The 288,358-nt window shown below is 39.7% G+C and overlaps 1 protein-coding gene across 6 annotated transcripts; it reads left to right on the forward strand.

Annotated features, from left to right (window-relative positions):
- Nucleotides 1-14,829: 14,829 nt before the first annotated feature.
- CTBP1 (C-terminal binding protein 1) lies at nucleotides 14,830-188,625 on the forward strand. 6 transcript variants are annotated; one of them, XM_088524949.1, is made up of 9 exons: nucleotides 14,830-14,975; nucleotides 153,430-153,584; nucleotides 163,023-163,167; nucleotides 166,748-166,954; nucleotides 172,777-172,991; nucleotides 176,549-176,679; nucleotides 178,689-178,816; nucleotides 181,867-181,984; nucleotides 187,164-188,625. In XM_088524949.1, the coding sequence occupies exons 1-9, from the start codon at nucleotides 14,918-14,920 to the stop codon at nucleotides 187,348-187,350; spliced, it is 1,344 nt and encodes a 447-aa protein (XP_088381075.1). In that variant the 5' UTR covers nucleotides 14,830-14,917; the 3' UTR covers nucleotides 187,351-188,625. The 6 variants fall into 6 exon arrangements, with proteins under 6 accessions (XP_088381075.1, XP_088381080.1, XP_088381078.1 ...); XM_088524954.1 differs by lacking the exon at nucleotides 14,830-14,975 and adding an exon at nucleotides 45,157-45,195; XM_088524952.1 differs by lacking the exon at nucleotides 14,830-14,975 and adding an exon at nucleotides 126,972-127,071.
- Nucleotides 188,626-288,358: the final 99,733 nt, after the last annotated feature.

A 288,358-nucleotide genomic window follows, 5' to 3' on the forward strand; every position in this document is an offset into this window, starting at 1 on the left:
TTCAGTCCATAGGATGCACAGCAAAAAGTATTCTCTCCATCCTCACTTGTAGCATCAGAAATCAGAGGAGATCTGCAATTTTTTTTAAGGATAATAAGATGTTTTTTTTTCTGTTTTTCTTTATTGTGAGTTTTGATACTTTCAGTGAGCAGTGAGAATAATGAATGGAATTAATTAATAATTAGCTTTTGAAGCAGTGGTGATTGCTTTATTTTATTTGTTTTTGGACAGAAAAGGAGTGCATTAAATGCAGCATTCTAGACTGGACCTAGAGTAAAGAAGCAGGAGTCTGGGGCATTATCAAGCCTGAGCAATATAATACTTGAAATGCACAGATAAAATACATCTAACATTAGATAATGCAAATGTGTCAAGAAGGATTATCTTAATAGTTTTTGCCCTTTATTTTTAAAGGACTTTAAAAAGTTACTACTTGTGCTTACTGATAAAAATATTTTATTTAAATTGCCAATAAATGCAACTTTTAAATGAAGTGAAACACTTCTGTAGTATTAGTTAAGAGGTCTAAGGTTGCTGTGCTTCTCTTACAGAAGTGAAATATATTCTTAATATTTAAAAGCCAAGCAGTGCTCCACAGTTTTTTGGAGTGGTGCTTGGGTCTCTAGTTGTTGTGAAGTAAACAAATCATAAAGATGCTTTTATTTAATCTCATTATGAATATTCATTTATGAATAGGCAAACAAATGAGCCAGTATGGCCCCTTACAGACAGGCTGTGAAGCATCAAGTAGCAAACTTTGTTTTGCGCCGTTTGAGGAACTGCTGTCACTGAGCTCATGGTCAAGCATCCTCAGCACCAGTGTCAGACTGTAAGGATGTTCAGGGAGTGTTTTGAGCAAAGCATTTCCACCAGGAAAACATAGTTATAGAATGAAAATACTGAGAAAGAGAGGGTTTTGCTGTGTAGCTGTTACCTGTAATTTTTCCTAATTACAGAATGACTTAGATATAACTTAGGATGATCTTTGGTATAGTGAACAGCTGTACTGAATTTTCCATTTTAGGTCTGTCACTTTTCCTTAGTTCTTTTCCAGTGCGGTGATCTGTTCCTATGCAGCCCCTTTGGGCCCTGTGTGTGTTTGAGGCCTGTGACACCTCAGGCTCCTGGCTGTGGCGGCCGCTCTCCGATCGGGCCCTGGCACCACGTTGGTGGGGAGGGCGCAGTCGGTCCTTCCTCTGGGTGGCTACAGCAGCTTTGGGCAGCTCCGTGGCCAGCTTGGTGAAGCCGGAGGAGATGAGATGTTCTGTTCTCAGCTGTGCTGGGGCAAGGAGATGACAGCCCAGCGCTGCCACGCAAGGAGACGCATCCTTCCTGAAGGAAGACTGGGCTTTGCGGTGCAGATGAGGAATGAGCTCCCACCGGCTCTGGAAAAGGTGGCACTGCCGCTGTCTCCGCAGCAGAGCAGCAGTAGCTGCCTTGGGTCACCCCGTCTCTCACGTGCTTTGGAAGATGAAAAAGGCCGGAGGCTTGCACGGGAACGGGAGGGGATAGGCTCGAGGTCTCCTACCCTCCCCTGCTGCCAATATTCACCAAAGACAACATCAGGATCCTGTTAAAATACCTGGGAGCAGAGATTAAGAGAAGTTCTTTCAATCTGGAATTTCATTTAACAAGACAGTAGTGAAATTCTTGCAAGACTAAATGGAGAGCCAATGGAGAGAATCACTGGCCATGCATTTTCTAGTTCTTTAGTGGATGGGATTGTATAATGTTTTAAAGGGAAGGACTAGTTTGATTAAGGTCTTTAATTAACAAGTAAAGAACAGACCAGATGCCAGCAACAATGAATCATTAATATTTTAGGCCATCTGCTGAAGAATTGTCAGATAATTCAACATTTTATTCCCTTTGTTTAGGTAATTTTCTTCTAGATTTTTATGTAGAGAAGCTAACAGTCTCAATTCAGCTTTGCAGTTACGTCAGATGAAACAAAAGCACAGATACTTTAGGCCTATTTTAAGACTTGATTTTTCAGAGCACAGCTTCTTTTTGGACTGTAATGTAATTGCTAATATACTACTCTTGGAATGTTGAACTCATAATTTTATTTATTCAAGCAAAAGACACTTTACATTTTCAAAGCTAATTATCAGAGGAAGAACTGTTCTTCAATTATATGAAAACTGTTCAGCAAAAGGTTACTAAGGTCCTTATCTTTTGTGGGCAGTCTTTCAAGTACTTCTAGAGGAATAGCACCAGCGGGCCAAACATTTTCCTGTTGCTAATAGGAACTGGGCTACTGGTTCCCATGTCTTTCCGTATATCTCATTTTTTATAACTATTTGTACCGAATATGGCTTTGTTAATTTAAAATTTTAATATGCATAATTAAAATGTAGAGATCATATTGATCACATTTATTAAAATATAGATAGTGTATGTGTATTTGTTTTAGCTGACTGTAAGATGTGTATCTATGCTGTTGATTCTTTTCATATGTAAGTCCTGTAGTCATGTTGTAAACATCCATTTGCTTTTTGTTTTAGGTCTGTTTGCTCTAGGAAGCCTTTAAAAAGCTAACTGGAAAGCAAAGTTTTAGCTGAGATGGTAGTGAACCTGCTGTGTGTTGCTTGAAGCCAGGAACACTGCACAGCTACCTGCCTCTCAGCTGCACCAAATGAGAACTTTACTGGGGCAATCTGTCCGATCTTCCTCTATAAAACCCCTATAAAAATGTACTGAGCCTCTCTGACAGAAGATAAGAAGAAAATTTGAGTTTTTCATGGCCTGGCTCTTGATGTTGCGGAATTTCTTGACAGTTGCATTGCATTGCTTCCAGCAGGCAGGAGCAGAATATTCCATTGACAGTTTTTGAGGATTAAGCCTGTCTCCTCATGTTTTAGTGTTTTATTTCTCTCTCTCTATATATATTTTCTGGAGATCTCTTTAGGGGATTTTTTGGCATCACTGCAGCTTTAATCATGCGGATGCTCTGTAGTAACATTGCTGCAAACTGCCTCCGGCCACGGGCTCCTGTTGCAGTGCTCCTCACCTGTGTCCAGGTGTCTGCTGGCCTTGCATGCATGTGTGTGGGCGTTAGTTGCCCTGATTGCTTTGGCCTAAGTGACAGTTCGTGTGAGCAGGATTTAGACAGGTGAGATATTTTTTAAAGCGATTGCTGATGCTCTTCCCTGAATAAAATGAATAAAAATTCCCCTATAAAAGTGCTACACCAATATCTCCTAGCCTGTCTTCCATGGGAGCACTGGGATCCTCTCCCTTGGTGGTTTAGTGTTTGGTTTGGAAAAGCTGCTTAGCTTGAGGGGACAAAACAGCGCTAAACCCTGAGGCCCCTTGGCCCTGGTAAGGTCATCAGATGAGCATGAATAAATTGCTTCCTCTGCTGTTTTATGAGGACAGGAGAGTGTCGGCAGGCTCTTTAGGACCTAACATTGGGTTTTGAAGCAGTCATCTGAGAGAGATGCTGATGCAGGGGGGTGAAGAGACCTCCTTCACCGCTTCTGAAACCCTTCGAAGTGTTTCACCCTGGAAGAACTGTGGTGGGATGCGTGTGCAAATGCATTTTTCAGAAACTTTTTTTCCTTCCAGCTTTGTCTCCTCACTGTAATAGTGCGGATAGGCTTGTATAAACCGTAGGTATTTACTCGCTAGGAACGGATGCAAAAGCAAGATGATTGAACCTGCATGTGTGGGGAGAGAGCAGAGAGGGATTGACAGGCTGAAATGAAAATCAGATGAAGGAGGAAAATTATTTTAGGCTTTTTTAATCACCCACTTTTTTTTTCTTCTCCTGGTGTAGGATATTCGTTTAAAATTTTTAATATACAGGGTGGTTCAGCACATCTAGCTTGCCAAAGTGCCCAGCATTAGCGCTTCACAGTTCATGGAGCCTCGTGGCGACTAAAACAGTCGCGTATTTTGGACATTTTGGATGTAATTTAGCTGGTGCAGGGTTAACTCCCACCAGCAACTTCACAAACAACAGGGCTTCTCTTTAACTTTACACCGTCATTTGTACTGTTAAACATATTTATAGTCATAATCACCCGTTTGAGCTTCACAAGCAGAAGTATAGGCCTGCCTGGTAGGGGATAAATCTTTGAGATACTTCATAGAAGAGGATGAAGGCAGGTCTTAAGTGTATGTGTTAGTATATAATTTAAAGTGTGTCTCAGACGAGTGAAGTGTTTTACGATGGATTTCAGTTAATGCTCTCTTCTGGTGGCATATGTCTTTTCTTACCGAGCTGATGACTTCTGGTGACATCTTGTGAAATGCTGTACAATAGTGTGACTGAAAACGCTCCTGTAAAAAGATTTTTACCGCAGTATAGCAAATGTTCCCGAGCTGAAACATGGCCATCAATTCCATAATTATGAAAGCAGATTCCAAGACTTTTTTTTTTTTCATGATCCTTGCAGATCTTCAGACTTTGACTGTCAAAGCTATCTTTAAGTAATATTTTTGGAGGGATGTTTTTCAGCGAAATTTTAAGGTATCTCTCCTATAAAACTCTGAGTGAATAACTGAAGGATGACAGTATTCACATCCATAATTCTTTTTCGGTTGTTACCAGGAATTCAGTTAGCTATCATGAGGACAGCTCATTCAAGGCTTGTGGCTTCATCTAAGGAATCCTGGATAGCAGAAGAGCTATGAACAACCTGGACTACTGATGGTCAAGTAGCGCAGTTATTCTTTTGTGGAAGTGTGCCATTTTTCCTCTTGGAGCCCATATTGCACAACTCTACTTTTTTCCAGGTATTCTGATTCCATCCAACTATCACTCATTTCACATTGCTGGAGATCATAGTAGATCAGAAACTAATGAGAACTTCATCTATTTTAAGTAACTTTTTTTTGTCCATCTGTGTTAGAAGTGGTGTTATGGCTGATTGTACCTTGGAAAAAGCAAAAAGTGCTATGGAATGAGAGGTGGTGAACGGATGTCTTGTCTCATTCTCAGTGCCAGGTTGGCATTCTCATAGTTGATAAGTGTCTTGTTTCTCTTGGACAAGAGACTGTAGATGGTTAAAGTTTGAGCGTACTGAATGTGGAGCAAGAGCGTGTGCACCTCTTCTACAAGTGGTCCTGCAAGAAATAATTCTTGCTTTGGTTACAGTCGTCTGCCCGTTACTGCTTTGAGTTAAAGGTTTGATGTGGACTAACTGGTTGCTGCATGTGATGTATAGTGCTACTTCGCTTTTATCGAGGATTGAGAAATATATTCCTTGAGGGCACCCAAAATGTTTTGTCCATATCTAGTTTTCAGGCTTTTTGTGTCATTTCTAAAATCTCTTCACTTAGCTTGTGAGAGAAGATTAAGTTTGGGGTTTTGGTCTTAATCTCAGGTGTTAAACCTTCTGTCCTCAAGATAGTTTGGAGTTTTTGGATATGTCAGCAACTCTCCTCTTTGGTCACAGGGACCTTCTAGTTCATGAAGAACACCTAACCTTGAAGTTGTTACTATTGCAAGCATCTTATGTTCTTGTATGTTGCAGGGCTGTAATGAAGTTCCGTTAAGTGCTGTTAAAGTCTTGACACTTACCAGACCAGCCATAGAGTGTAATTCTTGCTTGAACTTTCTCCTGGAGCAGAATAAAAATCTTTGTATATGTTTAAATAAGGAAACTAAAAATACCATGCTCTCTTCCCAGATACAGAAGACAAAGTGTGTGAAAATCGACAGTTACATCCATTATACTAGAGTAGGGTATTGAGGTAGTGTGATGAATGCAGTTGCGTTAAAATCTTTTTTGGAATAAAATAAGATTGTAGCATTTGGATCTACTTACTGTACTGTGTTTGTGCTATACAGAAGGTAGGAATCCTGGGTTCCTGACCTGGCTGTGAACAGCATCTCTGAGAATTTTGAGAGCTACGTAATGACTGCCATGCATGAAGACATCATCAGCTGTTTGTCCTCTTCTGCAAAGAGGAGGACAAAAATATTTTACAACAAAGATTGTAAACTCAACTACATTTTGAAGCCCACGCAAGCTCCTGCTCTGTGATGTTTTAGAGCTCAATGGAGAGAAAAATAATAATTCCTATTTTTTTTTCGCTCCAGTATGTCATTAGGTAAGGTCCTGTATGTGTCAAGAGAGACCTTACCTCCCCACTGTGTGTGGTGAACTGAACAGAAAAACAGGAACAGAACAGGAAAATTCATTTTAAAAACTATGCTTCCTATACTTCTCTGGAAATAAACATTTCTTGAATTCTATAGTGATGAAGCCTTTCTTGACTCCAGTTACCTTTTCTTCTGTCTTCCCAATTCCAAATAAAGGAATGAGCAGATGAGCTAACATGCTGAATATAGACGCAAGGTAATTCATCCATTTGGAAAATGAAAAGCTAGTCTTGGTTAAAATACATTAGTATCGTGTGCAATTGTCTGTCAGTCTCTGATACATGAGAAACTATCCAGTTGTACTTTTAATTTTGTTTTCTCCAACCTAATTGAGTTAAAGGATGCAAAATTGTAGCCACTAGCATTAATCTTCTACACAAGCGATTCCTGTAATTGCGATGGATATTGCTTATAGAATTTTGCAAGGTGTGAAAATGCCCTATAATGTTGTGATTGAGACTATGGTGTAGTTAGCTGGAAACTTCTTAATGAAACGTCATATCAGGAGATGTAGATAGACAGCAAAATGTGTGGAAAAGAATTAGCAATTTAACAATATTGCCAGTTGAGTATGAAGGTTTTGATCACAGAAGGACAGTCAGTGATCCCTCTTAGGCTAAAATAGCCAGAGCTGCCCAGTGATGAGGAAGGTGCAATGGGGATTAATCTAGTAATTATACTTTTATATAGTTTTAAGTCGTTCTGGAGAATTATTTTTTTTCCTTGTTTTGTCAAGTAGATATTGTAATAAATACTTTTTATAGCTGCAATTTAAAGTAATATCTTTGATACTCAGGAATCAATATTGAACTAACATTTTTCTGTGGATCTGCTTTATAGAATTTTAGCTAAAGTTGCAAGTTTGAAGAAGATGACAAGTTAAAACTGAAGGATACAACTTTTAAAGTAAAAATGGAACTTGACATTTGTCCAGCCTCCTATTTGGCCTCAGAACTGCAGGCAAGTTTTAAATCGTTAATAGGGAGACTTTAGTGTCTACAGTGCATTGCATATTCATAGGATTCTTCTGATAGTGGAAAAACCTGTGGCAGAAAAGTGGGTTTAATGTACGTGGGAGCGTTTGTGTCCAGTGTGTGGGTTTGTGTCTTCCTTGGAGAAAAGAATTAAGGGGCAATAAATCAATGAAAGGTTAAAACTAATCTTTTCTCCGTGCTGCTTCCAATCCTTTCTAGTAAAGCAGCTTCATAAAAATACATCAGTAATTGTTTCCTTTCGTAGAGACTTCATTAACTGAGGCATTAGCCTTTTTCTTGTCATAAGCTATGACTAATGCCTTGCATCCTGTTACGCTTCCCCAGCTGCACTGAAATATTAAATATATATACTGTTTAATTTGGAGTTTTGTTCAGATTGTGGAAATTTAATGTTTGAAATAATTTCCTATGGAGGAAGTTCGGTTTTACTGCCGTTGTAAGATTTTATTTAGCTTGTTTATACTGCTCCCCCTTGCCTCTTCATCCAGCGCCCCAGACAGCCTGTTTAGGGGAAAAAGATGAGTGCAGATTGATCTTTCAATGTAATTTACTTTCACATCTGACTTCAAGAAATACAGAAGTGATTAACACTGATCTAACAACCTATTACTTGACATTTGTTAATGGTTTTCGTCTAGGAATTTCAAAGTACTTTGTAAAAATGTTAGTATTGCAGTATTGCTGTGTGCTGGGGCGTGCCCGGACCTTGCCCTGCAGAGCAACCCAGCAAGGAGCGAAATGGAGCTGCCCGGGCCACGCAGGGTGTCCGAGCCCCGGGAGGAAGAGGCAACGGCAGCGCCTCGGGATGAGCGCGGACCACGTCCTGGAGTGCGAGAAAGTTCACTGCAGTCCGGGGATTTTAATTAGCCTTCACATCCCTTTAGCAGTAAGGTTGAGGGTTTTAGCAATCCTTCTGCAGAAGCTAACCCTGAATATCTGAAATAAGGTGACTGATGAGAGGCGTATTTGTAATATTGCTTAAGTACAATGAATAATTTTTTTTCCACATCTTTCAAGACATCTTTTCGTTTTTACTTCATGTGTAGGTGTCTCCGGCAAGTATCCCTTAATAATCTTCTTATGAGTGTTTGGGTTTCTAAATAAAGTTTGTTTATGCCCTAGAAATCTGCAATAGCAGAGATACTTCCCATCTGTCTGTAGTCACACACATCTGCAGTAAAACATTTTCAGTAGTGAGTAATTTTTGGCTTCTAGACAGACCTATAATTGAGAGAGAATGCTACTAGGGAAAAAAAAAAAAAAAAAAAAGCTTTGGAAATAAAACCTTATGGTGATGATAAATATCTCATAAAAAGCTTATAATGGCAGAATTATGGTCACAACCGCTTCCATGTTTTCACCATATTTCTGATCAAAAAGGCCGTTCTATCAACGTAGGCCATAAAACTAAGTGCTTAGGATTGTCAGATTGTACACTGCCTTTTGGAAGATTTTTTTTTTCTAAAGTAATATGATTGAAAATGTAGAATAATATTAAAAAAAAAAACTGTTTATTGCATAAAAAAGTAGCAAATGGTAAGCCTGAAACCTGTAAGCTTTGTTTTTAATGGGGTGCTGACAAAGTGTGTTCCTGGCTTTGTTTTGATTATTTCTATGAACAGAGGGGAAAAAAAGCTTTTACTGATTAACAAAGAAAGAATCCCTGATGCATTAAAAGGAAGGAAAATAGTGCTGGTAGTGCTGCAGAGGAATCAAGGTTGCTTGGAGAAGTTGCACTCTGTCAAATTGTATTTCCAAATTTTAGGTCATAAATACAGAATCAGCCAGCCAAGCTGGAGAAGTCCATTTGAGAACCAGTATCTTTGCACTAGTTGAACGGAGCCTTCCCGTGCCAAGTCCTTTGGCCTTATGTGTGGAAGACCTGCTGGGAGATGCAGCGAGCGCTGTTGCCCAGGGCATTACCTTTTGCCCTGGGCACTGATGAACTGCTGTTGCAAGGTGTTGTCTTGTTCTTGGGCCTGAAGGCCAATACTGTGGCCACCTGCTGTTGAATTTAGGGATGCAAAGAAGACTTCACACAACTCAGGGGCATAAATATGACGTTCTGGGAGAATATCGAGGAGCTTGCAACGTGCTCTAGGTGTCCCTGTTTGAGCAGGGGGGTTGGACTAGATGATCTCTAGAGGTCCCTTCCAACCTCAACCATTCTGTGGTTCTGTGAGCTTGGTCTCTCCTTTAAATAGAAGGAGATGAAGGGATGGCTTGGTGATACCTAAGAAGGCCCTTCATAGAGAATGTAGGGGGGCTCTTCCAGCTGCCAGCTGAAGCCGTAAGGAAATCTGATGACTGGAGACTTAAGCTGAACTGGCAAGCAAAAGTGACTGGTAACAGAAGTAATTTACTATGGGAGCAGTTTACCATGTTCCCTGATGGAGTCTACAGCACTGGCATTTTTTTACTCACAGTAATTTTCCACGTGACTTATGATCTGTGCCAAAGAGTAACTGTCATGTTGATTCCAGCAGTGTCTTTTAGGCTTAAGAGCACTAACTAACTTCATCTTCGGCTGTTATTCTGCGTGTCCCTGTGAGCTGTGGACCTCAGCTTTTGCATATGGATCTATTTGGTTTTGCGACATATTCCCACATGGGGTAGGGGTGTAAGATGTGCTTGAGTAGCAGAAGGGACAGCATGTCCCCGTAGTCTGGTTTCTGTCTCTAGCAGTGACCAGTGGCAGTTGCTTAAGGAGAGGATCGTGTTTGTTCTGCTCTTCATCTTTCTGAAATATCCCCCTTCATGGCAACTTTTGAATGCTGAGCTGGATGGACATTTTGGACAGCTCAGCGTAGCATGGCAATTGCTATGTAGGAGGAAAAAGCAAGCATGCTCTGATATTTTCTTGCTTTTGGCATCTGTCTGTTTATGGATTTCTGCTCTGGGTTTGCACTTTGGCCAGGATTACCAATGGCCACTGATGGCTTTTATTTTCCATAAATTTGTCCAGTTCCTTTTAAAAACCACTTACAGTTTTGGCATCTGCAGTACCTGTGACACCAAATTTCACAGTTTAATTACATACTCTGTGAAAAAGCTTCCTGTTCTGTTTAATATGCCGGCTTACTGAATTACTGAGTTGAAACCCAGTGCAGCTTTTATGCGCATTTGTCATATTCCACGTAGTGTCCTTGTCAAGCTGCAGCATGCTGGTGCATTTGCTTTCCTCCTCTTAAGCAAGGTTGTCCAACGTTAGTCCCTGTCCCGAAGCTTTTTTTTTTCCCCCTGTTGTTACTTTCTTCTTTTTTTTTTTTTTTTTTGAAATGTATTTAGGTAATGATTTAGCTAAAGCTGTTATAATGTTTTGTGGTTTTTTTTTTAGTCCTTTCTTGATCATGTCTAATGTTGTTTTTGACTCTCACTTCAGGCGTCTTTTGGCTTTTATGATTAATTTATTGATCCTGGAAGCTCCCCATCCAGTTTCTCTTAGAGTGCACTGACATCTAATGGTAACGCAAAGTGACTTAACCATTTGTAATGGCAAGACCGGCCAACATACATATATTTTCTTCATTCAGTATTCATTTTTATAAGACAACGTGGAATTATTTCCCTCCAGTTTTTCTCAGAAAGTCTGATTTTAAACTTTTCTCTTCTGGCAGTGAATCTACTGTTGTGTTCCTGGTGCTGCACTGTTTTTTTTAAAGGAATTTTAGAGCTTTGCAAGAGTAATTTTCAGTACAATGTAAGTGATGTTTGGGTTTTATACTGCAGTAAGTTGCAGTAGAAGTCTCAGTGTCTCCATAGAGGACATCACTGTGAAATAAGTCTAAGAACAAATGTTGTCATGCAGAACTTCAGAACAGGGAGTGTATAGCAGCAGTGCTAATACTGCTGCATTTTGAAGAAGCATGGAAACACTTTACTCTTTCTCCTCTTATTTGAGTTTCTTCTATATCCTTTGTTTAATTTCATATTCTTGAAATATCTAGCAAGAGCAATAGTTGCGTTCTGAGAAACACTGATGATTTACTTAAGCAGATATTCTATAGGTTGAGTAATTCCTCTATGTGGGTAGCCCATTGGTTTAGGTTTTAGAAAGACCACCACATTATGCCTTAGGAAAGAATGAAATTTAAAAATTCCAGAATGTATTTTTGAATTTTAACAAATTTTGACACCTTCCCCCATCCCCCCCCCTTTTTTTTAATATCTGGGGAACCATTTGGGATATGGAATATCTCCACTGCTGCTAACTTCGACTTCCAACCATGATGATGGTGTCTGTCTGTGAGCCTGTGAGTCCTTCTGGTTATGGGTGTTGAAACACCTTATTAAGTTTTATTCCCCGCCCCCACACACACACCTTTGTGTAGTTTCAAACCAGGCAACATGTATTAGGCAAATGAAAATCAAGATTCCCAAAGGATAATGTGGAGCTTCATAACATACATTTATTAATGATCTACCAGTTTGTGCTGTGAATTTCTTTTATTTTTTGGTTTTCTTATTCATTGCCTTACTTGAGTGGCCTTTCATGGAAAGGAAGATGATAACGAGGCAGAGGTAGCAATCAGTACTCCACCTTTTCTAATTGTAGAGGTAAAAGTATATGCCTAGAAAAGCTGATACTCTATTTTTTTCTGTGAGTAGCCTATCTGTTGCGTGGTTGTGTGTGATAGAGCTGGTAATTTCTCTGATAGGCAGAGGCTTTCACTACCTGTTCCAATTTAGTGCAAGTGGGATCTGTTCTACATAAAGTTCTCCCACTACGCTGCAACCTTTAGTGCTGGAGGACTTTCTGTCTTAATAATCTGGAATTTGTCTATAACTGTAAGTGTATATATAACTATATAATTTGCTTCTGGTTTGCCTTTTTTATTATGCATTTTTAGCATTTGCTTTCTTTTCATCCTCTTTCTCTAGAGAAAAATCGTGAGCTTTGAGTGGACCTTTACTGAAAATCTCCTTACTCACAGCTTATGTTTATCCTTTACTCTATTACCAATGTTACCTACTTTGAAAACTGAATTCAAAAATGCTTTCTTAATTATCATGCCTAATTTGGCATGTAGGATTTGGTTCCTGCCATATAGAACTGTTGAATGGAGATATTCTCTCTTTTCCTTTTTTCTTGAAGTCTTGGAGTAAACCTCTCCTCAAAGAGCTAAATGCACTAGATCTCAATACCCAGAGCCATGCCTTATTAAAAAATAATGTTCAAAGCTGAAATCACTCATTAAAATTAAATTAAAAACTCTTAATACTCTCCACCAACAACCTACATTTTATTCTAAAAATTGTCCTGCCCAAAAGGGTTCTGTACGTTGGCAACATCTCAAATGACTGTAGCAACTACTTGTCATAGAGTAAGCAGTATATTTCCTTAAATGATTTAGATTTTTACTTTATCTTAAGACATTGAGCTACAGAAGACTACTCTTAAATACATTTTGATATTTTGTATTCTGATTTGTAATTCGTATTTAGGCAGTGCTTGTATTTTTAGTGACTTTCTCAAATACAGTTACTCATGTTGGAGTTTAGTAATTGCAGTAGCTAATGCTCTCATAATTATAAGGCTTTTGTTTTGTGGAAAATGCTTCCTATATCATCATCTTTTCTTTGTGTTAGAATGTAAAGTATAATAAAACTGTGTGCCAGCTAAAATTAAAACTATGTTAACATGTTAATTTGATTTTTGCCTTAAAATGTTTTCTGAAACTTATGACAACTTGCTATGAATAAAACAAATGAGTCAATATTTTTTAAAAATGCTTGAAATAAATTAAAAGGCTTGATTTATATGGTTTTCTTTCAAGCTACTGTAGACAGATAGAAAACATCTGGTGACACTTTCAGCAGTAGGTCAATAGTTACAGATGGTTCGTTTTTTTACAGCTGTCATCCAGTTTCATACATAGAGTGACTACAGTGGAAAAAGTCTTTTCCTGAATGGGTAAATAAAGCAGAGTGCAAGGAGGGCAGCAAACATATATGTTTCTACAACATGGGGTGTTAAATAAGCCATAAACCCTTTAAATGAAGACAGTGTTTGGTATATTCTAGTTTCTGTTCCTTATCCTCTAGAGTTTTGCATGTGCCTATTGAAGAACAGGATTATAAAACAGAAATGACAGGGAAATAAATACAAGTTTAGGATTGGTTCTACCTACAAGTTGGGGGTGTTGGGTTAAAGAAAGGTGGGTAGCTATGGCTGGCTTTAAAGGTCTGCAAAATGTATGTTGGATCTGGGGTAATGCTTGTGTCATCTTGGAGCAGGACCACATCCATTATTGAAGATTATTGTCTATTGAAACAATAATCAATGTTAAAGAAAATTTGAAAATGGCAGCATCCTTTTTCTTTATTTAAAGAGGGGAAATGGGCTTCATTGTTCATCATTTTTTTTCTCCTGTTTATGTTGGAATATTACATTAATTTGTCATTATCCAACACTGTGTAAGAATCTCATCTCTGAGGATGAAGAAAAAGAAGTGGAAGAAATGTGAACAGGAGGATGGATTCGAGTAAAGCGATAAAGTAAAATCTTGATGACTGTTGCACATTATCTACATTTTAAAATGAAAATAAACACACAGAAAGGAGCTTTTTAAAATCCAAATATGCCCAGCAGTGCCTATAAAGATACCTATTTTAATGCAAATATGTAATTCTTGATATTCCTACTGTTTTACTTGATCGTTTCACTCCGTGTACATGAATCTTTGTAAACCACAAAGAGGCCAGCAGATTACTATGCTCAATCATTTGCCAGGCCATCTAATGCCCTCCACTGATGTCAAAAGCTTTTGGGCAGTAATAAAAAGAAAGGGGGAAGTTGATTATTCGGCTGGTTTTAGTGTGTGCTGGGATTGTAGCGTAGTGTTTTGTGAGCTCGGTTCTGCAAGTCTATCAGATATCTAAAGGAGAATTAGTGTGGGGTTCTGAGTATGCTTTTTAAAGCCTCTGTATACTTAGTGTTGCGCAGCGCATTTGCTCGTGTGCATTTTGCACAATCTAGCGTGTGGATGAGGTTTGTGTGCAGATATTTTTCATGGCGCTCTCGCCGCCTCCCCCCTTCTCCACGGTTTGGCTGCACACACGGCTGCTTGCTGCAATCCCCTCACGCTGCCGTGCCCAGCTACGCAGGGTTTGAAAAGTGCTTAGCTGTATCTGCTGCCAAAGAGCCTGCCTAGTCATGCATGAGGCTGCTTTAAATGCCATTTAGGTGATATAGATATTGGCATCCTGCGTTGTCCCTGGATGTGCTTCCTCTGCTCTCTGCCCCCTGGTTCTTCCTTGAACTTCCCTGTGTCGAACTCAGATTTGTTTTTATTCTTGAAAGCTTAAAAGTTAGGAGTGAGAAGACTGTTTTGTCAACTGTTGCAAGCATCATGACGCAAATGCGTGTACGTGGTATCGGTGCAGGTGCTTAGATTTCTGGCACTTCATGGGAATCGTGCCCCTGTGCCTGGGTGAGGGAAACAAAAATAACTTCCCTGCCTTGGCTGGGTGCTCAAGGAAAGGGGGGAAAGGTATCTGAGCGTCAAAAGGCAGAAAACAGCAGCTGCCTTGGTGAGCTGTGCTCTGCATTTTGCATCTTTCCATGTTTTGCAGGGCAGTTTGCTGTGAAGCACCAAGTTGTCCAGTGTGTTTAAGAACATTGTGTGTTTTCTCATTTGCTTGATTTATATAGAAATCATCAGCTCTGCAATGAAAGTTGAAGAAGTTTATGCTTTTATTCACAGGTGAAAGCAAGTTTACAGAAAGCTAGATATTTCTGAGTTGTGTCTGACCTGAGAAGTCCATCATCAAACTGTGTGGAGACGTTCTCTGAGCTTCCTCTCTTATGTCTCTAATGGACAAACACAAAGTGAAGCGGCAGCGTCTGGACCGTATATTTGAAGGTTAGATACTTGAATTTATAATTTTTATTGCATTAATTAACTTTGCGGATTAATGATTTTTCTAGAGATTGGACTTTTTTTGGTCTTTCCTTTTATTTTTAATTAGGTTGTAATTCCTGTTGAGGATCTATTAACTGTGCATAAATGCTGCTGTTAGACAAAAACAGAGCTAGACAAATAAAAGCAAGTAGTGCTTGACCTCTAATGTACTGTTATAAAGTAAGTATGCTTTCAGCTTGGCTTTCTACAATGTTTTTCCCAAATGTCACAAAAGTTTGCAGTTTCTTGTAGAATACCAACCACAAAAGGATCAGAAGGCCAGGTAATGGTCTCTGGGATCTGTCTCTAAGCTTCATTTATGTCATATTGATTGATTGAAGACACTGAATCTGATCGTAGGAAGGAAATAGAAAAGAAAATCCTGACCAGAGAACCCAAAACTTTAATGAGCATTAATAAAGATGCCTGTGGATGGGATGCACTCAATTTGGGTCAATCATTTTATCCAGCGCTACAAATCATTGAGTTGTTGATTCCTGATACTTTGCACTCTTTCTTTTTGATTGGGCATGAAAATACGGCAAGGGATAAGGTGTACTGTTTTTTTCGTTGTTTTATGTTTGTTTGTTTAAATGCATGAATGATTTGGGCTGTATTAATTTTTGTGTTAAAAAGTTAACTGATGTAAGTGCAAAAAGCATTCAGATTTATGGGCATGTGGTCTTTTCACCATGTCTGACACTGAAGGAGTAAGCTCCAGTTGAAGCAATTACTCCTCAGTTTTTAGATTTTTTTTTCCTAGCAATTATGTTAGTGTGCGCAGTTCCTGGCAGCTTATTTCTGTCCCATTTTTATTCCTTCCACGTGTGCCACTATTGTTAGTGTAACCCCATTATGAGATAGTGGAGAAAATGATTTGCATTAAAAATAAACCTTTTTTGTTGGGTTATTTTCCATTTAGGTACATTCCTCAGTGCAGGTCGCTGTTGAGCTGACAAAAAGCTGCCCTGAAGTCTGAGAGGGATGATGAGAAGCGCAGGGCCAGTTGGCTGGCGCTGCCAGCGAAGGGCTTTCACCAGCGCAGCAAAGGGAGCAGCTTCACACTCCCTTAGCTGAGTAACCCCACTGTAGGTCTGAGCCTCCCGCTTGCTTGATCCGGAACGTTTCTTTCTGTCGCTCCTGGATCCGCTGGACAAGCGGTTGGCTGAAGCAGCTCATTGAAGGCTAATTCCTGCACAAATCCCGGGGGGATGTACTGCTGAGGATGGGGAAGGAGGGATGTCCCCTGTGCCAGGCGCCTCTGCAACAGCCTCTGGGCATGCTGCAGGGATAGACTGCTGCTCTCAGGCCTGGTCCTGCTTTCCCTGGCCTCTGCGTTCAGACCTTAGTTCCCCCTTGCATGGCCTCTGTCTGCCCCCCGTAATAAATGTTCTCTTGGCAGGAAGGTTGGTGATTTACGTGGTTATTTTGCTGTTGGGGAGCTGAACCGGCAGCCGTGGGCGTCAGGGCTGAGGCAGGCCGGAGGGACCGGGGCCTTCTGTGGCAGCGAGGCCGCAGGATCCACGTGGAGGAGTTTTCAGCTTCTCGTATTGATCATCCGGGCAGCTGGGGAGAAGTAGTTGGTGACGGAGCGGGGAGGAGCGGCAGCAGGGACAGAGCATTAGCTCTTTAAGGCAGTGGCTTCCCAGGCTGCGTGGTGGCTTTTAGGGACGCTGCTCCATCAGCTCCCTTGCTCTGGCTTGGTTTGCCCCCCTCTGCGCTGTTCACTCCCTCTCAGGGGTCAAATCTGTTTGTGCAGCCGTGCAGTGCGGGGGATTGATGCAGATGAAGGTAATATGGGGAAAAAATGTTTATTTTTACTTTTTTTAAACCCTGCTTTCTGAATTCTAATACTAATCAAATAGATGAGCTGGAAGAACGGAGTGGGCAGCCTGGGTAGAAAATGAGCAGTGAGAGGAAAATGGGGTAATAAAATGGTTATGCTGAAACAGTTAAAGTTTTTTTTTTTTTTTTTTTTATGGTTGCAGAAATCCAATTTGTCTTTTTAAAATGTCAAGCAGTATTCTGCTCTTGAGCGTCTCTGCTCAAATTTCCAAATGCTCTTTGAGGTTTGTAAACATATCTGTGGCTGCTGTTTTTAAACCACTGTCCGTGCCACTCCGCAATGCAGGCGGTGGGACAGGAACTGGGAGGGTTGTTTGTTTTAAAAAGACTTTTCTCTGCATATGGTCCTGTTCAGGCTTAGAAATTAAATATGCAGAATTGTTCTCTGTACCTCCCATAATGAAACCTAAATATTATATATTTTGAGATATGAATCATGTTTTATGAAGCTGGGGAAATTCGAGGAGGGGTACAGCTATAAAAGCTGGTGCATCTTCTCCCTCAGCTTTTTTGTTCAGAGCTTCCTGTACAGCTTTCTTCTCTCAACCTTTTTCCTCAAAAGAGAATTATTTTAAATACACTTTTCTTATTGCAAGTGGCACTCAAACAAGTTACAGTGATTACTTATTGCTGATTATATATATATTATATATATATATATTCATAAATTGTTTAGCATGCAAGCATGTGATGAGCAGACATTAATATGTTGCTATGTCCATAAAGAGATGCCAGCGTTGTACTGGTTGTGCCACACAGTATTTCATCAGTCTGTATCATTTGGAGCGGTGGGAGGAAATGGTCCTGAGTTGGAATTCAGTTTCCAAAAACCGCCTGCCCGGGGCCTGCGGCAGCTTGGATATTTGCTTAGAGCAACTAATCACACAAATTCAGTAACAGAGCGACTGCATCACTGCGTTTCCTGTTGTCTTTAAGTTAATGGTAGTATGGCAGTAGTACTACCAAATTTCTGCTAATACTCAATGGGGGGAAAAAAAAATCTGATTCTATTACTGTGGGAGCAATTAGTTCGCTTTTAATGAGGCTGAGTAAGTAATTTTATCTCCTAGGTGCCTGTGATTCCCCTTGGTGGCTTCTTAAATACGAAATTGAATATTTGCTTTCAGTCCCGAAGCTGTTTTCCAGGATGTGTTCCTGCACATTTCAATAAACCGCCATGCTCTTGCGTGTATCATCTCAGAAGGGTGGTATCAAAAGCTGGATTTGTCATCGCAGTTTTGTACAGTTTTATCAATTAGCATGTGCTTAAATGACAAAAGTTGACGACTGCCTTAAAAAACGCAGATGTTGAATTCTGGTGTTTAACTTCCACCAGGCACTGGGAATCAGAATTAGGCATAAAGATATGATTCTGCACAGTCTGAAATGCTTATGTTTAAATTTATTTTGCAATTTAGAGAATTACATTGCAGTTTTTCCCTCAAAGATGTATAGCATCAAGGCATGTGAAAGATTAATTAGTTACTGATTATATTATTCTTTGTCCCCCTCTCCGGTGAAGCCGGTGATTGCAAAGTATAATTATAGCAGTATACATTTGGCAGAACAGTTGGAAGTGTCACAGAGCAAAAAATAAAATGTGTTCATTTTCTGGGTAATTTGAAAAAAATCTATATTTTTTCTTGGCACTTAAAAAAGTCATTGGCTCTAATTAAGGTATTATTTTACTTTATATTGCAACAAAACTGTAAACAATGCTGTATATTTGTTTATAATCTGCAAGTCTTTAATTAAGAGGGTGGACGTTACATCAACCTTTCCTTGGAAGTTACCTTGGGCGCCTGACCTGGCAGGCTCTGAGTTTCCTGGGAGTTAATAGATGAAATAGGAAGGCAATAGAAGGTGCTTGCAGCGTGAAGAAACTTAAGTTTTCGCGGAATTGTCCGTGAGAGCACAGAAGAATTGATCTTCTCTAAGTAAGTTATACAATGAATGTCACCAGTCCGTTCTTCTCATTGCTTTGCAAGGAAACCATCTCTGCTCCTGTCCTGTTATTTAAAGAGGCTGATAGTGGAACTGGGGGGAAGAAGGAAAAGGATTTCTCCTCTGTTCTTTTTTCCTGTCTGTTTACACAGGTATTAGTGATTAAGCTATAACTTAATACTGGAAATGTAACTGCAAAATTGCAAAAGTGAACTTGTTCATTTTGGTGGTGTCTTGGAACCCAAGGCTGCTTTCCACAACGTTTGTTATGTGACGTTTTTAGGAGAGAGACTGGAGGGTGCCTGAGTTCAGGCCTGCCGAGGCGCTGCCTGCTCCTAGACAGAAGTCACCCGTTTTCCTGCTTCTGCTTTTGAGGAAGAGAAAATCATCCCTGCACACATGAGAGCCTCTCACCAGGCACTGCCAACCCTTTCTCTTTTTGTGAAACACTGGATCACACCTGAGGGTTGCTCTTTATGCACAGGTTGTCTCTTCCATTTACTGCTGCCCGTAGAAAACTTGGAACTTGGCATTTTAGCTGTTTTAACAGGGCTGTTTTAGTGCCAAGCAAAGAGGAAGAATTGATCAGGATCCTAAATTAGAGAAGATAATGTGTAATAACAGCATGACTTTCTGAAATCTCAGATAAGATCTCTGCTTTTCTGCTGTTATGAAGGACAGCCTTTCTTTGGGAAAGTCTGATTATGGGCAAATAACCACATGTTAGGACAGCCTTGGAAGGACAGGAAAAGTGCACAATAAAGGAATAGTTTATTTTCAAGGCCATGATCTAGATTTTCCTTGCCTATCAGAAAGCAACCCTAGAAAAAGGGCTTTTTTTTTTCCTAGAAAACCTAGAAAGGATCTAGATCTTCCTTGCCTATCTTTCAAGAAACCATTGAAAGATCACGAGCTCTCTGTGTTTATACAGCCTCTTTTTCTGCTCATGGTGCCATATAGCATTATGCTTCATGAGGAGATTTTTAACTTCATAGTTGATATGGCACATCAGGAGGAATGCAAAAAAAAATTAGATTTTCCTATTTTGAAAATTACAGGGTAGTTTTGACACATACAGTGACTTGAACTAAGAACGAAAAAAAACAAAAAAAAACAAAACAAGATAAAAACAACGAGCAGCATATTTTCCTTGCTGATTTTCCTGTGCATTTAATACCCTGGCTCCTCCTTAACAAGTGAAAAATAGTTTCAAGTGTTATTTCATGACTGCTGCTGGAGCCTGACTTGCAGAAACTGTGATTTGACCTATTGCAGTTGCGAAATCAGGCAGTTACGGCAAGTTTTCTGTGCATGACTGAGAGACATGCCATATTTTGGCAATGTGTGGGTTTTCCCAGTATTTAAAAAATGAGTTTTACTGAGGCAGGGTGTGTACTGCATAATCTGATCTGTAAATAAAGGTTTCGGTGTGGTACTTTTAGCTATTTCTAACTTAAGTGGCGACTGCAGATGTTAAGCTAAAACTAGCTGTCAGTTTTCTTAATTGGTCACCAAATTTGAAGATGTTGGTAGCTGCCTTATCAGATATATCACATCAATAAATTGAGTAATAAAATGCACAGTTTGCAACCACATAATGCTATATATGCTTTTCTTTATGTGTACTGGTTATTAGCACCAGGCTAAATATGCCAAGCGTTTCTTGCAGAGAGTGTAATGGAGCGTTGAGCCGTTTGGTGCCTTTTGGCAGACTTCAGGCAAAGGTTTATTGAAGGATTAGGGCAGCAGAGGGAGCTAAAAGATTCCTAATATTTTATTGTTTGTTGTTTTCTAAGTGAAAGTTGCTCTTTTATAAAGTACTAATTACTCTTTGCAAAAAACACCCCCTTCTACTCTCAAGGGCTTTCAGCAACTAAATAAGGGTTTTGAACTGGACAAGATTCCCTTTCTCCCAGCAACCCAGTACAAGGTAAATTGGGAGCTGGGTACTAAAAGCCAGCAAAATTTCCTTCTGCAGGAGTAGCCATCAAATCTTCCAGCTGTAACTAATGAAGGTGTTTGAGCAAGCAGGGTTTCCTGTGAACAGCCCAAGCAGAACAGTCTGCGGGTGTCCCCAGCTGGTTTCAGACACAAGTGGCTTGAAGTACAAATGCGCGCGTCCTTGGGTTCACCCTGTTAGGGGTTTTCTTGAAGAAGGCTGTGCTGTTTCACCTGTGAGAACTTTGAAAAAGTTGTTATGGACTTGAAATACAGCAAGTTAGGTATAATATTTAATCTGCCTTCGAAGAGGAGAAAAAAAAAAAGGAATTATGTTGGAAGCACTAACCTGATAAGCTCGCCTTGAAATAGCAAAATGAAAAAGATGCTACTATGAGCAGTACCAAGACAATTTATCATGTAGTACAGTTAATGAGCGTTCTCTGTCTGAATGCGGAGGGTGTTTTTATCCCAAAGCCAAAAACATTCTTTATCTCATTATGGTTTATGGACAGACTCACATTTGATTATTTATTTTATTCTCAATATTCAGGACTTGTGTTTCACAGAGCGAGGTGTTTGGGGCATTCTTTTGGATTGCTGCTGTAATCTGATTTAGTAATTTGAATCTTCATTATGTGCTACCTAAACAGCTTTTGCATTTGGATACACTTAAGCTGCTGCAATGTTACAAAGGTATTACTAATAGCAAGGCAAGTTGTATGAAAAGAAAATCAGTTTAAAAATCCATTTTGCCCTAAATGATGCTGAACCAGTAGCTGTTTAATGAAAAGCAATTTTTAACAAGAAAACCATTTAAAAAAAAAGCCAATGAGCATTTTAAATCTCACTGAAATGTTCAGGCCACTGATTTAAGTTATGAATGATTTAAAGAAATGTTGTATTTATGATGGCCAGCATTACACACTTTATCTGCTTAACAGTATTTTCTTTAGTATACTGAATTAAAAAATATTGCTAGCATGTAACATCTAAGAGGAAAGCTTCAGGTATCATGTGTACAGAGCACTTAGCCTTAATGCTGTAATAAGGTCAAAATAGAATTATTTAATATTAGTGTCAAAACAGCATTGTTTAAATACAGTAACAGATCAGACTGTAATGATTTTCTATGTATTGAATGAGAATCTTGTGTTAATTATGCTGAAATCTGAAAACAAAGATATTGTTCCATGCAGGAGAATTCACCATGCCCAAATGGTTTTGTTTCTGTACGGAGCTGGGCAGCTCTGCAAGATTTTGTTCTTCACTCTTTGAAAACACCTTTCATTCTACTACAGTGTCAATAGAGGCAGATATTTTGCTCTCCAGACCTTGGATTAAAAAAAAAAAAAGAATAGGAAGTTGTAAAAGGAGTGTCTGTGGCTGAAAACTTTGCTGTGGGTAGCAGGGCTTGTGCAGGAGATGTGCGGTGTTTCCTGAAGAAACGCAGCGCTCCACGTGCGCCGCGTCGCGGGCAGATCCCGGGCGGATTTGCTGCTCCCGGGAACTGCCGTGTTTCAGGTGAGGGAGCCTTGGCACATGCTGCAAGCCAAAGCCAGGCACTTCTCTGGGATTTCAGGGCAACAAATGGTAATTAAAATTCCTTTACATGACATAACAGCAGAGCCCAATGATGCCAGCTAAAAGGAACAAACCCTGAGGGGTTTTAGAAGGAATTTGTGCCCTTTTTTTCTTCTTTTACCTTACCTTAGGAAAGAGATTGAAGCAGGCAAGTAATTAAGGCTGAAGATGTTACATGCTGGGACCATATTGGTTATGACTTTTTGGAATTCCAGGTGCAGCAATTCAGCCAGAGCTGAACTACCTGTCATTGAAGGAAAAGCACAGAGCACCCACAGATTTATTTTATACATGCATACATACATATATATATTATATATATATATATATATATATAAAATATATATATATGTATTTACTTCTCACAGCCAAGAAGATGCTATCACCAGCAATTAGATTCAGCATCCATATTTTAGGAGCTATTCATCTGGAGATTGAAGGCTTCAAAGGGTTTCCATTCTGACTTTAATTTTCTAGTTGTGCTCTGCCCTGACTCCTCTGCTTCAGTACACTCTGATCTTCAGTCTGGCGAGTGAGGTGATTTTTGGCAATGCAACAATGAGGCCATCTAAGAAAATGGGACAGTTTAAAGGTCATCTAATTCCTGAGTAATCTTTGGGTAATTTTAAAGAAAGCCTTTTGAGCTTTTTTTTTTTTTTTTTTTTTTTTTTTTTTTTACTTTAATACAGTGCAAATGGATACCTGGTAAAACTTTTGAAAGCTTTAGATGTCTTAAGTGTTTGGTGGTGATATATACTTATTCTTGCCTGGGGTCAAGCAAGATGCTCTCGTAGCCCTAGATTTATACATCACTTTCAACTCTGCTGTGGAAAAGTGAATGAGAACTGTACAGTGATTAAGCTCCTAGGTAAACACTGCAGAAAAATTTAAATAGTTGTCTAATTAAAGCAGACGTGTTCAGCTTTGAGAGAGACAGTTCCCATCCTTAGGGCAGTGCAGTCTGAGATGCAAAAAGGGATTTTACTTTAATTTTTCCGCGCAGTCACGATGGGTGTGTGAGTGTGAGGCTGGAAACAAGGCAATAAAAGTGGTGCCAGTCTGCGGCTGCTGAAGGCATCTGCCTCATCTTCCTCCTCCCATCAGGGCAGGGCTGGGCTCAGGAGGGGCCTGCGTGAAGCCTCTCCTTGAACATGAACCTCTCCGTGGAGGCTTCGCCAGGGCGTTTTTTCCCAAAATATCATAGGGATTCCTCTCCCCAAACAAAGCCATTACGATCTAACGGACCCATCATCAGCTTTGGAGTCGAGAAACCTGTATTTTATTTGTATCCCTTTCAAAGGCATATAAGAGGTTAGAAAAATTGCTTCTTTGCTTTTGTGGTCTCTGTCTCTTTCTTTTATGGAAAAATAAATCAGCTGGGGACTTTGAGCGTTGCTGTGGTGTAAGTAAGAATAGTCCTGGGATCTCTTAGGACAACAAGGCTGTGGTCACTGCAAGTCCCTTGCATTTCCAGCAGGTAAAAGCGTGTCCATCGGCGCTCCTGGAGATCAGGAGCAGAGCAGTTCTCTTATCCTGGAGTAACTTCAGTGCTTAGGCTCTTAAAAACAAAGGTTCCTTCCTCCTTTCCTTCCTGGGGCAGTTAAATTTAGTTTGAATTGCTTTTGACTCTGAGTAGAACTGTGTTTCTCCTCCTCTCTTTCCCTCCCGAGCTAGAAGTGATTTTTTCAGGCTTGCTCATGTTTCAGATGCTCCTTGTTCCAAAGTACCCTCTTTTTGTAGGGAATTTTCAAACCTCTCTTCCCATGAATTAACTGAAAAGACACCAAAACAACCAATAGAATTTATAGACAATGGTAGAACAAACAGTAAAATGTGATGAGAAAAGTCTCTTGGTTCTTTTGATCCTACCTGTATTTTTTGGAGTTTCTTCATATACTAGATGATGACATGCAAATATAAATAAACCAAGTTTTTTGTTAGTAACTAAAAATAAGCGTTGAAAAAAAAAGAAACATTGTATATTTAGTTAAGGTGTGTGTATTTAAAGAATTAATCTTATTAAGTCCTACTAAACCTTTTCCCCAGGCGCTTTTATCCTTTTTTTTTGTTCTCTTCTGCTTTTTTTGTGTTTCCCTTGATACTTGAATCAGTCATCCCCATGTGCCTTGTGCATATCGAATACCGCTCAGGCAGGGGCTCCCGAGTTTCCCCAGCATCTGCCGTTCAGTTCTCGTTGCTGTTAGTTGATCTAACCTGCAGCTGGCCGCGTTTGCCCGTTCCCGGCGCGCGGCTCTGCACTCGCGTGGAGCCACTGTCCATTTATCAAACTCCAATAATTTGGGAACGGTTACTCCTCGCCATAAACAAAAGCAGCTGCACTCCAGCTATCCTTATCTGCATGAATGCGCGGATTGTACAAGGCTTTCCCGACAAACAACACAAAAGTTTAGAATTTCAGGCTGGAATTTAGGGCATGTAAGTCAGAATGACGAGGCTGTGATGTTTAGAAACAATATAATAATGCAGAGAATGAATTAGTTGCCATAGTAACTGCTTTGTTTTAATAATTTGGTGGGGCAATGAATAGAGGGAGCTCTGAAAGAAGTAGCAGGAATTTTAATTACATGTTGTGCAATGTGAGTGGCTTTGTTCATTAATATTGAAATTAATTTGATTTTATACCAGATTGAAGAATGGGTGTATAAGTTTTACTTTGAAAGGGCTATAATAATGATTTACTGTTTTCTTTTTCGTTTTTTCTTTTTCCCCGGGAAAAAAATACGATCACAGTCTACGTTTTACTATGGCAGTGCAGATTATTGATTTCTTAACAATAAAACATGCTCAATATGTTCCATTGTAAACGTGCCTTAAATGTGCGCGCCGTGATTTGTTGCCTGGCAGTTCTTGGCAGCCTAGCAACATGCTCAGGCCACATCTCCGAGAGGATGCGGATACCTCGAGTGGTGACTTGTGTGGAATGCCGATGCCAGGGTACATCCAAGCACCCTCAGTCCATGTGTCCTTTGTGGATGATGTTTCGGTTCCCTCCCTGCTTTGAGATCTTCATCTTCTCCCTCAGGTTTGAGCAGTTCAGGCTGGGTTTTGTGCTTAAAGCAGCGCAGGATCACTCATAACGGGCTCCTCCAGGGAGAGGCAGACAGATGCACGTCAAATAGAACTTCTGTGAGAACATCTAGCACACGTCAGCTGGAGCCAGGGCTGCGGGATGATGTTTTTATTCAAGAATTTCACATGCAATCCCATTTTTCACAACTTTTCTCAGGTGGTAGTGTCACGCTTGCAGGAACGAGCGCAGCCTTTGCCGAAGTGGGGTCTCTAATTTGAGTCTTGCCTCTCATCTGAATCATATATATATTTTTTTCTCTTTCTAATGAAACTTGCAGGAGCACGCTTCTCTGAAAGCAGCAGTAGCTTTTGGCTGAAATTAGCTAGTGAGTTAAGGATTTAACTGAGGAGAGCCCTGGCAGGTGGATGGAAAGACACCAATACAGAAGCCTGTTTTGCTTTGAAAAACTATCAAAAAATATTAAATAGACAAGAAACGCAGCCTGGTTCTCCTTTGACCAAGGAAGTGTCTTCCATCGCTAGGCTCAGGCCACCTCTTTTCTCTCCAGCCTGTTCCTGTGAGGTGACACCACAGTGAAGAGGAGCTTTCCTGGGAGATAAGAATTGGCCGTGAGGTGGAAGAGCTTGAGATCAGTCTGAAGATGTTTTAGAAGTCAGTGTCTTTTCGAAGTGAAGGCCCTTTCTACTGGACTGTAGGGTAATATTCATTTATTTCCATGGATTTTCTCCATCTCATCTTTGTGGTCGACTGCTACGTTCCAGGTAACGCAAGATTGATTAACTGCACCAAAATGAGAAGGGAAAACTGAGCATGACCTGAGCTCAGCGCTGAGGGCTGTAACTCAGAAAGGGGAATTCAATTTCCTAATTCAAGTTCCCTATTTCTAATATTTTTGTGTAGAGTTTTGTGAGAAGACACTAAACTTGTGGGCTGTTTCTTTTCTACGAGATGAGGGCCTTATCAACAGGCTGCTCTTCCCTCCCTCAGCCTCCTGCCTCATAACAAAGCTGGTATTTGAAAAACTAGCATAACTTACTTCCAGACCTGCATGTTTTCCTCATTCTTTCTTTATCTCTTAGTTGTATCTTAATAAAATTAAATTGTGATCTTTTTGAAGTAGGGACTGGCTTGTTTTGAACTTTTCTTGGGTCCTAATCCTTAACTGGAATCCTGAAATGCTTGATAATATAGTCTTGATGTTTATAGGAGCCTTTCCTGTTTAATTTTCTAGTGTTGGCTTGTGAAACTTCTGAAAATGTCATAAGGCTAAATGGCATTTTGCCTCTTATCCGAGATGTTATTACACGAAAGAGAAAGGGAAGGGCATTCCAGGGCATCCGCGATATCAGATGAAGCCTTTTTTCTGACAGTTGCTTCCTTTCATTCAGGTTACCATAAATCAGTGGCTCTTTTATAGGTTCCTTGTGATTACACTAATCAACAAATATGTGGTTGCATCCTGGAAGAGTTGGAGTAGGTGAAATAAACTTTAGAGCAACTCCTTAAAGGCCTTGGGAATAAAAGCAGTGTATCTGGTGATAAAGCAACAAGAGATTGAGTTCTTGCAACCAGTTATCTTTTTTAGGCTGCCCTTTGCCTTCTCTCCTATAATTTTAAGTATAATTTTCCTGTTCTTTGTTGCTGTTGGTGGTTTTGTTTCTTTCCTTTTCAAATGAGGCACTCGCATCACTTCTAGTTCGTTCCTTGCTTTCTAATGTTTTAAAAATACTCTTTGGGATATATTAATTTGTTTGGTAATAATCAAGTAGATTTCCAGTAGCAATTAATTTTAGATGAAGACTTACTGCTTTTCACAAGGAATGGTGTTGACGTGATTTAGCTGGGAAGAGGCTGAACAATATTCCGAAATGACCCTCCCTGCTGACACTGGGTTATGTATCCAAAAGCTGGAAGTCTGGGGGCTGGGTATGGTAGGTTGTCCCATCTCTTGTTCTGTCCGCAAACAACTTGAGGAAAACCCATGCTGTGGGCACATGCTTTCTAACAACAGGTTGCAGCCTTGACTTCTGATTTATACATGAAGGGTGCCTCTGGCTTCACCTTCTGGATTACTCCTCCTGCAGCAGAAATGCGCCCAGGATTTGCACACCAGTGGTCCCGGCTGTTTTGTAGCTCGGTTTGGTCCCCTCCAATTGAACCATCTCGTCATGATGTGATCATTACATTGGAAGATGTCTTCACTAGACCAGGCCTGGTTCTTTAGGCTGCTCCAAACAAAAGCCTAACACTTGTGTGGTTTTAAAAGTGCTCTTTTAAACCAGGTACATGCAGCTTTTTCCTTTTGAATTGATATAATCTGACAGAAGATTTTCAGAGAGGAAGATACAGTTCAAAGAAAAAATAACGTTCTCTGGCATCATTCTACTCAAATCAGATAGCCGTGCTTGGCTTAATAGGAAATGTTACTATTAATACTAGTAATAATGGAGCCTGGTTAGCACTTGAATAGAATATTATAATAGTTTGGACTATGTATTTTCAATAATATTATGCTTCCTTCATAACAAATTTTAAGACTTTCCTAATTTAGGAAATGCTGTTTTGTACAGTGCTACTTTTGAGCTTTACTGTTTCTACTTTGTTTCTTAATGTGACTCTAGGAATTTCCTTGGATACTTTAATCAGTCCTGTCACCAGTGTGTTAGCTCTGCATGCACACATTATTTTTGTGATCAGGCTTCTTGGACCATGAATTGGCCTGAGGAATCTCTTTAACTGTTGAAACTCTGTTGCTATGAAGTGCTCCTGGTATCATGACGTGCTGGTAAAAAAACAATGTTTTGCTTCATGTTTTAGGCTCAGCCCGTGTTCTTATGAAAATAACTTTCTTGGTTAACACAATTACAGCTTCTTTCTTCAGGCTTGATTTTTTTGGATGTGAAGAGGACTCACAGTAAAGATAAGTAAATCTATGTGAATGTGCATAAACCATGTGGGTCACTTCAAAACATGACCACATGATCAGATACTCACTGAAAAGGCCTGTTTAAGCATGTGGTTATGTATTCCTGCCACCTCTGTCCTTATTCTTGGAGTTCTTCCATAAAGTGGAGAAGATTTAGCAACATTTCCTCATAGAAGTAGAGAGGCCCATTTTTGTTTGAAAATCTTACTGTAATTTGGTGTTACAGCTGATCTGCATTTACATCCCATTTAATAAGTCAACTTATTGATTAGCAGTAATTAAGTTACAAGATTGTTGGATACTTCCTGCTTTCCTGCTGTAGTATAAGACACTTGTGGGTTTTTTAAGTTTTCAAATGTAGTTGGAACAGATGCTGACTTTGCTTGCCAAAGTTAGAGATGACACCTCTCTTTGTAGAGGTTCATAATTCATATTTAGATTAGCGGGCCTGCTTTGTTATGGAAAAACTTAAATTAGTGTAGGATTAAAAAAAAAATTAAAGACTGCTAAAACTTCAGATCTTAACCAAATATATTTTAAACTGGAAACTTCTAGAGAAATGATTCCATGCAGGAATTCCTTAACTCTGAAAGGCAGAGCCAGGAAAAATGCTAAAATTGGGAATAAAGGCAAGTTCAAGTTATCACCACAGTCTTGACATTTGTAGCATAACTCCTAATGTCTGGCTGTAATATCTGCTTATTTTGCCTAATCATACAGCCCAGGACTATGTTGTTCTGCCTATTGCTAGGTCTGTGATGATTCTGGCGTTTTATGGTGGTGTTTATTGTTTTACAGTGATTTTACCAATTACATTTTTATTACATTATATATTTCTAGTAGTGTTAAAGAAGAAAATAAAAATTAGTTTGATATAAAGGAAGTGTCACAAGAAAATTATTTTTTTAAAAGGAATTTATGATAATCATGAATAATGATCAACGATGATCATTAAAAGACAACAAGGGAAATTCTGGCATTATTATCAGTCAGAAAAAACCTCCCTAAAACCAGAACACTGAGCCAGATACTTTCAAGCACATTTAGTGTTTAGCTGCACTTGCTCCATCAAATCCCCCAGCTTTACGCATGATGCCAATTCTGTATTTTGCTTTCAAATACGTTGTCCCCACCTAATAGTGTTAAGAAATGGTTTTACTGGATACTTGAACTAAATCAAGATACTGATCCAGTTTTATTTTACTAGCTACTTCTTTTTATTTGATCTTTACTAACAATAACAGTACAATAAGCCAGAGCTGTCTAATTCTAAGTTTATATAAGATTCATATGGATATATTATTATCAGGAAGTCAGGAATTGGCATGGCAATTCCAGAGGAAAAAAGTATCTAGACTGGCAGTTTCAGTGGTTAGTTACTTTAAGATGTAAACACTATTTGAAGATGTTCCATTAATGCTTAAGATTAGTATTTTTTTTAATAGCAAAAATTTCGTAGAAGCAGCATTTAATTTTGGGGGGACAAAATATTTTACTGGTTGATTTTTGCAAAACTGGTAGAATCCTTCGGAGTGTATGTGTGGGCTGCTGCTGTTATTTTTTTTAAGCATCGTGACAGTTCCTCTCCTCCAAAAGCCTTAAGCTGATGAAAATAAAATGCAAGAGAATTCAGAAGCACACGGCAGAGCAGGGTATGTCGTTCACTGCATTCAGCACTATGCAGAAGTGGTAGAGGCAAATTAGGGTTACAGAAGTTTTAATAAGGTAACTGCAGGTCGACCGTGGTCCCTTCAGAGTAACTTGCAATAACTGTACAGCAGTGTGTATAGCGACTGAGATAGCTAAATCAAATAATTAGGTTACTTGTAAACTTCTTTTGGACATTTTCCCTGGCCACTTTATTTTCTTGTAAGTTCCCATTTTCTTTTTTTTGTTTTATGTTTTTTTTTCTTTTTACTATATTTCAAAATAGGAAGGGAAACAACTTGAGTGACACATGCAAGGTCCAAGGTGTTGTAATGAAATCATGGATTGCTGACATGACATCGATCTGGCAAGTGATCCTCTTACAAGCTGAACCTCTGCCCACATTCTCCGGCCTCCTCCGAGCTTATTGCAAGCCGAGAAAGCAAAACCAGGACAAAATATCATTAAAAGCAGATGTAGCTCGAACAGGAGAACTAGCAGAGCTGTGTTGTGCAGTGCCAGCTTGGTTGGTGTGGTTTGAAGGTTGCCCACCTTGAGTGCCCCAGCTCCATGTCATACCTGGTGAAGACCAGGGAGGACAGTGAGGAGGAAGGTGAATAGAGAGTAGGTGTCTCTAGGGACAGAGAATAGCCGAAGCCCCCAGTTCTTTGTGTTTCGTGTGTGGATCCGTCAAGCAAGTGGGGCTGGTGGCAACAGTGTTCCTCATAGGAGAGATGTAGGTGGGCTCTGCTCCCAGCAGTACCTGAGTCAGCATCATGCCTGCACTGAGCACCAAGTCCCTTTCTGGGAGCAGGGAAGCAGATTTTGACCTACTTGAATGTAAGAGTAGCGATAAAATGTTCTCCCAGCCCTAGGTCATAAACCAGTGCTCCAGCTTGCAGTAATGCGTGTGAAATCTGCAGACACATCTTGTTATCTTTGCAAATCTTCCCCTTTCCATTGCCGCTGCAGTAGCTGGGGGCACTGCATGGAATGGCTGCATGTAGATGCAGAAAGCATTTCTCCCTGGACCAGGTACATTATGCAACTCCTCGCTGCAGGATATTGCAGGTCACCGAATTTTCATAAGGGTAGAAAAAGGTGAGTGGTTACATTTGTGGAACAAAAATCCACTTTTCATTCCTACAGTTCCCCAATTGCAAACTGTTGGAGGCAGCGGGAGGTTCTGCAGAAGAGCTGCTGGTATTGCCGTTCGGTCCTGCTTTTCCCCCAGCTGTTGGATATTTTATTAGAGCCAGAAGTTCAGGAACTTGCAGCTGAGGAAGGTCTAGGGCATCCAACACATCCATAGCAGCCTATGGATTTGTAATAGTTTTCTTCACACCTTCAGATTATTTATTTTAATGATTTAAAAATTTGTTTAAAAAAAAAGTGGGGGCCTCTGTGTGTCAGGTAGCAGCATGAGAATATTGTATTTAGCAAATGTGTGCTCAGCTCTCTGGAAGTGCTATGGCACGTGGTTCAAGATGCAGGAGATCTGAACAAGGCTCAACCAGCCCTGCTTAGAGTCCCTGTGGAAGTAACTTAGCACTGTATTTGTTTCCTTGGATGTGAAATGAGCCTTAATTCCAGCGAGATTTTCCAGCAAGGTGAAAAAACTATATGTTTTAACCAAAAAAGTGCTATATAGAATACTGCTACTTAGTATTTAATAATTCAGCTATCCAAGTAACTGTCTCTATTAAAGAATAATTGAAACTTATTTACAGGGAAAAACTGAAAGAAAATAACACCATTATTGAGCTAAAAAGCTATAAAATGTCTTTATTGTATGCTTGCTTCTGATTCAGCAGCTGAACTCTTTTTGTGCATGTAAATGTTTTTGCTTAATGGATTATTGCAGCACTTGGAGCAGGCAGCGCAGGGCTCGGCGAAGGGCGTACCTTGAGGACACTGCAGCAGCAATATTTTGCTGTGTCACTAGATTTTATCATGCGTAAAGGACAGGTTCCTTTATCCTCAGGAGTTTTAAAGTGGAAATCACTGCTCTGTTTCTGACTGATTTCGTCGCTTTTGGCAGCGTACGGCAATTTAGAAAGTTCTTATTTTGCTCTCTCAGAGCAGGTGGTTGTCCCTTTATCTAAACATTGTGTCATCAGGTTTATGACTGCAGTGCTGATTATGAACTACGTCAATTTATGGAATTTATGACTGTTTCTTACAAGAATTTTACCAGTAGTATCTTCTATTTTTATTTTGGAAGCAAGGGTAGTAAAACCAAAAGTAGACTTTAGTTTATTGTTACGATGCTGTATGGCTGTCAAGTGCTGTTACTAAACAAAAAGTAGAAGTACTCTTCATTTTAGTGCCCTAGTGATAGGGGAAGCACATGATTAGCATTCTCTGAGGTAGCACCATTTCTAAGGTATTTGAGAATTAGTGCGTGGAATCAATTTCTCAGGTGTGGACTGCATCTAGTACTTAAATTTATCTTTCTAAACAATTGTATGTTTAGATAATAGGAGAGGTATGGTTTCACTAGGATGAGATTTATTAGAAATGTAGCTACCAACAAACTGCATTGAACTGAGGATCATGCTGCCTTGGAGAATAAGGGCTGTATGAAAGTACTGGCTAACGGGAATCTATAAAATGTGGATGAGGTGTCATTTCTAGAGCAGTTTGTCAGGCCCAGAGCAGATAGTTTCAGTTCCAATTCATGTCTGAGCAAAGTGTTTTTTATGTCCCTAAACAAATACAACCTGCAGGAAACATCTGTAGTTTGCACAATGCAATACTGTTTCTCTGTTTTGGTTTGTTCTATTTTTTGGCAGAATAGCATCTTTCTAAAGCACTGATAAGTAGAGGGAAGATCTCCAGGAATATCTGATAAATTGTGACACTTCCAGTTGCAGCTTTAATGTCACCCCAAGAAGTAGAGAGAGATGTGAAGATTCATAGAATGAAGCTGATATGCTTTTTTAATTTTCATTTTTTTGATATTGCCCAAATACCTGCAGGTTAGAAGAGTCAAAGAAAGTGAAACAAGCATATGTACATAAGAGAACCACCCCCCACCCATAAATTCACGAGAAAAAAAGCAACTTTCTGGTTTATGTAGCTTCCTCACATTGTATAAATATTGACTATATAGTAACAGAGTTTTGTGTTTTTGTCAGGATGCTGTTTAATATCAGTATTACCGAGACTAAACGCTTTATCACTACTGTTGATAGCAACTGGTAAGACTGTTGGCAGTTTCAGAGAGGACATCAAAATTTAGTGAGTGTGGGGATGGGAAGTACCTTCCGAATCTCTGATCCATTTATATATGGAAGTATTTGGCAGATTTATTGGAGGCTGCCTGTCTAATATGAACTCTTTAAAAATAAAGAGGTGAACTTGGATTATTCTACCTGACTTTGGCACCTGCGTGAAAGCCAAAGTGAACGTAGCTTGCTCTCCCTTTTTAAGCAGTAGGAGGAGAGAAGCAGTCTAGAAAGTGATTCAGATTTAACTTGAAATGACACGACTTGGGAGTTTCCATGTTTTCCAACTAAATATAAAAGGAACCTAGACTTGTACCTTGAGCAGAGGTACCTTGCTTAGGTGCTTTATGTAGAAGTAGGAAAGATCCAAGTCAAGGAATGACTCTACAATTTGTACTTTGTTCAACTTTGGAATCTGAAGTTAACATGGGGAGCAGCTATTCTTAAAAGTAGCCCCATTAAATATGTTGTTGTTTCTTCATAATAAAAGTTTCCTCATATTTCCTGCATCAGAGTGCACTAATAGAACGTAGCTTCTTGCTTGGCCTTTTGTCTGTGCTGTATTTTTGATATTGAAGAAATTATTTTCTGGAGCTCTTAAAGCAACACTCCTTAAAAGCAATACATCTTTAAATGTGCCTATTTCTCAGAGGGGTTTGAGGGAAATAGAAGTTTTGTTGTTTTGCATAAGCCTACATTTTACAGTGATACTGATATTTGCATGTGTACTGCAAATAATTTTTTTTTAAGATTTGACATTATCTTATGAGGTTGAATTAGGTTACTCTGGAAACCTTCTCCGTGGCAGAATTACTGCTTACAGTTAGTCTGAACTTGAATTTTCATTTTAAGCTCTGTCTGTTTTGTAGCTGACAGTGGTACATTTCAGTTATGTTTATATAGCATTTCAGTTTCCTAATTGCTCTCCTTAAATACTGAACTATTTCCATTTTTGAAATACGTACTTCAGCCTTGTAGTCAGCATACCCTCAGTCTGAAGTGTTCGGCCGGCTCCTCTTCCCTTTAGAATAAGTCATAAATCAGAAATCTTTTTCTTTTAATTCTGATATTTTGATTGTCTTTTTTCCTCCTTCTATGAGAACCCCTTCCAATCATCCCAGCTGATCTTACCTGCCTCCTCATTTGGTATTGGCCCCTTCACACCCTAAAGCAACATGCAGCCATGAGCGGCACCTGCAGCCTCCGTCTCTGGGGAGGATCTCATCCCTGGGGCCTCCCTGATGCGAATCCAGCGTTCTGGGTCTCCTAGTCATCATTTCATCTCTGTACGCTGTGGTTTAGGTGCTTTTCCTCCTTGTTTTCATCTGGGTGAGGCAGGATGGCTGCTTCGAGGAGGCACCTCAGATTGCAAATGTGCTTTGCTGAATATGATTTGCAGTGACTGGGGCTGTGTAGAGTCTCCTTGTCTAACTTCAGCCAGGAAATACAGCACAGGGGTTTCGCCATGCTATTTTGGCAAGTAGCGGAATGGAAATAGAAATAATGAACGTTATTATGGACGTGCCTCTTGGCATGATGAGGCTTGTAATGCGCTGTAAACAAAATATCAGTAAAAAGTACAACCTTTTTCTGAATTAACAATAATAAGAAAAGGAAAAAAAAAAAGTAGAATAAGTTCAAGAACAAGTACATCTTAACCTGTGCATTAAAAAATAGTTGTAGTTTTTTTATATGGATAGATACGCATCTGCTTAGAGAGATTATGTTGCAATGTACTGAAATAAAAGAAAATCCAGGTATATGTTTTTTTGAAACAACAAAACCACTTTTTTATGAGCAACATCACAAATATTTAATATAGAAGAGATTGTAAAAGTTAATTAGAAGAAAAAATTACATATCTGTAATTTTATTCTTTTCAACAAAGCCTATTTTCAAAAGTTACCAATTAACATTCCTGTGCAGTCTGTCAGTACTTGTAAATAATTTGGGCCAGTTAAATATCCAGTATATTCAAGTAAAATATTACACTTTCATAAGCATCAGATGTTAAGACTTTTGAGTTGTTTTTTTAAAATTTTGTTAATATATTGTGAGTCTTTCTGCAGTCAAATCACATTTTAGGGCTAATTACCATCTTCTTTATCGTTAGATGGAATATATTCTTAGATTGAATTTGTAATTGGGAGTGATTTTTCCATTCAATTATGAATATTTCTCCTCCATCTTGCAGTTAGGGACTGTATTTCCTCTGTTTGGAAGGTGGGGAACGCCTCCAGGTGAAACGCAGGCGATGCCGCTGGCCCGGGGCCGCTCCGTGGGTCGGAACCGCGGGTGAGCGGGGAGAAGCTGCAGCGCTGGCCCCGGCGCTGCTGGAGGAGGTGACGGGGGCTGTGTGTTTCACCAGCCCCAACAGCAGCGGTTGTGAAAAGAATTATGTGTTTATTCTTGCAGCTTGTGCTATTTTCTAGATGCTGGTACACTTTTTTTTTTTTTTAATCCTATCAAATAAAAGTATAAAAATGTGTGTCTATAAATTTGGAGGGTAATACATGCTTGCTTGTTTGGATGAGACCACAATTCTCAAATTTAAGTCTCTATAGCTTTATTCTGACAGGTCATGTTGTGCAGCAGTTTTACAGTCAGTCCTGTATTGGCCGCAGTAGCATCTAAACAGAACGCAGTCATTTCAGTGAGGGTTAAATTGCTTTCCTGCAGCAGCATTCCCCCAACTATTGTAATCAATCTTTTATTTTTACCTTTTAACCTTTTTTTAGGTTTTATTTCTACGTCATATTTTTAATGGCTTCTCTCTTCTTATTCTAGCAAATGGATATGTAACGTGATTAAAAGCTTGTTATAAGCCCTTAGGTATGTCTCCCCTATGAAGCTGGTATGTGTGGAGACGGAGTCAAGTGGTGTGGACTCTCATGTGACTAATCAAATCTTTCTGTTTAATTTCCTCACTGGTGTGAAACAGTAATAAAACTCCATAATGTTAACTGTAAAATTTGCATTCCCCAGATATGAGATGCTACAAAATATTATTGAACTTTTTTTTTGTTTGCTCTGTTACTTTGGCTTCAAGTGCTAGGGTTATTGAAAGGATAAAGTTGTTTGCGTAGTTTGTACAGGGAATTTCTAGTTCAAACAAGTTGAAATGAGTTTCTTTTTGAAAGGTTGTTGCTTTTCAACCCTTGTTTGTCTGTTAAGAGCGTAGCCTTGTCTGTGCCAAAGGCTGCTACAGTAACCTTTTCTAGCTTGTTAAACTACTGCCTTTCTTTTTTAAATTCAATTGAGTTATTCCTTCTGTGTTTAAATAAAAACCAGGTTTAATGCAAGTGTAGTTATATAAGTGCTATGTAAGTGTTGGGTCTATAAGTGCTATGTAAGTGTTGGGTCAGACTTGCAGCAGAAGCAGGGGAAGGAAGAAGCATCATCTGAGCTGGCACATGATGCCAAGGTGGCTGTGAGGCCCCATTTTTGTTGTGTTGTGTATAGAAACGTTGTATCACTGAAAGTGCTTGAAATGTTTTCTGCTAAAATTGGAAACCTCCCTAGCATCTTGTCACTACCCTACACCTCTTTAGAGCTGGAAATTGAGTTATATCACTTCTCATTGCTAGTTTTTTTGTGGTCCAAAACTGCGTGCAGAACATACTTTTGCAGATACTTTAAAATAAGGCTTTTAACTTGGACAATGGGCCAACATGTAAGTGATATACAATAAATATAAGATTGATTAGCTGGGAGTCCCTCCAGTCACTTGAAGCAGTACTGTTTCACTATAAATAATGTACCAGATGCATCGTATGCATCTAACTGCACTAGCATTATTTTCTGGAGGAGTGAGTATGTGCACTCATTAAATGATCTGGAACATGTAAATTATACTGCAGAATGCTCCAAAATAAGTTTTAGCTCACTTCAATTCCCATTTAGCTCACCTTCTCACTAGGTTAATGGTGGCGAAAGATGAAAATGCAATTAGCAGTTGAGCCTTACCCCCTTTCCCAAAGAGGATAAAGTTCTTACAGCAAAGCGTATAGAGCCTAGATAACGCTAAATGTCACTAAATGCTCCTATAAGCTATGCTTTCTAGGTAATTTGATGCAATAACAAACTTAAAGCCTAGCAATATATTTCATGTCTGTGTATCCATGTATTGGTGTCATGTGTATCATATGTATGTATTTCATGCTTCAGTATCCTTTAGCAAAGAAGAGAAGTTTGGAAGCTTCAGACTTATCGGAGAGCACAGTCTTTATTACCCATTGCTGCCTTTTGCAGAATTAAAGATCTTATACTCGCAGAAAAAAGTAAAAGCACTCTGTTTTGGAGCCTTTTGAATAGAATTTTTGAAGCCTTTGAAGTATTGGCAATGCTTCTAAAAATGGTTAAACATATTTTTTTTTTTTTGGCAAAAGCATTTTTAGAGGTTCCAAAGCCTGTAAAGTGTTCCAGAAAGGAACACAGGAGATCTGAAAAATAAATTTCAAGTTGCTGTTCTGATGTACTAACCAAAACTAATCTACTCTCTTATTTTAAACTGGAGCTGGAATGCAGAATGCAGTGATGGAGGTTAAGGTTGCATGTCCTACCTGACCTTATAGTAGAGATAGTTAGTGCATTGTTTTCTATATTTCAGACAGCAAGGAAAACAGGCATCTCATATTAAAAATTTAATATTGTAAATTATAAATTTTTATGTTATTGTAACTGGCCAGTATGACCATTCTGTATAGGCTCCATTGTCAGTAAGTTCTGTGGCGTTTGCTGTAGTTTGTGCTGTGTTATAGGTTCCACAATGTCTGCATTTGAAAGAACCTGAGTGCATGAGAGGGCTAGGGCAAAAGTCCATCTGTTTCGGTTGAAGGAGCAGTAATAACTTCTTTATTAAATATCAGGGGAAAAAAAAGAGCTTCTTTGGGTATGTAAATGAAATCTTTGGGTATGCAAATGAAATGAGGTGTGTGGACCTCTTTGTGCTGATAGTTAGTGCAGGAGCAGGAGCATTTTCCATTGTTATGTTGCAATGTAGAAGATCATTCAAGATTTTTAATCAGTGGTGGTTTCACTCCTTGTCAGAACAATAGCTGAAAACTAAACCCTTGGCTTTGCACTTAATTTACTGGGGGCTTATGACAGATCTCTAATGTTATCTTCAGACTATTGTTAACTGTTAATTGATATTTAATTCTACTTAGTTTTAGTATAAACATTTTTCCTGTTAGAGTGTTTTATAGAACAAGGGAGGGAAGTGTATTTATACGTATATATACACTGCCAGTTTTAGTGATGTCTGATCTACTATTTCATCAAAACAGGTGCGATTCAAAGTGCACAGAAGCGAAGTCAATGAACATGAATATATTATCCACGTTGTTCCAAGTGTTTAAGACAACACCTTGCCCCCTGCGCGTGGCTTCCACGTTCAACCGCAGCAGGAGGTTGTGTGCCCGGGGGAGCGCCGCGCTCCGCCAGCCGGGCCAGCGCCTGCAAAGCTTCGGGGCCGCATCCTCGGGCTCCACAAAACTGTGATCGAACCACAGCGTTTTGCAGAAGGCGCCTCGGCGTGAGGTCCCTCAGGTCCCTGCACAGAGGCCCTGCACGCTGGGCTGGGTGCCTCAGCCAGGGGACGCTGCCCTCGGAGCCGCTCTGCTCCCATGGAGGCCCAAGGGCCGTCCCCAGCGGTTTTAAAGATCCTCAGCTTGACTGTTGGAGGCAGTGGGAGACAGGTACAGGCAGACACCCTGTCTGGAAACCTTGGTATTGGCACTGCTTCTGAAAAGGGTTAAACCTATTTACGTTCTTTGGCAGAGCCGTTTTTTAGAGGTTCTGAAAGCTGTGCTGTATGGCACGCAGCCTTTAGTGCTTTTATTAGAGAAGTCTTTATAAACCACCAGCAGGTTTTGAAATGCAGACATTATCTGGTTCCAAAAAAAGCTGCAGCTCAGCCCTCAGCAGTTAAAAGTGTTGGGTATTTTATGGAATCCTAAGGAGCTTATTGCGAATTAATTCGGGACTCCTAATAAGTATTTACTTCTACGGAGAATTACAGGTCTCTACCTTATGAGCTACCAGAAGTAATCAAACTGATGTGAAGAAACAAGGTAAAACTTGGGTTTCCCCAGCTTCTGAAAGGTGCCGGGACCATGTGGCAGTCAAAGCAAAATGTCAAAGCCCAGTGTGTGTCCGGCCACAGAGGCTGATTCCTAAACAAGACAAGTGCTCTTAAAGACCTGGAACTCGAACATGTTACTCATGACTGTCTGTTGAATAAAGCCCTGTGATGGTGTGGAGGTCAAACTGCTTTGCCTAAGCAAGTGCGGGCACAGTTTTATTCCACATATCTTAAACCTTTAGTCTACAGAGGAAAATAAGAGTGGTTGCAACTGGTAAAATGAGCCTAGGAAGAATTATCTCTTCACATGTAAATTCACTGGCAGGTGTTTTTCAAAATTAAATAATATTTCTTCTAAAGATGTTCAATAGTATTTTTTTTCTAAACATGTTGTACGCAAGAGAATTTTCCGATGTATCAGTGTGAGTTCATCTTTTTGGCGTAGTTGAACTATTGAGGTGAAATGACTTGATAAAAGATGAGACAAGAAATTTCAGTTATGCATCCCTAGGGAGACACGCTATGAAGCAAAAGTAAAACAAAAACCTAACAGCCCATGTCTGCAGAGGAAAAAAAGTCTGTGTCAACTCAATCCAGAGTTGAGGTTGAATCGTAGAAGAGAATTCCATGTTGTTAGAATATTTAGAAGTCGTGACAGCATCCCACTGAGCGGTGACAAAAACAGTGAGGTTTTGGTAATATGAAGTTCATGTACATGACAAGAATCACTGTGCGTCGTCCCTATAACATCCTAGGGGAATCCTTCTCAGATCTGTGCTGTTAAGAAAGGTCTTATGCCAGTAACATAATTGTTATTGCCGTGTTCAAGCTATTTTCTTAATCTGGAAAAGGTGTGCATGTTCCCAACTACGACATTTTTGAGACAGTCTCTTCTTGGAGTAGAAGCATATTGTAATACATGTGCTACAGGTATGCTGATACATAGACTAAACATGTAGCGTTAAAAGAGGAGAAAATAGGAGGCATCCTATATCTGTATTTCAACACAATAGAATGTACAAATATCCTTAAAAAGGAGCTCAGAAGTAAAAATCTCAAGAATAATTTTTCAGGGAAGAAAATTCAGGATGAAATAGATGAGTCACATGCTAATTTCTAGGATATTCATTTCTTGTAGCTTGCTGATCTGAGAAAACTGCTAACTTCTTAAAAGCCTGTTTTAGATTTCAGACAGTTTCTAATGTTTTCCTAAATGCCTTATGGTCTGAAAATTGCATCCATGAAACTTTCAGTTATGTTTACCAAAATATTTTCGGATTTAAATGAAGGTTACAGCAAAGGGAGATAGTTCAAAGAAGGAAGCATATATCTGGTGTTGACAGTTTTGCAAAATGATAAGAATGTGCATATACAATATCCAGAATTTTCACTGCAAGTAAAAAATAGATCTTAAAAAAAAAAAGGCATGCAAAGCCCAGCCCTATCAATTTAACAGTTTTTGACTGTAAAAATAGCATTTTTTTTTGAACTTCAATCAGAAAGCTTTTTATTGTAATTGTATTTTCTATCACCATGGAAAACCAGCAGTCTAGTGTATTAGGAAGCCATCTTTATGCAAAAATGCTTGTGATTTTAAGCCCTGTAAGAGCACAAAGAGTAAAAATAAGAAATGCTAAATAAGGAGTCAACTGAATTCCTTATTATATAGTGTTCATTGTGCAATGAATGCTGAAAATTTGATGTTTTAATAGATGAGTAAGAGATATTCAGTTCACTCAGTATATAGGGATTCTCCCCCAAAAGTCTTCTGAGGTAAATCGCCTATAACCTCCCTTCCCTCGACCTTGCAAGCTCTGTTAACTAATTGGCCAAACATAAAGCCATACGTATACGAATACAATTTTGGTCCTGAAAGAAATGCCGGAGTTAAAATAATGATCTTAAAGCAATGGTTCTGTTAAGGACATCCCATTCCTCGGAAGAATAATGTAACTGCTGGATGGATGAACATAGAGGTACAAGTATCTGTTTGCGAGGTAGCACTTCAGTTTAATATGGTTTTAGCAAAACTGTTGATTCTTTGGGAGAAACTGTGGTTCTACCAAGACCTCTGGCAAAGTGTCCTCTCAGACATGGAAGGTATTTTATTTAAGACTTTAGGTCTTTTATTTAAGAAAAATAGTGCAAGAATGATTCAAATTCCAACTTGCCTTTCACCGAGTGGCTTAAGATGCTCAATTTTAGTTTCTCCAAGAAAAGAATGAGGTAACTTAGTCTTGAAGTATTTCATCAACAGATTATTGTCTTGCTAAAAGGCTATTTTTCTAAAGAATAGAAGTATAGAAATATACTTGTAATACTTCCTAGACTTTGGATGTTTTCAAATGGACTTGTGAACTAGATGTTCACAAGATGGACTTCTAGATTGCACTTGATTTTACTCACCATGAATGTGTTTGCTGCTCCTTTTGAGTCCTGTAAATGCAAGTCTCTGCACCATCATTTGGGAAGAGGGAGGCTGTATTAGCAAAGGATGGAATAAGAGACAATATGTAGGTATCTTTGACTACATAGTTATTTTGTGTGATAACATGAGGTAAAATAATACTTAATATTAGCCATACAAATACAATTTGTAAATAGATATATATGTAGTGTGCTGTCTAATATCAGGGATAAACTTGCATAACAAAAGCTCGTAATTTGTCTGTGCTTATAGCTACTTTGGACATTATACGATTGCTGATAGGAGGCAGTGATGATGATGTATGGCAAAAAAAAAAAAAAAGTTAATACCTCGTTTTATGTTGAGGGTCATTGGTGTGACTCTGAAATGTTGTCCTGTTTGCTGCTTCTCTAAAATATGCCGCCTCCGTGTGCAGTTGCATTTCAATGGCTGAAAAGATTAAGAGCAATGTGAGGGGATTTCTTTGTTAGTGAAATGATGGCCATGCAGATTTATTTTTTCGATAAGTGACAATATCTGAGTATACTTTTCAAATACAGATATGCCATTTTGAAATAAAATAACATTATAACATTTTCTAATGAACTTTGTCATAATATTTCAGGTTTTTTTTTTTTTTACTGTTTGAAGTTGCTATAGTTGGGGAAGACTGTGGCTTATCCAAGAAGTAAACTGTTTTTAAAAGTATCATGCCTCTTTATTAACTTAACAATATCTCATAAATGATTAAATTGAAATGTGGATATAGCCCTCAAGAAAATGAATTTCATGTGGAATTATAATTTAAAATATGTTCCTGTTTACACGTTTAATATATTATTAATGCTATTTCTTATAAAGGAATTCAATTCATAAAGGATCTAGAATAAACAAATACTGTTTCCACAGTACTTAGATTCTGTTTGGCTTTTATTTCATGACAGCATTTCAGGCATAAGACTCTATTACATATTAGTCAGAAAGAAGGACTGGAAAGACCTTGGTATCTTTTGATTAGCCAGAAAATCCATGAAAGTTCAAAAAGCTAAATGCTATACATAATATAAAATAACATGATATAAAATACTGACTCAACACAATTTTAAGGTGCTGTAAGTATAAAAGTACCATTCAAGTAACTGATGGGTATTTTCCTATAAAAGAAATATTCAGAGAATGTGACTAGAGTTAAATAATGTGGAGACTCCATTACAGAGACACATATCTGGCATGGTAAGTGATCAAAGTTTGTTGATTAAGTGTAGCTATACCTAGCCTATAAAGACCAAATACTAAGAATTTTCAGGTAGTAATAAATGTCAATTTTAACAAATAAGACATTGTTTTGGACAGATATTTTTGTTTCAAAGCATTATACTAGTAACCAGGAAAACGAGGATTGAGGATGTACAAAAGCCAACTCTTCCCAGAAGCAAAGCCTTTGATTTAAGAAATGTTCTGTTTTCTTCCCTGAAAAAGGTTTTTGGAAACATTAAAGTCAGGTTAAGAGGTCTTCATGATACATTCCTCAATAGGGGACTACCCTGCAGAAAAATATTTAAGCACATGCGTAAGTTCAGGCATGAAGGATATTCATCAAGTACAGTGGAATTCATTGTATTTCTAAAGTCAATAAAATGCTTAATTTTTTTGCTGAATCCAGTGCCCAGAATATAGGTTAGTCAGCAGGCACAAAGTTCTTTTGTCAAACAATATCCATCTGTCAGGTAAGACGTGTCTTCGTGTATTTAATTTTCTTTTTCAGCATTGTAAATGTAGTAGAAATCTTTGCAAACCCCAGTAATGACTATTGTTGAAGTCTGATTTATTAAGGAATTAATTTGGTGTAAATATTTCTCCTATGTTAGATAATCTGTTTCTATTATTTTTAACACCAAAATCAGCAACATATTTGAAGAGATAAATTAAAAAGCAAGTAGTAGTCTAGAAAGTAATTATTGTGGATATGGTAGTGAATTCTCTAACCACCACTTCAGTGATCTTTTTTTGTTGTTGTTGTTATTTTAGGTTACGCTTTATAAAACATGTTTATAGACTATGTCAGCAATGTTCTTCCCCAGTTGCAGTTGCAAAGACTATTTTTGCAGTTTATCACAAAATGCCAGATTTGCTCAGCATGTAATTTAATCTTATGCTTGGACGCATCCACATTACTTGGTTATCGTGAAATTATTCTTTAATAAAAATGTATGCTTTGTGATCTATATTTTATTAATTTGGTGAGTCAGTTTATCGATTGTTGCAGATCCCATGAATGTATAATTTGTCACAGTTATTGGTAGCCTGTCAGCAGTTAGTAGCACCACAGAGTTCCTGGCTCTTGGGGCACCTTAGAAATAAGTCTTTCTTGATCTGCAAAAGAAAAACTTTCTCCTGCAAATTACCATCAAGACTTCTGTTGATATCAGTTTATCACGTTGTGGCATGTATTATCCTGTGTTAGCAAAACACTGTGAACAAATTATTAATGTGACCTGTTCAGGTAAGAGTTTCTCACAAATATGATTTAACTATTTTTGATGCCCAAGATGAGGCCAGAAAGAGCATAATGATATAAATAAGAATGGTTTTTCTGATTTTTCTATTCAGTACATTCTAAACTTATAAAATCGTAGAGCTGCTCTGAGACCAGTCCTGAGTGCTGCTGATTGAAAAGTGTTGTGCTTAGAAACTTACGCTAGTGAATTAATTTAAAAGCTTTTTAATTTCTAATAATGCATGGCCTCCTGTATTAAAACAAGTTAATTTACAGTAAAGCAGATAATTGTTTCCAAAGTCTTTGGGCTTGGTTTCTCGAGAAGTAAATTGATTTTGGTAATAACATTACAGTGACAGCCCAGCGTAGAGGTGACCACGCTGCTGAGACTTGGTTCTGTGGTTGCAATGTCTGTTGGTTTCATGAGGGATTTTTGAAGGGTGGCTTTGGCACTGTGCGAACCCCTAGTCTAATGCATAATAATGCACTAGGTTGACGTGTTTCATTTTTTAAAAAAGCTAAAGGCTAAAGAGCACATTTTCCGAGCTTCGTTTTTGGTGTAAGCAGTTGGATTTTCCAGTGGTTGCTCTTAAATATCCTACGTATCCCTGGGAGGTCGCAATGAGCGTGGGTTACACTTTGTGGTCCTGGATGGAGCCGGCCTAACTGTGCCAAGGCCTCCCGAAGTTTTTTACGGATGCAGAAACACACGAATACCCCAAACTTGGGCGTTTTTCGGCGAAAAGCCGCCTCCCATGACCGTTAACGGCTGTGGGGGTCGCCCCCCGCCGCGCGCAGCACGTTCGCCACCTCGGCGAGGGCTCCGAGGCAGCGGCCGCCCCCACCCCGCCCCGCACGGCGGCTGCGTAACGAGCTGCGCGCCGATTGGCCGGCGCCCTGCGGCGGGCGGCGCCCATTGGCTGCGGCGGGGAGCCGCCCCGCCCTGATTGGCCCGCCGCCCCTGCGCTTCGCGTCTCCACCAGCGCAGGCAGATTGTGGTGGAGCGCCCGGCGGCGGGGATGCAAGGTTCGTGCCGCCGCGCCCTCTCCATCGGTTCCTACTCAATCCCGGCTCCCTTCACCCGCGGCAGCGCGAGGCCGTCTCGGCGGGGTTGATTTTCAATTTATTTATTTTTTTATTTATTTTTGGCGTGCCCGCGGGGCGGGGCGCCGCCGCTGGGCAGCGGTGGGGCGGGGGAGGGGCGCGGGCGCGGCCGTTGGGCGCGCGCGCCGTTACCGCCCGCGCCGTTACCGCCCGAGCCGTTAGCGCCCGCCGCGGGGCGCAGGTTCCTTAAGAGCACCCAACGGCCAGCCCGGGCGGGGGCGGGCGCGCGCGGGCTCCGTCCCTTTGGAAACGCGTTATTTCCTTAATTTCTTTCTCCTGATATTTTTGGAAGGGGCCCTTTGTTGTGCGGCTGGAAAGCCTCTATGGAAATGTCCGTGCGGGGCTGTACAAAGGCTATTGTTCCGCAGAAGTTTGTGGCGATAGCGGCCCCCCGGGTAGCCCTGGGACGGGCCCGCTGCAGATGTGACAGGAACGGGCGCCTTTCCCTCGTCCGGAGCCCCGAAACCCTGAGGTGCCACCAGTGCAGCTCGGTAAAATTTTAAAAAACAAAAACAAAAAAAGTAGTTATCCCTGCATTTCCGTGGGGTTACTTTTCTCTCTTTGGTTTGGGTTTTATGAGTATTCCTCAGACTTGGGATGCGAGCGCTGTATCTCCTGTGTGTGCTGCTGACACCTCGCATAGTGTTTTGTGGTAGAGAATCGGCTAAAATGAACTTCAAAAAGGCCGTATTTAGGCTGCATTATCTTTTAAATATGTATGTATTTTCCCAAAACATTTAATAGTGTGGTATGTGCGTATTAAATTACAAATTTGCAATCTACTTACACAGATTCCTGATGAAACTCCTGATTTATTTGTGTAAATTCTTTCAGTAGATTTGCCAAATATCAAGTTATTGACTTAAATTTGATTTTGTATTTTCAATCTAGGATACTAATTTATGGCTAATTAGAAAAAAATCTTCATGTATTATAATAGTAACATGTTTTGTTTGGTTTAAGGGCAGAATAACAAAGTTAAACGCTGTTTTGTTTTTTATCTTGTGAGCCTCTTTTATGCTTTAAGGATGCACAGTGGTTCTATATTATTTTGCAACTTACATCTAATCTAATCTTGTCTCTGCTTTTTCCTGAGATTTTAGTGAGCTGTGTCTAATATACTTATTCTGAGCATTTCATTGATATTTCATGTTAAAAAAATGCATCTTTTAGAGTTCTAAACTTTTGAACAGTTTTCATAGAAAAAATGCTATTTTTGATCAAGATATATTTTGCAACAGAAAAATCTTCTGATATATTTTGGAACTTCTTTTGTGACATTTGAACTCAGTAACATTTTGTTTATACTTGGTTAATTTGCTTTGTTTTCAATCTTGATCTTCATATTTATTAGTTAGAAACTTAAACATACTGTTATGTCCCTGATCTCAGGCAATACATTAAATTATAGTATGTTCGCAAATCACTTCCCTTACAAGTGAGCAGTAGTAAATGTTAAGATACAATAGCTGATTTGACCAGGTCTAAGGTTCTGATTATTCTTTCAAATAAAATTGCTACTGACTTGAGAAAAACAGAACATTTAACATGGTTTATTTAAAAATTTGGGCTAAAATCACCGTGGCTGTTAGCGAAGCCAGCGTGATCATCACTGCTGAGCTTAGTAGAGATACTGTTTGCTCGTTGTCATACCCTGTTTGATGAGTGGGAACTGGTAGTTGCATAATGATGCTTGTGGATAAGGGCCTATTAAATCTAGGCCTAAAAACTTCAGCTTGGTTCAGAGCCTGAAGCTCTAGGATAAGTAGCAGAGGGTTCCTGTGGAATCGAGGAGGATTTTCTTTCACCTGGACTCTGAAGCAGTAGTGTAGCCTCCCCGCAGCGCCGTAAGCAGCGTGTGGGAAGTAGCCCAGGGAGCTGCACTGCTGCAGATCCACTGATTGCAACCTCCCATCCCCTCCCAATCATATGCAGGGAGCTGGGCTGCAGCAATGTGATCCTTTCTAGAAAAATAACGAGTGGAAGCTGCACCTGTTGCAGCATGAGCAATTTGTCAGCTCCTAGGAAAAATTGGGGATACCTGCTGATGTCTTGTGAAATCATCTGTGTTGTTGACAACAATAGATATCCAATGATAACTGAATTTATCAGAATATGGTATTCGAATGATTGTGAATACACAACTGCTTGGGAAATATAGAGGGCTACATATAAAATATTCCTTTTATTTTGCAGTAAACGTAAGTTCTTTATGCAAGTGGTATGTACTGGTAAATAAAATCTAGTACCTGCTGCTTAAAAGTAGAAATGTCATCCATAAGTGCTTTTTTACTGTATTTTAATTTCATTGTATTATGCTGTATATAATTTTTACATTTTATATGAACTCTATCAGAGTGTTTTAAAAAAAATACCTAGTTGATTTCTGTTTTGAGAATCTTTGAGTGTAAATAGAAAAATTTGATTTCTAATAGCATGTAGCCACATCGTAGCCAGGAACTGCCTAATTGTGATGCTATCAGAAAAAAAAAAATCAAGAACTGCGGAGCTGAGTTACTCTGTTCTTTCTTTTCTCACCTGTATATCTATATGCTAGTGAGAAACGACATATTTAGTCTTTTCTCCCCTTTTCCCAGAGTCCCAGTGGCCTTATCCTGTGCCAAGTACAGATCCTGGAAGAGGAGGAGGAGCTAAACACTGCCCCCTTCCTTCTTCTTCTTTTTTTTTTTTTTTTTAAATTCTTATACCAATATTAGTAAATGTTAGCATGTGTAGATTATTTCCTAAAAGAAAAGCATGGGATAAGCAATTCTTCATTTTCCCAATGTGAATAGTTTGGGGCCTCTTAATCATCATTTTTTTCCTAAATAAACAAAGATAAAAATCAGGCTAGAAGAATTCTACTTTTATTTTCAACAGTAATTCAAAAAAATTATTTTCCCTTCCTTCCCCCTCTTTGTCCCCCTTAATTATACTGGCTGGATAATATTAAGACTCCAATATTTTCAAGGAGAGCTTTGTAGATGCAAAGTATTTGCTGTACAGAGATTACTGGAGAATCAGTGTCTAAGTAAATGTATAAGTTTATTTACAGCTATTATCTATCACTTTCCTACATCTGTGGCTGACGTTTTGCAGAATCAAAGGTTTAGTGGATTTTGTTTAGCTGGTCTTGTTGCTGTTCTTGTTTTCCCTTTATCCTGACTATTTTGCATGCACAAAGAATATTTTTGTGCTAAAGTTTGAGGGGTAATTGTATACTTTCAGGAGGTGTTTTTCTAGTGTGACTTATAGCACAACTTTCCATCCGTAGTAGCAAATTAAGTATAATTTTCACATTTAAATATATAAGGTGTTAAATGGGAAAACTTTTAATGACAGTTGTATGCCGTGTTTGTTTTGGAATGGTTGTTTTGAATGACCACAGAAAACTAATTCATAGTTTTTAAAGATTTGCAATTTTTTTAAAAAATCTACCCGTTATTTAGTAGATCTGCAGTATTATTGCAAAATACTTTACTTAATATGAAGTGCAATGTGCAAAATTTTCTGATAGTAGAGTTGCTCTAAGTAGAGAAATACTTTAAGTGGTACAGGGATTTTTATTGTCCTCTTGTTGCAATTAACTATGTTTATGAAATATGAATTTACATAACATCTGCCCTGTGGAGCTTGGTTTGCAAAGTAGAAGCGTTATGTCAAATGTATTATGTCAGGGGTAGGATAGACTGGAGTATAATCCAGGGGCAGGGAATCCATGAAATTAAGATCAATTTTCAAGGTTTTTAATTTTTTTTAATGTAAAATTTCTATGATGTTGAAAATTTTGTGCAGTAGATATGGACTTTTTTTCAATATTTTGAAATATTTCCAACTTTCAATTTAATTTTAGGACAGACTTAGTTGCATAGGCCCAACAAGATCCCTGACCCATAAATGGCTTGTCATATTCACTCCTTGCAGTTTCTAATTCCCCCTCCTCCTGCCCCCATTCCTTAACTGTTGAATAAACAGAAGGGACTGCATATGTGAAACTCAAGTGAAGTAGGAATTACACTCTAGCAGATTCTGTGCCAGGTTTTTTTAGAGAGAACAGGATTGTGTTTGCTGAAGCTCAAGGGTAAGGAGTTGCAGTGAGATGGATGAATCCGGTTAGATCCAAGATGTGGAATTAATCATTAAAGCTACAAGTTTCTCCTATTTGGTTGTCTCCTTATGACTGATCACTTCAGTGTACATTATGAGTCAGCAAGTAAACATTATTAGCTTAATGATTGCAAAGTTTTCTGATAAAGGGAAGACTTGTTGGTCACAAATATACTGTAATGTGATCTGCTTTCTTGTGAATTATATCTGTGGTTGTTTGGTCTACGGGATCCTGTGGCAGCAAGAGCACTTCCCTCTGTAATTTTGAAATGCCCTTCACCATTTGTAGTAGAGACAGTTGTTCTTGATGTGTTGCAGACCACTATCTCATTGTGCTAAGCATGGTATGAAGTGAGAACAAGAGTACTTCCTTCCCTCCAAAATAAGGCAAGAAGTTGGTAGAGATGGGAGATTCCAGGGAAGCAGACAAGTTCTGATTTCAATATTACCAACAATGTCACCAGTAAGACTTTTCTAAAGTTTTTTTAAGCAGAGACAAGTTCAAAGGAGGATGAGGAAGCCTGGCAGGTATTTATGCCTAGGTTCCTGCTCTGTGAGCTTGGGGAGATAAGGAAGCAGGTGCTTCATGAAAAATGTCATATTGTATCATGGACCAACTTGAGGCAAGAGTATCTTTTAGTAATAATGAAATATAGGCACAATAGGGAGAGACCATAAAAAGCCTTAAAAATAATTGTGTATGTCTCATCCCACTTTTCATATACCACCTATCTTAAATGGTAAGCTTGTTAGATCTGGCACTGTCCTTTAGGGCAGGAACTGTATAATGTATAAGGTATCAACTTAACTGGCACATACGAATATGCAACATTTGATACATGGATATTATTCTGAAACATGTGCATTGAGCAGTCAAAATGTACTGCAGATTTTGGTGCACATTATTCATAAATGAATAACTGAACTGAGATTTTATTTAGTCTATCTTGAAAAGTGTCATGTGACTGCGCAGTTAAATGGTATACCCAGTGCAGTGTTACAGCTGCAAGCATAAGCTAGTTATACCAATGGATATTTTTTTTAACCTAGTTGTACAAACTTATTTTTTAAATCCTTTTGCAATAGATATTAATAGTTTTTTCCCTAAGTTTCATTCTTGAGGTTGTTAATGTGTTTGTTGGCTTGTACTTGCCGCTCCTCTAGTACTCCAGCAACAATGGAATAATGTTAACAAGATGTATGTGCAGTGGAGTTTAAATAGAGAGACTTGGCTTTGCATATTGAGTGTACGAGCATACCTGCTTTTTTCTTTTTGGAAATGGTGGGCTTAAATGCTCATTGCTTTATGAATGCCCTCAATAATTTTGCTATGGATAATGACAGCAAAAATAACAATGAGCATTATGATGAAAGAATAGCAGTAGTCTGTTCTGTGTTTTACTTCACAATTTTACAAGACAGAGTCAAAATATTAACCTAAGTGTTATGTCCTGGTGAAAGCATATCGCTAAAACTCCTTTGTCACATGCAGATACTCAATCCAGCATTCTGCTGACCCTTGACAGGCAGACTTTCTTGTTAAATGTCCTGCTACTGATATTTGCAAGTTGTTATAGTTGCTGGATCAGAGAGCAAAATAATGATGACTACATGTTACAGATAATAGCAGAGAACAGTTTGTATTATCATAGAGGTGGTTTAATCTGATGAAGAAAAGAGTCAAAACTGGTTAATTATCTCTGCTTTGGGTTAGTGTTTAATAAAATGGGAATAGTCATCATAATAAAAGGTACTTCAAAACTTATTAAATATTTCTGAAGTACTTATGAATCATAGTTAAAAATAATTGCCTAGTAAATTGTCTACATAATAAAATGTAAAAATAAGAGATCTAGACTATACTAAGCTTTATAATTATTTAAATAGGTATCTGTAGTTTAGGTAAATACCTACACTGAGAGAAGTAACAATCATTGTAAGTAAATAATTCTTTAGGAGAGTAACTGCTTGCACAACTAAATTATTTATATTGAGGTTTTCAGTTTGCTTGTTTAAAATTGTTTTTAAATTTATGATATAGGCTTTGATTTAAATCAGGCATCTTACTAGTTTGTGCTGTAAATGTTCAAAATTTATCAGCAACACAGACGCTGTGAACACAAAAGACATTCTTGGCAAGACTTGTAAAATGTAATGTCAGTATTTTTCTCTAAAAATTTAGAAAAAAAAATTTCCTCTGACGACTTGTAGCACTTGATATCTGGGGAAGAAAAATAAAACACCAACAAAAACCCAAGCTGCAAATGATCATAGCCAACAGACTAATGGTTGACTCTTCCAGTAGCTTTTAATATAGAAATGAATGGCCTAAATAGAGTTGTTGCTCACTCATGGCTAAATAGACATTTGTCTTTAGAATCTGAGAAATATTTGTCATTTCTTTTCTAGAATAAATAATAGCAACCTCTTTGAAATAAAAAGGGTTGATAACTTTTCCCTATTGCTTTTGTTGATAACATGATAATTGAATTACATTGAATAATGATACAAAGAGCAGTAACTTGAGAATACTGAATAATTTTGCATTAACAGCACAAATTCTGCATAACTGTAAGGACTTTTCTAAAGATTTTTATTCATTTATCGTCCTGCCTAGCAATTAGATATAAACAAAAGCTCTTCTTAAGTCATCTTCATGCTTGATCAATTGGTGTTTGTTTTTTTTCTTCTGTTTCAAAAAATGTAAGTCGAGAATTTTTTTTTCAGTCAGGACAGAAATTTAGATCAAAGTTTCCAGAATTTCTCTTATTTGCATGGCAAGCCAAGAATATGAAGAGGTACACAGGTACATCTGTGACCTCAGTAGATTGTATTTGTGTGCAACCTTGAAATCTGCACAAGGCCAGAGCTAAGAATCTGCAAGCTGTGTGTACTCAAACAATCTCTGATTGCCAGCAATTTTGCATGGATCTCATTGGATCTATGTTACCAAATAGCACCTTGGATGTGGGAGCCGTAGTCTTATAAATAGGTAAGCAGACTAAAGACACGGTGTACAGTCCTTTCTGCATACTCTTGAGGGGACTCCCAAGAAGAAGGACATACATTCTGTTCTCACCGCACTTTGGGACTGTTCACTGCTTCCTGGGGCGCACATATTCTCAGAGCTTTTCCCCAAATTAAGTGCTGGGTGTCTGCCTGCGAAATGAGAAGGTTTGTCCTGGAGAGTGACTAACTAGCCTGTTACTTCTTGTCAAGAAAGCTTGCAAATATGGATCTGATTTGTACCCACAGAGACACAGAGATTTGTGCTTTAAGTAATAGTGTTTTATATTGTGATTTATGTCTGCATCCTTGAACAGTAAATACGGGATTAAATACGTAGGAACTATAGCTAGTTACATGAAAATGAGAAATTGCCATTAAATTATTTAGTTTTAATAAATGAAAAAAAAATTACCATCCCTTAATGTATGGGTAACTAAACTAACTTTCATATTCTGTTAGAATTAATGTTTTGTAAACTGTTGAATTACTGTTTGAATGATCCATATTTTAACTGTAGTTTTATATCTCCTCATTTTCATTCTTACTCAAAATATCTTTAAATAGAGTCTAAGAAATAACTTATGAGTAATTACTCTGATAAATTAGTACTGCACTTGGAAAGTGTAGTCAATAATCATGTTTCCTATCGCCTCCAAAAAAGAATCCATTATTTTCTGAACTGTTCACAATGTTGTTTGGTCTGTTTTTCATGTACCCACTTTATTGACCAGAATGTCAGTGGAGACTTTGCTTAAATGTATTATTTTTTTTCCTTATTCCCCCCGCCCATTCCCGCGTACACCTGTTCATCCAAGTCTTTTGGGCCAAACTTTGGTTTATTTGGTTCAGGATTATTTATTTATTTATTTTTCTCTTAGTTTAGTTAACTGCTTGTTACCAGCAGTTCTGGCACACCCTGTTGTTTTCTGTAGAATACGTGCTGAAAAAGTCTTGGTTCCAATGGCAAAGAGTTTATGTAGCTTGGAGTTGGATTAACTGTTGCAGTAGCTCATGATAAACATCTGTTGCAGTACTCCCAGATGAGAACATTGCTTTCAAAAGTATTTACAGCACATTTTGAACCCATGCACTTTTCTTTTTTTGTCCAGTTATTAAATTTTTTAAAAAGCACGTAAATCCAACATCTATCTTAGTGATTGTGTTTATTTTATGATACAGAGAAGGAAATGTGAGTATTGAATTATTGTTCAAGTGTTGGAGCCCCAAATTCTTACTGAAGCGCAGAAGCATGTGCATTTGCTAATAAAAATCCGCTGCAGGAGTCAGCTTCTGGGAGCGCTGCCATGTGTGTCAGTGTTCCTCTTGCGAATGTTCAGTTGAGGCCTTTGGATGCTGTTAGTGTGTATGTTTTCCTCATGTTCTAAATTTGGCAAGATAAGACTTGCTGCCCTGTACTGCTAGGGAGGAGTTGAATTTTACTTAAAGCTGGAAACTGGACACAAGTATTTTGTCTTAAGGTTTTGGCAAATGGAGCTTGGTGAGGAAAATTTCTGCCATTTCCTTTGAATTTTTATGAAGTAAATTCAAGATTAAGTGGATCAAAGTACGATACTTTCCAAAACAATTACTTTTGAAGTTAAATCCTTCATCAGTCTATACTTGATGTATTTGAGGATTGGTATCCACATCAAGTCTTAATAGACTTTTGGAAAAGCTCAATACCTCTTCCCCTGCCTTATTCCTTCTCCTCCCTCCCCTGGAAAAGCTCACAAAACCTAACTGTCCTTAGTGCCTGTGAGAAAATAACATGGGGAAAAGAGGAGAGAATAACTTAAATGGTAGGTGTTTCCCTATAAATAATTTTTCTTTGTTATGCTAATAAGGCTGATACTTTTCACTGAATTCATATTCAAAGAATTTTCACCTATACTTCTCAGCAGGTGTAAAATGCTTTGTATTGAACTTTCCACACTTTTTATTTCCTACCAGTATCAAAGAAAATATCTGAGCACTTTACACATATACTAGTTGCCACAGAATTACTTTTATTTGCATAGTAGTCTATGAAATGTAGATGATCAAGCAGAGAACTTCTGGGCACAAGCAAAGTTGTAACATGCAAAAATCTCTAGCTTTATTTCCTGTTGATTTTTTTTGGTTTGGCAGAAACACTTTCAGTAGCAATAAGTCTGTAAGAAGAGCTGTTCTGATTCAGGTCAAGACTGCATCTAACTCAATATCCTGTCTCTGATAGTGACCAGCAGCAGATATCTAGGGAAGGATATAAGGACACAGCAAAAATAATGATAAAAAAGGTAAGGTGAGATTTCTTAGTTTACCAGTTACATGGTAGTACTGGCTCTTTTAAGATCAGTCTCCTAAACTTAATGCTGAAATGCCAGATGTATACTCCAAATGCCATTATCAAACCTTTGTTTTGAAGACTGTTACAGTGATATGGGGCCAAAAGAATAAAAAAAAATCTGAAAATAATGCATAACATGTAAAATAGAAGTAAAAGGAATAGACCAGCAAAAGAAGAAAGTACAATTGTAATCCCTACATAATGTTAAAAATGGTAGAAAAGGAATAGTCATCTAAAAAGATAGTGGAAATGCTATATCGATGTATGTAGGGGAATGAACTGAAACCATAAAAATGTGATCTAATTTTATTTTTTGTTTATTTGGAAGTGGATCCTCCCACCAGTTTTTATTTTTCTGTTTTGGCCTGTTTCACAAGAGGTGAGGGCTTCTCCTCCTTGCTCTAGTGTGTTTGTAGCCACCACCTGTGTCCCTCTGATGTATGGGGGAAAGAAAAGGCATGCAGTGAGGGTGGGTCGTGCTAGTGGGCCTGGGCCAGGGCCTGGTGAAGAAGGGTGGTGGAGTGAAGCACAAGAGCAGAAATGCATGGAGCTGCACTTTTACTTGTAAGCTTCGTTTTCTGGGAAAGGGGGAAAGCAAATGTTGAGAGAGAGTTTGTATGACAGCTCTAGGAACTTTGGTGTTCTTGCAGGTTAACATCTGTTTACTCAAAAAAAAACCCAAAACAACAAAAACCTGTCCTTCCTATGTGCAGTGAATATATTCTGCAGGTTTCCACTCTTTCATAGCATTGCTGTACTCTTCCAGAGTTCAAGACCTGCATGTTTTATTTGTTTTTACTCTGGTTTCTGTTTTATGGCACACCTTGTTTGAACTTGCAGCCATTGTGCAGCCATTACTATAAGGCATCTAACCTAGTAACTTACAAGTGCATAAATGGTAAATAGTAATACTGGTTTCTCTTTGGGTTGATTAAAAGATATGTCTAAGAAGGCTTGTTCTTGGGTCACTTTTTAATGCTCTAGAGCAGAAAGCGCAATCATTATAACATTGCTAACATACAGATGTACAGATGTAATGATACTGCTGTTTGTGCTTTAAATGACAGACATGAAAATGTTATGATTAGGGTTTTGCTGCTGTAACATTCACCAAGGCAAGGCAGGTTTTTGGAAGATGTGTTGGATACTGTTACAGACTGTGTCTAAAGTGAATTCAGGAATAATGTTGAGGAGGGGGAGGTGTTAAAATGGGTTGCTTAACAAAGTTGTATTGCAAGTTAGTATCAAACCCGATGAAGCTGTATTTTCCTGTGTGGTCAGGACAGAGAAGATGGTGCTTTTGAGTGCATAATAAAGGTAAAAAACCCAATGGACATAATCTGAATTTAAACACAATGAGCATAATCCTGTGAACAAGGGGATGTAGACAACCAGAGGAATGACGGTGCTTTAAGATGACCCGGTCGAAAGTGTAGCTTCATCAGTTAGGTAAATACGAGGCAAATGAATTGTTTCAGTTTGCAGGGAAAGTAGGTACAAGGTCAAGTAACTACAAACTGGTCATTAATAATTTGATACTATATAATAGATATATCAGCATTAATGTATAATATGTTTATATTTATATATATATAATATTAGGAAAAAAAATTTTAAGAGTAAAATTCTCATAATACAGGACAGGCTGCCCAGAGAGGTTGTGGAGTTTCCTTCTCTGGAGATCTTCCAAACCTGCTTTGATGTCACCATGTGCTACATGCTCTAGGTGTCCCTGCTGGAACAGGGTGGGTTGAACTAGATCATCTCTAGAGGTCCTTTCCAATCTCAACCATTCTGTGATTCTGTGTAATGCTTTTCAGGGTAATGCGACCCTTTTAGTAGGATTATATGAATTTGTTGCTTTCTCAGATACTCAGAAGACTTTTCAGAGACTAATAGTTCTTAAGGGTAGGGAGTCCAGAGTCTGATGCTGTTTTATCTTGAAAGTATATTATAAAATTGTGAAAGGTGCCAATTTCTAATTTACACCACCTGCTGATCGCTGCATGATGCTAATATGTCAGCTCTGAATGAACCAGGTGTTAAACTACTGTAATGATGCCCCTTTCTTCTCTTGTTCTTGCCCTACTGTATAGAACGATATAGACTATTACTTTTGAGACAGGAATAGTAGAAAACTGAACTATGCTCTTTCTGTGAAAGGAAGTTTGCCTTTTTCACTCGTTATCTGTGCTCCTAAAAAGCCGACATCTTAGTGATCTCTTTATTAGTAAACTTAAAATGGAATTTCCAGTTTCTAATCTCAATGGGGAAATATCTGAGCTCTAGTAATGTGTACATAAAAGAATTTCAAAATGAAATCTAGCATATACTTCTTACTCTTACTTTCTTTTTTTTTTGGTTTTAATCAACAGGCTTATAAAATTGACATGTAAACATTTTGCTTTTTGTCCCTATGATAATGAAATTTTGTTTATTTGTTGTGCAAATACCCTAACTAGCAAATATCCTTCAACTTCAACTAGAGGATGTGTTTTTAAAGCACACAGAGGATTTTTTAGGTATGGCTTTGTATTTTCTTTTCTGATACATAAATCAACATTTGCCTATGAGCTTTTAGAAGTCCTTTTTAAACATCCACATGGTTCCTTGGAATGGACAGATAATGGATGTATTGTGTATTTATTTTGTATTCTTAACATAAACAGAGTTATGCTTTGATTTCAAGCCGAATGCATCTTCAGTATGAAATAATGTTAGTGTTCCTATATGCTTGTAGTTTCAGTTGACTTTCAGAAGAAGAATCCTCAGCGCCAGAGGAAACTGATGCCATCCTTGCACATTGACTTGCAGTAACTTTTTACACTGAAACTTTATTACCTTACATAATTCCATTATGGTTTATTTAGTAAACGTAAATAGCTCTGTGCTTCTGATTCTTAAATGTCTCATCTATTTCTGCTGAACTGTTAATGGATCTGTTAGTATTGTTAAAGTATTAATAGAAGAACTGTAATTGTTCTGTTGTAATTGTATTGAGCCTAGAAAAGCATTCTCATAGAATATTAATGAGCATCTTTTTATATGTATGAATGATTGTTCTTAGGAAAGAAAAATTAAGCTGCCAAAATAAAAAAGTACCAGTCTAGAGAAACATAATGATGGAAATCAATAAGCCTTCGATTTGGTCTTTAGCTCTGTCGCTCCTCCTCTCTTAACCCCATTTGTACTTTTTGTAGGTATTACAAGAAATCTGCTATGGGCCATATGTGGCTCAGTACCTTGCAACAAGAGGGGATTGGAATAGGAGTAGCAGTTTTAACAGTGTGTTTTCCTTTTTGTTTATCTCAATGTTAAATAATTTAACATTACTGAGTCTTAAAAACTGTGAGTATAGAACTAATACCTTATGCACCATTGAGATGAAATGGAAGCAATTTCCATTGCTATGCAAAATGCAAATTTTTTTTTTTTACAGAATTAACAATGTGTAGCTTTTGTGTGTGAAGCCCAAGTGTTTAAAATACTAGCAGAGGCTTATTTTCATTTTTGTCATTAAATATCTTATTACCATCTATTTGTTTTTTTCTTTCCTTTCTTCTGCAGTGCAAAAAAAAAAAAAAAAAAAAAAAAAAAAGCTGTTACCAGAATGTAGGAATTACAGAATTGCTGTAAACTGCCTTAAATCAATGACCTTCTGTTGACCTCTGCAACTGCTGGTGGGAGACATATTTTTCTTTGAGATCTGAGTTACCTTTGCGATTCTCTTTCTTTCATCAAATCTTAATCTTTATACTGAGTTGGTGACTCGCAAGCAAATTCATAATGTAAAAACAACTTAAAAATTACAGTTTTTTGTAAACATTGATATGGGGTGTCAGGACTTAAGGAAACTGAGAAACTCTTCCCTTGAGCATTTAAGCAGTAGAAATTTTTGTGATGTATGTATTATGATACAATTTCAGGAATGGTTGTGTTAACAGTTATTTGTAAATGAGCAAATAATCTAACATTACAATTCATGTCTTTTTGCTGAATCATAGAATGAGTGGCAAACTTTAAGCCAACTTTTAAGTTCATCATTCATCTTGTGTGGTTTCAAATGAGTTGCAGTTTATATTCTAAAATGTGCATTTTTTTCCCTCTCCAGTATGTAATTCCTTGTCATGCCTTATTTTCCACAGTCTAACATCAGTTTCTTTTTTGTCCGTTTAAAAATGGAACTTGAAAATCTGCAGTTTTATACTTTATATTATTCTGCTACCCTGAAGCTGTTTTTAGTGTCTTTATTGCAAGTAGACAGATGGTGATATTTGGTTTCCTGTCAGTTTTAATGAATATAGATAGGAGTGATAAGAACATTTGCTTCGTTTAGCAAACTTCCTTTTCTGGCTTTTAATTAATGAAGTGCTCACTGGTGTACCGCTGCTTTTGTATGTATTACAGTCAGATCTTATATATTATTCAACTCTTGGTGTTGCTTAATAAATAGAGGAAGAAACTTCTTTTTTTAATAGTACTTTAAAGTTTGCTTAGACCAACTTTGAAAATTACAGACGTCAAAAACGTATCATGCTTTTAAGACTCACCAAAACTGATTCTTTTGTTTCTTTGCATTTTAGAAATATTTTCTTTTAAAATTTCTGCTGACCTTTTATTATGGAGTGAATTACAGGAGAAAAAAGAGGAAAAGATGTTGGTTCTGCAGTTAATCCTGGGTATGAAATTTATTCAGTCCCAGTTCAGTTCTGTAGCAATTCTTGCATGGGACCTTACTCTATTTAAGAATTTGATTAAATGGAAAAGAAAATCCATGTTTTTTGAGCTTTCTGCTACACTTAGTTCTCCTTAACAGAATTAATCCTAACGTTTTATTTTCAGAAAAGTCCATTTCTGTGTTAGCTTAGCACAGACGTTATTTTAGATTCTCACAGACTATTTGTGTTTTTTCTCTCTCTCTCTCTCTCTCTTTACTTTGTTAACGCCCATCTTTGGTGTTTAATTCTTGATCTGTGTGTGTGTGTGTGTGTGTGTGTGTGCGCGCGCACCTTGTTAGATTCAATCGAATCAGTTAGATTCAATATTCGTGTGAGTAGCCAGACTTAAGTTATCGGTTTGACCTCTTCAATGGTAAGAATAAGCCTGTCTGTTTGCAAAAAAAATATTCAATGGATAAAGCACGAATAGTGCTTATAGATTAAAAAAAAAAATCTCTGTTTTAACTTTGTTGCTCTGATGGGTTTAACATCATACCAGATTGAGAGAAAATGATTAAAGATTTTGGGTGAAGAGTGATAGAAGAGTGGTGATTGGGAAGATGTATTTGACTATTTTTAACACTTGCAGACTAATTTTAAGCTTCATCAGCCATTTCAAAATCCACTATCTTATTATCACTGTTTTCTGTGGGGGAAAAAGTAGGTTCAGTTTTGTACTTCTGAAGGAAATCTTGTTTTGTTATAATATTTTTAGGATAGGATTTGGTTCCTTGATGATAAATGGGTATGGGAAAAAAGGTTTATTTTGGAAATACATTTTAAAATATCCCAACAGCCCTATCAAGAGCCATGAATAGCAGTTATTTTGTATTATTTCCTGTGTCTTTTTGGAGCTAACCAAATGCAAATTCTCTTCCTCTTGAAAACTTCACCTCATCAGTGAAAAATACCAATAATTTGAATGACTTAAAGCAACAGAAAATGTTTTCTCTGCATTTGGTTGGCAGAGGCAAAGAATGACATATTCATGTGTGAGATAATATAACCTCTGTAAACTAACAGTGTTTAAAGTTTTTGAAAAAGCCCCTTATTTTTGAACGTCACAATTAAAAACAAAAGAAAACTTTAAGAGCTGCCTTTGGCAGCTATATTCTGTAGATTCTCATAGCTTAACAGTTCTAATTCTGGTGTTGCTTTTTGCAAGAGTGGCTGTGAGAAGACTTGTTAACTGTAGTGCAAACAGAAACTGAGGAGCTTTATTAGTAGCTTCTATCTCAGTGCTCATGTTTGAGGTCACACTTATATTTTTTGGAGATCTTTTCTTCTGAACCAGAAGTGGATGGCGTTCCACATATAAATGCAGAAGTTTGGGATCATTTTTAATTTACTATCCTTTCAAAAGGTTTTTTTTTTTTTTTTTAAGGTGCATAGTGGTACCTTAAAGTTTCCAGGCAAGAACATTTTAATGGTGTAAGTTAGAATGTTGAAGTCATGTTTAATCATTTCTGATTCTCTGTCCCCATTCAGGAAACAGAACTGAATGTCTTTCCTCTTATAATAAAAGCATGCCTCTTTTAATGTGTCTGAAGTGCTGTGCACCACTGTATATGATATAAATATTTCTGCATTTCATATGAAATCCACATTTCAATTAATGTGAAACGCAGATTTGATTCAGACTGAATAAAACCATTGCCTCTGGAGAGAGTCCTTATTGTATATTTTTGGGGTTTATTTTTCTGTAGCTTTTGCTGCTTATTTTTTCAACTATTGTTGCATGTTTCTGCTTTTTCAATACTTAGCAAACTCTCCAGCAGTCATCTTACTCTGTCAGATCTCCAATCGTGAACCAGGAAGAAAAAAAAAGTCTTTGGAAAAGAAAAAACACAGGGCTTCATTCCCTTCCTATGCCCCATCATTTTGTCTCTATTTTTGAAGATACGAAGCAATTTAGCTCTACATTCTCCACCTTTCCTTTTTCCTAATCTGATCTTCTCCTTACAGAGTGAAATGAAAGGGAGATGCAGAAGAAAAGTTTATGAAGAAAGGAAAGAAAGAGAAAAATAGTGGAGAGGATCAGAACAGAGTTGACTTTTGTAAGAGAAGCTATCCAGAAAGCAAAACACATAGCTCCCCCTTTTTCTTTGTTTCCTTTTTTTTTTTTTTTTTTTTTTTTAATCCATCTCAGATACCGCTATTCCTAAATAAGTGGCAAAATGATATAATTTCTCAGTTGCTGTGAATAAGGGAGATCATAAGGAGGGTGAATTCAAAAAAAAAATTGTCTGTCTTCCAATGGGAAGCTCCGAGCTGAGCCCCAGGTTGCAGTGCCCAACTGTATTTTCTGTCACAAGACTTGAGGCCATGCCAGCCAGGTGGGAGTTGTGTTGAAGTGAAAATAGAGCAGATTGTGAAGTGGAATGGTAGTACAATGCAACTAGACTTCCACAATGTAGGCAGAGACTTATTTCATCCAGCAGGGATCTCTTGGAGAGCACTGAGACTACATTCTGTGCTGGAAATTGGTTGTTGGTGGTTTGGGCTTTGCATTTGGGGAAGAAAGCCAGTATAGAGGATGACTGTTCTCTGATTGCAGTGGGAGTGGGATCTACAGGTGTCTCACAGACAGTCTGACACCTTGGGAAGATATATTATTTGCTTCTGGGAAAACAGTAAATTGAAGCTTTTTAGATCTATAAATGAGCTTGTGGGTGCAAACATACCACAGAGTGACAGTTTGTATGGATATCTTCCATTGAGCTGTTGAATGCTGAGGATCAGGTAGAAGAGTATGAGGTGTTTATGTTTGTATTTTTATTATTAATATCGTTAAAAGAATCTTCCCTTTTTTCAAATTTTAGGACATACCAGTAAAATCCAGCTTGCCATTTCTGTATAAGGGTCTATTTTTGTGGTGTCTAACCTATCTTCTTTTTGTGGAAAAACAAAGGATGGATCTCTGTGACTAGCCAATGTTAAGATGTATTTTAGTTAAACAACTTGAAATCACTACTCACATGTTGTGGAATATTTTGAAATTCATTGAAAAAAAATACTCAAGGAGAAAGGAATTTCTCTGAAAATAATAGCTCAGTATGAGCATCTCTGCTCTGAGAACATGTGTGTGCATGCACGTGTGCACACACACACGCTCTGGCACTTTCTGATTCCCTGATATGCATCAATAACTAGTGTTTTTCTTCTAAAAGACTATGTAGATTGCTACTGAGGACCTGTATTAATCTGTTCTGTCAAACCCAAAGTTCTGAAAAAAAAATGCTTTAGAAATGTCAGTTATTTCTTCACTTGAGAACTTTTTAATTTTTCTAAATTGTGGTATGGGACTAAAGAAGGTTAACTGGGGCTAAGGGATGCTATGACTGCAGTTCGTATCTTGGATTTATTCAGAATATTTGTGCTTATTTGTTTCTGTATACTACGTGCAAAGGTATATTTTCACTATGTTTCAGTGTGTGGGCGAAACAGGCTCAGAATAGGAAGCACGTCTAAACCAAATAGGTTTTTAGTGAAAATACAAGTGCATTTGTCACTTTTTGGGCATGCATATTGTTTAATAATAGATATTTGTGGCATTATAACAAAAATTGGTGGGGGATTTTAAGTGGTAAAAGGATTGCTTGCTTGGGATTAGTGCTGTTTGTAGTAGCCAAAAGACTTGAAGGCAAATACAACAAGCTGGAAAATGATACTGTGTATCCTTAGTAGATAGAAAATGAAGATGAACGACTGTGATTGTATCTACTGCATGGAAAAATAATATATTCCTTAAAAATCTCTGTTGGGCTTGAGTCGCTTAAAATAACAATAAATGTGGGGGCTTAAAGTGAAAGATGGTGAAGAACATGGGAGGAAAATAACCCAGTAGTGATACATGAACAGGTTTGGTGGGGGAACATGATTGTCATCAGGACCAGTGGGGAGGAAAAAAGCAAATGAATAAGGGCTGAAGAGAGAATTTCGTTTATCATCTGTTTTTTTAATTTGCAAAACAGAAGTGGCAGAAATCTGGGAAGTCCTAGAAAGAATGGGATACAAATTGGTGATGATGCTGCACTGTGAAGTGCTGGACTGATGATGTTATCTATTGAGGCAAACAGTGTGAGACCAACCAAGTCTCTGAGGAGCATGAAGAATGAAATGATAGTTCTGCTGTAGTCATATTTATACAAATTCTACAGTACCATAAAATTTAAGATCAGTTTCACCTTAGAGAAATGTAGAATCTGAGCTGTCAGCATGAAGGTGATGTGTTTTGTTAAGGTCAAGGAAAAGGATGGGCACAGGAAAAAGCAGGATATCAGGATGTGAACTTTGGATGCTTGAGGAGGAGTCAGACTCATTTCTAGGAAGGGAGGGAGGATTGAAATGAAATACAAATAGGAAAGAATAGTCTTGCGAAGGTCAGGACCTTTTAAAAAAAATAGTGATTAATATTGAGAAAGGGCAAGTGAGTGTTTGGGGAGGACAAGGCTTACAGAAGCTTAGAAGAGGAAGAGTTTAGCACTGACTACAGTTTGTCAAATGGAGGTAGTGGAAACTAGGTTGTAGGACTGGAAAGTCAAGTCTGTTCGTTCTTAGATATGATTTATGCTTTGTTTTTAGGACCTTTAATGTATTCTTCCTTTGAGAATGATTGTTGTTCTTTCCATGCACTCCCCCCACCCCCCTTCCCATTTTTCCCTTCAGGTCAGAAATAGCACTTCATGTAATAATAAAAGAAATGAAGTTTATTTCTTGAAGGATAAATTTGTAGTATTAAAAAGTCAGCAGAGTTGTTTGCATTCTTCCACTTCTCCAACCAAGAAAATCCGTATGAAACTTATAATTACTTAAAAGTGACAGAAGGATTTTTCTTAAAATGGTCTTAGTGCTTTGAATGAGGAATGAATTCTGCCTATTACTTTTTTTTTCTTGCAATTTATCACAATATGTGATTCCCATTATTAGTGCATGTTTCTGAAAATCATGTTTCTTTATATTGGATTACAAAATTTTCAAGTTGAACATATAAAGTTATTAGGATTTGAAAATTAAGAACCAAACTTCCTGAAGTTTGTTTTATCCTTTCTGTTTTGGTAACAAAGATTTGTATTTTAGTGGTAGAAAGAAAATAATTCATTTTGTCAGGAAAGTGCAACTTAGTTCTAAGTGGTTGTCAGGATATGTCTAAAGCAAATACATAAAGATTAAAAGCAATCGTCTTATGTAAACATTCAGCAGAGTACAGGAAACCAATATTGAATCAACAGATAGTCAAGAAACTTTTGAGTAGGTTGCAGTAAATATCTTACCATGTATTTGCAAAATGATGTGGTCTAGTAAATTCGATGAGAGGTAAGCTGCCAGGAAGCAACCGAACATTGTTTTATGTGGTGATTTAGATATCAATAAACAAAATTTTGCCTTGGTTTCATTGGTTTAAAGTAATTAGAAGCCTTTGCAAAACTGCAAAGCAGGTTTTTTTCAAGGAAGCCCTGCTGCAGTGATAGTATCGGTTAAAGCACATTTTCTCCTAATTATCTGGGGAGTTGTGGAAGTAATATTTTGCTGTATTTGTTTAGGTGAGTAAAGCACAAGGATTGCTTTACGCTATTCTCAAAGTCAGGAGAACTCATTCGGCAGTCATGGGAATAGAAACCATATTTGATATCTTATGCATTGTTCCCTTTATGTTGAGCTGTGCCTTTTCTAACAGAGTGCTAATGTATGTAAATTAAGTAAAGATAATGAATGCTTCAGGTGTTATACTTTCCTCATGCAAAGATCGTAAATGCGCTCTGTATAAAAATAAGTATACAGAGGTCTATTAGAAGTATTTTTCGTAGTCTCATTTTCTAAGCAAGTATCAGTGCTTTCCAGAAATAAATCATTCGCTCTTTTATTCCTAATTCAGACTGATTGTATGTCATTTTCATAGAAGGGTTCTGACAGAAAGTTATCTTAATAGTAAAGGCTTTGTAGTTGGCTCTTTTAAAAGTCTCCTGCTGCTGGTCCATCAGGCTTCTGTGAGGGGACCAAGACACTGAATTCCCACGTGGTGTAAACAGTCCAAGGAGTCTTTGAACTGAGGTTTTCAATTGCTGCTTTGGATGCAGATCCACTGTTCAGAAATGTTTGTTGAAATTTGGAAACCTCCCAGCTGGACCAGTACTAACCTTCAGAGTCATCTGGGAGTTTAAATATTACTGTTCCCCAGGTCCCTTGGAAAGTACTAATTTTGATTTTCAGTTTAACCATTTGTATTCCGTGTAAGAGGAAAATCTGATAGGGGCTTCTCACAGTATAACTGCTTCTTGTTAACATGAGAAATGCACAGCTCTAGTAAACTCTACGTATATTTTTTGCTGGGTTAGCTTTGTCACAGCACTAGTATATTTTGGGGGGCAGGGATATCAAGTCCTATAGGACATTTTTTGTGCAGCTCCTTACTCTGTTTATAGGTTCTTTTCAGATCTATTTCTGTCTTGGTCCTTCAAATAATCATTTCCTGCGCTATCAGCAGTTTGGCTGCTTTCTCTTTTCTGGCCCAGTACTTCCTGCAGGCCTCAGTGAAGTTGCATCCATGTGATATAGCTGCTTGGTTAATTTGGCAGTAGTCCAGCCTGATTTATTTAAGTGTTGTAAGTAGTTTCAAATCTGTTGACTGTTTTGATCACCTGCTATTAAGTCTGTTGAGTGTTTTGATCACCAGCCACGAAGTCTTGACCACCAATTGGTTAGGCTCTTGCAGTTACTCATGGCACAGCATCTTTGTATTATTGATGATATGGTAACTTTGTAACAGACTTTGTAACTATTATGCAAGTTTCCCAAGTCATTAGAAGTGAGTTCTGTGCAAGCCCTCTGTGACCCTATCTTGAGGGAAGAGGTGGAGCGGATGCTCTCCAGTGGTCCTTTTCACCCAAAATTATTCTGGGCTTTTATATTAAGGTTTCCCCTTGTTTTTGTTGGCTATTTTTTCTTTCCAGAGTACTGCTGTTGCAGTGATCATCACTGGTGTTCTGGGGATCCAGAGTCTTTATTGCGTATTCAAGGTTGACCATTAGTTTAGTAGACGAGCTGTTACTCGTTAGTTGCCATTAATATTTACTTTGCTACATTCCCAACACAAGCAGTCACCTTCTATTGCTCATTAATTATAGATTTGATTGAAAACTAGATTTACCACTGAGGTTCTTGCTTATCCTCTCCTGTAACTTGTCAGCTCTGTATTGGTAATTATTTATGTATATATTAAGCATGTGCGCCTGTATCATGTATCAGCACATACTGTGTGTCCAATACTCTATTTCCTTAGTTGTGTACCCTCCTTGTACAAGACTTCGGGCTTCCTTTTTGTTAGTTTATTGCTTCTCTTGCTTCTTATTAGTGGCTCACACAGCTAAAAGAGCTACAGTTTCTGGTTTTCATACATTGCAAGGATCTATCTGACTGATTTCTTTGATATAGCTGTAGGATTTTTTTGAGCTGTGGAATTTGGAATTCAAATTTCTGTTTGTTTAGTTTGTCTTGTTAAATATATGAGTGAATTTTTGTGAAGATGAACATTACAAAAAAAAAAAAAAAAAAAAAAAGGTAAAATGTGGCATACCGTAGGAGTTGAAGTTTTCCCTTGGTGCAATTGGAAAGTAGTATTTCTTCCACCTGGTGTGTGAATGGATGTGGAGGAAAGAGTGGATACAAAAGATCTGATGGAAATTGAACCAGCTAGTTTTCCAGTTTAGCTGCCAGAAAAACTACCATATCATATGTAAAGCAGCCTGTTGCCACCAGAGGATTTGCCCCTCATATGGTGAAGTGAGTGGGGACTCTTGGGATATCAAGGGCATTTGGAACAGTCACAGAAAGGCAATGCCTCATTCCCTTAATTTTCTAGACATTTTTACTGATTAAAAAAAAAAAAGAGCTGACTGTGACATCTGTTTAAAATTTGGAAGGTGTAAACTACAAATAAAAAATGAAGTTGCTCGTGATTTAACATTTGTGTGTGTGCTCTTTAGTAACATATATAACACATCAGAGATTCGTGATCATTTTATACTATTTTTCCCTCCAAAACTACATATCTGATTCTTACGAAGTTCAGTATATTTTGCACAGTGGGTTAGTGCATAGATAACACTAGGTTGACTGACAAACTTTAGCTGTTAGTTAGTGCCCACCAAGGCTGGGAAGAAAGCTGATATCTCTGTTCCTCATTTTCCTGTTTTCCTGCTTTCCGAGATGGTAGAATAATCTGTATTTGCCCTTTTCATTAAGGAAATAAAAATAAAAAAATAAAAAAATAAAAAGGTGATTTTTATAGAGATATTTTTAAACAAAATTAATCCAATAAATTGCAAATCATTCTACTTTTATTGTGAATTGCAAGCTTGATCTAGTTTTGAATATATTTGCAGCTTGAAGTAAAAAAGAATTAAAAAAATGAAGTGCATGTTAAGGAGTTCATTCTGGAGGTATTCCAGCATGGGCTAATATTTCACAATTTCTTTATACATATCGAGGGCAAAGGAGCATTGTTAGAATGTTACATGTGATTGAGATTAAATATGCTGACTGAATTGGGTATTTCAAAGGCATGAAAGTATTTAGAAATAGTTTATTTTATACTCAGTACTAAACACAGTAAAAGGGGTTGAAAAAATATTTAATTGCAGACTTTTTTTTTTCCTATTACAAAACACTTTGCCCCCTCCCCACCATTTTGAAAGGCACTAAAATTAACGTGTTTGTCCTTATCAATTATGGTTTCTACTTGCATATTGCAATATAATGGCAAAGCTAGTTTGCTAATGAATAAGTATTAGTTTTTTCAACCCAACTTTGTGCATGCTATTGTAGCTTTCGCTTCCTCCACTGTGTCCTGTTAATTTAGCAGGATGGGATCTGGGACGTACAGAGACCCAAAGGTGTTTTTGAGTCTTCCTCCTGTTTGCAGGTGCTAGTTTGGATGCAGAGGGGTAAATGCTGCATAAGGTGCCCCTGGAGGGACTGGAAATGGAGGACTTGGTGTAGAGGTTCCTGAAGGAGATGACTTTAGAATCTAGGTGGGCAAAGCAGTGGAAAGAGGAGTTCAGCCACAAGATGCTTTCTGGAAAGGAAGAGCGGAAGTGGTTAAAAAAATAAATAGATATTCATGAAATGAATGTTAGCAAATCAGGCACCTCTTTTCAGTAGCGCCAAGTTGAAATCCTAGGTTTAGTCTCAAAAGGTTTTGAGCCATTTCTGGTGCAAATTACTTTGTTGATTACAAACTGCCTTTCGCGTCTGCTGCTGATTTGCTTATCATGTTAAAAATAATGATGCGGGTTGAAACTTTGAACTAGTTTATTGTCAGCAGTTAGTGTCATAGATTTTGTAATGTTTAGGAGTTTAATGTCAATCTTACGTTGATCTTGGATAAAATGGCAGCTGTTAGGAATTCTGCCAATAAGAATTGAGAAAAGGAAAAAAAGAAAGAAAGAAAAAAAGGTCGTCTCAGATCTATAGAGTATAAATGATCAAACTGCAGGATATTTTTATAGGATTATTTTTAATGAGGATAATAGTGTTGATTTAACAATTTATGTTTCTCAAGGCATTTGACTTAATTCCGTGCAGCATTTTAATGAAGAAGCTAGAATGATACAAAAGGAACACAGTGACGATTAAACGGATTAAAAATGGGCAGTTTTTACAGGAGTCCTGTCGAGAATAATTTTTTTTTAATCCTCGTTGACGTTTTTATCCATGATATGGAAAAAACTATAAAAACATCATTGGTAATGTTTGTAGATGAGACAAAGATCGAAAGAGTGGTAATTACTGAGGAGTATAAGTCATAGGCACAGAGAGCTCTGGAAGGCCTAGTTTAATGGGGTTAATTTAATATATAATTTAAAACAGTAAAATGCAAAGTCTGGAGCAAAACCTACGTGTGATTACGTGGGTTATCTTGATAAGCAGTGGCTCTCAGTCACAATGGGGCTTAGCAGCTGAGTGAAGGGTGTCAGAATTTTCTTTACCAAGTTGTGGTCAAAATGATTTACACGACTGCTCGCTGACGTGTCTCAGAAAAAGAGGAGACTGCTCCTGTCTCGGGCACAAGGAATGCAGTTCTACAGGAAGACTGAGCGTGCGTAGGGAAGGTAGTTCCTTCTGAGAGATTGGACAAGTTTGGGGGTAGACACCCAAGAACAACTGAAGGAATGAGAAATGTGCCACCTAACAGAGTATGTAGATAGTGGCTGTTTCACTCTGGAGACCTCAGTGAAAAGCATAGTGTCCAAAGGCAAAGAAATAAGTGGAAATATTTTATTGTATTGTAGAACTGTGTCATAAAATTGAAAAGAAAGTTGAGGGAGAGTGAACTGTGCAGTCCTGAGCAGGAGAGGCTGACTTCCTGAGAGATTTTTCCCCATTTCTCCTTTTTTATTTTATTTTTTTTATGAAGGAGAACTTCTGGTTGTAAGGAAGAAATAATAACAAAGACCAGCAAAAGCATGGATGTTTAAAATAAGGCTGCTTTCTAAATGTGGAAAAAGAAAACCTTCTGTTTCAGAATGCAACAAGAAAAAAAAATAGTAGACCAGGAACATGTGTTGGGTTTCTGTTGCCTGCCCTACGTAATGTTAGGAAGTTTTGGACCCTTCCCTGAAATGCTGCATCTTCAGAAATTACCCATAGCAGAGCTGCTCTTGTAGTGAACTGCAGCAGCTCAATGCTGCCCACTGAGCTTCTACTGCGAGCGCTTAATTGTGGGGTGTGAATGAATTCAGCTGCACAGGGGTCACTGCTAAGGAAGCCCCGTTCCTGCAGCTTCAAGTTGGAGGAGAGTTAAGAAAACACAGCAGTAACTGAGTAACTGGATTCCCACAGCCATGCTGTCCTCTGGGGGACGAGCAGTGTGGGTGGCTTGACGTGCAAGGGAGATGATTGTTTTTATTATTACTTTAAAGCTGATATTAAATCGAAGATTGTGCAGTAACTTCTGCCAACCCAAACAAAAACATTTACAATATAAGCGGGGCCCTTCAGGGGTGTATCAGAAATGAATGTTTCAAAAATTACTCAAGTGTACATGAAACAGCTGGAGCTGCTTTGGGTTATAGTCTTAGTGTTCTGAGGTAACATTGTAAAAGTCAAAACTATTTACTAGTTTCTTAAGCTTTCTGCAAGAATTTCAGTAAACTTGGACTGTTTGATAAGCAGTTTGTGTTTAGAGACCCTATCTTCTTGTAAATAATATGTATTGCAGTTTTAATATCAATACTGCATGTATTGCCATAAACCACTCTGAAGATAGAGATGGAATCTTCCACCGAGAATTAAAAACAATTTATTTCAATTTAAAGGAAACAAGCAGTTAAGAGAACTGCATTTTGAAAAAGAAGTGTTTATTTTTGTTTAAATGCTTGGGGATATCTGCCTTAGAAGAAGCTGGAACTTTCTTGGCACCCACAGAGTTGTCCCTTCTGCCTCACTCACCCTACATAGTTTTGCCTCATGTCCATGTTGTCTTATTCCTGTGCCTTTCTAAGGAATTGCTGCAAAAAGAGTTCAGAGCATTTTTAACCACTGGAAGATGTGGTAGCACCATAAAAAATGACTTGAGCATAGCAGGCAGGTACACTTCTGCATAACCTCCTATTTTCAGAAAAGAAACAGACTGGTTTCATTAGTCCTTACTTCAGAAGGTTCTCTTCATCCAGTTAGGAAGAAAATAAGCACAGATGTATCAGAATATCAGTGTAAATATATATATTTTTTTGAGTGGAAAAAGTACTATAAAGTTTGCAGTTAGTATTTTTAGTTTGCAGCTAGTATTTTAGAACAACAATTGATACCAGATAGTGGTTGGTAGGTTGTTACAGTATATAGAATTCTCTTTTTTAATCTTGTGACAGCAAATGACATGCAGAAATTTCCTGAAAATATATGTTGCTGATAAGTTTTAAATAATTGGAAAGTACAAAACACAATTTTCTCTTTTTATAGATTTCCTAAAATATCTCTTGTGAGCTATTTCTTATAGTCTTGAGGGAGGAGATAGTAAATGAGTTGCCATGGAGATGCTGTTTCATTTTCACCACTAGTCAATAGAACAGTGCTATATTACAGGCCTGCCCCATCTGTTCTCCTTGGTGGAGCCTCCATTCTGTTTGAGGTTTCTTTTGTGTTCTCAAAGTGGGGTAATAAGTGTCTTTATTATGGCTGGAATTACTACATATATGGGAAGTAATTTCTTCCAGATGTGGATGCTTTCTTTAAAATGGAGGGAAAGAGTTTTATTTTTTCCTAAAAAGAAAATTATGGACAGTTTAACAAACAAAATATTTTCTCAGGAATAATCTGCAAATCCAATTGTGCAAAATGTCGATTGACTTCATTGCTCGGATGAGCAAATACACTCTTTATTGTAGCAATGATTTTAATGTCTTACTGATTTTATAGTGCCATCATAAGGAACACCAAGTTATGAGATTTGTTGTTGTTGTTATTTTTAGTTGCTCATGGCATTTTCAAGTGGAAACAAGAAAAGGGGAATAATTTTCCCAGTAATTAAAAATTAACAGTGGTACTCTGGCTGTTCATGGCTAATCTGGAAATCCCTTCACTTTTTCTTCAGGTTTTAGTTGGAGAAGGTGAGATGCTCCTGCTCCATTGGAATGAGACACGTGAATGACTACCAGGTTGCTTAATACTCCCTAATAAAATATCTAATTTTGCCAGACTGTTGTGATCCTGACTGCATCTCAGTTATTTTATTTTTAAGGAAAGACTCATTTTCCTCTGCTAGGGCATCCAGTGCTTTTAGCATCATTTTCCAGAAAAGATATTTTGACCATTGTTTTTTCCTGCTTTTGATACCATTGTGTGGTATGTATCAAGTTCTTCATATTGCTGCTTGAAGTATTTTCTTCAACTTGGACTGACAAGAGGATTCAAGGCCACCTTGTCATAGCAGATGCGATACAATGTAATATTTTCACTTATAAGCCAAAAAATGGTAAAGGTGGGCTCTAGATCTATAAGATTGTGATTTAAAAAAAAAATTAGGCAGACCTTAAAAATATTAAATCTAAACCATAGGAATTATATTTTCCAAACATTTAATAGGATGAAAATTTGGAAGCAGAAGGCATTTTGCTCTCCTTTCTTCATCTTTTAACACCCGTTTGTTTTTGCTTTGTGTCTGAAGAGAAGATTTCAGCAGGGTTTCTGGTCCTTGCTGGGTAGCAGCACTTGTGTGCGGCGGGAAAGGGCTCCATGTCTGGGGCTTTTGGGTCCGGGCTGAAGCAAGGTGGCAGCACATCAGGGAAGAGGAAAGCGATTGCTTTTGTCACCATGATAGATAGTGTCCACATGCTGTAAAAAAACAGTAGAGGCCATAATTGGATTTGCTCTTTCATCTGGGCACGGCTCCATTTCAGGTCAGTGGGGATGGGCACTGTCCTGCTTTATTAATATTGATCAAATACAGAATTAAGACGTGCCTGCAAGGGTCTTCGTAATGAAGTGCATAGGTTTTTATATTTAAAAAGAATGGCTGCTATTTTTTTGTTACCAAGTGTTAATGAAGAATCATTAGCAGTTTCTTCATTTTTTAAATTTCTGAATTATTTATAATCATAGAAACCACATAAATAGAACTTAATTGTATGACAGGATTATTTTCTTAATTGAGCCTCCTGCTTATAAAATATAATTAAATACAGGCTGTGGTAGCTGTAGTTACTAAGAAGGATGGAATGTAGCATCAGTGGGTCCGTAGCAAGTTCCATGCTCAGTTTCACAGGTTGGTGCTTGGCACAGGTTGATGTGGCTGCAGAGCTGCCCAGGAGGTGCCCAGCACTTCTTGCCATTGTGCAGCCTGTGTAGTCTGCACGTAGCAGCCTTTGCGCTCTGTAGTTAGACGATAGCTTTAGTACAAATCATACACGCACAATAAGTTTGATTTTTACCTATTTGTGTCTTGAAGTCTTAAAAATAAAGGCTCACATAGGTGCAAAGTATTTTAGTTCCTTATCATTTTTTTTTCTGACTGTGCTGAGTTAAAGTCATCTGCAATGGAAAAAAGCAAGAATCGCTTAGCCATTTCGTGCCTTTTGGGGAGGGGACTAATTCAGAAATTATTAAAACTGATGTTTTAGTTGGATGTTTAGGTTTGTTTGGTAATATCTGTTTGATTTTGGCCCAGGTTAAATAAAGCTTGGCTAGTGGGGGTTGAATTCAGTTCATCTTTTATTTTAGAGTTTAACTTTGTTGTTGCTTAAAGTCTTGGTTGCCTGCCAAATCTCTTGAGTTATGTAAAAGGCATTCAACAAACTGGTTAAGTAACGTCAATGTTAGTTTAAATGTCAAGGAACTATCTTTCATATTTAATACTTTGTCCATTCTAAAAACGCATGATGGTCTATGAATGCATTCCAAAATTAAAAATGGGTTGTTGTATTTGCTGCAGAGCTTTGAACAGCACCATGGCACCTCTGCCGTACACCAGCAATAGGGAATCTTTCCATTAAAGCTGGGTTAGTATATTTTATTCTGGGGCAATAGCTGACTGTCTGAATAGAATAACTCAGTGCCAACTGTAAAAGAGCCGAATTCTGGTTTGAAGGAGTTTTCTGTCACTTCATTAAAGCAATTCTAATCATTTATTATGCAGATTCATAGATCTGTGTTCGTAATGTATCCTCTTCCTGTATCCAGCTTGTTCTGTTGTCGTCAGGTGTATGTAGAGCTACTTTCTGTGTTGACAGGCATCTTAGCAGAACTCTGCTCTGCAGGGCTTCTAATAAATATGTTTAGTTAAAAAAAAAAAAACCACTTTTTAAAGTTTCTTTTGTGTTAGTTCTCCCTCCTAACCTTTTTCAAAGAGGTGAAAAACAAAAACAGCCTATCTTGTTTCTTCAGCTAAAGAGTAGACAACATACTGGCTGGGGAAGGGAAAAAAAAACAAAAAACAAAAAAACCTTTTGGCAGATAGATGGCTAAGTTGCACTAAGCAGCTGTATATGTATTTGTAAATTGTATTTTAAACAGAAATGCGTCTTGTCTCCAGCTCTAACAGACCTGGCTATACTGTAATTTTCTGTTAAAAATGTGTTGCAGTAAAAATTTCCAAAGGGCACAGGGAAATCCTATGCAAACTGTCAAGAAGCAAGTAGCAGCTCATCCTCTCCTAGTTCCTTTCCATCATAGGAAGTTCTGGTTTTATTGGATATTCTTGGAATTTATATATTTTTTATTTTCTCTATTTTTGTACCTGAGTCTTACCCAAAAGAAAACCAGGATGTGCAGTACAGTTAAGGCTTTGGAAAGGTTGCTAGGAGAAACATTTTCTGTTTGTTCTGTTTTAAAGTTGTACTTGTTATTCCCTGTGGACATCAGGGACAACAAGCAGCTAAGCCCTATCCAGAAAACTTGCTGTGGACCCTTGCTTATCTTGTTTGCACTTTATGCAGTTAACTCACTGTAGCTGCAGGGAAAATGGGACAATATGTGTGCAAGAGTAATTTTTAGGAGGAAAGGTTAAACTGAAAGTTCAACTATAAAGCTGTAGACTGCATTTTAGAGAATACAGTTAATGTAAACTAGTCTGAGTAGTTGTGTTGATAAAAACTAGAGCGATCATACAACAAGGAATAGTGTATTAAGACAAGCACTTAGATGTGTGCTTCAGTATGATTAAATGTGTGCTTAAATAGCTTTGCTGAATAAGAGCCAATAGGACTGTTTGAACACACTGAGGAGTGTTTATCTCCTTCCTCAGAGTGGGTGCGCGGGTACCTGTTCTGGGTGTTGGTTTTCGTGAAGTTTCAGTTTGCATATGGTCCTTTCAAGAGTGAAATCTAGTGGCAAACGTAGAGAAATGTATTGCTGAGATTTGCGTACCCCCACATTTCTGCTCGAACCTTTCAAGTTACTCGAGCAGAGCGTGCCCCTGCGCGAGCACAGCGAGCTCCTTGGGGATCGCGAGGCGCTTGCGGGATGAATTAACCCGCAGTGGGTGCTGGAGTGGGCGCCAGCTGTGAGGTCCTGGGTGAGCAGCCGGGACGCAGCACTGGCAGAGGTTGCCCGGGCCCAGCAGGAGTTGGGACAGTGACTGCAAAGGTGCTGGGCTGGCAGAGCCCCGGACCACCCTGCCCTTCACTCACTCATTGCTGTTATTGGATTTAATACTATTCATCTCTAGATTGTTTCTTTTTAAGAGACGAAAATTTGTTCAAAGCATAAAAGCTTTTTTTTTTCTTTGTATGCTTTAGTTTTCCTAAATATTTCAACTGTTTAAAAGCTGTTTGCCAATGGTTCTTTTGTGTTCTTAATAGAAAAATATGTAGATGTTAAAATTACTTCAGCAAAAATCAATTTCAATCAGTCGCTGCTTTATTACTGTTGAGCACTCTAGGGGAGAGTTTCAGCAACAGAAACAAGAGGGTTTTAGTTTCTCCACTCGATATTAATACAGACACTGTTGCTGATGATGTGAAAAGAAGGGAAGGAGATGAAGAGAAACAACTAAGACTTCTCAGTGAACTGACTTTTGTTCAGCGACTCTCCCATAATTCTGAGACAGCTATTTACACAAGGAAAACCCTTTCACATCTGTTCTGACTCCTGCATTGAGAAAGCACATTGGAAGATGCATTAAATCCTTTTTCCCCTAAGTTCACGGCTGACTATGGCTGTATGTTCTATTTTACTTTAGATTAACTTGTTCAGTTGAAAGCTAAGCATTGAAGATCACAAAACAATTTCAAGCCAATAGTGCAGAATTTGATTCAGTTTGAAAAATAAGGTTGAGTGGCATTACTATAGTACTTCCAGAGTTTATAAAAATGAATTATGTAACAGATGGGGGATTGTGTTTGGACATGCGCACTTATGCTGTGTATTCTGTGGTGGTAAATACTTTATGAATGCAGGAACATTAGGTTAAATGTCTTGTAGTAGCAATATTATTCTGTAATGCCAATTCCTGCTGCTGAATCAAAAGTGAGTGACTTCCAATTATTTTTGTTCTGTGTATTCTGTAAAAGGAGTCTTTGTTAAGCAAATAAACAAGAGACTCTAAAATACTACCCTAAACAAGAGACGCTTAAATATTCCCCTAAGACTTCACAAGTGCTTTCTGAAAACCATACCCCCACACGTTACAGATGTTCTTTCACAGTTTGTTATTCTAAAATTTTACAAATGTTAGGAGTATTTATATAATTTGCTAGATTTCACGGAATTTACTTTGAATTAACTGTATGGTAAAAAGATTTGGGGTTTTGTGTGTATTTGGAATGTGGACAGCTTTTACTTGCAGTTTTGTTTCAGCTTGAAAACATGAAGTTGCAAAACTTTGAATTAAGGAATAATAGAAATATATGGCTGGCAAGGTCCTCGGGGTAATCTAGTACAGCTTTCACAGTGGAGTAAGCCTCATAAAACTGATATTTGTCTAATCGATGTGCAAAAACTTCTTGTAGAAAGTTTAAATGCATTCCAGATTTTTATCTAACGGGCAATTCATATAGCACCTTTAAGCAGCATGCAAGGACACTCTTTGGAAGCAGTACAGATATCTTTGCCTGCTCTTTATTGTGTGGAGTAGTTTGTAGCTCACATACGCACACTGAACAGGACTTAAAAGAAACAGCTCAAATACCGGAGCACTTTTGGTGGCAGCATGGAGTTCAGTTAGACTAACTGCTTCTGTATTGGCTTCTTGGGTGGTTTTGCTGTTCGTGCTCCGCTCTCTGGCGACGCTCTTGCAAATGCCTGCTCATTCGCAAACATCTCCACGTATACGAAGGGCAGATCTTGTTCTTCATTTATGGATGCCAGTCATCCTGCCAGTATTAGCATCTGGACTGTTACTATGAAATGAACACCAAGTTCAGAAGAAAATGATGCTGAGCTTGGTGTTTGTTCCTCGTCCTGTATACATAAATATGTATGTATGTGTGTGTATAAGTACATGCAATCATTTTAATATGAGAAATAAGATACTGTTTTCCTCTCATACTTGAATTAATACTAGCAAAATGGTTCTCCGTGACTGAATTGCTGCTTTGATGATTGCTGGAAAATAAGCTTCATTAATCAATGTTTTTATTAAGTTATTATAATTTATGATGCAGTCCTGTGATTATAGATTGTAAAGGTGGGAATTTCAGTTATTTGAGTTTGGAGTATACTTAAAGACTGTTTTCGTTACAGCTAAAAGTGCCCTCATCTTTAGTCATCTAATTTAAAGAAGGTAAATGTAAGTAAGGCAAATGGGGGGGGGGGCGGGGAAAGGTTGTTTTCCATATTATCAAGTTCATAGTTGAATATTGGTGAACCTTCACAACTTCATATATTTTTCCTCAGAAATATTAGATCTGATGTGTAGGTTGATAATATGAGAGTATCTGAGAAGCCCTGTGGGTTTCGACAGAGGAGAACTTCTCGGTGGGGCTGTTCCAGATGGTAGAAAGAAGGTTTTGATATTGCAGTGTTTTATAAAGGATCAGTTGTGGAACTGTAATCCTTTCATATATTTTAGGAAAATTTGTTTTAAATCTAACATTTGGAATCTCTTGTTCTGTATCTTGAATAAATGTGGGTTAGCGGAAGAGATTTTATGGCTTTAAAACAACAAAAGTTTTTTTTTTTTTTTTAAAAAAAAAAAAAGTGAAAAGAAAAAAGAAAACCTTTAAATTAGTTATTCTTTACTCTCTGACTATGTCTAGGAAAGACTTTTTAAATCTTTGGATTTTCAGTTATCCTGTCCTGTTATTTCTAAAATTTCATCTTTATGTGTTACATTTGTTTAATTCCAGATCAGCTCCTTATATCCTTACTTACCACTGTACTTTTAAATCAGTAGAGACAGGCTTGCTCTGTAACCATCTATTTTAAATGCACCACTCTCTTCAATCACTACAGACACCAACCACAAAAAGAATTAAGGTGTCTCTGAAAGAAACAAGAAGAAAAAAAAATAAAGGAGATAAGAAGAGTTGAGAGAAATCTGATGTTTGCAGTGTATTCCCATTTTGTTGGTGGGCTTTTTCTAATGTCTGACACAGGACATGCATGTTCCTACTGAGACTTCAAGGCTTAGTTGGTGAGGATGGTCATAAAACTCATCTTTTTTATCTTGGATTCTCCTTTCATTATACCATGTGAGACCTCTTTCAACATTGCTGTGTGCTTGGATTTTCCTCTTTCTTCCCCAAGTATTTGCCACTTCTGAAGTGAGCTGAAGTGCTGATGATTCTTTGAGGGCTTAGGCAGATCTAGTAGCTTTCATTCACTGATAAGGAACAAATCATTTAAGTTACCTATTTTTATCTTTGCTACATACTTGAAGTATGAGTACAAAATTAAAATAAAAGTTTGCTTTTGACCTAAGATAAATATTTCACAAAACAGTGCATACTTGGGTGCCTAGTGGAGAATGGAGACTCTAGAAACAGCAGGGAGGCATACAAAATAAATGCTCAATTTAGGCAAAAGAATTAATGATGTATTTGTCAGCCAGAGTATGATGAGTAATAGCTATTTTTGTTTTCCATTATGTGTGGTTTCCCATTTTATGTGGTATGTGTTCAGCATGAACAGTGTTTGGCAAATACAGGTGTTCTCAATTCACTGTGGAATTGCAGGTATAATACATGCGGTATTGTTATGTAAACTGATATTATAATGTCTCCTTAGCAGGTATGTTCTTATGGTTTAATGATTTACTCTTTTCATCTTCAGAGTTGGGCATTTTTTTCTGGGTGAAATAGAGAACTCTGCAGAGGGCCCTTACTGAGAGACAAATGTCCGTATTAGTAGCACAGGAATTCCACTTCAGCTGTATCCCGAAGAATCAAAGGCCTGGGAAAATAGAGCAAGACTAATCTGGGAGCTGAGGAGAATCAACGTGGAAGGAAAAAATGGAGTCCATTCATTTCTTGGTTCCCTATTGAAGGGGAAAGGGTGTTGATCTGCTGGTGAAAATGCAAGATAGTAGGTTAGCAGATTCAAATTCTCTTCCAAAATTTGCTAGAGATTTTAGAGGATTTGGGGATAAAGAAAATCACTACCTTCTCTGTTTATAGGTCCATAAGTCACACTTATTTACACTACTGTTTCTCAGTTAAGCAGAGGCTTGAATGGTTCACTAGCTCATTCACAGAGGGAAGAACAGTAAAAAACCCTTTTACACATCTATAATTTAGCATTTTTGACACAACTGTGAAATCTAGCTAATCAGGACCTCGGCTGGCCTATTAACAGCTTTTGACTCTTTGATGTTCTTAAGCACTGGAATATGAGCTGGAAATGTTACGGTAGCTGATCTGATTACGCTTCCTGGATGTGAACTTTTTGTGTTTAATTATGTTCCTGAAAAACAGCCCTTTTAGAAACATGTTCTCAGTTCGTAAGCAGATGTTGTTCTTAAAACCTGTTTTTGTAAACATTTTTTTTGGCCTCAGATTTCTGAAAGCTGTATATAGCCCTATATGATTTCCTGAGGGATTAGCTGCAGTAAATCAAGATGTGTCAGTCAGGTATGCGTTTCTCCTGCAGCGCACAGTTCTCTTAGGAGAAAAGTTGAAAGAATGATGAATTAAATTATATTTAATTGGTAATGGATTTAAATTCATTCAGTTTACTTCAGTTTCATTTTATATAAAGAAAAGTAATGGTCATATGCATTTCCTGAATGGGTGAACGTATTTGTATTCTTTCACATTCTGTGACTTACAAATTTGGAATGATAGTGCTTTTTTTATGTCTTAGAGATAAAGGTTAGCTCATAGCAATTTTGCTTTGTACCAGTTGTAGATTCAAAGCTGTATTTTTTTTTTCCTTCTACTCAAGAAAACTAGGGCAAAATTATAAAAATTACTCTTTTTTTGATGTTAAAACTTATTTATTAGAGCCATCTGCACTAAACATTGACTTTCTCTTAATAAATATGTGTATATTATTTATGAGGTATTTATGCGCTCAAAGCCGGACTCCAGTATCCTTGGAGATGCTCAAAAGCCACCTGGGCACAGTGCTGGGCAATGCGCCCTGGGTGTCCCTGCTTGGCCAGGGCAGTTGGGGTGGATGATCCCCAGAGATCCCTTCCAACCTCAACCATTTTGATTTTGTGAAAGCTCCGGTAAAGATGCTCTTAGGTATTTGGAGAGGTCTTCGATTTCACTCATACTGTAGGTATTGCTAAGTAACTTCAAATTTTTCCGCTTACTCTAGATATTAGTTGCCCAGAGGAGAGGGAGGTTTATGATTGTCTCATTCCTAAGTTGAACTGCTACAAGACTGAATAAACTCCTACACTGGGTGGTTTTGCTAATCTTATTTAGACTAGTGGAGCTAAGGTAGGTTTAGTTGTTCTTACAATGTTCCTGACTATAAATAAAGTGAATAAATATAAATCCTATCTATGGAATTGAATACTTCTTATTCCATTGGTTATCACGAGTATGTACCAAGATATGAAACAGTGCCATAAGCTTTTGCAGAGAGGGAAAATTGTTTGATAGAACACTTAAGGTTAGTAATAATTGAATCAAACTTACTTCATTTTATACTTCTCTTTCGTACAATGCTTCTAGGGTTTTTGTCTTCAAATCCAGTCTTTGTTTATATTTTTCATTATGTGGAAATGGAAAATTCAATGTTTTATGCAGTGATTGAAGCTGAAAGTTTTGAAGTTTAGTCTTGTTGGTTACCAAAATATTTAGCTGCATATAATGAAATGTCTTTGGTTCTTTTTAGATTTCTTTTAGTATTTTCATTTGTTTAATGCCTAAAAACACTTGTTTGCATTCTTGCTTGGTCTTTGTTTAATCTCAACAATCTGTCCAAGGATCCGTTCTTGGAAGTTTTTTACGGTCTCTTTGACAGTTGGGGTTGGTTAAAATTAACAGATATTTTATTTAACAGCTAAATTTTGAATTATAATAAGGGCAAGACAAATTTCTATATAAATTCATTTTGCAGCTAGAGAAAACTGTCTTCCTCTGATTAGCCTTTCCAACCTAGTAGACTGAGACACAAAGTGGCAGCATTTTCTCTGTCTGTTGTATATCAGATGGTAATGACACCATATTTAAAAAGCAGAATATTGGGCACTGTGCTTATCAGAGGTGTAGCATCCCTCTGGATTTCAAGAAATCACTAATTCACTTTATTATGTGTGAGAAGCTGGAAAACTATGTTGTCTGGTAACTTTGTAGTGTTTTGCCTGAAGAAAATAAATCACAAATTTAACCCTCGTACCTTTAAAGTGAAGAAATGATCCAGTATTATTTTCCACAGTAGATATATCAGAAAAGTGAAGTGTGGAGCTGTAGTAATGGCAGTCCATATTAAAAAAAAAAAAATCAATAGTGCTCTGTAGTAACTTCTTTAGGCTCCAACTAGAATATAATAGGTAAGTCAGTAGTTGCTGTTTAATAGTGTGTTGGTAATAACATGTTTGCGGGACTGGGAAAGCCCCTCTGGACCTTCTCCCACATAGGTCACTGGAATTGTATTGCTTAGGTTTCACAGCTCCTATTGAGTGTGTTACCAGTCAAGACGTGTTGCTGCTTTTTATGTGGGAGTTTGATTGCCAGGATAAGAGGAAATTTTGGAGATTTTGTATGAGTTCCTTTATATATATGTGTGTGTGTATATATATGTGTGTATATATATGTCAATTAAAAAAGCTTTTATGAAGAATTCATATATTAAAGAAGATCAGTTTTGATCATGTGGCTGGATAAATAGCATTGAGTTTTTTTTCAGCATCTGAATGAAGTTACTATCAGCTTTTGAAAATGTAGTTTCAGATTTTGTGTGGTTCAGCACCAAACTGTTTCTCAAGTGTGTAGTGATGAACAGGTTTTATGTGCCTTCTGGAAGTGCGTTTTTGGAAGAGGGTTTTGGTTTTATTTATGAAGCTTGCAGCGGGTCAGCTTTGTATGCCTGATGAAAGGTTTTCTCCCTCCCTGTGATGTATGGGGGACACTGGGCCAGGATCCTTTGCAGACAGAGATCAGCAAACTGGGGAAGGGGGAAACTGGGGAACCTTTTCAGCTTCCTCTGTGGCTTGTGAATATTACCTGGCAGCACAGTAAGGTGTTATAGTTGCTTCCCTGCTAAAAGGTGAATTTAACACTGCACAGTAAGATGCTTTTTTTGTGCCATTGCATCTAAAAGATATTTTGCATTTCCCCTTCTAAACTATTCCATAAAAATGTGTGCCTGCAGGAAAGGTCTCTGAAAGTACATTCCTCAGGCTCTCCAACATAAGTGCCCCCTTCTTGCCCCTGATGCCAGCAGTTGGTTGTCTCAAGATAGTTGCACACAGCACTGGGCTGCAAGTTTGTCCAACTGTTTCTGTAGGTAGTACCATTGCAGTTGCACCTCTCTCTTTAGGGCTGTGGCTTTGCTGTTGCAATTAAAACCACCTAAACTTTAGCCGTTCATGAAATGCTGTCCTGGAAGCTTCGGCTGAATAACCTGATCCTTTTGGTGCCTTTCTGTGTATAATAGTGACTTATTTATTTATTTATATAAATGCATTGATTTCCAATTTGCTTTAGCTTCTCCTTATACATCAAATGTATTACTGTTACTGGGCAAGCCCTGCAGCTAATATTGATGAACACACGTGTTCATTGAGACTTTCTCTAGAGGCTTTTGACAAAGCCTCAAGACAAAGCCTTTTAACAAAGCCTCAAGACATTGAGGCTTTCTCTAGAGAAGCCCCTTCCTCCAAATCTGTTGGGAGTCTGGCTCAGCAATTCTGAAGTGCCAGGGGTTTTGGGGAGGAGAGGGAGGAGTTTGAGAATATGCAGGAGGGGGAAAACACTCGTTTTGAGGAAATTTTCCAAATTATGTTCTGAAGTACAGCACAGATGTGAGCATTGGCTTCAATTGATTATTGTGCTTTCACATTGAATAAAAGGCAGACCTTGCTAATGTAGTAAACCAATGTATTAAATGCAAAACCTGAATGCAAGTGGTAAGTTAAGAGTGAGAAATGAAACATAAAAATCTCTGCCGTCTAATACTACATTAACTAACACACTAATGTGACTAGTTAGCGTGTTATACGGAAGTAAATACACTGTTACAATTCAGTGAACAAGAAAAATATTGGTAGAACATGTTATGTATGTGCAGTGAGACTGTGTTAATCTTGGCCTAAAATTATATTATGAGGGTTTGCATTTTCAGAAATTGCTTTCTCGAAGCATGAAATTGATAACATTTTTAATGTTTCCAGTTTATCCTCTCTCTGCTGTGAAGGTGATCTGGAGCAAGCAGCTGCCTCTTCACTGTACTTAAAATTGGAATGTTTTGTAGTCGGAGAAAGATACATCAGAGCCCATCACCACGGGCTATCGTGTCTTTACTTAAGTGCTCATGATCAGAGGTTTATTTCCTGCTCATACAAAGTTTTCCCTGGTTTACTGTCTTACCCCCAGCATCTCTTTCCTGAGCGCATTTTCATGTGTGGTACTGGCTGGGTTAAAGAAGTAAAACAAAGATAAAGTGAAGTCTAAAACACCTTAAAAGCAGTGTTATTTAACTGGAGAAGGGCCTGGCAGAGCCTCGACTGTGTGCTTGTGTTGCAGGTGCCTTTGTGGTCAGAGTCCTGGGAATAATACACAAAAACTGTTTGGATCGTTAACTGCCATCAGGCTGGTAGTCTGAAGATAGGAACAGTCGGGGTTTTCTTCTTGTCCTTAACATGTTGTAAAACAAGCCAAACATTATTTTCAAGTTGAGCCACTTAATAATTCTGTAAACACAATTGCGGTTGGACTGTATAATTTACACTGTTGTAAAGCAAAACACGATTAAAATGACTCTGTTTTTCTTCGTCAGGGTGGATTTTAAATTCTGGATTTCTAAAATTTCAAAACCTGTTCCAGACCTAATGCAGGCTGGTCTGATGCCTGTTTTTTAAAGGACGCTGCCTATGGATGCTACATTCAGCAGGATTTGAATGACGAGTTAGAATAAAGTTTCATGTAGGTAAACCTACTCAAGGGCAATTTAGGCACTCTCCGTTATACAAGATGGTGCATAAGAGGTGAGGTAATAATTAAAAAAAATATTTTCTCTTACATATCAAAAGCTAATACTTCCCTAAGCTGCTGTTCCTGTTTCCATGCTGCTCGCTTGCCTCTTAGATCCCCAATAACACAGCAAGGAGGTTAATTACGACCCTCTTCAGGAGAGAACTATCCTTGGGAACTGAGGCTGGGACACAAGAGATGAATTATTTAAAGGAAGTTGGCAGCAGTGGCATAAGCTGTACGTTCGGTAGGAGCACAGCAGTCCTGGTACCTTTATCATTTTTATTCTTTATTTGCAGTAACATGAGGCATTGGGCAGGACTGTGTAGCACAAGCTCCCATGAAAGCACGAGCTCATCTGTAAAAGGGAGCTGGCTTGGAATAGCCTGTTACCGTTGTTATATACACTGACTGTCTGCAGTCACAGTTGTCGTTTAGAAGGTTTTCTAAAAAGTGTCACCATTTTTGGGCTCTGCTTGTCTCTTAGCTGTGAGCTGCAAGGCCCAGGATTGTTTCCAGTGCCTTTTCCTTTTAAAGCCTGCCACCTAAAACAACGAGATGCAAAATGAGGACAGATATATCTAAGGGCTCGTGGGCCCTGAAGCTTTGCCCTTTCCCTGCCACCGTGGCGCACATTACGTGCTCTGCAGGCCCCTTCTGTGCTGCAGCTGCATCCAGCTGTGCCATAGAGCTACGTGGTCAACTATTTGCCCTGATTGTTGTTTTTTTTTTTTTTTCTGATATTGTTGCCTATTCAAACAAAGCAGAGCTTTAGCCTCACAGAACCTCCCGTGTCACAAATGTGCTTTTTAATTGTGCTTTTTTATTATTATTTAAATGGGTCAGGCTAGAGAAATGACACCCAGATGTTACTTGAGTATCAGGGTGACTGGCAGTGCAAGAGCTTGGCAGATTGGAAAACCAGATTCAGGAATAATCTCTGAACTGTTGCATGTCATGTCTGGGTACTTTGTGGAAATGATGGCTTTAAGGAGTATTCCTGGACACACTGGCGTCTCGAATCACTGCTACCAGCACCTACATTGGCTATTGATAAGAGGTCTTGATCATAAGCATGTGTGAATCCTCACTAGTATAAAAAAATACAGATAAATGGTTCTGACCCAAAATGACAACTCAGATTGGAGAATTTTGCCTATGCTGAGCTTAACTACGTGGCTGGAGCTGGTGTAAGCCCAAGATTTACAAGACAGTAAAAAGAGAAAATCTGTGATTCCAATTCTCATATTCCTTTTTATAGTACAGTTTTATACATTTATGTTTTCCTCTCTGTTCTCCAATCCCCTTTAATGCCAACCTGATATTTTTGCAAATATTTTAAAATTTCATTTGTTTCAGGCTTCAACAAAGGTGTAATTTATAGAACCACCTTGTAAAATATGCTCCTATAATTCATTGTTGCTAGATCGTACTGCTCTAACGCATGGTAGTACCTAGTTTTGCAGGTTTGTCACATTTATTTCCTGATGATTGCTTCTTGGAGCAATGTGCTACCCAGCGTGAAGGCAGGGAGCAGGGAGCTGTCACGTTGCAAACTAGTGCTTGGCTGCTGTGGCCTTAGGGCCTTCCAGCCCTGTGGCGTATCCACCACGTGACACGGGCGCGAGCGCAGCCGGGTATGCTACCTGTTGGCTTTTGCAGTCGTGAAGTTACAAAATGGCTTTATTATGTGACTGAAATACGATATTAATCACATTATATGACCAGCATGTGATTTAGCAGTTAATTTTCTATTTTGATTAATACATAAAACTTTGACTTGCGTTTTTCAGTTCCCCACCCTTTTTGGTCTCAAAGATAATTATTTTCCATCATATTGTTACACATCCAGGAAAAAAAAAAAGCCCCTCTGGATCATCAGTGGTATTTTATTGCCTTGCATTGCCTTTATTAAAACCTTCTCTGTCCTATTGTTGCTAAGTGATCTATCCATCTTAATATTTTCTTTATGTCTAAGCTACTGTCTGTTAATGGCATCCTAATGCTTTCTGAATTGACATATTTCACATCATTTAAACTCTGCTTACCTATTTATCATGCATAGGTCATAACTCAATAAGTGAAAGTCACTTGAAGGGGCTTTTTGGCTATTTTTCTAATTTGCTGTTGCCATAACAAATAAATTGCAGCTATTTTGCTCAGTTATTTTACAGCTGCTATAAAGAGTCTTCCTCACACTGGGCCTCATCTATACAGCGAAGCTGTGCAAGTTTGTTTCCTTCCAGTTCTATTTGTGTCAGCCTGACATGATGCTAAAAACTGGAAACTGGAGTGTTTTGTACAGCTGTTACTGGCTGTTTAAGAAGCACAAAGATGACCTGGTTAGTGTGGCATCTATTCTGGCATAGTTAGAATATCAAGTCACTGCTTGCTGAGGCTAGGATTATGTGTCACTCAATCTTGTCAAAAATTCTATGAATATTCAATGAGGATTTTAATGTATTGTCATCAAGGAAGCAATTTCTGTGTAGTCATATTAAGCATGTTGTCATCTCTTCAGTTTAAATACATTGTTTTGCCCATGAAGTGACCTTAGGCAATTTGAAAATGGTGTCATTTTTTCTATTTGGCTTATACGGAATAAATTAGTTTTACTTAATAGGAATAAACCTAATAGGGATTTAATACATTTGTATAAGGAGAGGGAAGGTTCTGATAAATTGGCAGGGTGTATTTCTGCATAGGCCAGAATTTATCTTTTCAGTGTGTTTAAACAGAAAGTACGAGATACAGTCAGGTAGAATCCAGCCAGGCTGCTCTGTAACTGACGTTTCATGACGAGTCCTATTTTCAAAGGACAAGTCATTAATTTAGCTTCTTATTTCTACTGCTGCTGCTGTTTAAATCACTGTGTGGTTCATCATTGGGTGTTGAGGTGCTATTTAAATTTCATTGCCCCATCTAGCTTCTAATTTGCATGGATAGGGTAGGAATATATTTTGTTGCATGCAGATTATTGTGGGAAAACCCAAAGGGAGTTAGTGAAATGTTTAGATTTAGAATTTTATTTTCCTAGGGACATGCTTTCTATATTACAGAGCTTCTCCAACAAGAAAAAATACCTTCAAATACAAGTCAGAAAAATAAAGATAACATTAATGTTTATAATATGATTTCTTTGCAATATATCGTAATTGCTCACTTTTCTTCTGAAATCAGAAAGTACTATTTCTGACTATATTGCATATGTTATTTAAAACTGAAGTGTGGACAGAGCTGTGTTTGTCATGCAAACATTGTATTGGAGACAACAGGTTTATAGTCATTTGGAGTGGAAGGAGGTGACTTCAGTGATGTGTGCAGTGAAATCAACTGGAAAAGCTTTATAATGTGAAAATATTTTGTTAAAGGCTGTTCTCTGGAAAACCTAAAAAGAACAAGAAAGTATATTCTGCTTTAAAATGATTTGACAAGTAGGCTAATTAAGAACACAATTAAACAGCATATGGGTCTGGGAAAGGAAACGGCACATTTTGTGGCACTAAAGTACACCTCTGGGCAAATACTTTAAAAACTAGCTAGAAATTTTTGGTGCCTTTTATGTTTGTGTGAACAACATGAAAGTGTATGATTTTTCAGAGAATGGATTACCATCCCTTGCCAAGGCCCAAACAGTCATCACTTTTGAGAAACATCATCACAGCAAGTATTGTTTCCAAGGATGCAAAGTGATTTACCTAAAAGGGATTGTGTTGCCCTGAAGATCTGAATATCATAGTGGAGGACAAGATGGATGGTTTTGCAAGGTCACCTTCACCGCCTAGACTTGAGAGAACATTTCTTTGCACCTTCACTGGGTTGTTTCTTCTTTTTATATAAAAAGCTGTAAGACTCACAGTTTCCTTTACTGAGTTACCATGTGCACTGGCTATGCATGTGATGTTCATGTGTGATGAACTAGTGATGTTCATTGGTTGTTTCCTTTGTGCGTTGATAAATATTGGGGCAAAAAAAGGTGTTTTGAAGGTTAAGAGCAGAGGCAGGAATGGAGAGACAGCAGTGTAAGTGGTGTAGCCAGCCTGGCTTATACAGTACTCTGATTCTGACTACCAATTTTCTCATGTCAGCCTGACTTTAGAGACATATGGAGAAAGGGTTAGGCTTTTGTAGTAGAAAATACAAAGTTTGTAGCCTTGTATTGCTTTGGCTATGCTAATTTTCATGAGTGAAGGGATGGATTTTCTGAATGTAACATCCATTATTTGATCCTGTTCATAAGGCTAAATTTATGCATACGTGGAATTAATGTGCAGGATTGGTTGCCTTTTCTTGAAATGTGGTTGTTAAAATGATTTTTCCTTTTTTTAGGTGAAATCAGTGAGTGTTCTCTAGTGAACTGTTGTAGAATCAGAAATGGTAGATTAGAAAAAGGGGAAAAAAAAGTTCAGATTCATTATTGAAAACAGAGAGGTAGGAACATCAGGAGTCCACAAATCCTAATGTAGGATATTTATGGTATAAGAAAATAGGAGTTTTCTTAAAACGTTATGTTTTCAACATTTTCTGAATGTTTCAAAAGCCCTGTGGTAAAGTCAAAGCAGACTAGCACAGAATTAACAATTACTACCCTGGTAGGCCTACAGGGCTTTGGATATACATATAAAGTAGCAGTCCTGTCTGAAGTGATTTCTTCTGAGTTGCCTGGAAAATCTTTTGACGACTTTGTGTGTTTAAAAGCATTTATTATTGTGGTCAGAGTGAATGATATTTTTCTCATGATTTCCACTGAGAAAAAAAAATGTTTAGTATTCTACAATTTCTACCATTTTGCAAAGTCCACAAGCAATTAATACTAAAGCCCAGGAGAAGAAAAAGTCTTGCTTCATGGGTTTACTTTGTTTCTCCTTAATTTTTTTTTTTTTTTTTTAAGATTTCAGCAGTGCAAAAATTCAGTTCCAAGTGTTTTATATTCCGAGCAGGCTGCGTTGCATTGTTTTAAGCCATTCGTAGTACGGGTGCACCCTGGTTTTAAATGAGTGCCCAAGTATTTGCAGGGGGAAAGAAAAAAGTCTGTCTTCACTTGTAGCAAAAATTTGGCATTAATAATCAGGAATTCTAGAGAAATATTTTAGAGACATAAATAAAAACATCGAATTATTAACAAGCCACAGGTGTTTTATTCTAAAGATAGGAAAAAAAATGAGTGCTTTTTTTTTTTTTTTTTTTTTTTTTTTTTACCACGTAAGTAAGGACCAGGCCTAAAAGGAATGAAGTCATGAGGTCGCTTCTTCTGAAGGCAAGTGTGAAATGGCTTAATCAACACTGGAATTTAACTGTTACTTTTATTTTACAAGTTTTCCTTGGTCATCCTTTCCTTGCTCAAATTTACTTTGTACAGCACTGATAGGAGGGTGACAGCACAGACCCTCTTACTGTCATGGAGCAAGAGGGACAGACCCTCTTACCATAATCAACAAAATTGAAAGCCATCCCCATGCATTTAGTTTGTTCTAAATACTCGGTATGTTATCACGGTGTTCTGAGTATATGTATCTACGTTCCATTATAATGCTCTTCTGAACGGGACCTATTTTTCTTAACAAAAGGCAGCAAAAAGAGAGGCTAATTCTGTCATTACTCCGTTGCGGTTGTATTCGGTTACCTCACTAAACAACCCAATTTTGACTGTTACTCAATATAACATTCTGCAACATTGTTTAATATGGTTGCATGACCTAAAATGCATAGTTTTGGAGTCATCAGAGTGTAAAACAAGGCACATTATATAACATAAAAAAAAAAATTATTTGATAAGGTAGGTCAGGTAGCATTTTTCTGTGCTTTTTTTTTTCTCTTTCTAATAAAGAGATGTTTTGTCCCTTTAGAAATGTCATTAAGTCAGTAGATCTGCACTTTTGATTTCTTTACCACTTGCCTGTTGTATAGATGTATGCCATATAGATACATGGTACCTTGTATGGTCTGTACCAACTCTGAGACTTGAGCGAGTTGTTCAGCCATTTACTAGCGTAGTTTGAAATGCTGCATGCTTTCTCTTTATCCCCAAAATGTTATTGCTGCTCTTTATACTTTGTCTGGCAACTTCCCCATCATAAACTACTCAGTGGATGGTGTTTTGAACAATTCTAAATTAAATTGTAAGATGCAAGTGAAAACTAGAAGACTTTCCCCTCCCTTAAGAATATTTAACTGTCTGGAGAGGAAGTGACAGTCCCCTAGTTGCTAAGGACACACACATTTAATTTTGAAGTGCCAAAAATTGTCATCCTGGCAATAAATTTGTTTCTTCCGTTAAGCCAGAGTGTGTAATATCTTAACAATGTGTACACTTGGCTGTGCAACTTAACCTACCTAAACCCCTGTCAGAAGCTCTCTGTGGCGGGACCATGTTACATCCTTAACCTTTACTCAGCAGAGTTGCACGTTGGCAATTTGGAACTTCTATTTTGCTAAAAGGACAAATACCAGATACGTAAATGCAGCATTTCTGTTTATGGCACAAAGATGCAGCACTACCAGATACTTAAATGCAGCATTTCTGTTTATGGCTTGTAATTCTTGGTGTGGCACACAGTATTAAATTATAGCTTTAGAATGTGTACATTTGTCAGCACATTTGTTTCAGGACCAGTACTGTTATGGAATAAATAACCGAGTTGGTGGTGAGATGTCGAGGTTTTTAAAGCAGCAGGTTAAAGGAGTATATTTGGCCCTACTGTGGGGTATGAGGATGGACCAAGGCTCTCTTTAAATCCCTTCCAGTTGCAGTTTTTGACTGTAGTGGAATATAGTTCCCACTAGGAGAGTAAGAAAAACACATTGGAAAGACCTGTTTTCTAACAGAATTTAGATTTGCTTTATTTATAGAGGTGCATGTATCTGTGTAAGCCTGTATATGCAAGTCTCTATATCTTGCAGGTGACCCTACTTGAGCTGAGAGGTAGGTCTAGGTGAACTCCAGAGGTTCCTTCCAACTTCAGCCAGTCAGTAATTCTGTGAATTTATTTGTATCATGCTCTTTAGAAGACTGCAAGGTACAAAAAAAACTTGCTTATCAAGAGAATTTGTACTCTGAACACTGCTCTTGCTTATGCTAAGATTTTTCTGTTGCTTAAATGTGTAACAAAAAGTAGATTTTAGGCCCACAGTTTGCAGGGGAAATTGACTCCCAAAGCTAGAAGAAACTAATTCAGACTTAGCAACTAGCTATGCATCGATAAATGCAAAGACATTATGTGGGTACATATCCATGAGATTGGCCCTAATAACCATTTCTTCACAATTATTTTTAGTATCGCAATAGTAACAAGATGTAGGATATATTGACTACTATTGCAGAACCAGCAGATGGAGCAAAAGAGCACGATAAATAGTTGAATAAATAAATACTGAATCCATTCATTTGGATTTGGGAAGGGGAAGTGTTTTCAACTTTTTTTTCCTTGTATTTGCCCAGTCCCATGCTTTTCCATCTTTGCACTTAAGCCCTTGTCTAACAGAGCCCCATTGCTCCCTGTACCTCTGCTCCTGCTTATTCCTCGTTTTATTTATTTTCCCCGTGTGGTTTCCCCTGACCTCGGTCACTGCTGTGACTGAGCGACCTGGTGCCCGCAGTGCTCACAAAGAGCAAGGTTGTCTCTGGAGCTGGTCTGGAGCCGCAGAGCCCTGTGGACATCGGCTTTCATATCCGCGCGGGGCCTCCCTACGTCTCGTGAATGTGAGGAGCGTCCCCGGCACCTGCGTCCTGTTGGGCTCCGGGTCGATGTCCCACCCAGCACACTTCAAAATGAGGTTGCTGAACAGCTCATGCTGGAAGGAGATAAGGATAACTGGATACTGCTGAGGATAACACAATGCTGCTAAAGTGATTAGCAGTAAAATTAAGAGTTTGTTTTTGTATTTAGGGGTTTTATTGTAAAGAGAAGGTTAAACTTTAAACCTGTTCTGCTGGGCCAGTCATATCTGATGTGGGTTTTTTTTGACAACACTTCAGTTTTACAGCCACTCTTTGTGTTTAGAAAGGACTGTGCAATTAAAGTGTTGATACTACTGTCGGTGAAATAAAACGATTTAATCAGAAAAATACATATATATGTTTGTCAGAATGAAAGCTATCTCTCCTTATGTGAGTTAAATCCCAACAAGCCTTCCACTTTTATTTTTGAACCTATTTTTCAAATGTATTTTAATACACAGTGTACTTAACCTGCTTCAGGGACAGGCTCCCTCGGTAGTCTTTTGTTTCTACTAACCTTTAAAAAGATCTGTTGAGACACATACGTGTCTGCAGTGCTATAGTCTACCAAAGGCAGGCAGCTGGGCAAGCGGAGGCTGCTTCATTGCTAACCCACAACAAACACACTTGCTTCCCTGTGGAAACCTCTCCTCCCTTCCTTGGCTAGGAGTTGGGTTCTTACTATCTTGTCACACAACAGAGAAGTTACTGAAATGAAGCCCATTAAAATAGCAAGGAATGTGTTCTTTTTTATGAACTTGCTCAGGTATATGCGTACCGTTATCATATAAAGTCTTATTAAAAGTTTAACAGTCTTGATGAGCTAATCTTGGATCTCCTGCTGCAAAACCAACTTGTGTTACACAGGAATATTCATTTTGCAGTTGGGACCAACAGTAACTTCCAGCGTTTGTGGATTTATGACTTCAGTGCGGCTCCTTGTGAAACAGCTTGAGCTACAAGTTGATAAAGATCTTCCAGAGACTGTGAAACTTGTCCAAGTCTTTGCTTTTGAGGCTTCTTCCTACTACATTTTTCATGTCTGTTGAATTATCTCTGCAGGATTTTTTTGTGTGTGTGTGAAATGCTCTCCCTAGTATCAAATGCCATTTTATATCTCTGCAGCATTTTCCCATTCTATCCAGAAAGAGAAGATAGTTACTCAAGTTACACTTGGGTCTTGTGACAAATACTTTTTTGCCGTCTCCAAAAAGAGCTGGCAGCTCCTACAAAACAGCTCTGCTACTGGAGTGCAGGCTCATGGTGCCTGGGGGGAACGGGTACCTGACACGTTCCAGCTAAACCTCTTGTTTCTTCCTCTTTAGGAAGGTGAGATGGCCATTCCCCTTGCAACCTGTAACAGTCCTGTCCTCCTTGACTTACACCGGGATATTCCACAATGCTTTTTATTTCTCTTGTCCTTTTTAATATCACCATAAAATATTTAGATTGCATTTAGTAGCACATTTCATGAGCTAAATACAAAACTATTACCACCTGCTGTTTCAGATGAAATAGCTGCTTTAGTCATAGCCTCAGTGAGTTGGAAGCAGTGTTAGGAACAGAAGCCAGTGCATTAAACTCCTAATTGTGAGATTTCTTTGCCAGTAGACCTTGTACTGATATTAGCAATAAAAATGTGAAGAAGTAATAGTCGAAAAATGTGTTAAATAGTCCTTGTACCAGCCCCTAAGTTAAAGATGCGCTTCCTTTGCCTTCCTGGCAAAGGCTGTTAGTGACGTGGCTCTATAGCTAGAGCTGCAGATACAGAACCATGCTCTGCTGCATTTCTGCCTTTGGAAAACACCAGGGCTGGAAATGCCAAGACTGGAAGCAGGTAACGATACTATTTCTATTCCCTCTCTCCACTGGAGACAGATTGGCCTGTGAGCTGTGGTGGGATGTGAGCTCGGGGTACCCCCTGCCATCCCTGCTGGTTGTCCCCCCTGGCTGGTTGTGAGGATAAACCAAGGCGAAGTTTTCTAGTTTCAAGTAGAAACCTCTCTTAAAGCTTAATAGAATTGCTTAGTGGTGTCAGTTGGGCTAAAGTGTTTGAGGACTTGAATTTGGAGATTTAAAATGCCATGAGGTCAAAAGTATAAAAACTTCCCATAGCTTGTGTCCTAAGCCAAACTGGAGGTGCTTTCCTGTAGCAAGGAAAATTCCCTAGAAGGATATTAGGAATGAAGAGTGGCCTACAAGAAACTGAAAACATACCGATGGGGAAGTGAAGAGCTGGAAAAGAAAAAGCTGTGTCATAGAGGTGTAGTGAGAATTACCAGAAGTCAAACTGACTTAAACCGTGAAACTTCAAATGACAGCTAGAGGTTATTCGGTTATAGGAATAAAAGAAAATGAAGTAGAAGTGAAACTACCTTTAAATCTGGATGAAGTTAAGATTAAGCATGATTATTATACCCAAGTTATCTCTTTCCTTTCCCAGAAGTGTAATGAGGGAAGGGATGGCTAATAGCAATTAAGATAGAAAAACAGCAATTACTAATTGGAAAATAGTTGGTATACAGCCAAAATTTGAAGGAGAGGACACTTCTTAAAAGGACCGCAATCTGTTAGTCGCACCTCAGTTAGGTTTTTTGGAATGCATCTAAATAGCTTTTCTAGTATATAGAGATGGTTTAAAGTACAATTTGACTTTACTAAATATAAGTAACTGATATTTCTAATCAGTCCAGACTTTGTCAAGTGCTTTATAAGTGTCACTAAGGGAAATTGTTCGTGAAACTAGAGAAGATGAGAATTAGCTGAAGAATGAAGAGTGTGACAGAGAGCTATATGTAAAGAAAAGTATTAGGCTGAAAGAAGATTACTAGTGAGGTGCAGTCTTAGAATGCCTTTAATTTAAAATTTTCATTAGTGATCTTATGGGAGGATTATTCTAATGAAATATGCTGAGAATGTGAATTAGGATAGAATTATCAATATATAGAAGATGATCAGAGTATCCTTAAGAGGAAGATGACCTTGAGCATGGGTATATCTCAAATTTCAGACAAAATTTCAGACTGCGAAGCACAGGGAGAGGCACTGAGAGACTGTTAAAAAGAGTTCTCTATTTTTTGCTGCTATGAGCTTCCCAGCATATATTATTCTCATTGTTTGAAAGGGCAAGGAAAGAGAAAATAGTCATTGTGTTAGCTGATTGCAGGTTAAATGCAAGCCACTAATAAACTATACCCATGGAGAGGGTCAAAGATGATGCATCGTGTAAGATACGTTGACTAGACACAGGGAAATAGTAATGTCATTCAATCAGGCTTTTGTATCATCGCGGAGCCTGTTATTCCTGCCTTCCCATAGACAAATGAAAGGAAAGCAGGAAGCAGGAAAGAGGAGAACTGAGGAAATGGCGAGTGCACCTTAGGCACACAGAAAGAGTGACTTGTTAGCGTAGAAAGCAGGGTCTGAGAGCACACACAGTTAAAGCTAATAACAAACTAAAGAAGTAACTGCGAGAGCAGCCATGTCGGTGAGTGCCGGCATTGGCACAAAAAACAAACTGGCCGAAAGTGACAATAAATATTTTAAGCCTGATGCTGGCAGGTTTCTGACCACAAGTGATAACTCTGACACAGATACAGTGGGTCTGGACACTTAGCTGGTTTTAAAATAGAGCTTAATCTGTGTTGGTGTCTATGTGAAGTCACTGAGTAGTAGAAACTAGATGCCATGGCCCAAGAGGTCCCTCTGAGGCTTAGTGTACCTTGGTTCCTAAAAGTGTATGAATTATATTATAACTTGTACCGGGTTAATATAAGCCTTTCTTCATGTATTTATTCCATTTCAGGAATTTGCTGAACTGACTGGAGGAGGCGGAGAACACAAACAAACAACGTCTCAGGGTTCAGCTGTCCATTACTGACTAGACGTATGGTAATGTGACATTATAAAGCAGGCCTCCGTTTTGCCGAGGAATTCTGCTTTCATGCTTGTTTGAGCAAAGTTTCAGGTTGTCTTTGCCTTTAGGATCCCCATCCCCCCACGCTGAATGGCAAAAAGCACCACTCTGTGTTAGGAGATGCCTGTGCAGCTGTGCAAAAAGAGATAATGGCGTATTCAGCTTTTGGCTAAGATTCAGTACTTTTCATCTGTCATCAGAGGTTGAAGCACTAAGGCAAAGCAATACTGGAAAAGTATTATTCTGTTGCAGTGACAGCACCATTAAAATCAATCGAACGTTTTTTCTATAATCCCTATTACAGTCAAAGAATTAACATGCCCGTTAGTTCTGTGAAAGCAGGAAATTATCTATTTGTGTGGTTGTTTGAAGCACACTTTGGTTTAGAGGCCTTTTCCTTTCTTTTAAGAAACAATATATCCTGCCTGGGGCACTAATATCTTAAAAAAATCAGTATTAAGTTAAAAATCCATCCACTTTTTAGGAAGGATAGATGCAATTTTATAAATCCTTTAAACATTCTGTGTTCAGAGATTACGCTGAATATTGAGCTCTACCGTATATATAATCATTAGTGAATCTGAAGTTAAAATCCTTGATAATATATAATACTTCCTTAAGCAGAGTGATTGCTAGATAAACCTGTTATGTGGTTGGTACTAACACTTTTGTAGTTGTGCAGTATTCCAGTTTTTTAATCTCTGGGATTAAAGGGAGAGCGGATGGGAGCAATTCCGCCTCCTCGTTTTCCCTTTCTCATCAGCTGATCTGCGCTTTCTGGACGGGAATCTCTCCCAAATCCTGCTTTTTGCCTCCTTGCAGGCAGGCAAGGCATGAACTCCGCAGTGCCGCTCCAGCCAGGGAGGAGGAGGGTGGGCAAGGGATGAGGCTGGTGCTGGCAGAGCAGCTGCCAGCTCCAGTGCTGGATTCCTGCACTGGATTTTCCCTTGTGTTACAATATCCATTATCCAGGTATTAAAGGCTCAATTCTGCACTACTGCAATCACCACACTATCGACATGGGAATTTTGCTGTGGAGCCCAGCAGGAACAAAACAGGGCCCTACATGTGGAAGTCATATGCATTTTATTACCATCAGCCTTTAATCTAGTTTATAATATGCAAAGCCACTAATGGCAAGACAATTTGTGCTAACTTCATATCATGCCTTAGTTAGCCAAGACACTATTTTTATTTAAGTGAGAGCTTGGAATGAGAAAATGTTAGAGAACTAGTTATCTGACTAGTGTGTGTGTATATACTATATAAATATATAACTAGCTGGGCCTAATTAGCTTTCATGAGGTTACAGAGGAACTGTATTGCAGAAAAGAGAATTGCCTACTACTTATCTTTTCCACAAGGTTATAAAAATATTTAGTTACAGTTCTTCAAACACAAGACTGTATTGAACTAAGACAATAGTGCATTTATTACCAACGTAATTCAGGATTTTGAACTGTGGTTCCCGAAGGTGAAAGGCTGATGCATTAACCCACCAAGCCACCGGCATATGACAGTTTGTGAAAAATGTTACATATCATTCTCCTGCACGTGTTATGGCAGGGAGCATGATAAAATGGCATGGAAACAAACAGTAATGTTAGCTGAGCCTTTTTAGCAGAAAGCACATTTTTCATGCCATGAGGCACACAGAAGATCAGTTGTGTTTTTTGCTGTCTGTGTCAGATTTTCCAAAGAGGTCGTGGAGATCTAAGCTGTCAGTTATCAAAACCTTAATTACTCAAGCTTTTATCATAATTTAGGGAGAAAAAAAGTCAGCTTAAAACAACAGAAGTATGAAGAATGGTTCATTCATCCCAAAGTTATTGAATAGCCATTCTGTTTGCTTTTCTGCATTGCTCCAGACCCATTTATTTAATTTAAAAAGTAAATGCTTCCTGTGAAGTGAACTTTCTCTTCCTTGGGTGTATTTGTGCACTGCCACTAAGAGCTGCTTTCTCTAACTGCGATTTTTATTGGGTGAACTTGCCTGCTGGAAGTTGGCTTTATTTTGACCAGCCATGACCATTGTAGCCCTATCTGCATTTTCATTATCCTTTTATCTCCCACCCAATACCTAGGGGCAAATGCATCCATTCTTCAATTACTTCTTATGGGAGATGGATACAATATTGGAACTTATTTACATAAATATCATAGTTTATTATATAAACTTTTAAAATGGTGTGCTGTTCTCTTTTCTTATGTAAATACTGTAAATAGCTTCAGAGAGATGCCTAGTCTTTCTGGTTTTGTTTTATTTTCATTGTTCTCTCGGTAATGCTTTCCTGTAATTAGATTTAGATGGTAACTCTGCTTGTGATGAATATATACGTCACTGTGTAAAGCACATTGCCATTTTGGTGTCACCTCTGTGATAATCATGAAAAACTGAGGAAAGGGGGTAGAAAATTAGTTTTGTTGGAAAGTGAGCTGTGCTCTTTGCTTATATCCTGAAATGTTTGTAAAACCTCAGAATTTCTACCTCCTTTCAAATAAAGTTTTCTTCCTTTATTTCTGAGCATTGTGTTTTAAAGGATTTCTTTTCCCGTGATGGCCCTGAGATCAGAGGAGGAAAGAGATAACATGTTTCTTTGCTCTCTGAACCGAGTTTCAGCTCATTTGGTATATGGGTGGGTGTATCAGCTGCAGTATCCTCTGCACAGTGTTCGGCTGCCAGCCCTACCTCTGTATACGCTGTGCTCACAGTTGATAGAAACAGGATATTCTCCTCATTTGGGGTTCTTTTCATTCTGTCTTTCCAAAGCCCTGTATAGTATCTTCTTATAAAACAGGAACTAAATGATTTTGTTGAGCCTCAGAAATGTGCATTAAGTGCTTCTAGAATGTAAATGAAAATATGCTACATCCATTATATTCCGTTACCCATGGAGAATAACAGTTGGTGCTCAGCTTCATCACTAAACTCAAAATGAGGTTAGCATTATGAGTACTGGTTTTCTGCACGAAGCATAAGCGATTCTTGGTCTCCAAAATAGGTATTTTCGTGTAGCTGTCTGCCCTGTCCATAAGAAATAATTTGGGGCTCTGCAGGGACAATTGCTGGTAGTTGGGCAGGTACCGGCCATTTGAACTGCCAACAACACAGATATAATGTCAGGAAAAAATCCTGATGTCACTGCGTATTTAGCAAGGGTGCAAAATCCTTGGATAGGAGGTCTTGAGCTGCTTAGTTGTTACCAGCGCTAAAAACAATATTTCCAAGTCTTGAAATGTATTGTACAAAATACAAGTGCTTAAGAGATGCCAGTTTGAAAGAGCTAAATATTCAAAATGTGTATGCAAGTGAAAAATTTATGAGTGATTAAAACACTCGGATTTTATTGAATGAGGTGGTTTGACAGCGCAAGTCAGAAATAAATGATTATTTTCCCTTCTTGCAAAAATTCTGCGCTTTTCAAATATCACGTGTTTGGCTGCCTTCCAAAAGGAGGATGTAGGCTAGACTGACCAGTTTTCAGTTGATGAATCTTGTGAGTTTTTGTTTTACTGAGTCTTCAAAATTTTAATGACTTGATATCTGTAGCCTTTGGAGTGTATCTCTGGAATGCTGCCTAACTTATGCCAGCTCTGACAAAAATATTCTTGCAGCATTTCAATTTCAAAAATAATTAATCTGAACATGAGCTGGGAAAGTAGACAATAGCACTGGGGTAGTGCAAGCAACTAGAGCTTGTAATTGTGCTGCTGAGGGATTGATCCCCTTTAGCAAAAAAAAAACAGGAAATCTCTGCTTAATACTTCAACATAAGTAGTGGAGACAGTCGTTTAAGAAATTTGGTTCAGTATGCTTAAATATGTAACTGCTGCTGATAAGCATATGTTTAGTATACATGTATTAATGGCACAGTTTTCAAATATTTGGATGTCTGGGAATTCATAAATATCTAGGTGCAAAATTTCCAGGTAAGATGGGAATGAGTTGATATCTAAGGCAAAAGATTTTTTTCAAGGAGAAAGTACTAAAAATAGCTGGTTTGCTTGGACTACAGAAGTCTAACATTTTGTACTTGCTTGTTTGATTAATTGAATGAATAGAAAATAATGGATAACTTATTTTTCTAAGCTAATGTTTGGAAATTGTGCCATAACTATCAGTAAAGGCACTCTGTGTTTTGTCTCAGATATTTAACAAGAAGTTGTCCTTCTTTCACTGTTCTACAAAAGCAGTTAACTTTTTGTTTGGGGAGGAGAGATGGGAGACGCAACAACTGAAGTAGAATTAGCTGAGTTCAGCTTAAAAAGTTGTACTTTTTTCTTTTTAGGAAATTAAAAATTTCCAATTAAAACAGAATAAATGTAAAATTTGTTTTCTTATACAGACAATACTTTAAACAAATGTTAGGGTTTTGCTAGTTAAATAAGCAAATATACTATAGATGACATTTTAATTGCTTAAAATATTTTAGATTTTTGGTATTTGTCAAGCGTTTAAGTAACTTCGTCTTCATATCTTAAATAGTGCTTCTGACTTTAATGTCAGAAGTATGTCGAGAAAAAAGAAGTTATAATCAGAAGATTCCCAGCTTTAAACATAATAGTTTTAAAATTATTATCCTCAAAAAATCCCTTCTTTGAAGAAGTAGTTTATTCCATAAATAAGTACGTGATTCGTCATCTTGAATTTGTATTTTTTCATGTACTAGGACAATGCAGTTGTAAAACATAGTATTGTTATGAAAATACTAAACACTGCCATCATAGGTATTTCATTTCCACTTACTAGGGTTAAAGAAACAATAAATAGGAAAATATATGGTAAAAAATGAGTATATTGCTACCTTGGTGTTAGAAGATATCGTATTCATGTCAGCCTAAAGCGAAAATCTCATAAATCCATTAGGTTTATGATATGTAGTACTATTTTATCTGCTCTGTTAGATAAGGACTGCATTTAAGAGCATAATTGATTCTACACCTGTAAGTGTGTGTCAGTTGTTCTGGTTCAGTTGCACTGATATGAACTCTAGCTCCATTTCAAAAGCCAAATGACAAATTTTAAGTTTTTTTTTTTTAAAAAAAGTAATCAGCTTCACTAGGTAGCTGATTACTGTGCACAGTAGCTTTTACTGTGCATACTGAAATCCTGAAGTCGGCGTGGATTTGTGCTCTGCAGATTTGTAAAATAAAGTAGATAAAATGTCTGATCATCAGATACCCGGGGTTGAGCGTCTGTATCCGACCGCCTGGTTGGATCAGCCTTGCAGTCTATATTGACCTACATTAACCTGGGTGTTTGAGGAAAGGGGCTGCATCCCCTGGTGCCCTTTTCTCTCCCCATCTCCATTGGCAGCGTAACCCAGTGAGCTCATGTGCACACACGGACCAGTCTAAACGGCCACGTGTAAAGTGTCCAGGTCTGAAAAAATTACACGTGCTGCCAGCGTGGGAGGTGTGTGTACTGCATGCACATGTATGCCCCCATAAAGAAAAGGGACATTCCTGTGCGTGCAGAAAGATACAACATTTATTTTACTATTCTAATACTTTAGTGAATTTAAATTAAAACAGATCTTCTGCAATTTGAACTTCTAACGGACTAGTTATTGTCATTCTGCTGTAATTGTGCTTTAATGTCATTTGAATAACAATCAGAAAGGGGAAAACAAAATTTATGTGCAATTAAACAGCTGCAGCTGCACCAAACACAAGTGCGTGAAAGTTTCCAAATAGGAACTTTAATTTGGCAGTGATTTTGGCAAAATAATTGTCCTTTTAGCGCAGATCAACATCTGGGTGCAGTTTAGAAGTTTTGTTACCTCTTGGATCCTTAGCTGCCCAGCTTTCAGTGTGTCTTAATGTGGTAAGAGACCCCAGGATAAAATATTCCTGCTTCTAAAAATAGTGGATTGTGTTGTACTCTTGTTAAATTTATGTGTGTTTCCACAGTAATACATTGTTAATGGGCATGAGAATACTGAAGTTGTGCTCCTTAGAAAGCGCGTTTCAAGTAGTACTATACCAGAAAATATTTGGGAAAACATCTCACACACTCATACACAATCGGCTAGAAAAGTCATGTTGTTATTTGTGTTGTTCTTGATACCAAGTGCAAAAGCACTCTATTATATTTGGAAAAAATACTGTCCAATTCTCCAGAGCTAGAAGCAAAGCTGTGCTGATCTGCAGTGTATGGCTTTGTAAGTCCCATGTGTACAACAGCCCCTTCTTGAAAAACGTTTGTTTTGGAAGTACAAACTTTGGCTTTCGATGTGCCATTTGTGTGGAGACCCTTGAGAGTCCTCATTGAACACATCGCTGAGCAGAGCTGTTGTTGCACGGAGTCCCTCAGCACTAGGAACGAGAGGAGCTCACTGAACCTAACGGCGGTCAGTGTAGAGCAGATGAAATAGATGACTGTCCTATGGCCAATGATGAACTCCAGACCTTGCCACTCCAGGACACTGGATGAGCAGATCTCACCTAGCAGACAGACTGAAGAAGGACTCATAGAAACTCTTGGGCAGCTGATCCACAAACAAGCATCCTAAGGAGTAGACCCAGCTGCGTCCTCACCCACCCCTCAACACGGCAGCCTGTGCACGGCAGGGGTGCAGAAGGGTGGAAGGATGGGGACAGCAGAGTGGCCCGTGTGTGTCCCCACTCAGCAGCATTTCCCAACTTCATCTGCAGTCAGTTTTGATTGGGGAGGCTAAACATGAGCCATGTGGGCATTTGACTGTGGTGACTAAGATTTCCCCCCCAAAAACGTTTTTTTAATGCCTTAAACACTCCGCGTGTGTTTTAATTTAAGGACTTCATTCAGTATTTAAGCTACATATTTTGAGCATGAAGTATAGAATCGAAGTCTCCAATCTTGGAGGTGTCCACTCACCTTCATCAGATGCCTCAAAGCTTTGTTCTCTAAAACTTTTTTTTTTTTAATAAAAATAAAAAAACCTTTGACATTATTAACTTGATCTGAAAACACCCATGACAGCACAGTATTTTTTAGACTTTTTCACTGTTCTCAGAGGTTGGCTGCCTTTCACACATCTCCTTTTGGCTCTGTGCGATGCTGCATTAGTGGACTGGCCAGACCCGCTTGAAGCAGCTCTGTTGTAAAGGTAAAAAGGAATTAAAACTTCTGTGAGGGTTAAAAATCACCTTTCAAGCATACTTATATCTAACAGATGTGAAGTGTTAAACTTTTTTTAATAGTTTATAAATTGGATTAGAAACTGCGCAACTTGTGCAGACATCCTCAGGCTTCTTTCTCTTGGATGTTTGCTGTGATACAGCCAGCAAATTTTGGAACAAAATGGTCTACATCTGGTTTTGGATGTGTATTACTGCCAGGTAAAGAGCGTGTTGTCTTGTGCAGTGGTTCTTTCCACGTTTTTAAGCCCAAGAATTAAAAAAAAAATCATTAAAGTAGGTCTTTCAGCACTGTGATTTTTATCTGCTCATAGTTTGACTCTAAAAAATTGTCTGAAGCTCAATACATTTCATCATTCATATAATAATAATAATAATAATAATAATGAAGTAGATTTCTTGTGAGAGGTGAACAATTCAACTTTCAAAAATCAGTTGAAACTTGATTTCTTGGCCTCAAGTGCGCTCCATCTGTGCAATTAAAGCACCTCCCAGTCTGTCCTCCAGATTCCGAGATAATGCTTAAACTGTGGGATTTTTTTATTATTTCTGCTGTAACTGTACATATTTCCAGTGCTAACCATTTCTTACTAGCCCAAGAGTATTTATTCTTACTTAAGCATCACACTTAGAGTGCACTACTTCAAGCATCTCTATGACGTTTCAAGTTTGAAATGAAGTAAATGGATCTGACTTCCTTGCTCCTTGTGATTTTAAAGTAAATCTTCAGAATCACAGAAAAGTGTATCCGTCTCCCTCTTCTTCTGCCTGAAAGCACAGGGTGAATCAGGACCAGACACGAACGCTACAGCGTTGAGCAGTGTAATGCGGAGCGCGGTAGGAACCTGGAGCTGCGCCCTGCTTTCCAGAAAGCTCTCTGTTGCTTAGGGGAGGTTGGACCAGGAGGAGACGCCACCGGCTGCGAGTTCCCATGTGGCAGTCTGCCTCGTGATCCCCGAGCAATAAATTATTGTCACCTCGGTGTGTGCTTGGGAAGGTGTTTGCACACTGTGACGTCCCTCCTTTCCAGGGGTGTTGAGCTGTTGTGGGCAGCTGCCTCAGTCTCCTCTGCCTCCCTTTACGGGCTCCAGGAGATTGCTTTTGGCTTGTGTACTCAATTGCTTAATCCTTAATGAGTTTACTTTTAATATATTGATTTAAAAGTATTAGGCTACTGTCTTTGCACATAGACTTCTGTAGAAAGTTCGTCTTCAGCCTGTCTTTGCAACGTATTTTGCTATTACTTGAATGGCTGAACCACGTAATTCGGTGTACTCATGGCAGAGTTGTTTGATGAGTCACTCACGCAAAGGAGATTGTTTATGGATGGATCTTTGCATAGTTTGAGCCATTTTGGACAAGAGTCACATAGGGGTTTTTTATGCATTTGTTATGCATTATGCATTTAGTTTTTTATTTGATGCATTTTTAATTTAAAAAATGTCTCTGATTAAATAGGAGTTATGTACAAATACATTCTGGAAGTGTTACACTACTCTTAAATCATACTCCTGCTCCCAAACATATCTGTAGATGTTGTAATATCAGACATGAAAACCGGCTTATGGAACTGAGCAGTGGAATTGCCAGCATTTATCTGGAGATGGCAGAGAGGAAATTAATTGAAGGCAATAGACAAAGTGACAACACGTGGTAGTATTTTAATCATACCAGAAGTCGGTACTTTCCTTCATTTGGAGGCAGAAACACAACCTATTCTTGGTTTTGCTTCAGCTGTATGAAAGACTGATTTCCTCCGTGTTTCTTCACGCTGTTCTTCAGAGTCCATTCGCCATCAGCAGAAGTGCCGTTTCAGAGCTTGGAAAAGTCAAACCAGAAGATTTAGGCTCCTGCCTTGAAGCAACATTCCTCTTCGTGGCTGTCCTGCCAAGTAGACAGTAGCGCTGGCATGGTTTGAGCTGAATTTTCTTGAAGTTTGTGCATAAAAGGTCCTTTCTGAATGTTTCATGTGTATCATTGTAGTGGTCAGGCCACTGCTGATCCATGGTTGATTAAACAGACACCAGTTCTTCCATTATAGTGATTTAAATTATATGTTAGAAAATTAATTTTTTACTTCCGCCTCCAAATTTACACAGGTTTGGAAAACTGAGGGAAAAAAAAAAAAAAAAACACAGTATGTGGCAGCTCTGCCGGGATCCAGCACTGTCAAGTGCTCAGGGCTCCGAGTATGATTGAACTCACAGGAATTAGTGTTTCCTAAGAGGGCTGCCTAGTAAAAACTCTTCACCCACAGCGAAGGCAACAAAAACTATCTGAAGCAGAAGTAGTTATTTTTTTTTCAGTGCTAACTTTTACTCTTACCCTAATGTTCTTGACAGTGCAATAGTAACGGCTTTTGGCAATTACTGTGCGAGTAGTTTCATGTGTCATTATAGGTTTAAGGCTAGAAAATGCAAAAGAAATGTTATTTTATGAAAGTACTTTTTATTTTCAGAAAAGTGAGGAAAAACATGAAGGCTTTAAAAATAAAAAAGTCAAATATTTTGATCCTCTAATTTTATCCAAAGGAAACTACTTGTATTTTACAGACATGATAGTTTTCCACTATTTGGCATTCATAATTTTGGAAGCGAAGGGAGCACATTTTTGAAGGAGTCTGCCAAGGATCTGGAGGAGACGCAGGAGAAGCTCTGTGAACAAGCAAGTGAGATGCCTAGACCTGTCACTTGGTAGAATGCTGATTTGAGGGATTAAATCCTGTTTCCTTGTCCTACCTGTATTGATTTTGGAGGCTGACTTAATATTACTGGTTTGGCCAGCGACCGCTCTGATATCAGCCAAATCGCTTCGATTGTCTGTGTCTCCTTTTCCCTCTTTATTTATTTCATCTCTAACAAGAGACACTTTCTCCTTCTGAGTTCACACCATGGGGCTGAGATTTCAGCTGGAACATTTAGTTGTTATTGAAATACAGATAATAATAGGTTGTTCTAGAAAATGTTCAAGATATCTTATTTTTCAGCTGGCCACTTTTGCAGCAATAAATGTGGGTTTCCAATTTAACTCTGGCTTCCTCTGCAGTATCAGTACATACCACTATATGTGCAGGCTTCAGTCTTCTCAAATACAGAATTTGTATATATACATGTCCAAATCTGCACATTTTTTACTGGAAGAGGTTTGGCTCAGCAATGGAATCGCACCATCAGTGTGCGTGTGAGATTTAATGTATGAAACCGAAAAATGATGCATGTCTGAAACCAGAAAATGATGCATGTCATTCAGAGCCTACTCAATTTTGCTGTCTCTAACTGCAGAAGAAGTCTGGAGTTTGCAAGTTACTTCTTCTTTTTTTTTTTTTTTCCCTTTTAGCAAGGTAATGGTGTGTCCTGCATACATTCCCTGCAAGAAATTCTTGAAGCTATTATGGTTCACCTTTAACAAATACAGTATTGTATATGTTACACAAATTCAGTAACATACAGTTGACGTTACACAGTCTCACTGAAAAACTTGTTAAATAAGTATTTTGCTTGAATATTACCTTGGAGCAGAACAACTCAGTAATGTGACCTTTAAAATACATTTTAATAATGTAAATAGAAATAATAGGAATTTCCTGCTAGTTTTAAGACAGTATTGAAAGAGTTCAAAACTTGACCTTAGGTACAATTATAAATGTAACTACTACTGAAGTACAGTTGTAAAGCTTGTTTTTAATGAAGCAGCATTGCTTTATCACCGTTACTACTTTAAACACACACAGAATGGACCAAGACAAAGACTCAAGAATAATAGTGATAGGAATTAAGTGTATTTGTGAACACAGCTGAGGTGGCTGGGCACAGTAGGGCAGTTTCGACAAGTGAATTTGCCAGTTTGAGTATTAAATATATATATATAGAGAGAGAGAGACTAGAATGGCACTTACTTTTAAGGGAGGTTCTCACCAGAGAAATTAAGGTAAAAGAGGGAGAAATGAGAAATAGTGGCAATAAATATTTCTTACTGTAATTTTCCCTATAAACAAATAAACCATGGCCGCCAGGACATCTATTCCATTTGTCAGCATGTCCGGGCTGTTGCTTACCTCAGAGAACCCAGCCTGTCTGCTGCTTTATGTGGGCAAGCAGTTGGGCAGAAGAAAATCATCTTATTGCAGACAAAAGGTGGGGAGATACTGGGGATAAAATTTCACAGGATTTTTGCTGTTGTTGTTGTTTACAAGTACAAATATATTAGACTTTATCGTGGTCATTTAGCTTCTTGTAGTTGCTGGCTTGGTCAAAAAATAAAGTGCATTTTGTTAGTCCCACATAACTCGCATCGGGTTATACCTGAAGTGCCAATTTCCAGTCTGTTTTCTTTTGCTTTGGCAGAAGAAAGAGGCACTGGGTGTCTAGAAAAACACCACTCTCCTCTCAGGCCTGGTGGTGCTAAGCTACAAAAGTGCCCAGAAAATTACGCCTTCATATAAGCAACCCTTTGTAAATATTGTAGACTTGCCAAGTTTTTATTTTAAAGATTGTATTTAGAGTCATGTTGACTGTTGAGCAGTATTAAAACTGGGTGTGAATGCGTAAAGAAATGAGTTTCAGAGAGAGAGAGGTGTCTTGGGAGCTGCCTGTGCTGCACATTGCTGGTTGCAGAAGGCAGCTGGAACGTATTTATAAGGTGATGATGTTGGTTGGGTTATTTTACAGGTCTTTCTGAGCCATGGGCAGAGGCCATCTTTCACTTGCAGGTACTCAGAAGCCATCCCAGTGATTATTCTTGGCCTGTGGTAATGAACGATTATGAAGATATTCTGTTACCTAAGTCTTGAGAGTATTTTAGGGGTGTCAGTTTGCAGTCCTAGCATTCAAACCCTACCTATAGATACCTTTATGTGGGTTGATTCCTGAAGTATTTGGGTTCTGTATTCTCATGAAAGCGACTCAAGTCAGGTCTAGTAGATCATTTGGGTAATCCTGTTAGGGTAGCCCATCTGTGCCCTGTCCTTCTTCGTTTAGGTGTTGATGTGTTTCCCAAAGTGTGGGCAGCCAAGCAATTTATGGCAAGTTTAGCCTTTTAGGAGATTGTTTTCAGGTAAAAGAAATGATAATGCATGACAAAAAATACTTTGCGTCTTTAGAATTTTTCTGTATGGCAAAGAAGCCATTGATTGTCATTTTGTTACTGGATTTGATTTCTTTTCACATAAAGCTACTTTTATGTCAAAATAGTCAGAAATGTCTGGAATGTGTACAGACTTCAGTGATTGTTTATGCATTTCTTATACACATACACGCTCAATTTTTATGGTGTAATCAAACACATGCCACATATTTAGTAATTTCTAATTAGTATTTAAAAATATTTAAGTTTTTCACATTCTGTTGATGGTAGTTCTTCCATCTGTTTCCAATATTTTTAAGTTTTTGACCCTCACACATCTTCTTCTATTTAATAGATAAAATTTCATGCTCTCTGAGGCAATCAATGCTATTTTTCTTTGAACTACTTACTATCATTTCCTGAATTTCCTGTATTGGTCTACAGTGTGGGCCATTAGAAGAAATAAAAACTCAGGTCATAAAAGTAGCATTCAGGATGGTGGAACTTGCATATTTAGCATGTGCAGGTGGGATGTTGATGAGGAATTCTTTCTAATTTGAAGAAACAAATTTATTTCTGAGAAAAAAAATGCTTAAGTCTATATGTCCTTGTCGATACTTGCTTTAAAATTTGTTTGCAGTTTTGTCACTTGAACATGACTCAACATGACGCAGTTTGTTAGTTTATGGAAAAAATATTCTAGCACTTTGCGGTCTAACTTTGAATGCCTCTCATGTCTTCCAAAGTCTGAGGAAAAACTGATATATTAGCCAGAATATGGGTAATGAATATGGGTATGAATGTTTCAAATATTTTAATTATATCAGTTGCATTTTGTTCTACATTTTGCATTGCATTAGCATAAGTAACTCTAGACTAAAAATGTCGGTCTTGTGTTTGTTGATAATTTAATTCCTACATTTACACTGCAGAAGTTAACAAGAAATGTATAGAGAGATGTGTGATTTCTACTTTTCTCAGATGTCAAACACAGCCCTGGCACTCACAGAGGGTTTCAGGAGAAGGAGCAATCGTATTTGTTTTGCAAACACTTTTTTGCAATGTTAGTTTAGTATCTTAGTTTTCTCTTGCTTAGGCTAAGAGAGGAAACATCTGAGTGGAGATTGCTCATGCACCGTCAAGAGACGTTGCCTCTTGCCAATGTCTAGTAAATAATTTAGAAAAGAATTACTTCCTTGCATCCGAGTAGCGCAGGACTTAGTAAGATTAACTATATTTTAATCATTACATTTATGCTTTCAGTTATTAGAAGTGTTTTGTTATATGCTTATAATGGTTAGCAATTAAAATGTAATGGAGTAATGATAAACAGCTATTAAACATTCCTTGAGATGGTCTCTCTCCCTCCATCAAATTTGTCCATGTTACCTAAAGACGGGTTTTGTTTTCACAAAGTGTCACTGCACGGATTTTGTAGCCTTCTGTTTCCAGTCATTGGCTCTATGGGTTTAGGTGCCTCTAATCCCATCTAATCCAATGCAGTGTTTTAGTTCAGTGACAGTGAGCCCTTCTCAGTCCAGCAGCAAGGGCAACTTCTGAGCTCCCAAGCCCTTTTTCGTTCTTCTCTCCCTGTTTGCTTTTGTGTTTACAAAGCTGCCTCTTCCTGCAGGACATTTGAGAGAGGCTCTCTGGTTGCTACTGGTCTGAGCTCATATGGTGTCTGAAGCATGAGGACTGTATTTGTTTTTGTTTTGCTTGAGGTACTTAGATTGCAAAGCCTTTAGTAGTCTTCTCCTTTCCCCCTTGCTTTATACCATTTCTGGCACAAAATATTTCTGGTCTGCAGCTGGAGTGCTGCGTTCTGGGCCTATGCAATAGCAGTAAGTCACTATTTAAATAATTGCTACATCCCTGTTTATATCTTCTAAGCAGATCACTGCCTTTTTAGATCTTTTAGGTTCCAAATAAGCCAGTTACTCAGGAGAGAGCAAAACTTTTACTCCCAGAAGTGATTCTTTTCTTTTTTAATCAAGTGTATCCCCCTTCCTTTTAGTTTGAGCATGGAATGGCCATGCACACAAATTTCCTGTTCAAACCCAGGCAGGTTATTCCACTGCATGTGATAACGGGAAGGGTATCTCAGTTTCATATCAGTCTCTGTTGGCATGAAATCAGCTCATCATCTTTGCAACCTTTGGCACTGAAATATTGGTGTTATAAAAGCAAAGGCAGAAATTGCTAACATTATTATTTTCTTTGTTGAATGCATATTGTAAATAGGGGAGTGGAAAGACGTATTATTATTTTCCAGTGGATAAATAAACGGGAGTCATGTGGGTTGTGATACTGTGGCCCAATGTTGTAGGGTACCAAGGCCACAAGGAAGTGATTTTTATTGGGCTGGCAGCTCCTCCAGGGGCTTTCCAAGGGTTTGAGGAATATCTTGCTGGGGTTGGTCTCACACAGAACACCGGGGCATCAGTCTCAAAATTATCCAGTGGGAGAATCACTAGTAATATGTGTAGGATCATGGAGGTCCAGAATTACTAAGGTTTGTAACTCATGATTTTGTTTTATAAATTAGCATGGTTTTCTTTAAAAAAAAAGCTAATTTTCAGTCATGTTACTGAATAAGCAGAAAGCAGAAATCTAGGTGTGTTATGAGAAATTGTCAGGGGAATTTTCAGATTTGGCTTCCACTTCTTCATAGAGAAGATCAGCTCAAATGAGGTTAACTGTCTGCTGTCATCAGAACGAAACAGGTGTCTTGCAGCTACTTCCATCAGAAGCAGGACATAGAAACAATGCTTCAGAATGGTGATTTTTTTTTTGTCTTCTACCTTCTTACAGAGATGTCTAAAATGCAAGTGGGGAAGTCTTACTTGCAACCTATTTGTGGACACGTTGCTACTAATTACAGGTGTACTGATTTAAAGTATAAAATTGCATTGGCATTTTTTTCCTTTTTTTGCCCTACTTCATTAGTGATTTTATGCCAGAAACACTTTGGGGCTGCACTCCTGTGACTTGATCTGTGTGGTTTGAGCTGATGAGTGTCAAAAACACTTGTGTGAAAAGTACTTCGAAAAAATTATCTGAGATTAGTGATTAGGAATGAAAAGACTATTGAATTAATATTATGTCATCAGTATAATAATATTTCTATCCATTATTTATGAACAAATATTTGATAATCATCTGACCACATTTTTCATCTCTAGGGTAGTTTATAGGGCATTAAACAAAGTATGGAAAAGATTGTAATTTTATTTAACTCAAGTCAAATGCTTAAAAATCATTTTGCTATCATAAATACTTTATCACAGAGTTTTAAGTTATCTTAATATCATAGCAATGTTTAGCAGTGTGGACTGTATTTAAGCTATGAGGCTTGGCTTTATAACTTGCAGAAATTAGGTCCATATTCATAAAGAATATCCATATTACTGTTTAGTAGTAATGAGTGCAAGAAAAAAAAATAGTTGCTTCTATCAGCACGTTTTAAAATACAGTGTATTTGCTTGTGTAATTACTACTAAAATACTATATATAACAATGGTCCTAAAATCATACTTAACAGTAGTGTTTTTGAAAATACGAAATGTACCAAAGAACGATGGTATTTCTGCAGCTGCAAGAAGAGAGCCTGCTAGAAATACTGCTTAATTTGGGTTACTTTTAATTGCTCAAGTTGTATTGCACTTAAAAAAATCCAAATGAGTATTTTTTTTTGTGAATATCTAGAGCCACATCGTTGCTTTTGTTGTTTAGCATAGAAACGATTTTAAGAAGAGGCCTAAGCAACAGTCAAATTAAATTTTAGGAGCCTTACTCTTCTTACTAGCTATAATTTCACTCCCCGTAAGCCTTTAAATGCTACTAGCATGTTTTCATCCAAGTCCCATAATACATGCTAATGTTTTGGAAGTTAGACTTTACTTAAAAAGAAAAAGTGAAAAAAAAAATTTTTTTCAATAAAATGTGGGAACAAATCATTAGATTTATTTGTCCATAGATTTATTTTGTTGGATCTGTGAAAGAATTGTTGCACAGTCTTCAGGAAACTCGAAGATTTAAGGAAAATATATGGGTATTAGGAAAACACAGCACAAAAGGAGATTTTCTTTAGGTCAGGACATGACTAACCAGCTTCTTGCATTACTGAGTACTGAATGTGTGTGTGTGTGAATAGTCCCAGGGTGTGCAGATAGCTGGCAGAGCCCATAAGGCTGGTGGGTTTCTAGGGGCCGTGACTTCTGTGCCCAGGGATGCCCAATCCCGCTACGCAGAGAATAGGTATCAGGAGACCCTCTTGGCTAAGCAGGAACCAGTGCCTGGTGCTATATGGAGCTGCAGTGTTTTGCAAGGCCACAGTCTCAGCTCTGAGAGGTCCTGGAGATGAGGAGCGGACCGTGAGAGCTGGAGATGCGTTCGCACGCGTTGCAGCCATCTCAGAAAGGTCAGTCTGGGGAACGGGGCAGCCTCACTGCAGTTACTGGAAGAATCATGGAGCGAGTCCAGCTGCCCAGCCTGATTCTCTTCTGAAAGAATGACTGGCTTTATAAATGAGGGGAGAGCAGTAGATATCAACCTTGCTTCAAGATGTAGCTTTTTATATGTCCAATATGTTCCCTTTCAAAGGCGGGGTGTCATTGTGAACCCTCCTCATCTCGTTCTAGAGGAGGTCTTCACCGAGAAGGGGTGGAAGAAGAGCTGGCACATGCAGCTCTTGACTGAACGTGCTCACTTGAATACGGAGTTTATGACAAAGTCAATGCAGATTTTATTTCCCCACGAAGCTTATTAACTCTTGGGAGTTCTTTTAGCAGTCAGAGAATTTGCTAGTTAATATTAACCAATTATCAGTTGAAGTATGAAATAGGGAGAAGTGTGGGATACTGCTGAGCCCTGGTGAGAAGGGGGAACGAGTGCATGGAGCTTCGCTACCCTCTTGCCGTTGTAGGTAGAATGTGATCCCAGTGGCAGGTCTTCATGAGCAAAATATTCAGGTGTTGATTAGAAGGAGTTACTAAATAGCAAAAATGATGTGTGGCTTAAGATTGTTGTAATTAGCCTTGTTTTTTTCTGAAAATCTGAATAAGTTAGATTGTAAATTTTAAAGCTGGCAATCTCCATAACAATATAAACTACTGCAATATAAGTATTTACTTGTGAGGGTGTGCATTATTTTTTCAGCTATACCAAGCATGTTAATAAAATACAGATCTATTTTACTGAAAGTCATTCATGATCACCTGAAGGCTACTATCCGAATGATGGTGATTTTTGTTTTATGTCTATCATATTTTCAGAGCTCTGTGAAGCAGAAATTAGCCTGAATTAATTGTTATTTTACCTAATAAATAAAAAGTTAAAAATTATGCTTGAAACTTCAGTATTAATCTCTTGGGTCTTATTCCATGTCATAGCAAACATTCATTAATTTCAGTAGAGTGAAAGCTTGGTCTGTAAAGAAAAAGAAATACTTCCTGTTTTCTCAGATAAATTGGAATACAGAAAAAAAAAATGAGCTAAATTGAACCAATTATGGAAACTGTAGTAGTGCCTGTGGAAGGCACAGAGCGAGGAGGCTTCGGAGGTACCACCAGCCGGGCACGTTGACTTAAACAGGTGCCCGTCCTTGGAGGATAAGGCCCAACACAAGGATGAGGTGGGAATAACGGCAGGTGGCAGAACCGCCGTGTTTTATTAACGAGTGCAGTTGTAACTAGAGCAGTTTCAGGTTCTTGCTCTTAGCAATCCGTGTGATATCCAGTCACTTTCTTCTTGGGAGAAGACAGTGTTGCCTTACAGGGGATGCGCTTCTTGCACACACTTTTTTACTTCATTTTTATACAATGTACATAACACCTATCACTACCAAAAAAATATATATATGTATGTATATATATATATATACATATATATATATAAGGCAGACTGGGGTTGTGCAGCTTTTCTTCCCAATTCCAGAAACAGAAACTTCTTTGTTTGTGGAAATGTTTCATTAACAGAAGAATTTGTATTCATCTTAAGTTCTACTTTTCACACTCCATGCCTCCAAATGAGTAATATATTACTATATTGGCCATCTTTTATGGGTTCACCCAAGAGAATTCTACTATCATGTTCTATAGTTTTGTTTCCTAGATGCTTTTTTTCCCTACTGCATTTTTGTGTTGAAATGACAGTAAGGTTTTTCCTACTCTAGACCTGTCAGGTCCCTTTAGTTTTCAAAGGACCATTTTCAGCACATGGGGAAGACAAAAGAGCCCGTTAAAATATGCACGTGATTCTGAATGTGTGGGGTTGCTGTGCTGGTGCTTCCAAACCCCAACTTTGTGCAATTTGACCTTTATGTATGTTCTTCCAAACCAGAATGATGAGCTATTGCTGCTGCAACTAAGACTCAACACCAACGGTGAATGTGTACCTGTCTCTGGGCTCATTAGACAGTCCCAAAAATAACTCTTCAGCTCTTTTGGAACATCTGGATTTGCTCTCACAGCAAGCATGAGTGTTTACATAAGTGAATGCTGTACATATTTTCAAGATGAGAAGCCTGGATAGTTAGAATGGAAACGATTTAGGATGACAAGGATCATAGGAGGTCGGTGATGAGATAGAAGCTGATTGTAATGTTTCTGAATCTTGGCTAGTGCCTTAATCCTTCTAATCTCTCCCAGCTGAGACGCCCCGGGTCCTTCACAAAAGCACTTGCCAGCTGAATTCCTCTAGGCTCCATCTTATGCAGTGTTTTTTGCAGACCGAATAGTTGTGTCATCAATTAAAGCAACTTAAGTACTAAAAACTGATTGGCAACATCCGCTTTTATACGTCACATGCAAAGATACACTTGCAGTGCATAGAGAAGGTATTTTGCTTAAAGAGGTGCCAGTGAGCTTAAGCCTAAGAAAAATGGTGGTAATGTTCGTGCCTAAGAAGAGTGCAATGCCGTAGGACCATCGTTCACAGAAAACACCTCTGCCAACCAAAGTTAAACAAAACTAAGTTGAGTTAGCTTTAAAAAACATCTTGATGTTAATATGGTACTAAAAGTCCTTGAGTTTGCTGTTTCACATATGGTGTGGGCTTCCTTTCGAAGGCCATCTTAAATCCGTCTACCCTGTCTTTAGTACTCTCAGAGGGACCAGCGTGAGCACCGAGATTTATGTCAGTAGACGACACCCCAGGAAACACCAAGATGATCAGTTTTGCTCATGCAAGCGGAGCAATAACCACTGGTGAGTGGATTTTTAAATTTTTGGTCAGCTATAACTCCAGAGTGTAGGGTCAGGAGGAATTTGAGGTTAGTTTCAACTCCTTTGTATGACGTATATCCCTGATAAATTGAGCCCCAAACTTTTAACTGGAGTGACATTTATGTTTTGGAAAGCAATTTGTCTTGAGCTATTCAAGAAATGAAAACACTACCATAGCCCTTGACAGTACAACAAATAGCACCAACGTAAGAAAAAAATGCTAGAAGTTAAATTCCTAATGTGAAGCTGCTGCATTCGGTGTGTAGCTACTCGTTCATATTATGTCCTTCTCTAAAATTAGGGGGTTGTTTACTATCTGGTAATTCTCCCTACAAAGAAAGACTGTTAATTTGAATATGTTGAATACACTGTGTTCGTTACGCCATTTTCTCAAGCACCGAGTTTTATTTTTTGCACCCTTTTCAACTTCTCAGCATAGAAAACACAGATGCCATAACTAGCAGGAATATTTCACCATCAATCGCAGTAACCCTATCTACAATAGTAAACATTTTCTCCATACTTGAAGTCACAATTTTCCCTGTCCTTGGCCCAGTGTGGTACTTGGCAGCTCATACGGAGCTGCGTGTTGGCTGGACTGCTGGGATCACAGCTATCTAGGATGAAGTTGCCTTGTCAATTTGACAGAAGGCACTTTTTCTAATAACAGAGATTTTCATTTTGTTTTATTAAAGCACATTTTGTTTCCGTGATCCTCGTTTATCGGGGTCCAAAATGAGTGTGTGATTGTGTCACTGCTGTTATTTTTTACAGGCAATTACCGTTTTTTTGATATTCACAGTCATTTTGGCAAAGATTTTATATCTTTGTGTGCATTGTTGGTGATGATGACAGATACCCATCAGAAGCATCTCTGTTGGGGGGGGGAACTTCGTGACAAATGCTCCTTAAAGCTGTCAGCTGTTTCTTAATTGTTTTAATATGTTTGTTTTTTTTAAAAAATCCATCTTGTACTGTGCTAACTTTTTATTCAGAATGTCATGTGGTACTAACTCAGCTGCCCTACAAAGGTCTCCTGCTTTACCCATTAGAGGAATTTCTGTTAAATGTTCATGAATCCTGGTGATGAATGCAGTGTAAGAATCAAGAAAGATAGTTTTCTAGTGCCAATAGTTTGCTATTTGGTAGACGTGCCTATTAACATGCATGTTTGGGTCATTTGGGCTTTATTAGTTGTTCATCCTTGTTTTATTATGTTGTTTTTCTGCCTGACCAAGAAGCTTAGAAACAGATTTTCCTACCAGATCTGCTCAGTGGCCAATTAATTACGATAATTATACTCCTAATACAGCATATAATCTAGAATCTGGTACTACAAAGGACATGCAAAAAAGAATTTAATAAATACCTGTGAAATAACATCCTGATAGAGAAAATAGACATGAAATCTTTTTATTAATATTGGGCTTGCCTAGAATTGGATTTTTTTATGCATGTGTGTGAGTGTTTTCAATTCCTGTTAAAAGAGAGACTTACATACCCCAGTGTAAGTTGTATTGCTTGTAAGTAGAATATAGAGACATAGTAAAACTTCATTGTGTCGGAATAGAGTGCAGTAAAACTAAACTATGAAGTTCTTATTTTTTGATACTGTGAACAGTGCGAAATTTCCTTTTGTAATTATGCTGAGTATTTAAAATCATTGAATCTCCTCTTATTGTTTGCATTGTGTGAGCGATACCCTGTTCTTTCCAATTAAATTTATTTAGCTATTTCTTCCGTTAAGGTGGGGGAAAAAATCAATGCGAAAGATAATATTAGCATTAGTTGATCCTCGGGTCTGATTTGATTCCAGCATTACAGCCTAAGTAGCAAATGCTCTTAGCAATTGTTTCTGTTAGTGGAATTTTGAAAGTACTAAGAGAAATCTTGATCCATGGAGACAGTACAATAATTCACATTGACATATTTTCCCCATTTGCCACAGGGCAAGCGGAACTACTAATGCTCCTGTACAAAAACCTTTTTTCTTTTTCATTCTTTCTTTTTTGTTGTTGTTTTTCCAAGAGCAGAATGGAAACACTGGTGATTGTGCCAGTGGATTATGTAGAAATGCAGACTACCCTGCAGCCATCAAAGCGGAAAAGATCAAAAAAAATGTATCTACTCATCCTATCTTATCTGTTTTTGAAAGAGAAATCTCTTGTGTGATGAATATGGGTATTCACATTTGGTTTATTGGTAGCGTTAGGGGCTTTTGGTGGTGGCTTCAAGCAAAAAATGCATCTTGGTCAGGGAGCAGGTAGCACCAATTGTATAATAAGCTGTCTGAATATTGCATATGCACATGAGCTGATTCTAGCAAAAAGAGTCTATTCTGTGCCTAGCAGTGTAGAGGCAGTGCCCAAAGGAGCCAGTTGTTCTGCTGCTGTACATACAAGGAATATTTGTTATCCATTGTAGTATTTTGCCTCCAGCTTTGAGAGACCTAATTTTTTTCTTCCCCTAAGCAGTAGAAATGATGTCAGTGTGAACATGGCATTTTGCTTTGGATGTGTAAAGAACTGCAAAATTCATGCACTTGTCAAGAAATACATATTTATGTAAAATTTATATAAATTCCAGCAATTTCACCTATGTAGTAGAGTCAGAGTGCTTTTGAAATGAGATTTAAGTACGAGTTTCGAAAACTGTGGTTTGATGTTTAGGAAATAACAGACAATTGCCCTCTAATAGCGTCAGAGAGAATAATTACACTGTGAGGACTAGTAGTGATAGATGAACAAAAATATGTCCTCTCAGTGTTCATCATGTTGGCCATATGTTACAGAAATGTGTGTATGCATTAGTAGATTAAAAATTAACAAGAACGTTTTTGTAGGTAAATTAGCAAACAATTTATTTGGTGTCTGTCCCTTTTTTTTCCTTTTAGGAGAGGCAGGAGACTAGGTTTAGGTCACAAATGAGATGAGTTTGACCTCAGCCTAGGGCTGCGCAGACATCTGTCGACATCTCAAGACATCCATAGATTTTAGCACAATTGGAAGTCGCTTGTCAGGAAAGCTCCAGAAACAGAGAACCCCCAACTCCTCTTGTCATTGTAAAACTGCAAGAAACCAAAACTCTTCCTTTCCCTCTATTTTTTTTGTAGAAGGATTTCTATATTTTGTAGAAGTCAACAGCGCTTACAAGCAAAAACATTCATATACTGTATTTGAACCAAGGTAGGGCTTTTCCCTTCAGATTATTTATTATCTACATGAATTATTGTTCGTTCCTTGCTTGTGCGGGTTCCCTCTGCTGTAGGTTTCTCTGTAATGGTAATTGTGTAGGTGCAGCCGCTGGGAAAGATCTCAACTTTAACCTTTCTGGGTCATGGGTCTCCGAAGCCACTTTAGCTGGAGATCAGCCCCGCACAGCCATACACAAACTCCTCTCACTCATTTCCAGGTCTTTCGGGAAAGGCTTATTAATTATTTATACTCATTTATCTATATACATTCGGTTCTTACTCCAGCTCGGTTGTCTGCAGCCTCCACTAGCTGATTTAATGTTTATAAGGTAACGTAGGTATCTGTGATAGAACTTTTGTGACTCATTAAGGTGTATGAAGTCGTTTTACTTAAGAGCCCAGTCTGTTCACAAGGGCATGGAAGTATTTCCCTTTTTGGGGGCATGTCTGCTGAACTTTACTCTTCCCAGAATGATGTGCAAGCATGTCCCGTGATTACTCCTCTAGGTACCTAGATTAATACAAATTAATAAAAGCTGATTCTGTGATCAGTGACTACTCTTCTTCCAGTCACAGGAATCCTTGGGGCCCAAATACAACTCTGTCCTACTTAATCCTCCGTCTCTGCAATGGAATGTAACTTCTAAAGCTATCACAGGCTGGTTTGTGTTTATTTTAGACCCTTCTGCTTATAGTTCATGAAAAACTCTCTCCTGGGCTCTTCCCAGTGTCACCCCCAGGCCCGACTATCGCGACATCCCAGCGCAGCAGCCTTGCCAGTGTCTGTCCCGCACACCAGTAACTACTTGGTAAGTGCAGCGGGCATCCTGCTGCCCAGAGGTACAGTCCTGAGAGATGATGGAGTTCCCCAAAGACCCTGGAAGACAACAGCTCTGATGTGCTGGGATACCCGTTCAGCAAAACATCTGTCAGGCACTGTTTACCGGATAGAAGAATTAACCCATTTCAAAGACAACTGCTTAAGCAAACATTTTTAGATCAAGATCACCGCAGCATTTTTAATGTAACATGCTAAGGCCTTTGGTAATTTCATGCAATAATCTTTAAGTAATACCATTTTATCAAAGCGTGCACGTGCTGAAATGCTGCCATAATCTGTAAGGCAAGGTATTTGGCAATAAATGGAACAGTAAATCTGATAGTACTGATCACCACCTATTTGAATTCACTTCTGCAGTCAAGCTGTGTGCTGTATTACTGCAGCATACCACCGATCAGGCTGGGTTTCTAAGATTGCTGCTCTCTTTATGTTATTCAGCAGTACAAAGGGAACTTTTTCAACACGCAGAAGGTTACTGCCTCACCCTGTAAATTACCATGTAAACTGATGTGCTTAAAGATTGGAATTTTATCTTAGGAGTTACACGTACTGATAAGGATTTATTGTAGCTTCCTTTTTGGCTACCAAGGTTTAAATCTTGCGAATGGGTAAGTAATAGATTTGCAGAAGCATTTATCTTTATTTTGGTTTAATAAAGGAGCTGTACCCCAAAATAACTGCCTATGAAGGGTTTGATTGTTAGAGAATGTGTACGGCATGCAGCAGCAGGGACATAAAAATACCAGTATGTTGCTAGATATATGCAGGCAAACAGCATATAAAATGTGTTTGTCTAGACCATGGTGTATTTTACTTCTTCATGAAATCTTACAAGTTTCTTTTTGCTATTCTAAAGTCATCCACCATTTACTATTATGGGTTGCCTAGGCTGCATATTGTTCCATATATTGTAACTATGGAATTGATTTTCCTCTCTCCTGCCTGTCTCATTTTTGCTACTCTTTTTCTCTGCTCTGACTGTGCTGCGTTTTTTTTGTTTTGTTTTATTTTGTTTTTGAGCACAAAGGGGTGCTCATAGTGATTAGTTTATATACTTAATTTTTTTCCCCGATTTTTATTACAAATTTCCGGATATATTGCTCTTGTGATGAAATCAAAGAAAACAATTTAAAAGGTGTAAGCTTTAGCTGGTTTGTTTTTGTTATTATAGTCCATGCTAGTTCTCAAATAATGATCCATGGATAGATCTTACTGTGTTCACAAAAATTTGTTGAGGTTTCCTAATGTGCCAAACATTTTCTGTCTTTTGTCGTAGCTGCTGTGCAATGCGCGGGTTACTCAAGGTGCCGGTGACGTGAGTGATGTTGTACAAATGCTACCTACTGACACATTGCAGCATCGGCAGGTTTTAATTGTGCGTGGGCTCCATCGTTCAGGGCAAGGAGAGGCAGTGCCAGGGAGAATCGCATGTGTTTCAGGAACTGGTGTGACTAGGGGTTACTTTTTACTCACTAATGAATCATTTTCGTACTGTCGGGTTAGATGCTAGTGCTGGTTATGCAGTGTTTTGCAAGAGTACAAACCTGGCAGTGGTTTAATTTGGGAGAAGATAAAATCAAGGCTGACAATTTGTAATCATCCGAAGCAGATTTCACAGAGCAGGAGTTCGCTTCAGTGTCAGAAACGTGTGTCATCCTACTGCGCAGCTGCGTTCCAGGTCCTTGGCAGCAAACGGACGTTCTCATTTGACAAACGCTGCCTGGCTTTTTGCATCCCTGGGTCTGGGATCCTCTTGGTTAGTTGGAGAGAGAAGTCTCTAGATAAATATTTACTAAGATCTTGCTTTGATTTTGTCCCTGTTGAGGATCAAACCTTCCTGAATATTTCTGCTGAGATCCTCACTTTTGTGGTAGGAGTTTCAGACAAGTATCAACAGCTTGTAGAGATGCCACCTACCGCTACTTTAGCGTGGTGCCATGCCCAAAATAATAAATGCCATTTCCGAGCAGAGCTAATTAGCGTAGGTATGGAATAACATTGGCAATGTTTATGGCCTTATGGCCTGAGAGCTGGAGCAGAGATGTAGTTTGAACAGCACTCTCCTTTCCTTCAGAAACTGGGCAGGCTTGTCCTTGATTGCACCGAGTTGAATGTACATCTTGCACATCGCTTCCTCATTTGATTTTCTGCATCCGTTCAGTCTCTCAGCATATTGTCCTGAGGCTGTAAACAAGATATATCACAGTAGGAAGATCCCCTGGGATATCTCCTGATTCTCCTTAGTCCTCTGGACAGTTACTGAGCTTAGTTATTCTTCACATTACTAGTTGGTTACTACCACCAAAGAGATAGTTACTGAATCCGTGGCAAACTTTAAATCTTTTGGTCCCTTTAGGAGGCTTTATTCTATATTTGTCATTTTTTGTTGCTCCTTGCATACAGAATGCATCATCACGAAGAACATGTATTTTTGCTCTATAATAGAAAATCGACTGTGAACTCATCTGGACAAGTCTGGTTTTTGAGGCCTTCCTTGCTGCTCAGTGCCTTTGCGCAGCATCTCTGTAACTTACAGGAGCTTGAATGAGGTCCAGGATTTCAGACAGGTGAGAGGAGAAAACTTTCCGAGTTACAAACACGCTTTTTGTTCTTTCATGCGAGTTAGCCGACGGCTCCTGGGAACGCAGATTGTGCCGTTTCTCCTTTACCTCGCACAATGTCAAATCCCCAAAGAAGCCCTGGCAGCGCAGAAGGGACTGAGCCATATGGGGCAGGTTGCAGTTGTTCCTCAGGTCTGGATTTATTCCATTGTGAACAGATGGACAATGGCCGACATCTACTAATAGTTCTCAATAGGGTGTTTTTTTTTTTTTTTTTCTGCTGTTCATCTGTATCTTCTTTTTCTCTTCAGCCAGAGCCCAGACCTTCCTGGAAATGGTCTGTTAACTCCTCTTGACTAGATGGAAAATGATACCTCTCATTTCATGATAACCAGGAAATGCAGAGGATTTAATTCCATCCCAACCTTCGTGTTTTTAGTACTTATATGAAGAGGGTAAGATCAAGAAGAATATCCCTTAGTCACTTAATACAGATAACATCAGAAGAGAGAGACTTTTTGTGTTCACTGGTTTGAAAGGAATTTATTCTTCCATTCATTGAATACACTGGAAGCTTTTCTGATTTGTATGGCTGTTATTTCCAGTAGAGAGCTAGTAGACCCATTCTGCTGTGAGAAAGGAGCAATGCGTATCCGACATTTCCAGAGTGACTTACTTTGAATATTTGACACAGAAGAGCTTCTTGTTCATTAGGTGGAACTTCAATCTACTGCTTTGATTCTTCAGCAAACTTTCTTTGCTGCAGTAGATGAAGGTTCTCTGTTTGATATAACATTTGCTTTGACTTAAGGACTAAATGCCTCCCTTTGGTCAATTACTCTTTTTTTTTTCCTCCATTTTCCTTTCGGAACTTGCTTAAACTCTCTCTCAGAGTAGTTATTCTCTTTACAACCAACCAGAAGGCAGTAACTTGCTTTAGCAGGGAGTTTCACAGAGAGGAAGTTACACAGAAAATAGAAACTGTAATTATAATATGCAATTGCAAAATGAAAGTAAGACTGGTCTCTGTGTCTACTTTATTAATAAAAGCTTTGCAGGATTTGAGTGAAAGAAAGAAATGATTAAATCCAAACAAATTATTATTTCCTGATTCTTTTTTTTCTATTAAATTGCATTGACTGATTGTAATTACACATTAAAAAGATTTCGTTTTAAGATAAAGCTTAAATGTTAGGCCTGCTTTATTCAGCCATTCTTTTTCTTCTGACAGAAATCACTTTTTGGCTCTGCTAATAGCACCTGCAAGATTTACTATCTTCAAAAGTAATGATAATCCATTGAAATATAATCTTACATTTTGATTTTAAAATGCACAACGGTTTCAAAATGATGGTCTCTAAAGTTATCATAGTGAATGTGCGTATGGGTGGTGCTTGTTGATAAAGAAGTAGAGAGGAACATGTGTGGAAAAGCCAGCACTCGTTCCAGTGACAAAGTAAGGGAAAATTGTGTGCAAGTAACAACCTCCGTATCTAGATGTAAGAACGTTGTAGGATCTCATTATTCAGTTTAGGGAGCGTTCAGCAAGTCTCTTGGCTCATTACTTAGATGATACAACAATAAAACTTCCTCTTTCAGGAACTTCAAAGTCACATCTGCTAAAGATATCGTACCCTAATATATCTCATTTGTGAAAGCCCGAGGTCATGCCCTTAGGATTTGACATTGTGAGGGGAATAAAACTTGTACTTAATTTATACATGTGGTTGTTAACACATATACTTAAAACAGTGTATTTTGTCTTAAGCACATGTGCTCATCCAGCTGACTATTAGGAAGCCAAGAAACAATTTGGTGGCTTTGAAAATGCCATAATTCTTAGTGGGGAAAAAAAAAAGATACCCAGCTGTATAACATTATTGTTTTTAAAAAAGTTTCAGTGACAGCAGTGCCAAAATGGGATACGAGGATGGGAATTGTTGCACTTTGTGGGGGGGAAAAAATCACTTTTATTGTGGGTTGCGCGAAACATAGTCCAAAAGATGCGAGGGTGACTAAATGTTCAGCGCCTTGGAGCTGAGGTTGAGAAGAGAGGAAGTAAAAGGATGGGGGGAGCTGCTGGCTTGAGCGCAGTCAGCTGCTCTGCTCCGGGATTTTCTCATAGCCCGTTTCCAAAACTAGGCCACGAGAACCGTGTGGGGAGTGAGGAAAGCGAAGCCTCGACGCCTGGTGAGGGCGAGCTGGGTGCCCACGCTGCGCTGTGTGTGAGGGAAAGCGCTGCGCTTTCCTCATCCCGGGGCTCCTGGTAGTTTATTCTGTAGAGCAGGTGCCTTCAGCAGCTGTCAGAGTGGGGTGGAGAGACCTTGTGACTTGGGAGGCAGGGTCAGATAACCCCTCTCCTTCAGCAGGTGCAAATCGCTCTACCGCTATTGAAAGAAACACAGTTGGTGTGGTTGCAATCAGCCGAGGATCCAGCCCGTACTGTTTTCCCAGGAGACATCAATTTGTGATTTTTGCATGTGTGCAGGGAGGGAAATAATACAGCATTACCTACAGCAGGCCTCGCTCTTCGTCTGCACACAATCAGCAAAGGAAAAGAGCAAGCATATGAATCCCTTCACGGAGCAGCGCAGAGAATACCAAGCTGCAGTATTAATAACCTCCTGTTATTGAATACTCCATCTGTTCATCATGCCAACTTATCCTCACTTAGAGCACTCCCCTTGTCACAATATTTTGCAGCACCCTCCCCTCCCTCCCCGAAGCAGCAGCTCTGCTTCAGAGCAGCGTTTGCCCAGCCGTGTAACCCCAGCGAGGAAGCGCTCCCGCTGCCTCGCTCTGTTTACGTTCCTCTATAAAAACGCACTTGAACTCTAATTCCATTTCTGAATTTTGAGTTTTGCGCTATTATTTCTTCCTTGAGATGTTTCCACCTCCACGGCATCGTTCTGAACCCCCACTCGCAGTTCAAGTGCGTTCCGCACCGCTGTGCTGCTTCCTGGCAGTACTTTGCCCCATGGCAACTTTAGTAGAGCGAAAAAAGAAAAAAAAAAGTTAGGTTTTGCATAATGATGCAGTGAGATCTTTTTCCAGAGTTACTGCTTTGATATATATGTATATATTTTTCTATTTGCTAACATGTATAAATGTCAATAAAGTGGTTAACCACTTTAAAGTGATTAAACCCAAATCTGTTTGTTTATACAGAGCCCACATGAGGCAGCTCGGTAGACGCTGCTCTGGTGGTGGATGCATTTTCCAGGGAATATGAACATTGTTTGAAGGATGTCCGAGATGTCTCTCTGCAAGCACTAAAGGCTTCCCGTGAAGGGAAGTGGAAAGTGCAAGAAAGCCAAAGGTTGCCGTGAGTTCTGCAGGAGTCACCCCCACATCCCACTGGGATAAGGCTAGGAAAGGAGGAAGCTCATAGGGAGTCGGAGCAGAGCTGGTTGGTGCTGTCCATGAGCCCACGGCTTGCAGTGAGGCCCTGGATGGAGTCAGGTATTAAAAACATAAAAATACCTATAAACATTTATAGAACAGAGGCCCGCTCTGCGCGCACACAGCGCGGAGCGGGCCTGCCCCGTGCGGAGGCGGCGAGTGCCGCCCGGCTGCCCGCGGGCCGAAAAGGCGCTGGGGCGGCGGACGCGAACCAAAGGATGCGCGGGCCTGGCTGGGAGCGCCCGACACAGCCCCCCGCGGCGACCATGGCGGCGCCGCCGCCCCCTCCCCGGCCTGCGCCGCGGGGCGGGGCCCATCAGCTGACCGCGCCGCCCGCGCCGCCTTTGCTTCGCGTCGGCCGCCCCAGCGCCTTTTCGCGCTGCTGCCGCGGCCTTGAACTTGAGCGTGGGCGCGGCGAGAGGAAGACTCAAAAAGCCCTGAAATAAATAAATATTTCTCGATATTAAAATTCTGGCGGAAAAAATTGCAGCCCTCCACGCATGAGGGATAGAGGGCGGGCAGCCCTCCCTGCTGAGGAGCCTTGGTGTCTCTAGGTGGCCTGAGGGCCGCTGGAGAGACCCGAGAGTCCGTGGGTCAAGGCTCGTCTGGGACTTCAACTCGGGCTCAGTGTGGGAGGCTGGAGAGAGGCTCCCATGCATCCTGGGCTGGGAGCGAGGCCTCCGCGGGCCACAAGGGTCCCCAGCCCGAGGACACCTTGTGCCCTCTCTTAGGTTTGGTGCTTGGCAGCAGAGAGGGTGGCGCAGGTTTGGCTGCTGGGTGGGCGAGTTGTCCATCCCCCTGGGAGCTCGGGTTGAGGAGAAGAAAGCTGCCAAGCAGGGGCACTGCGAACTGATGGGAATAGCTATCCATGGGGATATCCCCACGGAGCAGGAGTTGAGCTTGGGGCTGATTCCTTCCTGAGGTGCCTCCATGGGCAGTGACGCAGCCCCCGTTCCCATGGTTTTCCTGGCAGAGCGGCAGGAGAGCCGTGGGACTGGGTGTGCTACGGGGGGCTCCGGGAAGCAGGGCACACTCGTTCTCCCTTAACATCGCTGTGGGGCCACCTGGGAACAAAGCGGTGGTGCTGGTGGTGATGGACATTACCTTAGAAAGGACAAAAGCTCAAACTGAATCATAAAAAATAACAAGACACTGAAAGTGTAAAGATACGTCAAGAGCATGGCTCAGGGAGCTGCGGGCAGCGCGCATCATGCAGGTAGAGCAGTTAGCGCTATTCCAGCTGTCTTATTTATTTATTTATTTAGAAACGAAACCCCGAGAAACCCGCGGCTGGCGGCGCCCTCCCCGCTCGCTTTCGGCCCGCTGCCGCGTGCCGCAACCAGCAGATCGAGGCGGCGGCGGGCGCGGAGCCCCGCCCGCGGCGGCGGGCGGCGGCGGCCGCTCCCCGTGGGGCGGGCGGGCGGGCGCGGTGCATGCGCGGGGGGCGCCGCGAGGAGCCGCCATATGCCCGGCCTCCCCGCCGGCCCCCCCGCGCTCTCCGCCGAGGTGCGCCGGTAGCGCGCGCGGCCCCGCGCCCGCCTCCATGGGAAGTTCGCACTTGCTCAACAAGGGCCTGCCGCTAGGTAACGAGCGAGCCGGGCGCGGGGCCGGCGGCCGCGGGGCTCGTCCTCTCCTCGCCCCCCGCCCGCCCAACTTCGCCTGTCGCGGGATTGATGATAATAATAACAATAATAGTAATAATAATCGGGAAGGGGAGGCGCGGGGGAAGCGCGCTGAGGGGGAGCGCAACTTGGCTGCCGTTACTGTTCGCCCTTAAAACAAACCCTCCCCCCCGCGTAAAGCGGTGTTGAAGCTGCCTCCCAGATATGGACCGGCTCCTTCCTCCCCCTTCTCCTCCTCCTCCTCCTCCTCCTCGTCCCCGCTGCGGGCGCGAGCGGCGCCCGGCGTCAACTGCCGCGACCCGGGGCGGGGGCGGGGGGGAAGGGGCTGCTGCGCTAATATTGCCATAAACAGGAAGTTTAAAAGCGGCGTTTGGGGCTGCTAGACGTGCCCGGGGCCTGGCCATGGGTTTGCTAAGTCTGTGGCCGGGCTTTGTACCCGAAAGGTGAGGGGCTTTCTGCAAAGAACTGAATCTCTTCGCTCCTATCTCTCTCTCTCTTTTTTTTTTTTTTTTTTTCCATTTCTCTTAATGTGCTAGCAAACGGTTTGCTGTTGCTTTTTAAGGTAAATCGTAAAGTAGAAGAGACAGCGCACATGGGGTGATGTTAGAGGACTGCTTGGTAGAAATTCTCTTCTTAATCCCAAGGTGGCTCTCCTTTTTTTTTTTTTTTTCCCCCCTTTTTTTTTTTTTGCAGCTGGAAGGAAACATGGGGCAGAATGTTTATAAACATTACGGTTCTGTAAGCAGATAACAGGGAAAGGAGGCAACAAAGCAGTCAGTGACTCTGTTTGCCATGTAAATATGTTTCACTTTTCACTGCTCTTTTTTCTTTTCTAAAAAATGAAAAAGGCAGATTTTCACTCTACAGAACCGGGCTGCAGCGGCTCTCTGTGGAAAATGCTGTTACTGGGGGTGATTTTCAATATTTCACCTGTTGTAGCTTATGTTAAACAATTTAATGTTGTCTTATACTTTAATAACTGTTGCCTTTATCGGGAGGAATGTTTGCTTTTAGGCCATGATGAAACACCCAAAGATAATACTCCCTTTAGCTCCTGGGGAGACAGGGAGGCCTGTTACGCTGAAGGGAGGGTGCATTTTCTCTTTGCAATGAATTAAAATAAGCTGGAATATTTGTGACGGATCAGGTGCATCGCAGAGGCCCCTTTTCCTGTGTCCTAGAAAATGTAAATGCTCCAATTCAGCATTCTAACCCCTTGGCAAGTATCCTGATCTGCTGTTAAAGTATCTGAAATCTCACTGTTCTATGTCCGTGGAAGAAAATACTAAGAAAATATTATTCATACTTAAATAATTGCTGCTGCATTTGGAAAGCCCATTAATTAACACTTTACTTGCATTCTCTTATGTGATATAAAAGCGGCATTAAAAACCTCACTGTAAAGCAGACTATGCTAGTTGCAAAATAATTTTCCAGCACATCTTTCTTTATTTATTTTTAATATATATTCTGTTTTTCTTGGCTCCGAGTTGGTAAGGCAGGCACATAATTTTATGAGCCCAAACTACTAACTTTAGTTAATTTAATAACATTGATCTTTATTGACCCTGCAAGGTGGCAAGATTTGAATATCGGAATTTCCTAATGCTTGACAAATAATAAGCCATTTAGATTATTACTATCTCACGCATTCTGAGAGAAATCTATTTTTTAAAAAAAATTGCCTCTTTGCAGTTCACTAGTATATTTAAAAACAAAACATAAACAACAACAACAACAAAAAGCAAAACTCAACCTGCCACATATTTCTAGGCTAAACAAGAAATAGCTTTTTATGGAGTGACCCTTAATTCTTAAGTATGTAGTAGAGATAAGGCGAGACAGTTAAACCGTTCCATCATTTTTTCTTATTGATAGTGTAAAATAATACCTTTTTAGGTGAATAGACTTCCTCTGTGTTCTTTGGTGGCACTGTGAGCGTAATTTGGTCTAATGTGGGCAGTCTGTCCTTAAACAAAAATACTCCTTGAAAGTCATGTCAATTCAGTGTTTTTCCAGCCAGTGATACAGTATTTTATTACTGTAAATGAAATAGTCCTAATGCTGAGTAGTCCTGCCTTGTAGAAGAGTTCAGTCAGTGAAGCTGCTGTTTTGAAGCTACTCTTTTTGTGAATTTTTCACATCAGCATTACATGCAGTTAAGGAGTAGCTCGAGCATGCAGCACTTGAGCACACAATAAACTACTTGTGAAAAGCTGCTCACTGTAGATGCTGTATCTTAGCTTAAAAGGAGAGTTCCTGAGAGTGTGACAAAGCAAGTTGGAAACGTCCTTACGTTTGTCGGTTTGAGTTAGTTCTGGACTTGTCTTTCTGTATGACAAAGATAAACAGCATCTGCGCCTTGCTAAAAACATGCAGTGCTTCCATTTACTAATCTCCCTGTTTCTAGGAGTTAGAATTTTGTTTGCAGTATTTAGCCAAAAGTCTCATCAGAGAGATGAGGCTTGGGCTGGACACTGTCATGTGTTACACGGAAAGGGCCGGGCACTTGGCAGCGTTTTGAACCGTAAAGGAGACCCCTCCTTTTCGAATAGGAGCATCTACCACAGTTGGATGGCGAGGCAGGGTAGATTGTTTTGGGAGCGGCAAAAAATGACACTTTCCCAAAGCGTCTATTTAAATAGTTACCATAAGAATGAGAGGAAAAAAATACTTATTTTGTAAATAAATAGTTTGAAGAGTGATAAGTGCATGGGAAGACACAGATTTAAATGTCTTTTAAGTAAAGACACATGAGAAGCAATATGGTCTTTAATTTGTTTATGTGAAATACAACACTTAACCTATTTATTCAAAGCCATGCAAATATTTTGTACTGCAGTGCCTTGCTTGCTTTTTTTTTTTTTTTTTTTTTTCAACTGCTATGAACTTGTATGAGCTGTGCTTCTCGGAAGGTGTCTGCAGAGCTTGGCTGCTTACGTGTTAGACACCTGCATTTGAGGGCAGTATTCAGGGTTTTGCAGCTGAGGTTCCCTAACCTCCTGGCCCCATAATTATTTATTTAGTGAGAGAGCAGAGATGGAGTAACACGTTTAGCGAAGGCCCTAAAGCTTGAGGTGAGGATAAAAGTTGTGGTACGTAGCCCTTTAGCCCCTGCTCCTCTGCCACACACCCTCCCTCTCACAGGCAGCATAAAAACGAATCTGCATCTTTGGAGGACACGACTTTCTGTCTGTGCCTTTGCTTCCCTTTCTCCCCCAGCACCTTAGGAACAAAGATGATAACTCATCCGAATCTGCGTATCGATCGAGGAAGGACGGCAAGCGTTCTTTGCCCGTACATCTAAAAATAACATTTCCTCAAATAGAAGCCTTTGCTTCCTCTCCGCTGTGTGCAGGAAGGCCAGCGAAGTGTCGCAGCAGTGAGTTGTCAGGGGCGTTTCGGAGCCCCTGCGCCGCGGTGGCGGCGGCATCTTTTTCAATGCACAGTAATCCGCAGCGTTCCCGAGCGGCCAACGTGCCCAGAAGCGTTGGGGAATCTGAGAGCACCAAAGTGTCAGCTGCCTTAAACCCATGTGCGACCTGCCGTGGCAGTATTGTGGGGAAGGGAAAGCAAAGCAAGTGCCTCAGATGATGCACACTGTGAGGAGCTTTGCAGGGAGTTCTGTGATTAAACTGGTTTGGAGGCTTGGTTATGTTTGTAGGGCCGTATTCTTAATATTCCTCTTTGGGATGAAATTGGAAGGACTTCACATTGGTTTTGAGCCTTGCCAGAAATGGTCTTACTCTGTTTCCAGAGGAATTTGAGACAGCCCCCAGGCCCTTCAGATCCCTCGAAGAAAGCTCTTGGGTGTAGCTGAGCCCAGACCAGGGCCTGAACTGAGGGCTTTACCTCCGTGGCACACAAAACAGGCAGCATCTAAAAAGCCTCTGACAATTAATTGGTGGGGGGTGTAAGGAGTTTGCAAGGTTCACAAGGAGTTCCAAATAAAAAGGAAATCACTTAAGTCTTTGAGAAAATTCAGTTTACTAGATAGTTTTTTTTTCATTAAATAACAAATTTACGCTGCCTGTGCTAGAACATAGACTTAATTTTTGAAGAAGCTAATTAAAAATTAGCTTGTCTCCTCTATGAAATACTTCCATCATTTTATCTCAAACATATCTTGTTTCCTGTGTTGTTATTCCATTTGCTAATTATCTAGTTTGTGTCTAATCAACATAATTGAAAATTGACATTGTTTGATTCCTTTTTTTTTTTTTCCTTTGAGCTAAATGTTGCTAATGCAGTACCATGTTTCATGTTGTTATTTTTTTTTGTATGACCCTTGAATATCTCTGCAATTTTTATCCTTTTTTTTCTTCTGCCTTTTTTTCTTATATATGTATATTCTTAAATATTTTTCTTATATTTTAGTGTGTCGAGAGTACCCTTCGTCCTCGGGTGCTTCCAGTGTAGTCAGCCAGAGAGGTTCACTAAAGTGAGCAGAAAAAGTTGTCTTAGGGGCTGGGAAAAATTATTCAGAGTAATTGTGAGGTTGGGTTTTTTGGTGTAAAGCTTTATTCCCCCATCAAGGCTTTCATATGAACTTTCATAACTTTCATATTGAAGCATGAGGTAACGCGATTATATAATTTTGTTTTATTTTGCTTTATGTGAGGTGAACCTCTATTAGAGGAGTCCTGAGGTGAAAAAACAGGAGGAAAGCGTGGGAACAGTTCTTCACGTGTCTGAGTCGAAATTCCAAGCTCCTGTCCACAGCCCTGACGTTACTGCTAGGTGTGCATGTCTTCCTGAACACCCCAATGTTTCTCGATGGATTACAGCTTGTTCCATCCCACATGGACACACTTGTGGGAAGAGGCAGCGAGAGGCCCATCCCGGCAGGATCTGCTGGAAGCTTTGCAGTTATTTCATGTTTTTTGTTTGCCTGCGGAGCAGGAGGAGCACGTAGCTGTGGTGTTCCCTTTGTTTTATAGCGAGCGAGGCGTCGTCTGCGTTGGGTTGGTGTGGGAGCCTTGGAGAGCGGTGTCTGCGGTGGGTGCCCTGTGCGCTTTCCTGGGTGTGCGTACGTACCAAGCGGGCCTGCCCTCGTGCAAAGGGCTGCAGCCCTTGCCTGCTTGGCTCATGCAGAGCCAGGATGCCGGTGCTTTCCCAGGACGTGTTCCAGGGGAAGCGGGGTTGACGTGGCGGTGCTCTCTTGCTCATAACGCACCCAGGGAAGCCAGGCTGGCTGCTGCTACCATGTGAGATGTTGTCCCTGTAGCTCCCCTTCTCCCACCATCCACACACTCTCTGTAGGAGTTATCCCCTCCCAAGACAGCAGCAGTAGCAAATCCAACTCCTTAGGGCTCTTTCCCTCTGCATCCTGCCGTCTTTTCCCTGCCATGCAGCAGGAGGCTGCACTGCGTGCAGCAAAGCATCAAGCCCGGCTAAGTGAACTATGTCCCACGTCGTGCCTGGAGAGCACGCAGTGGAGACAGCGTCCAAACAACGGGGAGAGAAGCACCTCTGCAGGGCATATTCCTCCCCTTCCTCCCCTTCCACTACTCGTACTTTTTTTTCCACTGTGCAAAATGTCATTGTAGCCTCTGGGTGAGTCAGAAGTGGGAGAATGAGCCAGAAAGGAGCTCTCCCAAGATGTGCGCTAGCCAGTCACATTGTGGCCCCATCCTCGGGAGAATTTGCAGGAAAAGAGTGTGCAGCCTCAGGCAGCTGTTAGTCAAATGTAGAGTCAGTCAGAGGTGCTGCTAGGGGCTGACAGCCACTAATGTCTTCGCCATTGGTGCACATCCTCAAATCTTTAATTTATAATTGCAGAATTTCTCTTGTTTTCTGCAGGGGTTTTGCCTGAATGTGCATTTTCAAGAGCTGGCCCCCTAGTTTTAAGTTGAATTGTCCAAAGTGAGCGTTGTCTCCTGCATCTCCACAGCGTGGAAGGCTCAATCTGGAGACGAAATGCCTGGCTTAGTGAAAAGGCAGATGAAAGTGCCGCGCTTCATCCCAATTCCCAGATGAGCCAAATTGCATTAGAGAGCTGCAGCCAGTTTGTCTCTTGCTGAGTACGTAGCTTTAGTCTTTGCAGAGTCATGCAGGACAAAAGTGTTTAGTAGAGATAACCACAAGTCAGTCTCCAAACTCTTAAACTGATATTCAGATATTTTTTTTCTCTTTAATGTGTTGTACCAGATATGTTAAACTGTTTATTTTCAACCAGATAATAAGCGTTTTCACATTTGTGGTCTACCAGACGTCTTAATGTGTGTCTAGTGCCTCACTAAATAGTATTAAGGTGTATCACAGCCTTTCTCATTTTGTTGATTTTCCTGTTTGTATGATCAACATTACTGAGAGAAATGATCTTGCTGGTTACCAATAATTTGGTGTTGGAGAAGCGTTCCCATACTGCCTGGGACTGGCTAGGTAACTTTCTATACGAAGTGTTTCTTAGGTAAAAAATACATTTGTAAAAGTACTGACCAAAGCCATGTTTTGGGTTTTTACCCGGTGTTCTCCTCTGCGTGGTGAAAGTCTGTGACTGCTGGCAGTGCTCCTTTCCTGGACTTTCCTGCACTAGGATTTTACCAGCTTCCAGGCCTCTTGCTAGATTTTAGTATGCAAAATCTCACACGGTATCTTTAATATCTGTTAAAATGCTGTGTGAAGTCCAACATTTTTGCAAAATTGGGTAGGCAAAAAGCTGTGTGTTTGAAGATCATGTGTCTAGTTACTTGAAGGGCTTCTTGCCTTCACCCTCGATCAGGACATGTGCCTAGTATTGCTAAAACCTCCTTCACTGGTTCTGTCAGATTTAAGTGGTTTATTATTATTATTATTATTTCTCCCCAAGTTCCTGCAAGAATGTCAAAGCCTTTATGAGTTGCTTGAATTTGCAGATTTCTTTTCATGCAGAATCTTTCCTTGCAATTCTACAACTAAAGCAGCTCCCCATGTCTGCCCTGGTGGAGGCTCCCAGTCAGCAGTTTAGCCACTGTTTCTGTGTGATCTTTGAACTCAGTGCAACTAGACAGTAGATTTTTTTTTTTTTTTTTAAAGGCAACATCTAAGAAAATAGCCTTTTATCTGTGTAGAGCTGGATGTATTTTAGCCACACCAGCCTAGATAAAAAGAATGTCTTGCATTTTTTAAAAGCTTGTGGGAGGAGGCGCACAATAGAGGCTCCATTGTGCTGCTGGTACTGAGAGTACAGGAAATCACAAATTAGCTATGACGAGAGTATTGCAGGGGAGTTTTAAGTTTACTTAATTCCCATAGCATTGTATGGCTTTGAAAGGGTTTCACAATGCGCTGCATTTTGGGTTTGCTTGTGCGTGTTGTTTTTATTTGAGAGTCCTCTGTTTGAGGCTTTCTCTACCATGCCTTTGTTAAAAGCCTTCATGTTTTTAATCCTTGAATCCATATGACTTTCCTCCTTACTTTAAATACAGAGGCATACAAATACACTTGGTATTTACCTCGTGGCTGCCCTGCAGCCGTCTGAAATTTGACTATAGCATCATGTATTCAGCACTGAGAATTATCTCGTTCGAGCAAGGATTTTAAGCAGGAGTTTGGGAAGCCATAAGCTGCAGGCATAACTTCTTTCCTAGAAGATTTTGATCCTGCCGGATGTGGAGTTGTTCAGCTCCAGTTGATATCAAAGGGAACTGTAGTGGGCTTATGGAAATCCATAGGATCTTGGCTGCATCCTACGTGCTGAGCCAAAGTTATTATAGGATAACTCTTTTGCTAGGATTTATGCAAAGACAGACTTGACTTGGTATCTGCTGCTGAGGAACACATTCTGCGGCTTCATTGGAAGATTCAAGATAGTGAATACTCTCCAAAATCGTGAATCTCATTTTCCTGTTGCCGCAAATAAATACAGTCTATGGTGTTTTACTGAGCTGGTGGTTTAGACTCTCAACTAGTGTAAAGATTTTATTTTTGCCTTTGATAACTTTGCTAACATCTTATCTTTGCTTTTAAGCTTGTTCTTTTTTTTTCTTTCTGAGCTTTGTGGCTTTGTTGACAAAATTAATGCCTATATTCCAAAGAAAAAATACTTTCTTATGTACCTAAGAATCAGAGGAAGAAAAGAAGAAATATGACTTCTACTTTCTTTCTTGCCTGCCTTGTGAACACTTGCTTATAAGCGTGGTAAAGCTTTGAAAGTGTGTGTTATGCAATTCTAGCAACTATAGAAGTCCCTAAAGATTTACTGTCGAGAGAAATTTTTGGTGCAAGAGAAGAGAGCTCAAGAGATCATCTAAATCTCTCTCAGATTTCCGAAGAGAACTAGCAAGCTTTAGCTTTTATTTTAGAAGACTAATTGCAAAAAACAAAACCAATGTATTATTATTATTTATTTATTTTTTAAAAAAACACTGTATCTAAGGTTTCTTTGGTCCCGGATAGGTATGCTGAAAGGAGCAATCTATGAATAAGCTACACGAGACCTTGAAAAGTGCTCACATGTAATTCATTGCACCTTATCAGGTTAGTCAGTCTAGCACATGCCTTTTTGTGAACTCTAAATTTAAGTTAGGTTTACTTCACTGTTGCTTTAGGATCTTAATTTAGGAATCGGGAGAAAAAGAACAGGTCAAAACGTACTTTTCAACCACTTCACATGCACATTTGTGAGGTGGTTTGCCGGCATGTGCTAGTGTAAATCTTAACTTGTGTAGGATTTGTGCCTTTTTGTGCCACTTAGGAAACCCCTCTGTTAGGGAGTAAATCACCAATGTGAGGACTGAATTACCCTGAGGACTGAATTACCTTCTCCAGGTGCTTATCTTTTTCTGTCGTTAAAGAAGCAGCTTAGTGCTAAGGATCCTTTCAGGAACTGAAAGAAGATGAAGTGTGGACTTGCTAACTTTCCATGTGAATTTGGTCAAGTTCTTGAACGGAGAAGTGGAAGGAAGAGGGTAGCAGAGCCAGCAGTGCCAGCAAATGTGCTAAGTGACACTGGGATGGCTCACAGGGCCTTGGGCTTCTCCTTCCCACAAGTAGCCTCGGGAGCAGGCAGGAATGATTCATTCTGACTCCTTGCATGCTTTGAATGGGAAGAATGATACAGACCTCGCTTGTAAGAGCCCTATGAGGTCTTAAGGTGGGGGAAAAAGTGCCAAGTAAGAGCAGGATTTTGGTATTAGTGGTGCTCTGAATAGGTGCTTGGTAGATCTTGTTGCTTGTGTCTCATTTTGTCACAGGTAAATGATTTGGAAGCAGTATGGTTCTGACTGAACAGAATGAGTATAAGTGCCTGTGACGTGACTGACAAGCTCTGTATAAAACCTTCTGCCGTGATTGAAGGGCTCTTTTTAAAAAAAAAAAAAAAAATAAAAGTGTATTTTCCACCATCAAACTGCTTCCTCTTTAAACAGTTAAAAAAAAAGAAAAAAAGAAAAAAAAAAAAAAAAAGAAACACCTCCTGTGTATTTAAATCAGGAAGTCGTATTTCACCCATGCGCTTAGCAGGACACGCACGCAGAGAAATTGCCGAAGTGCCGGGAAGTGATGGGGCTGCAGCCGCAGGTGCTGTGCTCCGAAGCACGGGGGGTTGTGCCGGTGCTGAGCGCTCCTGGCTGGGCTGAGACACGACGGCTGGAAGCAGAGCCACGATTGCAGCCTGTTTTTGCTTGACAGTTGGACTTTGAAAGACAAAAAGCAATCGCTCATTTCTTTCAGGCTGAGCTTGCATGCTGTATGACTGTTAAAAACTTTGAGATGACTGTTCAGCCCAGACAGCTAGTGTAGCAGTGTCAGAAGGAAAAGAGTGAGAAAAACGTCCTCCATTTGAAACGAAGTGGGGCATTTTGGCAAGTCGTGCTCTGGGGTCTTCCTGGGCCACCCAGTTGTGTCTGGGTCACTGCCGTGTTACCCGTGGGGCCTGAGCAGGACCCGGGCGTGGATTGGGACACAGTTCCCCCGTTAACAGAACATGAGCTTCCGACGGGACGGCTTCGTCATGCGGTGCTGTCGGGTCTGCCCCACAGCCGCTTGCCTTGCCACAGAAATGCGGACGGTTCTTTTTTAGCTTCCTGCTCAGACTGTCCCGTAAATGCTCTTACGGACAGCGGAAACATCTCTGCTATTCTAGAAATGTGCTGGCTTTTTTCAGAAGTTGTTGTGGTTTGTGAAATACGATCGTGGTTGGTTGGTTTGGACGCGAGACCCCTTGATTTCATGCTTTTACAGAGCAGTTGGTCACCTTATTACATCCATTATATATGGATTCACTTCAAGTGCTGCCAGTTTGTACCTAACTTGAATTGATTGGAAAATGTGAAAAATACAGAGTATTCCTCAGTTAGCTAAGACTTTAAAAGTGTGTGTTTTCCTGTCAGCATCTGGAAGTCAGCCAGGTGACAGGGAATATTCCCACAACACCTTTTCAGGGGTGATGGGTGTGCTCAGGGCAGCGTTCCTTCCTTTGCCTGTACAAACACCCGCTGCCCACGACTGTTACTGAACATGTAATCACTGCCATTTGCCCTCGTAGCTGTTACTCTGTTGATGATGGGTTTTGCTCTTTTTTATTTCATTTTTTCGACTCCTGTTTGTATTTAAATAACATGGAGTCTTTGCTCTGTTACCATTTAGGATCTTGCCCTGGGCAGTGCTGTGTGAAAAATCAATGTATTCTACCAATCATTCGGTGTAATGAATGATACAGTTGGACGCAGACGTGTGTGTTTGCACACAGTGCAACAAGAATTTGTACTGCCTCATGTTAGTGGTTTGTGTTTGAAGAACTACATGGAAATAGTGGCCTCTACTTGTGAGTTACTGTTCTTTGACTCCTACAAAAGCTGTGCTAACATATGCACGGTTAGCTGTGCAGAAGATTCAGAGATGCTCACTGTTCAATTTACATATTTCTTCGGTTGTGATCTAAACCTTAATTTATTTAAAAATAATCCCAGTGACTTTGGAGTTTTCCAACTTTGGCCTTCTCTGCTAGTGGGTGGTTTTTTTTTTTTTTTTTTTTTTTTTTTTTTTTTTTTTTTTTTTTTTTTTTTTTGTATTTAAATGGCAAAATCTGTCCAGAAAATGCATGTGTTCTGTTATCAGTGCCTTTAGAAAAGTGTAGCAAGCAACTGTCACGTCTGAAAGTTGCGTTTTTACTAAATCCTGAGTTGTCGGAGAAAGAAAGTCACTCGTAAAACCCGTGATCTTTCATGCTTTCTGTGTGGGTCAGGGCCAGGCCATATAATTACTCCTTTCCATCCACTGATGTCAGTGAGGTCCCCTTACAGAGCGAAGCTAGTAAATGAACCTAAAACTCATTTTATATACACTCAAAATTTTGCGGTTTGGTGCGTACAAATGTTATTTCTGTTATCTCATTGTCATGAAATCTGTGTGTTCACATGAATATGACTACAACAGGATTGGTAAAAGCACTTCCAATTTTCTGTTCTCTATTATTCATGCAAAATAGACATAAGTAAAATACCGGTCTATCAGAATGCATTGGTGGGGAATTTCCAGCTTTCAGTTCTCTGACCACATTTTTTCATTAGTTTTAAACCTCTGATGACCTTTAAAATGGCTTCAAGAACTAAATAGGAAGAAAATCACTCTTGCTTTCTTCATAAAATAAAGATGTGTTAAGAAACACCTTTATTTTCCTTTCTTCAATTTATATTCAGAACAGAGGTTTTATGGACCTTTTAGTGGAACATCGTTTGTTTCTCTGCGTTTGGAAGAACAAATATTCAACCTGCCAGCTTTCTTGGAAATAAATACCAGTAATTTCTTGATCTGGCTGTAATTGTCTATAATATTCTTTGCTGTTTAGCATTTTTGAGCTTCATGGCCTAAGATAACTGGTTACTCCGTGTATGCGTATATATACATATGTGGATTATGCCATAACTTCATGATTTTATAATCTTTTTTTTGCGTGCATGTGGAAGGTGGTAATGTCTTCGTAGCGGCTGTGAAGCTGAAGTCACTCATACACAGACAAAATGTTAATTCCATACATGAATTCTGTATGTGCCCACTGCTGTGTGAGCTGCTTGTTAGCAGGTAAAAATCCGTTCACTCCTAATGGACTTGGGTTTGCAACTAATATTTCCATAGCGGGCAGTGTTACTCTGCAGCCCGACTGCAGAGCCACAGAGTAGCTCGGTCCACGTGAGGAACAAAGCAAGAACCTGTGCAAGTAAAAGACAAAAATAAAATTGAGGAAAGCAGCGCGCTGAACAGTAACCTGGGCTTTCTTGTCGCCCCACGGTGAAACCTCCTGAAGAATTACTGCTATTGTAGGAGCGCTCCCTCCTTAATAGAGGTGTTCTGTGTCCTGCTTTTCTTGCTGGCTGGAGAATGACAGCTTTTAAGTATTGTAATGATAAAGCACCATTAGCTGTGTACCATTCAGTGTCTTAAATTGCATCTTTTGTGTTGTTTGCTGTTTGGGTAAAATAGCTGGATATGGTCAGGATCTTTCCAGTACTTCTGCTTTCTTTTTATTTTCATATTTCATAGGTTATTCATTTTTTTCATTGTTGAATTATATGTGTTTCTGGGATCAGTTGGCATGGAAACATGGCTGTTTCATAGGCCAGTTGCTTTTAGCATTAATTTAGAGGTACTTGTTTTTGAATGTGAAAAGGGAAACTATTATGTTCTTCACTGCCCATCATTAATGCTCACCTGCATTTTAGTGTAACATAATTTATCTTTCCTTCTGTCCTAGGAGGGTGAAAAAAGTGAATTTTTTAAAGAGGAAATGACAGAGGCTAATACTGTGTTGCATTGTGCATACTATTTTAATGGGACGGTGCTGGAGGTAAAAGTAACCGAAATATTTAACTAGACAGAATCAACAGAACAAAGCCTAGCACCAGATCTTAACTTAAATTCAGCAAGCATGCAAGGCTTTTCAGTACTGCAAAATCACTCATTCATTTTTTTTATTACTATATTTATCGGTGTTCCCGTTTGCCCTTAGTTTCAGGGGATTGCTGTTTGCTCGTAGAGATTAATATTGATATTCATTGATCATGGTATTCTGTGACTTAACTGAGGTTTGGCAGTTTCTGAGATCTCATGGGCAAATGTGAGATTGCCACAGATTTGTCCGTAATTAACGCAGCAAAATTCCTGGTGCTGTGATGAAGGTGTCAGTGACTGCTCGGGGAGAAAAACAAATTCACTGTCATGGAAGCAGAGTAAGGGAGAACAGTTAGACTAGGTCATTCGTTCAGGTGAGAGTTGTGGGTTGTTTTTTGATATGTACTGAGTGTCAGTGAGTCCCTTTTCACTTTAAATTGCTCCAAAAGTGTGTGTGTCATTTGATTGCAGGCAAAACAGCTTACAGAAATGGTATTTGTGTGTTCACATTTATAAAAATCTTCAACTCTATCTGAATACTTACTATTTTAAGTGTAGATAACCCTAATCTGATATATGGAGGTAACAGAATATCTGACACATGACATACTCTAGGTGGGCACAAATCATCTGCTTTCAGTGTTACATTCAATGCTCTGGAGCTGGGTTTAGTCTCAGTCTAATTTCTAAAAGCTATACACGAGTGTCTGGAGAGTGCTGTATGGATTGTATACCTGCAGTAAAAATAAGATTTGAATTAATTTGCTTTGGCTCCGACTCCTGCCTCCTGCTCCAGACTTCAAACACTGACTTCACGATAGCAGTGCGTAGGGAGCGTGCATTTCGTAAGCAGAAAATGCACCAATGCAATTGGTAATGTTCATAACTGATTTATTTAATATGTAAAACTGAGTGATCTGGCCTATGGGATGTTTTGTCCTGCTACTTTATTTATTCCTCAAGCTAAAGTCTGTGCAGTTCAATTTTAAAAGGATACATCCATGCAATATTTGTCAAATTTCAATAAAAGTACTCAATCTGTGGTTTTTCAATGTGTTATGTGACTGATCATACTTTATGAATTCCATGGCATTGCTCAGCAGCCATATGGTCCACTTCAACTTCACCATATTCCTTTTCCTTACTTTAAGCATCTCTGGGCCATAAAACGCTCCCCAAAATGTAGGTGAAAACCCTGTGTTTTCAAATTTGTCTTTTAAGCAACTTCAGTGGAAAATAAGCACGCTGCTTCGTGCTAAGCCCTCCTGCGAGGCTGCTGCGAGCTGTTTTGGTGGCCGTTTGGAGGCGGCGCTCCCGGCAGCGGGCGGAGGGCGCTGCTCCCTGCGCGCTGCTCCTCGCCGCGCTCTGCGGCTCCGTTTTGCTCACAGAAGCTCCCCGTGCCGCTTCCTCTGTGCCCTCAGGCCACTGCTCCCCGCTGGCCCTCCCCACCGCCGCCCCCTTCTGCCCCATAAACCAGGGGAGACGAGTGAAAAACAAATGGTTCCCCCCAACACACCCTTAAATCTCAGTGTACTTGGTGGAGAACTGCCAATGAGGTCTTGTTCTTCCAAGGCTGGCATAAACTGCTTTATTTTTCCTCCCCATCCTTCCTCACAAGTGTGTGGCTGCCACGGCCTTCATCTTCATGGGTAGGCCCAGAAGTTGAATGCAGCAGCCGTGAATGGATGTATTTTTACCAAATACATTTTTATTTGTAATATTTCCTTGTGGTGTTCATACCACTGCAAGGAGTGATGCGTTTGGGCTTTCCCTGCAGCACTCCCAACTCCTATTAGCTCTGCGCCATGGGGTTTCTAGACTCCCCCAGCAGCCGCTAGCCGCTGTGTTGCATCGGTCTACACTGACCCCTCCAAATTTCTGAGAAAGCCACCGAGTGAAAGGTCTTTGCTGTTGGCTCCCGCTCTCTACAGTAAGAAGAGTCTTTCTTAGAGCTTTCCTCTGTGTGTGGGGTGGGTACGGCGCTCACTGAAATCAAACGCCTCCATTCGCTTGGGAAGTCTGCTGTGGGCGCCTGCCAAGCCTCCCATGGAATTAAGCTACTCATCATGCTGTCCTTTAAATATTTTTTTACATAAAAGTTATGTTAACCAGTCCTGTTCTGTAATTATCTTTACCTGAAATAGTTGACATGTTTAGGCATAAATAGTTATGCTTAATTTGAGAGTTTTATCTGGGCATTCTGGGAAGTATCTATTGAACAATGTTGAAAAGAAATGTATGAAACATAGAAAGATGTAAGAGTGTTACCAAAAGATTTGGATTTTTTAGCTGTGCAGTTCTCAGAATTTTAACTCATTTTGCAAGGAATTTGACTGCTGTGACATTGTCGTTTCCTAACATCGCACAATGCCACAAAGTTGGTTGCCTGCGAGGTAGTAGACCTGTCTTTAGTTTTTTTTAAGAAGCTGATATGTTGCAGCTTGTGTACAAGATAATTTAGCACTGATTAGCATTCCAAACTTGGGAAGTGAATTTCTCATGGATACACCAGTGGGAAGCCTCTCTAATTTTAGCATTCTTAATTGCGAGTAGCAGTTCAGAGGCACCCAAAAGGGTCACGTTGCACAATGTAACTATGGTGTTGTAGTGCTTTTAAGTAGTATAATGCTGACTATTATTTTTTTTTCCCCAAGTGCATTGGAACATGTAGATGGAATCACTTTTAAGTTTCTAACTCTTGGACAACTCCAGCTCTGTAACATTTTTCCAGTATTTGTACCTACCCAATTCTATCTAGCTTAACAGTTGAGACCTAATAAGTGAACTTCGGGTGGGCTGCCCATGGATGTCAGGCATTTGCTGAGAGTTATATTCCCAATTTCATCTGCTGGTCTCAGCCCACTTCCCTATTTTGCCTTTTGAAAGTTACCCTGATCCTGTCAGGGATAGGAAGAATTAAAGGATTAATCTTTTGGGAAAAGTCTCCGAGGTAAATATTGACATAGCCGCCCCTTCCTCTGGATTTACTGCACTAAAGCAATAAAGCAACATTTGTGATATGAAAGTACCTAATACAAAAAAAAAAAAAAATCCAAGAGATAGCACACAAAAATTATAACCTTTTTTTAGTTTTTGTTTTGGAATATCTCCACCAATGTGGTTTGCTTCACATTCCGAAGATGGGGAAGTTCAGTCTGTTATGAAGATACGTTGCTCTGTTTCTAGACCTCGAGCCAGAATTAGTTTGGTGTCATCCAGTTGGACTTTGGAAGATGGTCATGTCGCTCTGCTGGTTTCTGGGTCTTTTGTTTATCCTGCTGCTGACATCCCCAGGCATAAAAACCGTAGAATAAAGTTTCTTATTTGGGAAATTCTTTATTGATCCAGCGTGTTAGTTGAGTTTCCGTCCTAGTAACTTCTCAGCCTGTTGCTAATCTGTATTTTGCTTTGAAAGGAAGGTGTGGTGGCCTCTTTCTGTAACTGTCCGTTTCTCACAGACTGAAGTGCCGCAGGGTTTGAGGCTGTCACCAAGAAAGGGGGAGAAAACATTTGTGTGACGCACATATGTGCCGTGGGCAGGCTCTGCAAATGTCTCTGCCTGCAGATTGGTGGCCATGGGAGCTATAATAAGTTGTTTTTTCTTTTTTTTTCTTTTCTTTTTTTTTTTTTTAAAGATAGAAACGTGTATGGAAAATGCTAGAATAAAGCTTCACACTGACAACTGAGTTTGCTGGGGAATGCAATAGGGAATTCATATGCCAAATGAACAGCTGTAGGTCGAAACAAGAATATACCGTTGTACAGCTGAAAAGATACCCTGGTAAGAAATGCTGCCTCTGTGAGAGTGGAGGCCACCCTCTTGTTTGAGATTTTTGTAGCTCTTGGTAGCAGAATCAGTAGCTCCTTTTGTAAGGCTGTCTATGAACTGATGCTTTTAACTCTGGAATTGTAGGCATTTGTAGAGGGAGATACAATATAGTTTATGCCATGAAAATTTTGCAGTTTGAAGCCTTTACTGCAGGCAGTCACTTTCATACGCGGTGAGTAGCCCCTTTTCAAGGCTGAAATGGTTAAACTAGAGAGATTTAAAGATACGGAGTGGAAAAACGTGAATATGGGTCACTTTTAGACACTTCTGACTTCACAGCTTAAAGCGTTAAAAAACCTTCTCCAAACCTTTTCAGTATGTGATACGTGTGGGAAGAAATATTTTGCTTCTGTCATCAAGTCATGGGAATAACCCCATTTTCACCGTGTTTTTTAGTGCAGCTTTAACAGTGATATTGTCACCAGAGCCTTTGTAATTGAAACCCAAAACTCTGCTTGAAAAAAGCTTGGTAGAACAGTTCTCTTACATCATGTGCTTTTATTATATTATGATTAAATGTAACATGATAATGCAAACCAAGCTTTTGCCTTAAACTGGCTGTTTTATTTGGCTCTTTGACTGTTGTTGCTGGCTCATTCTCAGTGCGCTTGTCATTTTTATACATCCTGTTTGCTTACCTTCAAAATGAACATCTTTTCAGAAAGCCCTATTTACTGCAAATTGGCTCAGCTTGCAGAGTGCACTGGGTGGGAAATGGGAGACTTGGATTCTGTTGTGCTTCTGACTTTCTCATTTTCCCGTTTTTTAGATAAAATACTCTGTAGCTTGTAGTTGTCACCAGCTGCTTTCTTAATGCTCAGAAGAGCAGCAGGGATCAGTGGCTGTGGGAGGAGCGGGAAAGGGAGAGTCCAAGGGAGAGAAATCCAGAGGAGATTTCAGGAGCCCTTTGCCCTGCTTTGGAGTTTGAGAGTCGCTTTGGTTTTCCAAGGCGTGTAGTGAAACGTAATTCAAGAAAGTTTATTACTCTCGCTGGCCTTCTCGCCCTTAATACTTAATACTCTGTGAATTGTCCTTTTTAATTTACACTGGTATTAAGAAATACATAGCCCAGACTTCTAAGTGCTTTAGCAAGTTTCTAGTTCTCCCTCCTTAACAAGAGTCTGTTTATTCATTGATTTATTTTTTTTTTAAACTGGAAATATTGTCACCACAAATAGCACCATGACTTTGAGTAGAAAGGAAAATGAATCACAGTAGATGCTTTCCTTTAAATATATGTATAATGTGTGTGTGTGTATGTATAAAGTAGACAGCATAAAGAAGACAGCAGATGTGTTCATGTGGAAGAGTTCAGCACTGTTATTAAGTGTCATCTAGTGTGTTCTGCTGACCTCAAAAAATTAAACTTTGTGAAACTAATTTGATATCCAGGGCCCCACACTTGTTTATCTTGAGGTTTTTTTGATAAGGAAAACAAGGTGCGCCCCAGGTGATAGTTTAACGTTCTTGGCCAAAGTACAGAGGTGCTGCTAGAGAAATTACTTTCTGTGTTTGGGATCAGGATAAAGGAAGTCTTTGATGTTGGTTCCTCTTGGGTTATTGGATTTCTCTCTCAGAGAGCATCCTATTCAATACCTAAAACAAAGAGTAGCACAAAAAATAGCCATCACAATAGGCTACACTCAGAAATTATGCTTTGCAATACATCACTGCCAGTGTCTTTAAATTATGATGTGAAATTCTCACAAAAGTGACTGCATTGACAGCCCTAGAAAATACTATTTTCTTCCCAAAGCATGTGTACAGTTCGGGGAATGGACCCAAAACAAAACCTCCTGCAGTGATGTGACTTGTTGTAGGAAAGATATTTTATGAGTAGAGGTAGATTTATGTCTGTTTCTCAACTTATGTCCTTTATAGATCAGATACATAAAATTTTGCAGACAGGTTAAGAGGGATTCCTTGAGTTTATTACCATTGAGATTTGTTACGTGGAGGTTCAGCCTATGTGAAATTCTCGGCAGAGATGCTGGCTCTGATAACACACTAACAGCAAGTCTTGCTTGCTGCTTCGTGTTGAGGGCATTTCACCTCCCAGGGAATTACAGCCCTGTTTGGCCACCCTGTTCCTGACTTGTTTTCTCTCTCCCGATTATTGTCTTCCCAATCATCCCATACCACATCTTCCGTGGAAAGTGGCTGAGTGTATCTTGGCACCACACGTGTTATTACTGGAATGGCCACGGCAGTTCATCATCCTGCTCCTAGCGCAATTGTTGAAGCGAATTTTTTTTCCAGTTCCTGTCAGGAAGACTTTCTATCCTAAAAAGACAGATTCCTCCCCAGCAGCTTTGCTTCGTGGCCGTGTGTATCGCACCGAGTTTCAGTGGGTTCCTTCCCGTTAGCTGTAGAGCAGAGCGGGGCTGTGGGCACAGCCTGTGGGCAGGGGCGTTTCACAGGCACCTGGAAGCCGGTGTTTGCAGTAACAAATTTGGCAGCCTTAGCCAAAATTTCCCTGAAGCTGCGTTTAATGGATGTGTACTTAGCTAAAGCAGTGCCACCATTTGAGATATGTTTCTAATTCTTTTTCTTCCTTCCTTTTCTTCTTAATGATGTTGAAAATACTTGAAACTGAGTAAAGTCTTACTGTGGACAGACCCTGAAATACTGCTTTCAGGGGAAAGCTCTGTTCTTTAAACCATTTTTCTTCTCTGTGGCATTTGCTTCCATGTATCTGTTATTTTCAAAAGACACAATATTGTATTTGCTATATCTTGTATGGTTAATATTTACATTTACTTGTTTTAGTATTTGATGTAGGTGTTCGACTGAATATTGTGATTTAATCTAGTTTTTAACCTTCATAGATAACTAAAACATTTTTCACAGTAGCGGTCTGTTCATTTGACATTAAATGGGTGTGATTCATATTATTTCAGACTTACTTTCAAAAACATTAGTTAAGGTCAGGCATCTTGTTATAGCATACTCCACAATACTGCATTTGAGCAATTTTTGGTAGATGTGCACTACTTCATGGAAGGTTTTAACATGAAAGTCTGAAGTAAATGGGTAATGGATAGCAAACATTGCCAGAGGATTTTGTTTCCACTAATGGAACTTTATTTCTGGTCATAAGCTCCAAAATTTCTCTGGTATGACATTCATTTTCTGTACCCTGACAAGCAGTGAGGATTTTGAGACATGCTGACAGACATTAGAGGAAAAAATCAAAAGAATTACTAGATGTTTAGAAAGGGCTATTTAGACAGTGCTTCTAAAAACTCACCATGTTCTCACAGTCAGGAGATGATAATGTCTGAATGAGCCACATTTATTTTCTGTGAGAATGGAGCAGTAATGAGGAATCTTGATTATCAGTAACAGCGGGGAAAATGGAGAATTTTCTAAGTAGGAATCATTGGCTTATTTTATTTAGTGCCAAAAGGGAACATCGAGCCGGGTAGTTGCACCAAAATGCTGAGAGCTTCATGTTGTGTGATGGAGCAGTCTGCTCAGATGCCAGTTTCCCCCACGTGGTAAAATAAAGATGTGATAGATGCAGAATCCCAAGGACCCAGGGAAGCCCATGACCCAGGGCGATAACTACACACACATGCAGTTAACTTATATGTTTTTTTTTTTTTTTTTTTTTTATCAAAGTGAGCCAGTTGTGAATGCCATGGATGGGTGTATTTCAGCCTTTGCCATTAGCAGGAGGATATAAAGGGGTGTGACTGCCCTGCACATCATTGGGGCAGCCCTGCACCGGAAACCACTCGTATTTTTCTTGGGCTCTTGCAAATTAAAAAGAAAAGAAGGAAGATGACTTGTTTTTACTGCATTTAGATAAATAAAAAGCATAGAGTGCAGTGGCGCCCATTAGCTAATTCCGTTGCAGGGAAGTTTCAGCATGTTTAGCCTAACCTTGAAGCCTGTTGGCTTCTGTAGAGACCGCACGTGTAAGTTGAAGTTTAGGCTTAGATGTCCCTTCTTAGTATATTGTAAGATGCAGATCTTATTTCCCTGCAAATCATTTTGGGGTTGTTTCTGTTGATTTCAGTAAGGTTTGATGCAGTTAGGGATAGCATATCAAAATTTAAGAATCCTAAATTTAAGAATTCATGAGGTGTCCTGAACCGTAAAACAGTGATTCTGCTAACTTTAGTGCCTGTTGGCATATCTAATTCCTAACAGCTTCTGCGGTCATGTTAAGAGTGGGTTTCTTTTGACAACAGTTTGCAAAAATATTTATTATGAAAAATAGCTAGATTTTTGAGGATTTAGGGTAAATAAATGACAACCTTGGCCAAATATAGTGCCTAAATAGACTGTAAGGTAAAACTAGATTATACTAGATTATCCAACCTGTCATTTTAGTTTAATGCTAATTGTTTGGGGGTTTTGGTTGTTTGCATTCTGTTTAAAAACTTCAGTCACTTTAATGCTTTATAATGCACAGGGGAAAAGAGTTTTTCTGAAGGAAAAACTCTTAAAAGGACATTGTCAAGGAACAAACTGCTTATTTGATCTTTTAGTCTTGTCTATAAAAACCCCAAGAAACTTGAGAATCCATTTCCAGTTCTGCTCTCCTGCATTTCGTGTGCATATTGGCTTGTCGCTGTGGGGTTACTCATAAGTGTTGTGCTTTCTGGCAATGATGTGTTTTTCAGAAAAAAAAGAAAGATTTGAAGCATTTGTTTTGAAACAAGAAAAACACATTTAAAGAATTACATGGATTTGCAAACAGATTTAAGAAAGTGAAAGATAAGTCAAATTTTGGGCCTGCAAACCTGACAATGTCCTTTATTTTTTATGCCTTTTTTGAGAGAAATGAGTGATTTTTAGGGTGTTCTAGGAATCAGTGGCAGAAAAATGCAGAAGTGACACTGTTAATCTCTGTTAATCCTAATAGCTCCTCTTGTTGCCTTGTGGTCTGTTTCCTGTCCTCTTGGCAGCAAGTGGCTTCAAGTGACAACCTTCACTGAGTGATGGGATTGCTTTAGCTACTGTCTGTTTGTAACAGAGTTGGTTGTTTTAGAAAAGATTTTTAAAAAGATCACAACGTAGAATATGGCGGGGGAAGTTTCTTACCTTGCAGTTGTCAGCGTGTCTGATTTTATTTGCTTAAACGTGCCCCGTGGTCTGTAGTGTGCGCAGGGGTACCCTCCTTTCCAGGGCGACAGCAGGTAGGACACAGCAGGAACCCGACGCATTTACTTAGGTTGTCTTTCAGCTTTAATAAAACAGATCCTGTGCCAGGCAGCGTGGTCCTCTTGAATCTCTTGTGGGTTGGGATGCCCTCCTGGAAGCCGCTTTTTAACTTTTTCAAGATTTCTCTTTAAAAAATAGAGTGGGCTGAGGTTTTTCTTAGTTTTAAGAGCAGCTAGCCCAAATTGCAGCCTAAAAAAGGTGCTACTCTGCTGCCCATATGCAGCTCTTCCCCGGAGGTGCCATGCTCTGGCTGCGGGGGCTGTACGTGTCATACGGGGTGTCTTAGGAAACTTGCAGCATTCCCTGACGCAGTGTCTGATGCTGAGGCAGGAGCTCCACCACGTTCCGCACTGGGAAGCGGGAAGGCCCCACCGTGTAACTGAATAGCTGGAGCCGTGAGGAAAAGCTAAATACACGTAGATAACGTGAAGGGCCTGGCTCGGCGCCCAGCGCCGCAGCGAGCTCGGGGTTAAGGCTGCTCACTCCACCTCTAGCCCAGCGCGTCCGCGGGGCCTCCGCGGAGGTGGACGGGGCAGCCCCGCGGCGACGGGCCGGGCGCAGGCGCAGCGAGAAGCTTTCGCTTTGGGTCTCCTGCCTTCAGCCAGACCCTTGCTGTTGTTTTAATGTATCTTTTGTGTTTTGATTTTTAGTAGAAAAAATTGAACACGATCCAGGCTACAGAGGTTGCAGTGGATAAGAAGTTTAAAAGCTTTGGTTCAAGATCGCAGGAGGCTGCGAGAAAAGTTAAAGACATGGAAATGAGGATCCAGTGACAGGCTGCTATTTTGCCTCAGAATACAGAAGATTGTAAAGCATTGAGAAATCGAATTCATGACCCTGGAAATCAAGCTCAGATTAAGAAATGTCAGGTTGGTAGGGGTTCCTGCAAGTCTGAAGTTTAGGATAAACTCCCAGTATAAATAATCAAGGTCCTAAAATAGGGGGGTGGACGGTATAATTTTTATTGTGTGTGCATTCTGTGATTCTGTTGTGTATCATGCTATCCCATACCCCTGAGTAAGCCAACTATATTTATTTTTAAAAATGAGTTTCATGTGCAGAATGTCATTTTTCACCAGATTACAGTTATTCCTCTATGGTACTGAGCTGCACAATTTACTGTTAATGCTGGCACAGAAAATACTACTCTTAAATACACATCCCTTTCACCTGCCACACTCAGGGTCTGCTGTAAAACCAAACACGTCGTGCCACATGAAATTTCCACATAGGGAACAGACCGAATGTGCTTACAGAGTGGAAGAAATAGATTTTGTTGTTCAGAAGGCTGCAAGTTGTAGTGAAACTCTGTCTTTTGGAATGTAAACTTGAAACAGCGGCTGCCGCTGCGATTAGGTTGCTGTAAGTTGACTTAAGTGTTGAGCTATTGTCTGTAATTCAGGGATAGGGTATTTGGGCAGAAAGATTGTGCAACAGGAAGTCTGTGCCGGGGTTCAGGAAGGATTTTGGCGAGCGAGGTATTTGTGGTGTTTCCACGGTCAAGGTCACTGGGTGTGTTTGAGTTATGAGGACTCTGTTAGCAGGAGCGAGTCCGAGATTTTTATGGGTGCAAGCAGCCTTCTGGCTACCTTCCTTCGTGTGCCCTGGGCCCGGCGTACCTCTTAGTCCCAGCAGCACACGGAAGTGGCTTAGCTGAAATCAGTAGTTGAAGAAGGGAAAAATAAGTCACGCTCTGAAATATTTTGAAGGATCTCTTTTGTGTGTATGTGTGTATTCCTTCAGCCAGAAAAGTGATTTTTGAAAACGACAACTTTTTTTAATCTCATCCTCTCCGTGTTGTTTAGGACTTTGTGCGCTCTTCTGTTGACAGATGCTCTGGTTGCAGCCACGAGAGAATCGGCTCTGCCAAATTTTTCCTTGATCGCCTTCAAAGTTGCCAAAGTTACTGGTTTTGCTGTTTGTTTTGTTTTTTTCCTAGCTAGAGCTTAAACTCGCCACTCGGATCTCACTTAGCTGGACTGGCAGATGACCATAGCATTTAATTTGTATAAAGAGCACAGTTGATTCAATATGAATAGGACTTGCAGTGTCATTTTGCATTTGTGTTTCAAAACATAATAACACTTTATTAATATCATTACATATATTACTTTGAAAGAGGCATAAGAAGGTCTGTAGCATGCTTTATTTTAGGGTATTTCTAAATATATTTAATATGAGGTTTTATAATTAAGTTCTTATTAAAGAATAGTAATTATTCCCTGGATAACTGTGTAGTATTTTCATTGTGTGTTCCTGTTATGTTTGTGCCCTGTAGGATGTGGTTTATTTATTAAAGATATGGCTGATACATGGGGTATGAGGCTCTTTCTGGCTCATACAAGTAACAGCATTAAGATAGCAAAATGCAGGATTTTATATATATATGTATATATAAATATATATATATATATTATATATATATTTTATATATATATTATATATAAATATATATAAATATATATAATATATATTTAATTAAAAAAGGCTTCCATTTAATTTTGGTGGCTGGTTATTTAGCGTTAGTTTATAGAAATAATTGGTTATTTTTTTGTTATGTTTTTCTCTGTGCACCAGAAGTACTTCTAAGGATGTCTCTATTGCAACCGAGGGTGGGAATGGAGGTGCTTGGGGAGTTTCCATGGGTATTTATTCTACCCACAACAAGCACTGCTAGGGCACACTGCAACATCTGAAAGGCTGTGATGTGACCACTGCAGCTGCAGGCCGTCGGCGCAAGCAGATGTCGGGAGAGGCTGCAACTAGAACCAGAAAGAAACCAATGAGGTTAAGCAGTGACCAAACACCAAAGAATTGGATGGGATCTGTTGCCTTCATGTCCTGACTCTGCAAGCTCCTTTTGCTGTTTGCTGCTGAATAAGTAATTAAAAATGTACCATAAAATTGCACTGACATTAAAGCCTGCTTCACTTTCACCGAGTCTTACAGTTGACTGACTAAAACAGCACAGATGGAGAAAAACTTCCAATCTCCCTGCTGTAATCTTCAAGTGTAGAACTGTTTGAATAGGTAAAAACGTTAAACGCCAGGTCGTGCCAGGACTAGCCTCTCATTTTGAGTTTGAACCCAGAATTTGCAGGCACAGACCAGGCAGTTAATGGAGATATTGAGGGTAAGAGTCTCCGCACTTGTTCAGCTCCAGGCCTGCCTTTCATCCCCGGGAGGAAAAAAAATGCTCCTTCTGGTGATTGGCAAAAATCCCTTTGGCGCCAGCAGCTGTTTCCCTTTGCCAGGTAGCTGGTAAGTGGAGCCACCAGTCTCACAGGGTTTGCCTTTTGAGCCAGGCTGGGATGTAACATGCAGAGATTCCTCGTGGAGGTAGCCGGGGAGCTTCCCTCTCGTGCACTAGGGTTGCACTGACGTGTGTTACCACACAGCAGGCAAAGCTCCAAACTCGCCCCGCAACAAATGCGTCGCCTTTGCATGCGTGACAGACCAGCCTGGTTCTCTCTGCAGTATTTTAAAATGCTTGTTTTGAAAGACAGAAAAATCATATGCTTTATTGTTTTAATTTCTCCTTATCTCTTTAGGAAGTTCCCTTTTCCACCCACACTTAAACCACTACTTTTATGCAGAAATAGCTAATATTACTGCTACGTACTTTCAAATACTTAGAGCATCTGTACTGTTAAAAAGATGCTCTCAACATGTTGTAAGGACCACTTCTCAGTTTAAGACTCTGCAGAGAGGATAATGTGAAGCTTACGTTCAACATTTTGCTCCTTCCCTAAGGTTAACACCTGTATTTCTTTGTTGCTGTTATTCTGCGTGGTATTGGTTTAGGAGTGGGCATTTTGTTCATATTTTGTCAGAGAGGTTTTGATGGGAGATTATGTATGATGTGTTTGACTAAGTCATACAGAAGTGTATAAATAAACCAAAAACATAAAACAAGTCTAAGCAGAACTATGTACTTGACTATTATACTTTTATACTTTGACATTGGGTCTTCAGTAGATACACTTTTTTTCTGTAATATTTTTTTTTCAGTGGGATTTTAGTCTCAGCAGATCAGTGTCATATATGTAAATTGGATACTCATTGCATTGCTCATGGTATATAAATTATGCTCCTATAGGCCTGGGCAAGAATTTTCTCGCTTACGAAGTGTGGAATGCAACTGAACTAAATCCTGGTCATGATTGCACAGACACTTTTGGTAGCACAGTAAGGATGTCCCTTTACAGAGCAAACTTACTGTTCACTCAATGTATTCTTTCACCGTCTGTTTCCAGCTTCTTGAGCCCCCAGAGGTTTTTTTATTATTATTATTTTTATTTTATTTTTTTACCTCTCAGCTCTTATTTTATTTTGTTTGTTATGACAGTAAGTCTGTTCCTGTTATAGTGGCCTAAGTTCTTGAAATCTTTTCCTGCTATCAGAATACAGACACTAGCTGCAATCTCTTTTTTTCACTAGATTATCATGGCTTGAATAACACCTTTTTCTCTTTATTTTTTTTGTTTTGTTTTTTGTTTTCATAGGCATTCGACCCCCGATCATGAACGGGCCCATGCACCCGCGCCCTTTGGTAGCATTGCTGGATGGCAGGGATTGTACAGTAGAAATGCCTATTCTGAAGGATGTAGCCACAGTGGCATTTTGTGATGCTCAGTCTACACAAGAAATTCATGAAAAGGTAACGCTGCACAGTGGTATAGTTTAAGTGTTTTAGAAAACAAAATGCAAATATCTTCATGGTTATGGACAGATGGGCTGTTCTGCATTGGCTCTGGCAATGCCTGAGCCCGCGCGCTTTCGTTAACAGTTGAGGTCATCTGAGCCCATTAACTGACCGTTTGCAATAAATGACACACAGAAGAATGACTGTGTTGAAATACACTGGATGCAGTGGGATTAGATGCATGGAGAGAGTTACGCGTGGAATAAAACTGTCTTTATGTGATATTTTGAAAAGTTTCTTGGGAATGCTGTTGAAAATGAATTTTAAAATGTATTCTAAGCATGTGCTACTCCAGAAGCTTGCATGACCATTTATTGCCCCTTCTGATAGTTTAGAAAGCTAGAGAACAGCTATGGCCTTAATATTGTCAAAGGCTTCCTAATTTTTTTAGAGGACATAAGAATACCCATTTTCATGATGATATCAAAGGCAGCCAGCTGACCAATATACCTGCATTTTCTTTACAGAGACTTCTTCCAGCTGAAGGCGTCATATCCAAAATCCTTATTTTTCTCTAGGCAGAAAAAATCCCCCATATTCCCCTCCACGTTTCCACAGATCAGATGGCAATCCTGTTGGCTGGCAGACTCATGCTGATGTTCTTGCCTCTTTGAAACGAACCCTTCCCTTGTTACTGTAGCCCTTAAATTTGTGCCAAGTTCTCAGAGGGTTCTCACTGTTTTGAATTCGTAACTGTTTTAACTGTTTCTTTCTTATATTCTTATAATCAGTGCTAAATGCTTTAAAGCCTAGTACTGTATATGGTAAAAGCCTTCGTCATTTCTTCGATGATTTTCTTGTAAAGCCAGCCACTTGGAAATAAAACCAGCACTAATTTCCTTTCTATTATTAACTGAATAAATCTTATTTTCTACAATCTCTTTCATGTCAGCATCCCTTTGGTCAGAACCAGCTGTTCAGCCCCTTCTTAAGAAGAATATTTTTCTGCTGGAAAAAGCCTTTTTTTTTTCATTGTGAGGACTTCTGAAACGCATGGGTGATTTTTTGTTTGTTTGTTTTTGTTTTGTTGTTGTTTTGATTATTGTTTAAAACTACCAAAGCTTTTGCATGTGATGCAGCGCTGTGGACTAGCGCTGCTGATTCTCATGTCCTGATTTCCTGTTCTGGCCCATCGTCTTTGCCACCGTCCTCCCCATCAAATGGGAATTTGCTGTTGTCAGAACAGTGGTCAATAAGGGTCTTTGAAGGTGGTTTCTGCAGCAGTAGTTTTGGATTAATGGCACTAGCTTGTTTTGTTCAGGTACTTGGAGAATAATTTATAATGCAGCTAGGAAAATTGATAAAATATATTTTTTTCTATTAGAAAATAACCTGTTAACCCATAATAATTCGTTTTTGGTGGACTTGGTGATTCCTCCAGAAAGTTATATTTTCACTAGCATCCAGTACATGGTCATAATACAAATTTTCATTAATCCAAGGGGCCTTGCTGCCCTAAACTGTTTGGGTTTGCAAAATCCCTCTGTACTGCGCCATACTAGGTTTCTGTGGCAAAAATCCCAAGCTTCAGCTGCTTATCTTGTTGCATCACCATATCATATTTCTGTAACAGAGACAAGGAGGCAGATTTACAAATTTTGGAGAACTTCTTGGTGTTGTATGAAAGAGGTTTGCTTTTCACTTCCACTGCTTGCTTTCAGCACACCTGTAGAGAGAAATACCTATGTTTTAATACTCCTCGTGTCGTATTTGGAAATGGTGCTTTATTAAATCAACGTAGCTGTAAATATAAAAGTCTGATCCATGGAGCTGGGTGGCTGTGGATGAATGTAATGAAAGAAGGTGTGAAGTGAGATTTAGTGGAGGAGAAGGCTGCAACATGGAGAGCAGAAGCATTAGGAGCAGGTGCAGACGGGGGCTGGCCAAGCTGCTGAGCCCTGGTCACAGGGCTTGAGGATGCAGCATGTGAAGAGCAAACGGTTTGGGTTCCAGAGAAAGGTTTGCTGCAGGGTCAGGAGAAGGTTGCAGAGCAGGATGATAATTTAAATTACTGTGTTTCAGCGTGGGTAGACAGCAAAGTAACTAGCGGGTGAAAAAGGGGAACTGCTAGTACTGTGTGAGACCAGCAAGTGCATCTAGGTGCTTCTCACTGAGAAGCAAAGAGGCCGAGAAAAACCTGAACACCTCAGAAAGGAGGAAAAGCTGTCAGGGTCTGAGCATCCTTTGTGTGGGTCCAAACAGGGTGTTAGTGAAAGCTGTTATACCTCCTTATGGGAGCTGGTTAAGGAAAGGGGTTTTGTTTGTTTGTTTTTTGTTTTCATTTTTTTTGGGGGGGGGAATAGAGTAATTAAAATATGGAAAAAATTGACTGTTTAAGGTCCTATGTCAATAGTAGGCATTAGAACTCCAGGTTTGCTTTGTTTGGAAAGGCCTATGGATGGTGAAGAGGCGAGTGTTTCATGCCTTTAAAAGCAGGTTGCCAGTATTAAGTGATAGGGGCATTTACAGGGAGTCCAAAGTCTTGAAATATCTTCCTGTATTTAGAGGATATGTTCTACATTGGTTGAAAAACTATTTATGTGTATGGTTTTACCGATTTCCCCCACCCCTGTACAGAAATTGTTGTCTGTTTATAGACAGATGTAGGTGATTTTTTTGGTGTATACATGTGCATACATTAAACTTGCTTAAATTGCAACTCCTAAGTTCTCTTTTACTTCAATTGCTACATTTTTTTGCCGTGAGATCAACCAAAGTCTTTTTTCTAAACAGTGGCTATGTGATGTTGAGCACTGTGTTTATGGGGTGGTGGTTGTTTGTTTTGTTTTCTTTTTTCAAAGCGCATCATGGAGAGGTGGTGATACCTGGGACCTGGGTTCAGTGCATCCTCCTGGGAAACAATGTTATTGTGCTTGGAGTAAAAATAATTTTAAGGTTTCTGTGGTTGGATTTTTATTTTTTTAAGCAAGAGCTCCATTGCTGTTGAAAGTTGCTAAGCATTAAATTGTTCATATTGTGTTTACAGTTAATTATGTCTAAATCAGCCTTCTCGCTAACCATTTCAGACTGCTTCCACACGTTTATGCCACCATAAACCATGAAGCTGGGGCATTCATCACCCAGAAATGATATAAATATGATCAACCTCCTTGCTTGTTCTGAGGCCGCTTCCCTTTTCCCCGCCCTGCTGCGCTGTCCCTCCCTGTTGCTTTCCCAGTTCCTGCTTCCTTTCAGTGCCCTTCCAGATTTAATGCTCCTCCTTGCTCCTCGGCAGCCTCCCCGGCACTGCCCACGGCAGCAGCATTTCCCACTCTTTTGACTTCCAGCAGCCCCAGGCACGAGCACTCCCTTGGGGTCTTGGTGTTGCCAAAGGTTTCTGCAGCTCCAGTTCTTCATCTTTGGCCTCCTTGACTTGTGCTGCCTGCTCCGTAGCGCAGGGTGCACTTTGCGCCTCTGTGTGCAGCATCTGGAAATAGAAGCAGCCTAAGCCAAACAGCAAAGAGAGTCCTACAAACATAGAAGAAAACAGGAAGCACAGTTGATTGGTAACAATCTTAAAAGCAAAACACGTATTCTAGAAAGACATCAAGAGTTTGAGGGCTGCATACGTTTCTCATCCTCTTTTTTTGGTCAGTGCCTTCCCCTTGGTGCATTTGTTTTTGGCAGGAGTTGCCTACATTGCAATTAAATCACCTTATGGCAGCTGTTGCTTTTCCCACATTCTTGGTTTAAATTAAAAATTTGAAAGTTGAACTCTCAGTTCAATGGCATAAGACTTGGAAATGGGCGATTAATGTTTTTATGTAGGAATTAAATGTAGGAATGTTTCCAGTGGTTAAAATATTATTTGAGACTGGTTCAAATACGAGCTGAAGAGCTTTCCTGTTGCAATAAATGCTTTGAAATGGATACACAGAGATCAAGAATGCTGCTGCTGCTCAGGCGAATCTTTGGTTTCTGTTAGATTAGTGGTTAAGTTAGACTTTTTATTTTTCAGCTTCAAATTCTTCTCTTTATTTAGCAGTAAGGCTGTAATCTTGTTTTGGTATCACCGTTGCTCTTTCTATTCATGATCGAATTGCAGCTTTTTCGTTTTCCAAGAGAATTTAATTCTGAAGGGCCATAGCTTGAAAGGAAGCAGTTATCACCTAGAACCTCATCCCAATTCTCTTGAATTTACTCATCTCTCTGATTTAATAAAAATAGCCCTAAAACCTTCCATTACCCTTAATTGTACAACCCAATATTAACGCGCGGCGCTCAAGTGAACATGAGCGCAGACTCCGTGTTTATATTCAGAGATCCCTCTGCCCATACCCCATCGTACTCCGAGGGGCACCACAGCTTGAAAGTTGCTGCTGGTTGGTAACGGCTCAGAAGAGTTTGCTTCCTGTGTCACCACGTGAATTTTATTTATTATTTACAGACTCTCTTGTGTGCGTTGATACTGTTGTTGGTGGTGACTTCTGGCCACATAACGATCTTGTGGCAAAGAAGCAGCAACTTCCAATGCGTTCGAATTGAAGTTCATCTATGTAGTTGTGTCTGTGTATAGACATGCACATGCCTGCTATGTAAATGTGTATTTGTAGTAGGTATGTTTTTATGTATCTGAGTATGTTTATATCAAAACATACATGCCTATATAAAAATACACGCTATAGTATATACTGTATACACTATATATGGGAGGATATACATATATATAAAGAAACTTGCCACATAATGTATACATTTTTGAGACAATTTTCGGGACCCTAAAGTTAAATGTCAATACATAGGGGCTCTTTTAAGAATATTTAAAATTAGTAAAAGTCAAAGACACCAGACAGTACCCTCACTGAATGAAGTGTGGTCCATGAGGTGGTTAGCTTATTGGCACTGACACAGATCACAAAAATCTATATATTAAGCTGAGAGTGTCTTAAAGAGGACTGGAACTGCTAAAGAGCAGCACAAACTAGCAGAATTTTGGAGATCTATTAAATATCACTTGGGCAGGTAGGGTTTTCATTTCCACCACTGTCACTTTTACATGGATCCTTTATAATGTTCTGGTGAGATTTGCAGAGCAGCTTAATGTCTACTGCTGTCTTCTCCTGTGTTCAGACTGTTGGTTAGAAATTGGACATGCACGTGGTTTTGCATATGAAGTAATATAAAGCCAAGCCAGTGTAAGCAAGATAAATTTTACCTAATTGTGCAAAATGCCTCAAGTCTTCTGGTGACACTGCAAATATCTTATTTGGAGACAACACAGCAAACACCAAGTCCAAAAAGTAGTGTCCTATAGTTTCCAGAAGCAGTTAATGTGTCCGATGTCATATCCTGGTGATGACTTAATAGAAGTCTTTAAAAAATAATTACTACAATTGTTACTCAATATATATCTTAAATGTGCTCTGTGAGAGTTAGTAGTATTGAAGTATCATAGAATTCTAAATACTAAGTTATGCTTTTATAATCCAGGTTTGATCCACAAGCTCCTGGCATTAGTCACCCTTAGTAAAATATAGCAGATGACCAAAGTAGGAAAAGGGGTTGGATGTTCCATGCTTAGTGTGTTACGTCTATGCTTTTTTGTAGAACAAGTAGTATAAAAAGGGATGGAAGACACTAACTAGGTCTTTATTCCTCAAATAACTTGAGGCAGGAAATCATGAAGTGTGTTATGATGGTGGCTGAGATAGTTTGGTATTGACCAAAGATGGAAAAACTGGGATTAAAATGTTTAAAAAACAAATTATTTCAACCTTCAGGATTCACTATTCAAGCTTTAAGTTCTTTGAGATAGAAAGCTCTCCTACTACAGTGTCATCTGCTCTTCAAGAGCCTTGGAGACCTGGTATGTTGGGAAAACAGAGCAGTCATCCTGAGGCTGAAGAAGAGCAGAAAGACCCGTCTGAACAGGCTGACCGAGGGCAGCATCAGCTCACTGTGGTGGAGCGTAAGGGTGGGAGAAGGACCTTCAACAGGCAGTTTCCTGTAGCTTCGCCCGGAAGCAGGTCGGTAACTGAAGGCATGAAGATTATGCAGAATAGCAATGACAGAAAGAAGCCAGCTCATGTCCTGTGCTTCAGCTTTTGTCTCAGAGCGCCTTCTGAAAACACAACTGCAGTCTGGCAAGAGCCATGGTGGTTGCAGAAAGGAGGCAGCCAACTCATTCTGCTGCTTCTCATTCAGATTTTGCCCAAGTTTTCTTTCTAAAAGACCATGAAAGACAACTGTTTGCCACATACTTGGGCTTGCTTGTCAAATGTGTATCTGACACTTTTGTAATAAAATTATCCTAGCTTGACTTTGGCTCCATTGCTGTTGAACTAGAATTTGGTGCTTTTTAGGATGTTAATGACACATTATGCAAGTTGATTGCTGTGCTTTCCAACTCCACTCTCTCTGCCGGGCGCCCACCATTTTCATAAGCCACCGGTGCGATATTTCTTCTAAACATTAACTTAGCTGGAACTGTTTACACATACTGGGTTCCAGTTCTGTGTTTTTTATTCAGATGTAGTTTAGGTTTTGTTTTTATTTCTTGACAAGACTTTTTAGACTTTCTTGTGTGCATTTCATGGCAGAGGACATAAATACATTTTTCTTTATAGAATTACAAAGTATAAAAACTGCATTACTAACTTTTAAAATCTTTTGGTGGATGATAACTATTTCTGTTTAACATTGGTTGTTTCTAACTTCAGATTTTTTTCCCCCCCTTTTTGACACTTCAGTGCTTCCAATGCTTTTTGCTAGGTACTTCAATACCTAGCAAGTTTCAAAAACCGTTAACATAATTAGATAATCAACTGAATGCGAAGTAATACGCAGAGATTGCTTTTGGCAGTGCATTTTCTTGTCAAATTGTCCATAATCCCAGAAGAAGCTCAAACACCAAAACTTCTGGAAGATTTGTCATTACATTTATTAGCTATCTATTCCATAGGATGGGTAAAGAACTGTGTGTGGAAATGGCTGTTGTCAGCAATAACTTGAAGAATAATTCTTAAGAATGCTTCTGCATTCTTTTCGTTCCCCTCCTACTGCCAAGCCATAACGTAAACAGGCCTCAAAACTGTAGTAGTCGTGAGTCCAAACTACTGCTCTTCAAGTCCAGATTGTGGTCTCGACTGGCTGAGTTAGTTAAATATGTATGAGGATGAAGTGCAAAGCTGCTTCCAAAGCAAACGCCACCATTTTAAGCGCTGATGTCCAAGTCGGTTCAGCTGTTGTCTCAGTAACCGCTCTGCAAGCGGAGCCGGGGTGCTTGGGGGAGCAGCTCTCCCTCTTCATGGGCTCCTTCCTGTCTAGGAGAGGAGGGCAAGAACAGTCTGGCTCTTGGATAAGCCTTGGCTGAGAGAGCTCAGCTAGTTCTGCTCACCCAGGCTTAGTGCAGTTAAGGTTAGACATGCAGGAGTGCCGGGAAGGAGCATTAGTGGCATCAAAGGGTGTCACCCTGGAAGGACGGGGCCAAACAAATGCTGGGAGGAGATACGAGCACTGTCTTATAAATATATCACATTGCAAAGGAAAGGAAAGTGCCGTTTAAACAAATGGTCAGCAGTGACACCAGCATGAACTGCTGCAGGTTGGGCTGCAAGTAAATTGAGATTGGAAGTTGGGAGAAATTTCCATATTGTTTGAGCCGTGAGATTTCGGAATAGTTTTCTTTTAGAAATTAATAGGCCAAAAAGGCCTCTGAAAGAGCTGCAGGGAAGGCCTCTTGCTCAGTGCAGGGTTTTGGATTGACAACAGCCAAGTGTAATTTCCAAAGGACTCTCTCTGTGCTGTTAGGAGCGTGTAGGTATGACTTTGTAGGAGGGACAGCTTGAAGTTGTTCCTTGAGTTGTGTTGTGTTGTAGCCACATGCTGTAAGGCTGCATCATTTTGGCTTTTCCAGTAGCTGTTCCTCTTATGTATAATCCAGATTGTGCTGAAAGGATCCATGTCTTTATCCGATTTAGAACTGGGGTTGCTAATCCAGGAATGCCTGTTGCATTCATGTCTTGCAATGTCATAGATTAATGTGTAAAATACTCAGTAAAGAGCAGCTTCTTCATTAGCATGGGTTTTAACATATATTTTCTTCTAAAATTTTGGTTCTATTTTATTTTTTTTCTGCAGATCTTGGTTTCCCATAGGAAGCTATAAACTTGTGTACAAGATTGTATTTTGCTGCGGTAGTTCTTTAAAATGATTTGTTTTGATTAAAAAATGATTCTGCAGTACCATAGAAAATGCTCATATGAGCAGAAATACTTCTGATGACAGAATCTATACATGTACTGGACCATAAATCTATTGAATAAAATACAGAGTTTCCACAAGACCTTTATCCAATGTGTATTATAGAAACCTCTTAAAGTCATGGCAGCTGGCTTGGATGTAGATGCAATTTGTGTATGTGTTGTTTCTTGTAGGATGATTAAGATGTATTGGGTACAGAGGGTAGGAATAAAAGTGTTTTGAAGAAGCAACACATTTCTGTTTGCATACAGAGGGAGAGCAAAAGACTTCCTGCTTTCTGCAGCTTTTCAGTAGTAGAGTTTAAAACTGCTGGGCTCTTTGTGCCAATGTCTTCCTTGTCCCATGCTCTCCATCGTAGCTTTCCTGGATATCTTGGTGTCCTCTACATTAATTTTAAAGATACTCATACACCTCTCTGTTCTTCTTAGTTTGTTTCTCCTTTTTTACTCTCTTTTGCAAGTTTTTCCTTTTTGTGGTATTTTTGCCTTAGAATTTCTTAGAGGTGCTGATGTGCTGGGTAATGTTTGGTTTTGCAATTCAGTTACACCAATTTCTATGATATTCAAATTTTTCATGAGAGAGCTGTAGATAGTTGCATTATAAATAATTCAAAGGACAGACATTCTGTGTTTATGTTTGAATTTACAGATTTCGGTCTGTCTTGTCTAAGGGTTTTGTGATGATTACTGAGTGCTCTCTGTATGGGTATCAGACAGTTGAATAGTGCAGTTTCCTTGCCACTGTTTACCTTATCAGGAGATACTGCTGTGTTGCACCATTCGACACTGGATATCATCTGCCCAGGCATAAAAATACTGTTTAAAGGGAGTCATTGCCCCTGCGTTGACTTTTCAGAACTCAGGGGCAGATGCAGTCCGTCATTGCTTGTACGTAGGGTCTAGTGCTGCAAGGCATCTCCTGTGAACGGCAAGAGTTTCTCCTCTAAATGAGATATGAATTTTGATCTCTTCACTCTTTCAAAAGCTGGAGTCATCACACTACAACAGATACACCAGAATAAAAAAAAAATCTGATAAGAGGCTGGATGATACTTGAAGAAATAACCTTTAAAATAAAAGATTGATGTAGTGCTTATATAGCCTTTTGCATCTGAGAATTTGTATACATGAATAGGTTGAGATCCTATGAAAGAAAAAAAATAAATATTTTTTTCTTCCGTTTTACTTATAGGTACTAAATGAAGCAGTGGGTGCACTCATGTATCACACTATCACTTTAACACGAGAAGACCTGGAGAAATTTAAAGCACTTCGAATAATTGTCCGAATTGGCAGCGGTTTTGATAATATTGACATCAAATCTGCGGGAGATTTAGGTATGGCTATTAAAGATATTATTTTACATCTTATGCTTGCCTCCAGAAATTTGATAGCAGCTGAGTCACTGCATTAAGACTATCTGTATCATTTACACTAACACCTCTCATCAAAGTGTTTAAAAATTATTATGGCGATATTATCATTTGTTAATTATATGATAATATTAATAGTTTTGTGACAGGATGACAATCTTATCTGTTCAAGATAAATCTAGAGAGCAAGGTCATAATGTTTCCTCGCTTCTTTCACCGCAGTTGTGTGTTTTAACTACGGCCTTCTGTAATCCAATTACAAAATATAATTCCATCAATATGGCAAAGTACGTCTGTTTGAATAAAAAATGAGTTCATTATTAAATGCCTGGGATTTATTTATGATGCATGATATTTAGTACTAAAGCACTCCATAAAACAGAAATACTGATTTTGTAGGAGATTTAGTTGGTTTTGCTTCAAAATAAATTAAGAAAGCAGAAGTGTGAAGAGTTGGTACTTAGTGTTTCACTGTAAAAAAGCAACAACCTGATTTTTACTTCACTTGTTTAAGCATAATCTCTCTGGTATCTTTAATCTATAGGTAAAAATGTACCACTCTTAGGTTTTCTTCGTATTCTTTCTGAGTAAGTAGGGATAAGTTATTTGATATATTCTTCTTATATTCTATCCATGATGTTTTGGGAAGACCTTGGAAGTGCTTTGTTCAGTGTGACAGTGCTTAGGCCTGTTCGTGGTCCCATGGATATAGTGAGGAGCTGTGATACAGTTTTGCTTCTCGCTACATGATAGTAAAATAACCACCTTTTTCTGACGGCTCCATATTTTGCATGTCAGGCAGAGGCCAGGAATTTCACTGCAAGTTAATAGAAAGAACAGATCAGATTTGAAGGCATCAAAGGTTTGATGCTCCTACTTTCTGTGAACAGTCAGACACCTATGTTGTGATCCACCGAAAACAGACACGTGTAGAAATTGGCCTGGAGGCCAATCCTAGCTGCAAAGCCCTGTCCTGGGTACGAGGGCCCAGTGCTGCTCAAGGCTGTTGGCACAAGAGGAGCAGCTCTGTGGGTTTGTTGCCTCTTCCTGCGAGTCTCCAAGCTGGATGGTAGCCCAAACTTACAAGTCAAATGCATTCACATAATGTCTCAACACTGCCTCACCGTTACCTGTACAAATCACTTTCTTGCTCAGTTTCCCATTTGTTGAAGTAGATAAATAACGTGTCTCTCCAGGTGATGTGAGAGTTCATTTGTAAAGTACTTTAGTTCAGTTATGGAATATATCCTTAGACCTTGAAGTATGACCTGCTCATGGAATGTAATTCTAAATTTTTCAGGTAATTTTCAGAGAGATCCCTAGTGGGGCTTTTACCAACTTTTCCATTTTGGTATTATTTTCATGTCACTATTTTTACTTTTATTGAAAAGTATTAAAACAGATGTTTTCAGATAAAGATTTAGCCTGCCTTTTCTTCACTTTATTAACAGCTGACTAGAAAATATGAGATGCAAGTGTAACTGGATGCAAGTGAGCTGGGAGTTGAGGGTAAAGCCGATAGGCTCCTGAGTTTTTCAGCGTGGAACCTGTGCGCCAGATCACTGAAAGCAGCTGGAAAAAAAGGGAGAGAAGCAGGAGCAAGGGATGTGAGATAAGAGGGAAGAATGTGTTATCTTTTCCTCATTCCTTTCTCTTGGTGCTTTTTGTGGTTCATTCTGCCTCTGCCTTTCTGGAATTAGCTGTTTTCAAAGGGGAGGAAAATGTGGAGGGGAGGAGAAGAAAATTCTGTTATTTACAATTTTCTTAGGAAAACCTGTTAGGAAAGAAAGCATAAGGTGAGTTCAATTCTTTGTCTTTCCGAAGGCATAATGCAATTTCTTCAGCTTTTTAAAGCATTGGTTTCATTGATGCTAGCTATTAGCAGACATGCCTATTAAATTTGACTTGCCATGCAAAATCTGCATTTTTGCTCCATGAGAATGACTTTTTTTTTGTATAAATAGAGCTGTTTAATGTGGTCCACATAAAGAGAAGTTCTTGTTTAGTCAAAAAAGAGTACATTTTCCCTATTCTCTCTCTCTCTCTTTTTCCATCTAAAATATGGTGAGTTTCGTACTCCATTGATGTTAGCAGGATGCCAAGATTAAAATTCCAGCAAATGGAGCTGTTTTATCTATGTGAGTGTAAGAGTGACTCAGCCGGCTGTATATCTCTGCTGAAAAAAGAAGAAAAACAGTTGTGCAGCCTGCTTAGGTTGATTTTTACTGATCTAGGAAGGCTGGAAAGTACCAGGCAGCAGAAAAAAAGATATTTGAATGTAAAGCATAGATAAATATGGTACCAACTTATTATAAACATGGTACCAGATTTATTACTATAAATGAAGAGAATTTTTCCTTGTTTCATAAGATATCGTGGTGTTAACTGAGGCTGTCTGAATATTTATGTAGAAATCCAACAACTAAACAGTAAAAGTAGTGCTAGTTGTTTTTCCCTACAAAATACGTTTTTCTCTGCCATGAAACTACGCTGTAAGTTGTCTGTGATCTCAGTCAGTGCAGTGGAGACACAACACCAGTGAGAGCTGGTGATGGGAGAGAACATAAATAGAACACAATGAGATCAAACAGGACACAAACTTCTCAAATAAAGAGCATTTTGCTAAACTGCTGCACACCAAGTACTGCCAGATAAATGGCTGTCTAAAAGGCAGAAAGGATAACTTATCTGCAATTGCAGTCATTTGTTGCCTCACCTCTTTTTCTGAGGTAAAAAAGCGAACATAGTGAGTATTGCATCTATCCAGTTTCTACCATTGTGGAAATGTTTTAACTTCTTGACATTTCAGCTGTCACCTTTTCAGTTGTTAGTAGCATGGACTTGCATTATCTTTATATACCATGCAGGAGCACATTTTATATTTCTCTACTGATGTTTCAGTGGGCTATCTCTTTAATAGGTCTGTGAGGGATCAGGAGAGGACTTTGGTACTATTTGTAGCAATTTCTTTGTGCAATCTAAAACAAAATGTTCCTACCAATGTCATGATCACCCATATATATATATATATATACATATATATATATATATATTCGTGTCAGAAATAAGCCTTCATGGGACAAGTATTCTTACAGAAATCGCTATTTTTAAGTAGTTTAGTTTTTTAATAATTTATATAGTTAGTTTTGAAATTAAATTTAAACGATAGTCATTAACATCATTGTCTGTGTATTCAAAGCACCTGGTCCTGTGCGCATGTAAAATCTTTACTAAACCATAATCAACTTAGCTACTAAACTACCTGATATCTTAAATACATTCCCTTGGAGGTTTTGGTTGTGTGTGTACTGTTTGCCTTTAGTTTTGAGACCCAGTAAATATTAAGAAATTTAAAAGAAATCGTGCAAATACTTACCACCTGTGTCATCCAGCGTTGTATCTGTCAGGAACTTACTTGTCAAAGAAAGTGTTGAAATGCCCATAAATGAAAATTTTGAATTCCTTTAATCCTGGATTGCTGCTGAATGGGAAAAGGTAAGAAATACTTGGCAAAGTGATACCATGTCCCCACCATCCCTTGCAGGGATCGCAGTGTGTAATGTGCCAGCCGCCTCAGTAGAAGAAACGGCGGACTCTACGATGTGCCACATCCTGAACCTGTACAGGAGAACCACCTGGCTTCACCAGGCTCTGCGGGAAGGCACGAGGGTACAGAGTGTGGAACAGATCCGGGAAGTGGCGTCCGGAGCTGCCAGGATCCGAGGGGAGACTTTGGGCATTATTGGATTAGGTAGGTTGACTCCAAGGGGTTTGCAATGCTCCTTGCCCCACGCTGCTTAGAAAGAATTATGGAGCTTTGATCTAGAAAAATGGAACATTCGATTCACTCATTTTCATGCTGGACATTCTAGGTAACACCACTTCGTTCCTGGTGTTTATATTTCTCAACTGTTTTTTGCCTTATACCTCTTGCTTCCCTCAGACATCTGACTTTTGTTAGTATTTCCTGAGTGTTTAAATTCCTGTACATTTTTCTGCTGTTGTTGCCTTGTGCCAATCACACCATGAGACATCATCTCTTCCCCATTCCAGAGCAAGGATCCTGCTACCCCAACCCAACACTACGTGTATTTAGTGCCATTATTACGTTGTGTTAATAGGATATTGCTTGTCCAGTGCCATATCTGGGTCTGTTTACGTGTTGTTATTTTTACTTTTTAACATACCTGAAAAGTCTTTGCAAAGGTAGCAGCCTGCAGGGCAGTGATTTGATGAGTTGGTTTGGGCTGGAAAGTCTGAAGTGCTTCCAAACCTAATAAAATCACCTACCTACCTCTTTGAATGTCCCTAAATGTGTTTCAGCATCTAACAGATGGACAGGTTTGCCTGGGATGAATTAATTACTGTCTGTTACAGAAGTAGAGAAGAAAAACAAGCAAGTCAGTTTCTGTTTGCAAATTATTCAGTCATGTGCCTGTCTTATCAACGATCTGATAGACTGTGCCTGTAGTTGCTGTGGTATTCAGCCACAGGAATTAATAATAAGATTGTGACAACAGCACGTCAGACCTCAGAAAATCTTTAGTACTTAAATGACTGTTCCAGTTACACATTGCTGTCAGATTAACTCAAGCCACTAACTCTTGCTTTTCGAAGCTGAAAACAGCCTGGGATAACATAGTACTGGTTGAATGAGTATGCGAGGTAGCAAAAACATCTTCACAGTCAGAGAACTGCCTTTAAAATATGACTTTCAAGAAGTTAGTCATGAAGTTGATTTCTCACATCTATACCCATGCAATTATGCACTCATTTAAGCCTGCTATGATTACTGACTCACAGTCACAGCATCCATACATAAATAATAGTCTATCTTGCTTGCAGTGTTTTAAAAATTGAAATGCATGTCTAGTTTTTGAAACTCAGGCCCCAATTTAGATGCTATGGGCTTACTTGCCAGAGATATCAGTACTATTGCCATTTTGTTTATTGTATTGCAATTATATTCTGGGTTGAAATGAGAATGAATCCTCATTGCTATTGAGCTTTTTATTAATACATTTTTTACATGTCGTTTTTGTTGAGAATGATTGAAACATATAGAGAAACAAGTGGATAATCAGAATGCCAGTGTGTGCTGTGTCACGTAAAGTCCTAGTTTTTTTAAAAGCAAGCCTTTTGTGTGCATTACATGTTGAAAAGCTAATAAAATACAGTTTTAAGGGCACACATCTGTTACAGTTATTAGCTGGTAATTTTCTCTGTTCTGTTATTGTTTCTGTTGCTCTTGCTACAGATGGAATCTTCACACTTTCAAGGAAGATGTTTTATAAAGTCAATTTTGAAAACATCCACAGTTTGTTTTTTTGTGTGAATAGGCACAACACTGTGATTCTGACCTGCTGCTATAGCAAACCCCTATGTAGCAGACTACCTACATAATAACAAACAGCATAGTGTTAAAAGCTGTAAAAATAGGGCTGTGCTACTTTAGTGCATCTGAGCACTTCAGGCAGCTAGACTGAGATGCACTTTCCATTGCAGATGATTGAAAGAGTCTGTCTATCTCTGGTTTTAGACCAAAGTGTATATTTGCAATTGTATTCAACAGTCTTCCCTGTAGGTTGTGTTTCCCTAGTGTCCTTGTCCCATACATGCAGTTTTGCCTCATTATTTTATTATTAAGATGTGTCAGCAGCAGAACTGTTGAACCACTAAGATGCTATGAGGTGAATGTAGCCCATAAAAATCTAATAGTTCTTGTCTTTGTTAATCTTGCTTTTTTCTTCTTCTTTTTCCTTTCTCTCTGCTTCTGTGTCGTATTTCTGGTTCCCTCCTTTCCCATGAACGTGCTTATCTCTTACCTCCCAGCTATGACTTTCTATTCTTGTCTTAAACTTCGGTCTCTTCAGCAATGGGTTGCTTAAATTATATCACTTTCCTTTGGCAGCAGCCAAGTCCAGACCTTCTTCACATCCGTTTCTGGGCTGCTTTCTTGTTTTGCCAGTGAGAAAAACCCTAGGTCTTGCCTATCTCTCTGCTAGGGAATGACAGAGTCATTCTCTCCAAAGCTCCAACTACTCACTTCCTTATCCACTGGTCTAGCCAAGTTTCATGACTCACTTGCCTTTTTTCTTTCCATCACCCACTCTCTTTTTTTGCCTTCTTTCATGCACATTCCTGCTTGTGACACTTGGTGTATTCTGCTTAATCCTATTACTCCATATGCCTGCTTTAAATTTAACCCTTTCTCTCATCCTCTGCTTGTATTGAGGGTGAAGATAAGCACAAAAAAAGGAAGAGAAAAAAGAAAAGACTCCAGGGTATAATGCTTTCTTTTATGGTTAGCCTCTGAGTTCCTTAGGGCAAAGCCTGCAATTCTTTCTGTCTTTAATGAAGTGTGTGATAGTTTGAGCTTTCCATAAATAATAATATCACATCATTTTAAAAAGCTGTCCTTGTCACTTTGGGTCTTTATTACAGTCCAGAGTCCCGTATTTCAAATGATGCATTGGAAGCTTAGTTAGCAAGTCCTCTATTTTAGGGAAAAAAAAAAAAGGCACTACCTTTTCAAATTTTTTTTATTAAGAATATTTTATGCTCAGCACTATGCAAGTACTTAGATAAATAGATAGCTGGACATGACCCTGCAGTAATGATCGTTTTGCAACATTGAAGGCTGTCAAATCATGATCTCTTCCCTTTCCTCCCCATCGCGAACATTTATGATGAGGAGCTAATGTGCTTCCTCATTCACAGAGGTGAAATTCCCTCCAAATACTTCTGTGTCTGCATCATAACTATTGTCATCACTCAATCTGACCTCACGTGCTTCATGGTTTCCCTCTCACCAGCTGGAGCACGGGGTAGACGTTGGCCAAAGCCCCGGTCCGCATTATCAGGCGAGATGAGGCCTTACGAGCTGAGCGGCATTGCAGGGTAGGGTGGCATTACCAAGTGCTGCTAGCCCTGTCGTGTACTCGTCTGGAAATAGGACAAAATGGCACTCTCCAAGAAGACTCATTCCAGAGTTCTCCAAGAAGGATGAAGAATTGCCTGAATTCCCCATTACTTTTGCCCAGACAGTAACAGATGGTAAATTAAGGCCGCTTTACTTTCCATGGACGTCTGCAGGCAGGTCAATGTCTGTGTAGTATTGAGGGCATTTTATAAAACTTTGTAAAACCAGCACAGGTAAATACTCTTTACCTGTGTAAAGAGTAGCAACTCTTGCTACTGTTGCTCACAAATCAGGTCATTGACAAGGTTGAGAACAGAGACACCTACAAACTGGGAAGCTTTTGGGTTAGTGGATGAATCACACTGTAACAGGAGAACAGGCATTTTAGATGCGAGTCTTCTCCTGCCTCTGGTTTCGCTGAATTGGTGCACAGGCTTTGCTACAGCTTTGTGTAAATCTCTAATTTCTAAAATACACTATTGTTAACCCGGCTTTTTCTGCAATTATATGAAACATGCAATTTGTGTGTTTTTCCCCCATCGCAAACCAAGAAGTTCATTTAGCATTTTGAACTTCAGAATTTGCCTTTTCTTGGAAGCACCCAGGTGCCATGAATATTCATAGCAGTTGTATATGCTTTAAAGGTAGAGTTGCCCCGAAGGCATGAATCTTTCTACACTGATCTGTTGTTCTTGATCTACTGAGGTAGGTTTCGAGCCACTTGACATGTCCATGAGATAGGCTTGTAAAAATAGAGCATTTTTCAGTAAAAGAAAAAAAGTAAAGCTGTTGTAAGTTTATAGTTGTTCTATGTGACTTTAATTTAAAAAGAAATTGGCAGATTTATTTGTTCATCTATGCTTTTGCCTAAGGAGTATAACTGAATATGAACTGTCAGTTACAGAAGAGCTTTATCCTATAAAGTAATTGTAACGGGACAATTCTGCCCAAATGTACGTGCTTGTGATTCCCAAGTATTTCAGAAGGAAGCTGTGCATATTTAAGATGGTTTTAATATATTAGCCTGGTTGCAGTGAATAGAAAGCATAGATTTAAATGGAGACCCAGTTGTAAGAGATTTAACTGCAGTGAGTCCCCTCAGGTATTAATATTGTAAAGGGTGTAAAAAGAGCAGATGACAGAATGTTGCATGCGACTATGAACCTATGAAAGGGAGTTAGGAGTAAATGTGATATGCTTCTTTGAAAAATATATTTTTGTTTACAGTGTGTGACTGATACCTTGAGCTGTGAGCATGCCAAAACTTGAAATAGCTGAGACTTGGCTAATTTGTTTATAAAAAATAACCTTGAAAAGCAAACAAATAACATGTATGTAAGTATTGAAATGAAAGGTTTTGAAGAGTGTTTTAAGTTTATGTCCCCAAAGGAAAGCAGACAGCCCCCATCAGGTTGACAGACTATTTAATATTCCAGGCACATCCATCAACAAGCTCTGTAGAATTACTGTGTTCAGGTTAAATCATCAACAGAAAACCTCTCTTCCTGTGGCTTCTGGAGTTTATTCAAAGACTAACTGAAAAGCAGAGGGGAATGCTTTAAAGCACAATTGGAAAGATATGGGATTTCCCTGTGTTGTTTTGATTTTTTAAAACAAACTCAGATGTTACCAAAGAAAAATGACTTTTTTTTTTTATCTGAGATGTTGTTATTACTGTCTAGTGAATGGTACTTTTGAAACGTTTTTACCTAAAATGTGTAATAATCTAATGTGAGCACCTAGTATGTAATCTTCTGATCTGGGAAATATTTTAGTCTTCACTCTTCAAGATATCCTTATTCACAAGATAGACTGCTAATTTTCTTTAGCAGATTTTATATATATATGTATATATATAGGTAGTGTATCAAAATGAAATATGCCCCTTCTAAAACCTGTGGCATGAAAAGCCTGAAAAGCAATTTCAAACACAGGTCTGAAATAATATGACCGTAAGGAAAGGTGCCAAGAGAAGATCCAAGGGCAGTGAGAATACCAAATGGTATTACACTCTTCTCTTTCTAACAAGGTGCCATTTGGTGGGCTGTATCCACGATTTAGGTATATTTTTAAAAGAATTTTTGAAAGACTCAAATGACTGATTTCTCCTAGGCATTTTAATGCTGAGAGGATGTTACTCAAAATGGAAGAGAATGTTAGTTCAGGAGGAGATTCCATGTATTGAGAATGGTTGTGCCTCAGATTAAACAAATTATGTTTTATTGCATCCATCCATTTTTGAGGATTAATTTTATGGCTTTTTATTGAAGCCAGCTGGTCGGACGTGGGTAAGTGTGGGTCCTTGGCAGGATGTGCTCGGAAGCGGTCGTGTGTTACCACAAGCGGGCCCAGCAGGCCAGCGCCTCCATTACATGGATTACTGTGGATTACACAACAGCTTTTGGCATTGCAGATCTCCATTTGCAAAAGGTGCAGACCTTTCACTCTGGGACAAAGCCACACGAAATGGTCCAGATTTAATGTTACTGCTCGTAACAAGGATTTCAAGTGGGATGGGAGCTGCCTTTTTTAATCCTGTCATGTGTGCTGTGCAAAACTGCATCACTTGATACAAGTGCTTGCAGTAGGAAGGAGCGGGCTCCATAGGGCAGCTCCTTCCCATATGTTTTCACTGTGTCTCTTGTTGGCAGGGCGTGTTGGGCAAGCAGTAGCGCTACGTGCCAAAGCCTTTGGCTTCAGTGTCATTTTCTATGACCCGTACCTCTCGGACGGCATGGAGCGGGCCCTGGGACTGCAGCGGGTGAGCACTTTGCAGGACCTGCTCTTCCACAGTGACTGTGTTACCCTGCACTGCAACTTGAACGAGCACAATCATCATCTTATTAACGACTTCACCATCAAGCAGGTAACGAGCGCTGGGGGTGCCCTGCTGCTGGGGGCCAACACCTTGCAGGGCTTCTTTATCTAAATGAGCTGTTCTCTTTTAAAAGTGGTTTTTTTTTTTTTCTTTTTGGTACTTTGAGAGCACACTTCAGTCATATGGAAATAGTGTGTTTTATGTGTTGTTATTTTTCTTGACTTTTTTTGCTCAGTAGCATTGCATTTATGGAAACAACATGCGCTTCTACGTATTGTTCGGATTTAACTATGTTGCATTCACCTAAAAATACTTCTGTTACTTCTGGTAGTTGCTTCCTTTACTTGCATGCCCTGGTAGCGATTCTGTCTTTCCCTCTCGCTCCTCAGTTTGGGTTTCTCCTGTGTGATTGAAGGATTGTGACTAAATGCCGCCCCCCTGTGCTCAGTCCTAATGCTTGCACAGTGGTTCCCTCATTAATCATATTTGTAGCATTGCATTATTTTGGTAAACATAATAGTGCTTTGGATTAGTCCTGCCATCTGCCTATTTTTTTTTAGGTGATATTTAAATCATTTCCTAGTCCAGGCATGTGCTGATTACTTGATTACTGTGCTAATTGTGACTAATTCAATAGTAAGATTTTCGCCTTAAATAACTAAGTTCTAATTTCAAACCTCAATATAGATAACAGTGAGGAATATAACTTTGAAATGCAAGAATATGGTTTCTATGATAGGATAAATAATTAATTTTACATTTTCATGACAGCACTCCTCTTTTTGTATAAAATCACTGGAGAAATAGCTTACACCTACTAATCTTGAACTTTAGGAGAACTTAAGTAATTACTGAACGTGTTCCACATTTGTGTAGGTTTGTGGTAGAAAACTAATGATATTATATCTGTCTCAATTTGAGAGCTGAGGATTTTGCAGCCCAATCCCAATATAAAACTGGGTTTGGGGATTGGAAAATCTTAAAATTAACAAGTTTAGGAAAAGCCATAATCTGAATCCAAATAGAATTGAACCCAAGTAGGTTTCAGGGGGACCTTTTAGAGGCTTAGCAGTGCCCAGTCATTAAGAGTGCCCAGTGAAACTTGGCCGGTGGACCCTGGGAAGTTTATCGGTGAAATAACTGGGGTAAAATTTATGATGGCTCCTGATTGGGTAATATTCATAGACCAGATCTTCTGAATGTGTAGTAAAAAGAGCAAAATAAGCTGGCAGGTGCCATAGTTGATTTCAGCTTTTTAGAGAGTATTTAATGCCACTTTTTGCATGTTTGTGTAATAGCTAGTTTTTAAATTAAGTGCAGAGAAGTATGCTGCATCTTGTTTCACTAAATTCTCATCCTGATTTTTTTTTTAAATGTGAAATTCCATACCCTTGAAATTTATTTGAAATTGTGATGTCAGTCAAAAAGCTTTGAGTAGCTTTTCCTTTCTATTAGTCAGCATTCCGCTTGGCCATCATGTTTGGCCTTGTAGTCCCAGAGTGGCTCAGAGAGTTGTTTCAAGCCTGTGCTTATTGAGCCCGTGATAATCAAGTGCTCTTAAGAGGAGCTGAGGTCATCTTTTGTTTCACAGATTTGAGAAGACACTGCAATTAAATGCAGTATATTTCTAAAGCAGTTCCACAGCTTTAATGTGGGGGCACTGCGGCAGCAGTCAGCACTTTAAGCCGTGATGTTCCCTTTCAAGATTCTGCTTTTTGAAAGGTCTTCTTCAACTGCAGGAGCCCTTACAGTTTGTCATGACTCACAAAATTCATTCCCATTACAGTGCATTTATAGGTCCATGTTCTGTTTGATTTGGCCTCGTCTTAGTCCTACCCTTAGAGCTTTGTAAATAGTCCTGAATCTTGAAAACTCAAGTAAGGTTGTTATGGACGGATAGCAGATTTCAGTACGAGTTCACTTTGATTACAAATCTCAAGGTCTCCAAAGTATATATAAATAGAGTAGGCTATACTTAAACATCAAATTATTTTCCCATTTACAAAAGCACAGAAATAGAAAGTCTGTCTATAAGCTCCCACAGCCTTTATGGTGTGTTTGCTTCCCGGATGAGCCCTCCTGAGCGAGTTTTAATCTGGTTTACCCCAGCTAACTCACATAGCCCAAGCACAGTCATGGTTTCCATCTTCCTGCTTCCCATCAGGAACCTCTTGTTTTTGTCAGACCAACTTATCCCCACGTCACCATTGCCTCACTGCTGTAATTCTCAAGACAATTGTCCAAAACTGACAGAAGGACCCTTAGTTCTGCTGCTATTGGAAGGGAACCTAATTTTCCTCAGAGACCAACAGATGTTCCCTGACAACCCAACTCTCTGAAGATGGAGAGGGGCAAGTCCAGATTAAGGCTAGTGAACTGACCAGTAAAATACCTTTTTTTTTTTTTTTTTCCTCTCTCTTTTTTTTTTTCTTCTTATAACCTTACTGTAAGCCTGTGCACTTTACTGCTTCGGTATTTCCAATGTTCTTGCATTAAAAAGAAAAAAAACTGTAGCTGACCTCCTCCAAACCTCCATGTTGCTCCTGAGTTTGGTCTTCCAAATCGGTGCTTCAGGTCCTACTCCCATTTATAGAAACTTTGGATTTATATATAGGTTGTAAATAGTTGATTTGATGGTAAAATGTTGGTGGAGGCGGTTCTTGTGGTGAAAGATGGAGTCAATTCAAAATGGAAGTTCGATCACTCATCTTCAGCATGGTTCCTACTCTTCATGTGTTTATCTTCATCCTTAGAAATGTGCTGAGATCAAAACCTGTATTTGAGACACTTGGTAAAAGATGCTGAAGAATTAGAATGGCTGGAAGTAGTGTTTAGAAATATATATATTTTTTTCCTTTATTTGTACCATCTCTCTTACTTAAACCTCCACTTTGCTTTCATGTTGTGGATATATTAGGGTGTAAATTCTCATAGTTCTCCCCACTTGGTGTTATCTACAGTGCTAATCTGCACAGCACAGCTTCTCTCCAGGGCACACAGCATTTGCAACCAAACTCATTTTCATGCTTTTTAGTTGAATACTATAAGAATTCTTTAAACCTTTATTTGAACAGTCTTATGGGGAGGAGGAAGCAGAAGTAACAACAATAAGTCAAATAGAGGTCTACTGTATTTTGGTAACTGAAGGGAGAAGGCTTTGGAAATCCAAAAGCATTGTTTTTTTTTCTGATTCTTTTTATCTGCATGAAAGTTTTAAACCACAAAATATGAATGTGAGAATGTACTGTAGTTTCTGTCACATGCAATTTCACAGTGAAATAAAAAGGCATAAAATGATTTGTCACTTTCATATGCACATTTGTATCTTTCGATCATGTTACTGCACAATATATGAAACAACGCTTCTACTAAAAGACACTACTTACAAGAAACAAAAGGTTGTTAAGTGCTGTGAAATAGCATTTTATGTTAGAAGCATCACATTTTGTGGTACTTTCCAATGGAAAGGGAAGACAACTGTTACAGGTTAAATCAGCTGAATAGCCTTTGTTGTAATGGATGTTTCTTTTGAGTAAAAGCTAATGCCACAACGATTTTATTTCATTTATTTTTATTTCATCATTCTTGTTTTTAACTTTCCCTAGATGAGACAAGGGGCTTTCCTGGTCAACACAGCTCGAGGTGGGTTAGTAGACGAAAAAGCACTTGCACAGGCCCTGAAGGAAGGAAGGATACGAGGGGCAGCCTTAGATGTACATGAGTCAGAACCATTCAGGTGCTTTTCCTTTATTTTATTTTTATTTTATTCACTTTCTTAGTTTTAAGTTGTAGTGCATGATGCAATCAACAGCAACAAGTAAATGAGTTTTCCCTTCCTTTGGTAGCTAAATACTCCTTAGTAAAGCAACATGAATCTGTGCAGCACTGGACTAATGCAAATGTAGATGGAGCTTGTTCATGTGGTCAGAAGTGAAAAAAAAAACAAGTGACATCCAAGATTTAATTCCTTAAAAAAAAAATCAAAATCTAATGGCCTTATTTGGTGGAAATACTAGGGAGCCCCGTTCAAATTGTGGGCATGGCTTTGTGTCACACGGCTTGGAGAAGACAGCTCTCTGCCATTGATAAAACTCTGGCTGCAGCTAATGGTCACGTCTGAGGAGACTCTCTGAGAAGGGGACCAGAGTTCAAGCTCGGTTTTGTTTGACCCTTTCTCTTCATCAGCAGAGCAATAACTCTGCTGTCACTGGAGTTTTCTGAATGCCACCGGGAAGCGCAGAGCTGAGGCAAAAATCCACCACTCCAGTGGCATTGGTATTACCTTACGTATGAACACTCCAGTCGGGAAGAGGCCTCTCTGGTACGTCGTTAGGCTCGGCCCTGCCTTCGTAGAGCTGGCAGAATAGACTGACAAACCTCCTCCAGCCTGTCAGTCTGGGCAAGGAGAAGGCTTAATTTAAGTGGAACAACCCACCCTTAAGTCTTGAAAAGGAACAGATTGAGTCCTTGGGGTAGGTTGAAAAGACTCTAGAGAGAGGGAAGTCTCTCTTGTATCAGCTGAGACAGGGTAAAGTAAAAGCTTTAAAAAAAAATAGCAATAATATCCCTGGAAGTGGAATTTTTTTTATCTATTGAGACACAATGCCAATATTTAATATTATTTACAATGATCTTTTTTTTTGTTTGTTTGCTTGTTTTTTACTTTTAAATGTAACCATTACTGTACGATAGGGCTGGTCAAAGCTGGAGTCTTAACCAGCCCAAGGAGCTGTCACCTATATATATGCTTCCCAATTCAGATCTCCCCAAGCAGACATTTGTAACTATAGGAAGCCCCATTTACTGCATGAAGATGCCATCTGCAGAGATTCAGTTGCAGGATTACAGCCACAGTTTCCCTTGGCTTCAGTGCTGCATGTCTGTCTGAAAACAGCATGCAACTGTTTATTCCAGAGTTTGCTAGATGCTATGACCTTTATTCATCTAGAGATGAAATCTACCATTTTATGAATTATTAGCAACTCTAAAAGCATACTTAAAATATTTGTTCCCTTGTTGTTGCAATTGACTATAAGATTATTAAAACTGAAAATTGGTAGGAGGACTAAGTTTCCACTATTTTCAGTTTCCTGACTGTGTGTGTGATAGCACTTTCACATAGATTTATTGTTTCCTCTGAAAAATCAATCAATCAGGTGAATTTTCTTATTTCTGTGGAATTTCTGTGCTGCAACAGGAGTGAAAAACTAGGCTATAATGACAGGAAAACATAACCATATCAATTTTTTGACAGTGCTCACACACTTCTTACTGAGAAATAATTATAACTTTTTATTTAACTTAATGTCACTTTGATAGTGATCCTTCAGAAAGCAAGGATTTGTTTGCTAATGATATATAACTGTGATGTAATGAACCATCTAAAGTGACATCCTGACTTGGTTTGGGTCTCGCTTAGTGCATTTCTGCACCACAGTTGGAGTGGAAGTGGCTGTAGTTAGCAAAAAAAAAAAAGTGCATTGGACAGAAGCTAATGTTGCTACTAGTACTGCTTTTCTTAAGTGCTACCTTTTGATTCTGTAAGAGATGTTTTGAGACTCTGTTACTTTATTATGCCATGAGTAGTGTACTAAATTAACTGACAATTAAAACCAAATCCAACAAGGAGTATTGTTACAATCCCTTTCTGTTGAAATTGTCCTGAATGTATGTACAAATCCCTCTGGATCCCTCCTCCCCCAAATATTGTTTTGTCATTTGATCTTGTTTTAAATTTTCATTTAGCTTTAGTCAGGGCCCCTTGAAGGATGCACCAAACCTGATCTGTACCCCACATGCAGCCTGGTATAGTGAGCAAGCCTCAATTGAGATGCGGGAGGAAGCAGCGCGGGAGATCCGGAGGGCGATCACAGGTACTCACTTTCCTGCTTCCTTCACTGCTCCTTTCACAGACATTTTTATTCTTTGCAGTTGGAAGAAGTTGAAAATGACCAAACTTGCATTTTGTTTTCCACTTCTATTCTTACAACGTCAAAACCAGCAAATACAACTAAATCTGTTCCTACCATAGGACTGTGTCCAAAATTTGGAGTGTCTGTTGCAATTATGAAAAGAAGTCAGGTAATGGAAAAGAAGTATTTCCCATTTAAAAGAAATATATATAAAAAAAAACACTTCCCTTACACCAGAAATTGCCGATACCTGTACCTTTTATAGCTTTTCCTGGGTGCCCCCTCAAAATCACCATGAGCAGTGCTGTTTCTTTTATTTTTTTTCTTTAATTCAGCTTCTGGTTTCCAAATGTAACTTAAGAAAGGGTCTGGGATTTCAGTGTTTTAAGGCTGTGGTTTTAAGACAATAATATTCAGAGATAAAGCTTAAAAGTTTACATAGTTCTTGGTGGTTCTCTTATTGCTACAACTCTTAATTCAAAACAAAGTTTTCAGTTTTTTGTTGGGAGGTTCTCTCTTTTAGATGATGTTTCTCTCTTTAAAGCATTGCTAAAGAAGTCTGGCATTTTAAAGGGTGAAGTCTCTTTGTTGTATAACTGCCATGTAATTGTAAACTGTTTACAAAAGAAAAAACTGTTATGTCTTGAACATGCAATGCTAATAAATAAAATGCAAAGTGTGGGCCATTTGGCTTTGATTTGAATCCCTTGTAGCCTAAAATAAAAGGAGGAATTTTCATACTGGAAAATGACTCATTAAGCACTAATGTTCTCTCTTTAGTAGGACTTTGCAGTTTTCCCCTTGGCAATATGGGCTGGATGCTTTACAGACATGAAGGGCCATCTATGTCACCTTGAGGGTGGTTCAGTGCCAACACGTTGCTCTGCTGTGTAAAAAGCACTAGCAGGAGCCTTTCCCAAGTCCTTGGCCTAGACAGCATAGACAATTGAGTTTCATTTATAGCTTGTGTAAAAAGAAGATGACTCTGAGTCTGAATGGTGATAAGGAGCACCTCTGAAATTTGAATTGCCCTTTACAGGCCTATTTCTCTCCATTTGAGAGGTCACCTAAGGAATGTGACCATCTCATGGCTCAAACTGCTTTTTGTGGGGATGCTCCCCAGAACTGTGCCTGTAATAGTGCCTCCATGAAGCCCTTGCGTAGTTGTCCAGCGCTCCCAAATAGGTCTAGGAAAGACTGCAGAAACTAGCACAGCGCGCCTACTCGGGAAATGATTGATGTGCGAGTACAATTCAATAGTCAAGATCTGAAAACTGAGTAAGTCTCAGCTATGTGGTGTTAGGTTTTGGATAAGGATTGTGCACTAGCCCACACACATGCCCATGGGAAGACAGACCTGCTTTCTTAAAGAGGGCGATAGTGCTATCAGAGTTCTGGATCGTTGATTTGTATTAAGGCTGTCATCGCTTCAGTGTTTGCACATGGTTTTCCGTAAGATCAAATTGAGGCCAACATTAGGGAGGTGAGAAAGACATTGAATTGCAGGGGAACAAATGTGGGGAAGATCCAGGAAGTGGGGGATGAAACTGAATCTGTGAACACCAGAGGGGGAGCAGAAAAGAGACAGGGTGTAGAGGGAGAAACTAATTGGAAAAAGGTGTACAGTAATTGAGTGCATGCTCGAGTAATGCGACTACCATCTGAAGATAAAGATGTTAAGATGTTCTGCTGTGGAAAAGAATGCCAATGGGGCTCTGCTGTATAAAATGAAAATAAGAGAAGATTAAATATCAGAATGTTCAAAGTATTAAATAAACATGACCGCTGAAAACAGTTAGGGAAGAGAAGGGAGGGTGAGCGTGGCAAGTGAAAAGATCATTATGAAATATGTTTACAATAAAGTAATATTTTATGAGAGAAGACTAGTGGAACATTCCTTGCAGAGATTAGCAAACTGAAGACTGAGAGGGGCAGGAAGGAAGACATGATTGCAATCGAAAAATTCCTGAGGAGGATAAACACCAGAAAAAGAAAGGTACTATGTAAATCAGAGAGCGATTTTGGTAGGATATCGGATGGATATAGGTTAAGGCTAAAATGTATAAGATGTTTTCCAATCAGGAGAGCAGTGGGAATTCCCTGGTGCTGGGACATGGACCTTGTCTTGTCTGATTTTGGAGCTAAGACACCCTTTCAAATTCTGCATAGGGTGTAAGTTCAGGTGATCTAAAAAACATAGGATCTAGTTGATCTCCCATTGAATTAGGTGGAAATACTCCAGTTGCTATAAAGGAAATATGGATATTTTCTATTAATGTTATTTTTTACAGAACTGGATGTAGTATCATGGAAGACAGAGGCTTGTCCAGTATGTTTTGAATTGGATTGACAGATTTTCCAGCATCTCTGCTTCAAAACTAAAATTGCGCTGTAGATTTTGAATGACATTGAGTAAAGATAGTTAAGAAATAAAGGAGGAGGTTCTCTGATGTATTTTCATTTTTGCTTAGAGAAGAAAGAAGTGGTTGAGGATTTAGACATGATAGTAAATAAATTTAAAGAGCAGTTGAGATAAAGAAGCATAAGAGCTAGAAGGTCAGGATAGAAATCTCAGTCATACTCATATTATCTCAGATTTTCCAGAGACTTTTTGTTATTACTGTTATTATTACTATTACACATGGTGGAAAAAAAGAGAAGATTGAAATTAAAGACAGAGGAATCTGTTACTGAGTTTGAGTGGCAACCATTCTGTATGTTCAAACTTTAGCTTCCTGGAGAGCATGAATCTTAGTGATTGTGTTTTTATTCAGATCCTGGTTATAAAAGATTATTAAAGAGTGGCAGAGAAGTAAAAACTATGCAAAGCATTTTAAGTATGAATAGCCAAGTCCCAGACAAAAGGGGAACAGTGAACACTAAAATGAGCTGATAGTGTGATTTTATATACTGTTTCTATATGCAAATGTTTATGACTATTTTAACATACATTCAGTTCATATAGCATATTATTTTTTCGCTCCCCTTCCTTTTCCCTCACTTCATCCTAGGTCGTATTCCAGACAATCTGAAAAACTGTGTTAACAAAGATCATTTGACTGCAGCTACGCATTGGGCCAGCATGGATCCCGGGGTGGTTCATCCGGAGCTTAATGGTGCTGCATACAGGTAAGCAAGCTGCAGCTGCAGAAGCAATAGCCTCTTAATGCAGAGGTAAGTAGTCCAGCATAAAGAAAAGACCTTCCTGTTAATAAATGAACTGCTTTTGGATTAGCCCCCAGCTATATGGCTTTTATAATTGTTGCCTTCAGGAGAAAAATCTCCTTTTGATGCCTTCTGACATCAATCACACAATGTGTCAGTAACTTTCTTTATCTTTTTCCTTTTTTTGTGGTTAATAACAACAACAATACCCAAACAGTGCTTTTATGTATATATTCCAATAAAGTATGCTGGTCATCTGCAGCAAGTGCAGTAGAAGTTTATGTTCTTTTTGCTGAAGGTTATGATAGTTGCTTATAGAAAGACTTATAGTAATAATAAACCACTGTTATGTATTTGGTGGCCTTCAGGCACATGAGAGAACATAAAATTCAGTAATGAATGCAGTGAAATAGCTTGTGGCAATTATGAAAATATATTTAAAGTAGTATTTTCTAAATTTTACATGTAACATTAAAAATGTTCTTTATAAAGCATTTGAGGGACTTACTGTATTCTTCATCAACTATAAAAGCAGACAGTTTTTTCACTGATCAGTCAAGTATGTGTATTCCTTAATTACTTTATTTACTTAGTAATCTTTCTCTGTCCTTTATTCCTAGCAGCTGTCCTAGCAGCACTTTTTTCCTAGTAGTCAGCTTGACATCATTCTCATTTATGGAAAACATCTGTAATTTTATCTTCAAGTATGGAATTTACCCCATAAGTACGATGAAAGTGGCTGAGAAAGCTGTAGGCTGCAGCTTAAAGGCAGTGCCTTGAGGGACAGGACCAGTGCATTACTTTCACTATTTCATTTTTTTCTCCTATTTTTAAAAATTTTCTCCTGATTTTAATTTTTCTCCTAATTCTCTATTTTACTTTTTTTCTCCTCATGCTTCCATTCTCAGTCATCATACATCTTTCTTTTCTCTGTCCTTTGTAGGAGGACTACCTCATACTTTCCTTCCTACATCCTCTTCCATATGAGAACCCAGCTGTGCTATACTGGGAAGTGAAACAAAGCTCTAATGTCATAAAAAGTTGCAGCACTTTTGTCAGAAAGTGGTGGAGAGAAGATAGTGGGGAAAGTCACCACCTTCTGCCACAGTCTCCTTCCCAGTAGCTGGGAGGGCATTAAAGCAAAATGCTAACTTTGATTTGATCCGCTCAAGGTGTTTACTTATGGCAAAAGTATCAATAGCCCTAGGTATCTATAGGGCTGTTTTTGCTTACTTAAATGGAAAGTTTGAACAAATTCTCTTTTCCACAGAGCATGTGGTTTTATTGACTTGAATTTGGATTACTGAGGGTGCAGCTGAAAGCTGTTGAGACTTGTAATGGCAGGTGTTTGTGAACAGGGAGTAAAAGCTATGACTGTGTCAAGGCAGTCCAGAGCAGGGTTGTGTGCCTGAATATAAAATGCAGTTGTCTGTTCTTGGGGTCACAAGTCTGGCAAAAGCCAGTCTCTCATCTCAAAATGCTAATTTAGGAACATTTGGGAAGTTTTTTTTCTTTTTTTTTTTGCAAGCCAAAGGCAATATATGTTTAATTTTAGCAATGTAAATATGGAACAGAATGTCTCTTTAGACATTGTTTCAGTCACCTTTTCTGTAGAGAAAATTAATCGCAACCTAGATTTTGACTTTACAACTCTTTTCAAATGCAAAACGACACTCAGCAATTTCAGAAGAGAATGTAGAGTTACACCACAAACACAAACAGCTTCTTTTTGGAGGTTTGAGCACTGGTGAGAGCAGTTGTTACTTCTGTGCAATGTAAAACATGGAACTTGAAGCAAAGGCTTTGTGAAAGAATCAATTTCAGAAGCAGTGCTTGCATGTACTGAATTCCTCTCTGTCTTAACTACAGAATTTGAAGCAATTTTTCAAAACAAATTTATCTGTCTTCTCTTTGCATTACAAGATGATATTCTGGACTCTCACAGGAAGTGCAGTGTTTCAGATGTGCTAATAACTGTATCATCTTCATGTAATTGTGTTAGGAGATAAGACCTGGGATAATTTATATGTTAAAAAATGCAAATAGCTCTCTTGGTGAACTAAAACTAACAATTCTGTGTATATCATTTACATGAATTTTGATAAAGGATAGAACGCCTAAATTATCAGATGTTATCACAAGCAAAGAACTGTGAGCATTCATCAGCAGATATAGTCCAGATCATCTGAGTATCACAGTGTTCTATGGAAAACAAAACCATTTGCTATGCAAAATGCAAGACACCAGATCAACAGAAAAGGTCAAGCAAGCAGGATGGATCCCTTGAGTAAAGATTAATGTATTCCTGAGGAGGAGTCGTATGTAATAGTCTCGGTGAAGCAGCACTGCATATGCTACTTACATATTTTTGCTGTGTGCTTGTTTCTGAGCTGCTTGTTAGGTAAACATGCTGCCATTTCCTATGTCACAGAGTCAGCTTAGAGGCTGGTGCTTTGGCATAGTGAAATTTGACAGCTGCTAAACGGTGATTATGCAATTTATAGGAATGTTGATGTGTCTTTCTGCCTCCTAACGGGTACAAAATGAGATTATCCAGGTACCTAAGAGAGGTACTTGGATGAGAGTAGAATCCATGTAGTCAGATAATGGCAACCATTCACAAATGGTGTCATATTGAGGCATATCACTGGTGATTTTCAGACTCTTCCTGGTATCTAAGATACTGCACTTGTTTCAGTCGTAAGCTTTTTGAGACACACATTCTGCAGTATGAATAGCAGTAACAGCATGGGAGACTAAAATGGAAATTAAAGTTCCTTTAGGACACAGTTGAGAGAGGTGCTGTGATTTTCTTTATAAACTGATACTCAATGGGAGAGGAAGAGTATGAGGAGACGATCTGATCTCTTGCTTTTGCTGTCGCAAAACTTTCATTAAATGGACATTTTACCTGATAGATATTTTGCTGCTGCCAGAGATGGGGGATTGAGAGAACTTTCTGAAGTGCTGTAGGAGATCTGTTGGCTGATTAAGAGTAGGTGAAGAAATAAGTAGCAATATAAAGGAACGTTATGTAGGATAGAAATAACCATGCAGAGGCTGTTGAATTTGTATCCTCCTTGCAGAGATGAAATTTGAACAACGCAAATGATTAATGGTGGCAAAAATATCGAAAGAGTATGGCAAAACAGCGTTAGGAGGTGAGAGTTGTGACGGAAAATGCAGTTTCTGCAGGGCGGGGATGTTATCATTATTTTGGCTATTGTAGGACAATATTGTTGTATTTAGGACAACTAAACCAATTGTTTTGGGTATTAGGAAGCAAGTTTCTCATGAAAGGTGCTAATCTCAGTTAGAAAAGTTACCACCTAATGTTCTGAGTAAAAGATTATTCTTTAAATACAAAGAGAGTGCCTAGAGTCAAATCAGAACTACAGATGTTCAGTCTGAACTGCTTACTCTGCTTATAACAGATAATACCCTGATCTAACATCAGCCATTTTCAAGGCGGGAGACTCTGAATTTCATGGGTAAAACACAATTGTAGAGTTTGGCATCTCTTGGTTTTGTCCTGGCTCAAGTATATTGATGCTTGGAGATTATGTTGTTAGAAACTGGAGATTCCTTGTTAGAAACAGTTGCTATGTGCAAAAAGCTCATTTTTAAACAGAAATTTTAGTCATCTCCTGTTTTGTGTATTTTTTCCACCAAAAACCAGAGTAACAGATAAGCCGTTTCAAAAGCAGATTTGAACAAATATAACTATACCCAGTCGGACAGTATTCATAGGAATTAAAGCAAATTTGATTAATGAGATTCAAATTGAAGTACTGAAGCAACTAATTCCATTAGCAACTGCAAATTAATTTTAAGTCACCCCTCTGGAGAAGAAATTAGTGTAGGTAACCCCATAAATATGCAAGAATTCCTTGGGTCCTACCCTGGGAACAAAGATTTTTGGCTACAGATTCTGTGATCTTTCACACGTGGGTTGTTCTTCCCAAATCACAGTCAGTGTTAGGACCTGTCACACCCCCTTTGAGGCTGATTGGGCTGGTGTGCAGTGTCTTCATCTTCAGGGCGTTTGTAAAAGGCAATTCCTGTGGTTCTTCTATGGTGGAAGCCAAAAAAGAAAAAGAGAAGAAGCAAATAAACATGTTTTCATGCTGCTTCTCTGTGAATTTCCGTGCTGTTCTAGATAAATTCTGCTCTGATCTTCTCGCTGCTTGAGGGAACTTGGGATGAGCAGCGCAGACGTGTGTTCCTTTAGAAAAGCTGCTATGGAAATGGTGTGAAATTCCCTGAGGCATTCAGTGTGGCACCCTCTGGTGACCAGAAAATCAGCTGCCGAATATTGTGACACTTGAAAAGACTTGACTAGACTGCAAGTGGGTTTCCTCCCATTTTAATTTTAAGTGAATAATACGGTAGCAAATGGCACAGTGAGGGAGTAATAGTCATGTGTCTTCGGACCTGCAAAATGGGTAACACTCTTGCTAAGGTATTCGAGTAAGCAAAATGCAGACGAAGAGAACCATGCACTGCATAGTTGCTTGTGTTTGGATGGTTTTCCAGCAGTCTGCCTGAAGGGTTGGTTCTCTGTGTAACAAGTGCTGATCCTCGTTTAGTACTGTGGCGATTTTGGAGTGGAAAAAGCTACTCAGTTGTAATAGGCTTGAATTTGTCATCTTAAGAGTGTAAAGATGTAGTTATCCTTTTAAGGGACCACAGTTGCGAGATTATTCTAAAGAAAGATTTTTTTTCAAGCCAGGACAAAATTTCCACATGAGAGAGAGGCAAAAAAAAAAAAAGTCCCAAAGCATTAAATGAGGAAAAGTGGTGGAGGGCAGGTACTTGTGCACCCCTGAGCTGAATTACTTCTTGTGGAGGCAGTGCAGGATCATGTTTTTAGAGAGGAGCAGCACTTCCAGGTTGTTCCTGTTGCTGCGCTGCCACTCATGGTGTTAAGTCTGGAGGGCAAAGAAAAAGAGCAAAGCTTTAGTTCTCATTTGGATAAACTACAGCATCTACTGCTGTATTTAACAGCATCTGCATATGGTCTCTCATCCTGAGCCATGCTAACACATCTGCCTGCGAACAAAGCCGGTGGTTGTAGGAAGCCGGGCAGCCTTTCCCCGCCGCCGTGCCTTGGTTTTAACGCGTGCTCTGCTCCTTCTCCCAGCAGGTATCCCCCCGGCGTGGTGAGCGTGGCGCCCACCGGCCTGCCCACCGCCGTAGAAGGAATCGTCCCCAACCCCATGTCTTTATCACACGGCCTCCCCGCTGTCGCCCACCCGCCCCACGCTCCTTCCCCCGGCCAAACTGTCAAACCAGAAGCCGATAGAGACCACCCGAGCGACCAATTGTAGCCTCAGAAAACAGCATTCCCAGCAGCGGAGATGTCAACTTCAGCGCGTGGAAAACAAAACAAAACCCTGGATTTTGATTAAAGGCAAAACCATGAACTTACAGGAGGAGACGGCTATTGTTTTAGAAACTGGTCCAATATACAATATGAAAGGAAAAGGTGGGAGACAAAAAGAAGATTTGGAAACATTTTTTCCTCCATATAAATTGTAGTTTGTCCCTGTCCAGTGGACTGATTCACTGTTTCTGTGTCCTATGGGTTCTTTGTTAAGCAAGAGAAGTTAGTAGTTAATTATATCATGAATGTACTTGTCTGTGTACAGTTTTTAGAACATTAAAAAGGGTTTGTTTGCTTAGCTGTCAACAAGGAAAAACATAAGGGAGGCATTCAGCAAACCAATTTTGAGATTAAAAATCCTTTCTTTTATATTTTAAAACATGCCCAAAAATGAGGCAGTTGGCAAACTTCTCAGGACAATGAATTTTTCCCATTTTTCTTTCTACGCCACACAGTGCATTGTTTTTTCTACCTGCTTGTCTTATTTTTTAGAATAATTTAGTAAACAAAAGAAAAAAACAGTTTCTCCTGATTTTGGCATGAATTCCCTTATTTCAAAATGAAGACAACCTTGCAAAGAGATTTTGAGGAAAAAAAAAAAAAGGTTTTGTATAAACGAGCATTGTGCTTTTTGTCACCAGTTAAAGTATATATTATTGGTGGTATGCGAAAAAGGCACTAGACTACTGAAAAGTAGCAGCATTTCATTGCCTACATTGATTCCTTCCTGGTAATGTGGTAGGCTAGCAATATTTTTGGTTAAAATCATGTTTGTGACTGTAACCATTTGTATGAATTATTTTAAAGAAATAAAAATCCCAGACAAATATCATATGTGTAAAAATTTTTATTTCTAGTAACTGTTTATTCAACTTTTATTAGGTTTCTTAGCTGTAATTTTTAAACAGATGCTGTCAAGTATTTCATTTCTAGCTTTACTTTGCTCTCTGTTGTTTGTAATACCGTCTTGGAAGCTTGAAAAATAATAATAATAAAAAAAATTCTTTCCATACCATTTCTCCCTTTACATTTCGTGAATGTTGATCTTTTTTTCCTGTGTTTCTAATGGATTTTGAAATTAAGATGGATTTTGATTTGTACACCGGCATCATCAGCTACAATATGATGGTAACAGCATTTATGCCACCGCTGTGGGCAGAGCAGAGGAGGTACAACCGCAACACGACAATAATAATAAACGTCTTTTGCCGAAGTCCAACGTGAGAAGTGTCCATTGTGTTATTTGCTTTGGAGTGTGCAGCAGGATGCAGCTGATATTAACCCTCTCGAGGGGCCTTGTTTCTTTGCAGGCAGGTTGGAGTTCAGCTAGAAGCTCCTTTGGCTTTTGCTGTTGATGTCCCTCATCCCCACACAAAAGAAACAGCAAGAAGCAAATTGAGAGTAGTGAAAAGTCAACCTGGAGATTAACTTTCTAGGTGTCTCTAGTTTATTTCTTCACTATTTATCTAAACTACTAGTTATTAGTTACTAGTTATTAACTACTCGTATTAATATTACTAGCATTAAACTACTAAATACAGCTTGTACTGAAAGAGCAACACAGAGAGAGAAATTCTGTCTCCATGCAAGACTGAACGTTTTTTTTTCCCCTTGAACTTTTAAAGCCAAGAGAAGTAATCCATTACAATTTATTTGGTAGTAAGAGCGTTCCTGTTCCCCCAGTGAAACAAAACAGAAAGCTGCTATAAAGCTGCAGGTTATCCCCGCAGTGAGGATTCGCGTCAGCCTCATGGCCAGAACCTTGCAGAAAATCAAATGCAGTCCCCTGCAGTTGAAGTAGGATTTTGTTTTTTTGCATTTCTTTGGTGATGCGTGTTTTAAGATGATTCTTTGTAGGGCTGAAGATGTTTCTTTAAGATACGTGAGCCAAACATTTAACATCTGGCTGTGAGGAACTGCTGACAGTCTCATTTGCCACCAAAGGAAGCAAATTTCTTGGAAGAAAATGGAGGGGTTTTTTTTAATCTTGCATCACTTTTGACATTGCTTAGATAACACATTTTGTTTCCAGTGAGTCAATAAGCTGATGAAATGAGAGCAGCAGTATTTCCTGCACGTGGTTCTTGGACGCGCTTCCGAGCCTTCCCATCCTTGGGCTGTGCGTGTGCCCGGGCTCCATCGGAGCTCGCTTAGACACGGCTCTTGTCAGAATTTGAGCCCTGCTGGGAGTGTTATGACTTTTCCCCTGTGGTATTAAATGTTTGATGCTCTTGTACCAGCACCTCAAATACACCCCTCAGTGATGGCTGGAGAGTCAGCTCTAGTGCCTGCTTGTTCTGGAACAGGAAGGAGAAGTGATCCAGGCAATGACGAGACTGGTTAATACTCATTTCTGGGCTATCGTCTGAAAAGCTTTAGACCCAGCACTGAAAGAAAAGAAGAATTAAAGACTTGATGTAAATGACTAATTGGAAAAATGCACCTTATTAAACAAGGGCTACTGTGCAAACATCTTTTATAACTGACTTTGCTGGGTAATGGAAATGTGGTTGGTTTTCATGTCTGTGAGGGATGTGCCGTATAAAGTTCCCATGGAAGCAAATGGGGTAGAGTGGGGAGTATAAAGTGGGCAAGGCAGTGGCACTGGCAGCAGCGGGGCAGAAAGGATGGCCCTGGTGAGTGCTGAAGAGCGAAGTGTTGGCCTAGAGGGGGAGGTAATTGAAGTGCAGTTGCTCCACATTTTTGTTGGTGTCATTGGAATTAAGGGTCTTGGCCAAGCAATAAACTAGCAAAGTTCATGCTTTGATGGCTCAAAGATCGTAGGCATCGTCAATACAGAAGAGACTGAGGAGTTTGCACTGGAATTGGGTAACGTCAAAGAACTGGCTATTAGAAATGGGGAGAAAAAGTCATAAGTTTGAAGAAGGACACCTTGCATAACATTGATTTCTAATTCTGCTCGTGCATTTAAAAAAAAATGAACTCAAGCTGAAATATTGGCAAAAATAGACTCTAAATGTGACTGAAGGTGTAGAGGGCTCATCAAATGAGAGGAAGTTAGAATAACTTGGATTGTTCAGATGAAAACAAATGCTGAGTTGGGGAAATGATTGTTTATAAATAGCAAAGAGGAGGAAGAATTGCTAGCAAATGACAAAAAACAAGTGTGAATGGCAATAAGGAAATGCTCTGTCAGAACAGGGAGGTTTGGGACAGATTTTCAATCCGAGTGTCTGGCAGTATGTCCTGCAGTCCCTTCAGCTTTTGGGGTTTTATTTCTGGTTTTGTTTGTTTTTTTAATCTTACCATTTTGTTTTTACAACCCACCTCAAATGACTACGTCTGTTCATTTCCAAGTGACTGCGATGCTGTTGCCCTGCTCCCTTCGCTCACCTTGCTTAGACCAAAGCGTTTCCTTGATGCCCCAGTGAGGTCAGGAGCTCTGCCTGCGCAGGCAGCGCTGCTGGTGCCTGTGCTCAGTTTGCTCCAGGCTCTCCACCCTCTGCAAGTTCAGCAGGGGGAACAAGTCCTTGGTTTTAAGGCCAGAGAGCAATAATAGATCATATTGTCCGACCACTTAGTTAAAGCTGTTAAATTTCATATGTTCATTATTAAACCTAATACTTTGTTTTGATTTAGGTAAGCCTTTCAGAAAGATTTCTGGTCTCTATATTAAAATGTCAAGAGAGGGGGATTTTGCCATTTCTTTTGATAATTGGTTTGAACGGGTAATAGCCCTCACTATAGTTTCTGAGGCCCTTTTGCTAATTTGGCTTTCCTTGGCGTTAAATTCCAGTTATTGTTTCGTGTTCAACGTTATGTCATGCGGGCTGTCCCTAATTTTCTCCGTTACGCTGAGGTCAGTGACACATCTTCCAGGAAGAAAAGCCGTATTATTCTTTTCTTTTTCAGTTTCTCTCATTCCCAGATAAACTGTATTGTACGGCCTTTATTTTGTGACCATCTATTCTTGACCTTTAGAGCAGCGTACTTCTTGATTCATGCTTGTTTTCTGCAGGTGACATTACAGACTTCCTGGTCCCCTTCTCCGAGACTTTCAGCTCTTCTTGCCGACCCTGACTTTATGATTTCCTTGGTAAATTCTTTTCCTGCAAAGACCCAAGTGCTTGAGGTAGTTTATTAATGACCTTCTCAGGCTTCAGACTGTATTTGCCTGAGTAGAGCTGAGCACCTCATTGGTTACGAAAGTTCAGAGCTGAGTTTACAGAAAAGTGTTCAATGTTTCATAAATCAAGTATTTAGTTTTGTCCCACTTTCTCTGTCAATTTGTGTGTCTACCTGTTGCAGAGTTTGCCTTACCCGGGTCCTGTACATCGTATCAGGCTCCTTGTCCCTCAGCATTTGCATCCTGGTGTTCTGCACCATTTCTGTCTCATGCTCAGGAGACCTGGGACGTTGCTTTTGAAATTTGTCCTTTCTTCAGGAAAAAGAAAAAAAAAGTCTTTGGTCTGTTCTGCTTCCTCTCTCCATCCTTAATTTCAAGCTCAGTACAGATCACTGTTTTTCACCCCTCCTCAGCTGACTTCCATGCACTCTTCCATCCTCTCTAAACCCCTATCTGTATTTCATGTTTTATGTCCACTTCTGAGACTGGGACAGCCAAGTTGCCTTTTTTTACAGAAATAATTATTGCTTCTCAAGTCTAGTGTTGGCCCTTGCCTTTATGGTTCTGTTCAGATAACTCGATTTTTTTTGAGGGATGGTTGTTTGTTTTGGGGGCAGTTGGTGACCGTGCGTGTCAAGGCCACCATAAACATACTAAAAAATGTCCTTGGGACAATTAGAGACAGTCCTTTGAGCCATGTCCAAGACAATGCAGATCATTCTTTGAGCATGTTCTCCCATTGACAACATATGCTACTTGTGCAGTCTTTAACTTAACGTATCTATTCCCCTCTTTCATATGCAGCCTGAAAAGGATGAGCTATTGCTGTTTGGAAATATTGGCTATCAGCTCAAGAAATGAAGAAAAGTAAGTTGAAAAAAAAATGCATTAAATAACTTTTAAAGTAGTAAAAGAGAACAAAATAAATTGCCACAGGAGTCTTTTTATATATCAAATTTGATGTGTTACACGTAGACGTTGATGTATGGTATGGCAGCAAGCGCTCCTCCTGACGTTCTGCCGAAGCAGAATCCTTGTGTAGTTCAGGAAGGGTTTGTGGAGCTGGTCCATAAACCAGCTGGATGGACCCTAGGAGCTAGGGCAGCAAATCAACATCTAAAAATAAATCTGCTGAGGAACAGACATCTCGGACTTGTGTTTCCAAAGCCCTCCAGCCACTTTCAGAAGGTCCCACCAGATGCAGCTGGATGAAGCAAGTGGCCCCAAGCACAACTGTTCACCTTGCAGCATCTGTTCTCTTCAAGCAATGAGCTCTTCAGCCCACCTGAGAGCAAAGTCCCATTTACAGCTGTTTGGTACAGTTTTGATTAAGCTCTTGTGTAAAGTTAAGTCCCTGCTTTACCTGAACTTCCTTAAGCTGAAACCACAATGAAAGGACAATCTCCCTGAGGTGTTTTCCACTGATGTGTTTGCCATTAGGGCTAGATCTTGCATCAAAATGGAAGCGGGGGGTTTCCGAAACCACCTTTGCTATGTGTTTATTTGGGTATTTTTCATTCTCGTGTTTTTTTTTCTTTTTTTCTTTTTTTTTTTTTTTTTAAGGCCTAGTCTGTGTGAAACGTGTTTATCATGTCAGGAAGCTGCAGCAATAGCTTTATTCTCCTGTCTGCATAACTCTTACATTGCAACTGTTTGTAATTAGCTACAAGGCCATCACTTTGCATTCCAAGCATAAGGTTGAAAACATGTCCTTTCAAATGGATTGCTGACACTGGAGGTTTTCAAGACTTCAAATTCTGAGCAAATGTCTTTTTGTCTTCTTTTCCTTCCACAGCCCAACACTGGATTTATGCACTGGGTACAGCCCTGGCATTGTACGAAGCACAGGTAGGAGCTGAGAAATCTGCAGTGTGAGTCACAGCTTATTAAGTCACATTTTTTAACCTCCATAAATTAAAAATTCCATAAAGCCACAATTTTGCATTATGTGACTAATAGCTTACATTTCACAGGAAAATCTAAGACTGTTGAAAGAGTAACATTAAACTGCAAACTCTTGGATTGCTGCGTATATCCTGCTTGAGTTTTCTTACGCATCTGGGAACAAAATCTATCATTCTAGTGTGCTCTGACAGAAGCTCTTCATCTGGGGATCTCTAATTACGTACTATATCCAGTGCTGCTGGAAGTCGTATAATGTTTCTGATGTTGCTGCTATTCTCACCGTGTTCTAGTTGTCATCTGCAATTAATAGTCAGTCGAGCTGCCAGAGATCTCCGGTAGCTTGTGATGTTTCTGTCAGTAGACAACCACCACTTCAGATCTAAGCAGATAATGCTGGTTTTCCTTTAAAAAGAGCAATAAAAAACCATTAGATGGTTGCGTCTTAGGATCAAGGTTGTGTCTGTGTTCCCCTTCATCTTCTCTTCAGTGACCTAAGCAAAAGCCTAGGAAGAGAATTTCCTCATGTAGGCTTTTTCCAAGTGCTTTATGGTAAGCACTTTAATGGTATTGAAACTTAGATACTGGTTTTAAAGTGGCTTAGCTGTTCGGGAAAGGCATGCTACAGAAATGAAAAGCCAGTATACCTCTGTATGCTGCTTCTTATCGCGTGTATCCCTTTTGAAAAAGTATCCCTGAAACACAAGAGGAAAAACCTCTTGAGGCTATGGTGCTGTTTCTGGAAAAAAAAAAAAGAAAAAAAAGAAAAGGGGCTGAAATGTTTTAATAAGTCATCCCCAATATCTATTACAGAGGGTTTTAAAACTGCAAACTTTGGAGCCGCTGTTAAACAGTTACATGAACTCAGCTCCATCAGACTCTTCCATGACTTTTGGGAGGTAGAGTCCCAAGAAGAAAGGGTTACTTAAGACATTTTGTTGTAGTGCTATCATGTCCAGGTTGAAAGCAAGCAATATTTGAGCCATTCTGCTTTCAAAAACCCCTGCTATTTCTATTAGAACACCTCAAAAAGTTATATTTTAAGAATTACTATTGAGTAATTCCAGGTGTCTAGACCGCCAGAAGCACAGTAGCTGCTCAGCCCTGTCCTGGTTGAATATAAGGATCTGTCAGAAGACCGAATTTGCAGTGTGATCCTTACAGTAAGCTAAATACACGAAAATGTAATAAAAGAAGCCAGTGCAATAATATTTTTTCCATCTGACAAGTTTGAGCTTGTGGAGGTGTTGAGCAGCAGCCTACTCACCAATCCAAACCTTTGGCCTCATGGAGATAAATGATCTCAGCTTGTCTCATGCTAATCTCTGCGTTTTACAGTAGGAACCAGTTCAGAATGCTGAATCGTTGTTTTTCTCAAATTTCCTTCTCAGAAATTCCCTACTACTCTTTGTTTGTAGCCAGGTCCATATTCTGGCTCTGAAACACCCAGCTTGTCATATGCAGGCTTTTTTGCTGACATCTCGGCTCCATTTGAGATCTACAGGGGACTGGTTTGATGGTTGCTACATATATCTTACTCACTGCAGTCTCATGATGTTGCTTTCCTCAAATATCTTAGAACTGGTGAGCACTTTGGATAGGAGAGCAGTGATGAAGGCACAAAAATATGGATGGTCTCTCTGGTTTTTGCCACTAGGTGGCAAAACAGACATTTTGTGCATTGGATCTATGTGGAGCGGACCTTTAGTTAAAGCAACGTGCCTGTGGTTTCCCTGCAACTGTTTTAAACTACCTCTATAAATATTATTTGTTACGAGCTATTATGGCATACTTGGATGCTGCTCTTCAGTTTAAAAGTCAGTAAATGTTCCCGTTCCTAATGACTTATCAGTTGTTGGGGGTTGAAGCCTGCTGAGAGCTCTTCAGCAAGGCAGTCTGCCATCCTATCACCAGGGCCCAAGTTGGAAAAGGAGAACTTATCAGGTAGACTTGTAGGACTGTTAATAAGATGGTGTCAGTCCTGCCTCACATCTTAACCACAGCTCAGTTATTTTACACTGTTTAAGTTACAGAAGGCTCAAAGGCCTCAGATCCATTCAGGGCTCTGTAAATGCATACGTGTATTTATCACATTATAAATACATATTGGGTGATGGCCCCTGCTCCAAAGATTTTACAGGCACAGCAATGAAGGGACATTAAAAAAAAGAGAGGGGAAGCACGGATACCTTCGGCTGTTTTTCAAGTCTGCACATAGATCACACTGGTTATTATCCCAACAGTAGGAGGCTTTGTTCATTATGGAATATGTCCTACTGCTTTTGCCTGTGTGGGATGTCTCAGGTTACAGATTTCTATCACGTTCTTTTTTCGTTTGTTTTGTTTTGTTTCCTCAATAGCTTTCAAGGCCGCTCACGGGGAAGTTTCCAGTTCCTCTCTTCCTCTCTCTGGTGAGAACAGTGCTCCCGGCTGACTCTTTTCAGAGAAATTTCACTTCCATGCATGAATCCAGGCCTGTCCTGCCCTGTCTGCTTCGTTCCCTAACAACTGCTTACAGCCTTGCACGTTAATACTCTGCTAACTGTAAAATGCTGCAGAAAATACAGTGTGATGCTGCCCATTTAGCATTCATGCTGGTACGGTCACCTTGAGGGTTCACAAAATGTCTGAAGTCTGGATTTTGCTAACTTCCCAGTACTTCGCTTTGCAGCCTTACTGATGATACTCTAATATTTGTACTTGTCATTTCATTTTTCATCTTTGTGGCTTGTAGGAATTCTAGCTCTTTTAATTTACTTTGCAACTTCTAAGCCATCTGGTGAGAGAGAACCTCCCATTTCCATTGCCTGCAGGCAAGAGACTTCATTGTAGGTGGAAGGAGAACTGAAGGCTTGAGAAGTGCTGTTGCTCACTACCTGATTTATGGGGGAAGAAAAGGCATTCAGAGCAGTATTGTGCCTTAGATGACATTTAGGTTCAGAACCAGTGCTGCTGGGTCTTATTTCCATGAACTTCAGCAGTTGCAATGCCCGAATCAGACACTTGGACAATCTGAATATGACTCACTATATAATAAGAAGAAACAAATCTCCCCGGGTTTGCCTTGTGATGTGACAGTTTTCAGCTCTAGAGGCTGACTCACTGCAATGTCCTTTGGTCAGCAGTGACTTGCTATGAGGCAAAAACAGAAAAACAACCTAACCGAGGAAAGAACAACATTGTCCAAGGTTGGTAGATAAATAGTGGTGCAGGAATTGAAGCAGATTGACAATGTGCCTTTTTCTTTAATAGACAAAAAGAAACATGAATAGGCCGGTAATATAACCTGGTGGTCTCAGTTTACAGCAGGTAGATAATGTGCTTGATGTTTATAAAGGGTTAATCAATGATTAACAGACATTAGAATTAATGGTTAATTGATTGTTACAGATTTAGTCCGCACATGGCTTGCAGCAGTCTATAACATTACATGCCTGCCTGTAATGTATTTATAGCAGTTATTAATCCTGAACTAGTGTTTTTAAATGTTCCCATTTCATTAGGTCTAACCAAATTTTTGATAGCACGTCACTGAATTTGAGTTCTGCCTTCATGTTTCCCAAACAGAAAATATAAGAAACATGGGCTTGCTTTCTTTAATAAGAGGAAACTATAAGCTGCATAAATTGCAGGCACTGCAATATTATGAAAGCAATTTTAAGTAAAATGTACCATTTATGGGAGAAGCACACTTAAAGATTTTTGTAATTACAACTATTTGTACTGTTAAGTGAATTGCTTTAAAGTATTTGTTGTTGTTGCTTTATTTCCCTTGAGGACACTTATGTAGTGGAAGCTTTGTAGTGCTGATAAATGTGCCTGCAAGCTTTATAATGTACTGATGCATTGTAATGATAAATAGATCTGGTTAAGTAGTAAGGATCAAACACACAATTAAACCGACTGTAATATACATCTTGCTGAGCAAGGGAAAACAATAGCGGAGTCTGTAAGGATGAATACAAATGGCTTCATTGAACTGAGCAAAAATATTTCCCTATGTCTACAAAATGAGGAAATCTGGCCTGACACTTACATAAACACACTTATAAAGCACTTAATCACATATAAAATATCTTTAAGATGGCAGTGTTTATAATCAATGGACATGATTTCCCTTCCATTGGCAAGTTCACCGTACGGGGTGGGATCCTGCAGGGGCAGGAGCCCGAGCGCAGCAGTAGAATTAACAAAACATGTGGGGCCTGCCAGAAATGTGTGAGCTGGATATTGGCAGCACCTGGTGCCGTTGTCTGAAATGTCCTTTCCTAGACCCTTTCCCAGCAGGGAGGCTGGGTCTCGCCTGGCGAGGCCCCGGAGCTTCCGCACTTCGCGTTGCTGTTAGATGCTCTTCCAAACGCCAGAAAAATGTGATTCCAGGGAGAACAGTTAGTGGAAGAAGGAAACATGGCTGAGCACTGGCATGGAGAGCTGTGCTTGATTCCACGTTACCAACTTTGCAAAAAATATCAAGGCAGCGAGAGGGAATTTCATTCAAAATTCAGAGGAGTAGCGGTGCAGTTGCGGATTATCCCTGTCCCCTCCACATTTGCTTTTCTGCAAAGGGGGCTTAAGGGAATTTCTCTTGCCAGGGTAGCTGTAGCCAAGTCAGCGCAGCAGGAATTTTGTAGCTTACTGTAGAGATGCTATGGGGAAATAAATCCCAGAGGATTTAGGATCAGGCAGGCTATAACCACCAGGAGAACCAGCTGGAGTAACTCTATGTGGGCTCTTACCCTACGCAGTGCCCACCTGGAAAAGCATTAGTGGTTCAGATTCCTTTACAGTTTGGGAGTATTAGCGAGACTCAGGGGAGAGAACAAATCTTGCCTCCCTGAACAGGCATCAGGTGAAATCCTCCTGGTGCTCCCCAGGTTCTGCTGAGCCACCAGGAACCACCAAGGAGACGAGGTGGGCTCGAGACAGGGAATCCTGCTAACATTTGCTGAGGATGTACAGTGTAACACGTTCCCTCCAGCAACCCCCGTATTTCTAATTTTCTATGCACTGTTCACTACCAAAAGCTCTGCACGACCTCCAGGAAGTCAGGTTTATTTAATGAGAGGCAAGGGAATGGTGACTACCTCCGGGTCCTGGAGTGGAGGGGGAAAAGGAATGGCCAGAGGAGGTACTGTGCTCTATGCAATTGGCTTCTCGCAGCCTTCCTTACACGTGTTATTCAATGCAAAGAGCTCTACAGAAGTCTTCAGGAATACATATTATACATATTATACATACTACACCTTAGCAAAAAACTAAAAAACACCCTTGTTTCTGCCCCAAGAACTGAGTGTCAATCCACAAAGATTGACAGATGGCAGATGTCTGCCTTTATAGGTCTGGCCTTTCATCCTAACTCTGTTGCTTTTACCAGTGTTGCATGTGAAGTCCCGGGTTAGCACTGACTGCAGGAGGAATCGGCCCAGCAGCCACCGGGTTCTGTTTAATTGCGTCCTGTTGGTTGATGGTCCCTGGATCCATGTGGTTTTTTTCATTTCCATGTCAGAAACAAGGCGCCTGCCAAGGGCGGAATGAAAGGGGGAACTGTCGCTGGCTGCCTGGGACAAGCCTGCTGGATCGGAAGGAGACTCTGAAGGATTTTGTGATGTCTGTTTGTGCCATTTCTTTGTCATAGAGTTTGCAGTCCAAAGATTATTTTGGATGCTTGCCTATTCCCAGAAGCTCCACATGCTCAAAACAATTTCAGCTCTGCATTAAGACAATAATTGTAATCAAATCTCATGCTCTGCTGCCTCGGCCAGTCACCTCCATGGAGCAGATGGGAAGGGGGCTCAGATCAGGAAGGGTTTTCCCTCCCAGTGCACAGTTGGCCTGATGTATTCACAGAGGAATATTTTGTCTCCCTTTGGCTCTCCCCTCCTTCTGTCACGGCACCAGCGCCTGGTCGCAGCTGGAGCACGGTGGACAAGGGTTCGAAACGTGGTGGAGAGCATGGAGGGAGGTTTTTCTTGGACTAACCGGCAAGCAGAAGAAACCGTGTGGGTTTGTGGTTGCTCCCCATCGTCCTGCGGCAGAGGGGACACATTCCCCTACTTGTGTCCTGCTGAGACGGGTGTCACACACCGGGGATACCCGCGTGTCACCAGCTGCCTGTCCCCCCACAGCGTTCGGGCATTTAGCAACCCTCTGAGCTCTCCACCTTTCTGCTCAGGCTGGCCCAGCTAAGTCCTCTTGCATTTGCAGCTGCTCAGTGCCACGCTCAAGACCTGTCTCTGAGCTCTGCTTGCAGGGTGGGTTGGCTACATGGGTCCTGCCCCCGAAGGAAACCGTGGTCGGTGGTTAGAAGAGTAAGTCATTGACCTGCAAATGTTTATCATTGTGCTGCAGCTGCAGATATGGCTGCGATTATACATGGAACCCACCCTTGGCAGTGACAGTGTCACGCTAAACTGATTAAGTACTTCGCACAACATAACTACATGCACAGACACAGCTCAGGAGTTCATGGTTTTGGAAACCCCTTCTCTAAATGCGTTCATCCCTCCAGCTTCCTCTGCAAATGGGAGTGAGGCGAGATCTGATTAGAGGCTTTTGCTGGGGGTTCCCTCTGTACTTTGTCACCTTGGATAAAATGCCAGGACAGCATCTGTTCAGTGCCCATGCTGTTCTGAACGTTAGTAAACATAATTTAATGACCCCAAATGATGCGTTAGGTGTCCAGAAAACTCCAGGTTGAGTAAAGAGGTGTCTTTGGTGAAAAAAAAAATTAAAATTACTGGAATGGGGAAAAAGCTGCTGAATGGACTGAATGCCTGTTTTAAAACACGCACCTCCGTTGTACCTCGCACAGCTTGTCACTAAGAGCTCAGCTCGTGCTGCTGAGGAGCTGCTGCAGCGGGGCAGCACCTCGCAAGCTGGGTGCGCGTCTGGGCTGCCAGGACAGCGAGGGAGCGAGGAGCCACTGAGCGGGTCACGGCCCTTGTCACGGCCCTCGTCACAGCCCCCGTCACAGCCCCCGTCACAGCCCCCGTCACAGCGCCCGTCACAGCGCCCGCATCGGAAAGTTCTGCCAGTCCTGCCCTCCTGCTTGCAGTGCGGCTGCGACACAGCCTCAGCACTGGCATGTTCCATTTCGCTTGCTCCCTTGATGGAAAGTCTCAGAGATATGATTTTATTTCCAGCAATGTCTTATGATGTGTGTTTTGTACAGTAGCACACATGCTTTTTTTTTTTTTTTTTTCCGTTTGGGCTTATTAGAACAGGAAATTACATGTAAATGCTATGTGAAATAGTTGCTGAATCTTTAAATTTTTACTGCTCTCTCATGCTACACCTTTAGTATTCACTGATTATCTTTTTTCACGCTTTTTTAAGGCTGAGGAGGATGATAGTGGCTTTCTGCATTACATCAGTTATGGAGTTTGTTAGTGCATCCCACGATATCCACTGGCTATAAAGTTAATTAGATATTTATTCTTTTGAAGGAGATGGCAGCGATAGCTGTTGGTTTAAAAATTCAGGTTTTGGCCAGACCCTTCTCCCACATTTGACACCTTCAGGATTGAAAGTTAATGTATGTGTCCCTTCGAAATGTATTCCCAAAAACACCTCTGGAGAGCATTTTCAGAATGCTCTGTGTCTTCAGGAAAGGGGCAGGGAGGACCCACATAACGTGGTCCTGCGCAGGCATCCAGTGAATCCTGGTTCTTGACTTACCAAGGTGTTTGCAGACTTCACAAGGTCTTCGGTGCTGATGAGCTTTCCTTTTAGAAAGTCAGCAAATTTCCTACTCACCAGAATGTTCAAACTTGATTTCTCACTCCTGCTTGTTTTCAGATAATCAGGGTTGCACTCTGTAACCCCAAAGAGCTGCTGGGGAGATGCTCTTTGGGACTGGACCTGACACAGAAACATTTAGGGGTTGTTAACGTGGAGATGTGTAGCATTATAGCAGTGTTTGGTCTTACAGCTCCACTGGCTGGGTGAGCTTGCGGCATCTCCTGCGTATTCCAGCGAGGAGGAGAAAATAATGACATTTATGAAGAACGTGGGCTCAGCACTCCTGGCTATCTACTGTCCCCAGTCCTGTCATCTTTGTCTTCCTCCTTTCTTGTAGGCCCAGCAGCTTCACAACCTCTTGCTCACGCGTGTGCCTCCCACGTGCCTGCGCATGGGGAGAGGGCTGCCGCTGTGTTAGCTGTCGGTTTTATGAAGGAGATTAGCTCTTTCTTGGAGTTTTCTTCAATAACGTGCGACAGTCTTGCCGAAGCAGCTGTCTTGATGAATATTTGCCCAAATCATTACGCTCTCTAGCAGCTAGCCGGCAAAAAGGCCCAGCACCATTTGTATGGTAATGGAAAGCTTTCTGAGAAATGTTTTGGAAGCAATCAGCTAAACTAATAGGATTTTATGTAAACCAATCACTTTCTTTAGATCGGGTTTTTTTTTCTGGAGAGGAGGGTAAGGACTTTTTAATAAATGCAAATTGATATTCCAATGAAAATGGAAATGAGGGAAGAAGTTCATTGCCGGGGTAAATCGCTGCGACTGCTCCGGCAGCAGCTTTGCCTACGCTCCTCAGAGCATCCCCCAGCCGCGGCGCTGACTTTCTTAGGTGCTCCTAACAAGGAGAGAAGCCTTTTTTTTTGACTTTCCTGCTAGAATGAGACATCAACGAGGCCGAACTTTTCATCGCCACATCAAGGCAGAGCTGCAGGAGGTTTTTTACAGTCCTGGACCTCTGCGGGAGGCCCTGGGCAATGGCCAGAGAGAGGCTGGGGACGACCAATCTCAATGTCGGTTGTTATTGCTCATTGCTGCTGCTGTGGTGCTGGGTTACACGAGCTTTTTGTACCTCTCTGGCAGGATATGAGAAAAGCAAAACGTGAGAAACGCTTAGAAATATGATTTATGTCGTGTGCTCCAAGCTCTGCTTTTAGATAAGTGCCGCGCGCGAGGAACTCGCTCCCCGAGCTCGCCCAGCGCCAAGGGCTTTTCCTGCAACCCCCCACTGCTTTTCTTACTTTGCCTATGGCTGCGCTCGCTTTCTTAGCCCTGGCTTGCTGTGCAAGGACCGGGGGAAAGTAAAACTGAATCCGACCGGCCGCAGAGCTGCTGCTGCCAGCGCTGCTCGAGCACACGCTGGGCACCGGGGCCAGGCCGCAGAGGGCAGGAGCTCCTCAAGCTGCTGTCTCCAAGGCTGCCCCTTGGAAAGGCTTTTTCTGCTGTGCAATTGGTTTTTTTTTCTACTTTGATGCCTGAAGGATGTCTCAAAAGAGCAAGAGAAGAGCTCGTGCCTTAGTTTTGCACATGATTTACTACTGCATTTCCAGCCAGTGTAGGTAACACCGACTTGATTGTTAAACTGAGTATTTAACTGATTTAAATACATAGTCATTTCGCCTGAGCTATATTAAGTTTATAGGAGGAAAAGGTTTTGTACTTGAATTACATGGTCAAGTAGCTGTTGTTTGTCTGACATCTCAGTTCACCCCTGGAGATACATTCACAGAGACCCTAGAAGTTTATTTAAATAGTTCAGTCTTGGGCAGATCTATAAGCTCTGCATTCAGTAAAAATACTCCTGAAGTTTCCAACTGCATCAGATTTTATATCTTCTAAAAGGGAAAGCAAAGCAAACACGACTATATCCAGAAATGAACCCTGACACTGACATGGAGTGTTAAAAACAAATTTAAAAACAATTTAAGCTCATTGGAAATGTTCAATTGAAAAAAAATGCCTTTGATGGAAAATGCATTTTCTGAAAAAAAAAATCTATTTTTTATTGGTAATATCTAAACAAAGCATTTCACTGTGGTTTAGATCAACCAGAATAAAATAAAGAGATGTTTCTAGAAAATGAATCTAAGCCTTCTGGGGGAGGCTGCCCCCCATTTAAACCCTGGAGGTGCAGTTGGCTTCTGCGAGCTGGGGACCAACGCTGCCCAGAAAAGGCCAATGCCAACAGCAGCGCGTGGGCAGTCCTGAAACCCCTTCCCGCCACTTTTCCCTTCCTTCAGTATTTTATGGCGCTCAGGATCTCTCTGCTACCTGTGTGAATGCCCAGCATGGGGGAGCGATTTGCTGTGGATTGACCAATCTCTGATAGAAACACTGGATATACTGGTGCTTTTTCTTTTTAAAATGGCAGGAATTTTGGAGGAAAAATAAAATGCCCTGCTAAGTCTTGCCTTCGGGAGGGAGAAGCAAGGAAGGGATGATGTTCCCTGAATGCCAGAAGCTCTTTGGGCACCATTAAGGTCTTGCAAATTGCAAACTTTCAAACTTGTGCTCAGCTATAGTCATGCTCAGGACTGCTGGCAACAAACTGGAAACTCAGACCAAAATATCCCCCACTCACCTGTGACAACCTCTTTGTTTAAAGCAAGAATTGGTTTTCAAAGTGAAATGTTATGGTGTTCTGAAGCATCCAGGTCAGAAACACGCGCACTGCTCAGGGGAAAAGCGATTACTTTCAGGGATAGCGGTTGTGACTTGAATCCTGATATGAGTGGGGTTTTGGTTTTGTTAGTTTGGGAGTTTGCCTTTTTTTTTTTTTAATACAAATGGTATTTGGATTACAAGAGTAGACATGGTGGGGGAAAGGGAGAGGAAAGGACTGGGGGGCAGGTACCTGTTACGAGGTACACAGGAGGTGCTTAAAGGCCAGCTCAGTGTATTTCTGTAAGGTAGGACATCGTTCTAAGTGGCAGGAAGCTCAATGCCTTCCCCGGCGTCTTTCAGCCCTGCTGGTGTGTAATGTTGTTTTAGCCCCATGTTGCTCACCTACAGGAGAACCTCCTGCAAGGTGCAGTTCTGGCGCTTTGCATTTCCCGTGTTCTCTCCTAGCCATATTCTGTGTCTGCCCTGTGCAGGAGCAGCGTTCCATGCTGGGGGAATCATCTGAGGATATCGTGGGATTGCTATCAGCATGGTGCACCAGGAGACGTGGCTTTCATCCAAGGAGGTGGCCAAACTAGACAAGCGGAGAATGGGGCATGGTGACAGTTCAAAGGTATGCTAAGTAGGGAAAGGATCTCAAAAAGGACAAATGTCCTGTGCAAGACAGCTGTACAGGAAAAAAAATGGCCTAATCTCATAATTTAAATGCAGACTTTAAGATAACAGAGACTCCTGTGGAACAGAGAATTTAATTTTAATGAAATGAAGCAACTGTAAACCTTTCTGCTGACCATGAGACAAGCTTCTCTTCCTGGCTTTCTGCATGTCAATATTAAAATAATGAAATACATGAAAACAATAGTCCAAAAAGTGCAATTGTAATGTCTTTGAAATCCACTTACCTTCTCCTTAACTTTCTTCTGCCACAGTTCAAAGGTGATCATGCCTGGGACAGCTCCAGCTTGCAGCCATTTAACCTCTTTTCATCATCAATGGAGAGTGTGGAGTCTCCTTCTCTGGAGATCTTCCAAACCCGCCTGGATGGCACCCTGTGCCATGTGCTCTGCGTGTCCCTGCTGGAGCAGGGGGGTTGGACTAGATGAGCTCTAGAGGTCCCTTCCAACCTCAACCATTCTGTGATTCTGTGAAAAAACACCTCAGGGCACTGCATCCCATTCTTAGAATGTAAGCACCTAAAAACATCCCGTTTGACCAGATCCCTACTTTAGATAGTGAAGTTTGGTGAGATGAAGCCACTTTGTAGACTAGCTCTAGATGAACCTATCACAAGAGGACTGAACTAGTCTTTTAAATTATCAACCCAGAGAATTACTTAGTCCAGTTACAAATTTTATAACATGTTCTTGACATTTTATCTTGTAAAACAATTATTATCCTCTCTTAATTAAGTTGTCACAGATCCTAAGGTGTGCTGTAGCAGTTCTTCAGGTTGTCATTCACACTCCGATCGTGCCTCGATGACTTTCTCAGCTGTCTGGATCGAAGACTTTATGTGTTTAAAATATTTTGGAATCTGTCCACTTTGGCTTTTCTCTAGATTTTTCGTGGCATTGAAAAGCAGAGTTGGACATTTATCTTGCTCAGTGGAGCCCTCAATTTCGTTTCCATCTGGAATCACACACCGGTACTTGTGGGGCAATTAACTTGGCTGAAGAAAGCATGATGGAACCGATCCCCTGAACTTGCTGAAAATCTACGAAAGAAGTAGGTTGCAATTGCCTCTGATCACAGTCTCTCCTTTTTGGAGTTTTTTTTTTTTTTTCTGAAAGAATTCCAAGTTTTATTTGAATGGAGTTTCCACTTAAGTTGCCTATAATATTTATTACGCATGGAGGACTTATTCAACCAGTCTCAAAGCACTTTTCAAAAGCAGGTAGCTGTGATTAGTTCAACCCCATAACGCTCAACACTTGATACTGATGCCAGAAACCAAGCAGTGGTAATCTGCCATATGCACGGTCGTCACTCCCTGTAATCTTCATATTGCAGCAAGCCCAGCCTGCAAGATCTCCACAAATGACTTGCAGAATCTGTTCTGTGTTTGCAGGATTGTCGACCTGCTGGGAAAGAGAGGTGTGTTTAGGGTGTTTGTGTGTTGGGTGGTAAGGTAAAGACCTGAGTGCCTCTAAATGGAGCCGTTTTTCCTCTTGTGTCCCAGCAGGTGGGATCTGCTCAGAGCTTTGTGACCTGCCCTGGGCACCACTGGCATGGCCAGGAGCAGGGACCTGCCTGGGATTCACCGAGCAGCAACTAGAGGAGTGACCTGTCCTTGGCCTCCCAGCCATGGGGCAGAAAGGCCAGCAGCGCAGTGGGAAGCTTGTGCACCACATCACAAATATTAATGAAGGCAACAGAGCTTTGGCACTTCGTCCTGGGGCTGACAGATCTACCAATGTCTAAGGCCAGTCATGACTCGTTAGTGTTATATAACATAGTTATATAGCATTATATAATGCTATTTTTCACATTAGTTATTGCAAAGCCCTGCTACCTGTGTGACATTCCATCAATGCCTTGTTCTTAACCTGCATTTTTAATGTCTTATATTTTACTGGTCCTGACTGTGGCATTCCAGACTTTTGTTAGTTTGTTTGTTTATTAGTGCATGGCATTAAGCCCATTGTGCAGATAGCTGTTAAAATAAGTTGCCTGTAAGCAAGAAAAACCGTGATGTCTGACTAACGTCAGGCACTTCCATGGCTGATATTGGAGGCTGTATCTAACCAGTGCTTTATGCATGGGCCAGAGCTTGTGCTCAGGAGCTGTGCACAGCAGGGACAGAAATTTGAGTCTCTTTCTTTGTTCAGTCTAAAGTGCGATGGGCAGAGGAGCAACGGCCCCTACGTATCCCATGGTATCACATCCACAAAACCCAGCCCTGGCTCTTTCTGAAAGGCCTCAAGAGCAGAGAAACGCTTCAGGACGTCTCAGCAAATGAGGTACAAGTTTCTGAGGGCTACTGATGTAGAGGTATGGGGTCGCTTGTGGTCTCAGGTGGAACTAAGTTGTTGAAACGGAGCCAGAGTGACTGGACAACACTGTAACTGACGCATCTTTGGGAGGCAGGGAATTGCTACTCCCTCAATGAATAGAAATGACTTTCTCCAGGGTCACGCAGAAAATCTGTTGCTGAGTAGAGATATGTGTTCTGCATTCTCAGGTCATCAGTTATCAACAGAACCCCTGGACCATTCACCTTCATTCAATGCACGTAGCACTTTGTGCCATGTGCAAAGGGCCCCAGGAGATATATGGGGCCCCAGGAGATGGCAGGACAGTGAATTATTGGCAGGTGCATTTACACAGTCCATTAGGGCTATGCTGCATTTGTGAGGCTTTGCAGAAAATGTATCTGCTGGGTTTTTCACCGGCACTTCATTCATCTACTCCATCTGCTCTTCTCCCCAGGAAGACACCTGCATGAATCATCTGATGGCCACTTTAGCAGGATTCATCTGTGGGGCTGATACTCCCGTTTGCTGTGTGGTGCTGGGTGCTGCAGAGACAGATCACTGCAGCCAGCTGGGCATTCTGTGAGTCGCAAGATGCTCCAGCATTTCTGTGGGCTTCCAGGCTGAACCAGAAGCCCTCCACACTGCTCTTCACCTATACTACCTGTCCCCCTTGTGCTAACCTCCGAGCCTAAATTTGGGATTGATAATGAAATTAAATGGACTGCGAGGGGCTGTGTGGATTGGGAATGGGAGGCAGAACATGTCCGAGGTGTCGCGATTTGGCCGCAGAGGTGGCCGATGCTTGGGACTGGCCCTTCTGCCCGCCGGGGCAGCGTGTGCAGCCCAGCTGGCTGCCAGCTGCACGGTGGCCGTGACCCGCGCTCACCTCCCCGGCGCGCCAAGGTCAACGCTGGCCATGTGTTCCACGGCAGTGCTGAGGGCTCCTCTTCCAAGGCCTCGTAGAGGCTCCGGTAGGAAAAACATCTTCAGCTATCGCAGGGACAGGGAAACATGCTGACCAAACGCTGACTTTTCTGCATAGATAAATACTAGAAAACAAAGGTATCTCAACATCAGGAATTCAATGGTGCTTGTCGATTTGCCCGATTTTTGCTTGTCGATTTGCCCCTAAAAAATTGTTGGGTGCAATAGGGAGAAAACGAAGCATGCGGCTCTGAAAACACCTCCTGACATAAAAAAACGAGGCTTTATTTTTTTGGAAATCAATTTTGGCCTTTCAGAGGCCCTGACAAGTTCAAGAGCACTGGGACTTGGATTCCTAAAATCCAGGTACCGAAAGGTTTTTGATGTTTTTTTTCCAATTTGTCCATCCAGCTTCATAAACTTCTGCTCATCTTGGGGAAAGTTGAATGCCTTACATGAAGCTAACTGCCTAAACATCCTGCAAACTGGGATCCAAGTCATATCTGAAATGAAAAACATTCCTACCTGGCTTACAAACCTTTGCAAGTGTTATCAATCATCTGAGCAACAAAATGCACTTGAGTATTCCACATGGGAAAGGTCATTTTATTGCATGAATCCAAACTTCTGTATAGCTGGAAGACACCAGCTCATATCTAACTGCAGCTAGGACTAAAAGCCATGGGACTACAAGGGCAAGTAAACACTCTTCACTCTTTGGAAGCGGGTTCACCTTTCCAGTGCGACCGCTCGTTCTTGCTAATCACATTTCCATCAGTAACCTTCTGGGCAAGTCGTGATCTACACCCTGTAGAGCACTGCGCTCTGCCTCAACTTCCTTGTGCAAGAAATCCACAAGCGTGGGTGGCCCAAGATGATCTGCCAGGGCACTGCTGAAAAGAGTTTATAGGCTTCCTGGGTGATTGTGTGGTTCCCGACACAGCTTTATGCAATTTTAATGTTGTTTTGGTGCCCTTTGGTTAGGACTGTGCACTCTTAGCAATCATGTTACCTGCCAGGAGTTCCCACCTCAGCCCTGCAGGGACACGAAGTTGTGGTTCTACTGCTGGTCAATATACTACTGCTGCCTGCCCAGTCTGGAGAAAAATGGCTCTGACCACCCATTTCTCCCAGGGTCTTTTTTTTTCCCCAGTTATGGGCATCCTGAAAGAGTCTACAAGCATTAGCTGTATGAAGTGGACTTTATAAAGAGAATATGTGCGCCTGGTGTGACGTAGGAGAGGGCAGCTCTGTTGTGTGCCTCGCAGTGGTCAACACACCAGCCAGTGGGCTCATCAGCAATTAGGCACACTGCAAAAAAGCGGGCTTGTTTGGTGAAATATGTTTCAGGAGAAGCTTTCCTCCATTGGTGGAACATCTGAGCTTGTTATTCCAGTGGTGGAAGTTAAAGCTGTGCTCTGTGGCTTTCATTTGTACCAAAGCCAGGCTGAGCACAGTGTGCAAGCTCTGAGTTGAGTGCTTGGAGCAGTCGTTTTGCAAAACTCCAAGCCAAGCCAAAAGGCGACCTCAGTTCAAGCTCTGGAGGGGCAGCAGCAGTACACACCATGTGTTGGTCTGTCTTCCCTGGACCTGAGGCTTCATTCATGTGCTCTGGACATATCGGTGCGTGACAGCCCATCCATCAGCAAATAGTTCAAGCTTGTTTTTTCCCAAAAGTGCACTGCTCAATGTGCTGAACTCAGATAGCAGCCAGAAATGGCAGTGGGAAGCACATGGGCATACGGAGTATTTGCTTTTTGATTTTGAGAAGGATTGTCTCCCTCCAGGACTGGCCACTATGTGTCCAGGTGCAAGGGACAGCTGGAGTCCTAATTTCTGTAAATTCCTGTTAATCTGCAGCATTCACCTCTGCGGGTTTGTCTCTGGCCTCGAGTGCTTGGTATGAAGCTGTCTGCAAATGTATCTGGCCACCTCCAGTGCAGGTAAAATAACCCTCTTTTTGCTGCTGTATAAATCCATGTTGTGTCTCAGCTTAAATACTTCCTGCAGATCTGGCCACACTGTCTCCAAAGCACAAAGCAGAACTCAAAAAGATGTGAAGGATGAAAGATATGGAAGAAAAAAGGCCTTTGGAGTAGGTGTCCTCCAGGGTTTGCGCAGCAGAGTGCGAGGACCTTCACTGTTATTTACACAAAGCAAGAACTAGTAGCAACAAAACAGTCTCACTGAAGTACTTTCTTACACACTATTTAAGCACAGTCAGCGACCCTCTTGGCAGAGGCTGTTACAAAAGCATAGGTGGATTCAGAAAGGGCTTTGACAAGTCATGGGAAGGTCAGTCCATCGTGGCAATTAAACAAAACAGGGGTCCAGATGCAACTTCCTGCTTCAGGCGTTCCTAAACTACCGGTTGCCAGAAGCTTGGGAGTTAGGCCAAAAATCGCGTCCTCTCCTTCCTTGTGCAAGTCACAGGATACGGGGCTCTGGATAGACCTTTCCTCTGATTAATGTTCTGTCTGTAATGTTTGGAGTTTACCTGGCAGAGAGTCCCAATGATGTAAGCTGAAATCCAAGTGCCAGCACTTGTCAGGGATGTGACATTTGTTTGGAATGTCTTGATTCATGTCATTTTTCTTCTGTATATTGAGTTATACACCCTAGTATTGTTCCTGCAGTAAAATTGTCACACCCTGCTAGCATTTTTACGGCCTACAGATCTGGTTCCTTAATTCCTGCTCATATATGGTCATAAGACTGAGTAGCGAGGACTAGGGTTTGAAAAAAAGCAAGTAGTGATTTTCTGCATGCACAGCAAGATACCTTTACAGAAGTTTCAATTTCAGAAGGCACTGACCTTTTGAAGCCTTTTTAAGATTAGGTCTGGCTGGGCTGCTCAGAACAGAGGCATCCAGAAATCACCAATCACTTGAAAAACTGGCACTAAAGTTATCACATAAAAGCTGCATATAATTATTACCTGCATAAAATATGATTTGCAGGTTTACTTTAATCATTATGCAAATGAAAGTTAAGCTCTCACTTATGCTGTGATAGATTCAATGTCATTAATCCCCTATAACAAAACTGATTCATTTGAGTTAGCTGGCTTTTGGCAATCAGAGAAGGTCTGCTTTTGCCTCTGTGATGAAATTGCTCTTGGACTACGATGTTTCTTTGTGTGAGTAATAGTGCAGGTGCGTAATTCATGGTTAGAATGTTCTTGAAAATGGAGAAAAGTAAAATAGACATAGCATAACGTTACAGCTTTATCACTGAAAATGGACTCAATGCAGCTTTTGGTTCCTCTGTGGTTACCAAGATATCTTCAAGTGCAGCTGCCTAGTTTAGGAATCCAGATAACACATGTTGTATGGAGAGATTGGAAGGTACGTGGCCTGCCAGAGTCTCTGGGACATAATCCTGACCATTTGCATCTTCCCTTTCACTTAAAATGTTGCCTTACCCCATTGAACTGGCAGACCCTGGTCAGCCTCTCTTCTTCTGGGCTTCGTTGTGTCTCACGTCTGTAGGACAGTGACCTGAAGCTTTGGGATGGGACTGTCTGCGCCCTGGGCTCCAGTGCACGCCCATCAAATCTCTAAAGCTGTGAAAATGTTTTCCGGGTAGCTTGCATGAGAACTACAAGGACAAGAACTGGCAACCTTCTTCCCTGCTGCCCAGCCTTCTAGAGGAACATCAGCTGTGAATGAAAAGTGAACCTCTGTCTCACACACTGGAATACCACTTCCTTCCTTTGATATGGTTTCCTCACCTCACTTCACCTGACCTAATGTAAGACTATGAATATGTGGGGCTACTTACATCAGGGAGCATTGCACGTCTAGTTTAGATGCCTAAGATCACAGCTTGAGCTCCCTGTGGAAAGTGAGAAGGACTTTCAAGTCCTTCGAGGTACTTGGTGTCCATGTCCCTCCATCGCATCCCTTCGCCATATACCCATATAACATTTTCAGAGTGGGACCCCATGCTCTTGAAAATGCCATTGTACAAGCCTGACTGCTCTCTCTGATGACCCAGCTGAAAGGCCAGGTTACACAGGAACCCCAGTAACATGTCCTGGGGGAGCTGCATGCATTGTAGTCGTGTTCATCGTATGTATCATCAAAAATGCCATTGCCAGCCGTGAGTTTGTGCTGCTCTAGTCTGCTGCCATCCTGACAGCTTTTACAACACTCTGGCCATTTCCCTAGTGCTGTTTGTTTGAACGAGGAACTCTTTTGTTGCTCTATCAAAGTCTTGCTGACATAGCCTGCAGCTATGAGCAAATGTTGTGTGGCTGCAAGCTGGAACATTTATGAGACAGGAAGCGTGTTCAGTATTGATAAAGAGCAGAATGGGGGCTTGTTTAAATCGTGCACAGACAACTTTTCCATAATTAAGGGAGCAAGCAACGTGAGCCCTTGCCAGCAAATGAAATGGCTAGCAAAAGCAGAAGATGCACATGACGTGCAGCCTGATATACGCCTGTGAGAGAAACGACCGTGAAAGGGACCTGAGATGGATTCCCAAGAAGAGTTTGGACATGCCAGTCATCTATTTCCAGCTGGCAGCAGGGTTGGGTGGAAATCTCATGCTATGGTCTTTTTATTAAACAGGGCATGCCTTGATCCCTGCTTGGAAGTGGAGTAAGGGATCAAATCAGCCTCTGTATGTAGTCCCTGTTCACTGATACAGGGCTGCTGCTGGAGTGAGTGTTGTAATGGCTTCAGGCATGTGTAAGTGCCTGATATACGGAGGGTAACAGCTGTAGGTTTGAGATTTACCCACCTATTCACCCGACTGTTCCAATTGCCCGTTACTCCGTTTCTTAAATTCCTCTTTTTAGGTGGCTTTTACTAAGCAGAACCTTTAAAAATCACAGGACTATCTAACTGCACCAAACCATTTTAAGTTGTCATATCATAGCCCAGGCCCCCCTGACACATCCCCGATGTGTCTCATTCTGGAGTTCCACTGAAGTCATAGGGATTTCAACCTAATGTTCTTCTTGTCACTGAGGGTTCAAACAGACTAATCTGCTCACAGGATCAGGGCCAGCTTGGGCAGCCTGGTATCCACTCAGATCTCATCTTGCACTGTTTAAAATGGGCACCTGCATCCAGGTCTGTGCCAATGCTGTAATTTAGCAGCTGGCATATTTAAATGCTTTCAAGTGGGATCAATCTTTTTTTTAATCATTCATGTTTAATTATTGTTTCTAGCTATCTCTCTCCTCTTCTTATTGGTAGCAAGCTTCTAAAAAGAAAAAAAAATGAACTTGAATTAAAGAGCATAATGTCACCCAGCAAGGAAGAGCTTATTGCTGTTTAGTTAGGAGACTTCTGCTTTTGGAGCTCTTGCACAAGTAGACGGTTGAATTAATTGAATTGCTTACGTTGGAAGGGACCTATGTAAGACTTCTAGTCTGAGCTCCGGCTTAAAGTCAGGCCTCAAAGTCAGATCAGGTTGCTCAAGATTTTGTCCAGTCAAAGTTTAAATATTTGCAAAGAAGAAAATTTCACAGCTTCTTTAGCCCGCTGTTACAGCGTTTGAGCACCTTCATAGTGAAATTCTTTCTCCCTTATCTAATCAGTTTTTTTTTTGTTTTACAACTTTATGTCCATTGTCTCTTGCCCTTGCCACTGTACAGGTCTGAGAAAAGGTTGGCTCCATCTTCTATTCATTTCTCCATGGGAAAGATGGCTTTCTTCTCTTTGCCTTCTCTTGCCTCACGTTGGACAACCCCAGCTTTTTCAGTCTGTGTCTCCTGTCTGCTGCCGTCCCGTAAGATTCTTGGTTGCATGGGTTGCCTAAGTTTGAGAATGTCTTTGTTTTGGCAAGCCCAAAACTGGACATGAGGTTTCCATCAGTCCATTTCTCCAGTCTGTCTAGGCCCCTCTGAATAGAGTCCTGCCCTCCAGCATGTCAACCATTTTCCCCAGCTTGGTGTCACTGTGAACTCGGTGAGAGCATTCCCCATCCCTGTAGCTGGATCGTTACTGAAGACATCCACCATTTTAGCCTCAGTGTGAGGGGACAGCAATAGTTAAATGGCGGCCAGTTGGGCTCCAGACTTCTGACCGCTGTGCCTTGAGCCTGCCATTACAGCTGGTTTCCCACCCACCCCGAGGCCAACCACCTGATCCGCTTGTCCCATCTGGCTATAGGAATACTATGGGAAACCGTAATGAAAGCCTTGCTAAAGTCAAAGACATGCTATCCACTGCGCTCCCTGCATCTGCAGAACCACCCATCTCATCACAGAAGGAATCAGGTGTGATTTTTCTTTCTGTGCTGGCTGATCCCAATCACTTTATTTTCCCTCAGGTAACTTTAGAAGATCTTCCTCTTTTGGCTTTCCTTTAGGACATCTAATGTGCCTTTCTTTTGAATTTTTACTCACTTTTGCACTTTTTGCTACTTCAGGTTCATTTTACACTTCGTCTCCTTACGGCACATGAAGACAGTCGTATCTCCTTTCTCCCAGTTTCTCGTGGCCGTGTGTTTCTGCTGCTTTCTGTTCTGGACATGGAGCAGACAGATCAGCTGTGCTGTTAGGTAAAGCCATGCTTCAGCCACTCTTGAAATTGCTGTTTGTGTTGCTATAGTGCTGGGCCTGGACCAGGACTGTTTGCTGCAACGAACAGAGAATGAAGAAGGGGCCATGTTTCAGTCAAACAGCATCAAGCCAACAGGGTAGTCAAGGTAGTAGCAACACCAGAGGGACTGGGCTGAGTTTCAGGGTGAAGGGGCAAGGCGGCATCTGAGGAGAGCTGTCCAAACCAGGCCGGTAGAAAGCAGGGCCTTGCTGCTTAGTGTAAGGTGTCTGGGTTAAAAAGCCCATAAGGAAGGAAAGAAACAGCCTCCCCTGAAAGAGAAGAGGTCAAGGAGATGGTGAGCTTTGTCTCTGGCAAGAGGCTCGGGATGGCAGATGTCTCTCCGGAGTTTCAGGCATGTGTTGCCTTTCTGTTGGCCTGGAGGAAGTGCGTTCACAAGGGTCCCAGCTCAAAGACCTCTGGTATTGTATGTAGCCAAAGGGAGACACTAAAGATGGGTAGAGCTTTTTGGCACTCGGTATTTCCTAATGATCTCTTAATTTTTCATTCAGTAATTAGCATTTAATTGTTATTGCTCAGTATAATTGCCTTTTCTGAACTAAGGAGAAAACCAACATTAAATACCTAGAGGATTTCAGCTGCCTCATACAAGCCCTTCCCTCCCATTTTATAGGGTAATTCAGGTTGGAAAGGGCCTCAGGAGTCTATAGTCCAACCTCCTGCTCCAAGCAAGGTCAGCTTTATGTCAGACCAGGTTATTGTATGTGCGGTGCTGAAGAATGTGGTTTTATCACAAACATGGTATTTGCTCATGGCTCGGGCACATCCTGAGCACTCGCTTGGCTCCCCGTGCACACCCACAGTGCACAGGGATGCCAAGGTGTAAAAGACTCCTTTCTCCCACACCAGAATGTCCCCCTGGTTGCTTGATGTGCCGTTTTGTTTCTGAATGACTTCAATATCTGTGTGTTTGAATGCAACATGTATTACCCTATCAGCCCGCATCTACTGAGAAATGAAAAATTACATTTTCAGTCAAATACTCCTTCATTGTTCAGAACATGAAGGAAGGTAGTTTCAGTAACTGGGTGTTTGCTGTCTAAAGGAAGGAGGAGGTTTGCAATCCATGGCTATCGCTGACATGATGTCTCTGTAAAACCCCAAGCTGCGATTTATCTCACCCATTTAATATCTGGATGGAGGGGCAGGATGGCATATTCAGCATGCGTCACTGCAATCTGTCTCTTGGGGTGCAGAATGTTTTATAATCTCCTGTGAATGCATTTCACTTTAAATGAAGGAAATTAATGGCAAAACCGTGCACAGAAATAATGTTGCATGTTTGATGTAAAGCCCCGTTTGAAGGACATTGCTACATGAAAGCTGAAATTGTCTTTTTCTTTCCGTACGGTATCTGTTTCCTTTTAATCACAGGAATGAAGGACTAGAGTTTCAGCCTTAACTGTTAATTTCCTGTCTGTTGTCTATTCAAACAAGATCCTGCTGCATCTGTTCTCATAAATACACTCAGGGGCTGGGCTGAAACCGTGGCCTGCCCTCCACGCCTTGCCAAGGGCAACTCCTTCTTGCCTTTCAGGCCACCCTTTGCTCCATATGCAACAAATAAAGCTGTGTGCTTTATTTGGGAAGGGCAATGGGGATTTTAACTGAAAGGCTGAGAAGCAGCCTCCAAAATGCTGATAAAAATAGCTGCTGGGGCCATGAGGAAATACAGGTGTGAGAGCAATGCTGAAATGCATTCGGCCACGGGGCCACCAAAGAGGATGCAAGTGGAGGGCAACTGGGACATGACTGTGACGCAGGGACATTGCTGAGCCCCGAGTGCCATTGGTGCAAGAAGTATTTTGGCTGATCTCCCACCCACGCCACATTCAGGAAGGAATTGCTGGGCTTGTCTGAAAGCTGCAGAGGATGCCCTGGGCAAGCCCTGTGCTCTGCCCTTGTCCCGCGCTAATGGCAGTGGTTAATGGTAGAGCAGGGCAAAAATATTTAGATATGCCAAAAAATAAAAAGAAAATACCTTTTTTTCCCCCATTTTTTTTCACGGAAAGTTTTGCTGCTTTGTTGTGGTTAGTAAACAATTTAGAAAACGTTATGTTTTTTAAAAAGTGCTAGTTTTGGTCTGGCATGCCTAAATTTACCTTTACCAGTCATAGGGAGATACTGAGCTGGGAGCAATATCTTTTATAAATGAGCTAAACTACTGTACAAGTTAGAGACCTTGATGTGATTTTTTTTTAAACTTGTAATTCTGGAAAAAAAAAGAACAGGAATCCAAAACTCTGATGTTGAAGCTCTTGAATTATTCATATGATCTTTTTCAATGCACTGTGATTATTTCTGATGCTTCAAACTCCTGGATAGCTTTGATGCCTGTATTATTTCTATGTAAATTCCAGCCATTAGTTCGTTTTATCAATAAGGTACAGATTGAATCATGCCTCCCCTGCAAATTAATGCAGACGTGACTAATAAGACATTTAAACTACCAAGCCACCAAATGTTAGATGTGATTTTAGAACAAAAACATATATGTGTTATTTCAAGCTTTAGAAAGCAGTATCTGAAAATATTAGCAGATACAGCAACATTTAGGTAAACACAGAAGACTCTGCTAAACTCAAAGAGCTTGAAGAGCTTTCGAGCTGCATAGGCAGAATCCTTGCTCTTCCATCGACTCAAAGCTTCAGTGTTTCCATTCTCAAGACCAGAAAATGTTAGACTAGCTATTGGCTTATTGTCACTACATCTAATTAAACCACAAAAATTGTTTTCAAATAACGTTAAAGATCAGATTTAAACTCATAAAAGCCGGAAAATTAGGCTAGGTTTGAAATTGTCTCTCTAATTCGGCCCAGGGTGCCTTTGGGCTGTCTTTTGCACAAATGGCATGTGTCATTGATTAAAGCCTACCCAATCGGGGGCCCACTGGGAACAGAGTGTCACTCTGAGCACTGAATTCTCATGCCCTTGTGTGTTAGTGAGTCTGCCTTTAATATTATTGTAGATCATTACTGTAGCGTTAATTTATTTCACAATGCTTTTTTTTTTTAATTGCCCTTTCTTTTCTCAGCAAAAGAGGGGGAAAATCCTAATCAGCCTGAATGGATATAAACTATTCTGGGCACGACGCAGTCTGTGGCTGACTCGAGCCTGCAGCCATACCTAGTTGTACCTGCAAATCTGCTCAAGCAATTTGTTCCCCAATAGCCACAGTGAACTTCGTTTAATTCCTGGTGACACTTATGTCTGCTCTGGCCCTGTAGACTGTGGGAGAGGCTCTTAGGGAAAGCAAAGGAAACCTAATTTCCCCTGGTATTAACCACTGCAATGTGTCAAAAATAAGGAGTAGAAAATATTAAAGTGAAGCCTGGGCAGCAGAGGCCAGTATGGACTGTCAGAAAGTTCAGAGCTGTTTTGATCTCTCATAAAAATAGCAAACAGCAACAAAATACAGACCCGTATCTGATCTCCTCTGAAGTGGAAAGGAATTTGCATGTGACTTTGCAACAAAACTGCATAGAAGACTGCCTTGCTAAGTGGCAAAAACAGACTTTTTCCCTTCTAAAATGTGCAGGTCTTCCTTTCCGTTATCCTCCCTCCATCTGCCTATCTTCTAATCAGGTTTTTAAGTCTGCCAATTAATTTTTCAGTGGGCAACTTCCCTGACTGGAGCAAGAGCTGCTCTTGGGAGGGATCAGTACTGAGGAGATGTTTGAATTTTCATGGAGCAAAGACCATGCACTAATCCTGCCCTGCCTGCAGAAGGCTTTGATGAATGTTAATACTGCAAACAGGCAGTTATTCAACATGCTGTCTGCAACAGATGCCAGTGAGCCCTAATCCTCCTGTATTATTCAGCATCGTGTTGCTGTCAGACACCTGAAAAAAAAAGAGGGTGATATAGGGAAAGTTGCTTACAAGTAGTTTCTGCCTAAGTTATTTTTCAGGGATTTCGCCAGAGATTGATAAGGCCTCATAGGCAAATATTCCCCAGTCTTTAGAAGATGGGGGCTTGAGCTATCTCAGGTTCCTGAGGGATTTATACCCATATCTCAGAGGAGTGCTTTAACCAGCTGACTGAGTAAAGAAGGGAGTCACCAGCTTCCCTGGCTGGATGTTGTTCAAGGAAAGACCATCCAGCGTGGAGGTGTGGAGCTCACAGTTGGAAACACGGAATGTGAATTCAGCTTCAGCTCCATACATAACCCCATCCTTTCCTTCATTTTCTCCCATGGTTTGTCGGCACCTCTCCCTGGAAAAGGGCTGAGTTTTGTTGCCCACTTAACATTCACCATTTCTTATTGTCCCTTTTCCTGGAAGAACAACACAGGTACCAAAACTGCTGGACCACACAGCAGGCGGGCACTAGAGATGCAAAATGTGAGTTTTTGCCCTGACTTGTCTCACCCCGTGCACTTTCCTCCCTTATCTGCTGCTTGGAAACAAGCTCCTACATTTCTTTGGTCCAGCAGGAAAAATTCTTGGCTGCCAAGATGAATCTCACAATTTGTTCTGCATGCCAGCAAGCTCTGGCTGGCTTCCAGGTACAGGATCTTTCAGATGTGGGGATTTTCCATCGAGGATATTCTGCTGCCTCATCAGATACTGAGAGAGATGTGTTTTGGGAGCATTTCTTGCTGATAATCATCCCAAAAGGGGAGAGAGAGAGAAAAAAAATTAAAAAGCATGTGGTTTCCTACAGAGGCTGCTCCCAAACTGGGCCTGAGCTCAGCCCCTGGCCCCCTGCCCAGGAAGAACTGGCCATTCCAGTGCCCAGGGGGCTTGGGGGCTGGCCTGTCCCACCAAAAGGGCAGATGTTGCCTGCACTTCTGCAGGCCAATGAATGAAAAGTCTAACTACAAGAAAAAGCCTCCAAATGTGTATTTTTGTCTCTGTTTTTAGGTGAAAGATTAACATGGTTCAGAAGGGGAAGGTGTCTCTTTAAGCAGTACTTAAAATCTCCTAAGGCTGCTTCTGAATTGTCCTCCAGAGGAGCTACAGATGATCTCCCATTCTTTGGTGGGGTGCAGAGGAATGCTCTAGTGGTGGGTGAACGTTGAGAAGTTCAAGGTTAAAATCTGTGCTTTGTCCGTGGAGAAATTGAAAGCCGTCCTTGCAAAGGGGCTGCTGAGAGCGTGTTGAAATGTTCTGGCGTTGTGTGAGATGCTGCGCTCTGCGCTGGGATTATTGCTCTGTTTTCTGAGGACTTCAATCCTGGGAGAGCAGAGTTCCCTGAATCAGGATTCAAAAAATTTCTCACTGACTTTGTGAAACAAACTCAAATCCCCCCTGAGGCAGTGGGTCACTTTGACATTGCACTGGCACATGCTGGTGGGTCCTTTTACTGTTTCCTTTAAAATTTTAACTACTGAATACTACTACTTGGCCATCTAAAGCTCTCTCTTTTTTTTCCTCTGTGCACATACAACATTGCTGCAATTCAAGTGATGGGGGACTGCTCTAATTATAGATGATTTCTAAAAGCTTAATAAAAAGAGAAAGTATTTCAGGATATCTGAACCAGAAGGAGAAGGTGGAAGAGATAAAAATAAAAGCCATAGAGATGCTTTTCTAAGATAGATATCAATAAACTCAAAAAAAAAAATCAATAGGTAGGATCTCCTAAGTGGTAAGCCTGAGGGAAAGTAAGATAAAAGTGTCAGTTCCTCGAAGAAGGCAAGGGCACAATACAAACTGTCTGAATGCAAGAAAAGAAATCTAAGTAGGTACCAAACTGGGTAAATCAAAAAGGGCTTTTTTTTTGTAACTTGAACATCAGGCAGAAAAACACAGGGAAAAAAAAAAAAAAGAAGTCAGATTTCTCAGAATAAATCTAAAAGAACAGCCTGAGCAATCAGGGATGGAACCAGAAAGGCTGAGGCACAAAATGAGACCTCAAAGATAACCAGAAATTATTCTGTAAGAACCATTAATAGAATGAGAAAGATCAAAGCGAGGATCGGCCTGCTACTCAATGCAGAATGAAAGCTGGCTGCAGATAATTACAATAAGCCTGAAGAATATCAGAGAAGGAGAGAAAAAAATAATTCTTTTGTTCCTGAGTATCCTAGTCCCGTCAGATTAACAGCAGTTTGGAGGGGAAAAAAATCCAGCAAAACAAATTATCTGTGGCATTTACAAAAATATGGGAGGATGTATAGCTATCAACATAGGTTTGTCAAAAATTGGTTGTGCTGAACTATTTAAATTTTCTTCACTGCAAAACAAAATCATTATGGATTATACTCGGGTGGAACAGTTGTTATATAGCTTGATTTTAGACTTTCGACATGGCAGGATATTTGCATAAGCGAGCTGAGAAATATATATACTGAGCAACGCTTCTGTAAGATGGGTGTAAAGCTGGTCTGGTTATCATAAAAAGAGTAGCTATCAGTAGTTTGTGCTCAGAATAGAAAGAAGCATTAAATAGGTTTTCCCTGGCGTCTGCTTCAGCTCCAAGTTTTCATTACTGCCAGGGTCCATGCAATAGAAGTTTGCTCAGTAACGTTGCAGTGGACACAGAGCTGTGAAGGACTGCCAGCATGCTGCAGGAGAGGATAGAGCACGTAGTATGCTAAATTGAAGAAAACTCTGAAAAAATAGGATTAAACTCAGCAAAAGGCAAGCGCAAAGTACTCTTAGACAGAAACACTTTGCTGCACAAATACCACTGGGAAACAATTGACTAGGTAGTTCTCCAGAAAAGTATCTCCATGTTATTGCAGGCCCCTAAAATTAATTGCAAGTTGGCAATGGCATGGCATACTGCTGTGAGAAAGGCAAACATCCCCCTTTCAGGTTTAGACAAGAGTGCTCTGCTCTGCTCAGTATGGGAATACTGTGTCCGGTTTGATCAATGAACTTTTAAGAGTGCTATAGATGAACAGAAGAGTTCGTTGTCCTCTTTAGATGAAGGCTCTGGATGTTGCCCCCCCTTTTATTTATTTATTTTTCAACCTCTGATTCATGAGTTAAAATTAAAAGACCTGGGGTTATACAGGGAAGGAAAAAAATGCTTAGGGAGGGTCTAACAACACACTTCATGTACAAAAAGCAGTTTCAAAATTGCCATAAGGGAAAACTCACGAAGGGCAAGGACAGGATAGTGCTGGAATAGATTGCTTTGAGTGGCGGTGAAGTTCCCATGGTTATAGGGTCTTTAGAAACAGATTGGACAAACATCTGTCAGGAGTGACATAAACTGATACTGCCTTCAATTAAGGGCATAGATTAGCCCAAATCTTTTGATTTCTTCCAAGGTTATTGTTTGATGACTCTCTGGGCAAATCTAGAGATGTAAGTGACTTCCTGGGAGATATCCTCGTGACGGCAGCGTTATCTTCTTTCTAAGAGGCTGCCGATTTGCATAGTTCAGTTGGCCTAATGCTACTTGTGCGCACATAAATACTGCAGATGAGCGGTATGAGTGGGGTTGTCAGACCCCGTTATTGGAAGGCTTGGTTCTGGCTGATCAAAAGTTGCCGTCTTTTTGATTCGGGTAGTATTATTTCCATTAAGGCAACATTATGTCATGTGTACTCTTCGTCACTCTAGCTCTCTCGCTTGCTATTCTCTCCTCTAAGTATGTTGTCTTTATCTGTGGGGGCCTGGGGAGCTGTAAATCTCTGAAGAAATTCTCCGTATGCTGGTGATTTTCAGGGAACTCTGCCATACATAATTTCTGATAGGAATGTTTGGATAGAGAATTAATTTACTTTGGGTCCCTGATTATTCCATCCTGGAATAACAGTGTTGGCATCAGGCTGCAAGTTAAACAAGGCACTGGTTCCTCTCTTCTTTCTGCCTGATCTTCATATTCACAATAGAACTGTTTGAGTCAGAAAGCAAATGCAGATGGGATGTACAGTGATCACAAAAAATCAGTATTGTGTAGCTGAAGTAATCTCTTTATTCCAGCAGCTTGTAATGAGTGATGAGACCATGTTTCATATAACTCTTGTTAACATGGCAACATATGAGCATGCATCCATCTACAGGCACAGAAGCTTTAATAACACACAAGTAAATTAGTGCGCACATTTCTCTCTGCAAAAGGGCAGACTTCTCTTAGGAGAGATAAAAAGGATCATGCAAGAGCCCTGTGCATTGCTTTGAAAGTGCCATAAAGTGAGGAGACGGATGAATTCATCAAAAAGTCATGACACTTGAGAAGTTTTAAAGTAATGGATTTTAGGTCCAAAACATAATCATCAAGTTATAAAAATCATAGTCCTGGCCATCGACCCTCACCCAGCAAATCCTTTATCCATAACTTCTCTTTGATTGCTGACCGATATCTGTCTCCATTAGATTGCTGGAGGAGGCAGAATTTGCCACAGGACTGGGAAGCTCGTTCCAGCTCTTCCAAGACACATGTTTGTAATGATTGCAATTATTTTGATTTGACTTGTCTTCAATTTCTGAGCAGCGGATCCTGCTATATTGTATTAAAAACCTCTGACTGTTTTTTTTCATGTGTATGTTTATCACTTGCACTTATATTGAAGCAAGGTATGGAATTACAGCAAATAACGTGGGCCAAATTCTATACACCTTACTTGGAAAAAAAAGTCATAATGAAGTGAACAGGGCTCATGTGAGAATTAAGCTTGATTAATGATGGCCTTGTATGATACAGCAGTCTGTATATGTATACACTTCCTTTCTGTGTGTTATTTTGTTATTGGTAGGAATTTGGCAGAAATGCTAAAATAGGGAAGCTGTCTGGATAGTAGGTTTGCACCACATTCTGGCCCTCCAAGGGGACAAAAACTTTAGCATTTGTAGGTGCTCTCTGTTTTGACATTCCTACTCCGATTTTTCTGTAATAAATTGTTTTCCCCCCGTTATTTTAAAGCAAATTTGTACAACAGGAATCAGTGAAATTCTATGCTTACCTTTTTCTTAGGATTTGGGATACATCCAAAATGAAGACTATTTGAGCTTCTCTTAATGGAGCTCTACAGTCCATTAAGTAGGAATATAGTGTCACATCTCAATCTATCATACATGAAAGAGCTTTAAACATTTGAAATGCAGTAAGATGTGGATCAGCTATGGTTATTAGCAAAGTATGAAGTGTAAACACGTGAAATGAAGTTTATTCCTAGTTGTCACCTTACCCTATAATTTGGCAAGTAGTGAGACCAACTATACTCAGCAAGTATCACAGTGTTTTTAAAGAAAATGCAGCGCAGTGAATTGCTAGGTAATGTAGGTTTGGTAAGCTGTGCACAAAAATAGATGGGAAGGACTTCCTTTCTATGGTAGAAACTATTTGGGTAAAGTTTTAAAGGCGCTTCAGTATTTGGATATTCATTAAACACATAAAGTCATAGCATCTGTCTTTGCTCATCTGGAGACTACAAAGTTAATGAGTTAACTGCCTGAACATAGTCCCTCTAGAGTCACTTGGATAATCTGAAGTGGTGTCATTTCAAAGTAAGGATAAATACAGCTTTGAATAAAACGAATTGTGGTTCCAGCAGTAATTACCCATGCACTATATAAGATGATCTTGAAACATCCCATCAGGCGTATTCCCAGGGCAGCAAGTGGTATGGGTTTTCATAAAGGAGCAGCACTTCTGCTGGTGGGTGTTCGTTTTGTGTGGGCATTGGCACACGCAGTCGCATTTACTTTTCAGTGAGAGACTCTTTTATTGCAGACTTAGTAGGAAAAGAAAAGATACACAATTATGTTCATGATTTCTATTACAGGTCTTTGTTGGAGTAGTGGTAAAGCACATTTCCCAGCACAGGTGCAATAATCAGTTGTTATTTTTATGCTCTTGTCAATGATAGCACTTCCAAAGACATCGGTTCTTCTTGTTGAAATTCACATATGTGAATATATTGTTATGGCTCCTATTCTCTGTGCTCCCAAGAAGTCTGTTTTCATAAGTTTTGATGTTCAGATATGCAAATCCAAGGGTGAATCTGACCAAAAGTGAACATCTACCCTGTCATCCCCTGATATTGTGCGCCTTGGCTTCATGACCGATGGACAGCAATAGGTCCTCCAGGGCGTCCGATTTGTTTGTGGATGAATGGTTGGCTATAAAGAAAATCTCAAGTGACTGGTCAGATGCAAAGGGATAAATCAGAAATCTGCATCTCTTGGGTCCCACATGATCTCACTTCATTATAAAAATAGAAATCTAAAATATTCTGGGGATAAGATCTGGAATCAAGACTTCTCATGTAAGATCAGATATGACATCACCTTCCAGTCTAAACAGTGTTATTTCAGGCAGGCGAATGTCTGTTCTGATAAAATTCGGGATATTAGGAGAACAAGATTTCCACCATTTTGTTTTTTCATCCATTCTAATTATCAGTAACAACAAAAGTTAAAGAAACAGCTCTCTTGCCTGCAAAAAATAGGGCTAGATGAATCTGTTCTTCAAGGCAAACAGTAAAAATATCACAAGAAGCTGATGAAGACAAAACTCAGATGACAACTAATGCTTTTGTAGGCTAGATTTTCTGCGAAAGTCCTGAAATCAAAGCGGGTTGCCAGTTAGTGAGTGTTATGGCAAAATTCATCCAGTGAGTGAACAAGACAACCAATGTATTTCATGTGACAGCACCACTTGGGTCATGTCATGTCTTGAGTGTTAAGTTGAGACTGGATCAAGGCTTTGAATCACTGGCAAACTTGCAAAACATTTCTGTAGCCTGCCAGAATAACCCTTGTGTCTCCAGCTCAAAAACGCCTCTTAGTGAGCCTAAAGCGAGTTAAGCAAAACCACTTTTTGTCAAGAGTAACCATGACGCAAATGGCTTTATCTGCATGTAACCAAGGCAAGAAAACATTAACCAGCTGGTCCCCATTCAGAATCATCTGTAACCATCTGGAGCAAACCCAGACTGCAGTGCACAGGCTCAGTATGGGACCAAGCATGACTCAGTCTGTGCCTGCCAGAATCAACATTCACTGACTGGAACATGTTCAGAACCTCCTTTTAACAATTCTCTGAATAGTCTTTACCAGGCATTAATGTAGCCTTATTTCTATGAGCCAAATGGGAGCTTGTTTGGTTCTGGCTGGCAAAAGCTGGCTTTGGGTGGTCCTGGGATGTTGGTGGTCTTGGCACACCGTTTTCAGTTCTGGGAAGAAGTGACCTTGGGATCCCTTCTGCAAGGTTGCTCTTCTCAATGAGGTTGGGTAAATATTGATATTCAGTAATGGGGTCACAAATGCGACTACTTTTGTAGTATGTCTTTGTGTTTTCCCACTTCTGTGCTCTGGCAGCTATGTGTTTGCATGGCTACGCATATCACACGTGCTTTAGGGTAGGTCTGTGGTTAATTAGAAATTACTTCTGGTATCCCTGTCTTTACAAGGATAGTGAAGCTGCTTTGTTTTGGCTTAGCTGTTTGGTAGAAGTTTTCTTTTTCCTCTTTGGGCATGAATTTTAGAGGTGTTGTAAATCATCAGCTAGTGAGCATTATTTCAGACATGTTCAAAGAACTGCTGCAAAATGTGCCCATTTAAATAGCAAGCTTGCCTTGGGGTGCAATCCCAGTTTTGGCCATCACATCAGTGAAAGTGTGAAGCAAGCAGTAGCAGAGATAGTGAGGCCCATCCAGATGTGCATCACACGACTCCGCTCAAGTGCAGTATGAGATCTGCCTGCTGTCTGCTGTGAATGCACAAAGCCTTGCAAGGGGAGCTGCTGTGCTTAGCCTCAAGTGTTTGAAGGGCTTTCAGTGCAATTTTACAGTTTGTCCCATTGCTTTTTGAACTTAAAATGGAATTGTGGCTATAAAATAGCTGCAATTAAAATTGCAACTATTAAGATATTTATTGATGGTTAATTTTCATGTTGCGAAGATTTTTGATGTCTCCAAATGTAGACCCTCAGATATCTCTTAAAAATGTCGGCATGGAGAACTGCAGAAAGAGTAAAGGTGTCTTAGTCTTATCTGATACATCAAAGCAAAACAAATTAGGATAGTAATAAATAAGATCTGAAAAAACAACCTTTGGTCCAAAATATGAAGCCTTTATTGACATTGTTGGCCAGTTACTCACATAGGGAATAAATTCCTCTGACACCAGTGGGACTGCTTGTTAAAATAGCTGGTTATCAATATGATTGAGGTGTTTTCTTAACCAGCCTTAGTCTGGAGTGTTGCTGCTTTCTCTGGAAATGTAAGTCTTTATGTATATTGCAGTCACTTTTCTGGTAATAAACTAAGAATCTCTGCACATCTGCTAGTTCCCTTCCTGTTTATAGCAAAGAGACCTGCAAAAACAGGTTGTACGCCAAATAGACTTATGAGATAGTAGAGCAGAGTTTTGTTCAAGAAGAAAATCCTGTGCTCAGGTTACTTGAAAGGAGTATAAATTATTGCTTTTTAATCATTAAATATCCTGCTTCCTTCCTTCCATGTTCAATTATTTAAGAGTTTTGTGTGAAGGGCTGCATAAAAGATAGCTTTTTGAACATTCTTTTCATTACTCCATTGGCTTTAAATGGGTAAACTGATTACCACTAAACTATTTGTTCCTCTTTGGATTTTTGAGTCATCAACTTGAACTTTCTTTGGTTTTTGCATTAGTTTGAAATAATATGGTTGGATTTATCTGTTATTTACAAGGTCTTTTGTAAACCAAATCACTGGACCTCTTAAAAATATTACAAAAAGCTTGCTGCAACCTGTAATCATTGAAGAATTCCTATTATAATAGAGTAGGATTAATAATGCATGTAATTATAATATACAATTTTCTTTAGGCTTTTCTAATTATAAAAAAATTACAGATAACATCAACAGTGTGATTCTGAAATGCCTCTCATTTATTATGTAGCTCTCTTAATCAATGCTCTGCCAGTGGAAATCAAGTCAGAATGTTATTATGGTCTGTCCTTCTGGATTTAATTACAGCAGTAACTCATGGCTCAAAGTCTGAGAAAACATACCGTGCAGTTTATAGCTTTGAAGAACAGCTATTAATCCTGCCATCTACCTCCCAGTGCAAGCCTGTGAAAGCATTTAAAAAAATCTTTATGCTTGAAGATAAACATGCACTTAGAGTCTTAGGATGGAAGTGCAGGGAGCCCAGCCTTCGCATCCATTCTGAACCTGCATCGTGGAGCAGTGGGCTGAGAACGGACCCTCTTTCCTGCTCCTGAGAGATGCTCTAAAGGCAGATGAGTCTTTTTAGCTATAGCCTCTCAGATTAAGGTATTATTTTGCACCTCTCATGTTTTTGAGAACCAATTCCAGCTCCTTTCTGTCAATAGTCTGAAGTCAGAACCGTGCGTCTGCTGTGTGAACAGGCTTGCTGGAGAGGTACATCTGTGCCTCTCACATGATTTTTGAATCAGTTTCCAACATGAGGCTTTAACTTGACAATTAGCTGCAAATGGGAATAATACACTCTTCCAAGAACCTGCATTAGTATCTGGATCTGCTCTGAATGTTTTTTAGCAGCCACAAAGGATCCCTCTGCCTCCAAAGCAGAAACATGCTCAGTCACATGGTAAGTCACATTTCCAGCTAATGACTGGAAAGCAAAAGCTGCCAGGGATGTCAGGGGAAAGGTGACATGGAGCATGCAGCCCGAATCAGAGTGCTTGTTTTTGAAGGTAATACTTTTAAAGAAATTCTTGTTTTCCAAATGCGAGCCGAAATATCCTAGATTAATACCTAACGGTGTCTGTGTTGTTCAGAGAAACACTCCAGACCATCGTTAAAGAAGTTTCACTTGTCCTCTCCAAGCCACCATCTTGAGCACCAGCTTTTAATGTTTTCGATATTCCGAGGAGTACAATGAAACATAACCAGCAGGTTATTTTATTGTGTGGTTTATCTGAGCTCACCAGGGATATAAGGAACCCAAGGTCATCTGCTAGCTTTCCCTGCTGGCCAGAAGGACACAGCCAACCATTTGATGTGTTTCGTTTGGGAAGATGTGGGAAGGATCTGAGGAAACACTTGCGCTTGAATGATGCAGTTTACATGCGCACAGCAGTGTGCACTGCAAGGTTATCAGGACTGGTCAGAAATGTTTTTTTACCTAAATATTATCTCATCAGGACATACCAATTATTTGAAGTTGAAAGGCCTGGAAGGAAAGGCTTAGCTTTGCTGATTGGTCTGTTCAAAAGACACTGACATTTCAAAATTGATATTTTGAGATTGCCAATTGCCTTGTAGAAAGCAAAAGAAATTAAAAGGTTGATATTTCATGGAAACTTTTCAAAAACATGGAGAGGAAGTACTGTGAATGACTAGTTTAATTTTTTCGTGTGTGCTTTCAGTTTATTAGCGCTTTACAGGTGTCCACACTTTGTCCTTTAGAGAACACACATTCTCTTTTAAGTTTTGAGGGTCGTCTAGGACAGCAGTTTTTACCCAGCCCTGCTTTCCAACTCATGTTCCAGCAGGCCCTGGGACCCCATCTCACCCCTGGTAGGTTGGGTAGGAGAGGCTGAAGGCACAGCATGAGTGGGTGCATGGTGTTTTGGGTCAAAGATGGGAGGCTAAGAGGGAGAAGAGCACTTCAGTGGGCACGTAGGCTAAATCTGCACTAAAAATATCCCTTTATTCTCGTCTCATTTAACATTTGCCTTCCAAAAGTTAGGTCTCTTGCCAAGCATCTAAGATAGTTGTGCAAGCTTCCACTGCACTCTCCAGGGAGAGATTTTTTGCTGATCACAAAACAGAGGAGTTTTCCATGTTGTATTTAGTAGACTATCCAGGCAACTGTATTTTCCAAACATGTTCTCCAAGTCACAGGGAATGAGGGCTGCAGGAAATGGTGAAGTCTTTAACTGTGCCATATTCCAAGATTGTGGGAAGAGCTTCTGGCCTTACGAGTCGAGTGCTCTGCTGACAAGCAATAGGGATACTAAGACAAGCATCCCTCCCTGCTAGCCTTAGGAGCTATTGCCATAGGAAGCTGCATCCTTGATGGCAGAAAGCCATGGAGTCACCTTGGAGCAGAAGAAATGGGGACAGAGGAGGAGAAGGCTTCTTGGCTGCTCCAGTGTGACGTTGACATGCGAGGCTTTAATCTCAAGGGAGGAACTGGAGCAGAAAGCATTGCGAAATGCAGCGCTCTGATGGTCCGTGACTCTGCTTATGGTGCTTGGTGTCATTTTTGTGGTCTTGGAAGCAACGTCAGTTGGTTATCCATGGTTCAAGGAAAGATAGGGAGGTTGGCGGAGCACAGGGCAAAAATGAGAGCAGGGAAAAGCAGAGATTCTTGATGTACCAATGGGAAAGTGAAGAGCCTTTTCTCTTCACTGTGGTTGAGACGAAACAGCAAAGCATTTCTTTGCCTTTTTTTTTTTTTTAACTGTTCTGTGTTTTTGTTTGAATTCTGTAACCTTTCTGGCTTTTTTCCCCCCTTTTTCCTTTTCGCAGTAGGCACACACACTTACAGACAGCCGATGTGTAAGTTCCTAGTGGACCCTAGTGTTGAGTCGTTTCACTCCAGTGCATCCCAGAACTGCCGGATGCGATGGCGCGCGGGCCGCGGGAGGTAATTTACTCTGGGAGCTGTGAGGAGAGCGATTTGTGCAGCATCCTTAAAGCAAAGAGAAACTGTGCGGAGAGTAATTACTCTCCTGTTATCCTCCAGGCTCACATTGCCACAGGACCGTGCTGAGAGAGCTGCAAGAATTCAGAGGTTTCCATAATTCCCTTTTCCATTCTCTAATGTGGAGGAGAAGGTTGTTTTTATACTGAAGTAATCACTTACCCTTTATTTACTCTGAAGGATGAGGACTCAGGCTCCCAGAGCTTTCACAGTTCGTTTTGTTGTGTAATTATTCCGAGGAAGAGCTTTTCCCGGCAGCGCCAGGCTGTGTCCTTTGTAGCTGAGCCTGAGGGATTCCTGCCCTTGCAGAAGGTCTCTCTAGAAGTGAGTTTTTCTCAGTGGGATAATACTGCAGCACACGTGCCTTTTTCACTTTGCTTATTTATTTATTTTTAATGGAATTCTATGAATAAAGAAACACGTCTTCCGTATTGTCTTTCGAAGGCCAATAATTGTGCTGCTATTGCATTCACTATTGGCTTGCTGTGCCCAAATGAATTTATGTATATGCATCTTCTCCATAAAAAAGCAGCTCTGCCGAGTTTTCCCAGTTGCTCAGTCGGTCACAAAACACAGTTGTAAAGCAAGTGCTGCTTTATTTCGTCTTAATAGATGTGGCTTTTCTCTTGTCCCTGCTGTCAGGCATATTGTTAAATTGCTTTGAATTTGCAGTGAATTGAAATATCCCATTCCAAGGAGAAGGAAACGATTATGTGTAATTAGGATTATTGTATAATAGCACCTTTCATTCTAAAGTTAATGAGTTATGATCAGAACATATTCTTTCATTAGTTTTAAATATTCCCATCGTTAATTTGATGTTATGGCTTTTATTGTTTAAATAGCAATTCACTTAAAAGAGTGACAGCACACGTGGCTTCACAGGCTACGTCCTAAAGTTATGGATTGTGTTAATGTGACTCCGTGTCACCATGCAAAATTCCACACAGGCCAGGAATGATTCCCCTTCCGATGTGTTGCATTAGGGTCAAAAATGCACCAAAGTATTAATTATCCTGCAATGTGTCTGAATGTCAGAAGAGATTTTGATTTGGTGTTCATACTGGGAAGAAAATCAGTGTGGAAAGCTACCCTTCCTTGTTGCTTATCTCAGCCTTCCTGAAATGAGAATGTTCTCCAGAAACCTTTGTGGCACCCTTTGATGTCCTCTTCTGGCTGAGGTTTTGCAGCCATAGCTGCCTATAAAATTGCCTGCAGCCTTTCATAACTCTTCCCACTTCTCTGCGTTTGTGTTACAGGGTTCCAGGAGGATGATTTCTGTGGCTGAGACACACCACATTGCCTGCAGACCCTGCTGCATTTCACCAGTGGCAAAATCAACACAGGCATTGGGCTTGTGTGGGTCAGGGAGGAAAGCCTGTAAAGGTATCATAGGATATGAGGATTTTGAAGAAAACTCTTGCAGTAATTTGGAAGGTAGGTTTTAAAGTGGTGAGCTTCAAAGGCTAGAAATGATTCTTTGATCTTCAAAAGCCCATAAATAAGAGTACGGTGTCTGAAAGATGCACCACGTGCCCAAACAATCACAAGAAACCCAAGTGCCTTTTAAAAAGAAAAAAAAGGGAAATAATTCAGACAGTCAGACCAAACAACAGCATGGACATCTCAAATGTTTTTAGTAGATATTGTACAAGTTTGTTGACTTAAAAATAAACTTCAGTCCTGAGTTCCTGAAAAATGAGGGAGGTGATGTTTTGAAAAAGATGTGGACCTGTAAGAGAAAAGACTTCAGCCTGTCCACATTTCTTAAAAGATCATAACCTCAAAAACTAAGGAACATTTTTATGACTGAAAAGCATTCTAAATGTTACTTGTTGTGATTCTATGACTTTTCTAAGTGCTCAAACACTGTATGAAATATCACGCTAAGGAATAGATTTGTTTGCTGTTAGGTAAAGCATGCTCAGCCAAGGTCTTTGTCACAGAATCACAGAATGACTGAGGTTGAAAGGGACCTCTAGAGATCATCTAGTCCAAATCCCCTGCTCAAGCAGGGACACTTAGAGCATGCGGCATGGGGTCCATCCAGATTTGGAATGGTTTGGAAGATCTCCAGAGAAGGAGACTCTACCACCTCTCTGGGCAGCCTGTTTATGATGACATCTGTGGGCAAATGAGACCTAGAATCCTTCTTAGATGGGCCCAGATATGGCCAGGAAAGCTGGGAAAGACTCTTCAGGCTGACATTTGAGTTCATGTTTGATTTTGGGGTCAGATTCACAGAAGTGCTTAGCTACCTCGTTCCTGATGGAATAGTTAAGGTTGAGGGAAGGGGGGTAGCAGCGAGCAGTATGTGTGTATTCTTTCCAAGCGTGCATTTTGGCGCATCCACATCAAATTGCTGAATTATTTGCTTGCTTGCTCATCTTGGAGTGCAGGACAAGACTGGAGGATATACACTAGCCATCTGCCTTCCTGATGGCTTACCAACAGTTATAGCATTAGTTACCCTTACTTTATATTTCTAAATACATCTGGAGTTTTGTGTCTAATTATTCATTGAGACAGATTTTTTTTTTAACCAGGGTTTCGGAGCATGCTTTTAAAAGTGTTGGAGCCAACCTGTGACAGCCAGAAGAAAAACAGGAGTGGACAACGAAGTCCGTGGTATCAAGACAGGCACATAAAGGAATGAGGCAGGATTCAGTGTTTGTCTGTAATATATTGTTTTAGGGCATCCTATTGGAGTTTTGTGAGACAATTGTTTCCTATAAATGGGTTGTGACAAGCAATTACACAGTGTTCCACACATCTTGAGAAAGGAAGAACAGAATAATTGAAAAGAGGGCCAGGAGAGCTCTCAGGAGGTCACCTAGTCCAGCTCATTGCCCAAGCAGGGGTGGCTTCATGCTAACTACTCCTGACATATGTTTGCCTGAGATATTTTGAAAAACCTCCTGTGACAGAGGTTCCACAACCTCCATAGGAAATGCTTTGAAGGCTTATCTCTACTTAATGTTAGGAAGTTCTTTTCTAGTGTCTTGAGTCTCCCTCACTCCAGCTTGACACCATTGCTTCTTGTCGGGCTCCTGGGGAGTGCAGGGGGTATTTATTTCCTTTCTTTTGCAGCTACACTTTCATCTACTTGGAGACAGCTATCATGATTCCCCTTGGTTTTCTCATTTTCTAGACTAAACAAATCCCATCCTTTTAATCTTTCCTAATAATTTATGGGTTTTAAACCTTCCCTCATTAGTGTTGTTTTCCTCTGGACTTAGGCTAAATGGTCTGTATCTTTCTGGAGGTGCATTGGCCCAAACTAAGCTGACCTGTGTATTAGTGGCTGCATTTTCTCATGCTGATGTTTACTTTGCTAACGGGGGGTCGGAGCGGGGAGGTGTCACCCATGACATCCAAGCATTTCAGAGCCTTGCTTAAAATAGCCTTTGGAAAATGCCCCAGATTGGGGGCATTGGGTCAGATCTGATGCTTCAATAAGGCAGTAGGGGCTCTAGCCTCTTCATTAAAGTAAAAATGAAATAAAATTAAGGCAATGGGAAGAGGAAGAGGTGAAAAGAAGATTGTAAAAATACGTAGTGGCACCATCCTCAAGGATAATCTAATTCTTAGAAGTTCTTTTTGCTGCTTTGTGTTGGTCTCCAACTGCCTATGTTGGCTGAGATTTCTTGAGCGGTGCATGTATAGCAGTGATGTCCTGTCATGAGATGAGCATGGGATTGGATTAGGAGAACCTAGGTCGGCTTTTGTGGCATGACAAAAGATTCAGATAGCCCTAAAAAATTGTGATGTATGTGGTGTGGGAGTTGGTCAAGATGATACTTCCTTCCTGGAGGAAATCTCAGTATTTTTGGCTTGTATGCTGCAACCTGGATGCTGAAATATATCACTGAAGATGGTGGGAAAAAGCACTCATTTGTGGTCAAAGCCAAGGTGTCTCACAGCAGGTCTCTTACCAACTTGAGAGGGATTAGAATGGAAATGGGTTTCTCTTTGTGCTGACCCAGGGCAGCTGGAAGTCTAAATGACATTTAAAATTACATAGCTCCCACTAAAAAATTCCAAAGGCTCCTGGAGTTAGGTAGCCCCAACATGATCATCTCCTGAGTGAAGTTTGAGGAAAAATATCAGGAAGGATTGTCTGCTGTAGAACGAATGCTGTGGGGTTTTTTCTTTTTGCTAATGAGGAAGAACTGGAAAACAATTTTGCTTCAGAGAAATATAGAGAAAGGAGAAATTTGCAATCGCAGCATTCTTTTAGGAGATTCGCAAATGTTTTATATATCAGAAAAGTCTCCCATCTTGTCAGAGTTATCACTGAGCAAATGGTTATGAAGACCCTGAGTAGCCCTTGAGAAATGTTGACGGGGAGGGAGGTGTGACTTAAACGTGAAGGAGATCATTCTCTGTGGAGGTTGTTCCTGGCCATTTTCTCCTCTAATAACTTTAGCTGAGAGAAAAACAAATAATTATAATTGACTTCATAATATGATTTTTTAAATTCCCAAAAACTTGTGCTGACTGTCTCGAAAATGAAATGAAGGAAAAAAAAAAAAAAAGTAAAACCCCCTGCTTTGGGTATGCAAAGTTCTTCTTGTTGCTACCTCTCCTAGTTTGGGATTTCTTGATCCAGCATATTGCACACTACTTGAAGAAAGTAGAGTTTCCAGTGTTTTCTGCTGTATAATGCAATACCACACAAATCAAAAGGGGGAACAAAAGGGAAGTTGGTTAATGCTGGAATTGTTATGGTGTTTCCTCATTCAGCAGAATGGTGAATTGCTTTCCTTGGCTTCCTGGAAAATATCTGACCTTGATACTTCATAACCATTTTATGTAAACAATTACAAAATCATCACAGCCAAATAGAAAAGGCTGTTTCTTGCAAACCTGCAGGGAATGCACATGGGAATTTCCCACATGCTGTGGCAATCTTAAAAATACCTTCTTGTAACCCCCACAATATTAATGATTAACTCCGGAACTGTGAGTTTTTCCAGACTTCCAGCAAACTCGATGATTTGTGTGTTCAGCTGCATGTACCAGGGGAGGGGCAGTAAAAAAAAAAGTCATTTACCACTTCTAGTGACTTGTGTTTAACAAACTATCTGCATTTTCCCCTTGAAATTCAGGGATTTCTGCAGATTGCACAGTTGATAAATATCACAATCTGGGAAATGTTGTTTTGCGGCTAAACTGTGCACAGAGATGCTCTTGCAAGAGCTGTCTGGGACCAGTTTTCCTCTCCACAAATCAGTCAAGGACTGATCTGCTTTGCTCAGGATGAGCCTTCAGAGATGAGCAGAATATTGTTGGTACCTTGCATATATACATTGTTTATATTAGAAATTCAGTATTAATGTTCTGGATTGTTTCTGTTATATTTACTGAGGAAGCAAAAAGTGGCAGAGTGTACCCAAAGAGGTGGTTTTCCATGAGAAGAGCCTATTCAGCTCGAGGCATGGTGAGCAGCACCACTGATTGCAAATGATGCCGTGGGCCAAACTCTTACCTTTCTGTGCCAAGAGCCTCTTCAAGCGCATATTGGAATATTCACCCTCTTGGATCACTTTTTATGACCTTTCCTAGTCCTGTTCAATATTAGCAATCTGGTCTGTCCCACTGCATTGCTTCTTGTGCCTTTTTTTAATCATTAAAGTTTGCAGTGCACAGCTTTTTAATTAATGCTGCTTGGGAGGCAAGAGCAGAGCTGTCATGGGTGCTGACCTAGTGCTTATCTTTACTGGGGTTTGGAGAGACAGAATAGAATTGTTTTGGAGTAGTTTGTGAATTTGCATCCCTCCATTTTAGGTTGCTCAGGGTGTTTCTTGCACTAATGTAAGTCTCTTTTTAGTAGCTGGACACTCCTGGCATTTGCAATCAGAGCTTTGCTGCAGTGAAAACCGAGGATTACCTGCCTGCAGTCAGAAAGATTAAACATTTATATAAAGTGGACAAGGGAACCAGGAGAGTGGAAGCAGATGGTAATAAAATAAGAATTGACCTTTAGCTGCATGTAGCACAGGCACCAATTTCTCCTTCCAGATGGAAATGTGTGTGCAGATGGAATGTGTGTGTGTTTGCATGTGTGTGTGTGCACACACATGGCAGAGCAGGATGGCAAACAGGTGAATTTCTTTCTTGCAGTGATTTTGCTTTTTGGTTAGAAGTGCCAGAGAAGACACAGTGCTGCTGGAGGTGAAATGGTTTGTGTTGGTGGTGCAAGAATTATAAAGGAGTCCCTGACGAGGCAGGATATAGGGCTTGTTGGCAGGGCACCGAGCGTGTCTCCAGCAAGCTGCATGCAGAGCTGAGTTTGGCAGAAGCCAGTCATTAAAATAACTTCCTGTGATTAAGGAATGATTCTAGCTACGAATCTTGCATTATTTAGTGACCATTCTTAAAGTTCTAGCTCTTGGAGTACGGCTGCCTAATGGCAATTCTGGCTTTTAAAACTCAGGCTGGATTCTGCTCCTTACAGTTATGAGGACAGGCTTGAAAATCTGAGTTGAACTCACCTGGAAGTTTCAAAATTGGGAAAGTAATGCCAAAAGAGCAGAAAACCCAAACACATCATGTTCCAAAAGAGCCTCCCTAACACCTTTTAACGAAGGTGACCACTTCCCATTTTTTTGTGGTAGGTCAAAACTGTGTTAATAGTGACCTACGGTAATCATTTAAGGGAACAACATCTCACCTAGGAGGCTGCCACCCCTTTCAAACTTTTCTGTTCTGGGCTTTACAATATTGCAGATGTAATTCAGTGGTCAGCATGTGTGTCCATGCCCAACATCCCAAGGATGCAGCGTAGTTTCATCCCCACCATAACACTGAGCTTTGCAGCTGTTTCAGCTGTTGGGATCTTAAGTCCTACTTCAGCCCCATTGCTCCCCATTGCTCTTCTCAAGGTAGATGCTGGTTATCCTTCCTGTGGGGATTTGCTTAGGGTTCAGATGACCTAAGATCACATGTGGTTGGGACATCTCTCTGCTGTAGACAGGAAGTGTATGATCAGCTGGACAGCACGTTGCATCTCTCCACTTGCTTAATACAGGATATGGCTCTGCCATGGCTTTTACCTTCAGATCTTGGCTGTTCAGCTTGTGCTTTTGGCCTTGGAGAGCTTATTTTCCCTCCTCCAGATATGATTTATTTCACTGTTTTTTTTCTCTTAAAAGAACTAAAACAAAACAAACTGAGAAGTATCACATTACTGGCACCTCGCTCATGAACTTTTCCCCTCTTCTCAGTGTCTTCCATCCCCCATCACTTTCCATGAAAAGTTACTGGAAAGATGCTGCCGGGAGAGACTTGGCACTGCTGGGCGACAGGTACCTGCACTTCTACTTGTGACCTGTATGAGTATTTTGCTAATGTATATTTTACTAATGGGTATGAAAACATTAAGTTTTGCAAAGCAACACTTGGAAAAAGTCACTAACCCACAGCACTCTCTATACTACAGCTATGACTTCCTATTCTCCTTTTAACCAGAGCAGGACAGCAGATGAGCTGCACCTTAGTGCCAGCTGGGATCATAAATTCATGGCAACTCAGAGCAGGAAAGATGCATTTTACAGGCTGATCACATCCTTCATGTCTTGTTCCTGGATTTTATAGTGGTTCTGTTTGTTTAAATGATAAAGCAATTGGCCAGAAATGAAACTCCAGGCTCCTTTCGCAGCTCCAGGCAGACAGATTCTTCACCCCCTGTTCCACCACCCGTCTAAGCTCAATGCATCTGGCCTGTCAATCCTTTGGGCTTCTCCTCCAGGTAGTGAATATTTAAATTATGGCTGCATCAACTTAAATGTACCTTTCCCTTGCTGTAGGAAAATCTACCTGATTTTCCTCTACTTAACTCCAGTTGTTCTTTATGTTACACACCTCTGTTCTATCACCTTTTGCTTCCTTCTAAACTGAAGGCTGCTCTACTCCCTTGAATGCTTCTGCCTTTGGAAGTCTTTCTAAGCTGCTGGACATCATAATTAACCACTTTGGACTTTCCAGGTTTTACTGCATGCATGTCCTGCTGAAATCCAAGTTGCAGGTCTGGCAAACAGAGTTCCAGATGAAGGCATATGATCAACCGATGGAATGGCATTATATCCAACAATGCTCCTTTTTAATGACTTTTCTCTTTACTATTACTTTGCAGCAGTCAGATGTACCCCTTTTTCCTATGTATTTTGGCAAAGGGCTGTGTATTAATTTTAAAGGCTCTTGGGTTTCTAAGGGTGTGTGTCCACATTTTATGAATCTTATGCTGAACATAAGCCCTGTATGGACTGAGGAAATCTCAAATCACCTCTTAAATTCTTGAGCTGTGCATGTTGTTCCTGGGAGGACCTCCTGCCTAACGAGGGTGGCCTTCGCTCAGAGGGTGCAGGTGGGCCCTGCTTTGGTCTGTGTCCACAATGTGGAGATGAGGTTTGCACCCATGCAGCAAGAGCTTTGTCACCTTTTCTGAAGGGGTTGGAAGATCCATCCCTTCCTTAGCAGGGAGCACGAGTGGCTCCCTGGACTGAGCGCGCTGGTCTCCTGAGTGGGAAAGATCCCAAGCTACAGAATCTGATGAAATTATAGGTCCTGCCACATCCTACACTGCAAAGAAACCATGAGGCCACTCTGGCTATGCCACAACTTCACCTGCAAAAATATACTGTATTACATGGAGACTCTGGCAGAATTAGGAAAAGGCTACAAACCACCATAAAGCGCACATAAAACACGCAATGCTCTGAGTGGGTATCTAGAACTTCCTGCTAAAGGGCTCTTGACATGATCCACCCAGCTTGTGGCTGCCATAAAAACATGCAGATAAGACACTGGTATGTCCTACCAGATAGGCAGAATATGGATTTGAAGAATGAGTGGTGCTGTGCCTGTACACATGCTTGCTAGGACTGACTACGTGCTGTGTGTGTTTGCTTTTTTTGGATTTGGTCATGACTGTAAATGAGACAGCAGAGCTGAGAGGAGCTGCAAGGATTTCAATTCTGACAACATTCATGAGGAAGAAAATCTGAAATGATGACTTAGTCAGACAGAAATCCCTGATATTGCCCAGTAACTACATACAAAATGACACAGGATATGTTGTAAGCATCATGAATATGAGAAAATGGTTACCTAAGATTGAGAGGCTCCCAGATGTAAGGCCAGGAGTGATCATGAGCAATGGTGTTTGCACAAGCAAGTCTACACCAGGATTAAAATCCTGGTGGGTCCAGCTGCACAGTGGAAGCCATGATTCCCCTTGAGCCTGGAAGGGCCGTGTGGCATCTCAAGGTTCATGCTCCATCACTGTCAGGATTGGCTCTGTCTTTTAAATAAGGCATCTGGTGATCAGATGCTGTGACTTGCTATTTATTTTGCAAACCATACCTGCAGAATGGTTCCTTAGCAAAGCTGCTGATTGTGACAAATGTGTATAACAAGTGCAGTCTTCTATTGATTCTCACATTCTACTTTCTCGTTTTGGTGGAAACAGATGGAATTCAATTTTCTCACAATTACTATTAGCCAAGAATAACATCACTTAAATCAGCGCGGGGGAGGTGGAAACTTGCAACTACAAAAACACGCAGCTGAAAAGCTGGATATTCAAATGTGACTTGCAAATAGCCATAACTAATGCATTATCCAGGCCCCAATTCAGAAACACACTTTAACATTTTCTGGACCCAAAACCCAATGACATTATGAATGTGGTCAGTGGCTGCTGAAATATGAATATTCCAGATTATTTTTGTAGGTTACTCTCATGGAATGACTGATGCCTGAGTGGTAAAGTCTCAGGACATTTTCCACTAAAAGTAACAAATCCAGAATAAGGCTGGATGTGCTAATGTAAACAATGTCCAGTAGTACAAAATCACTGCTTACCTTGCAATATGTTAAAGAAAATTCTGAAGTTAGAATATTAGTTCAAAATTAGAAAAGTAGTCAAGAGGTACTCAATCAGCTTTCATTCTTAAATACGTCATTTCCAAATTTTCAGGCTGCTTGATCTCAGAATGCTGTGCATTTGGAGAGGACGCATGACATAAAAAATATGATCACATTAAAAAATCCTACTCTTTGTGAAAGTTAAGGATAAAGTGCTTAAGGTTAGGCAATGCCAGAGTTAAGAATTCCCTTGAAATGATGCTTTGCACATCCTGCTAAGCTCTCAGATGATACCACCACAAATATTTTAGTTTTAGTGTTAAGTGTTGCCTTTTACTTTGTTTAATAACCAATATGGGATTAGTAATTTCATCCTAGGCCTCTTTCTGTCTTTTTTATTGCTACACTATCTTAACAACTCCTCCAAGTTACCACATTTAGGTTCACAGCGATCTTGTAAAGAGGCATTACTATATTTATCTTACAGATATGGATGGAGGCAGACACTTCTGGGTCAAAAAGGGACTAGTGGAAGATGATTATGGTCCTTTATTTCACGTTTTTAGCATTTTATAGCGCTTATATGCTGGTAGTAAAGATCTCTGGAAATCACAGCTGGTGCCTGAAGAAGACATACCAAAACCCAGGATGAGCAGCTAGTGGTCATCTGTGGAAGGACCTGCCCCGTAACACATGCAAACACCGTGGCTCAGCACCTCAGAGCTGCCTTGTTTTGGAGCAGCTCCCAATATCCGGCACATGATCCGGTACTGATAAACTCCAGTTCTGCTCCTGCCTGCTGGGACCGGAGTCACAGCGTTTGGGAAGTTGCACTTCTAAACATTAGCTGAAATGCTGTGAGATGAAGTTCCCGTTTTGGCCAAGTTTGTGCATGTATTTATACCAACCGCAAAAGGCCTGTCCTATCCTGGAAACGATGCTCGTATTTCAAACCTGGAAGTGTTGGGGCCTCCCAGGGACTAGTTATAATATTTTGTTCTGTTTTTTTTTTCACAGAGCCAAAACAATATTTTTCTTGAACCTTCTCCTCAGGAGCAACAGAGGTGATTTTGATGGAGATATTTTCCTCCCAGATGTCAAGACAAGGAAACTGTTTTAAAGTTAATCCACATCTCTGTGAAGTATGAAGTGCTAATCAAGCCGTCTCTGTTGGAATAGCCTGGTCTTGCCCACAGCCTGCATATGGAATAATTAAAAAATGGAAATCTATATTCCTTTGTGGGGCATTTATCACTTCTAAAAGGCGCCCAGTCAGTACTGGCGATTTCTCTTTCCAAGTAGACAAGAAAATGTTCACAATGCCTGGCTGGTGCCAAAAGAAACCATTTCCCTGCGCCGATGGTGAGACAAACTGAGTGGCTCCACAGACCCTGCAGGCCCAGGTCTGCAGATGTGTCTGCCCTGGGCGAGCTTTGCCTTTGGGTGGGGAGACGAAGACCTTGCTGGTGGCCAAACTTCCAGCCTCGCAGGACGGGGAGAGTCACCCCATCTGCAGAGCCCGATTTTTCCATCAGTGATGTGCATCATTTATGGGGCAAGACAGGCTTTTTGCAGCTGCTATAAATATATACCCACACTCAACGGGACCTTCATCTCACACCATTTCATCAGGTCAGCTCCTGGGGTCCTTGGAGCGGTCTCTGCAGAGGTGGCATCTTTGCTCTCCCTCTCCCTGTCTTTGGCCTTTTGGATGTTTCTTCCCAAATTACTTTGAGGGCTTAGATTTCTTGCATTAAAACCCAACCATTTATCAGCATCTTATACATATTTAAATAACTTTCCAGTGCCCTTGTTTAATTCACAGCATTGAATATTCACTGAAGTCAAATTATTAAGCACTTCTTCATCAGAATATTTCCATGCCTCTCTTTTTTTTTCTTTCCTTTTTTTTTAAAAAAAAAAAAAGTTTATAGCATCCAAGTCCAATACCCTGGTTAAAAAAAGGAAAAAGTAGAAAAAAGACAAAAGGCAGTTCTTATTGTAAAGATTTTTCTAACCAAAGGTTTAGCAGGCCTAGGATCTAAGTATGTAAGACTTGCAAAAACTGAGATGTTAAAATATTTGCAAACCTTACAAATGAGACAGAAGTATAACTCTTTTACTGCTTTTGGCATTGGTAAAGTCTACAGAGAGGAAATGGAAGATTTTTATGATTCTATTAAAATTACTGTTCAACACATTCAAAGGGATGATAGTGAAACATAAAGGGCAATGTCTCATATGTTAATGTTAACCTGGCAGTATCATTTATATTGAAATTTGACTTGACTTTCAAGCGTCATTTGAAAGGTTATTGCACGTGAAACTGAATTAAGTGAGAGAGCCAAATTTTGCCCTTTTATAATTTAAATTAAGAACTATATTTTTATTCATCTTTTCTTCTTCTTCTTCTGTACTAAAAAAAAAAAGTAAAAAAAAAAAATCTCTCTAAGACTATTCCTCACCTTACCAGCTATCAAGAAAATTCCTGGGTGGTTAGGGAGAGAGAAGAGCAAAAGCAGGTGACAAAAGTATCCCTTAAGGCAGGATTTTGATGCCAGAATGCAGTTACGTTAATGAGGCTGTTTCACCTTTTCACTGTAGTACCTGAAACTGGATACGCCTCTACTCTGTGGTTTCCAGGTTTTGTATTTCCATCCTTGCCTTTATTAATTTTCAGCTGATGAAATTCTTTCCGCATCCATCTCAATCTTTACCTCTTAAATGGCTCTAGCTTTTTGAAACTGACTTTGCCTGCCCCGTTCATAGGAGCTGGATCAAATAACCTTGCTTCAGTTGCCTCCTTAACTTTTCCAGGAATTGTGCTAAAAACCTAGCATCCATTTTCATAAGGGTTGGTAGCGCTGAGCCTCTCAACAAGTCCATGCAGTTTTGGTAAACGTCTTGGAAGTTGTAGAATTTGCATGGAAAAATCCCTGAGTGAGTGGGACCCCAGGAAAAACTAGTCGTTCTCATCCTGAGATGACCCTGACTGGCTCAGGAGAGACCGCCAGGCTTTTCTGAGAATCTCTCCACTGCCTTCCTGCCAACTCCGCCGCTGCTTTGGGCAGCGCAGCGCTGGGCCGCGCGCTGGGATGGGGAACCTGTGAATATTGGCAAGCAGGGGCCTCCTGGGACTAACGGGGCTGGCGGAACATGCCGAGCAAACCCAGACGATGCCTCTGAGTGGAGCAGATGATGCCTTCAACATAACGCAAGGGTGGGACCAAGATCAAAATAGGAATTTATGGTTGCTGCCACCCGATGTTGAATGGGACAGGGAGGCGTTGTCAGAATTGCCTCAATGCAGAATGATTCTCATTGAACTAGGAGTGGCTGTCTTGCCTTGGGAGCTCTGCAAAAGTGGTGGGAACACTTGTAAAGAGGAAGGATTTTCCCCAAGGTTTATTTTTGTAGTTTGCCCCTGGCTCGCTCTCTCTCTCTATATATATATATATTTAAAAAGGTTGTGCTGCAGGGAGAACAGGAGGGATGGGGAAGGTAGCTGCAGGATGGTGCAAGAATTAGGTGAAATATTTCCCCGCTCTGAATTATGAGTGACCCACATGGGAATATTTGGAGACTATTTGCTATTGGGAGATATGTTAATATTTTCTAAAAGGAGTTACATAGGGGTCAAAGGTATTGGATGGTCTGCTTCACTTCCCAAGCTAAATAACTCATGTTCCCATTGTGAATTTTCAAAGCTGCCAGTATTCATAGATTCGTCCATCTCTATTCATGTATTTTTTTTGTAGTGAACACTCCCGTCTTTCCCACCAAATTCATACTTCCTGGGGTTGAGAAAGTAAACAAGTTCAGAGGACAGGAATGGAAGCTGATAAAGTAAACAGGAATTCCCATGCTAGTGCATCGCTATACTTAGAAGTGGAAGTCAAATCAGTGTTTGGCGAAGCAAATATCAGGCAACCAAGAGGAAAGCAGAAAAATAATCAACGTAGGGGTCAGTGAGTGGCCAGAGGAATCCCGGGGTGCAGTTTCTCAACGCTCTCATTGCACAACAGTGTCCTGCCTGAGAGTAAGGGGAGACTGTCCATCATCAGCATGGTTTTTGATTTGACTTATTGTAGTTAGTGAAAATTGATAGATTTGTCCTTCCTGGACAGCTTTGTTTTTGATCAGATGGATAAATTTCTTCATCATGAAGTAGCTTCAGTGTCATTCATTGTTTGTCCATTCCAAGATTGTTATGCAATAACCATCTGCCAAGCTCCGATCTTCCAGGAGTCCTTCTGGGACTTCTGAAAAGATACAAGGATTTTCATGCTGAATGTGGCAGTGCTAAACATGTAATTCAGGTTTTACTTCATATGGATAATAATAAATTGCATTTTGTCACACAGATTTTTATTGTCCTTGGTTGCGTGCTACTTCTTGGCCTTTTGGTTGGCCTTAATGAATAAAACCCAGGCTTGGCAGCCACTCTAAGAAATATAGATATTCTGTACAGGTAAGTATAATATCATTCTGCAACACTGACATCTTGTGGCTGATTAGAAATGACTCAGTCAGGAGGGATTAGCTGCAAGTTTATCTGTATCAATTGGCTATGCAGCATCTCCTGAAGTGTGGCGCTGCTCAAAGGGCTGAAGACCAAGTGCCCGGAAACCTAAAGGTTAAAAGGCAGAAAATGCCTGAAGGTCCCGTTTTCTTTGTTGACTAAGCTGTGAGTGTGGATAATCCGGCTCCATGCAGATCCCTTTGGCTAATCTTCTCCATGTGAATGATTCTCTGCAGAGGACAGGGATATTTGGCTTGATAAACAGCAACTGTGGTTCCCTGTAGTTCATCTTCTTTGTGTTTTCCTTCTCCTTTGGGAAACTGGGGTAGAAATTACCTCTGGAAAAGTCCCCAGGAGGAGTCCTTCTTATTACCTATTGCTACGGCCACTAATAAGATCTGCAAACTAGGCTGTATAAACCTTTGCCTCTCTGTCTGCAGAGTTTTTTGGAGAAAGGGTGTCAGGGTGACTCTTTGTATGGAGAATTTTTTAGGATCAAATTCTCTCTGGCCAGAAATTTGCAGGCTCTTCTGCACATTTAGGCCACTGAGACCTAAATAGGCTCTGCACAAAATGCCCTCCCCTTCCAAAGACAGCTATGGCGAGCAAAATGAATTTGGACTGCAATAAATGTTAGAGAGGCAAGTTTTCTTTTTTTGGTCTAAAGATAGCTGTCTGTGACTGTCACATGATGGTCAGCCTCAGACTGTTTGGATACAAGTAGCTTCCTGGATTGCATCCCTGTTTACACATGGCTTCTGTTGCTAATGGACATCTGTATCCACTTTATCATCTGAACCAAATGATGGGATGATTTCTGAAGTTCAGATTAAATGTTATGCAATTGTCTTTTGTAAGTATCTAGAGAATTTATGCTTCCTGAAGGATGCTAGATCTGAGAATGCAAGGAACAAAGCCATTCTGAAAAGGCCTGTTCCTCTGCTTAATCACCATCTTCCTTGATATCTAAGCAGTTGTCTGAGCCATATTGCATAAAACGATTTAGGAAACCCGTGGGATGAACTGCAAAAAGCTACCCAGTAACTGGTACCTGGGATTAAAAGTCAATTATGAGAGTCTTGAAAGCTGGACTTTGGTTTCAAAAACCTGAGACAGATTGAAGGTGGTTCAAACTTAGTGTCATATTTTCTGGTTGACTTGTGAGATGAGGAATAATATTCTTTTCTTGTTCCTGGAACAGATGTTCTCCTTTTTCTTCCATATTGCTCTTGTTCAGAACGGCGTTGATTAATGGTACTTTGCACAGACTTATGCAGCATAGACTTACGCAGCACAGACTCACCCTGTACTCTTCCTTGTGTGAATGTGAAAACAAACAAAATCACAAGTGAATAATTCTGCATTTTTTGGTGTGCTTGGTTCACACGTTGTGCTTTGGCACTCTTTAATTCAATGTGTTAAGTTACTGAAAACACTGACGCCCACAAATGATACAGTTCAGGATACTGTGCAAAAATTGCAATTTAAAATGGTTGACACCATGTTTTATGAAAAAATACCCTTTTATCTGCTCTGTTGACTTCACTTAATAATACAAAAGCTTATTCTTAGTTGAGAGAAGCAATCTGGAGTGAAATCTATTATTCAATATAATTTAAAAGCTGGTATTGTGGAGCTGGCAAGCACCATTCATTCATACTGATGTTTTTCTCTAAAACACATCTTGCTGTATTGTCTAACTATATTAAAATCTATCACACTGAATCACAGATGTTTGTTTCAAAGAATAAGAGTGCTCAGTTCAGCAGAAACTTGCAGCAGTCTGCTGAGTTAGCACCTTTCAAAATGTCAGCCGACGGTGTGAAATCTGTTTATTTAGTTTCTGAAATGTATTGTACTGGTTTTAAGAGTCAAGATCTCTAATTTGTCCCACTTCATTTCTTTAGCATAACTTTCCTATGCCATTTCTCAATATACATCCTTTTACATTGTTCATCAAGGGGAAAAAAAAAAGATAAATCTGTTTGTAGCACTCCTCAGTGTTACAGAAAATAACATATTAATTTTCTATTTTAAACTAAGAAGAAATGTGTTTCCTTCTTCCTGGGTAGTGCATGTGTTGCTTGTTTTAAAAGCCTACAGTGTAAGCCAAGCCTGTAAAATTCCTGTGTCTTTTTGTGTGCTTAAATAATAGGGAACAGCACAAGCAGCTAATATTAAGTTTATGTCTGCAACTTGGACATTAGCATTTGAAAAAAGGGCATCAAACAGTAAATTATGAGTGAACAGGGAGATTCAGTCTCCTTATGGCTCACTCGCAATGAATTTGAATGGCTGCATTGTTTCCAGAACTGTAAGCACTGGAAAATTGGGATTTTTGTTGAAAAGTATAGTACACCCTAATTTGATATTGAACAGTTACACACTTCTCCAGTTGAAGCTTGGAGAAACCGCCGAAGGTACAGACATGAAATGCTTTGGTAAGTTGTGAGCATTTGTAAAATGAATTATTTTTCTTCTCTTCATCAGGAGTAGCAGAGAGAGATCTAGGATTTTCAGAGCGACTTAATCATATGCTGAAACCTTGTTTTGAAGTCAGCTACATTTCACCATTGCCCAAAAACCCTACGTAATTCACCCCTGTTGGAGGAACAGGGGTGACAGGACCTGACATTTGTAAGCTCTGGCCCCTGCTCATGTGTTCAATCTGCTACTGTTTTTTTCCCTCTCACACTGTATGTTTTGGATAACATATGGTCTTTCATCTGCAGGACTAGAAAGCCAGATGTCCACAGTCCTTTTGGTCAGTGCAATCAGTTATGTTGCCAATCACATGCCTTTTAAATACTGCTACAGAATATTATAGGTAGTTTGTTTTCATATTCCTAGTTTAAACCTATTTACCAGGTCATAATGGTGCTCTAAAACAATATCTGTACATTGCCTAATCATACCCAAACTGTGGTATTTTATTTGTTAAGTAATGGACAAGCAATGAAACAGCTGTTGAAACACTGCATGGTTTTTCTCTCAAGCTGACTTTCTCAAGCATTTCTCTCAAGCATTGACTCTCAATGACTCTCAAGCATTTCTCAGGCCATTTAATCAATTTCATCCAGATTTAAACTTGATAAAATCAATCATCTGAGCTCAAAGGTTTGATAAACTGGAAAAAAATGGTGTTGTCTACATTGTAATGCTGCACTTTGTCGTTTCCGAATGGAAAATGAAAAAATCCTTTCCAGTGACTACAACTTAGTAACCCAGTGTTTGCTAAATTGTTGCTTGCGAGACCATTAAAACTTAATTCTGAAGCGTTACCAATTTATAAACTAAGAGGTTTTGTGGAATAATTAATCACAACATGAATCTGAATAGTCAATTGTCCTCTTTTCAGAAATGAGTTAAGACTGTGTAATTGAGTGTCTGATAAGTAGGGAAAAATCCGTACAATGTTTAGAGCCATTCAGTCTTTTTTGTGTCTGTTTTCTAATAAACCAGATGCTTTCTGTATTTTACAGGCAATCCATCCATTCAGAAAGTGAAAAACAGCAAAACCAAAACAAAATGGAAGTTTCACTCCATATCTACAGTGTAAGCCAAAATCCATATAAGATTGTTTATACAGTGTGATATAAAAGAATTTTTAATGCTTTTGAAGGAAAGTTATAAGCTTAAACTTTGATTTGCATAGCAAATCATAAGGGTGTGAGGCAGAAAACAACTGTCCTTATTAATATGACTTTTGTAGCCCCTAATTAAGCAAGATTTCCTTTGTGATAACAAGAATTTTGCCCAATTTGAAACTCAGAGGGCAGCCATTACGATCTAGTATGTGCATTCCCTGAAGTGACTGACATGAGGGCCAGGCCTTGCTGTCTTGACCCAGACCCCAGAAGGGTCAAGAAATCAGGAAAGAATTTTCATTTCTAAAATTTAGTCACCAGCGTATGCTCGTAGGTCACCAGCGTATGCTCGTAGTTTGCTGGTTCTCCTCCTGTGTGGGCTGTAAAACTTGTGGGCAGATGTTTCCATTCCCCTTACAGCTAATGGGGAATGAGGTGTCTCAAGGTGACCCCAAGCAGTAGCTCTCATGGTCAGCCAAGAGCCACCTCAACCATGCCAGTAAGAGCCAGCCTCCATGGGAGCGCATTCACCTTGAATCTCACCTCCTCTGATGCCTTGTTTAGGGTGTGATGAAGTGCCTCCATCCATTTCCTAGGAGCTAAAGATGGGGAAACTGTCAGAGATTTTGGATTTTTCAGTCTTTTTGTGGTTTACATCTGCCCTGTGTATAAGTTATTTGCAAGAGATCTATCCTGGGAATTGCCTGGATACTTCTGAAGACGAATTTTTGAAGATGAATGAACACAGAAGAACACTTTCCTTTAAAACTCATTCATTCAGAAGATGATCTTTAGTTTTTCTGATGTTATGTAATTGCTTGGGTTCAAAAGAACTTGCCTGGGAAGTGAGAAACCCAAGTTCAATTCCTTGGTTATCTCCCAAGGCCAATTTCCTGAGAGCAACAGTCGGAGATTTTTGGCTGGTCCAAGAGGTTAAATTTTCACACACTCTCATTTCCCCCTTTTCCTTCACTTTCCCTGTGTCCCACTGAAGCTGTGTCATTCTGAAGAAAGGAGTTTATGTATCAATGGGGTAATGAGACAGATCCAAAATCCATAGTCTTTTATTGCACTGGTGAGGGCTGGCACTTTAGGGAGACTTCTTTCTGCTATATGAATCTTCCTTTTTCATATCCTTGCCTGCTCCATAATGAGTGTGCTGTTTTTGAGAGCAAATATCAGAGAGGAAGGTCCGTAGGAGAAGCTCACAGGATATCATGGGCCAGTTATACTTTTCTTCCTAACTCCCAATAGTCCAAGACTGGCTTATATCCAACAGTTTAGTATGGAAAGATTATTTTATCAAAGGGAGACAAACTGCAAAGCCATGGTTTTTTGGATTGTCCTACCTAAGAAGTCTGTGCTAGATTTTTCCCACTGCTGCAAAAAAGAATGGATGAAATAAAAGAACCTCCTAACACTAATTACCAAGCCATCACTAAGTCTCTCTCCTGCTTTTATCTTTGTCCTTGCTCACAAAATAGCTGAACAAGTGAACGTATATTTTCTGCTACAGTCTAATTTAAGAGTGACCACACGTGAGTATGCAGATGAAATTTTTCTAATAGTGTGCTTTGTAAATGCTTTCTAGTTTCTTTCATTGTATTCTGATGCAACATAAAGTTTACTTTACTTTCTGAGTACAGGAATTTTAAAATAATTTCACAAGCAGTTAAGATAGATATGCTCAAGACTTGTGTTTTGAATGCAATCTCATGGCCTCAGTGAAACAGGATATTTCAGGAAACAGATGGGCATGAGTTTGCTTTTCACATATTGGTGCTAGTTGGGCTTTCCTACTTAATTTGCTACTTATCCTCAATGTGGACTTCATAAAGTGTGTATGAAGTATACAGCCTCCTGTATGCTTCGTAAAGTCTACTTCAGGGCCACACTCCTGAACAATGGCACACTTTATAAAGCACAAATTGGCTATGCAAACTTTATTAAGTATATGAAACTGCCATTAATGTCTAATCACTCCCTAACAGATGCTCCAGACTACTATTCAGAGGTGTTGATTTTCTTAAGGTTCAGCAGATGAAAAAATATTTTTTTACTTCCTGATTCCAGCATTTTAATATTTCATGAGCTAAATAAAACTAGGAAAACATCTAGGAGGTGGAAATACCTTGAGGTTTCTTTTGCACTCGCTCAGTGCAAATTCAAAAATGTGGCTTGATTTGCCTCAAATTGTACAGAGAAGTCCCATCCTGGAAAGGTTTACTCATAAAGAATTTCAGGATAATAGAATCTGGTTTAGATGAACTGGAAAGATGGGAATATTTCAAAACTTATAATTCTGTACTGAGAATGGTAATGCTTGTCTAAAGATTAGTTTTCCATTAAGTTCACAGAAGGACTTAAATCACCAAGCTTCTATACCCCTAGCACCTTAAAACCCCATTTTGTTGTCATTTGCTGCTGCTATAGTATTTATTTTCCATATAAAAAAGTTCACAGACCTCTAAGTATCTACTTGAAGGCATTCATAGAAGAATTGCCTTAATTTAGAAAGGCAGCTATGCAGTGAAATATCCTTATCTTAAACCTGGAACTGAACTTCCTCCATCTTGGACAGTTCTCTAATCCACCTGACCATTAAAGTGAAGTGGAAAATGACAGGTTTATTTATGCAAAATTCACTGGGGCAGATATATCTGGAAAACACAATCACATTTGGCCCTAAAGACAGAGAAGGCTCCTCTTCATGGTCCAAGGCAATAGAGGCAAGCTGAAACACAGGGAATTCCAATTTGGTGGAAGGAGAAGTGTTCTCACCATGAGGTTCGTCAGTGAGAATCATGGATTTCCACCTGTGGAGATATTCAAAACTTGATATATCCTTGTGTAGGTTGATCTAGCCGGACCTGCTTTGAACTTGTGGTTGAACTAGATAACCTGCAAGGTCCCTTGCAACGAACACAGTTTTGTGATAGTTATTAAAAGAAAAATTGGTATTAATTCAACACTGACCAAATGCAGGGTTACACTGGATCCTATACAAATACATAGAAAAGCTTTGTCTGCCCTGAATAGTTTATGCTCCAAATAAAGCAAGGCACTGTGTGTGTGGAGCGACCTGAGGTGCAAAGAAGTGATATATGCTCAGATCCTACTGAGATTCAAAGAAGGAATAAGAAAAAGGATTTTTTTTTAGTATCCTTCCTTTTGCTATCTCACTTCAGACAATGCTGTACACAGAAACTATTGTTACACAGGAGAGAAGGATTCTGTTAACACTAAGCGTTAATGTTTTAGTTTCTTCGCTTACAAAATATGTTTCTGTCTCTCTGTCTTCTGCAGAAGACACAAACACATTCTTCCTGTAATCTCCTCTGGTACCTCCTAATCAGTCCTGGGCAATGAGCTCCCAGTCAATTGTCAGCAAAATCCCTAAATGGGTATATTTGGGCAGTTCCAGAGTTACAGGATGTGAAAATAAGTTTTGATTTGCAAAATTGAGTTGAATGAAGTAGCTGTAACTGTATTCTCTCTCAACGGGCCACGAGTTAGAATATAGTGCAGACACTGAATAACTAATTTCCAAGGAGATTCACAGTGGCTTATGAAAGAAAACAAATAAAAAATGACCCCTTTACATATATGATGCATTCTGATTTTTCCTCCCTCTTTAATAATTAGAAACATGGTTTCACTGATACATTTCACAAAACCTTTCTGGGGATTCATGAATTTAAAAGAAAAAATAAACTAGATGTGAATAATTCATACTTAAATAGCTCTGGGCCAAGATATTGCTTCAGTATTTCCAAGTATGCAGGTTTTATTATTCTCTTAAAGTATGAATAAAAACAAGGTTGTTTTATCACACTTGGACTAATCAATGATATGCCTAAAGCACAGTTGGCAGTAAATGATCCATTTTAGTTTAAAACATTTTTTAAATCGATGTGTATTGTAAGGGAGTCATAAAAATCCTCAAATTAAAGACTTCTGAGCCATAAAAACAAGTAATGTATTTAAGTTTTTTTTTTTTTTTTCCTTAAGGCAGTAATGTTTCCAAGTAAATAGGAGATGGGCCAAGCAGTTCCCTCTGAATTACTGTTCATCAGACTTTCACACTCTATTAAGGTAACCTTCATGAAATATTTCTACATTACACTTCATGATGTAATTTGAATGCATTAGAATTAATTTGCCAATAAACTTCAGGGAAAATATGGAATATACTATCCCCCCAAGCTTATGAACTCTCTGTTTAGCTTGGCCACATTCATGAGGGTTTCCAATGTAAAGTTTGGAGGCTGAAATGACTCCTGGGTCGGCTCTGACTACAACGCTTTATTCAGGAGCGTGTTCTTTACTCAAGGAGGGAACACGGGGCCGTCCGCCTAGAGCCCCGGTGTCTGTGGGTCCGTGCGTGGTGCTTGGGGAATTCACTTCATTGAATGCATGGCAACACACTGGCAAACTGAAGAGTCTGCACCGAGCTTTTTTGTGGGATAGACACTTTTAAAAAATTCAGAAATGGCCCTTACCCAAACCCAGCCAAACTCCTCTGTGGCCGCCTTTGCCAGCCAGCTTTGGAGAACAAATATTGTTCTGCTAATCCACCCCTAAGCCCCCTCTGCCATCTAAAGCAGGGCTTACCTCCTGGAGAAGATCTTAGCTCTGCAGATGGGTTTTGGGCAGCATGAGCACTCAGAGCATCAGGACTGCCCGTGTGGAATAGGATTTGCCGGACAGGGCCCCGCTGGACATTTATTTTTCCTGTTGTTTGATTTTGCATACAAATGCTTACGGTTGCTTCTAATCCCTGCTACCCACTTTTGATGTCAAGGGTATGACATGATCACCAGGGAATCCCCTGAGGATACAGAGGATAAGGTTATAAAGTTTTCTCATTCTTTACCTCTGACTCTCATTCCCATGGCTGGCAGCTTAGCTTCTGCATTTCTGAAGAACATCACACTCTAAGTTTTAGTGCAAAGGCAATGGATGTTCCGTATGTATAAATGTCAGAAATGCCATATTGAGGTTTGGAGAAAATCCATTTAAGGCTAGACTGTGTGTCCAGTATTTATGCTTGTTCCCTTTGATTATTGTCAATGAGGCTGAATGGAAATATTGACAGCAGGATGTAGTTCACAGTGAAAAAACCTGGCATGTGTTATCTCATAATCATCATCATTATTATTTCCGTTTAAAAACTTATATGAAATGTATGAGCTAAGTACTTTAAGAGCTGTGTTTTTCCAATCTTCAGCATCTTATGCAAACTAACTGGCAGAAAACCCAGCCCAACAAGAAATCTCTTTTACTCTAAGCAAGATCTGAACTAGATATGCTCAAGTGTCAGGAGACAAAATTCTGTTTTGCACAAGTTCCATCTATTTCTGAAAACTGAAGCACAGAAAGCCTCAGACGCAGGACTGTTCTCATATGATTTTTGATTAATTTACAGACCCAAGAGATTGGCATTGCTGATTGAAACTAGAAGTCTCTCTTTCTTCCTACCATGCTTTAACCCATTTCTCTGGAGTCTTGCTCTGAAGGTCTTGCAATCAAATTGTCTCCTTCTATTTGTAAATGGGAATGGTCAAGACATGACAAGTTCTTTGTCAGCAAGTTGCCCCTCTTTGTTTGAGATCCACTTCTGATACCATCCAAGCCATTATTCAGTAGGAGCATCGATTCAGTCAGGGTGAAGATATTTGGGTATAAGCTCACCAAGCTAGAACATGGTTACCTACCTCACAGGTATCGGAGTGCATCACACTTTCCTAGGTTCCCTGAAAATCTGTTTAGTACTGTTTGTCCGTGGTGTCCTGAAAATCTGGCAGACGCCGACAATCTGGCAGGTACTGTTTGTTCAAGCTTCCCAAAGGAGCCTGTGGTAGAATGGGCTGAAACACAAAGGAAATTAGAATATGCTACCTTGGGCACAGAACAAAGGTCTAGAAAGATGAGAATAGATAAAATCCGTGTGGTGAGGTGAGAGATGCTCACAGTTACCCAGTCCAATGTTTCCTGGGGTGAATTCCTGTGATTCTCCCATTGTTTCTCCAATAGAATTTAAGAATTCGGACAGCCAAATTTTACCAGGCTTGTACATTTTTTTTTTTTTTTCCATCTACTGAGGGTGAGAAGGTGGGACATGTTGCCTGCCACATTTGCAAACATTGTAATGGAGAGAGAGAAAGGTAGTGGTGGAAAATGGCAAGGAAGCAGCTGGTGTGAGCGCATCTCCTGGCCAGCCTTTCCTGACGTTCTTTTCAGGCCTCCCAATCTCTCACCTCCCCAGCCCAGCTCAGGAGTTTCTGATTTTTGCTTCTGCAACCCCCTCATCCAGAGGCTGCTTCTGGGTATGAGAAGATCTGGCCCAAGGCCTGAAATATTTTGGATGATGGTATGTTTAAAAATAAACAGGGCTGTGCTGTTTGTGATCTGCAATAGCAGTAGAAAGCTGGGGTTAAGTCTTTTATCCATTCTCCTGTTCCTCTGGCAGAAAAATTTTGGCACTATCTTGAAGGAAAGTATTATGTTTCCAGTAGAAGGAAATAATTCCAGTCATTCTCTAGTAATCCCTCTGTCCACTACTGCATTAATACTACAGATCCTTAAAAAAAGACCCATCTCTGGCTAAAATGTGGTCACTGAATAAAGGCACAGGAAATTAGAGATTTTTTTTCTTTTGAATTTCAGGAGAAAGCTATCCCCTCACTCTCACTGCCAGAAGTCATGAACAAAGTTTCAAATTCATAAAAAACCTTTCTTCTTATTGAAAAATTTGGAGCAATATTAGGCAGTAAAGAGAGCCCGTTTGTAGATTCTTCACAGTAAAAAGTTGAAAATGGAAAGTCTGACACACTGTTAAGCTGTAATAACACAAATTGGATCACTATAATTTTCAGTTCTGATTATAGGTTATAAAATCACTGCCAAATACCCATTTATTCATGAGCCTGCAGAAAACAATCTGCAAAATGAAATATGGAGAGCTGCTGAGGGAAAGTAGAGGCAGCTGTAAATATAGGAGACATAATGATAAAGCCAAACCTAAAATCAAGATACTCTTGATAGCTAGTCAGTGAAATTTCACACATGCTCTATCAAATTGAATTTAATCAAAATTTTCATTATTTCCAAAATAATGAAAAAAATCCAAAAATTTCCATTATATAAGAATACAGTGATTTATTTTCACACAAGACAAAAAGCTTTACTAAGATGAGCATATATAAAGTACTGAAGTACTAAAGAGGAAAGAAACCATAGGAATGTTGCATCCAAACTGAATAATACAAAACATTGAAATTCAGAATCAAGATTACATTAAGGAAAAAAGTCCAATTTTTTGACCAAGTAGCTCAAAATACTAAAATTAAGCATATAGAAAAATGGAAACTCAGGAAAAGCTTGGAGAATTCTTAGAGATAATATAGCATATCTACAGTATCACATTTTAGTAGGTGGCTGTGAGATCACAGGACGAATGAACCTCCATCCCACTAGTGATCTCATCTGCCTTTCTCACTGTGCATATTTGGTATTTGTGAAGGTTTGTTGAAACATAGAAGAAAAAATATGGAACTATTAAAAGATGGAGGCCGTTCTCTCCATGGGCAGAAACAGCGCAGTAATCCATTAACACAGATTTCTGGTATAGCTAAAAACTGAGACCAGGAATCTCCCAAATGTAAGATACATTACCAAATGCAAAGAGAGGATTTTTTTCAAGTATGAATTAAGATAGAGAGGCTGAAATGGAGCAAGCATATTGTTTTGCATGAAAGTCTCTCTGGATTGCAACTATCCACTGCATGGTCTCGATTACTCAGGTTTCCTCAAAATTGATGCATTTGCATTCCTCTTTTTCTTGTATCGGTCTGTATTTTCATTTTAGTTTGCATTGGCTGTGCAGTGAGCATCCTTCGTAAGTGATAGTTGCATGAGGTGTTGGCCTAGAAAAGTGGCTTATAATCTTTAAGGGCACCATGACTTCCCTGCTTAGGACGCTAAGGAGCTCTGCTACTGAACCACTCTCTACAGCATCAGTGGGCTTCCTAATTAGAATAATCAATACAAACTACAGACTATAAAATCATGAGCTATGGTCAGCTGTTTCCCCCTATGTGATAGCTGTGTTGAGGATTGTATAATTCAGTAGAAACTATTAAAGTGCTCCGTGGGGTGATTTTCCATTCATAACCCTGCTCTGTGTCTGCTTTTCACTGCTGTTAATTCCTCTCCCTGAAGCTCCCTCCACCCTAACAGCCCATTTCCACAATTTCCATTTCTGTTTCCTGTGTGATTGACTGTGACTGTTTATCGCTTGTGAATGCTGTTTGTCTAAGAATGGCACGCTGAAATTTGTTAGCAAAATATGTTTTAATAGTTGTAATTATTATAGCGCCATAAGGCCACATGGCACTTTTCAGCTGAAGGCTTTAGAAGATTCCAAACAACAGTGAAGTTAACCTCAAAATGTTGTCTCTAATGAGTAAATGTACTCTGTCTATCTTATGGGATTATATAGAAGTATCAAGAAAATAGAGAGCCAGAAGGTCATGGATAGAGAAGTTTCTTCCTGAGCAAAGCCACTAAAAATTGAAATGTGTTAAGTGACCTGGAGACTGGCCTTTTTAGGTTTCACCAGCTGGCTTGGAAGCTCTAAGCTTCTTTGTAGAAATGATGCAATTCCAGAAACACCTCAGTTTGGTTGGCATGGTTTCTCTGATGACTCACCTTTTTAATAAATAAGAAGGTTGCTGTCAGCTAAGGAGAAGCCCAGACCTCCTCATATTATTTTAAAATAGGAATTTTGTGGAATCCTCTAAAACATTTTTTTAATCATCTCACCCATTTTTCAGAAAGAAGGATTTAAGGTGTAAGTGCTATTTCCGCACCCTTAACAAGTCTGAAACATGAGTCAACCTTCCCTCTCTATATTGTAGTGTGTAACCTAACAGTAAGCCTCTTATTTCCTGAATATCACTGTAAAAATATGTCTTTTCTGGGCCTCTCCTAGGGATTGCTATATATATTTATACAGTTTGTCTTTTTGTGGGCAGCAGAGAAGGGAAAGGAAGACTCCCAGCTGAAGAAGAGGGAGCTACCTGGTTGATGATGCGCCAGCTACGCTCAAGACCAAGATGCAGTGCAAAAAGGGGATGGCTGAGAGCGGGTGGAGAACAGTCCTCTTTCTTTATATCAGGACATAGTGCAGAGCTGATGCTGTGGCTGGGTGATTTTTGGGGAGCGAACTAATATGTAACTGGCATATCTGAATGGGGAGGTGATCTTAAGGTCTCCCACCTAAAAAGTGGGGGAAGCTTAGCCTGCCTGTGTCTACAATTTCATTATGTTCTCAATAGCTGCATTAAGGGCTGTATCTTCTGTGGAAGAGAGAGAAGAAAAGCTTCTGGTTATTAGATTTTGGATTTTAAAGCAGAGCATTTGCACGCTGTCTGCAAAATTCTGTTGGCCTGGCAAGAGAGATCTGCTGCTCTTGGAGATCCACTGAGCCTGTGGTGTGACAGCAGAGGATCCACGTACTTTACACTGGCAACAAAGATAGTTGCGGGAGGCAAGAAGTGCTCAGACTGTTCATGCCAACCGCTATAGCTGGATGAGAAGTGAACAACCAGTGGTAACCAAACCTGGAGGAAGAGGCGTGAAAATGTTTTAGACAAAGCTCCTAAAATGCTGTAGTTTTTGACAAATTTGTCATGAGTTGTCCCTCCTGCAGACATAAAAGCAAGTGGAAGACAGTGAGTTTGATTAGATACAAGTGTGATGAATACTTCTCATATTACATGATTTTAAGGTGTTATGGCATTAGAAAAAAATGCTGTAATTAGCCGGAGCGCTGTTTATTACAGAAGAAATGATTACGTTTGTAACCTCCAAAAGTCATGGAGTGTTGTGCTTGGCATGGCTAGGTCTGTGCATGAATGATATCCCACTGAATGGGGGAGAGATCTGTCAAAAGCAAACTTGACAGAAACATTAGCAGATCAAAAAAAAAAAAAAGTTCTAAATGAAAAGGTAAGAAAGAAGAAGAAAGTTTTTTAATCTTGGAAGGAGGCGGGAGGAAGGCCAGAGTGAGGTTTCTGAGATGCGGGAGGCAGGCTCAGCCTACCAAGTTAGTTCTGGAGGATGATCCTGAAAAGTAACACTGAGGAAGGGAAGTTTTGTGAATTTTTCTCTCAGCTTCCACAGCTGGGTGCCGGGAGAAATACTAAGGGACACTTAGAGGAAGAGACTACTTTTTTGTGTTCTCTATGGAACTTGTTTCTGACTTTACCGTCAAATATTTCACTGTTGTTTAGCTGAGATTAATTTTTTTCATCTTTAAACTATCTGATGATAAGAATGGCTAGAAGTGACTCTGAAAAGCACAATGACTTTTTGTTTATTTGCTTGTTTTGCTATGCAGTGAATACAAGTAAAAAGTCTTCAGGAGCTTGTGCTCTTGGTGGCCTTTAGAAATCTTCCACCAAACTGTAAGAATCAATTTGAGGCTGATGTCAGGCTCCTGGTGTATCATTAAACACATATAAGCATAAGCGTAGGAACACATTCCTGTGGGTGGATGATAGTCAGTCTCCCTTGTGCAAAATAGAAGAGGAGGAGAGAGATATCCCAGAAAAAAAAAACGTAACTTTAAATAATCATGCTTTGCTACCATCAGATTCTAACACCAGCTACAAAAGTTGCTTCTGTCGTTTTTCTTTCTGTACTCATCAAATTCTTGCTAAAAAAAAAAAGTCTTAAACTGACTTGAGCTCTCTGGACTCCAGCTGTTCTCTGAAGTTGTTGAGTGTTGCTCAGCTCAGTTCACTGTATGACATTGCCTTTATTTAGCTCCTCACAAAATGAACTCTAATTTTCTATAAATCACAGTACTATAGCAGATTTTCTTGGATCTCTCTATTTCTTTACAGTTCTTCCAAAGTCTGGGTCTGCACTGTGGTTCTCTACCAAGAAAATGGGTATAGATGTTAGATGAAAGGGTCTCTAGAGGAAAAAAAATGTAAGGAAGATGGATATTAAAAGATGAGAGACCATTTCTGAGATTGGGCAACTACATTTAAGAATGATACAGTCTTAAAAAAATGCATCTTTTGTTTTCAATTATAAAGAACCAAAACTGGTAACCTTTTTTTGAACTTTCTTAGGTTTTATACTTAGAAGTGCTATATTTAAGGGAAGAAGAGAGAAGAGATTTTATACAGCCTCTAGTAGAATACCATGTATTTCTCACAGTACTTTGCTGTTCATTCTTCTCTGCCTATCTTTTTCTTGTTTAGGTTTTGGATTGCTCATACAAACTATTTTAAAGGAACTATTCTCCAACAAATCTCAGCTGTGTTTCTAGTTCCTAGCATTTTAAAAAGAAAGGCCCTCTGTCTTGTCTATTTACATAAAGTCCAAATGCCCGATTTGGAAAATGTAATAAAAATATGCTTTTCTGGGATCCGTTCTTAGGGAAAGAGAATTCCCCATGACTAAAAATACCCCAGTAATAAGCATTTGCTCTGTGCTGGCACCACTGTGACTTTAAATTATGTGCTTGCCCCCATTTGTAGCTAGTTTCCCCTCTATAAATGTACAGTTAAGTCATTTGTAAATATCATAACTAAATCTGGAAGTGTAATTTAGTGACTCTGAGGATTAAGAATAACATTACTTAGGATCATATGCAATCTTTTCTTTGTTTAATTTACTTTCTACACTGTGCATACCTTATCTTGTAGTCATTCTTCACTTCAGCTCACTTGATGTATTTGCTATGCTGTTGATAACACCAACAAAAAAAGGCTAAATGTTTATTTCTTTACAAAATAAAATGATTTAAAATGCATTGATGTATATACTGTGAAGTGTATTCACACAATAGGAATGTTGAGTCCTTATCCTTAGAACAGGGAAGAAGTTGCTCGGTCATACTGTTCATTTTACTGATAGAGAAGATTTAAGTCTGTAGAAAGAAGGCATTCTACACTTGATCGTACTAGTTGGCTTCATTAAACATGAGGAGCAGCACTCTACTTACCTTTACCAAGAATGACAGGGATTTGAAATGATTTAGTGAATGCAGTCTGCTTCATGGCAACACCAGTCACAGGGGTGTTCATGAAGGTATTATTCACGTTTTTAGTGAGAATATCCCTGGATGCTGAGCTGGACTTATCAGATGTTTGGCTCTTGTGCCAGAGAGGCAGTGACTGATTAATTTGTATATTGTATTACTGAGTACAATAATCCCAAGGTTTAGGGCTGGGCTACCCTTGTGATGCCTTATGGCAGTTTAGTCCACACTGCTTTATTTCCTCCAACCACTATGGACAGTTAAATAATGTTAAAGTTCTAAGCAGCTGTCTTTGAAACTATTTTGACTGCTCTTGAAATCAAATAGTCCTATAAATCTGTGTTTTTAATTCTTTTTAATGAAAGTTATATGAATGTACTGTACTGTGAACAGAGTTCTTTGTTGTATGTTTGGAAGCTGCAAGATGCAGATCCTTACTGGTGCATAGTCATAATTACATGGATTTTGTAGAACTATTTGAATTTACAGCAGCTGAAGGTCTCAGTGACCGCATATGTGTGTATGTAAATAAACCAAACAGCTTGCTAAGAGTCAAAGAGTTGTTAATCACAGGGCCTTAACCTCCTCCCACACTAGAAATGAATCAGTGAACTCTTTCAGAGGACGCCTTCACCTTTTTGTCAGCGTAGCACTGGGGCAGACACACAAGAGGAAGTGCCTGAAAGATGAATATGAACTGGGCAGAGCAGGGACATATCATAAAACAGTAGTGCCCCATGTCATTGAGAACTAGCTTTGGAAAATCTGACAGTTAGGTGAAAGGAACACTTTGGAAAATAGAGCCTGCAGCTCAGTAGAGCTGACAAAAGCGGTTCCCAGCATTCCTTACCTCCCAAACTGTTCCGTTAGTAGTGTCATCCAATGCCCGGAAACAAACAGCCACCCACAAACAAATCCCCTTGCACAGCGGGAGCTAGGGAACAAAAATAGCAATGTCTCAGTTGCAAGAAGGATAGATCCTATGCCAGCTACAGCCCCCAGCCCAGGGGACAAATTAAATGCAGAAAGACAAAAACGAAAAAAAAGAACAATGTCTGTTTGGGAAAAAAAAAGACCAATCATGACTGAAAGAAAAATGTAAGAATGTAAAATGTAAGAAAAATGCCTGTGAAACATATTAACACACACACACACAGAGACCTATGGGGCTAGTCTCATAACAGAGGGCAAAATGAGATCCAAAGAAAATTTCTTAGAAAGATTCAGCCAAGTGGACAGTCCTGTTCATCAGGTGGTCGTTTTCCACGCTGATATGAAACATAGGTTCCTTCCTTATCATCTAATATCCTTGATTTCCTTGTTATTTCTGATGCTTATTTCCTTTATATCCTCATCTATCTCTCATTAAAATCAGCAAAGAAGCACATAATTGTTTTAATAAGATGTGAATCAGATTTAATATTTTGAGTGTTATGAAACATAACAATGTACCTATGGTCTGTAGTCTAGGCTAAGATTTTTAAGAATCTATACTATTATTGGCAAGGAAAGAAATATCACACAGAAAAAAGGTAATGTATCTTGGGCTTAAGTGGAAGACTCTGGGCAGGATTGCCGTAGTCTCACTGTATCTGCAAAGCAATTTGGTAGATCCTAGGTGACATGCAGTTGTTAGTGTGAAAAGCTGTACTGGCAATTTTGCAGCCTCACAGCATGCAGAAAGTTGTCCTTGCAGAACTAGAAGCAAGACTGATATCTAATTAAATATCAGGGCAAATTATTTGCTATTCAATAGCAAAATTAGTTTTAATTACATTTAATTACAACAATGGAAATTAATTGTTTTACTGACCATAGGACTGAATAGTGCATTATAAAGTCATCTAACCAGCAGCAGTTATAACATTGGAATTGGCAGATAGGAAGCATTTGTTTGTCTTGTAATTAGGACTTGATCCAATTCTCACTGAAATAAACTTTCCATTGATTTTAATAGGAAATACATTAAACTCTGGACATCACAGCTCACAGTAAAATTGGCCAGAAGGAGTGACCTTACCCCATGGTATGGTATGACAACTGCAAAGCACATACAGCTCTCAGCTTCAAAGAATGGCACTTTTATATGCTGGGAAAACAGTTTGTTATGGTGGGCTGTTATAAGTGAGTAGATGTAAGTTCAGGAAATTTTTCAAAATGACAATTGTTCAGTAAAGAACTAACAGAAATTCTATGACTTCCTATCTATGTGCAAAAGCAGCAGTTCCAGTGACTAAATAGAAACTTAGAGGAAACTTTGAAAAGCTATTTATAGGACTTTAGAATTCAAAAGCAAGATTTTGAAGTTTGTTAGATATCTCATTCCCATGATTAATCAATCATTCAAATCAGTGAGAATCAATCATTCAAATCAGTGAGACGCTCTTCAGCAATTTCCTTTAAACCAAATAAAAAAAGACTTATTTTTAATAACTGCACCCAATGTGCAATTCCCATCTCTGTGAACATTATAACAGTTGTATTTTTGAGTTTTTGTCAGATCTTTTGTAGGATTGATCATTTTTTCAAGCTCTTTGTTTCTCAATGTTTAAGACAGTATTTTTTAAGAGGCTGAGGCATGAAAATTGGTATCTAAATAAAAAGGTTCCTTTTTTTTGTAATAGCTGCATAAGTTGGTGCTCTTCTGATCGAAGAGAGAGTTTGCAATGTAGGTATGTACAGCTGAGTCAGTCATCTAAGATTTTTTTCTATCTTGTAAGGAGAAATGGGCACTGTTAGGTCATGATTTATCTCATGCTACAGTAGACATCTAAAACCATGCTACAGTAGACATCTAAAACAAGACAGATGAATTCTGTCATAAAATTGGGTAGTGGTGCAAAGGAAACCGGAGGTGACTAACACTGATGTGTGCACTCACACTGTAGATATTGAAACTTAAGTGAGATGAATCTCACCTTGCTGGATGGATTTTGACCTAGCAGCACTCAGCATCACCCTGTGATGCCAAGCAGCTAATAGTAGTACATCAATATTATTTGCAATATAATGTCCGATATTTCTTCCTATAGGGAGAAGATTCTAATTCAATTTCTGGTCTAATTACCCTTTGTGGATTTTAGTCACCCTTAAGCAGGAAAATCTGCCTTTCTTTAAACATCAGCATTTGTGAGAAAAAGTGTATTTGTAATTTGTGACTTGCAGAAATTATCCCTGTAAATAAGGATACCTCCCTGGCAATGGCCGTTGTCTCTTTAATTGACTTGTTAATCAAAATGCCAAATCAATGAACCTGTTTACCTGACTCAGAGGCTGAATCATATGGGTAATGTTATCATTCTAGCCTTATTTTGGCATGTGCTGAATGATAACTAATACGTTTTTATATTATAGTCATAGCGCAGAAAAAAATTGTGTGTGCTGAAGTTCATGCTCCAGTCAGAGCATTTGGAACTTCTGGAACTACATTTCCAGTACAGAAGTGGAAAAGGTGTCTCAAACTGGTAGTTTTAATGCTTGGGCTAAGAAGAAGGGAGTATTTGTAAAATACAATATTGCATATTGGAAGTATAAACAAGGTAAATATTAATGAGCCATTTAAAAGTTGACTGCAAGAAACAACTTTTTGCTGAGGACAATATGGTTTGCAGATCTCAGTAGTCTTTTGCCAAAAACACACAGTTAATAGATTTGTGATTACTTAGGGCAGCCTGTGAGAATTACACAAATATTCAGTCTTCTGAAGAAGTGAGGAAGTGATGATTATATTCCAGCCTCCTGAGCTTGAAAGGTTTCTTACTCATATTGCCAAGCTGCTTGTAGTACTTCTTCAAAGTAACCACGCTGTGCTTAGGAGAAGCCATCTGATGAAGAATAAACCAGGCTGGCACTGTGGAATTCAGTCCAATGCTATACCCAACTGTGCTATACCAGCCCTGTGTTTACCTCTCAAAGGTAAGAGTGGGAGGTGAATCTGAGCCTGAGAATGAGCTTCAGCCACACTCTGTTGTTGTTGTCACCACTGTGTCTGTGTCCCACCACTGAGTCAGTGCCCCAACATCTAGGATTTCCCTGCTCTTGTCTATCTGCTTTCCTTCCAGAAGTTGTGCTGCCATTTGATGAGCACATGGCCTATGTATGAGAAATCGAAGCAGCTAAATGAGCTTTGTGCAGGGGTTAATGGTGTTTTTAATAGACTTGCCTCCTATCTGGGTTCCTGAAAAGAAGCATCTATGGAAACTCAAGAATTAATTAGGTCTGAGGCAACTGCTGTTGCTCTATGAATCAAACTGAAGCAGGATTGAAAGGGTGATCACAGAGAGGGGAATAAAAAGATCTAATTAATAGATTGTTAGGAAGTTAGGAAAGCTGACTGTGACCATCTGATCCCATGTAACACAGGTCACAGGTCTTCTCTAAATTAATTTTTACTTGAGCTTGAGCATCTCTTTTTTGAAAGCCATCCAGTGTGGATTTATAAAGTTGCTAGTGATGGAAAACTTTGCAGACATCTTTAAGCTGTGCCAGTGGTTAATCATCTTCACTGTTAAAAATTTGCAGCTTTATTTTTAGTCTGAGTTTGTGTCATTTCAGCTTCAATGGAGCTCAGTGGTGAGTGGTTTCAGAGCATGCTGAGTCAATTTCCATTCTTTTGCTCCTCTTCCAGTAAAACAAAAAGTTATGTTACTTGGAGTATCCACATTATTTTAAGGTCATTGAGAAAGAGAAAGAAGGAAAGCTTTTAAAAGTATCTCTGTACCCAGCTCCCTGTGTTTGTTGTGTACATAGACACTTTGGAAGAACCCAAAGTATTGAACAGTATTGAACAGTTCAGTATTGAACATCTCACTCCAATCTCTAATCTTTCTTTCTCTTTAGCCATTTATAAAATGAAAATCTAATGAAAACCAATTGTGTTGGGCTTGGGAGGTTAGGACTGGTTAGTATGCTATAATAAAGGGAACCATCTGTGTAAAGAAGAGACATGAGCATTTTATGGTGACTGCGTGAATGAGTGATCACTTCCATACCATACTTCTGGCTGTAGAGGTCTGAAATCCAGAGCTAGTCCTGAGCTCTTTGACCTCCCCATTTTCTTTCCAAATACCTCAAGGAAAGATTGTGAGGACTGAGTGCTGTGACACATACTACTGATTTAGGATCTGCTCCAAGCCCCACCGAAGTCAGGAGAAAGCCACTTCCTGATGACAGCTCTGGATGGCCTTTGTCCCTGATACATTCTCCCTGCTTTCCTCCCTTGGAAAAATGCCTCATTCAGCTAATCTGATGACTGGGGCAGTCTGCATTTCTTTTCTGGCTGTTGCCTATTTGAACTTTAGTGTTCACTTTTGAGGCCTGCAACCACAAGTTTCTTAAAAATAGCAATGCCAGGTCTACAGACAGCATAACTCATATGACTGTTTTTCATTTTTCAAATGAAAGGAAGTGAGCTCAGGTGTAACATTTTTTTTTCTTCTCTTTCTTTCTTTTTTTTTTTTCCCAAACAGGTTTGCCTCTTTTAATCTCTCTTTTTTTTTTCCTCTTTCTCTTTCATTCTTTGGGAAGAGCAACCTTGTTCTTGAATTTGAAGATTTGAAATGTTGATTCTGATTAAGGAAGGCAGAGTCTTTCCAGTGTGAAGCAATGGCTTTAATATTTTATGGAGATTGTGTGATTTACAGAATCACTTCTTTGGAATAATCTGACACAATATTTTCCTATTTAAATACTAGAATTAAATTGGAAATGAAGAAGTATATGAGACAACTAGGTGGTAAAAATTATCAAAAAGGAAAAAGTTTGATAGGAAATGTGGAAATTATTTAGAATAGGAAGACATTAATATGGACCTGGTAAAATAAATGGGGATTAGCAATTAAGATCATACCTTGTTTTTCCTCTTCAGGTTTCATTCTGAAGAAAATTATTATTTTAATGCTTTTAGCTCAGCTGTTTCATTTACCTGCGTTGTCCTGCAATGATAAAAATAAGAAAAAGGATGTTTTGGATTTTTTGCCAGTTTTCTTTGTTGTGAACTGCCTTTGATTATCAGGGTGAGAGAATTACAGATTTTTGGACTCCTCGGGATTATCCAAAGGAACACATTTGTGCTGTTTCTTGTCATCCTGTTTGAACACAAATAAGTTTTAGTGTTGTTCTATGGATGAACTCTGTGGGCCCAGTTGCTTGATCCTGCTCACTCAAACACATCTAAAAATCCTGTCTGCTGCTCTTTGTCTCTCTTGGTTACTCAGAGAAAAAGTCCAGTTTATCTTTACTGGGAGCCTGGCCTGAGGAAAATCGTCAGATGGAGGAGGTCTGTCTTTTCATTCAGTTCTTTGCTGACGTTCCAGTTGACTAATATTGCATGATATTTTGCAAGATATATTGCAAGACAGACTTTTGCTCTCAAGACTTGTCAATCTGAAGAAAGCAAGAATGACTCATTGGAAAATATCCCCATGAGAAAGAGATTTTCACAACTGCATATCGGCATACATGGAAAGATAAACACTAAGGTTCAGACTTTCCCTTCTGAAAGAGACTGTTCTTCAGGAAAAGTCAAAACAGACACATGCTAGAAGTAGGCTCAACAGATTTTAAAAGATATGACATAAATGACAAAGAATTTCTAGCAGTGGCTCTTTGTAGACATATTTATGCAAGATTGAGGCCTTGACGATTAAACTCTGTTGGCTGGGGTAAGACAACCTCATTATTCTGTCCAGCTGGAAAAGAGACTGGTAGCAAAGTCCATCTTGAGAAATTAATCCATTTAAATAATGCAATGCTGTCTTCATCTGGCAGTGTTTGGGTGACACTGAACATAAACACACATGGGTTGTGGCTTGCATTGACATCCTTAAAAGAATAACAAGAGGTATGAGGAAAATGGTACCCATGTGTTAAATTCATCACCTCAGAAAATGAACAAAGTGAACAAACAGTAAATTGAAGGCATGGCTTTTTGTTAAAAGAAACTAGAAGATATAGGCCATCAATGCATCGGATATGTGAAGTAAAGATGAACGCTACATTTACCCCAATTATATAATTTTGATATGTAGTTTATTGAAAGAAATATACCTTAGAAAATGTTTATTACTAAATTTTTTTTTACAGTCCATATTTTGTTAGTTTTTGTTTTGCACTTTCATTGAAAGTCACTCAGCCAAGCAGATCTTTGCTGAAATCCAGAAGGTTCGTGTGGGGAAGCAAGGAGTTGGAAGGATAATATGGGAAAAATTATGTGTATAAAAATAAAGAAAGAAACATTCTGTTTATTGGCATTTTAAAAAGATGCAGATGAACCTTAGCTCCAGATGACAAGTCTTTTTTTCCCTTTTTCTAAAAACCCATTCTGAAAAACATGAATTATTTTTACTGTTTTGCTGTCACCTGACAGAATGTCTGAAGTTCAGTTGGCTTATGGTCACAGAACCAGAAGATGGAGAGAAAGGAGAAGCACATTTTCTTAAAACTAATGCCTAGGGTCATGTCCTCAGCTCATCTGCCTTTTTTTCCTTCTAGCACAACTGCGGGCAGAACTGACCCATAGCAGCAAAAGGCTAACACCGAGATGTTGATACAGAAAAGTCTTACGAGATTTTTTTTCTTCTTCCTTTTTTTTTTTTACTTCTGAGAGTAGTTCTGCTGACTGTAGTGTCCACAGCGGTAGAGGGAACAAATTTGTTGCCCTACTCAGAAATGTTTCCATACATTGCAGCTGTCTGAATTGCCTGTGAAATTTGCAAATATCCACCAAGCAGCAGCAATCTGTATGTATCTTGCACCTTGTTTTCCTTGATGTTTTCACCCTTGCAGATCCCCTGGTAGGAACTGTGTCTCCAAGGATGATCCTTGGAAGCCAGTCATGAGTAGTGCTATCGTTGTGACACCCCCTGAAGGCATACTCTTTTTTTTTCTGGCTTCTTTCCGTGGTGTCAATGGTAAAGGTAATGTGTGCACTCTTCCTGTACCATGTATTCTGCCTTAGTCTGTCCCTCTTTGATCCAGAGGACAGTCCCTCTGTTTAGGTCAAGGGGATGCTTCCACTTGGCCTGCTGCTCTTACCCCTGGGGAGATGAACTGCATATTGATGGAAGAGCTTTTTGGGTAAGTATGTAGAATTTTATAGTGTTCAGGTCTGCTGCTGTTTTCAGAGGCTCAGAAGTATGGTGAAAGTGAGTTTCTGCTGCTGGGGGTTGAAAAAAAACAGTAAAAAACCCAGTTTTGTCATTTGTTCCTGCTGATATTGAAGTGTCCTAGTCATGTGAAAAAAGGAGAAGTCACCAAGCCAAGTTTATGTGTAACAACTGGGAAATGTAACGTGCAGGATTTCTTCCATGTGTGCATCTGTGTGGAAAGATATGGGACAACTGTAATTTGCCTTTTCAAAATCATTTACAGACTGTAATAAAAATATTTTACCTACTTACCTACTTACATATGTTACCTACTGCTCTATCAGTAAGCCGCAAAATGCCTTATGAAAAAAATACTGGTATTTTTTATCTCATATTAAAGTGTAGAAATCAGGATCTGACAGAGAAATCAAGTCTAAATTTTCTCTAGTTGGAGTAGAGAGTTGCAGAGCCTTGGAGAACTGAGTCCAGTGTTATTAGCCAAGGCTAAAAGCAAGTCACAAACTGTTTCAGTATTATAATAAAAATTCTCTGGTTTTCAATCCTCTGCTCATTCCATTCAACCTCTCTGAAGTGCTAGCAGTGTGGAAGGAAGAAGATGCTTTATGATCCTTGATGACTATAATGTAGCAAATAAAGCTCTAGGGTGCTTTCAAACTCACAGTGATCTTGTGGGGTGGAAAATTAATCATACTGCAGCTACTGCAGAGTATATTTTTGTACATTAGCTCCTTGGGTCTTTTTCCAAACCAGAAGATGATAAAGCACTTCCTACTAGTGGATGAAGACAAAAGAGAGCGTCATCAACACAAATAATAAAATAAGCTGAATAAGCTTCTTTTGACTCCTGGTTATTAATCTAATCCTTTTACAGTTGTATTTGGCTCTAGAAATAAGAACTATTTGCAGCATAAACAGATTTTTTTTAATGCCACAGTCAGATTATTGCAAATGTTGGACCTTGCGTCCTTGATCTACTGAGGTCTTTCAAACCTCAGTGGTAATTGCCAGTTTTTCCCTACAACATAATGTTGGTATATTCCATAGAAATCATAGAAATCATATAAATTATATAGGCTATTCAACTTCTGGAAAGTGTATAGAAATTGTTCCCTGAAGTCAATATATATATCAGTAGATACAGCTAAAATAAAACACAGACAGTAGTTTGCGGTTTATTGAGACTCTCAATATTCCTATTAAAGAAATCTTAGTCAGCTCTATTTTTCCACTGATATTCCACAGACTTTTTTCTTTAACCCAAGAGGTCGATATGGACAACTTTTTCATGCTGCCAGTATTGGAGGTTCCTTCAGGGGGTCAGATTCTCTAAGCAGAGGGTGAATTTTCTATGCATTCGTATGAAAGATGGCAAATGCTCAAGGTTCAGGTTTACTCCAGCTCTAGTTTCCTACTGAAAACTTTCCCTTCTCTACAAAGGGACCATTTGGAATTTCCAGCAGCCTAATACTCCTGTAACATTGCCCCCCGCCATAACACTGCGTGGGCTGCAGCAGTCCATGGGCACTGGGATTTCCTATGCTCTGAGCAAGTTCATGAGTATCTACCTCAGTACCATTATATATGCAGCCTGGATGAGAAATAGAAGTAATGCAGTTGTAACAACAAAACCAGCTCTCTGATAGCTTGCTTTGACTAGTATTCCTCAATTTAAACAAGTTTTCCTTTTTCTTAAGACAGAGTGGGGCCCGATAACAAAACAATTGCTACTTGCCTATTCCTTGAATTTCAGCAGTAGAAGGATCTATTCTAATTAAAATGCTAGTGTTGAGGCTTTACAGTAACAAATGGTTTTCTCTTTTAATTGTAATCTGTTGGTCTTTAGAAGGTGCTGTACATCAACATCTGCTATCTCTGTCACCTGCCAACTTCCATTGCACGCTCGTAAGAAGGGGGAAGGTGCTTCAACAAGAACAGCGTAAAAGGAGAGAAGAAATAAGCAGGAATTGAAAGAATTATTAAAAAGTTGCCACTCAAAATGCCTGTTGGTCCTTGTTAAGTTCTTCTGCTCTTCTAAGGCAAAATTGTAGCATTTGCTAGAATCTACTGAAGAGATACTTGCAAAAAGGTCAGAAATAATTGTGAGGGTTGGCAGCACCAGAGTTACAAAGGTTCCCATGAAATATTATCTCTTTCACCCAGCTGTTTCCTGACATAAGCTGAGCACAATCATTGTCAGCTCAGTGCCCACCACAAATTTAATTGGAGGCTCATCAAACAACAGACAGCAAGATCAGAAAGCTGAATCACATGAAAATTCATTTTTATGATAAATTTATATTTTTGTAAGTTGAATGTAGATCAAGAATGAACTATGCACTTTGTTACAGATTTGTTTTTTTGGCAAATTAGTAAAGGCAGCTCAAACTATCTTAAATGTTATAGATACTTTCTGAATTGCTACTTAAGGATTTACTTTCACTGTACACCAGCTCCTTCTTTCTTCGCAGAAGTGCAAATGTACTTTGGAGTGGAATAAAGAGCCTATAGCTGGTCATCATAGTTGAATTTCAGACTAAGAAGTACACACAGTCTCAGCACAGCCTCTAAATGTGCAATGTAGGCAGAAAGTGCAGTGGATGAAAGCCTCATATAGTACTTGTAGTGACTTCTGTTGCTAACCATCTCAATGACTGTTTTAAAAACCACATTTCAGGAATACTGCTGTCATAGGAAATTCTGTTAATGAGTAGAAAAAGCTGTTCTCACTGTGAATGGATCAGTATCTGAAGTCTTGTGCAATATTCCATCCCATTTCAGAAGCAAATCAGTGGTTTTTCATCCTGTCATTGCATGACCTTCCAGGAGCTTGAAGAGCACTGCAGACCTTTAAAGCTGAAGCCATGCTTTGCAACATGGGGGCAAATGCTTAAATATAGATGATGCTGTGACATCAAGCATTATTTTGCTTGAAATGTATCATATGAAGTTATTCTTGTCAGAAAAAAACCCCGATCTTCTCTATGGTTAACAGTTTTAGATATCTCCTCTGGGTATAGCCTGAAAAATATAGGCAATGATATTGTGATGTGACTCTGAGGGAAACCCAAGAAGAAGTGTGTAGTGCTGTCCCTCTGGGCACATCCCAGTAGTATCTGTCTGTCTCTCCTCATGACTCTATACAGAGGTAGAATACTGCTGGAGGTAGGATTGTGGCTGAATGGAGTATGTGACTGAGGGCTCTGGAGAACTAAAAGGAAGGCTCTGAGACATTGCAGGGCATCTTTTTAACTTCTGCTGTCTCCTGGCGGTGCAGTAAAGTATGGTGCCAGTAAATAACAGGATTCTGCAATAATTTGTCCTTTAGAGACACAGAGCTTTTCCTTCGAAGTTGCTCAATATGTCATTTTCTTTTTCATGCTCTTGTTGTGATACTATATTGTATTTCTGTTTACTCCTCTCTTCCAAATAATGCAGAATGAGGCTTTTTTTAAAAAGCCCTGTGGGAGTTAGGCACTCATTTCTCCTCAATTTTCCATACGAGCTGGCATCAAACTTACTTAGACAATTCGTGAAATCTCACTTGTAGAATGTGTTCATTTACTAAAGAGTCCTCACTGGAAACTATGATTATTACAAAGCTTACCAGCCATAAACACTACTTTGTTATGCCTGTGCCGTGTGTGCAGTTGATTCATAACAATAATGAGACTTTTCACCTAGGTAGCACTTTTCATCCTCACCGAAAGATCAGAGTCAATATTTCCATTGTGCTGGTGTTTCATATAAATCTCTGCATTTGTCATTGACAAATGAAAGAGTTGCTGAAATGTTTTCCCCATCATTTGTCTCTTGGAACATAAACCAAACAAGGAAAGTTCATGTTGTATCACAAAGAGTAGGAAAAAAAAAGGAGTCTGTTGGCTCTGAGAACTTAGTAATAATATTAGATATGATGAAATAGCTGGGGGACATGCTGTGCCCCGCACTAAGGGTAACAGAAGGCATGCGGTCAGCATGTGGATAGAAACGCTCTTTGTAGTTCCTGGGGCACAGTATGCAGGTCTCAACAGCATATTCTGTTCCTTGTGTTTTCAATGATATGGTAAGTAGATAGTATGTTTTTGCTTGTCTATTCTCAATGCATTCACTTGAAATCAGCATGTAACAGTGAATCACTGTGACATGATGTTCCCTTTTTCACGCACAATGAGAAAGATAGTTTCCAGATACAGCTGGGTTTATTTTCTTTCATGTGTGATGGGAACCACACTTGGTGTTTACAGACTTAAAATATCCTCGCAACCACAACTATTCAGGCTTTTATTATGTATGAATCAAGCATGTATTTAACGAACTCCGTTGTCAGCAAGAATGCAGGTAAAAGTGCAGGAGCAGCTCTCTGGGTAAAGACAGTGTAAAGTATTTCCTCTGCACCTTAAGTTGAGCTTTCTGTTCTTCGAACAGCAAAAATACAGTAATAGCAACCTTTCAAATAAGATTTTGTTTCAGGTTACTCTGTAAGTAAAAATTGACATAATAGGCCTAAAAATCTTTTCAGATATCAAATAATCAATACCTAAAGGCAACACACCATCTACTTGGCAATGTTGTTAGAAATGATTGCTCTAGGAGCAGCTCTAGGAGCTGTACAAATGCTACAGAATATCAGTCTAAGGAGAGAAGACATAAAAAGCTGGGAGGAAAACATAGTAATATGCTTTATCATTAGGAACTGTATAGAAAAAAGTTTCAAATGCCCGTCTAAACCTGAAAAATCTTATCCTCAGCTACTGAGGATAAGCCTGCTGCTTTTCCTATCCCTGGCTTTTAATGTAAGCAATAAAAAGTTATGTCACAAAAATAAGAACTACAAGAAAACTAAACAACAAAAAACCCTATATAATTAAAAACATCCCTGTGAATGGCTGCTGTGTGGTTTCTGTAATGTGGACCCAAAGGAGAAGGCAAAGTGTGGGGCTGTGTGTTTAGCTATAACTTCAGAGTTTTTTTGCTAACACCAATGAGGTGTCCTGAGGGCATAAGAGATTCTTCTCGAAGATGGTATAAAAATATCAAGTTGAGTTTTTCCATGACATGATCTACAAAAAATTATCCTTCATAATGTGCAAAAACTCGTGATGGGATGCTCTTACTTTAAAAACAATAGAAATGACAATAAAAACTGGCTATGGAGACAGTCATGAAATGTAACTCTTCAAAGCCTAGAAAAACAGAGTTTTAGGCCTGCACTCTTACACATGTGCTCTGCAGTAATTTAGATGTCTTTTTATCTATCCAATCTATATATTGTCACTGTTACACATTTCATATCAGAGAAGTTCTGAATTTTATAATTTTGCTAATTTTTACTATCAGTTTTTGGAACAGCGATTGACATTTACAAAAGGGACTGGATTCTTCTTTATAGGATGTCAGAGATGGAGAAGGAGAAAGATTCTAACCTAATGAAGTTTGGTATAATGGCATCAGATTTTCTCAATCGAATTTTATCAAGGTTATTTATTAAGGTTATTGAAGTATTATTTGTTGAAATCTTTATTCAGTTGGAAATTTTGAAAGTGATATAGCAAGACAACTTCTGTATTCTAGTTTTGTTTCCTTATCCTGGGAATAATTTAAAACCTACAAGCTAAGAGCTGTGTTTGGACAACCCACCAAAGATTCAGAGGAGTGTAGAAGGGAGGATGAAGGACTGCATTGGTGGACTGGACTGGGCCAGGTGGAGGGAATGAGACTCGGTATAATTCTGCTCATTCAGAACAGGATCCCGTAGCATGCAGATGGTATAGACATAACCACTGTCCTTGTAGGCTGATGCACCCTGGAGCACCTGATCCTCCCAGTGGCATTGCTGCAAAGACAAGCCGGATCTCTGGATGCAGCTCAGTCATACACAGAGCAGGTAAGAGTGAGTGCATCACTGAGTAACAAATTTCATTTTCTGTGTGCACTATATGTGCTCATTCAGAGCCAGCTCTGAGAATATTTCATGACAAAAACATGCATAAAATTGCATGAATGTGCATAAAACTATATAAACATACAGAAGCAGTACAGATGTTGGATAAATTTGGCCTTGATCCTGGCTTTGAGGCTGCGTTTAGACATGCTGCCTGACATGCAGACAGCTGTAATCAAACATCTTCACCTGCCTCAAAATAAATCACAAAGGAAACCAATGACTTTACTGACCTTTTCTGATTTTTGTCATTATCATTTCAGATCCTATGATAATCAACACATGTTTGGGAAGTTGGAAGGTCAGAGAAAACTGCCAGTTTTATAAATAATGGTGAAAAATATTGCATGTTGAAAACAAGTTCTAATATGGGGTAGAACGTTTCTGTGGGGGCTTTACTATGTGCGATGAAATGTCAGGCTACTGTATCTGGATCTGGCAAAAAATTTAGTCAACGTGGCTGGATTGGCAAACTTTTGTTTTTGTGGTGTCAGCAGGGTGTGTGTGCTGTGTTTAATGCTCTCTACACATTCATTTAGACTATTTGATGATAATAGTCCCGGAAAAAATCCAAAGTGCTTACTTTACAAATTAGCTTAAATGGACAGTAAGAAAAATCTATATAGCTCAAATATTCTGTTTTCTTTCCCTTAAATTTCTTGGGCACTGAAAAGCAGAAAAATCAGTTTCTGGCCATCCGTTACATACACAGACTTCTGATTTCAGTGGTGCCTACAACAGGGAAGGCAGTTCAGCTGGCTCCATGAAGTCTATTAGAGGTATTGTTGTGCTGATATATTTTACCTGGAAAGCACATTAGTACATGGGTGGGGATAGCTAGAACTTTTGGAATAAGATATGCAAACATCAGAGTTTTATTCTGAACTCACCCTGCTCTTGCACATTGGATTATTTTTTTCTTCTGATTTTTCTAGTGAAGTGATTCCTAGATTTTTTTTTTGTGATGCATTTTTCTCCTTTACATTCACCACTCAATGTCTTGAATTTAAGATCTGCACGTCCACTTTCTAATATAATGCATTTTATAAGACTGATCTGAAAGACCTGCTTTTAACAGCAAAGGGACACGTTCCATAATTCTATACTTGCACATCCTGCATGAAATGGAAATTGCTTCTGCATTCCTCTGCCTACCTCACTAGAGCACCAGCTTAATGAAAACTGGGTGAGCACTTTGGCTGTGGTTGCTTAGTTACATCAGTCTGTTTTGTGTTTGCCTTGTTTCATTTTACATCTTCTGATAGCTTGCTCTACTCATCTAAGAATGATCTTTCCAGCTCAAAACAAGCACGGTTGTGCAATTTGTTGAGGGCTGATTAGTGGGGTTTGGAGGGCATGGGGAATGGTTTTAATACTGGCTGAAAGCAAACATATATGACTTATACCTCTTCCTGTTGTTCTTTTATTGCAAAATTTAATCTCATTAGAAAAATTAGCACAAACTCCCTTAAAAATAAATATTTCTGGGCCTCTGCTGTATGGGAGATGGACATTTTCACACAGCTACAGAGCAAAAATGTCTTGTAGAATGTCTGATGCTTTTGGAAGAAAAAGCAGAGGAGAAAATGTGTATATCTGCTTTGCATAGCAGACAGCTCACCAACTCCTTTAATTATAGAGAGATAAACAAAAAGTCGCTATTAGATTATGTGGATCTTGGTCATGGATTTACCATAACCTCCAAGCCTGTGGCTAATTCTGTCTTCTCTGTGGTTCTGTCCTCTAAAGCTACTGATCTGCATCAGTTCACTTGATTTTGCAACATATTTTATGAGCACAGTGAGCACAGGAAGTCATCAGTGATACCGTTCGAGCTTTTTATAGTTAAGCACTTTTTTTTTTTTTCTGGATGCAAGAGTGGGGAGTGTTTCACAGGCTTGAACTCTATGACATTTTGACATTTCCTTTGACTTGTGTAATCTTTAGTTCAATATTTGATATTTCACAGTTCATATCAGCAGTCAGTTGCAAGGACTTGCTGGGGGAGTTTCGCAAATAAATCACCCTGCAGTGGTAATTGTGAGACCTGAAAACTCTCTATGGTTCTTGAGTGCTTCTTCCTTCAAATTTACCAGAGATATTTGCTATTAGACTTTTGTATATAGAGAAAATTGCAAGCAATTTAATCAGTCATCCTGGGAATGTGGGATTCCAGCTGAATATCTGGATGAAGTGCTTGACAAGTTACCAGAGAGAGTTTATGGGTGGTGATGTGCTCTCTACACGTTGTGCTAAGCGTTGTTCAAACTACCCTTGACTTCCAGCCAACAGATGGGAAAGTCATTAGCAGTAAGATTTGAACAACAGTTGCTTTTTTGTGTTTACAAAGCCCCCTACATGATCTGTATGTTGACAGGTTATAAACTGAATGGAAAGTGGATGACATATTCTCTATACAACTTGTGTAAAAATCCCAGCAATCAGCACACAGTTGATTTAGTGTCCTGCAGGTCTCTTGTCCAGCATGCAGCTGAAGGCTGTAGCAGCAAAGGGGGCAGATATGCAGTGAAAGAACAGGAGCCATCTGGAACAAGAGCACGATAGCAGTTTGTAACTGGAACACAATGTACATCCCCACAGAAACACGAGCATTCCCCTTCCTGTCTCTGAAGTCAACAATCTCAGTACGCTTAAGAACAGCACCCCAGGTAAAGAAATCTTAACTATTTTTTAGGCGGGCCTAATTTATGCATCCGTACCACACGATCTGTGCTCTGTTCTGTGGTGGCAGCAGTGCTGGGGCAGTAATTTCTTCAAAATAAATAGTCCTGGACAATTTCTAGGAAGTGTTCTGTGCAACTCGTATATAATTGACATCAAGTTTGGCGTTGTCCTCTGTTTTTCACATTGCCTAGGTTCCTCAACAAATAAACACATGATCAAATTAATCTCAGTATTCACTGTGTTTAGATTAGGGATGGAATTGGCTCATTATATTTAATTTATGGGTAAAGAATCTCCATTAGTTTATAATGTTTCCCTGTGCTGTCGTAATGGACTCTATTTCCTGAACTGCAGTCCAGACACAGAAGCTGGTTAAAGCTGAACCAATATTTTGTGAAGATACCTGAAGGGCTGTACTGGCAAATGTGAATCAGTTCAGAAAAAAATAACACTAGTATCAGTATTTATTTACTTTTTTCCTAATGACAAGACTGTCCATATATGGCGGTGTGTGTGTATATATATATATATACACACACATATATATATATATATGAATAGAGAGAGACAATTCCACAAAAGGGGAAAGTTTCAGAGATTTAAATGGGATTTGGTGTTCAGCTGGCAGTGATTTTCAACTGACTCAGTGATTTTCAATGGGAGTCAAAGGTCTCTCTGTTCCTCTACAATTCACTCTGTTATAACCATAGCAGGCACCGGTACAGATTAGGGATTGACCTGCTGGAAAGCAGCTCTGCAGAGAGTGATTGGGGAGTCCTGGTTGACAACAAGTTACCCATGAGTCAGCAATGTGCCCTTGAGGCCGAGGAGGCCAATGGGATCCTGGCCTGCATCAGGAGGAGCGTTGCCAGCAGGTCGAGGGAGGGGATCCTGCCCCTCTGCTCAGCTCTGGCCACACCTGGAGTATTGGGTGCAGTTCTGGGCTCCACAGTACAAGAGGGACATGGAGCTTCTAGAGAGGGTCCACTGTAGGGCCATGAAGATGATTAAGGGACCGGAGCATCTGTCTTATGAGGAAGGACCAAGTGTGATAGGCCTGTTTAGCCTGGAGAAGAGAAGTTTGAGGGGGGATCTTATTAATACGTACAAATACCTGAGGGAGAATGTAGGGAGGATGGGGCCAAAATCTTGGTGGTGGCCGGTGATAGGACAAGGAGTAACGGGTGCAAGTTGAAACACAGGCAGTTCCATCTCCATGTGAGGAAGAACTTTTTTACTGTGAGGGTGACAGAGCCTTGGAACAGGCTGCCCGGAGAGGCTGTGGAGTCTCCTCTGGAGATCTTCCAAACTCACCTGGATGCCACCCTGTGCCACGTGCTCTGGGTGTCCCTGCTGGAGGAGGGAGACTAGATGATCTCTAGAGGTCCTTTCCAACCTCGACCATTCTATGATTCTGTCAATACCTGGAGATATGAATGTCTCGGTCCTTTTCTATGAGTATTCTGAAGACTGTCTTGGAATTTGCAAAATATATAGTAGAATACACTACTTGGAGGCTCAAGTTATAGATACGCTATTCGGAGGAATTTTAAAACTTGAGGGTACTTATAAAGTGTAACAGCTTTGAGTTACTTCTGGACAAAAGCAGCAGCATTTCAACCTGCTCAATATAGTGGCTACACAAAATGCAAGAGAGAAACTAGTCAACAGCCTGGAATTTCTCAGGAGTTTCGGAAAGTTTCTACAGATATTTTTGTACTTTCCTAGCTTTATGCAATCTGAAGGTATTACTGCATGAAATGATTTACTGTGTTTAAATTCTATAGAAAAGATTATTCTTCTTTTTGTCATAGTTGGACAATGTCATGGACATGTCATGGACCCTAAAACATATTGAAAATGCCACTAAGATTTAAATCCCTCAAGAATAGCTGGGGTATCCAAAGAGGCTGATTGATAGGCATAATGTTGGAAAGAATCAAAATTAGATACATGGGGAGATGCATGTGTAAAACTGTTTCTGGTTCATATATAAAAAAATCTAAACTAATTGTTAGAAAAAAAAACACAATTCATTGCTGAGATCAAAGACTATTTTACTGGTTAATGTAAGGACAAGTCCTTGCTCCAAAAAAAAGAAAACTTTTCTTTCCCCATAAATATACACATTAATTCATATATCTACATGAAAAGGATTTAAAGCACAGATTTAAACCACAGTGATTGCACCGGGCTTTTGTGATTAGACGGAGAAACTTTCAAACACTTTCTGTTCTTCAAAGCAGAAGCACGAGCCCAAATATGTCCATCTCCTTCTCCGTTTTCACCATGAACCATCAGTTGCATCTGTGAAAAGTGGGTGCAAAATGCTACCAGCATGAGTAAACCAATTTCTAATTTCCTTGCATAGGCATGACATTATGAAGTATAAGGAAGTGGAAAAGCAGGTCCTTTCTGTTGGCAATATCAGGTCTCTAAATGCTGTTCCTTTATGCGCCAAGTTTTTCTTGCCATATTTCTCAGGTAATTAAGTTTGTTTACAGGAAACCTTGTTCCTTTTTCCACCTATCCCCCCTTTATAAGTGATTTTCCTCTGAAATGCTATGCTGAATAGGGATAGGTAAAGATACTGCTGTATCTGTCTTACAAAGTGAGAACTGAGTCAAAGACAGGAAGCTCCACACAGATAGTCACTATCAGGCTGAACTGAATTTAAAAGTTCATGTTTTCATGTTAGCACCAATCATTTGAATTGCTACTTTAACATGGATTCACAGACTGTTTTTCTAAGTAATGGTTAGTGGTTTAAGGGCTTTGCAGCACTTTTTTTTCAGCATATCCCAGGTCGCATCCAATTCTGTGATAATGAAAAATTAGAGGGTTGACAAAGACAGTTTTTAAATGAAAAGTGGTCATTTATTCATTTTAATGAAAGACTGTAATGTAGAAATACTTCCAAACCAAACTTCTCCATTTGGGAACTCTTCTGATAAAATCTTTGGAATTGGCAAAATTTCTAACATGAGTTAAATGAAAACCCTAGCTCTCGATGCCCTGAAATTTTAAGAATTTTCTGACTGGGACCTGTTACTAGCAACAGATAATATCATGGTTTAAATAAAAAATCAAAAGTATTGATCATATATCCTTCTTCCCGTATTTCCACCATGACATAAAAGTCCAGTGAGTAGATCTTTCTCCAGATCCTGATATTGTTACATGAACGATTTAGGCCATTTGCTCTTGGCATAAAAAGTATAGGAAATTACCCAGGCCTTAGTCCCATACACAGCTGAATGTTGCATTTATGACCCACAAAGCTGTTAAGCACATATGTAACTTCCAGGTCCTCAAGAGTCTCATTCTTTTTAATAGGTTTACTTAAGAATTTGTAGGGTTTAGGGCCAGAATTCTCAGCATCTTGCTGAACGAGGAGATTTCAATGTGAGGACCTCAAGGTAATCCCTGTGGGCTGTAAAGACCTGTCCAGCTCCTGATCTTGGAGATTTTGGGGAGGAAAAGTTTGAGAGTCCAGAAATAGAAGCCTAAATAATTTTCTTTTGATTATGGATTGTGCAAGGGCTAACGAGGATTATTACCACTCCTAGGAGACACGACTACACATAAAAATGGCAACAAAGGGAAGCCTGTTTTGGATGGCATTGACTTGGAAATACAAAAGGAAAAACTGTAGCGCCTTTGCTTGACGTGAAATTCAACTATATTTTCCCCAGGAAAAATGAAATGTAATACTGGTAATTTATACAGACTGTGAAACAAATTGAAACCATATACAGAAAATTAAGTTATGTTTTTATGGAAAGAACAGAATTTTATTTAACAAGCACTACCTAGAGCCAGCAGTCTTTCACTATATAACTTGCAGCGTTCTTTAATTATGCTGAGGTCAGAATGTCTGTTTCCAGCTCTAATCAGTTAATTCAAGGTTTTATTAGGCCTGAAAAATCCTTTTTTTTTTTTTTGTTCCTACATTTTTTTTTATAAAATAAAAATTAGAAATAAAAGACAACATATCCCATTAAAATTGTAGGATGATAATTTGTATTTATAAAACTATCCCTATTCAAATAAAAAGCAGATAAAGTACCTTCTTTGGAAAAATGTGTGGATCTTAGTCTTTTGCATTCTTTTTTACTGTGAACCACTGTTTCTGAGCTTAATTTTGTGTTGTATGGATGCTTAGTTTGCATTGCATGTTTGGTGGTAAAAAAGAAGGGAGATGTCTTTTTAAACCCTTTGAGACCAGGGTAGGTTCTTCTTTGTAGGAACTGAGCTATATTCTGTCAGCTGATAATGATCTTTCATTGCCTATTTTCAAACACTGGCTCAGTGATAACAAAAACAATTAGACAAAGATGAATTCCATATTTTTTTTCCATGCTGCTTCTGCAAGGAAGTGACATGTTGCTATAATTGTGCATGTGTCCTCATATGGCAAACAGCTAAAGAATGAAAACTGAATGGACTTTTTGTTATTTGGTAAATGTAAAAGGTAATTCATACCCCAAGACACTGGATAAAATTCAGAAGCAGGCTTGACACTGGCTCTGAATCTGAAATCTTAGGACATTTTCATCCTGTGATAGTCCCGAACAGTGGGATAAAAAATCACTCTTACTTGTTGCTTTCTCTGTTCTAGAGAAACTTGCTTTGTTTGTTTGTTTTTGTGAAAAAGAGCATTTTTGGCGGGAGGAACGGAGAATGTCTGGTTCATAAACTATCTTGTGCCTAAGATGCACTCCAGAGATGCTGAAGGATGTGGTTTGAAATGTCCTCAGGCAGAGCAGAGAATTTTGAGCCTGTCTCTTCCATATCCTGGTTGAGCAGATTGATCAAATTTGTACTGAGGATTTTTTTTTTGCCCTTTTTTTTTTTTTTTTTTCTGGAAGAGAGGTGGTAGATATCTATCATTAGGAAATTATTCCTAGGGCTAGGGGGACACTTTTCTGAAGCTCTAAGAAGGAGGCAAGATTTAGGATGTGTTCTTAGCTACTCCTTTTTGCCTCTCTCTAGATGGTTCCCTCCCAGAGACTTGACTGTTTGGAATCTCATTCTGAGATGTCTAATACTTCCCTGGCATCACTTTGAGAGTCTGGTCACCTAATACAGGGTTGTGAATGTGACTTGGCCAAAAATTTAGATTTATGATGCTTCATTATTGCAGCTCGTAAATCATTTTGTGGCATTAGCTCAAATAAAGTATTTTTTTCCCTAATACCTGGTCATTCTCTGAGCTTGGTGTTTTTTAAGAGAAGCAGCATAGGCAGGATGGGCCCCTAAGAAATAATTTCAATCAAGGTAGCATTTGAGAGGTATGAACATGTGCATGTATTTTATCTCTTGTAATTAAGATAAGTATTTGCTCAGATTAGATCTAAAGTGTTTAAAAAGACTGAGTACCTTGCTGTTTTTTTTCTGCAGGTCTTAATCTTTATTATACATCTGAGCCTTTTTGCTGAAGTCCCTGCATTTTCTGTTACCCATTTTCTCCATTTAGATCAGGCACACAATATAACAAGCACTGCATGTTCAGAATAACAATAGCTGCAATATACAACATTTTCAGACTTTGGCTGAAAAATATTGAATGGAAAGTTCCATTCTTTCTGCATTATTTGTGTTGAATTAAAAAGTTCCATATTTCCTTTTCTGTCCTTTTACTCCATCATGTTCCCAAAGCTCAGTAACTATTTAATAAGATCAGTAGATGGATCTGCAGCATTATCCATGGCTATCTCCCCCGTTACCCTTGAGGACACGTGACCTTTTTTCAAATTTTTCTAATGATGTGTTTTTCTCCTCTTTTTTAGACGCTGGTTGTTACTCCATTCTGCATCTAAGCATTCTACCCAGAATCCAGGAGAACTTGCAGGTGAGAGTCCATATTTCCTGAAATAAATCAGGAAACACATTTCATGCACCATATTAACTTTATTTCCCCTTTATAAATATAATGCTCTTACTGTGACTCTGGAGAGACCAGCCTTACAGAAGCAAAATAGCTATCATTATGTGTGTGTATACATCCCAAAGGGACTCATAATCATTTCCATTTGTTCATTGGATGGCAGCCATTTGCTTAATCGTCATTCAAGTGCAAGGAGACCATGTAGCATGTGAAATCTGTATTTCAGACAGCAAAACTGCCAAAAACATCCAAGTATATAACTTAACTATCCAATTATATTAACAAATGATGATGGTTAGAGTTTGAAATGGTGGAAAATGAACTGTAGTCTCAATCTGTTGCTAGTAAATGAACTAGGTATTTTGTGATACCTTTTCTCCCGGTCTTTTTTATTTCACTCCTAGTTCTCCAGAAGCCTTATCAGCCTCAGTTTTTGTGCTGAGAAATGGCTGTGCTCTTAAGTCTCTTCTCCATAGACAAAAATCTTTACAAACATAGAGAGTATCCTTTTTCTCCTATCGCTCAAGTAAATTCTATCCTTGTGGTCTTATTATTTTCCCTGCTTTGGAACATAACCTAATGCCCATCTCACTTTAAATTAATAAAACCTGTTTCAACACTACCTGCAAATCCAGTAAATCCTGGCTTGGCAGGATCTGCATATGGCAAATATAGCAAATTGCTCACCCTAGTATCAAGAAAATGCAATATTGTCACATTTTATTACTATATTATGAATAGTTGATTCTTATCACCTGAACGGAAGGAGTTAGATAAACTTTCATTAAAAAAGGGTATGGTCTTCCTATTTGCCCAAAAGTTTGAAAATTTGACCTAAACATGCCCTAAAGCTTTAGCAGAGGAAATGAAATGTCCCCAGGTACACATTTTTAGATCTCATGGTTTTAAGCATCACCTTAGGACTTTTGCTTTCACTCATGGCATTTGAATAGTTGAAGTTGAAGAACAAAGGATGCAGAACAGATGCATTCCATGTATTATTCTTTTATTCTCACAAACCATAGCTTAAAATACTTGACAGAGCTAAAGACTGGAAGGGAAGAAAGTCTCACCCCAAGACTATTTAACTGATAGCTTGGGGAAATAGAAATTACAAAGAAGAAGAAAAACATCATTTCAACTGAGGTTAGAAATGTCATCAGGGATCAATGAGACATAAAAATAAAGGCAATGTGGATTCAATAAAGTTATATGAGAAAACATCTGAGAAGATGCTCACATTCACAGTGCCTGTACTGCATAAGTACAGAAAGGTTACTGAGCAGAGTTGGCAAAGACACCACATCTTTGAGGAAGGCCGCAGGCTATCAAGGTAGTTCGTTTGAAAATACTGAAAGCCAAGAAACATGATTGGTAATTTTTACTAGACGCCTGTTTGAGAGTGGGACTACTATTCAGACAATGTTGCTTGCTATATAAGCTGAGTTTAATATTTTGTTCCTGTGAGTGAACACATGCATTTGAAATTGTCCTGCTATCACTAAGTGATTTTCAATGCCATGAACAGATTGTTATCCTAAAGGAGGCATCCAGACTTGAAACTGACATTTTATATGCCCTGTTTAACTCAAGCAATAAGAAAGAAGTACACATCACAAGCTCTAGTCTTCCTGAGACAGGTGGAGATGGTTTCCTTGCTTGAAGGTGATGTGCACTCGTATCCACTAGTGCTGTGTTGCCAGTGAAAGGAGCTGTGAAAGGATGTCAGCAGGCTGTGTAAAAAGAGATTGACTGGATCTTCTTTGAACCCAGCAGAAACAAGAGCCTGCAAACCCAGCGGCACTGAAGGAGGAACAAGAAGAATCTGTGTTCGTCAACCTGGAAATGTAGACTCTTGGATGGTGCAGGCTAGAAGGCACAAGGAGGAGGGCTTCTGCTCCTCTTGCAAATCTAAAACCACAGAACAGGTTTTTATTACTGTCCATTTGATCTGAAATAAGTAGACAAGACCATCATCAGACAACTAGAAAAATCCTCCCCTTTGCAGTCCTTAGTCCTCATGGACAAACTTCAACCACCACAATATCTTCTGGAAGGGCAATACAACAGGGTGTAAGCAGTATAGGAGGTTTCTGGGGTGCACTGATGATAAGTCAATCACAGAAGTGATCAAGTGATGAGGAGAGGTTGGAATTGTTCTTTAAAAAAAGGAAGAATTGGCTGGGGATGTGAAGACCGCGGCAGCAGTGACCATGGGATGGTGATATTCAGGATTCTATGAGGAGAAAGGCCAATAGCAACATGAAAGGTCATGGTGACTGCAAGAAGTTTCTCAGGACTGGAAGAAAACAAATGTCACTCCTATCTTCGAGAGCTATGAGATGGAGGATCTGAGGAACTATAGGCCAGTCAGACTCACATCAATCCCTGGGAAGGTGATAGAGCAAATAATCCCAGAAACCATTTCTGAACATGCTAAGGACAAGGTGACTGGGAGTAGTCAGCATAGATTTATGAAGGGGAACTCAAACCTGACCAAAAGAATTGCTTTCTACAAAGAGATGTCTAACTCTGTGAATGATGGGAGAGCATTTGCTCCTGTCTTAATGTCCAAAGCAGGAATATTCAGTATAGTTTATAGTCTCTTAATGAAAGTTCTTCAGGATGTACATAGACAGTGAAGAGTTTTCTGGAGCAGATTATTCATGTCTTTAATGGGAGAAGGTGATAAAACACTTCTTCAATACATAATTTTTCTTCAATACATACGCACTGTGCTGAAAGAAACTGACAGGAAAATTGAGTATTGAGAGAGGGGAAACAGAGGGGAAAAGCTTCTGAGCTTCATGGAGTGGTAGACAGTCTCGTTTTTGTTTTTTTTTATGTTTTCTCTAAATCAAAATTTAGGCCAGATGTGTGGAATGAGGACAGCAGCATAGCTTTAGAATGAGGCATGTTACTGTGTCAGTAGTGTGAAGTCCTGGCTACTATTGTAAAATATCTGCATTCTTCCACTGCTGTGAAATCCGCAGAGTTTCAACAAAACCTTGAAAATCCTCGCTTTAAGTAGGAAGTATTTCCAACAAAGTCATTTTAATAGGACCAACTGATTAGAGGAATATTTAATAATCCCTATTCTCAGGATTATTAGTAGTGCTAGCTAGTTTCTAGCACAAGTCTGTTTTTATTTTTTACACAATGGGTTAGAATTTGGTTCAAAATATTTTATACAAATATTTCTCTTGGATCAACTGATTTCTATGAACAACAGAAGGCCTTTATGGGGAAAAATGTTTTCTTAATTTTCAATGAATTTGCAGAGCACTGTATCATAAAATATGAAATATTGTTGCCAACTGATATTGACAAACACTATAGGAAAGAATCTGTGGATAGACAAGGCATAAGGACAAGTTTAGAGGAAAAAACTGTGAAGGTCTTTGGAGACTCTTACCCAGTTAATGAGGTCAAGACGAGAAAAAAAATGCTCCAGTTGAGCATCCTCCTATCATATATAAAGTATGTTTCAAAATATTAATACTAGAAACAGACCTATTCTTGATGAACTCCAGATGATTCCACTGATGTTAATACAAAGAAAAAAAAATCCAACGTCTTTCCTCCTCCATCTCCTTTTCTTGCCAGAGGTAATCCAGAGATTCGTGCACTGTTAAAGTCATTATGACATATTTTGGAACTAGCAAAAATGAAAATGATTCATCTCATCTTTCCTATGATGTTTAAAATGTATTTTGCAGTAGTTTTAAGTACAAGCCAGTTAGAAAACTTCCAGCAATTTAAATAAATATCATAGGAAAAACCTTTGAAGTGGAAGATCGTGAGTGAACACATCTGCTTAACAGAATTGAAAGCACAAAGGCTTGAGACCTTTCCCTTAAGTCCTATAAAAATAAAAACAAAAGATGCACTTTGTTTTAAATATTTTGTTTATATTTTTCACAATGTTTTGTATTTTTGCATTTATGCAGCAAAATGAATATTTGGATGAACAAATATCTCATTTTTCTATAAGCAGAAGTATTGTGATTTCTATGTATACATCTGGCATAAATGCTGTCTTTGATAGCAAAACTCTCATTTACATGTGGCTGAATAAAGCCTTTAGGAGATAACATGTAAGATCATCTTTGGTTCGTTAATATCAACTATTATTAAAGTTTTTGAAGGGACTGCAGTTTAAACATTTCAGTGTAATATCCAAGAATCTGATCTTGCCTTACAAAGCATTTTCTCTTGATCAAAAGGATAGAGCGCATGAATTAAGAAGACTTTTCCATCTTGAAATACTAGGATTCTGTGATTCATTCTATTCATAGCACAGCCTGAAATCTTTTTCCATTATTATCCAGTCAGTAATGCTGAAAAAACATCCCCAAGCCTAATGATCTTGTTCAAATATTTTTTGAGTGGAGGAAGGGATGGAATACATTAAAAAAAAAGAAAAAAAAAAAAGAAAAAACCTCAGACCTCAGTAAAGATTTTCCCTACTGTAGAAATAAGAGAACTACTTTATTTAACTTTTTCTGCTTTTTCGCATAAATGGGTCTTTCCTTTTTGATACTATAAATGACAGATAGCTACAGAGCTTGTTTGCTTAAGCAATTTGTCTCATATGTAATTCATCTCATAATAGCTAAGAATTTTTTGATCAATTCTAGTCACAGGAGATGTCTCTTACAACCTGATAATGACCATTAGCGGACCCAGATGATTTTGTGTAGAGTAGTGGGTAAGTTGGCTTTATCTCATTGAACCGTTGGACATTGTGTTGAGTATATGACAAAACAAGAGTAGTGTAACTTGGCCTTAAGGACTGCCACATTAAAGAAACCAAAAGACTAGTACCAGTCAGATGAGTAAAGCCACCTTTACCAATAGATTAAATTCTATAAATAAAATATTCACTTGGAAAAATAGAATGGGCTTAAAAATGAAACTAGAAATGGATTTTAAGTAATCTTAAGTGATTAAGGATATACTTGAGACATTCCAACATCCACTAGTTTGTGAAATTGGATGTCTTCTTCAATTTACACTGCATTTGACACGTGCTGGACAAGGACTCTGCCGAAGTCACTGATCCTAACTGCCTCAGGCACTTTTATAGTCCAAAATGGAGTGATTTATTAAGTTGCCTTTTTCACTTCTTTTGCTGAGTGGTGGACATCACATAAGATTGTACTAGATCATCATGTCCCTCCCTTTTTCTTCTCTTTCTCTAGTCTTTCATATGAAGTATTTCAATTGTGTATCCTGATTAGATTAGATATACCTATCTTTAACCTGCTTTTATTGTGATTAAAGCTTTTATAAACATTATGATACATTTTTACAAATATCATGAGAAATATGAAAGGTGCACATTTTTAAAGATTTGTAATATGTAGCTTGGTACAAACTTCATATAGACTATACATGTTTAAACAAAACTGACCGAAGTATCAACTTTCAAGACTGTATAATAGTCCCCTTTCTGAGACTGTATTAGATTTAAAAAACAAAAAGAGTAAAAGCAAGAGCTCCTATCCACTGCATAATCTTAGTTCATCTTCAGCTTCTCAAAGTCTCTGTACTTGTGAGCAGGATAGAGAGAAATAAGCTACTCGTATAACCCTGAAGAATCAATGATGTTGTTTGAAACATGCATCATGTATGCATCTTTGAAGATATTAGTGGGATTTAATGTGTAATTATCTAGTCAATAGTAAGCCTTATTCTTCCCCCAAATTTCCCATCAAGCATCTGCTCTATAATGGCTTTTTTAGGCATAATATCAGATTCCTCTACTGTCGTCTCAAATGCTGCTTTAAATTTTCACATGGTCTCCAAGATTCTTTTATAGTTTGAAATGACAGCATAATGTCCTTAAAAAAGAAGCTGAGGTAAATTGGAAACAGCTTACTGAAATTACATTGGAAATACAGAAATTTAATTCAGAAAATTCCACTTC

This window comes from Tinamus guttatus, unplaced genomic scaffold, assembly GCF_059628265.1.
Source record: "Tinamus guttatus ecotype Peru unplaced genomic scaffold, ASM5962826v1 Tinamus_guttatus_pri_ptg000218l, whole genome shotgun sequence".
NCBI lineage: Eukaryota > Metazoa > Chordata > Aves > Tinamiformes > Tinamidae > Tinamus > Tinamus guttatus.

Excerpts from the sequence above, each read along its gene's own strand:
- CTBP1 (XM_088524949.1), top strand. The coding sequence starts at position 14,918 with ATGTCTCTAATGGACAAACACAAAGTGAAGCGGCAGCGTCTGGACCGT. Across the intron at positions 14,976-153,429 it reads TCTGGACCGTATATTTGAAG|GCATTCGACCCCCGATCATG; the intron begins GTTAGATACTTG and ends TTGTTTTCATAG. Across the intron at positions 166,955-172,776 it reads TTTGGGCATTATTGGATTAG|GGCGTGTTGGGCAAGCAGTA; the intron begins GTAGGTTGACTC and ends TCTTGTTGGCAG.